General features: G+C 48.3%; 2 protein-coding genes across 8 annotated transcripts; both read left to right on the plus strand.

The window, feature by feature from the left end:
* Nucleotides 1-9,426: 9,426 nt before the first annotated feature.
* Nucleotides 9,427-84,439, plus strand: LOC141077356 (anillin-like). 5 transcript variants are annotated; one of them, XM_073564236.1, is made up of 25 exons: nucleotides 9,427-9,562; nucleotides 13,525-13,578; nucleotides 14,095-14,301; nucleotides 18,489-18,541; nucleotides 19,128-19,182; nucleotides 19,322-19,443; nucleotides 19,516-19,626; nucleotides 19,769-19,855; nucleotides 19,960-20,071; nucleotides 20,191-20,256; nucleotides 51,946-52,133; nucleotides 52,206-52,285; nucleotides 52,380-52,497; nucleotides 52,576-52,711; nucleotides 52,787-52,960; nucleotides 68,641-68,767; nucleotides 68,848-68,896; nucleotides 69,637-69,684; nucleotides 69,764-69,793; nucleotides 69,886-69,907; nucleotides 70,087-70,196; nucleotides 78,891-78,977; nucleotides 79,055-79,162; nucleotides 79,235-79,407; nucleotides 82,240-84,439. In XM_073564236.1, the coding sequence occupies exons 2-25, from the start codon at nucleotides 13,545-13,547 to the stop codon at nucleotides 82,394-82,396; spliced, it is 2,454 nt and encodes an 817-aa protein (XP_073420337.1). In that variant the 5' UTR covers nucleotides 9,427-9,562; nucleotides 13,525-13,544; the 3' UTR covers nucleotides 82,397-84,439. The 5 variants fall into 5 exon arrangements, with proteins under 5 accessions (XP_073420337.1, XP_073420336.1, XP_073420340.1 ...); XM_073564238.1 differs by lacking the exon at nucleotides 9,427-9,562 and adding an exon at nucleotides 9,575-9,596; XM_073564237.1 differs by lacking the exon at nucleotides 9,427-9,562 and adding an exon at nucleotides 12,597-12,617 and having other exon boundaries at nucleotides 13,524-13,578.
* Nucleotides 84,440-84,735: 296 nt separating this feature from the next.
* EXOC3L1 (exocyst complex component 3 like 1) lies at nucleotides 84,736-145,699 on the plus strand. 3 transcript variants are annotated; one of them, XM_073564242.1, is made up of 13 exons: nucleotides 84,736-84,786; nucleotides 98,635-98,792; nucleotides 109,104-109,323; nucleotides 109,433-110,138; nucleotides 110,217-110,334; nucleotides 110,483-110,608; nucleotides 122,518-122,618; nucleotides 129,848-129,958; nucleotides 138,738-138,879; nucleotides 139,878-140,000; nucleotides 140,843-140,998; nucleotides 141,766-141,890; nucleotides 145,050-145,699. In XM_073564242.1, the coding sequence occupies exons 1-13, from the start codon at nucleotides 84,774-84,776 to the stop codon at nucleotides 145,234-145,236; spliced, it is 2,286 nt and encodes a 761-aa protein (XP_073420343.1). In that variant the 5' UTR covers nucleotides 84,736-84,773; the 3' UTR covers nucleotides 145,237-145,699. The 3 variants fall into 3 exon arrangements, with proteins under 3 accessions (XP_073420343.1, XP_073420344.1, XP_073420341.1); XM_073564243.1 differs by lacking the exon at nucleotides 140,843-140,998; XM_073564240.1 differs by lacking the exon at nucleotides 84,736-84,786 and having other exon boundaries at nucleotides 98,619-98,792.
* Nucleotides 145,700-241,867: the final 96,168 nt, after the last annotated feature.

The following is a 241,867-nucleotide window of genomic DNA, read 5'->3' on the forward strand; positions in this document are numbered from 1 at the left end:
TCCCCTTCCCTGTACAGCCCCCACCACACACAGATCCCCAGCATCATCCCCTTCCCTGTACAGCACCCACCACACACAGACCCCCAGCATCACCCCCTTCCCTGTACAGCCCCCACCACACACAGACCCCCAGCATCATCCCCTTCCCTGTACAGCCCCCACCACACAGACCCCCAGCATCACCCCCTTCCCTGTACAGCCCCCACCACACAGACCCCCAGCATCACCCCCTTCCCTGTAAAGCCCCCACACACACAGACCCCCAGCATCATCCCCTTCCCTGTACAGCCCTCACCACACACAGATCCCCAGCATCATCCCCTTCCCTGTACAGCCCCCACCACACACAGACCCCCAGCATCATCCCCTTCCCTGTACAGTCCCCACCACACACAGACCCCCAGCATCATCCCCTTCCCTGTACAGCCCTCACCACACACAGACCCCCAGCATCATCCCCTTCCCTGTACAACCCTCACCACACACAGATCCCCAGCATCACCCCCTTCCCTGTACAGCCCCCACCACACACAGACCCCCAGCATCATCCCCTTCCCTGTACAACCCTCACCACACAAAGATCCCCAGCATCATCCCCTTCCCTGTACAGCCCCCACCACACACAGATCCCCAGCATCATCCCCTTCCCTGTACAGCCCCCACCACACACAGACCCCCAGCATCACCCCCTTCCCTGTACAGCCCCCACCACACACAGACCCCCAGCATCATCCCCTTCCCTGTACAGCTCCCATCACACACAGACCCCCAGCATCACCCCCTTCCCTGTACAGCCCCCACACACACAGACCCCCAGCCTCATCCCCTTCCCTGTACAGCCCTCACCACACACAGATCCCCAGCATCATCCCCTTCCCTGTACAGCCCCCACCACACACAGACCCCCAGCATCATCCCCTTCCCTGTACAGTCCCCACCACACACAGACCCCCAGCATCATCCCCTTCCCTGTACAGCCCCCACCACACACAGACCCCCAGCATCACCCCCTTCCCTGTACAGCCCCCACCACACAGACCCCCAGCATCATCCCCTTCCCTGTACAGTCCCCACCACACACAGACCCGCAGCATCATCCCCTTCCCTGTACAGCCGTCACCACACACAGACCCCCAGCATCATCCCCTTCCCTGTACAACCCTCACCACACACAGATCCCCAGCATCACCCCCTTCCCTGTACATCCCCCACCACACACAGATCCCCAGCATCACCCCCTTCCCTGTAAAGCTCCCACCACACACAGACCCCCAGCATCATCCCCTTCCCTGTACGACCCTCACCACACACAGACCCCCAGCATCATCCCCTTCCCTGTACAACCCTCACCACAGACAGATCCCCAGCATCACCCCCTTCCCTGTACAGCCCCCACCACACACAGATCCCCAGCATCACCCCCTTCCCTGTACAACCCCCACCACACACAGACCCCCAGCATCACCCCCTTCCCTGTACAGCCACCACCACACAGACCCCCAGCATCATCCCCTTCCCTGTACAGCCCCCACCACACACAGATCCCCAGCATCACCCCCTTCCCTGTACAGCCCCCACCACACACAGACCCCCAGCATCATCCCCTTCCCTGTACAACCCTCACCACACACAGATCCCCAGCATCATCCCCATCCCTGTACAGCCCCCACCACACACAGATCCCCAGCATCACCCCCTTCCCTGTACAGCCCCCACCACACAGACCCCCAGCATCACCCCCTTCCCTGTACAGCCCCCACCACACAGACCCCCAGCATCATCCCCTTCCCTGTACAACCCTCACCACACACAGATCCCCAGCATCACCCCCTTCCCTGTACAGCCCCCACCACACACAGATCCCCAGCATCACCCCCTTCCCTGTACAGCCCCCACCACACACAGACCCCCAGCATCATCCCCTTCCCTGTACAGCCCCCACCACACAGACCCCCAGCATCATCCCCTTCCCTGTACAGTCCCCACCACACACAGATCCCCAGCATCACCCCCTTCCCTGTACAGCCCCCACCACACACAGACCCCCAGCATCACCCCCTTCCCTGTACAGCCCTCACCATACACAGACCCCCAGCATCACCCCCTTCCCTGTACAGCCCTCACCACACAGACCCCCAGCATCATCCCCATCCCTGTACAGCCCCCATCACACACAGACCCCCATCATCATCCCCTTCCCTGTACAGCCCCCACCACACACAGACCCCCATCATCATCCCCTTCCCTGTACAGCCCCCACCACACACAGACCCCCATCATCATCCCCTTCCCTGTACAGCCCCCACCACACACAGAACTCCAGCATCACCCTTCCCTGTACAGCCCCCACCGCACACAGATCCCCAGCATCATCCCCTTCCCTGTACAGCCCCCACCACACACAGATCCCCAGCATCATCCCCTTCCCTGTACAGTCCCCACCACACACAGATCCCCAGCATCACCCCCTTCCCTGTACAGCCCCCACCACACACAGACCCCCAGCATCACCCCCTTCCCTGTACAGCCCCCACCACACACAGACCCCCAGCATCACCCCCTTCCCTGTACAGCCCCCACCACACACAGACCCCCAGCATCACCCCCTTCCCTGTACAGCCCCCACCACACAGATCCCCAGCATCACCCCCTTCCCTGTACAGCCCCCCAGCATCACCCCCTTCCCTGTACAGCCCCCACCACACACAGACCCCCAGCATCATCCCCTTCCCTGTACAGCCCCCACCACACACAGACCTCCAGCATCATCCCCTTCCCTTGTACAGCCCCCACCACACACAGACCTCCAGCATCACCCTTCCCTGTACAGCCCCCACCGCACACAGATCCCCAGCATCACCCCCTTCCCTGTACAGCCCCCACCACACAGATCCCCAGCATCATCCCCTTCCCTGTACAGCCCCCACCACACAGACCCCCAGCATCATCCCCTTCCCTGTACAGCCCCCACCACACACAGATCCCCAGCATCACCCCCTTCCCTGTACAGCCCCCACCACACACAGACCCCCAGCATCACCCCCTTCCCTGTACAGCCCCCACCACACACCCCCAGCATCACCCCCTTCCCTGTACAGCCCCCACCACACACACACCCCCAGCATCATCACCTTCCCTGTACAGCCACCACACACAGACCCCCAGCATCACCCCCTTCCCTGTACAGCCCCCACCACACACAGACCCCCAGCATCATCCCCTTCCCTGTACAGCCCCCACCACACACAGACCCCCAGCATCACCCCCTTCCCTGTACAGCCCCCACCACACACAGACCCCCAGCATCATCCCCTTCCCTGTACAGCCCCCACCACACAGACCCCCAGCATCATCCCCTTCCCTGTACAGCCCCCACCACACAGACCCCCAGCATCATCCCCTTCCCTGTACAGCCCCCACCACACACAGATCCCCAGCATCACCCCCTTCCCTGTACAGCCCCCACCACACACAGACCCCCAGCATCACCCCCTTCCCTGTACAGCCCCCACCACACACAGACCCCCAGCATCATCACCTTCCCTGTACAGCCCCCACCACACACAGATCCCCAGCATCACCCCCTTCCCTGTACAGCCCCCACCACACACAGACCCCCAGCATCATCCCCTTCCCTGTACAGCCCCCACCACACACAGACCCCCAGCATCACCCCCTTCCCTGTACAGCCCCCACCACACAGACCCCCAGCATCATCCACTTCCCTGTACAGCCCCCACCACACACAGACCCCCAGCATCACCCCCTTCCCTGTACAGCCCTCACCACACACAGACCCCCAGCATCATCCCCTTCCCTGTACAGCCCTCACCACACACAGACCCCCAGCATCATCCCCTTCCCTGTACAGCCCTCACCACACACAGACCCCCAGCATCACCCCCTTCCCTGTACAGCCCCCACCACACAGACCCCCAGCATCATCCACTTCCCTGTACAGCCCCCACCACACACAGACCCCCAGCATCACCCCCTTCCCTGTACAGCCCTCACCACACACAGACCCCCAGCATCATCCCCTTCCCTGTACAGCCCTCACCACACACAGATCCCCAGCATCATCCCCTTCCCTGTACAGCCCTCACCACACACAGACCCCCAGCATCATCCCCTTCCCTGTACAGCCCTCACCACACACAGACCCCCAGCATCACCCCCTTCCCTGTACAGCCCCCACCACACAGAGACCCCCAGCATCATCCCCTTCCCTGTACAGCTCCCACCACACACAGACCCCCAGCATCATCCCCTTCCCTGTACAGCCCCCACCACACACAGACCCCACGCATCATCCCCTTCCCTGTACAGCCCCCACCACACACAGACCCCCAGCATCATCCCCTTCCCTGTACAGCTCCCACCACACACAGATCCCCAGCATCATCCCCTTCCCTGTACAGCCCCCACCACACATAGACCCCCAGCATCATCCCCTTCCCTGTACAGCTCCCACCACACACAGACCCCCAGCATCATCCCCTTCCCTGTACAGCCCCCACCACACACAGACCCCCAGCATCATCCCCTTCCCTGTACAGCTCCCACCACACATAGACCCCCAGCATCATCCCCTTCCCTGTACAGCTCCCACCACACACAGACCCCCAGCATCATCCCCTTCCCTGTACAGCCCCCACCACACACAGACCCCACGCATCATCCCCTTCCCTGTACAGCCCCCACCACACAGACCCCCAGCATCATCCCCTTCCCTGTACAGCTCCCACCACACACAGACCCCCAGCATCATCCCCTTCCCTGTACAGTCCCCACCACACACAGACCCCACGCATCATCCCCTTCCCTGTACAGCCCCCACCACACACAGACCCCCAGCATCACCCCCTTCTCTGTACAGCCCCCACCACACACAGACCTCCAGCATCATCCCCTTCCCTGTACAGCCCCCACCACACACAGACCTCCAGCATCATCCCCTTCCCTGTACAGCCCCCACCACACACAGACCCCCAGCATCATCCCCTTCCCTATACACCCCCCACCACACACAGACCCCCAGCATCATCCCCTTCCCTGTACAGCCCCCACCACACAGATCCCCAGCATCACCCCCTTCCCTGTTCAGCCCCCACCACACACAGACCCCCAGCATCACCCCCTTCCCTGTACAGCCCCCACCACACACAGATCCCCAGCATCATCCCCTTCCCTGTACAGCCCTCACCACACACAGACCCCCAGCATCACCTTTTCCCTGTACAGCCCCCACCACACACAGACCCCCAGCATCATCCCCTTCCCTGTACAGCCCCCACCACACACAGACCCCCAGCATCATCCCCTTCCCTGTACAGCCCCCACCACACACAGACCCCCAGCATCATCCCCTTCCCTGTACAGCCCCCACCACACACAGACCCCCAGCATCATCCCCTTCCCTGTACAGCCCCCACCACACACAGATCCCCAGCATCATCCCCTTCCCTGTACAGCCCCCACCACACACAGATCCCCAGCATCATCCCCCTTCCCTGTACAGCCCCCACCACACACAGACCCCCAGCATCATCCCCCTTCCCTGTACAGCCCCCACCACACACTGACCCCCAGTATCACCCCCTTCCCTGTACAGCCCCCACCACACACAGATCCCCAGCATCATCCCCTTCCCTGTACAGCCCCCACCACACACAGATCCCCAGCATCACCTCCTTCCCTGTACAGCCCCCACCACACACAGACCCCAGCATCATCTCCTTCCCTGTACAGCCCCCACCACACAGACCCCCAGTATCATCCCCTTCCCTGTACAGCCCCCACCACACACAGATCCCCAGCATCATCCCCTTCCCTGTACAGCCCCCACCACACACAGATCCCCAGCATCACCCCCTTCCCTGTACAGCCCCCACCACACACAGACCCCCAGCATCACCCCCTTCCCTGTACAGCCCTCACCACACACAGACCCCCAGCATCATCCCCTTCCCTGTACAGCCCCCACCACACACAGACCCCCAGCATCATCCCCTTCCCTGTACAGTCCCCACCACACACAGACCCCCAGCATCATCCCCTTCCCTGTACAGCCCCCACCACACACAGACCCCCAGCATCACCCCCTTCCCTGTACAGCCCTCACCACACAGACCCCCAGCATCACCCCCTTCCCTGTACAGCCCTCACCACACACAGACCCCCAGCATCATCCCCTTCCCTGTACAGCCCCCACCACACACAGACCCCCAGCATCACCCCCTTCCCTGTACAGTCCCCACCACACACAGACCCCCAGCATCATCCCCTTCCCTATACACCCCCCACCACACACAGACCCCCAGCATCATCCCCTTCCCTGTACAGCCCCCACCACACACAGACCCCCAGCATCATCCCCTTCCCTGTACAGCCCCCACCACACACAGACCCCCAGCATCACCCCCTTCCCTGTACAGCCCCCACCACACACAGACCCCCAGCATCACCCCCTTCCCTGTACAGTCCCCACCACACACAGACCCCCAGCATCATCCCCTTCCCTATACACCCCCCACCACACACAGACCCCCAGCATCATCCCCTTCCCTGTACAGCCCTCACCACACACAGATCCCCAGCATCATCCCCTTCCCTGTACAGCCCCCACCACACACAGATCCCCAGCATCATCCCCTTCCCTGTACAGCCCCCACCACACACAGACCCCCAGCATCATCCCCTTCCCTGTACAGCCCCCACCACACACAGACCCCCAGCATCATCCCCTTCCCTGTACAGCCCCCACCACACACAGATCCCCAGCATCATCCCCTTCCCTGTACAGCCCCCACCACACACAGACCCCCAGCATCACCCCCTTCCCTGTACAGCCCCCACCACACACAGACCCCCAGCATCACCCCCTTCCCTGTACAGTCCCCACCACACACAGACCCCCAGCATCATCCCCTTCCCTATACACCCCCCACCACACACAGACCCCCAGCATCATCCCCTTCCCTGTACAGCCCTCACCACACACAGATCCCCAGCATCATCCCCTTCCCTGTACAGCCCCCACCACACACAGACCCCCAGCATCACCCCCTTCCCTGTACAGCCCTCACCACACACAGACCCCCAGCATCATCCCCTTCCCTGTACAGCCCCCACCACACACAGACCCCCAGCATCACCCCCTTCCCTGTACAGCCCCCACCACACACAGACCCCCAGCATCACCCCCTTCCCTGTACAGTCCCCACCACACACAGACCCCCAGCATCATCCCCTTCCCTATACACCCCCCACCACACACAGACCCCCAGCATCATCCCCTTCCCTGTACAGCCCTCACCACACACAGATCCCCAGCATCATCCCCTTCCCTGTACAGCCCCCACCACACACAGACCCCCAGCATCACCCCCTTCCCTGTACAGCCCTCACCACACACAGATCCCCAGCATCATCCCCTTCCCTGTACAGCCCCCACCACACACAGATCCCCAGCATCATCCCCTTCCCTGTACAGCCCCCACCACACACAGACCCCCAGCATCATCCCCTTCCCTGTACAGCCCCCACCACACACAGACCCCCAGCATCATCCCCTTCCCTGTACAGCCCCCACCACACACAGATCCCCAGCATCATCCCCTTCCCTGTACAGCCCCCACCACACACAGACCCCCAGCATCACCCCCTTCCCTGTACAGCCCCCACCACACACAGACCCCCAGCATCACCCCCTTCCCTGTACAGTCCCCACCACACACAGACCCCCAGCATCATCCCCTTCCCTATACACCCCCCACCACACACAGACCCCCAGCATCATCCCCTTCCCTGTACAGCCCTCACCACACACAGATCCCCAGCATCATCCCCTTCCCTGTACAGCCCCCACCACACACAGACCCCCAGCATCATCCCCTTCCCTGTACAGCCCCCACCACACACAGACCCCCAGCATCATCCCCTTCCCTGTACAGCCCCCACCACACACAGACCCCCAGCATCATCCCCTTCCCTGTACAGCCCCCACCACACACAGACCCCCAGTATCATCCCCTTCCCTGTACAGCCCCCACCACACACAGACCCCCAGCATCATCCCCTTCCCTGTACAGCCCCCACCACACACAGACCCCCAGCATCATCCCCTTCCCTGTACAGCCCTCACCACACACAGATCCCCAGCATCACCCCCTTCCCTGTACAGCCCCACCACACACAGACCCCCAGCATCATCCCCTTCCCTGTACAGCCCCCACCACACACAGATCCCCAGTATCATCCCCTTCCCTGTACAGCCCCCACCACACACAGACCCCCAGCATCATCCCCTTCCCTGTACAGCCCTCACCATACACAGATCCCCAGCATCATCCCCTTCCCTGTACAGCTCCCACCACACACAGACCCCCAGCATCATCCCCTTCCCTGTACAGCCCCCACCACACACAGATCCCCAGCATCATCCCCTTCCCTGTACAGCCCCCACCACACACAGACCCCCAGCATCATCCCCTTCCCTGTACAGCCCTCACCACACACAGATCCCCAGCATCATCCCCTTCCCTGTACAGCCCCCACCACACACAGACCCCCAGCATCACCCCCTTCCCTGTACAGCCCCACCACACACAGACCCCCAGCATCATCCCCTTCCCTGTACAGTCCCCACCACACACAGACCCCCAGTATCATCCCCTTCCCTGTACAGCCCTCACCACACACAGATCCCCAGCATCATCCCCTTCCCTGTACAGCCCCCACCACACACAGACCCCCAGCATCACCCCCTTCCCTGTACAGCCCCACCACACACAGATCCCCAGCATCATCCCCTTCCCTGTACAGCCCCCACCACACACAGACCCCCAGCATCATCCCCTTCCCTGTACAGCCCTCACCACACACAGATCCCCAGCATCATCCCCTTCCCTGTACAGCCCCCACCACACACAGACCCCCAGCATCACCCCCTTCCCTGTACAGCCCCACCACACACAGACCCCCAGCATCATCCCCTTCCCTGTACAGCCCCCACCACACACAGATCCCCAGCATCATCCCCTTCCCTGTACAGCCCCCACCACACACAGACCCCCAGCATCACCCCCTTCCCTGTACAGCCCTCACACTCCTCAGTACAGTGTCTGCAGCCCCAGCTCTCCGGTGACATGGCCTGGGCACACGGGCGTGACGTCAGCAGAGACCTTTCAGCTCACGGGGACGGGGCCTGTACAGTGGAGTAACACCGGGGATCTATACAGCGGCTGCACACGGCTGCACTGCTCTACTCCTTCCGTAAAGACACAAAGCACGAGAACTATAGTTCCGCCGAAGATCCGCTGGGCAGAGAGTGAAGCCTGGCCCCGCCCACAACGGCCACTGTCACGTATTGGCGCGGTTGGATGCGCAGGGTCACGTGGGATTCCCTAACGAGTAGAGGTCGCGGTGACGGCGGACATTTTGGGTGAGACTGTATTGTATTCAATGAGAACGGTCTTCAAGTGTGAAGCCTCTAGTGCCGGACGTCACAGTGCTGGAAATAGGCGCCGAGATTCAACGCCGAGAAGTGGGCACCGCGGAGGTGAGAGGCCGGGGGACGGTGTCAGTGCCGGAGGGTGAGAGAGGCCGGGGGCCGGTGTCAGTGCCGGAGGGAGAGAGAGGCCGGGGGACGGTGTCAGTGCCGGAGGGAGAGAGAGGCCGGGGGACGGTGTCAGTGCCGGACGGTGAGAGAGGCCGGGGGACGGTGTCAGTGCCGGAGGGAGAGAGAGGCCGGGGGACGGTGTCAGTGCCGGAGGGAGAGAGAGGCCGGGGGACGGTGTCAGTGCCGGAGGGAGAGAGAGGCCGGGGGACGGTGTCAGTGCCGGAGGGTGAGAGAGGCCGGGGGACGGTGTCAGTGCCGGAGGGAGAGAGAGGCCGGGGGACGGTGTCAGTGCCGGAGGGAGAGAGAGGCCGGGGGACGGTGTCAGTGCCGGAGGGAGAGAGAGGCCGGGGGACGGTGTCAGTGCCGGAGGGTGAGAGAGGCCGGGGGACGGTGTCAGTGCCGGAGGGTGAGAGAGGCCGGGGGACGGTGTCAGTGCCGGAGCGTGAGAGAGGCCGGGGGCCGGTGTCAGTGCCGGAGCGTGAGAGAGGCCGGGGGACGGTGTCAGTGCCGGAGGGAGAGAGAGGCCGGGGGACGGTGTCAGTGCCGGAGCGTGAGAGAGGCCGGGGGACGGTGTCAGTGCCGGAGGGAGAGAGAGGCCGGGGGACGGTGTCAGTGCCGGAGGGAGAGAGAGGCCGGGGGACGGTGTCAGTGCCGGAGGGAGAGAGAAGCCGGGGGACGGTGTCAGTGCCGGAGCGTGAGAGAGGCCGGGGGACGGTGTCAGTGCCGGAGCGTGAGAGAGGCCGGGGGACGGTGTCAGTGCCGGAGGGTGAGAGAGGCCGGGGGACGGTGTCAGTGCCGGAGCGTGAGAGAGGCCGGGGGACGGTGTCAGTGCCGGAGGGTGAGAGAGACCGGGGGACGGTGTCAGTGCCGGAGCGTGAGAGAGGCCGGGGGACGGTGTCAGTGCCGGAGCGTGAGAGAGGCCGGGGGACGGTGTCAGTGCCGGAGGGTGAGAGAGGCCGGGGGACGGTGTCAGTGCCGGAGGGAGAGAGAGGCCGGGGGACGGTGTCAGTGCCGGAGGGAGAGAGAGGCCGGGGGACGGTGTCAGTGCCGGAGGGAGAGAGAGGCCGGGGGACGGTGTCAGTGCCGGAGGGAGAGAGAGGCCGGGGGACGGTGTCAGTGCCGGAGCGTGAGAGAGGTCGGGGGACGGTGTCAGTGCCGGAGCGTGAGAGAGGTCGGGGGACGGTGTCAGTGCCGGAGCGTGAGAGAGGCCGGGGGACGGTGTCAGTGCCGGAGGGTGAGAGAGGCCGGGGGACGGTGTCAGTGCCGGAGGGAGAGAGAGGCCGGGGGACGGTGTCAGTGCCGGAGGGTGAGAGAGGCCGGGGGACGGTGTCAGTGCCGGAGGGAGAGAGAGGCCGGGGGACGGTGTCAGTGCCGGAGGGAGAGAGAGGCCGGGGGACGGTGTCAGTGCCGGAGGGAGAGAGAGGCCGGGGGACGGTGTCAGTGCCGGAGGGTGAGAGAGGCCGGGGGACGGTGTCAGTGCCGGAGGGTGAGAGAGGCCGGGGGACGGTGTCAGTGCCGGAGCGTGAGAGAGGCCGGGGGCCGGTGTCAGTGCCGGAGCGTGAGAGAGGCCGGGGGACGGTGTCAGTGCCGGAGGGAGAGAGAGGCCGGGGGACGGTGTCAGTGCCGGAGCGTGAGAGAGGCCGGGGGACGGTGTCAGTGCCGGAGGGAGAGAGAGGCCGGGGGACGGTGTCAGTGCCGGAGGGAGAGAGAGGCCGGGGGACGGTGTCAGTGCCGGAGGGAGAGAGAAGCCGGGGGACGGTGTCAGTGCCGGAGCGTGAGAGAGGCCGGGGGACGGTGTCAGTGCCGGAGCGTGAGAGAGGCCGGGGGACGGTGTCAGTGCCGGAGGGTGAGAGAGGCCGGGGGACGGTGTCAGTGCCGGAGCGTGAGAGAGGCCGGGGGACGGTGTCAGTGCCGGAGGGTGAGAGAGACCGGGGGACGGTGTCAGTGCCGGAGCGTGAGAGAGGCCGGGGGACGGTGTCAGTGCCGGAGCGTGAGAGAGGCCGGGGGACGGTGTCAGTGCCGGAGGGTGAGAGAGGCCGGGGGACGGTGTCAGTGCCGGAGGGTGAGAGAGGCCGGGGGACGGTGTCAGTGCCGGAGGGAGAGAGAGGCCGGGGGACGGTGTCAGTGCCGGAGGGAGAGAGAGGCCGGGGGACGGTGTCAGTGCCGGAGGGAGAGAGAGGCCGGGGGACGGTGTCAGTGCCGGAGGGTGAGAGAGGTCGGGGGACGGTGTCAGTGCCGGAGCGTGAGAGAGGTCGGGGGACGGTGTCAGTGCCGGAGCGTGAGAGAGGCCGGGGGACGGTGTCAGTGCCGGAGGGTGAGAGAGGCCGGGGGACGGTGTCAGTGCCGGAGGGTGAGAGAGGCCGGGGGACGGTGTCAGTGCCGGAGGGTGAGAGAGGCCGGGGGACGGTGTCAGTGCCGGAGCGTGAGAGAGGCCGGGGGACGGTGTCAGTGCCGGAGGGAGAGAGAGGCCGGGGGACGGTGTCAGTGCCGGAGCGTGAGAGAGGCCGGGGGACGGTGTCAGTGCCGGAGGGAGAGAGAGGCCGGGGGACGGTGTCAGTGCCGGAGGGAGAGAGAGGCCGGGGGACGGTGTCAGTGCCGGAGGGAGAGAGAGGCCGGGGGACGGTGTCAGTGCCGGAGGGTGAGAGAGGCCGGGGGACGGTGTCAGTGCCGGAGGGTGAGAGAGGCCGGGGGCCGGTGTCAGTGCCGGAGGGTGAGAGAGGCCGGGGGCCGGTGTCAGTGCCGGAGGGTGAGAGAGGCCGGTGGACGGTGTCAGTGCCGGAGGGTGAGAGAGACCGGTGGACGGTGTCAGTGCCGGAGGGAGAGAGAGGCTTGGGGACGGTGTCAGTGCCGGAGGGAGAGAGGCCGGGGGACGGTGTCAGTGCCGGAGGGAGAGAGAGGCCGGGGGACGGTGTCAGTGCCGGAGGGAGAGAGAGGCCGGGGGACGGTGTCAGTGCCGGAGGGAGAGAGAGGCCGGGGGACGGTGTCAGTGCCGGAGGGAGAGAGAGGCCGGGGGACGGTGTCAGTGCCGGAGCGTGAGAGAGGCCGGGGGACGGTGTCAGTGCCGGAGCGTGAGAGAGGCCGGGGGACGGTGTCAGTGCCGGAGCGTGAGAGAGGCCGGGGGACGGTGAGAGAGGCCGCGGGACGGTGAGAGAGGCCGGGGGACGGTGAGAGAGGCCGGGGGACGGTGAGAGAGGCCGGGGGACGGTGAGAGAGGCCGGGGGACGGTGAGAGAGGCCGGGGGACGGTGAGAGAGGCCGGGGGACGGTGAGAGAGGCCACGGTGAGAGGGGACGGTGAGAGGGGACGGTGAGAGAGGCCGGGGGACGGTGAGAGAGGCCGGGGGACGGTGAGAGAGGCCGGGGGACGGTGAGAGAGGCCGGGGGACGGTGAGAGAGGCCGGGGGACGGTGAGAGAGGCCTGGGGACGGTGAGAGAGGCCTGGGGACGGTGTCAGTGCCGGGGGACGGTGAGAGAGGCCGGGGGACGGTGTCAGTGCTGGGGGACGGTGAGAGAGGCCGGGGGACGGTGTCAGTGCCCTGGGACGGTGAGAGAGGCCGGGGGACGGTGTCAGTGCCGGAGGGTGAGAGAGGCCGGGGGACGGTGTCAGTGCCGGAGGGTGAGAGAGGCCGGGGGCCGGTGTCAGTGCCGGAGGGTGAGAGAGGCAGGGGGCCGGTGTCAGTGCCGGAGGGTGAGAGAGGCAGGGGGCCGGTGTCAGTGCCGGAGGGTGAGAGAGGCAGGGGGCCGGTGTCAGTGCCGGAGGGTGAGAGAGGCCGGGGGACGGTGTCCGTGCCGGAGGGTGAGAGAGGCCGGGGAACGGTGCTGTGATTTCCCCCCCCCCCCCGTATGCTGTGCTGCCCCCCACCTTCCTTTGCGTTAGTTGCTTTCACTCTTGTCTTTCGTTCAGGACATCGCTGGTAACTGAGGATGGAGATGAAGCGTTCGCCTCTGAAGCTTCTGTGTGAGTTGTGGGTGAAAGAAAGATCTGATGGGATGGAGGGGCGGTGGGGGTTGTGTGGGATGGAGCCTGCGGTGGGGGGTCGGAGGGGGATGTGATGGAGCCGGCGGTTGGGGGTCGGAGGGGGATGGGATGGAGGCAGCGGTTGGGGGTTGGAGGGGGATGGGATGGAGGCAGCGTTGGTGGTCGGAGGGGGGTTGGATGGAGCTGGCGGTGGGGGTCGGAGGGGGATGGGATGGAATGGGTGGTGGGGGTCGGAGGGGGATGTGATGGGGTCGGAGGGGATTGGATGGAGTGGGGGGTCGGAGGGGGATGGGATGGAACCGGCGGTGGGGGGTCGGAGGGGGATGGGATGGAGTCGGCGGTGGGGGGTCGGAGGGGGATGGGATGGAGCCTGCGGTGGGGGGTCGGAGGGGGATGGGGAGGGGCTGTAGCGGGCGGTGGGGGTCGGATGGGATGGGATGGAACGGGTGTTGGGGTTCTGCTGGCATCTGACTTTTTATCCTTTCACCACTCCAGACTCGGGCAGCGAGCCATCAAGGAGAACTCGCCTCGCTACAGTTAAGGTTGGAGCCGAAAACAGAGACCCCGATGCCAGAGAGGCATCATCCAATGCGGGCTGGACTTCACTGCTGCGTCTTACTGAGCAGGCGGTGAAGCCAGACACCCCCAGTATCCCATCAGTGCGGTCCCGCATCCAAATGCTGCAAGGGACGAGCAGGACAGGTATGAGGCCCTAAATCACCTGTCTGTATTACTGATGTACTACTCCCATCATCCCTGTCCCCGGAGCTCCGTTCACCTGTCTGTATTACTGATGTACTACTCCCATCATCCCTGTCCCCGGAGCTCCGATCACCTGTCTGTATTACTGATGTACTACTCCCATCATCCCTGTCCCCGGAGCTCTGATCACCTGTCTGTATTACTGATGTACTACTCCCATCATCCCTGTCCCCGGAGCTCTGATCACCTGTCTGTATTACTGATGTACTACTCCCATCATCCCTGTCCCCGGAGCTCTGATCACCTGTCTGTATTACTGATGTACTACTCCCATCATCCCTGTCCCCGGAGCTCTGATCACCTGTCTGTGTATTACTGATGTACTACTCCCATCATCCCTGTCCCCGGAGCTCCGATCACCTGTCTGTATTACTGATGTACTACTCCCATCATCCCTGTCCCCGGAGCTCTGATCACCTGTCTGTATTACTGATGTACTACTCCCATCATCCCTGTCCCCGGAGCTCTGATCACCTGTCTGTATTACTGATGTACTACTCCCATCATCCCTGTCCCCGGAGCTCCGATCACCTGTCTGTATTACTGATGTACTACTCCCATCATCCCTGTCCCCGGAGCTCTGATCACCTGTCTGTGTATTACTGATGTACTACTCCCATCATCCCTGTCCCCGGAGCTCCGATCACCTGTCTGTGTATTACTGATGTACTACTCCCATCATCCCTGTCCCCGGAGCTCTGATCACCTGTCTGTATATTACTGATGTACTACTCCCATCATCCCTGTCCCCGGAGCTCCGATCACCTGTCTGTATTACTGATGTACTACTCCCATCATCCCTGTCCCCGGAGCTCCGATCACCTGTCTGTATGTTACTGATGTACTACTCCCATCATCCCTGTCCCCGGAGCTCTGATCACCTGTCTGTATTACTGATGTACTACTCCCATCATCCCTGTCCCCGGAGCTCCGATCACCTGTCTGTGTATTACTGATGTACTACTCCCATCATCCCTGTCCCCGGAGCTCCGATCACCTGTCTGTGTATTACTGATGTACTACTCCCATCATCCCTGTCCCCGGAGCGCCGATCACCTGTCTGTATATTATTGATGTACTACTCCCATCATCCCTGTCCCCGGAGCTCCGATCACCTGTCTGTATTACTGATGTACTACTCCCATCATCCCTGTCCCCGGAGCGCCGATCACCTGTCTGTATATTACTGATGTACTACTCGCATCATCCCTGTCCCCGGAGCTCCGATCACCTGTCTGTATTACTGATGTACTACTCCCATCATCCCTGTCCCCGGAGCTCTGATCACCTGTCTGTATTACTTATGTACTACTCTCATCATCCCTGTCCCCGGAGCTCCGATCACCTGTCTGTATTACTGATGTACTAATCCCATCATCCCTGTCCCCGGAGCTCCGATCACCTGTCTGTGTATTACTGATGTACTACTCCCATCATCCCTGTCCCCGGAGCTCTGATCACCTGTCTGTGTATTACTGATGTACTACTCCCATCATCCCTGTCCCCGGAGCTCCGATCACCTGTCTGTATTACTGATGTACTACTCCCATCATCCCTGTCCCCGGTGCTCCGATCACCTGTCTGTATTACTGATGTTCTACTCCCATCATCCCTGTCCCCGGAGCTCCGATCACCTGTCTGTGTATTACTGATGTACTACTCCCATCATCCCTGTCCCCGGAGCTCCGATCACCTGTCTGTATTACTGATGTACTACTCCCATCATCCCTGTCCCCGGTGCTCCGATCACCTGTCTGTATTACTGATGTTCTACTCCCATCATCCCTGTCCCCGGAGCTCCGATCACCTGTCTGTATTACTGATGTTCTACTCCCATCATCCCTGTCCCCGGAGCTCCGATCACCTGTCTGTATTACTGATGTACTACTCCCATCATCCCTGTCCCCGGAGCTCTGATCACCTGTCTGTGTATTACTGATGTACTACTCGCATCATCCCTGTCCCCGGAGCTCCGATCACCTGTCTGTGTATTAATGATGTACTACTCCCATCATCCCTGTCCCCGGAGCTCTGATCACCTGTCTGTATTACTGATGTACTACTCCCATCATCCCTGTCCCCGGAGCTCTGATCACCTGTCTGTGTATTACCGATGTACTACTCCCATCATCCCTGTCCCCGGAGCTCTGATCACCTGTCTGTGTATTACTGATGTACTACTCCCATCATCCCTGTCCCCGGAGCTCTGATCACCTGTCTGTGTATTACTGATGTACTACTCCCATCATCCCTGTCCCCGGAGCTCTGATCACCTGTCTGTGTATTACTGATGTTCTACTCCCATCATCCCTGTCCCCGGAGCTCTGATCACCTGTCTGTGTATTACTGATGTACTACTCCCATCATCCCTGTTCCCGGAGCTCCGATCACCTGTCTGTATTACTGATGTACTACTCCCATCATCCCTGTCCCCGGAGCTCTGATCACCTGTCTGTGTATTACTGATGTACTACTCCCATCATCACTGTCCCCGGAGCTCCGATCACCTGTCTGTATTACTGATGTACTACTCCCATCATCCCTGTCCCCGGAGCTCTGATCACCTGTCTGTGTATTACTGATGTACTACTCGCATCATCCCTGTCCCCGGAGCTCTGATCACCTGTCTGTATTACTGATGTACTACTCCCATCATCCCTGTCCCCGGAGCTCTGATCACCTGTCTGTGTATTACTGATGTACTACTCCCATCATCCCTGTCCCCGGAGCTCCGATCACCTGTCTGTATTACTGATGTACTACTCCCATCATCCCTGTCCCCGGAGCTCTGATCACCTGTCTGTGTATTACTGATGTACTACTCGCATCATCCCTGTCCCCGGAGCTCTGATCACCTGTCTGTGTATTACTGATGTACTACTCCCATCATCCCTGTCCCCGGAGCTCTGATCACCTGTCTATGTATTACTGATGTTCTACTCCCATCATCCCTGTCCCCGGAGCTCCGATCACCTGTCTGTGTATTACTGATGTACTACTCGCATCATCCCTGTCCCCGGAGCTCTGATCACCTGTCTGTGTATTACTGATGTACTACTCGCATCATCCCTGTCCCCGGAGCTCTGATCACCTGTCTGTGTATTACTGATGTACTACTCCCATCATCCCTGTCCCCGGAGCTCTGATCACCTGTCTGTATTACTGATGTTCTACTCCCATCATCCCTGTCCCCGGAGCTCCGATCACCTGTCTGTATTACTGATGTACTACTCCCATCATCCCTGTCCCCGGAGCTCCGATCACCTGTCTGTATTACTGATGTACTACTCGCATCATCCCTGTCCCCGGAGCTCTGATCACCTGTCTGTGTATTACTGATGTACTACTCTCATCATCCCTGTCCCCGGAGCTCTGATCACCTGTCTGTATTACTGATGTACTACTCGCATCATCCCTGTCCCCGGAGCTCTGATCACCTGTCTGTGTATTACTGATGTACTACTCGCATCATCCCTGTCCCCGGAGCTCTGATCACCTGTCTGTGTATTACTGATGTACTACTCGCATCATCCCTGTCCCCGGAGCTCTGATCACCTGTCTGTGTATTAATGATGTTCTACTCCCATCATCCCTGTCCCCGGAGCTCCGATCACCTGTCTGTGTATTACTGATGTACTACTCCCATCATCCCTGTCCCCGGAGCTCTGATCACCTGTCTATGTATTACTGATGTACTACTCCCATCATCCCTGTCCCCGGAGCTCCGATCACCTGTCTGTGTATTACTGATGTACTACTCGCATCATCCCTGTCCCCGGAGCTCTGATCACCTGTCTGTGTATTAATGATGTACTACTCCCATCATCCCTGTCCCCGGAGCTCTGATCACCTGTCTGTGTATTACTGATGTTCTACTCCCATCATCCCTGTCCCCGGAGCTCTGATCACCTGTCTGTGTATTACTGATGTACTGCTCCCATCATCCCTGTCCCCGGAGCTCTGATCACCTGTCTGTATTACTGATGTTCTACTCCCATCATCCCTGTCCCCGGAGCTCCGATCACCTGTCTGTGTATTACTGATGTACTACTCCCATCATCCCTGTCCCCGGAGCTCTGATCACCTGTTCATCGTTCTTTGGTGTCTTTTTTCCTTTCTTTATGCAGATGGCGCTCAGAGTGTCCGAGAAGAATCCTTGTCCTGCATAGAGGGCCAGAAGGTGAGTGCCCGCGGGTCTTGAATTTCTCTGTTCCTCCGGTCCCATGGCTGGACTAACTTTGCTATGTTCCCTCCCCCTTCCTGCGGCTGGGCCTTCCATCTCTGTGCACCTTGTCCCACGACTGTCCCTACCTGTGCCCCCGTCCCGCTGCTGGGCCTTCCGTCTTTGTGCACCTCGTCCCATGGCTGGTCCTACCTGTGCCCCCGTCCCGCGGCTGGGCCTTCCGTCTCTCTGTGCACCTTGTCCCACGACTGGTCCTACCTGTGCCCCCATCCCGCGGCTGGGCCTTCCGTCTCTCTGTGCACCTCTTCCCATGGCTGGGCCGTCTGTCGCTTTGCGACCCCCCTCCCTTCCTTGCTGCTGGTTGACCCTGCCTGTTCCCCGATCCCCTTTCCTGTTGTTGGCCCTTCCTTCGCTTTGTGTCCTCCCCTCGTCCTACTGCCGGTTGGCCCTCCATTCGCGCTGTGTCCCCTTTCCCTCGGCTGGTTCCTGGCTCTTCCTCCTTGATGGTTCTTTCATGGTCACATAGCGTTGTGGATGCCGCAGTTGTGCCGTTCTGTGTGATGATCCTGGTCTTTCTCTTTAGAGTGTCTCGGGGATGTTGGATCCGGCACCAGAAGAAGCTGCGGAGCCTTTGACGGGTAACTGGTTATGCAGGAGTCCATGCTGGCCGAGGCTTTGTGCTCTGATAGAGTTGTCGGGCTTCTGGACGGTGCTGCGCACACTGGGGCCTGGACGGCAGTGGCTTCACACTTTTTTCTGTTTGTCTTCCTTTTATAGGGCCGTCTCCATGTGACTGGGCATTGGAAGAGTGTGTCCTGCCTGTGGCCCACAGCACGCTCCGTTCTTTACGCGTAGAGGATGCGCCTCCAAGTATAGAGACGGCCAGCCGCCTCCGCCAGGTGAGAGCTGGTGGTTGTTGGGCCTGCTACGGCAATGGTTCTCAGCCCCCACCACTAATCTGTTGTCTCCAGGAGCGTCAGGAAGAGTTGGCCATGCTGTGCACTGTGCTTGACCGCAGCAACCCATGGAGAGTGGCATCCATGAGGCGGCCACAGAAGAGAATCCTGGAGCCGGCCAGTCAGGTAATCTAGTGGGTGGTCATTCATAGGGTGGAGGGTCACATGGGTGAGATTGCGCCTCCTGTGTGGTGTCAGGTGGTAAGGGGCACTGCTTGTGAAATGCTGCACATTTCATGAACCTGAATCGTCCTTCACTGGTCTCCAGGACCTCAGCGGAGGGAAACGAAGACGGCGAGTGAGAGCTGGGCGCGGGAGCGTGAAAATGGGCCCCATATTGGATTCGGATTCCAGTGTAAGTGATGTAGTCATATGGAGAGTGTCCGAGCAGATCCCACGAACATATGTGACGTCCACAGTACGTGCTCCGCTCACGTCTCTCGTGTCATCCATGGGTAGGGATCCGAGTGCGTGGAGCTGACTCCGGAAGGCAGCGATGGATCCATAGACCTGTCCGATGATCGATATGTCTCATCTCTTGAAGTGCAGCTCCGTAGATCATGTGATTCTGGTGAGTTCTGCTCCTGTCACCTAGGGGGTAATGGATGGTGATGGTGGGGGGTAAGGTAATGGACATGTGATGCTGCTCTCCTCAATATGGCCACTACATGAGACTTCTGTTTCTTCCAGACTCTCTTGCCCCAGAATACCCTCCATCCTTGATCTGTGAAGCTGCCGACAGCAAGTCTCCAGCAGGTATGTGCTTATGTATACTGGCGGACTGCGTCTTGGGGTCATGGCGTACTGTGGTTCACGCCCACCGCGTCCTGTGTGGAGTGGTGAATGGCCGACGAGTCTTCTGTAGAGCCATCCGTCTAGTGTGTGGTCCTGTCCAGTCATGCAGGCCGCTCATCACTTTAGTGAAGATGCTGGGTATATATACGAGTGCTTGGGAAGTCAGTAGAGCTCAGCCTTGTATGGAGTACTCGGGGCTTCTGCGTCATTGGCACATACAAGCTACTTAAGTATTGTCACAGACAGAGGAAAGTTCCCTCCACAGTATGAGCCCTGAGAACTTTATGGGTATGGATAGCAGTTTGAGACCCACCCTTCTCTTCCCAAATCTCTGTTATTTGGTCACCATGACAAAGGAGTTATATGACAAGATGAAGACCACATACATATAAAGGTCAGTCCTCCCATTCCCCCCTTTTGTGACCAATTATGGGCATTTCAGGAGGTATATGGGAGTGCGCTACTCGTGTTCAGGAGTTTCCTTCCAGCTTCACTGGAGCTCCTGACCTGAAGACCCATAATTGTATCGCAGCACTGGATATCTTCTAGGCTGGCATCCATAATATACAAGCAGGGGTTCTCTGACACGGTTTCCGTTACACATGGACTCTATTACCTTGGGCACAGCACCTATTAGTGGGTTTACAGCTCCATATACCAACATTCAAAACAATCCTATTATTGTGTGAACCCACTTACACCTTTTAACCAACTGGTTGGTTCAGCAAAGACTTTCTCCCACCACGAGTCGTCGTTTGTGTCCTGTTCTTCCCATAAGGTGGATGTAGTGACCACACGTGGGACCTATGATCTGACGAGGGATGTTTTATGGATCATCCATGACCGCATTACCGGAGAGGGAAACCGCCCTTCAAGGACAGGAGACCTACAGAATGAAAGGGCGGAACCTCTCCACCTCATTTTGGTTTCCTGTCTAGGGGATGATCTTTGTGGATTGAAGAAGGGGGTGTATTTACAAGGGAATGAAAAGTAAAGAGTTTTTGTATAAAGTGTTCGTGATGCCACCTGTGGTATCTGATCAGAAGGGACCAGCGCTGCAGTGCAGATCCTCTGGGACTGATGGTGTGATGCAGCAGAGGTGGAATAGCTCTCCACAGGCAGAGCTGTTGTCCCAGGGCAGTGGTGGTTGGTTAAAGATGCAGTGGTTGCTGATGGTAAATGTAGCAGTGCTGGGTGAATGTTGAAAGAATTCAAAGGACACAGTGAGTTGCAGTTCCAAGGCTTTACTCACAGTTTCTGGTGCTCACAGATGCCCACTTAGTGCTACGTCCTACAGGTGAGGGATCCAGCCAGATAGAGAACACCTTTCCAGAACTCCCCGTCAGTGTGTGCCTTCCCTGGCCGTCTCACAGTGCTGCCTTCCACTTTCCTTCCCTTCCAGCACCTCACAGTCCGTGCCCCGGGCCAGTTGCCGCGAACCCTGTCAGATGACGTGACCCACAACATTTCCTTGATCCTTTCTGGCTGCCTTTCCGGAGAAGATAACTGTGGTAGTTGGCTGTGGCCCCTAAAGTTGCCACAGCCGTCAGCTTTCTAGCTGAGTCCTGATGTCCACCCCACTAGGCTAGGGGCCGAGACCCTTCTGCGACCTGGATTTTCCCCCACCTGATGTCCGTCAGCATGGAACGAGCGCCACGGAAATCCCTTTCCCCTTCAGGGAGCTTCTTTCAGCTGACGACGTGTGTGAGGCACGCTGGGAATGGGTGCGCTCGCGTAATGTCAGGAGGGTGCGTTGGAACCAAGATGGTGGCACCCAGTGCGAAAATGCTGGCTGAGGCACGTGGATTCTGGATGTGTCCCAGCGGGGGGGGGCGTAGAATACTAACTGGAGGAGGCGGGGAGCGCAGTGGATCCCTCTTATGAGGAGAGATGACCACAGAAGAGGCGCTTGTCTGAAGCTCCCCATTATGGAGGATCACGGTGGACAGTTGCAGCAGGAGCGTTCACCAGGTTTTGTGCCTGGTCAGCTGGGGCATACTAAGAGGAGCCGCCGCTGGAGTGGCAGCTGTCCCGACCAGAGGTCGCGGCACTCAGTATCCAGGAGGGACGTGGCTCACCCCTGATGAGCCTCCAAATCTGGTACCATTGATTGACAGCGGGTGGTGAATGATCTAAGAGAATGTCACCTTGGTTGTAATAGGTGTCATTTTCTGCTTAATCACCAGGGGCCTAGGAAGGCTAGCGCCAAGGCAAAGAATGAGGAGTGCGCCCTTTCCAAAATCCCGCTGGCATTTCAGTGGCAGAAGAATCTCTGCGCTTACTGCATATAGAAAACAATGTTCAAAAAGCACATAGAAAAATGTTATAAAAATTATACAAAAAAACTTTAAGACACATACAATATAAAAACAGACATACATCTCGAGAGATCTCAGTTAGAGGCAAAACTCCCCCTGAAAGCAGCGAAACGCGCGTCGGGGTCTTGTACTGCATTTTCTGGGTGTGCCTCATTAATTGGTACAATATCCCCCATATATTATCTCTTGCATCATGCTTTCACATCTTAACATATTGTGACTATTTTTGGTAAACTGGGTGCCCTCCTTTTCTTTCCCATATCAGTAACATAGTGGTGAGTTTAATAGAGACTGAACAACGAGATATGATATGTGACTTGTAAGTGTTGCTAGATCTCTCTTGATTTGGGGTTTGAAGGGAGCGTCTGCCATAAATTCCCCATGTGACCATTTTGAAAATAGACTCTTAAAGGTAATTGAGTGCCACCTACTGGTGTTCATAAATTGCACTTTAAAAACATGTACGAACGTGGTCAAAATTGTTGGTACCCCTCGTGTAATGACAGAAAAATCCGCAATGGTGACAGAAATAACCGGAATCTGACAAAAGTAGTAAAAAAAAAAAATGAACAAATGAAAGTCAGACATTGCTTTTCAGTCATGCGTCCACAGAATTTATAAAAAAAAATAAATAAAACTCATGAAATCGGCCTGGACAGAAATGATGTTTCCCTTGACTTAATATTTTGGCCCACTCCTCAAGAGCAAACTGCTCCGGTTGTCTCGTGTGTGAAGGTTGCCTTTTCCAGACGGCATGTTTCAGCTCTTTCCAAAGATGCTCAGTACGATTCAGGTCAGGGCGATTCAGGTCAGGGCTCATACAGGCCACTTCAGAATAGTCCAGTGTTTTCCTCTTGGCCATTCTTGGGTGTTTTTAGCTGTGTGGTTTGGGTCATTATCCTGTTGCAAGACCCATGACCTGTGAGACCAAGCTTTCTGACACTGGGCAGAACATTTCTCTCTAGAATCCCTTGACAGTCTTGAGAGTTCATTGTACCCTGCACAGATTCTAGACACCCTGTGCCAGATGCAGCAAGGCAGCCCCAGAACATAACAGAGCCTCCTCCATGTTTCACAGTAGGGACAGTGTTCTTTTCTTGATATGCTTCATTTTTCCGTCTGTGAACATAGAGCTGATGTGCCTTGCCAAAAAGTTCCATTTTTGTCTTTTCTGTCCATTGGACATTCTCCCAGAAGCTTTGTGGTTTGTCAACATGTAGTTTGTCAAATTCCAGTCTGGCTTTTTTATGATTTTTTTTTTTTTCAGCAATGGTGTCCTCCTTGGTCGTCTGCTGTGAAGTCCACTTTGTCTCATACAATGACTGGTGGTTCAATCTGAAACTGATGTCCCTTGAGCTTGAAGTTCACCTTTAATCTGTTTAGAAGTTTTTCTGAGCTCTTTTGTTACCATTCATATGATCCGTCTCTTTGATTTTGTCATCAGTTTTCCTCCTGCGGCCACGTCCAGGGAGGTCGGCTACAGTCCCATGGAGCTTACATTTCTGAATGATATGTGCAGCTGTAGTCACAGGAACATCGAGCTGCTTGGAGATGGTCTTATAACTTTCACCTGTAACATGTTTGTCTATAATTTTCTTTCTAATCTCCTGAGACAACTGTTTCCTTCGCTCCCTCTGGTCCATGCTGAGTGTGATACACAGCACAGTGAGGATCTGTAGCCCCCTCTATACCGGCCGCTCACTGACTCCAGGACTGTAGACCCTGTGATGCTGATTAGTGGACACACCGCGATGTAACATGTGCCATCATTCTTGTCCAGGCCGATCTCATGAGTGTTATTCTTTGTAAATTCTGTAGAAGCAATGTCTGACCTTCATCTGTTCATTTTCATAGATTTATGATTTCTTATTACTTTTGTCAGATTCCGGTTATTTCTGTGACTGTTGTGGGGTTTTCTGTCATTACACGAGGGGCACCAACAATTTTGACCACGTGTGTATGTCTCTTTTTATGTTGTATGTGTCTTAATAAAGTTTTTTTTGTATAATTTCTATGACAAATTCAACACATTTCATCCTACCGTAAACTTGACATTGGACCACTCAGAAACGAAAATCGACTTCCTAGACACGACCATAAAAGTCCATAATGTTTCCTTCCAAACCTCAGTGTGTGGGAAACCAAGTGACCGCCCCACATACCTCAGATGGGACACAGGAACAAGTGCACTGTCTGCAGCCAGGCCCTGCGACGTAACCGTGTCTGTCCCCAGGACAGGGGTGAGCGCCTCACCCAGCTCAGAAGGTGACCACCCCACCTCCATCGGTGATCAGATGGTTAGGGCCACAAGCCCTCCAGTACAGGAAAGGAGAGGACCGTCCCCGTGGAGCTCTGCTCGTGACCTACAGCCCGCAGCTGAGAGAGGCGGCGAGGAAGCTTCACCATAGCCCACACCAGGGTGACCGGGTAGAGAGATTCTTCAGAGACCCTCCCAATCTAGCATCATGAAGTTCAGTGCCCTCAGACGCACCAGGAGGGACATATCCTGGCCATGGGAGGAGATGCCAAACCTGGTGTCACGCCGCGCTCACCTGCGTGCGGGACCTCGCCGATGTCACCTCTTCCGGAGCCGCTCCGGGGGTCCCGTCAGGTGCACATGCGCACTTCTCGTGCTTGGGTTCATGTTTGTGCCATGTTCTGTGTGCGCGCACTTCTCAGCTCTGTCTCCAGGTCTGTCCTCTCTATGGCACTGGAGGACTTGACCCGGAAGCCCTAGTGATCATGTGCTGTATCAGGCTACGTCTTCCTAATGGAGGTGCCTGATTATTGTTGTGCTTCCTGGCTTGGTCTGCCGTGTCCCTGTCTGGCTGTGTGCTGTATTCGGGTCCCCTGCCTTGTACTCTGCTGTGCCTCCTGGCACACGCTCTATCCTGCACTCCGTTCCTGTACTCTGTTGTGCCTCCTGGCAAACGCTCTATCCTGCGCTCCGTTCCTGTACTCTGTTGTGCCTCCTGGCACACGCTCTATCCTGCCCTCCTGTTCCTGTACTCTGTTGTGCCTCCGGGCACACGCTCTATCCTGTGCTCCAATTCTGTACTCTGTTGTGCCTCCGGGCACACCTGCTGTCTAACTCTGTATTCTGGTGTGCTCCTTTGCACGCGTCCTGCTCTGCTCGCGCCCGGGCGTGCTGATCAGTGCGCGCCATACGTACTCCCGTACACACGTCCCGTGTTCTGCGGTACTCACCGTGCCTCCGTACACTCGTCCAGTACCGTCCTGTACCCGGCGTGTCCCTGTGTCCACGCTGTACACGTTCCTGCAGACACACTCGTGTCTCCTGTGAGCCTGGTGCCAGCAGTCGTGGTGCCTCTCCCCCTTGGGCTTGCCCCTGACACTCCCTGTATAGGGGGTGGTCCTCACTAGGTCAGCTCTCCCTGGGAGGGTTGGTGCCACGACCCAGAGGGTCCACTCCAGGAGTCATCACACCTGCCTTCATATAGAGACCAGCGACAAGGTCAGATCCCCACCACACAGCGGGACTGTAAGACCCCTGCCGCCGGGACATGTTCCTCCTCCAATGGGGGGAGTGTTCTGTGCACTGTATATGTGGGCGGCCTCTAGATGGAGAGCACGGATGAGACTCCTTATCTGTGGACCGCTCCTAGGTTTCTCCCATGAGGACTCCTCCGCTTCTCGTCTCATCTCTTGCGTTCTTTCCGTGCTGACGCTTCAGATGTTGTATTGGCCTGTGCCTGATGGAGACCGGAGGAGTCTGGAGAGCTGCAATGTGTCACCATCTTATCAGCCACGGAGGACTCTCACCTCTGAAGATTCTTCTATCTACTGGCTGACACGGTACAAAGATAGACGTTATTTTTTGTTAGGAAGTTATAAGGGTAAAAAGTTGGCCAGCGATTTCTCATTTTTACAACACCATTTTTGAGGGGTCTATATGACAGAAAATACCCAAAAGTGACCCCATTCTAAAACCTGCACCCCTCAAGGTGCTCAACACCACAATCAATAAGTTTATTAACCCTTCAGGGGCTTCACAGGAATTTTTTTAATGTTTAAAAAAAAAAAAATGAACATTTAACTTTTTTCACAAAAAAATTCAAGTCCAATTTTTTATTTTACCAAGGGTAACAGGAGAAATTAGACTGCAAAAGTTATTGTGCAATTTTTCCTGAGTACGCTGATACCTGATATCTGGGGGGGAACTACTGTTTCGGTGCATGGCAGAGCTCAGAATGGAAGGAGCGCAGTTTTGACTAATCCACTGCAAAATTGGCTGGAATTCAGATTGGACGCCATGTCACGTTTGGAGAGCCCCTGATGTACCTAAACAGTGGAAACCCCCCACAAGTGACATCATTTTGGAAACTAGACCCCCAAGGAACCTATCTAGATGTGTGGTGAGAACTTTGAACCCACAAGGGCTTCACAGAAGTTTATAACATACAGCCGTAAAATTAAAAAATCATTTTTTCCACAAATGATCTTTTCACCCCAATTTTTATTTTCCCACGGGTAACAGGACCCTAAAAGTTATTGTGCAATTTGTCCTGAGTACGCTGATACCCCACATGTGGGGGTAAACCACTAATTGCGCGCATGGCAGAGCACGAAAGGGAAGCAGCGCCATTTGACTTTTTTGGCTGGAATTGAGATCGGACGCCATGCCGCGTTTGAAAAGCCCCTGATGTGGCTAAACTGTTGAAATCCCTCACAAGTGACCCCATTTTGGAAATTAGTTCCCCCCCCCCCCTCTTCACCCAAAGAACTTGTCTAGGTGTGTTGACCACTTTGAACACACAAGTGCTTCACAGAAGTTTATAACGTAGAGCCATAAAAATAAAATCATATTTCCCCCCCCCCCCCCCCCCCAATTTTTTATTTTCCCAAGGGTAACAGGAGAAATTGGACCCCAAAAGTTGTTGTCCAATTTGTCCTGAGTACACTGCTACCTCATATATGGCAGAAAACTACTGTTTGGGCGCATGGCAGAGCTTGGAAGAGAAGGAGCGCCGTTTGACTTTTTCAACGCAGAATTGGCTGGAATTGAGATCAGACGCCATGTTGCATTTGGAGAGCCCCTGATGTGCCCAAACAGTGGAAACCCCCAATTATAACTCCAACCCGAACCCCAACACACCCCTAACCCTAATCTCAGCCCCAGCCCTAACCCTAATCTCAGTCCTAACCCTAACGGGAAAATGGAAATTCATTTTTTTAAATTTTATTATTTTTCCCTACCTAAGGGGGTGATAACGGGGGGTTTGATTTACTATTTATGGCGGTTTTTATTTTTGGCAGCTGTCGCACGCTAAAAGACGCTTTTTATTGTAAAAATAGTTTTTGCATCACCACATATTGTGAGCTATAATTTTTCCATATTTTGACCCACCGAGTCATGTGAGGTCTTATTCTTTGCGGGACGAGTTGACGTTTTTATTGGTACCATTTTCGGACTCGTGACATCTTTTGATCGCTTTTTATTCCGATTTTTGGGACGCACAATGAACAAAAACCAGCGTGTCATGAATTTCTTTTGGGGGGTGCGTTTACACCGTTCCGCGTGCGGTAAAATTGATAAGATGGTTTTATTCTTCGGGTCAGTACGGTTACAGCGATACCTCATTTAGGTTTTTTTGTTTTGGCGCTTTTATGCAATGAAAACAATTTTATTTTATCCTGAGACCTATAACTTTTATTTCTCCTTCCCCCATGACTGCACCACGGAGAGGGGATCTGCCCCACGGGGACAGGAAACCTACAGATAAAAAGGCGGTACCTCTCTTCCGCATCAGTTGGTTTCCTGTCCCCATAGGGAACCTACAGACTTACCCTTCGGATGCCGGGGCCGACCAGTCTGGAGGATGGGCCTCCAGGGTGTGTGTGGGGGGGGGGGGGGGGGCGGCGGCAGTAGGAAGATCCGTCCTCCCCTCGAGGCTTGGCATCCTCCATGAGCAGGTACAGGGAGAGCGTCAGCGGGCGCAGGTATTCCCCACACCGAGGAGGACGCGGTGCACCTCTGGGAGCTGGAAGCGGGGCGCGTGACATAAGGGCCTGCAGGCCAGAAAGGAGGCGCTGCCGGCTGCGGTGCATCTCTGGGAGCCAGGGAACATGACGTCACGGGGCCGGCAGGCCAGAGAGGAGGCGCCGTGGTGCATTTCTGGAAGCCGGCGGTGGTGCGCACGCGCGGGGCGCGTAACGTCACACGAGCTGGCAGGCTGGGGAAGGCGCCAGAGGTCAGGGAGTCGCCGCCGCCCACGCGATGGGGCGGATGGAAGGCGTCACCAGCTGGCCTTGGGGAAAAAAAAAGAGAGAGGGGAAATTTGTGGTTGATCTCATCCCTCACTTAGTTAAAAGTGCACAGGGGGCACAGCGCGGTCTGTCACCTGGCACCATGAGTGAACCAGAAGAGCAGCAAACTGGTGGAGGCGTCCTCGGACACAGGACAAGAGCAGCAGCCACGGAAGCCACCACAACAGCATTGTAAGAACACCAAGGAGCAGCCGCAGCGAAAAGGCAGCAGCAGCCGTTCGGAGTCCCGACGCAGCAAGTAGTCCGGGGGGCAGGAGTCCCAAAGGACAAGCCGCGTGCAGATCCGGGCCCACGGCTGATTCGGTATCCTCCTTCGGGCCGGCGGGTAAGTGGACTACGTGAACGTATATGCTGTGATTAGGGCCTGTCCTCCTTCTCTTACAGGGGAAGAAGTGCACCCAGAAATCTAACCACAAGATTTGCCCACTTTGTAAGGAGGATCTCCCCCCGCGTGGGGGAAAAGACTGCCAGTCCTGCATTGAGCCAACAATATGCAAGGAATCCCCAGGGTTCGCTTCTGACCTCAGAGCCCTAATTGCCCATCAGGTAGAGAACACTGTCAAAACCCTACGGGGAAAAAAGCAAAAGGAAGAAACCCAAAAGAAAGAACCCCAGTCAGACCCTAGTGAAAGGGAAAGTGGTTCTTCGTCATCTGACACAGCCCGTCATTCGGCTCCTCGTCCTCTGAGGGTGAAGGTCGCAGCTGCTTCCCCATAGAAGAAACGGATAATTAAGTAAAGGCTATCAGAACCACTATGGGGCTTGTAGCTGCTAGGCCGAAGAGAACCATCCAGGACGCCATGTTTAGTGGGCTGGAACAGAAGAAAAGGAGGACTTTCCCCATGAACGATAAAATCCAGTCGCTCATTCAGAGGGAGTGGAAAAGGTCGGAGAAAAAGGGCCTCCTAGCACCAAAAAGGAAATACCCCTTTGAGGAGCCAAGCTGCTTGTTTTGGGACAAGGCACCAAAAGTGGATGTAGCAATAGCGAAAGCTTTGAAAAAATTCGCCCTGCCGTTCGAGGACATGGGGACACTGAAAGACTCTATGGATAAGAAGGCCGATTCATTCCCGAAAGGAGCCTGGGAAGCAGCCGGAGGTGGACTAAAACCCGCTATAGCTGCCACTTGCACAGCCAGAGCCCTGATGGTGTGGCTGGACCAGCTGGACGACCAGCTAAAAAATAAAACGACAAGGGGAGCAATCCTGGACTCCGTCCCGTTAATGAGAGGAGCAGCGGCATTTCTAGCAGACGCATCCGTGCATTCAGTCAGATTGACAGCCAGGGCAGCCTCATTCTCGAATGCAGCACGAAGGGCTCTATGGCTCAAGTGCTGGAAGGGAGACCTGCAAACAAGTTGTGCTCCATCCCCTGTGAAGGGGAATTCCTTTTCGGACCGACACTGGACGATAAACTTGAGAAAGCAGGGGATAAAAAGTCTTTCCCGAACCCATCCAATTTCCTCTTCAAACGCTTTCGGAGCAGGAAATTTATCCAGAGGAAGCCGCCTAAAAACTCCCAGGACAAGTGGGAAGATAGAGGCAGAGGGAAGGGGTTCATGTTCGGGAAGCTGGCGGACAAGAAGCAACCCCAATGAAGGTGTCTCCCAGGTAGGGGGAAGTTTAAGCCTCTTCTTCCTGGCCTGGGAAAAGATATCAGACAGTTCCTGGATCCTAAGCATTATAGAAACATGCCTCAAGTTAAAATTCCACACCTTACCCAAACCCTTTTTCGTAGTGACCCCATAGAGGCAGTCGATAGAAGAGCAAGTTGCAGTACAACAAGAGATTCAGACCCTGGTGGAGAAAGCGGTGTTACAGGAAGTCCCCCACCAAGAAAAAGGAGAAGGCTTCTATTCCCCTATCTTCTTGCGGAAGAAACCAGATGGGACATTCAGGACGATGGTAAACCTGAAAGGGTTGAACATATGCTTAGTGATTCCTCCATTCAAGATGGAGACAATAAAATCCAGGGTAAAGATATTGTTTCCAGCTTGATACATGGCAGTACTCGACCTAAAAGACGCCTACTATCACGTCTCCACACACACTGACTACCGCCGGTTTCTCAGAATAGCAGTCACAATAGGGGGAGAAATAAAGCATTACCAATTCAAAGCCTTCCCATTCGGGCTAGCCATCGCCTCAAGAGTGTTCACGAAAATCGTATCAGAGGTTATGGCACATTTGAGAGAACAGAACGCCCTAATAGTCCCATACTTGGACGACTTCCTAATAGTAGGCAACTCCCCAGGCCATTGCAGAGACCAGTTGAACCAGACTATGGAATCTCTGTCCAACCTAGGTTGGCTGCTGAACCTACCAAAATCTCGGTTAATTCCGAGCCAGGTGCAGGAATATCTGGGCATAACCATAGATTCCATCAGGCAGGTGTGCTGCCTCCCCGAAGGGAAAAGGCTGCACACAGAGCAGCTAGCAACAGGAGCAATAACACGGACACTAATGACACTCAGGAAGGCTATGTCCTTGCTCCGCTCAATGACAGCCTGCCTACCAGCGGTCCAGTGGGCCCAAGCTCATACAAGAGATCTCAAGTGGGAGATACCAGAGGCAGAAATTTCTCTTCACGGTTATTTAGAAGGGCAGTTAAATATCTCACCCGTAACAGCTCGCTCTCTACAGTGGTGGACGGAACCATCCAACCTATCCAGGGTGGTTCCTTGGGTGATTCCGCAGATCCTTACTACAGATGCAAGCCCCAGGGGGTGGGGGGGCTCACTGGGACAACCAGGTAGCACAAGGAGTCTGGACAGAGGACGAAAAAGCAGCCTCCTTGAATATGAAGGAGCTACTAGCGGTGAAGTGCGCCCTCATATATTTTCTAAACTCCCTCAGGGGCCATTACGTAAGAGTGTTCTGACAACAGCACTGTAGTGGCGTACTTAAATCATCAGGGGGGCACGAGATCCCGTACCCTTATGGACGTGACAAAATTACTTTTCCACTTGGCAGCAAGGAACCTAGACTCACTAACGGCATTACACATAAAAGGGTCAGACAACGTGATGGCGGACTATTTAAGTCGCACACAGCTGAGACAGGGCGAATGGGAGCTGAACCAGAAAATTCAGTCAGATCACGCAGCTATGGGGAAAACCCAACATAGACCTATTCGCCAACAGAACGAAACGGAAAGTGAAGATATTCTGCTCCATAGACCCATCCGGGGACCCGATAGCCCTGGACGCCCTTATGATTCCCTGGCACTTTCCCCTTGCATAAGCGTTCCCCCCCAATAGTCTTGATTCTGTCAGTTCTGAGGAAGATCCGGGAGGACAAAGCGATGGTAATACTAATGGCCCCCTTCTGGCCGTGAAGGACGTGGTTCTCGTGGCTGAGAAGAATGTCCATCTCCGATCCTTGGGTCCTCCCGAATATCCCGAACTTACTCTCCCAGGGCCCAGGTGGAGAATCTACACATGACGGCCTGGAATTTGAAAGGGCTCTATTAATTAACAGGCTTCTCCTAAAATTTAGTATCCACGCTACTACGAAGCAGGAAGCCGATAACCACTAAACAGTATGGGAGGGTCTGGAGAAAATTCCTTTCAGTATCAAAGGCTAGTCCAAAGGGGAAAGTACCCATATCAAACATCCTAGAGTTCCTACAAAGGGGTTTGGAGCAAGGCCTAGCTACCAGCACACTAAAGGTTCAAGTGGCAGCCCTGGGGGCCCTATACAACTGTGACTTGGCGGGGAATCGTTGGGTATCCAGGTTCATTAAGGCAGCCGGTATATCCAGGCCCGTGTCTCCCCTGAACGCGCCTCACCTGGGATCTAAACTTGGTACTCTCAGCCCTGACCAAATCTCCCTTTGAGCCGTTGCAGAAGGCGCCACTGAAATTAGTGTCTTTCAAAACCTGCCTCTTGGTAGCCCTCACATCAGCCCGTAGAATTAGCGACATCCAGGCCCTGTCGGCCTTTCCTCCATTCACACAGATCCTGGACGACTGAGTGGTACTTAGAACAGACCCAGCCTACCTGCTGAAGGTAGCATCCCTATTCCACAGATCCCAGGAAATCTCTCTCCCTTCATTTTTCCCCAGCCCCAAAAACAAGGGAGAAGAGACCTTGCACACATTAGATGTCAGGAGATGCCTAGTGTAATACTTAGCGGCAACCAGGGAGTATAGGAAAGATAGGGCTCTTTTTGTCTGCTTCCAGGGGCCAAAGAAAGGGCGGAAGCATCAAAGAGCACGTTGGCGAGGTGGATAAGGGACGCCATCACCTTGTCGTACTCGTCAGAAGGCGTGGACATGCCAGGCAGAATAACGGCCCATTCCACAAGAGTGGTGTCAATTTCCTGGGCAGAGAGAGCAGGCGTCTCCATTGAGCAGATATGTACTTGGTCCTCTCCTTCAACTTTCTTCAACCACTATCGGCTGGACCTAGCCACCTCCTCAGATCTAACCTTTGGTAGAAGGGTGCTGGAGGCAGTGGTCCCCTCCAATAGGCTCTGCAATTCTCTCCGTGGTGCCGTCATGGGGGAAGGAGACGGCTCGTTTTTTGCTGGACAAGGTGATGGTTTCAGCGGTATTATGATGGTTTATATCCGTCTTTTTGATTGCGTGTTATTCCACTTTCTGTTCGGCGGTATGATAAAGCATTGTTTATTCGGACTCCCATGACCGCACCACGAGAGAGGGGATCCGCCCTTCAGGAACAGGAAACCTACAGATACAAAAGGGCTTTCTCCCACGCATCAGTTCGTTTACTGTTCCTGAGGGGACGGGATCCTACAGATGGAATCTGAAGAGGATCCCAGGCCGACCGGTCGATACAGGTAGCGGGGGGGGGTCTCCTACCTCGGCCAGGTGCGGAGCTCCTGGAGACGCCACGGTGGTCCTAGCTGGGCTGCACGGCGGTGGCGTTCGCAGCAGGGAGCTGTATCCGGAGGATATCCGCCTCCGTTAGGAAGAAGCTGGCGCTGGTAAGTATGCCCCAGGGGTCTCCCTGCTCAAGCGGCACGGTGGCTGGGGTTGGCGTGCCGGCGCAACTGTGTCCGGGATCCGGAAGCGCAGCAGGAGAATGTCCGGGCATTCCGCGCGACTTTCGGTTACACAGGAAGTGTGTGCTTGGCCGCGGTGATGTCAGGGGCGGGGCTTGGGGGCGCTTCCGGGTCAGCGGCGCCACTGCGCAGGCACGGAAAATCCAAGATGGTGGCACCCATCGGCACAAGTGCCGGTAAGCGCCGGCTCGGGATCCAATAGCTGTGCCAGCTGGGGGAGGAGACCAATCTGGCGTGGCATGTCTGCTGACCGGAGAAGGGGTATTTTAAGCAGGGCCCAAGGGGGTTCCATGCTTCTTGCCACATCATTGCATGCGATGATGGAGAGCGAACAAGAGCAGCGGCGGCAACAGCAGCGGCAATCATCACTGCCGCCCCTAGAGGACCTTCGGCAGGTCAAGCAAAGGAAAAAGGAATCGCGGGACACCAAACGGAGTGACCAATCCAGTCATAAAAGCTCCTCCAGACAGACGGGAGCATCGACTGAAAAAGATCCCTCTCATTCTCCGGTACTTTATTGCTGCACTGGTAAGTGATCTACGTGAAAGTTCACTCAGTGATGGAGCCTCCCTCTGTTTTTACTCCCAGTGGAAGAAGGCCACGAGTAAGGCAAAACACAGGGAATGCGCTCTCTGTGCATGCCCACTACCGGACTCATGCCCCAAAAAGTTGTGCTCCCCCTGTATCCAGCAGACGGTGGCGGAGGAATTGCCTATAATCGCTGCAAGTCTAAAAAACATAGTCAGGGCAGAAATGAAAGAAACCCTGAAAACCCTGTCCCAAGCATGAAGCTCAGGGGTTGTGGGCCCTTTTGAGTCAGATTCCTCGGCAGAATGGAGGAGAAATAAGAACTTCTGGCTCATCCCCCTCGTCCTCCTCGGATGAAGAGGATTCCGGTCGTTTCTGTTTACCATTAGACCGGGTGGACAAGCTGGTAAAAGCGGTGAGATGAACAATGGAGTTGAAGGAGCCCAAGCCACAGTTATCCATGCAGGATGTCATGTTCGGCGGGCTGGATCAGAAAAGGTGGAGGGTCTTCCCTTTGAACGAAAAGATTCAGGATCTAATCCGTAGAGAATGGAAGAAACCAGATAAGAGAGGTTCACTACCACCAGCCCTCAAACGTAGATACCCCTTTGATGATCCGGCAGCTAGCACTTGGGACAAGGCCCCTAAATTGGATGTGGCAGTCGCCAAGGCATCAAAAAGAGCCTCACTGCCCTTCGAGTACATGGGGACCCTTAAAGACCCCCTAGACAGGAAGGCAGACACCTTCCTTAAAGTAACTTGGGAGATGGCAGCCGGATCCCTAAGACCAGCAGTAGCCTCAAAATGTACGGCCGGGTCCATGATGGTCTGGTTAGACCAACTCGAGTCTCAATTAAAACAGGGGACGCCTAGACAGACAATTTTGGGTGCCCTACCAGTAATCCAGGAGGCCGCAGCCTTCCTAGCGGATGCCTCAGCTGATGCAGTTAGAATGGCCGCTAGGGCAGCAGGACTTTCTAATGCAGCTCGTAGAGCCCTGTGGCTAAAGTGCTGGCCGGGAGACATCCAATCCAGGTCAAAACTCTGCACTATCCCGTGCGAAGGAGAATATTTGTTCGGAACAGTCCTGGATGAGTTGCTGGATAAAGCAGGGGACGACAAAAAAAGTTCCCGAATCTGTGGACGGCATCCTACAGACGTTCGTTCAATAGAAGGAAATTCGGTCAGGGAAGAAGGCGCAACCCATCGCCTAATAGAGACCGTCCCAGATGGGAAGATAGAAGAAGGAGAGGTACAGGCTTTATGTTCAGGCGTTATTCAAGAGAGCGAAAGAAACCTGGCCAATGACTAGCGATTCCCGTGGGAGGTAGACTGTCAGCCTTCCTCCTAGCTTGGCTTCAGATCACCAATAGTGACTGGGTGCGGAACGTAATATCCACCGGACTCAGGCTGGAGTTCCCCGGGATACCTTTAAACTACCTCCCTTACGATCTTCGCCACTTGAACAAACGGCTTTAGAAGCAGAAGTCTTGACTCTCTCTTAAAAAGGTCCTGGTGGAGGTTCCGGAATCTGAGAGGCAGACTTCTACTCTCCCCTATTCCTGATCCAAAAGCCAGATAAATCATTTTGAACCATTATTAATTTGTGTTCCTTTAATGAATTCTTGGTTAACTGAACTTTTTAAGATGGAGTCTATCAATTCAGCAATAAAGATGTTGTTTAAAGGGTGTTTCATGGCAGTCGTGGATTTGAAAGACGCGTACTATCATGTACCTATCCACGCAGACTTCCAGCAGTTCCTGAGAGTGGCAGTGTCACTTTTAGTTTAGGGCTCTCCCTTTTGGTCTCTCAGCGGCCCCCCGGGTATTTACGAAGATTTTGGCCGAAGTCATGGCTCATCTACGAGAGGCGAATATCCTGATTGTCCCGTATTTAGACGATTTTTTGATTGTGAGAAATTTGGTGGACCATTGTTTCTCAGATAGAAAAGACTAGGTCTAGACTAGAGCACCTCGGGTGGATAATAAATTACGAGAAGTCCCGATTTCAGCCCCTAAGAGTCCAAAAATTCCTGGGCCTACTGTTCAGAAACCCAGCAGGGTCTTCTGCCACCAGATAAGTTAGAACGCATTCAACAGCAGGTACTTCAGGCGATTGATAAACCCTCCATGACCCTCAGGCAAGCCATGTCACTGTTAGGTTCTCTTACCTCATGTATGCTAGCAGTGATGTGGGCGCAGTTTCACACTAGATCCCTTCAGAAGGATGTCCTAGTTAGCGACAGGGCCTTAGAGGGCTCTTTACAAGGTCAGATATCTTTTGAGTACTTTGACCCTTACATCTCTTAGATGGTGGCTTGACAAGAACAACTTATCCTCAGGGGTGCCCTGGGTGATGCAGATAACCCGTATAATAACCACCGATGCTGGCCCCTCTGGTTGGGGGGCCCATATGGAGGACATAGTGGTCCAGGGACAATGGGACCCTAAAACGGAGACCTCGTCTATCCAGAGGGAGCTGTTGGCGATTGAGTTGGCAGTTAAAAAACTCATTATGTACCTACAGGGTCATCATGTGAGGATCCTCTCGGACAACCAGGTAGCAGTAGCCTATATCAACCACCAAGGTGGAACACGCTCCAGGGCCCTGATGCGGATAACAGAACGTCTATTTCAAATAGCCGAGAGAAATTTTCAATCTTTAACTACGCTCCATATCAGAGGGTAAGACAACATGAAGGCAGACTTTCTAAGCCGCAGGGTCCTGAGGCAAGGAGAATGGGCTTTAAACACGGACGTTTACAACCAGATTGTCCGCAGATGGGGTCAGCCAGAGGTAGACCTCTTTGCCAGCAAAGAAAACAGAAACGTAAAAAAGTTCTGCTCTCTGAACCCCAGGGAAAATCCACTGGCAGTGGATGCCTTCCTGATAAAGTGTGACTTCTCTCTGGCATATGCCTTTCCACCGTTAGTCCTCTTACCTCTGGTGGTGAGGAAGATCGAGCTAGGGTCATATTAATTGCCCCATTCTGGCCCAGGAGGACCTGGTTCGCATGGTTGAGGACCATGTCAGTATGCGATCCCTGGGTACTGCCAAACCTTCCGAATCTTCTCTACCAGGGACCAGTCAACCATCCGCAAGTAACGGGACTCCATTTGACGGCATGGAGTTTGAGAGGGCACTGTTGAAGAGTAGAGGTTTCTCCCAAAATTTAATTAATACTCTCCTGAAGAGCAGGAAGCAGATTACTACAAATATCTATGCTAGAACCTGGAGGCGATTCCTGTTCACCTCTGAGTTTAATCTCAGGGATGCAATACCCACAAAACAGATTCTAGAATTCCTTCAGAGGGGTCTTGAGTTGGGTCTCTCCACGAGTACTTTAAAAGTGCAGGTTTCAGCCTTGGGGGCCCTATTTACCTGTGATATTGCCAGCAACTACTGGGTGAGTAGATTCATCAAAGCTGCTATTAGATCTAGACCCATACACAGGGATAAAGGTATACCATGGGACTTGAATTTAGTCCTTACAGCTATGACAAAGAAGCCATTCGAACCTCTGGATTCGGCCTCGTTAAAGGTTATATCCCTTAAGACAGCTTTTTTGGTAGCAATAACATCCGCACGTAGGATAAGTGATATACAGGCACTTTCCCGGTTGCCTCCTTATACAGAGTTTTTACATGATAGAGTAATCCTAAAACCGGACCCAGCATACTTGCCCAAGGTAGCATCACACTTTCACAGGACACAAGAGATAGTGCTCCCTTCCTTCCTTCCTCCCTAATCCTATCAACCCTAAAGAGGAGACGCTTCATGCGTTGGACGTTAAAAGATGCCTACTAAGATATATATCAGCTGCTGATCCTTGGAAGAAAGAGAGTGCATTATTTTTATCCTTCCAAGGTCCTAAGAAAGGGTTTAGGGTACCAAAACGCACGTTAGCAAAGTGGATTAGGGAGGCTATCTCTTACCTACACAAGAGGTGGCGGTCCGGCTCCACAGAATCTGAGGGCGCATTCCACTCGGGCCATGGCGTCATCTTGGGCGGAGAGATCTGGAGTGTCAATTGACCAGATATGTAAGGCGGCCACCTGGTCATCTCCTTCCACCTTCTTTAACCACTATCGGTTAGATATGGGTGCCTCCTCGGATCTCACCTATGGGCTAAGGGTGCTGCAGGCTGTAGTCCCTCCCTAAGTTAGTTTACATCTCTGTAATTCTTTCGTGGTGCTGTCATGGGAGTCCGAATAAAGTATTAAGTTACGTACCGGTAACAGTATTTTTCGGAAGCCCATGACAGCACCCTTAGTTCCCTCCCTTGTTCACGTATAGGGGTGCACTCCTTCCTCTTAGAAGGCTGTCACGGATTTACCTTATTTTGGAGTAAAAGATAACATATAATTTGTGAATAGGATGTGTAGATTGTGTATATTGTATATATGCTGTGCCGCTAACCAGAGTAGCCTCTCGAGCTCTGAAATCCAACTGATGCGTGGGAGAGGTGCCGCCCTTTTGTATCTGTAGGTTTCCTGCTCCTGAAGGGCAGATCCCCCTCTCGTGGTGCTGTCATGAGCTTCTGAAAAATACCGTTACCGGTGCGTTACTTAATACTTTTTTGCCTAGTTTTTTTTTTTTTTTTTTTTAGGGGTTCACTAGAGAGGTTAACTAGTGGGACAGTTTTATAGGGCGGGTTGTTTGTGCAGTTACATCTTTATTGCATTTACCATTTCCGCAAGGTGCTGTATCTGTACAGTTATACCTGACCTGCACCCGTCGGGTGTCTGAAGGAGGAGGAATGGCTACTCCTCCATACTAGTCACTGAGGACTAAATGATCTGTTGCCTATACTCAACCAGTCAGTCTTTTAGCAGGGGCAGTCCCTCCTGTCTGATGAGGACTACTCTGTAGCCCCTTCATCAGTCAGTGAAAGGTGCTCTCGGACCCCACCTACTGTCTTGTGTTCATCACCCCTGCCCACTCCATGGTGACCAGTGTTGGGGAGGTGAGGTCTCCTTCTGTTACTGTATGGATTGGAGCATTCAGGACCCCAGGATTAGGTCTGGGTGCCCCGCCTTAGATTCTGTACGCTACATACAGTCGGCGTCTGTGTTTGCTTAAGTCCATCCAGTCCATTGTCAAAACGTTCAAGCAGCCTCCCCCACCCCAAGGGCATTCTAGCCTTTCAAAGTCCTTTATACCATCTGTTATGGCCTCTTTCCTGTCACCTTACCTGAACACTTTGCTGTCTTCCCTTTTTCTTCCTCTGCCTACTATGGCAAGCTTCCATACTCCTCACCAATCTCCCTAAAGTAAAGCACCCTTAAATCTTGCATCAGTGCCGGCACATTTCTTTTATGTGTAGTCAGTCACCAAGACACCTAAAATCCTTCACCTCACCTTAGCGACTGCCTACGTGCTTAAAATCCTACCTTAAACCAGTAATCTGCCTACATGATGCCTTCCTGTTGGGTTGATCCTTTTCAACAGCCCAACAGGAAGGCAACCAGATATTATACTGATGAAGGATATGAGGAGCGGCAAAGAAGACCCAAGACAACATACTCCGAAGGGAGATAAGAAAATGTCTAAAACAATCCACAGGGAGGAGATTGGAAGAAAACAAAATCCTCTAACCTGCATGCTCGCAACCGCCAGAAGCCTGACAACCAAGATGGAAGAACTAGAAGCAGAAACATCTACAGGCAACTATGACATAGTGGGAATAACCGAGACATGGTGAGATGGAAGCTGTGACCGGGCAGATAACTTACAGGGTGACAGTCTGCTTAGAAAGGATCGTAAAAATCGGAGAGGAGATGGGGTTTGTCTTTATGTAAAGTCTTGTCTAAAGTCCACTTTAAGGGAAGATATTAACGAAGGGAATGAGGATGTCGAGTCCATATGGGTCAAAATGCATGGAGGGAAAAATAGTAACAAAAATCTCTTTGGGGTCTGTTACACCCTTCAAATATAACAGAAATCATGGAGAGTCTACTACTAAGGCAGATAGATGAAGCTGCAACCTATAATGAGGGCCTTGTTATGGGGGACTTTACCCGGATAATAACTGGGAAACAGAGACCTGCGAAACCCATAAAGGCCACAGGTATCTGCTAATAAAATTATAACTATTGGTGCAGAATCCGACCAGAGGAGCAGCACTTTTACACCTAATACTATCTAACAGACCGGACAGAAAAACAGATCTGCAGGTGGTCGGGCATCTAGGAAATAGCGACCACAATATTGTACATGTCTGTTGTGTTTCGCTAGGGGGACTTGTCAGGGAGTCTCAAAAACAATGAACTTTAGGAAGGCAAAGTCTGACCAGCTTAGAGATGCCCTTAATCTGGGTGACTGGGACAATGTCCTCAGAAATAAGAACACAGATAATAAATGGGAAATGTGTAAGAACATCCTAAAGAGGCGCTGTAAGCGGTTTATACCTTGTGGGAATAAAAGGACAAGAAATAGGAAAAACCCAATGTGGCTAAACACAGAAGTAAGAGGGGCGATCACCAGTAACAAGAAAGCATTGACACTACTAAAGCAGGACGGCCCCGCTGAGGATCTAACAACTACAGGGAGAGAAATACTTTATCTAAAAAACTAATCACAGCTGCCAAAAAGGAAACAGAGAAGCACAAAGGAGAGTAACACTAATCCCAAGCTGCTCTTCACCTATATCAATAGTAAGAGAATCATAAGTGACAGTGTAGGAGCCTTATAAAACTGTGAGGAACGTATGGTTGGAGATGACGAGGAAAAAGCGAATATATTACACACCTTCTCCACGGTAATCACGATGGAAAATGAAATGCCGAGAGACAAAGAAAACCCGATATTAAGGGTCACCAATCTAACCCAAGAAGAGGGGCGAAACAGGCTACATAAGATTACAATAGATAACTCTCCGGCTCCGGATGGCTTACACCCACGAGTACTAAGGGAACTAAGTAATGGAATAGACAAGCCATTATTTCTTATATTTAGAGACTCTATAGCGACAGGGTCTGTTCCACAGGACTGGCGCATAGCAAATGTGGTACCAATATCCAAAAAGGGCTCTAAAAGTGACCTGGAAATTATAGGCCAGTAAGTCTAACCTCTATTGTTGGTAGAGTATGTGAAGGGTTTCTGAGGGATGTTATTCTGGATTATCTAAATGAGAATAACTGTGTAACGCCATGTCAGCATGGGTTTATGAGGAATCGCTCCTGTCACACCAATCTAATCAGCTTTTATGAAGAGGTAAGCTATAGACTGGACCAAGGTGAGTCATTGGATGTGGTAGATCTTGATTTTTCCTAAGCGTTAGATACCGTGCCACACGAGGTTGGTACACAAAATGAGAATGCTGGGTCTGGGGGAAAATGTGTGTAAATGGGTAAGTAACTGGCTGAGTGATAGAAAGCAGAGGGTGGTTATAAATGGTGTATTCTCTAACTGGGTCGCTGGGACCAGTGGGGACCGCAGGGGTCGGTGTTGGGACCTCTTCTCATCATCATATTTATTAACAATCTGGTAGAAGGTTTGCACAGTAAAATATCGATATTTGCAGATGATACAAAACTATGTAAAGCAGTCAGTACAAGAGAAGATAGTATTCTGCTACATATGGATAAGTTGGGAACTTGGGCCGAAAGGTGACAGATGGGGATTAATAATGATAAATGTAAGGTTATACACATAGGAAGAAGGAATTGGTATCACCATTACACACTGAATGGTAAACCACTGGGTAAATCTGACATGGAGAAGGACTTAGGGATCCTAGTTAATGATAAACTTACCTGGAGCAGCCAGTGCCAGGCAGCGGATGCCAAGGCAAACAGGATCATGGGGTGCATTAAAAGAGGTCTGGATACACATGATGAGAGCATTATACTGCCTCTGTACAAATCCCTGGTTAGACCGCACATGGAGGACTTTGTACAGTTTTGGGCACCGGTGCTCAGGAAGGATATAATGGAACTAGAGCGGGAACAAAGGAGGGCAACAAAATTAATAAAGGGGATAGAGGAACTACAATACCCAGAGAGATTAGCAAAATTAGGATTATTTAGTCTAGAAAAAAGACGACTGAGGGGCGATCTAATAACCATGTATAAGTATATAAGGGGACAATACAAATATCTTTCCGAGGATCTGTTTATACCAAGGAAGGTGACAGTCACAAGGCGGCATTCTCTGCGTCTGGAGGAGAGAAGGATTCTCCACCAACATAGAAGAGAATTCTTTACTGTTAGGGCAGTGAGAATCTGGAATTCCCTGCCTGAGGAGGTGGTGATGGCGAACTCAGCCGAGGGGATCAGGAGAGGCCTGGATGTCTTCCTGGAGCGTAACAATATTGTATCTTACAGCTATTAGGTTCTTTAGAAGGACGTAGATCTGGGGATTAATTCTGACAGAATTTTATAGGCTGAACTCGATGGACTTAATGTCTTTTTTCGGCCTTACTATGTAACAGCCCAACAAGTCACCATAACAGTAGCAGTCCTCCAAGTAGGAGTACCAGAGAATTCACAAGCCTATACTGATCCCATCACATGCACAGAACTCATAAAGGCAGAGGTATCTCCAGTGCTTGGAACAGACAATTTAATTCAACATTACCCTTCAGATTGGAGGAGGACGAAACTCCTAGGAAAAGTGAAGCAAGAATGTAAGAGTAAGGCTAGTTTCACATTAGCATTTACGGCCACAGCTAAGCCCTGCCGTGCCTCCGCTGGTAGCTCCGCCTACGGACGCATGACGCTGCATGCGTCCTGCGTCCCCTATCTTTAGCACTGGGGTCGCAGGCCGTGCGCAGTATGCGTTTGGCGGCGCATGCATCCTTTTGACACTGCGCTGAAAAGCGCCAAACACAACAAGTTGCAATTTGGTGCACTTGGCACAGCGTCAAAAGGACGCATGTGCCGCCAAACGCATACTGTGCACGGCCTGCGTTCTCTGGACTGGAAGGGTTCTCTATCTTTCTTCAACCTGCTTCCCACCGTCCTTCTATTCTTCGTTCCGATCTGTTGTATCTTTCTTATGGAAGGTTAAGTTATCAATCTTATCAGTCTCTTTCTCTGGTCTTTCTCGTGCCAGCAGCCCAGATAATAATAATACATTTTATTTTTTATAGCGCCGACATATTCCGCAGCACTTTACATTTCAGAGGGGATTTGTACAGACAATAGACATTACAGCATAACAATAATCACATACAGTAGATTATAACAAATACCAAGAGGAGTGAGGGCCCTGCTCGCAAGCTTACAGTCTATGAGGAAAGAGGGAGACACGAAAGGTGGGTGGTAACAGTTGCCCTGATTGTATGGACCAGCCATAATGTTAAGTGTGTAACAGTACAGACACAGAGGGCTAATGGATGCATAAAGCATGTGGGAACATGATGCTGGGAACCTGGTTATGGTAAAACTTTTGGCTCTGCCACACAGGGATAGGTTAGGTTAATGTGTTGAGGCGATAGGCCAGTCTGAATAAATGCGTTTTCAGGACACGCTTAAAATTGTGGGGATTGGGGACTAATCGTATTGACCTGGGAAGTGCATTCCAAAGAATTGGCGCGGCACGTGTAAAGTCTTGGAGACGGGAGTGGGAGGTTCTGACTATTGAGGATACTAACCTCAGGTCATCAGCAGAACGGAGGGCGCGGGTAGGGTGGTATAATGAAACAAGGGAGGAGATGTAGGGTGGTGCTGAGCCATGGAGGGCTTTATGGGTGAGGGTAATAAGTTTATACTGAATTCTGGAGTGGATGGGTAGCCAGTGTAATGACTGGCACAAGGTAGAGGCATCGGTGTAACGAATGGTGAGGAATATGATCCTGGCAGCAGCATTCAAGACAGATTGGAGGGGGGAGAGTTTTGTAAGAGGGAGACCGATTAGAAGAGAGTTACAATAGTCGAGACGAGAATGAATAAGAGAAACAGTAAGAGTTTTTGCAGAGTCAAAAGTAAGAAAAGGTCGAATTCTAGAAATGTTTTGAGGTGCAGATGACAAGAGCGAGCCAGTGATCGAATGTGGGGGGCAAAGGAAAGCTCGGAATCAAGTATGACCCCAAGACAGCGGGCATGTTGCTGGGGAGTAATAGTGGAACCACAGACGGAAATGGCAATGTCGGGTGTAGGTACATTAGTAGCGGGAGGAAACACAAGGAGTTCAGTCTGACAGGTTCAGTTTCAGATATAGTGAGGACATGATATTAGACACAGCGTTTAGACAATCGCCAGTGTTTTCTAGAAAGGCTGGCGTGATGTCAGGAGAAGAAGCGTATAATTGGGTGTCATCAGCATAGAGATGGTACTGGAAACCAAATCTACTGATTGTTTGACCAATAGGGGCAGTGTACAAGGAGAAGAGGAGGGGGCCTAGAACCGATCCTTGAGGAACCCCAACAGTAAGGGGAAGGTGAGAGGAGGAGGAACCGGCAAAAGAAACAGTAAAGGAGCGGTCGGAGAGATAGGAGGAGAACCAGGAGAGAACGGTGTCCTTGAGGCCAATGGAATGGAGCATAGTGAGGAGGAGCTGATGATCCACAGTGTCGAATGCTGCAGAGAGATCCAAGAGAATTAGCATGGAGTAATGACCATTTGATTTAGCTGTTAGCAGATCATTAGAGACTTTAGTGAGGGCAGTTTCAGTGGAGTGTAAAGAGCGGAAACCGGATTGGAGAGGGTCGAGAACAGAGTTTTCTGAGAGATAGCGGATAAGACGGGAGTGGACCAGGCGTTCCAGGAGTTTAGAGATGAAGGGAAGATTAGAGACAGGTCTATAGTTAGCGGCACAGTTTTGGTCGAGGGATGGTTTTTTAAGTAGTGCATGTATGATGGCATGCTTAAATGAGGAGGGAAAAATACCAGAAGAGAGAGAGAGAGGTTAAATATTTTAGTTAGGTGAGGGGTGACAGCAGGGGAAAGGGACTGGAGGAGATGTGACGGAAATGGGTCACTGGTGCAAGTAGTTGGGCGAGAAGATGCAAGGAGCCTGCTTACTTCTTCTGTGACTGGTTCAAAATCAGAGAGTGAGTTAGATGCAGTGGGGGAGGGAGGACAGTGCATGGTATGAGGGGATTTGGAGATAATTTCCTGTCGGATCTGGTCAATTTTTTCTTTGAAGTAATTGGCCAGATCGTCAGCTCGGAGCTCCGTGGTTGGGGCCTGTACACTTGGATTGAGTAGAGAATGAAAAGTGTCAAAGAGACGTTTCGGGTTATTGGACAGTGAGATGATGAGGGTGTTGAAATAGGTTTGTTTGGAGAGGTGAAGGGCAGTGTTGTATGTTCTAAGCATAAACTTAAAATGGATGAAATCTTCGTGTAGATTGGATTTTCTCCACAGACGTTCGGCGCACCTGGAGCACCGCTGCAGGAAACGTGTTTGCACCGTGTGCCAGGGTTGTCACCGTCTGCGTTGTGGTGTTCTATTTAAAAGGGGTGCAAATTCATCCAGGGCAGTTTGAAGTGTTTCATTGTAATGCTTCAATGCAGAATCAGGACATGAGAGGGAGGAGATAGGGGCCAATGAAGACTGCAAGTTCTTCATAAGTTTCTGGGTGTTAATGGCCTGTATGTTTCTATAAGTCTGGACAGTGGGGGTGACCTGAGCAGCCTGGCAGTTCTTGATAGAGAATGAAAGAAGATTGTGGTCAGAGAGGGGAGTTTGCAAAATCATCCACTGCACAAAGCCGAGAGAAGACCAAGTCGAGGGAGTTTCCGTCTTCATGCGTTGGAGAATTAGTAAACTGCGAAAGGCCAAATGAGGAGGTTAGAGATAAAAGGTGAGTAGCAGATGGGGAGAGGGGAAGAGCAATGGGGATGTTGAAATCTCCCATGATGAGGGTAGGGATGTCACAGGAGAGAAAATGTGGAAGCCAAGTGGCAAAATGATCCAGGAACTGATGGGAGGGGCCGGGAGGACGATACACCACCGCCACTCGCATGGAGAAGGGGGTGTAGAGTCTGACAGCATGGACCTCAAAAGAAGGGAAGACAAGTGAGGGTACTTGAGGGATAACCTGAAAGGTACATTTTGGTGATAGGAGCAGACCAACGCCTCCACCAGCTCTATTGTCTGATCTTGGGGTATGAGAGAAGTGTAGCCCCCCGTATGAAAGAGCAGCAGCAGCGGTAGTATCTGACTGCTGGATCCAGGTTTCAGTAAGAGCCAGGAGGTTAAGAGAATTAGAAAGGAAGAAGTCATGAATGAAGGAGAGTTTGTTACACACTGAGCGAGAATTCCAAAGTGCACAATTAAGAGAGACAGATGGCATGCAGGGAATATTAATAAGATTAGAGGGGTTTCTGAGTGTAGCAGTGGGGGGGGGTTTGACTTTCTATAACATGGGGGACCAGGGTTGGGAGCAATGTCTCCTGCAACTAGGAGAAGGAGGATAGAAAGAGTGAGCAGATGGTTAAGTGATTTGTGAGAGCGTCTCTGGTGTTGAATGGTGGGACTGGCTGGATCTCTGCAATTTAACAATGTGAAAAGAGCATGAGTGCTATACATAGGAGAGGAAAGAAGCGAGGGGCCAATATGGATGGAGTGTGGAGAGTTAATGCCAGGGCGGTGGATGTGTGTGAATGCAGCGGCCAGGATAAAAATTACACAAATGCATATGGTATATATTTGTTGTACTCCAAATGTACAGAGAGTAGATGTATATAAATGTCTTACCTGTCTCTTGCCCTGTCTAACTGCCATGTTATAACTGCCAGAAGTACTTTGATACATGTACTTAGATTACATGTGCATAAATGCCACCCCTGCATAAATGCTCCCCCTAGCTAGGTCTGAATATATAGGAGGTTAAGGCTAAGTTTTTTTTTTTTTCAGATCACTGGGACCTGCTGCAGCACGTCCCTCAGACACCCATCTTCTCTCTCCTCTAACTCTCACTCTTCCCACTCTTTTGTATCATCTCACTCCACCCGCCTCCCAGCACATCTCGTGTGTTACGAAGCAGGGTTCCACGAGGGGTGCTCTGCTAACCCTGAGCATGAAGCTGTTAGGTGGCCCCACTGAACTATCCTGTGTGTGGAATGCATGTGTGGGGCGTGGTCAGGAGTTCCCACCCTACCTGGATGGTGGGGCACTACACCTTAGGAGAAGGTGCAGTACCTCTGTGGCGACTGAAGCCTCAGGGGCGCCACATGAGCGATCTCCACTCTTCTATGCCCTAACCCCAAATTAGTACGAGTTTGAGTGCTCTAGACATCCACACAGCTCAGCCATGTATGGTGTACTCAGGACTTCTGCTTTATTAGCACATACAAGCTACTTAAGTATTAAATAATCTTTATATAGCGCCAACATATTCCACAGCGCTTTACAGTTTCCATTCCAAAGCACAAGTCATAAGTAACAACCTTAACAATAAAGCAAAATCAGCCGCCCCTGCCCGTCAGAGCTTACACTCTACAATGAGGTGGTGGAGATACAGAGGACAGGAGTGTATATACAATGGTGTATGTATAGTGAAGGTCCAGCCATCTTGAAGGAGTGAGGGATAGATGGAGATAGTGAATGGGCTACAAACGCACACTTACACAAAGAATGACTGTGATTAGTGACCGTGATAGGCCACTCTGAACAAATGTGTTTTGAGGGAGCGCCTAAAACTATGCAAATTGTGGATAGTCCTAATTTCTTGGGGTAGAGCATTCCATAGGATAGGCGCAGCGCTGGAGAAGTCTTGGAGTCGGGAGTGGGAGTTGCAGATTAGTGCAGAGGTTAGTCGAAAGTCATTTGTAGAGCGCAGCGGTCGGTTAGGCCTATAGACAGAAATGACGGAGGACATGTAGGGGGGTGCCGCACTGTGGAGAGCTTTGTGGGTGAGATCAAGTACTTTGAATAGGATCTTATAACGAATGGCCAGCCAATGTAAGGACTGGCGAAGAGCGGCCGTGTCCGAGTACTGATTAGCCAGATAGATGACCCTGGCTGGACTGGAGAGGGGATAGTCGAGTAACTGGAAGGCCAATTAATAGAGCGTTGCAGTAATCCAGGTGGGAGTGGATTAAAGCTACAGTAAGGGTTTTTGTTTCCATGGTGAGAAAAGGGCTGAGTCTAGAGATGTTGCTTACACCTAAAGAACAAGAGCGGGCAAGAGATTGTATATGGGAGGTGAAGGAGAGATTGGTGTCAAGCATAACACCCAGACAGCGCGCCTGCTGCCGGGTTGTTATGGTGCCACCCACGGAGAGGGAAATGTCAGATTTAGGGAGGTTAGTAGTCGGCGGGAGCAGAAGTTGTTCAGTTTTGGAGAGGTTAAGTTTCAGATTGAGGGCAGACATGATGTTAGAGACTGCGGACAGTCACTGGCGTTCTGTAGTGCAGCGTTGGTAAGGTCGGGGGAAGACGTATATAGTTGTGTGTCATCAGCATAAAGATGGTACTGAAAGCCAAATCTGGTGATGGTCTGTCCAACTGGGGCCGTGTAGAGAGAAGAGAAGGGGGCCTAGGACTGAGCCCTGAGGTACCCCGAAAGCGAGAGGAGGAGATGACGTGGAGCCTGAGGAAAAAAAACACTGAAGGAGCGGTCAGAAAGATAGGAAGAGAACCAGAAGAGAGCAGTGTCCTTAATGCCGAGTGACTGGAGCCTAGAGAGTAGGAGGCGGTGGTCAATTGTCGAAAGCTGCAGAAAGGTCGAGAAGAATGAGCAGAGTGGTCACCGTTAAATTTTGCTGTCAGAAGGTCATTGGTCACTTTGAGTGCAGTTTCAGTCGAATGTAGGGGGCGGAAGCCGGACTGTGAAGGGTCTAGGAGGGAGTGAGTGGAGAGGTAACCAGTAAGGCGAGAGTAGACTAGGTGTTAGAAGAGTTTAGAGGTGAAGGGGAGATTGGAGACTTGTCTGTAGTTGTTTGTGCTGGATGGGTCGAGAGTGGGTTTCTTTAGTAATAGAGTAACAGTAGTGTTTGAAGGAGGATGGTAAAATGCCCGAGGAGAGATTAAAGATTGTAAATAGATGAGTTGTGACGACTGGAGAGAGAGAGACTGGAGGAGATGTGAGGGAATGGGGTCGGTAGTGCATGTAGTCGGACGAGAAGAAGAGTTGAGTTGGGAGACTTCTGTGATGGGATCAAATGTGGAAAGTGAGCCAGGGGAAATGCAGGGAGGGATGGGAGTCACTACCCCTGGTGGCTGGGAGGGGATTTCCTGACAGATATTATATTATCTATTTTTTTCTATAAAGTGGGAGGCCAGGTCATAAGCACAAATGTTTGTGCTAGTGAGTGATAGGTGTCAAAAAGTTTCTTGCAAGAGGAAGAAAAAAAGTGATCCAGCTTGAGACAGAGGCGGCTGCAATTTACAAAGCTTTATTGGACAACTTAAAAATATGTTGGTTCTTAAAAATTTCTTATAGCAAACACCAAGCACACCAGTGAAGATCAACGCGTTTCAACTAAAAAATAGTCTTAGTCATGATACTTTACTTAAAAAGTTTCTTGGGGTTGTTGGCTAGTGAGGAGATCAGGGTGGTAAAGTAAGTGTGTTTGATGAGGTGAAGGGCAGTGTTATAGGTTCTTAACATAAATTTGAAGTGGATGAAGTCTTCTGGTGTGCGGGTTCTTCTCCATAGGCGTTCAGCACTCCTAGAGCATCGCTGGAGAAATTGAGTTTGTGATGTGAGCCAGGGCTGTTTTACTCTGGAGTTTCTGAGGGTGAGGGGAGCTACTTGGTCAAGGGTGCTTCTGAGAGTGTCATTGTAGTGATGAACAGCCAGATCAGGACAGGAAATAGAGGAGACTGAGGACCGTGATGAGTGTAGGGAATCTGAAAGTGTCTGAGGGTTAATGGCTTGTAGATTTCTGAATGTGTGGTAGGTTGGAGTCTGCTGGGGTGGATGAGGATTTGTGAGCGTAAAGGAGAGAATATTGTGGTCAGAGAGGGGAAGCGGTGAGTTATTTAGGTAGGAGATTGAACAGAGCCGGACAAAGACCAGGTCCTTGTGTGTCTCAGAGGTTGAAAGCTGTAAGAGGCCCAGAGAAGTGGTTAGTGATATAAACTGGGATGTGGAAGTGGGGCTGTTAATGGGGATGTTGACGTCTCCCAGGATAAGGATTGGTAGTTCTGAGGACATGAAGTGCTGCAGCCAGGCTGAGAAGTTGTCAAGGAAGTGGGTGGATGAACCTGGAGGCTGGTATATGACCGCCACTCTGAGGGAGAGGGGACGGAAGAGCCTGATGGGTGGACCTCAAAAGAAGGGAATGAGAGTGATGGAACTGGGGGGATGACCAGGAAAGTGCATTGTGGGGACAGGAGTATGCCGACTACACCACCAAGTCTGTTTGTGGGTCTCGGGGAATGGGAGAATTGTAAGCCACCATGGGAAACGGCAGCCGGAGAGACAGTGTCAGATTCCTGAAACCAGGTCTCATTGAGGGCCAACAGATTAAGAGAGTTGTTCAGAAAGTATTTGTGCAGGAAAGGAAGTTTGTTACATACAGACTGTGGATTCCAGAGGGCACAATTAAAAGGAGATGGAGTGCAAGTAATATTAATAAGATTATTGTGGTTTCAATATGAGGTAGGGTAGGGGTTGAGTTTGGGGGATGGTGAACCGGGGTTGGGGAGATGTTCCCTGAGATGAGTAGGAGTAGGAAGATAAAGAGCAAGTAGTTATTGGAATAGTAAGGTTTTTTTTTCTGCTATGTGTATGGGCAAGATGGGCTGAGGTTTTTCAGGAGGGTGAGTAGTGCATGGGAGCTGAACATGGGAGAGGGAAGTATAGAGGGGCTGATGTATATGAGTTGTGATTGAGGAGGGATGGGGTGGTGAATGTGGATGGCAAGGGAACACAGGAGGATAGAAATAAAGCACATGGATAAAAGGGAGAGCAAAGTGTGATTTACCTGACTCCTGCCCTGGAATAACTGCCTTTTGCTTGATGCTTAGCTAATGCGCTGCTTTGCTGAATGCGTGTGACCCCTCACATTCGTGCTCCCCTTAGAATGTTACTAAATTTATAGGCCCAATACAGGGACAAGAGAGGGATTGTGGGAGCTGGTTAGTTATAAATCGGCAACAGCTACTCAACACATCCTGGTGTGGAAAAGATGTCCAAAGATGCTAGTCCTGATTCCATCTCTATGCTATAGCACCTCTCCCATGATAACATCTCCCCTCATCAATATACAACAGTATGTACTGAGAGCAATGTGAAAGATGAATTATAGCAAAGGAGTTGAATGAAATGGTTACCAACAGGATATATTGCAGCTCAAAAGACAGCCAGCAGAGGTGGGGCGTTGTATCATTCGGGTTGCTTGCTAACATTGAATGGAGTGAATACATGCAGGATGGATTTTGACAAATGAAAGAAATGTTCCATCGGAAATATGTAGCCATTAGAAACATCAGGGGGCGTGAATTAAAATGTGATGCTTTCTCCGCACATCTGTGTTGTTTTGATCTCTATGACCAGAGCCCAAAATGGATTGTTCTCTCACAGTGGTCTGCGCCATCATAGGATGCACCTCATTGTAGTCATATTGTCCATTTGTCTTTTCTGCAGGAGTCATGGCTGATGGTCGTCGGGTGACGCTGAACAGCTCAGAGCTCATTGACAGTATATTTGAGGGGGTGCTGAATGGAAGTGCAACTGCTGAAGAATTGGAGGCACCAGATGGGGAGCTCCCTCCAATATCCATTCTGTCTCCTCTTACAAAGTCATTGGATCTTCAGGCTGCTATCAGCCCCCTAGTGAGTCCACCTCTGAGTGCCAGTTCCTCACCCTTCGGACCGCTCATTTCTTACTCTGTGCTCTTCCTGCAGACTTCGGTTGTGTCCAGTTTGCCACAGCTGCTAGAGGAGACCCCAGAGGTGTCACCCTGCGAGGACCATCTTCCCTACAGGTATGACAGAGCTAAGATTGATGTTTGATGTATCTTGAATCCTGTGATGCAGGGGTCTCGGAGTCCAGTGTTAGCCCTACTGCTCTCATTACAGCATTGACGCTTACCGAACTCTGCGGAGGAACGTTCATGAAGCACCTGCCATCCAGAAGCCTGCACCCAAGAGGCAGCGTGTGGACCGTGCACCTGTGGATGTGAAGGAGAAGATCAAGGTGTGGAAGGCTGTTACTGGTTTTGGCTCTTCCCAGAGGCAGGCTAGACCCTAACAGGAGTGTGTTCTTCTGTGATAGATCCTGAGTAAGGAGGTGTCGTCTCTGCAGCGCATTGTGGAGCAGTCCTGCTGCGCACTGAGCTACTGCGTGGATGCAGAACACGGGAAGGGCACGCGGCAGGAGGCTGAAGCAGAGCGCCTGCTGCTCCTGTCCTGTGAGTACATGCTTCGATAAGGCCATGTGCATAAATCTGCTATTGACTGTTCAGTAATGCCATTCTCCTGGCTAGGTGAGAAGAAGGCCGCTCTTCTGAAGGAGGTGGAACGGCTCCGTGATGGGAGATCAGACCGGCCGCCATCCAGTCCTGACTGTGACCTGACACCGTGCTGTGGCTCGGTTACCATATCTGACATCAGGCTGCCTCTTAAAGTGGATTATGTCTGCTCCACCATCCTGGAAACAGGTAACTCCTCCTGGCACTTAGTCTAGACTCTCATCACATGCGTCCAATGGGCAGGTGAAACGCTCCATCCCGGGCTGGAGCAGGATATACCCGCACATGCTAATCTAGACGGTCTCTGTAGACTTCCGGTGGTAATGCCTTGGTGCAGCCGTGGGTCGGAGATGACTTGAATCCACAGTGTTACCCTTTTAAATGCTGCAATCTATATGTTACACCGCTCCGCCATACTCACCCGGCCTCCGCTCCCACGCCGCAGTCGCCCTCCACCCGACGGCCGCGGCGGTCACCTGAGACAGGCCCGCGACCGATGCCTTCCCTGCATGCTATGCGCATGCGCTATAGGCCGCGGCCGCGCCTCCTTCCTGCTTCTTATGCTCCGGATGTGCCCTGACCCGGAAGCACCTTTGGACCAATGGCTGACCAGACGGGGCCATATCAGGCCGCTTCCCCCTGAGGGAGGCGCCTGATCGTTGTGTTTCCTGACACTCTGGCCTCGCTTCATCGTGCACACTCTGCTCCTGCAGTTCCTGTCTCGGCTGCTCCTCACAGCAGCTTCTCAGTCCTGCTACCCGTGTTCCTGGTTACCTACTCCAGTCCTGCCTTCAGTGTTCCTGCCGTCCTACTCCAGTCCTGCCTTCAGTGTTCCTGCCGTCCTACTCCAGTCCTGCCTTCAGTGTTCCTGCCGTCCTACTCCAGTCCTGCCTTCAGTGTTCCTGCCGTCCTACTCCAGTCCTGCCTTCAGTGTTCCTGTTGTCCTACTCCAGTCCTGTCTTCAGTGCTCCTGCCGTCCTACTCCAGTCTCAGTCTTACTCCGGTCCATCCTGAGCCACCCCTCTCGGTACCGGCTACCGTGGTACTCGAACCCCTGGGCCTGCTCCTAACGGTCCCTGTATAGGGGTCGGTTCCACCTGGCAGCTCGCCCGGGGTCCCTCGCTGCCACGTCCCAGAGGGTCCACTCTCGGAGTTCCCGCTCCTGACCACCCGCGCTAACGGTACGATCAGGCCATGGACTCCGCCGGTACTACGGCTGCTACCCAGAAAGAGTTGCTATTCCTACGGGAGAATCAGGGGCGCATTATGTCAATCATGAAGTCGATGGACACCCGTTTGTCGGCCTTACAGGTGGCCGATCCTGGAAATGCCACTCAGCTGGCCAGTCTCCAACAGGAGCTGGGTCAACAGCAAGATACTCAAACCCACATTTTGTCCTACATGGCCTCCTTTGATAGTCGCTTGTCGGCCCTCCAGGCTGCCGCTGCAGTGCCGACTCCTCCCCCTGCGTCTGCTGCTCCTCCGACGCCCCGCCTCGCCAAGCCGCCTCGTTTCACCGGGGATCCCAAGCTCTGTAGGGGGTTCTTAAATCAGTGTAGTCTCCACTTTGAATGGCTGCCGCAGCAATATCCCTCGGACCGGGCCAAAGTGGCCTTCATCATGTCCCATCTGGAGGGAGAGGCCCTTTCTTGGGTAAACCCGCTCTGGGAACGTGACGACCCGGTCGTTTCGAGTCTCCGGGTTTTCCTGGATACGTTTCGTAAGGTTTTCGATGAGCCGGGCCGGTTAGCCTCTCTCACTGAGTCACTCTTTAACTTACACCAGGGCTCTCTCACGGTCGGACAGTACGCTATTCGCTTTCGCACTATTTCCTCCGAGCTCGGCTGGAATAACGCAGCTTTGGTGGGGGCATTCTGGCGCGGTCTTTCTAGTAAAATAAAGGATGAACTCGCAGGTCGAGATACCCCGTCCACCTTAGAGGACCTTATCTCGCTGGCTACCCGCATTGACCTGCGCTTCCTGGAGCGCGCTCGGGAGTCAGTGAGAGACAGGCGCTCCTCCAGGTCAGTTTCTCCTTTCACTCAGTCGGCCAGCTCACGTTCAGTCGGATCTTCTTCCCTCTCTTCGGGTGAGCCCATGCAGATAGATCATGTCAGGTTGGCCGAGTTACGTCAGAGAGAGAGACGGGCACAAGGTCTGTGCCTCTATTGCGGTCATTCGTCACACTATATCCGCACCTGTCCTAAGAGACAGGGAAACGACTCCACCTAGGTCAGGTAAGAGAGGCCTTCCTAGGTGATGATGATGATTCCTCTCAACCCCTTACGATTTCTGTGCTTTTGGTTTCAGGAGGGAGGCGTGGTTCCGAGGTGGCCTACGTGGATTCGGGCTCAGCGGGTAACTTCATTCGGCCGGAAGAGGTAGACAAATACCAAATTCCTGTAGTCACTCTATCTAACCCAATTCAGATTGCCACCGTGGATGGCAAACCGCTACAGGTGACCGTCACCTTGGTCACTGAAGAGGTGGAATTGCAAATCGGAGCCTTACATCGAGAGAAGATAGCCTTTTACGTTTTACCTAAGCTCTCTCACGCCATTCTACTCGGTCTTCCATGGTTAAGGACTCATCAGCCTGTTCTCGACTGGTCTTCTGGGGAGATACTCCGCTGAGGGCACTCGTGCCAAGCTCGCTGTCTGACTCCTGTCCGCCTGGCGGCCGCTCCACGGTCACCTCCAGACCTCCCGGGTCTTCCTCCAGCTTACAGCTCCTACGTCGATGTTTTTGAGAAGAAGGAAGCGGAGGTCCTCCCTCCACACCGGCCGTTTGACTGCCCAATTGAACTTGTTTCTGGTTCAACCCCCCCAAGGGGCAGAATCTACCCTCTGTCTCCCGCGGAGACCACCGCCATGTCCGAGTACGTCCGAGAGAACCTCGCCAAAGGCTTTATACGGAAATCCTCTTCGCCCGCGGGAGCCGGGTTCTTCTTCGTCAAAAAGGACGGGACTCTACGGCCATGCATTGACTATAGGGGCTTGAATGAGATTACCATCAAGAACAGGTATCCTCTTCCACTCATTCCAGAACTGTTTGACCGTCTCAGAGGGGCTCGGGTCTTTACCAAGCTGGACCTCAGAGGAGCCTACAATCTGGTCCGTATCCGTGCAGGTGACGAGTGGAAGACCGCTTTCAACACTCGAGATGGCCATTACGAGTACCTGGTCATGCCCTTCGGTCTTTGCAATGCTCCTGCAGTCTTTCAAGAGTTCGTCAATGAGATCTTCCGGGATCTCTTGTACTCCTGTGTGGTCGTGTACTTAGACGACATCCTCGTCTTCTCGCCGGACCTCTCGTCCCACAGAAAGAGTGTCCGCCTGGTGCTTCAGCGTCTTCGGGAGAACCGTCTGTATGCAAAGATCGAGAAATGTCTCTTCGAACAGACCTCTCTGCCATTTCTGGGATACATTATCTCCAACGCTGGTCTAAGGATGGATCCTGAGAAGTTGTCTGCCATCCTCAAATGGCCTCGCCCCGTCGGATTAAAGGCGATACAACGATTCCTCGGGTTCGCCAACTATTACCGGCAATTTGTCTCCCACTTCTCCGCGATCACAAGACCCATTTCTGTGCTCACCCGTAAAGGGTCTACTTCCAAGGATTGGTCTCCTGAGGCAGAGGAGGCCTTTCTGTCCCTAAAACGGGCTTTCTCCACGGCTCCGGTCCTGCATTGCCCTGAGTGTGATCGACCTTTTGTACTCGAGGTGGACGCTTCCTCGACTGGTGCCGGGGCGGTGCTGTCCCAGAGAACCGCCTCCGGTCGCCTGCACCCTTGTGGCTTCTTCTCGAAGGCCTTTTCTCCATCCGAGTGTAACTACTCGATCGGTGATCGGGAACTTTTGGCCATCAAGTTGGCCTTGGAGGAATGGCGCCACCTCCTGGAAGGAGCTGTCCATCCTTTTGTCATCTTCTCGGACCACAAGAATCTGGCCTATCTCCAGTCTGCCCAGAGACTAAACCCTCGCCAGGCCAGATGGTCTTTATTTTTTGCCCGATTTGATTTCGAGCTCCGATTCCGTCCCGGCAACAAGAATTCCAAAGCCGACGCCCTGTCCAGGGTCTTCCAACCACACGAATCCACGGAGGAACCGTCACATATCATTGATCCCACTAGGATCATCACCGTGGCTCCAGTGAACTGGCTTACTCCTCCGCCTGGCAAGACGCTTGTGCCAGAGAATCTCAAGCAAAAGGTTCTTCTATGGGGGCACTCCTCCAAACTGGCCGGCCATGCCGGAACTAAGAAGACCCTTGACCTTATCAAACGTCACTACTGGTGGCCCTCACTTCGCCAAGATGTACTCGACTTTGTGGCTTCTTGTCCATCCTGTGCAAAGAACAAGGTGCCACGGAGATCTCCGTCCGGCTTGTTGCTTCCGTTGCCTGTCCCTACGGTTCCTTGGGAGAACATCGCCATGGATTTCATCACCGACCTACCCTGCTCTGCGGGCTGCTCAGTCATTCTGGTGGTGGTGGATCGTTTTTCCAAGATGGCTCACTTCATCCCTCTGCCCGGTCTTCCCTCAGCACCAGAGCTGCCCGAAATCTTCATTCATCAAGTCTTCAGGCTTCATGGACTGCCTCGACGCATTGTGTCTGACCGAGGGGTTCAGTTTACCTCCAAGTTCTGGCGTTCGCTTTGTAAGCTTATGAACGTTTCCCTCGACTTCTCCTCGGCCTACCATCCACAGTCCAACGGACAAGTAGAGCGTACCAACCAGATGCTTACGGGATACTTACGCCACTTCTCTAACGCCCACCAGAACGATTGGGTCAACTTACTCGCCTGGGCAGAGTTCGCTTATAACAACCATGCTGGTGAGTCTTCGGCCAAGTCTCCGTTTTTCATTGTTTTTGGCAGACATCCTGGTGTCCCTCTTCCGATAACCCCTGCCTCTGAGGTACCCGCGGCCAATGCCTTGTCCTCTGAATTTTCTAAGATTTGGGCTGAGACCAACACATCACTCAAGAGATCCGCTGATCAGATGAAGAACTATGCAGACAAAAAGAGGTTGGATTCTCCTCCGTATCGTGTTGGCGACAAGGTCTGGCTCTCCTCCAAATTCGTCCGACTAAAACTGCCCTCCTACAAGTTGGGTCCACGCTACATCGGTCCGTTTGAAATTCTGGGACGTATTAACGAAGTTGCCTACAAATTGAGGTTGCCTGCTTCGCTCCGGATCCCGAACACCTTTCACGTCTCTCTCCTGAAGCCTGTGGTGCTGAATCGTTTCCATTCCTCGCTTGATCTTGGTCCTCAGCCGGTGGGTGCCGACAACGTTTTTGAAGTGCAGGACATCCTCGCTGTGAAAAGGGTTAGAGGTAGGACTTTCTTTCTCGTTGATTGGAAGGGCTTTGGTCCTGAGGAGAGATCCTGGGAGCCTCGGGAGAATATTATTGCTCCCCGTATCCTCAAGAGGTTTCTTGTTAATCTCCGGGGGGGGGCGGCTTAGGGGAGGGGGTACTGTTACACCGCTCCGCCATACTCACCCGGCCTCCGCTCCCACGCCGCAGTCGCCCTCCGCTCCCACGCCGCAGCCTCTCTCCACCCGACGGCCGCGGCGGTCACCTGAGACAGGCCCGCGACCGATGCCTTCCCTGCATGCTATGCGCCATATGCCGCGGCCGCGCCTCTTTCCTGCTTCTTATGCTCCGGCTGTGCCCTGACCCGGAAGCACCTTTGGACCAATGGCTGACCAGACGGGGCCATATCAGGCCGCTTCCCCCTGAGGGAGGCGCCTGATCGTTGTGTTTCCTGACACTCTGGCCTCGCTTCATCGTGCACACTCTGCTCCTGCAGTTCCTGTCTCGGCTGCTCCTCACAGCAGCTTCTCAGTCCTGCTACCCGTGTTCCTGGTTACCTACTCCAGTCCTGCCTTCAGTGTTCCTGCCGTCCTACTCCAGTCCTGCCTTCAGTGTTCCTGCCGTCCTACTCCAGTCCTGCCTTCAGTGTTCCTGCCGTCCTACTCCAGTCCTGCCTTCAGTGTTCCTGCCGTCCTACTCCAGTCCTGCCTTCAGTGTTCCTGCCGTCCTACTCCAGTCCTGCCTTCAGTGTTCCTGCCGTCCTACTCCAGTCCTGCCTTCAGTGTTCCTGCCGTCCTACTCCAGTCCTGCCTTCAGTGTTCCTGCCGTCCTACTCCAGTCCTGCCTTCAGTGTTCCTGCCGTCCTACTCCAGTCCTGCCTTCAGTGTTCCTGCCGTCCTACTCCAGTCCTGCCTTCAGTGTTCCTGCCGTCCTACTCCAGTCCTGCCTTCAGTGTTCCTGCCGTCCTACTCCAGTCCTGCCTTCAGTGTTCCTGCCGTCCTACTCCAGTCCTGCCTTCAGTGTTCCTGCCGTCCTACTCCAGTCCTGCCTTCAGTGTTCCTGCCGTCCTACTCCAGTCCTGCCTTCAGTGTTCCTGCCGTCCTACTCCAGTCCTGCCTTCAGTGTTCCTGCCGTCCTACTCCAGTCCTGCCTTCAGTGTTCCTGCCGTCCTACTCCAGTCCTGCCTTCAGTGTTCCTGCCGTCCTACTCCAGTCCTGCCTTCAGTGTTCCTGCCGTCCTACTCCAGTCCTGCCTTCAGTGTTCCTGCCGTCCTACTCCAGTCCTGCCTTCAGTGCTCCTGCCGTCCTACTCCAGTCCTGCCTTCAGTGTTCCTGCCGTCCTACTCCAGTCCTGCCTTCAGTGCTCCTGCCGTCCTACTCCAGTCTCAGTCTTACTCCGGTCCATCCTGAGCTGCCCCTCTCAGTACCGGCTACCGTGGTACTCGAACCCCTGGGCCTGCTCCTAACGGTCCCTGTATAGGGGTCGGTTCCACCTGGCAGCTCGCCCGGGGTCCCTCGGTGCCACGGCCCAGAGGGTCCACTCTCGGAGTTCCCGCTCCTGACCACCCACGCTAACACTATAGCAGCGCCACTCGCAGGCCTAACTCGGTAATGGGCGTTAGTCTGCGAAAATCCTTGCCAAATGTATTCTAAGAAAAATACAAAATACTGTTAATAATCACCGCCATAAAGAGCTGTAATACACACTATATAGCCAAAAATAGTGGAGGAACTGTGATGGTCTGTGGAGGGATATATACCGCTCAAAATAGTAAAGGGAACACTAAAATACCACATCGTAGATATTACTGAATGAAATATTCCAGTTGCAAATCTTTATTCATTGCATAGTGGCATGTGTTGAGAACAATAAATCTTAAAAATGATCAATGTAAATCCAAATGAATATCCCATGGAGGTCTGGATTTGGAATGATACTGAAAATGAAAGTTGAAAATCAAATTACAGGCTGATCCAACTTCAGTGGAAATGCCTCCTTAAGACAAGGAAATGATGCTCAATAGTGTGTGGCGCCTCCACGTGCCTGTATGACCTCCCTACTGTGCAACGCCTGGGCATGGTCCTGATGAGGCGGCAGATGTTCTCCTGAGGGATCTCCTCCCAGACCTGAACTAAAGCATCCGCCAACTCCTGGACAGACTGTGGTGCAACGTGACGATGGATGGAGCGAGACATGATGTCCCAGAGGTGCTCAACCTGATTCAGGTCTGGGGGAACGGGCGGGCCAGTCCATAGCTTCAATGCCTCCATCTTGCAGGAATTGCTGACACACTCCAGCCACATGAGGTCTGGCATTGTCCTGCATTAGGAGGAATCCAGGGCCAACCGCACCAGCATATGGTTTCACAAGAGGTCTGAGGATCTTATCTCGGTACCTAATGGCAGTCAGGCTACCTCTAGCAAGCATATGGAGGGCTGTGTGGCCCTCCAAAGAAATGCCACCCCATACCATTACTGACCCACTGCCAAACCGGTCATGCTGAAGGATGCTGCAGGCAGCAGATCGCTCTCCACGGCATCTCCAGACTCTGTCACATCTGTCACATGTGCTTAGTGTGAACCTGCTTTCATCTGTGAAGAGCACAGGGCGCCAGTGGCGAATTTGCCAGTCCTGGTGTTGTGTGTCAAATTCCAAGTGTCCTGCACGGTGTTGGGCTGTGAGCTCAACCCCCATCTATGGATGTCAGGCATTCAGACCATCCTCATCGAGTCGGTTTCTAACAGTTTGTGCAGTGCTCCTCCTGTTCCTCCTTGCACAAAGGCGGAGGTAGCGGTCCTGTTGCTGGGTTGTTGCCCTCCTACGGCCCCCTCCATGTCTCCTGGTGTACTGGCTTGTCTCCTGGTAGCGCCTCCAGCCTCTGGACACTGCGCTGACAGACACAGCAAACCTTGCCACAGCTCGCATTGATGTGCCATCCTGGATGAGCTGCACTACCTGAGCCACTTGTGTGGGTTGTAGAGTCCGTCTCACGCTACCACGAGTGTGAAAGCACAACCAACATTCAAATGTGAACAAAATATCAGCCAGAAAGCATTGGTACTGAGATGTGGTCTGTGGTCCCCACCTGCAGAACCACTCCTTTATTGAGGGTGTCTTGATAATTGCCAATAATTTCCATCTGTTGTCTATTCCATCGGCAACAGCATGTGAAATTGATTGTCAATCAGTGTTGCAGGGACAGTTTGATTTCACAGAAGTTTCATTTACTTGGAGTTAGATTCTGTTTGTTGAAGTGTTCCCTTTATTTTTTTGAACAGTGTGTGTGTGTGTGTGTGTTTGTGTGTGTGTGTGTGTGTGTGTGTGTATATATATATATATTCCAAATTGGGGAGAAGACCATAAACTGTAACTTTCTCTTAGTTAGGGTAAAATAAAGAATATACAAAGGATATAAAACATTTTGTCCCTGATCTGTCTGCTGTTATTTTATGCTAATTTATATTTATGACGTGTATAGCGTCTGATACATATTGGCAGAATAGGACAACAGATTCTAGCACCATCGTCAACGCATTGGCAGTGTCATCGGGGGTTAAACATGGGGGACACTGGCGCTAAGATCTGTGGATCAGCATCACGGGTGCTGTACACTTAGCATAAATTAGCATAAAATTATACTGTATCCTCGCCCATCCCGTTGTAATTGTGAGCCCTCGCGGGCAGGGTCCTCTCATCCTGGACCAGTCGTGACTTGTATGTATTATGTACACCCCTCCTCACATGTAAAGCGCCATGGACTAAATGGTGCTATAATAATAATTAATAACACTACTTTATACCCTTTGTGTATTTTTTAATTTATAGAAAAAAAGTTACATTTTATGGTCTTCTCGTGAGGGTTTATTTGGGGTTCTCCCCAATTTGGAAATTACACTATATTACTGTACCATCGAGCGCTGTGCCCCGGGGCGGGCGACGACGACGTAGTGGAAGCGCTGTCAGTTTGTATTGCTGTAATCGTACCGACCTGTGATGGCAGATGGAGTGACTGAAAAACAAAACTCGGTCAATATTCCTGGATTTTCTTGTTTTCCTTTTCTCAAAAAAGTTAGTTTTTCAGCACAGTATACATACCAAAGAGTAATGCTGGTAAATTCAGCCATCACAACCTGCCCTGCCAGGAAATGTACAGTTCTGAGAAACCTCTCATTGTTGTAGACCGTGTGAGCGTGTTAGAGGCCACATTCTCTCATGAAAGACAACCACTTCCTCCTCCCGGGATCCCCTAGTCTCGGTCTTTTCCTCTGGGATCCCCCCCCCCCTCTGTTTTAGTCGCTGCCTCCTCTTTCTCCAAGATTCCCTGTGGTCTGTCATCTCATCCTCTTCTGGATAACCTTTGGTTAGCCATTGTTGCCTCCTCTTCATCAGGGATCCTCCGCTCTGTTTATCTTTTCCTCTTTCTCCGGAATCCCTGATTATCTCCTCTTTTTTCCGAATACAGTTCCACCTGCTTTAGTTGTCTCCTCCCCCAACTCGTTCGGTCACCCCACCCCCACCTTGTTCGATCATCACCTATTTTTCCTCCAGAATCCCAGTTGTCTCCTCCTCCCGGGATCCCTTGTTGTCTGTCATCACCTCTTCTTCCTCCTGGACCCCCCCTCCACACACACACACACACACACACACACACACACACACACACACACACACACACACACACACACACTTCACCGTCTTCTCTTCCTCTAGGATACCCTCTTATTGGCCGTTTTTGCCTCCTTTTCTCCAGTGATTCCCCTCTCTGTTTGGTCATCGCCTCCTCTTCCTCAGGAATCTCCGGTTGTCTCCTCCCCTTGCTCTCTGATCCTCCCCCTACCTTGTAAGGTCCTCTCCTCCCCTTGCTCTCTGATCCTCCCCCCACCTTGTAAGGTCCTCTCCTCCCCTTGCTCTCTGATCCTCCCCCCGCCTTGTAAGGTCCTCTCCTCCCCTTGCTCTCTGATCCTACCCCTACCTTGTAAGGTCCTCTCCTCCCCTTGCTCTCTGATCCTCTCCCCACCTTGTTTAGTCCTCACCTCCCCTTCCTCCATGATTCCCCACTCCCCCCCCACCTTGTTTGGTCCTCTTCTCCCCTTACTCTCCGATCCTCCCCCCACCTTGTAAGGTCCTCTCCTCCCCTTGCTCTGTGATCCTCCCCCCACCTTGTAAGGTCCTCTCCTCCCCTTGCTCTGTGATCCTCCCCCCACCTTGTAAGGTCCTCTCCTCCCCTTGCTCTGTGATCCTCCCCCCACCTTGTAAGGTCCTCTCCTCCCCTTGCTCTGTGATCCTCCCCCCACCTTGTAAGGTCCTCTCCTCCCCTTGCTCTGTGATCCTCCCCCCACCTTGTAAGGTCCTCTCCTCCCCTTGCTCTGTGATCCTCCCCCCACCTTATAAGGTCCTCTCCTCCCCTTGCTCTGTGATCCTCCCCCCACCTTATAAGGTCCTCTCCTCCCCTTGCTCTCTGATCCTCCCCCCACCTTGTAAGGTTCTCTCCTCCCCTTACTCTCTGATCCTCCCTCCACCTTGTAAGGTCCTCACCTCCCCTTGCTCTCTGATCCTCCCCCCACCTTGTAAGGTCCTCTCCTCCCCTTGCTCTCTGATCCTCCCCCCACCTTGTTTGGTCCTCTCCTCCCCTTGCTCTCTGATCCTCCCCCCACCTTGTAGAATCATAGAATCGTAGAGTTGGAAGGGACCTCCTGGGCCATCTGGTCCAACCCCCTGCTCAAAGCAGGATTCGCTAAATCATCCCAGTCAGATGTCTGTCCAGCCTCTGTTTGAAGACTTCCATTGAAGGAGAACTCACCACTTCTCGTGGCAGCCTGTTCCACTCATTGATCACTCTAACTGTCAAAAAGTTTTTTCTAATATCTAATCTGTGTCTCCTCCCATTCAGTTTCATCCCATTGCTTCTAGTCTTTCCTTGTGCAAATGAGAATAAAGTTGATCCTTCTACAATGTGACAGCCCTTTAGATATTTGTAGACAGCTATTAAGTCTCCTCTCAGTCTTCTCTTTTGCAAACTAAACATTCCCAAATCCTGCAACCTTTCCTCATAAGACAGGGTTTGCAGACCGGTCACCATTCTGGTCGCTCTTTTCTGAACTTGCTCCAGTTTGTTGATGTCTTTTTTAAAATGTGGTGCCCAAAACTGGACACAATATTCCAGATGAGGTCTGACCAAAGAGGAGTAGAGGGAAATAATGACTTCACGTGATCTAGACTGTATGCTTCTGTTAATACATCCTAGAATTGCATTTGCCTTTTTTGCTGCTGCATCACACTGTTGACTCATATTCAGTCTGTGATCTATTAGTATACCCAAGTCTTTTTCACATGTGCTGTCACTTAGCCCTATTCCTCCCATTCTATATATGCTTTTTCCATTTTTATTGCCCAGATGTAGTACTTTGCATTTCTCCCTGTTAAAAACCATTCTGTTAGTTGCTGCCCACTTCTCCAGTTTATTTAAATCTTTTTGAATCCTCTCTCTCTCTTCTCTAGTATTAGCTATCCCTCCTAGCTTTGTGTCATCAGCAAATTTAATCAGTTTACCCCTCAATTCCTTCATCTAAATCGTTGATAAAGATGTTGAACAATACAGGGCCCAGGACAGAGCCCTGTGGTACCCCACTTGAGACATTCTTCCAACTGGATGTGCAGCCATTTATGACCACTCTTTGGGTCCGATCACTAAGCCAGTTATGAATCCACCTAACAGTTGCCTTGTCCATTCCATACTTAATCATTTTTTCAATAAGGATTGTATGAGAGACTTTGTCAAATGCTTTGCTGAAGTCAAGATATACTATATCTACAGCATTTCCTTGATCCACCCAATCAGTGATACCGTCATAGAAGGAAATTAAGTTAGTCTGACATGACTTATTAGTTACAAACCCATGCTGACTCTGTTTAATCACTTCATTCTTATCCAGGTATTGACATACATGTTGTTTAATAATTTGTTCAAAGATCTTTCCTGGTATAGAAGTCAGACTCACCGGCCTATAGTTACCTGGGTCCACCTTCTTCCCCTTTTTGAAGATAGGAACAACATTTGCTCTTCTCCAGTCTTCTGGCACTTCTCCTGTTCTCCAAGAATTTTCAAAGATTATAGAGAAGGGTTCAAAAATTTCTTCTGCTATCTCCTTCAGTACTCTGGGGTGTAATTCATCTGGACCTGGAGACTTGAATTCATTTAGGCTAGCTAAGTGTTTCCTCACTATCTTTCTGTTTATAGATATCCTGGATTCTTCTATTCCCTTAATAGGACAGTGAATAACAGTTGATGTTACATTTCCTTTCTGAGAGAAAACAGATGCAAAATAGGAATTTAAAAGTTCAGCCTTCTCAACATCCTGTCTTACCATTTCATCATTTTCATCCTGTAAAAATCCTATAGCATCTTTGACTTTTCTTTTACTTTTGACATATCCCCAAAATCCTTTATTATTGCTTTTGACATCTCTTGCAAGCCTCAATTCATTTTCAGCTTTAGCTAATCTGATTTGTGCCCTGCAGGTTCTGCAGACATCATTATATTCTTCTTTAGATATGCCTCCCTCTTTCCATTTTATAAACATTTTTTTCTTCCTTTTTAGCATGTGCTTAAGTTCTGTGTTCATCCATCCTGGTTTCCTTAACTGCTTCCTATTCTTCCCTCTTTTCGGAATTGTTAACAACTGTGCTTTGAGAATTTCATTTTTCAAGATTTCCCATCCTTCCTGGACATTTTTGTCTTTAAGGATATCCAGCCATTGGATCCCTCCAATTCTCTTTCTGAATCCCTTAAAATCTGCCTTTCTGAAATCTAACCTTGACGTCTGAGTCTTCACAGGTCTTCCGCCTCTAGTTATCCAAAATTCTAAAATAGCATGGTCGCTACCTCCTAGGGTCCCAGCCACTTTACCTCCTCAACCATTTCCTCCCTGTTTATAAGGATTAGATCCAAGGTAGCAGTTCCCCTTGTTTTCTCCCTTACCTTTTGGAAGATAAAGTTGTCAGCAAGAGAGGATAAGAATTTCCTTGACCTGTTAGTTTTGCCTGAGAGAGATTCCCAACAAATGTCTGGATAGTTGAAATCTCCCATGACAACTATGTCATATTTTTTGGAGAACTTGGCCATTTGATGCATAAAGAGTTCATCCATAGCTTCAGCTTGCACAGGCGGCCTGTAGTAAATGCCTACAATGGTGTCCTTTCCATTGTTCTGTCCTTGTATTCTTACCCAAACAGTTTCCACAGAACTCCCAGTCTCTGAAGCTTCAATCTCTGTGCAGATATACGCGTTTCTAACATACAATGCGACACCCCCTCCTTGTTTATCAAGTCTGTTTCTTGCAAATAAGTTGTATCCTTCTAGTCTTGTATTCCAATCATGTGTATTGTCCCACCAAGTTTCAGTGATTCCAATGACATCATATTTCTTTTCCTGTGTTAGTAGTTCCAATTCTCCTTGTTTGTTGCCCATGCTTTGTGCATTAGTATAGAAACATTTTAGTTTGTGATAGGTTTCTCTTTCTCCAATATTTTTATTAGATTCTTTTGTCTTTGTTCTTCCTTTACACTTCTAATAGCAGAGTTCTCAATAGCATTTGTCAGGTGTATGGCTTTTTCTGGTCTTTTGCTTCCCTTCCCATGTTGTTCTAGTTTAAAGCTCTCCTTACAAGTGTAGCAAGGCGACTTCCAAATACATGCTTACCAGTCTTCGTAAGGTGCACCCCATCTCTAGCAAGTAGTCCATCGTATAAGTAGTTCACTCCGTGATCCAGGAATCCAAATCGTTGCTGACGGCACCATCGACGTAGCCAGTTGTTCACCTGCAGAATCTTATTCCACCTCCTTGTTCCATGGCCATCCACTGGGAGGATGGAAGAGAAGACCACCTGCGCTCCCAGTTCTTTCACTTTCTTGCCTAAGTCTTCAAAGTCTCTGCAGATGGTTTCCAGGTCGTTTCTTGCGGTGTCATTTGTCCCCACATGTGGTAGCAGGAATGGGTAGTCATCTGTAGGTCTGAAGAGTCCTGATATCCTGTCAGACACATCTTTAATTTTTGCACCTGGAAGACAACACATTTCTCTTGAAGTTATATCCGGTCTGCAGATAGCGGCCTCAGTTCCTCTCAACAGGGAATCCCCCATGACCACCACTCTCCGTTTCTTCTTCACAACATTTTTCTTTCTCCATCCAGGAGGACTCTGAAGGTGTACAAGGTTGCTGCTTGTTGGCAAAGTCTTATCCTGATGTATTTCTTCATTGTTTTCCTGCGTGAGAGCCTGGTACTGGTTTCTGAGCAGTCCTCTGTAAGGTCCTCTCCTCCCCTTGCTCTCTGATCCTCCCCCCCACCTTGTTCAGTCATCACCTCCCTTTCCTCCGGAACTTTCCTCTACTCTACCCCCTGTTCGGTCGTCTCCTCCGGGACTCGGATAGTGATCAGTAATCCTCCTCTGGCTTGAATCTGCCATTGTACATGGATGTCTCAATGTAACACAGGTACTAGGATCCAGTGACACAGAGGCAATGGTTAACAGGGAAAGCAATAACTTGTTTAATAGTTACAGGAATAACCTCCTCGCAGGGAGCAACCGGGAATAAACAAGGTGAAAGCCGAGGGCGGTATAAAGGGAAAAGTAACTCATGATGGCACCCTATGTATGTCAATCTCGGATGTCTCCCCCTCTTCCTGGGTTGGATGGCTGGCTGCCGGCTGAGGCCGGTGCTCATTTCTTACGGCTTCCCCGTCTAACAAGTCAGTCTCACTTCTGGCGGCAGCGGGCGGTCACCGATTTGATCCGCTGAGCCTCCAGTCTTATGCTGCAGCGCAGCATGGAGTATTTCACTGCGATCCCCCACTCAGTGTACGTTCCTCCGCACGCCCCATGAGGTCTCCGAGTCCTTGCTGTACCTGGCTGTAATCGCTGGCTACCTCTACCCGCGGCCCAGCACCGGCCTGCCCGAACTCCTCTCTGGTGGGAAGCCCTCTCTTCCCGCGCAAACTCTTATTCTCGGCTCACTGTGCCCCTCTATACAGGTCAAGGGTCTGCTCCGTCCTCCGTCTCCTTCTCCCCTGCAACAGTAGGCCCGGTGCCTTGTCAGCACTCACAGCCCGGTCGTCTTCTCCTGTACCCCCACACCTGGGATTCCTTCTTCTTTCCTTTGCCCCCTCCATCGTTTCCAGTGTAGTTGTGTAAGCCTACAGGTCTAAGCAGGATTCTCCACATAGGGGCCACTGACCACGTAAGGAGTAGTCGCTTCCTCTGGCAACACATCTGCCAGTCCAGGTCTTGGTGTGGCAAACCACAGGGCAGCAGGCCGGCCACTTGTCCATGTGTGTTCTCCCCTTCTAGGAGCCTTTCATGCTGCCTCCCCCTCCCTTCAATAATATTAAAGACAGTATGTTTGAGCTCATCGTGACGACGTGCTAAGTGCAGTGGGGACGCTGCTTGCCCACCTTGTGTTTCCTCTCCCAGGGTCCATTCTGGTTGCCCCTTACCTACTGGGGGGAGGTGTAACCACTTCATGGTGTCATCTCTCTTGCTTTATCTCCTCAGGGCCTGCAGGCCATTACTTCCTTCTTCTGATCCGTTATGGGGCCTACGATGTGGTGGCTACGCCTCTGGCCAGCACTTCTGATGCACACACAGGGGACACCATCACATTCCCTACAAGCATTACCCTGTAAGTGCAGTGATGCTGTAGTCTGCCAGGATCTTCACCCTGGGCCCCAGCAATCATCATGTCTCCTCTTTCCTGCTCAGGAATGACACCTCCGCAGACTTCAGAGTGGAGATTGAAGTGTACAGCCTGGTGAGTAGTGTTCAGCGGAGGACGATGTGAGCTGCTCTTGTCTTGTAATCTATGGACATATCTGACTGTAATATGCGAGGGGACCTGGGCTTGGGCCAGGCGAGGGGACCTGGGACTGGGCCATGCGAGGGGACCTGGGCTTGGGCCATGCGAGGGGACCTGGGCTTGGGCCATGCGAGGGGACCTGGGACTGGGCCATGCGAGGGGACCTGGGACTGGGCCAGGCGAGGGGACCTGGGACTGGGCCAGGCGAGGGGACCTGGGACTGGGCCAGGCGAGGGGACCTGGGACTGGGCCAGGCGAGGGGACCTGGGACTGGGCCAGGCGAGGGGACCGGGGACTGGGCCAGGCGAGGGGACCGGGGACTGGGCCAGGCGAGGGGACCTGGGAACTGGGCCAGGCGAGGGGACCTGGGAACTGGGCCAGGCGAGGGGACCTGGGAACTGGGCCAGGCGAGGGGACCTGGGAACTGGGCCAGGCGAGGGGACCTGGGAACTGGGCCAGGCGAGGGGACCTGGGAACTGGGCCAGGCGAGGGGACCTGGGAACTGGGCCAGGCGAGGGGACCTGGGAACTGGGCCAGGCGAGGGGACCTGGGAACTGGGCCAGGCGAGGGGACCTGGGAACTGGGCCAGGCGAGGGGACCTGGGAACTGGGCCAGGCGAGGGGACCTGGGAACTGGGCCAGGCGAGGGGACCTGGGAACTGGGCCAGGCGAATGATGACATTTATTGTTTTCCAGGCACAATCTGGATCTGTCCTGGATAAGCGGAGGTCTCTGAAGCCCAAGGTATTGTCACCTGATTAGTCACGCCATCACTGTTTTCACCATTCATCCTTCCTAAATCCTTAACTCGTGTCTCCCTCAGATCACGCCCAAGAAGCTCCTGTCCTCGCGGGTAGGTGTTACCAGGTCTGATGCTTTTTTTTTTTTTTTCTCTCCGTGGTTTCATTAAGGTAAGCATCCCATCTCCTCCTGTTTCTTCTGCAGAAATCCTCCTTGAACTCTCCAGGTAAGAGCTGACCTGTTGGCTGCTTGGCTTCCCTGGGGTCTCTGGGTCAGGTCTGTTCTCAGTCCTCATTCTGTAGTCACTGGACGAGCAGATGGGCCGTTTCTGCTCCCTTCCTTCTTATCCCATGGAGGCCGGTCTCTTCTAGTCCTGCGAGTGCCACTAATCTCTTCTGCCTGTAGCTTGCAGTCCGGCAGTGAATGCGCCGCTCCGATCCAGTAGTTTCCTGCTCGTTGGATCACTCACCGTCACACTGGAATCTTTCAGCAAGTACAAGTTTCCTCTGGTAAAGGTAAGTGGCCATTTCTCCTATGTGCTGTCATCTGCCCAGATGTGACATCACCGACCTCTTATACGTGTGCGTCCTCCCTGGATGATGTCCTCACTCAGTGCCTGAAGAAGAGCTCGGCACTCGTGCGATGTAGTGACCTTTCGTGTAACAATCAACCAACAGCCTATGCTTACGTTTCAGCCTGGTTTCCCTTCATCAGAGTATTAGGTTGCTGTGAGTGGAGTAGTTTAGGTTGTCACGGGGCCTCTGCTCACACAACTATGGTCTCTTTACCGTTCTGCTACTCTTCCTATACTGCTCCACTCACGGCGACCTGTAACTCTGATGAAGGTCCGGAACCTGAGACTGAAACTTTAACATATGTTGGATTACGATCTCAAAGGGGTTTCCCGTCTCCAAAGTTCTATCCAAGTATGTAGTAGGTGTAATAATATTAGCAAATACCTCCAATTGGATATATTTGGATAGGGCCTTAGTGACGGGAATACCAGCTTAAATTTTCCCTATTTCACTGCATACCCTTGAGTGCCAAGCTCTTTGCTTTATATACTTTACGCACTGGACCTGTACTCAGCTGCTATCTGTCACAAAGTGAGGTATATACCATAAATCAGAACATTGTTTACCCTCATGAGAAAAACTAAGTACGCCCTCTCTGAATTCTTGGGTTTGATGTGTTGGGATTAGTAATAAGCGAACGTGATAACGTCTTGTCCGAGCTCCCTCGAGTGTTATCAGAGTATCTGTGTGCTCGTAGATTGTGTGCAAGCTACTGCAGGATTCATAGCTGTTAGACATCCTCAACATGTCGGGACGGCGTAACAAGCAGGTAATCCGCACATGTGTCTAAGAGCCACGAATCATGCAGCCACAGAGACTGGAACATAATAAACGAGCACGGCCAGATGCTCTGATAAGACGTTACCCGAGCACAGCCACGTAGTCTGATAACGCCCCAAGTCTAGTCTTGTGTCTCTGCCCTCGGGTCTTGCCTCGCGTCTCGGCTCCTCTGCCCTCGAGTCTTGCCTCGCGTCTCGGCTCCTCTGCCCTCGAGTCTTGCCTCGCGTCTCGGCTCCTCTGCCCTCGAGTCTTGCCTCGCGTCTCGGCTCCTCTGCCCTCGAGTCTTGCCTCGCGTCTCGGCTCCTCTGCCCTCGAGTCTTGCCTCGCGTCTCGGCTCCTCTGCCCTCGAGTCTTGCCTCGCGTCTCGGCTCCTCTGCCCTCGAGTCTTGCCTCGCGTCTCGGCTCCTCTGCCCTCGAGCCTTGCCTCGCGTCTCGGCTCCTCTGCCCTCGAGTCTTGCCTCGCGTCTCGGCTCCTCTGCCCTCGAGTCTTGCCTCGCGTCTCGGCTCCTCTGCCCTCGAGTCTTGCCTCGCGTCTCGGCTCCTCTGCCCTCGAGTCTTGCCTCGCGTCTCGGCTCCTCTGCCCTCGAGTCTTGCCTCGCGTCTCGGCTCGTCTGCCCTCGAGCCTTGCCTCGCGTCTCGGCTCCTCTGCCCTCGAGCCTTGCCTCGCGTCTCATCTGAGTCTCTCCTTTTAGATGAAGTTTGAAGGCAAGGTCGGTCGTCTTCTTGGGGATCATTTCCAGGATCAGGTGGTTACTCTGCATGGATTTGGGGGTTAGATTTGCTTCCTCTGGGGTATGAATGGCTTCCAGCGCAGGACAATGACTCGTTTTAGTGTGAGTTGAATCTTCATATCAGGGCTCTGCCTTACTGCTGTAGCCGGGACCCTAGAGGCTCTGCCTTACTGCTGTAGCCGGGACCCTAGAGGTTCTGCCTTACTGCTGTGGCCGGGACCCTAGGGGCTCTGCCTTACTGCTGTGGCCGGGACCCTAGGGGCTCTGCCTTACTGCTGTGGCCGGGAACCTAGAGGTTCTGCTTTACTGCTGTAGCCGGGACCCTAGAGGCTCTGCCTTACTGCTGTGGCCGGGACCCTAGGGGCTCTGCCTTACTGCTGTGGCCGGGACCCTAGGGGCTCTGCCTTACTGCTGTGGCCGGGACCCTAGGGGCTCTGCCTTACTGCTGTGGCCGGGACCCTAGGGGCTCTGCCTTACTGCTGTTGCCGGGACCTTAGGGGCTCTGTCTTACTGCTGTGGCCGGGACCCTAGGGGCTCTGCCTTACTGCTGTGGCCGGGACCCTAGGGGCTCTGCCGAGAGAGAGTCTGGGTTGTGAGAGGAAGATGCTTCATAACACAAAGCATCCTCCTCTTCCTCCCTTGACTCGACTTAAAATGTTCCTGGTGGTTTTGGAACAAGTGGTTCTTCTGTATGAAATACTGGACATATTGCACATGGAAAGTTTGGATACTGTAAGGTCCGTTTGTTCTTCCTTGAAACGTCTTTTGAAATGGAGGGTAGCACTAGAAATAGCAATTGGTTGTTTGATTGGTTGGCTCTCTCCAGAGCCTTAATCATACCAAAAAGGCATAGGTTGCCTGTTCCCATGTAAACACTGGGTAAGATGTGATGCTCATCTATTGCTGCATGTGTGTGTGGAGCCCGATTCTTGTCCTGATCGCCTCCTATTCTGCAGCCAAAATACAGGTTGTAGGCTTTCCTTATCATGGTAGTCAAGTTTCTCCTTTGTGACGAAAAAGTGACTTCTCTGCATATCTGCTTTAATGCAAGAACGAAGCATATCTGAAAAAAGTATAGAAACCTGTCAATGGGCTAAGAACCTACGCTAACGCGTCATAAAACTGTATGCCTTACACTGAGAGCATGTATAAAATTAGGTGATGCGGCTGTAATTAGGATGTAGTCTTCGGAGCGGAGTTGGCATTTGTTGGTCGCCCTAAGATGATGGAATACTGAAGGCTCAATAGACTAAATAGATGTGACAGACGAGCTACTAACAATGCAATAATGAGGAGCAAATCGAAAAGATGCAGTGTTTCTATAAGCCACATGAAAGATGTCATAAGTCATTACAACCTCCTGGATCTTGAAAATTCAAGCCAATCGGCAAATTTAAGCATCAGATTCAGTTTCAGCCCCACAAAATTAGTTAAGTTCAACTGTGTTTATTTTTTTATATTAATTTTGCTGTAGAACAGTGTATTCAGAGTATTGTTCAGACCTCACAATAATACCCGTCACTGTCCTGGTGTGACTGTCGCTGTGTTGTCGTTCTCCTCAATGGTCTTGACAGGACTACCCCCTCTTCTGCCATGTTGCTGTCCTGATGCTGCCCCCCTCTTCTGCAATGTTGCTGACCTGATGCTGCCCCCCTCTTCTGCCATGTTGCTGTCCTGATGCTGCCCCCCTCTTCTGCCATGTTGCTGTCCTGATGCTGCCCCCCTTTTCTGCCATGTTGCTGTCCTGATGCTGCCCCCCTCTTCTGCCATGTTGCTGTCCTGATGCTGCCCCCCTCTTCTGCCATGTTGCTGTCCTGATGCTGCCCCCCTCTTCTGCCATGTTGCTGACCTGATGCTGCCCCCCCTCTTCTGCCATGTTGCTGACCTGATGCTGCCCCCCTCTTCTGCCATGTTGCTGTCCTGATGCTGCCCCCCTCTTCTGCCATGTTGCTATCCTGATGCCCCCCTCTTCTGCCATGTTGCTGACCTGATGCTGCCCCCCTCTTCTGCCATGTTGCTGACCTGATGCTGCCCCCCTCTTCTGCCATGTTGCTGTCCTGATGCTGCCCCCCTCTTCTGCCATGTTGCTGTCCTGATGCTGCCCCCCTCTTCTGCCATGTTGCTGTCCTGATGCTGCCCCCCTCTTCTGCCATGTTGCTGTCCTGATGCTGCCCCCCTCTTCTGCCATGTTGCTGTCCTGATGCTGCCCCCCTCTTCTGCCATGTTGCTGACCTGATGCTGCCCCCCTGTTCTGCCATGTTGCTGTTCTAATGCTGCCCCCCTCTTCTGCCATGTTTCTGACCTGATGCTGCCCCCCTCTTCTGCCATGTTGCTGTCCTGATGCTGCCCCCCTCTTCTGCCATGTTGCTGTCCTGATGCTGCCCCCCTCTTCTGCCATGTTGCTGTCCTGATGCTGCCCCCCTTTTCTGCCATGTTGCTGTCCTGATGCTGCCCCCCTCTTCTGCCATGTTGCTGTCCTGATGCTGCCCCCCTCTTCTGCCATGTTGCTGTCCTGATGCTGCCCCCCTCTTCTGCCATGTTTCTGACCTGATGCTGCCCCCCTGTTCTGCCATGTTGCTGTCCTGATGCTGCCCCCCTCTTCTGCCATGTTGCTGTCCTGATGCTGCCCCCCTCTTCTGCCATGTTGCTGTTCTAATGCTGCCCCCCTCTTCTGCCATGTTTCTGACCTGATGCTGCCCCCCTCTTCTGCCATGTTGCTGTCCTGATGCTGCCCCCCTCTTCTGCCATGTTGCTGTCCTGATGCTGCCCCCCTCTTCTGCCATGTTGCTGTCCTGATGCTGCCCCCCTCTTCTGCCATGTTGCTGTCCTGATGCTGCCCCCCTCTTCTGCCATGTTGCTGTCCTGATGCTGCCCCCCTCTTCTGCCATGTTGCTGTCCTGATGCTGCCCCCCTCTTCTGCCATGTTGCTGTCCTGATGCTGCCCCCCTCTTCTGCCATGTTGCTGTCCTGATGCTGCCCCCCTCTTTTGCCATGTTGCTGTCCTGATGCTGCCCCCCCTGCTCCTCCTTGTTGCTGTCCTGATGCTGCCCCCCCTGCTCCTCCTTGTTGCTGTCCTGTTGCTGCCCCCTCCTTCGCCCTCACCCTTGTTTTCTCGTTGCAGTCCTAACGCTGCCCCCCCTTTCCCTTGTCCTGATGCGGTCTCCTCTTCTGCCTTGTTTCTGTCCTGACGCTGCCCCCACCCTCTCCTTTTTGTCACTGCCCTCTCTCCTCGTCTGTGTTGCTGTCCTGACTTTGCCCTCACCCATCTTCCATCTTGTTGCTGCCTTCTCTTCTCCCTTGTTTCTGTCCTGATGTTGCCCTCTCCCCTCTTCTTCCTTGTTGCTCTCCTCACGTTGAGCTCACCCTCTTCTTCCTTGTTGATGTCCTCATGTTGTGCTTGCCCTCTTCTTCCTTGTTGCTGTCCTCACGTTGCCCTCGCCCATCTTGTTTTGTTGCTGTCCTGATGCTTCCATCCTGTGTTGCCCTCTCCCCTCTTCTTCATTGTTGTCCTCACGTTGAGCTCAACTACTTCTTCCTTATTGATGTCCTCACGTTGAGCTCGCCCTCTTCTTCCTTGTTGATATCCTCACTTTGCCCTTGCCCTCTTTTTCCTTGTTGCCGTCCTCACGTTGCCCTCGCCCTCTACTTCCTTGTTGCTGTCCTCACGTTGCCCTCGCCCTCTTCTTCCTTGTTGCTGTCCTGACATTGCCATCGCCCTCTTCTTCCTTGTTGCTGTCCTGACGTTGCCATCGCCCTCTTTCTTCCTTGTTGCCCACGCCCTCTTCTTTGTTGCCCTCTTCCTTGTTGCCATCCTCACGTTACCCTCGCCCTCTTCTTCCTTGTTGCTGTCCTCACGTTGCCCTCGCCCTCTACTTCCTTGTTGGTGTCCTCACGTTGCCCTCGCCCTCTAATTCCTTGTTGCTGTCCTCACGTTGCCCTCGCTCTCTTCTTCCTTGTTGCTGTCCTCACGTTGCCCTCGCCCTCCTTGTTGCTGTCCTCACGTTGCCCTCGCCCTCCTTGTTGCTGTCCTCACGTTGCCCTCGCCCTCCTTGTTGCTGTCCTCACGTTGCCCTCGCCCTCCTTGTTGCTGTCCTCACGTTGCCCTCGCCCTCCTCCTTGTTGGTGTCCTCACGTTGCCCTCGCCCTCTTCCTTGTTGGTGTCCTCACGTTGCCCTCGCCCTCTTCCTTGTTGGTGTCCTCACGTTGCCCTCGCTCTCTTCTTCCTTGTTGCTGTCCTCACGTTGCCCTTGCCCTCCTCCTTGTTGCTGTCCTCACGTTGCCCTCTACTTCCTTGTTGCTGTCCTCACGTCGCCCTCTTCTTCCTTGTTGCTGTCCTCACCTCGCCCTCTTCTTCCTTGTTGCTGTCCTCACCTCGCCCTCTTCTTCCTTGTTGCTGTCCTCACCTCGCCCTCTTCTTCCTTGTTGCTGTCCTCACGTCGCCCTCACCCTCTTCTTCCTTGTTGCTGTCCTCACGTTGCCCTCGCCCTCTTCTTCCTTGTTGCTGTCCTCACGTTGCCCTCGCCCTCCTCCTTGTTGGTGTCCTCACGTTGCCCTCGCCGCCCTCCTTGTTGGTGTCCTCACGTTGCCCTCGCCCTCTTCTTCCTTGTTGCCGTCCTCACGTTGCCCTCGCCCTCTACACCCTTGTTGCCGTCCTCACGTTGCCCTCGCCCTCTACACCCTTGTTGCCGTCCTCGCGATGCCCTCGCCCTCTTCTTCCTTGTTGCCGTCCTCACGTTGCCCTCGCCCTCTTCTTCCTTGTTGCCATCCTCACGTTGCCATTGCCTGCTTTTCTTGTTGCCCTCGCCCTCTTCTTCCTTGTTGCTGTCCTCACGTTACCCTTGCCTGCTTCTTTCTTGTTGCCGTCCTCACGTTGCCATTGCCTGTTTCTTTCTTGTTGCCGTCCTCACGTTGCCTTCCCCTCTTCTTCCTTGTTGCCATCCTCACGTTGCCCTCGCCCTCTTCTTCCTTGTTGCCATCCTCACGTTGCCATTGCCTGCTTCTTTCTTGCTGCCCTTGCCCTCTTCTTCCTTGTAGCTGTCCTCACGTTGCCCTCGCCCTCTTCTTCCTTGTTGCTGTCCTCACGTTGCCCTCGCCCTCTTCTTCCTTGTTGCTGTCCTCACGTTGCCCTCGCCCTCTTCTTCCTTGTTGCTGTCCTCACGTTGCCCTCACCCTCTTCTTCCTTGTTGCTGTCCTCACGTTGCCCTCGCCCTCTTCTTCCTTGTTGCTGTCCTCACGTTGCCCTTGCCCTCCTCCTTGTTGGTGTCCTCACGTTGCCCTCGACGCCCTCCTTGTTGCCGTCCTCACGTTGCCCTCGCCCTCTTCTTCCTTGTTGCCGTCCTCACGTTGCCCTCGCCCTCTTCTTCCTTGTTGCCGTCCTCACGTTGCCCTCGCCCTCTTCTTCCTTGTTGCCGTCCTCACGTTGCCCTCGCCCTCTTCTTCCTTGTTGCCGTCCTCACGTTGCCATTGCCTGCTTCTTTCTTGCTGCCCTCGCCCTCTTCTTCCTTGTAGCTGTCCTCACGTTGCCCTCGCCCTCTTCTTCCTTGTTGCTTTCCTCACGTTGCCCTCGCCCTCTTCTTCCTTGTTGCTGTCCTCACGTTGCCCTCGCCCTCTTCTTCCTTGTTGCTGTCCTCACGTTGCCCTCGCCCTCTTCTTCCTTGTTGCTGTCCTCACGTTGCCCTTGCCCTCCTCCTTGTTGGTGTCCTCACGTTGCCCTCGCCGCCCTCCTTGTTGGTGTCCTCACGTTGCCCTCGCCCTCTTCTTCCTTGTTGCCGTCCTCACGTTGCCCTCGCCCTCTTCTTCCTTGTTGCCGTCCTCACGTTGCCCTCGCCCTCTTCTTCCTTGTTGCTGTCCTCACGTTGCCCTCGCCCTCTTCTTCCTTGTTGCTGTCCTCATGTTGCCCTCGCCCTCTTCTTCCTTGTTGCTGTCCTCACGTTGCCCTCGCCCTCTTCTTCCTTGTTGCTGTCCTCACGTTGCCCTCGCCCTCTTCTTCCTTGTTGCTGTCCTCACGTTGCCCTCGCCCTCTTCTTCCTTGTTGCTGTCCTCACGTTGCCCTCGCCCTCTTCTTCCTTGTTGCTGTCCTCACGTTGCCCTCGCCCTCTTCTTCCTTGTTGCTGTCCTCACGTTGCCCTCGCCTTCCTTGTTGCTGTCCTCACGTTGCCCTCGCCCTCCTTGTTGCTGTCCTCACGTTGCCCTCGCCCTCCTCCTTGTTGCTGTCCTCACGTTGCCCTCGCCCTCTTCTTCCTTGTTGCTGTCCTCACGTTACCCTCGCCCTCTTCTTCCTTGTTGCTGTCCTCATGTTGCCCTCCTCCTTGTTGGTGTCCTCACGTTGCCCTTGCCCTCTACTTCCTTGTTGCTGTCCTCACGTCGCCCTCGCCCTCTACTTCCTTGTTGCTGTCCTCACGTCGCCCTCGCCCTCTTCTTCCTTGTTGCTGTCCTCACGTCGCCCTCTTCTTCCTTGTTGCTGTCCTCACGTTGCCCTCGCCCTCTTCTTCCTTGTTGCTGTCCTCACGTTGCCCTCGCCCTCTTCTTCCTTGTTGCTGTCCTCACGTTGCCCTCGCCCTCCTCCTTGTTGGTGTCCTCACGTTGCCCTCGCCGCCCTCCTTGTTGGTGTCCTCACGTTGCCCTCGCCCTCCTCCTTGTTGCTGTCCTCATGTTGCCCTCGCCCTCCTCCTTGTTGCTGTCCTCATGTTGCCCTCGCCCTCCTCCTTGTTGGTGTCCTCACGTTGCCCTTGCCGCCCTCCTTGTTGCCGTCCTCACGTTGCCATTGCCCTCTTCCTCCTTGTTGCCGTCCTCACGTTGCCATTGCCTGCTTCTTTCTTGTTGCCCTCGCCCTCTTCCTTGTTGCCGTACTCACGTTGTGTTCGCCCTCTTCCTTGTTGCTGCCCTCGTTTTTCTTAGTCCTTGTTGCTGTCCTGATACTTCTATCCTGTGTTGCTGTTTTCTCCCTGACGCTTCCTCTCCCATCTTTCGTGTTATAACTGACCTGACGCTGCTCCCCCTTTCTTGTTTGTTGCTGTCCTCACTCTGCATTCTCCCCCACATCCAAACCCCCTGCCATGTTGCTGTCCTGACACTATCCTCAACTTTTTCTTATTGTATTTTTTTTTATTTTTTTTTTTATCAGGTCCCGTTTTTGTCCCCTCTGGAGGGAAGTCTGTATCTGAAGCTACAGTGCCAGAGTCACTCCCATGTACAGCGCAGTGGGTTCTTGGTACGTGGTCACACGTTCCTCCTTGTATTTCCGATTTTGTCTACTGATTCCCGCCACTTTTCTTTCTCTCGTTACAGACCATGTTTGAGGATGTCGGTGGCTTAGCGGCCTGGCACAGGCGTTGGTGCATCCTGTCTGGGAACAGCCTCTCATTTTGGGCATATCCTGACCAGGAGAGCAGTAAGGTGAGGCTGCTGCTTCCATGTGATAGTAGGTTGTCAAGTGGTGCGCACTGACTACTCAGCTTTGTTGTGCAGGAGCCGCTGGGTAGAATAAATCTCATCAACTGTACCAGCACCAAGGTAGAGCTTGCCAAAAGGGAGAGCTGCGCCCGACCCCACACCCTGGAGCTCATCACAATGAGACCACAACGAGAAGATGATGTGGACACCCTTGTGATACAGTGCCGCAACATGCTTTGTTTCACCAAGTGAGTACATGACGGGTACAGTATCTCCACAGGAGTACAGAGGAGCAATATAAGGTGGTGTATGGATCCTGGGCACAGTATGGAGGATTACAGCATCCCCCGCAGGGTTACAGAGGAGCAATATAAGGTGGTGTATGGCTCCTGGGCACAGTATGGAGGATTACAGCATCCCCCGCAGGGGTACAGAGGAGCAATATAAGGTGGTGTATGGATCCTGGGCACAGTATGGAGGATTACAGCATCTCCACAGGGGTACAGAGGAGTGAGATAAGGTGGTGTATGGATCCTGGGCACAGTATGGAGGATTACAGCATCTCCGCAGAGGTACAGAGGAGCGAGATAAGGTGGTGTATGGATCCTGGGCACAGTATGGAGGATTACAGCATCCCCGCAGGGATACAGAGGAGCAATATAAGGTGGTGTATGGATCCTGGGCACAGTATGGAGGATTACAGCATCTCCGCAGGGGTACAGAGGAGCGATTTAAGGTGGTGTATGGAGGATTACAGCATCCCCGCAGGGATACAGAGGAGCGAGATAAGGTTGTGTATGGATCCTGGGCACAGTATGGAGGATTACAGCATCCTTGCAGGGGTACAGAGGAGCGATATAAGGTTGTGTATGGCTCCTGGGCACAGTATGGAGGATTACAGCATCCCCGCAGGGATACAGAGGAGCAATATAAGGTGATGTATGGATCCTGGGCACAGTATGGAGGATTACAGCATCTCCGCAGGGATACAGAGGAGCGATATAAGGTTGTGTATGGCCCCTGGGCACAGTATGGAGGATTACAGCATCTCCGCAGGGATACAGAGGAGCGATATAAGGTTGTGTATGGCTCCTGGGCACAGTATGGAGGATTACAGCATCCCCGCAGGGATACAGAGGAGCGAGATAAGGTGGTGTATGGATCCTGCTCACAGTATGGAGGATTACAGCATCCCCGCAGGGATACAGAGGAGTGAGATAAGGTGGTGTATGGATCCTGGGCACAGTATGGAGGATTACAGCATCCCCGCAGGGATACAGAGGAGTGAGCTAAGGTTGTGTATGGATCCTGGGCACAGTATGGAGGATTACAGCATCCCCGCAGGGATACAGAGGAGCAATATAAGGTGGTGTATGGATCCTGGGCACAGTATGGAGGATTACAGCATCTCCGCAGGGATACAGAGGAGCAATATAAGGTGGTGTATGGATCCTGGGCACAGTATGGAGGATTACAGCATCCCCGCAGGGATACAGAGGAGCGAGATAAGGTTGTGTATGGATCCTGGGCACAGTATGGAGGATTACAGCATCTCCGCAGGGATACAGAGGAGCGATATAAGGTTGTGTATGGATCCTGGGCACAGTATGGAGGATTACAGCATCTCCGCAGGGATACAGAGGAGCGAGATAAGGTTGTGTATGGATCCTGGGCACAGTATGGAGGATTACAGCTTCCCCGCAGGGATACAGAGGCGCGATATAAGGTTGTGTATGGATCCTGGGCACAGTATGGAGGATTACAGCATCCCCGCAGGGATACAGAGGAGCGATATAAGGTTGTGTATGGATCCTGGGAACAGTATGGAGAATTACAGCATCCCCGCAGGGGTACAGAGGAGCGAGATAAGGTTGTGTATGGCTCCTGGGCACAGTATGGAGGATTACAGCATCCCCGCAGGGATACAGAGGAGCGATATAAGGTTGTGTATGGATCCTGGGAACAGTATGGAGGATTACAGCATCCCCGCAGGGGTACAGAGGAGCGAGATAAGGTGGTGTATGGATCCTGGGCACAGTATGGAGGATTACATCATCCCCGCAGGGGTACAGAGGAGCGAGATAAGGTGATGTATGGATCCTGGGCACAGTATGGAGGAGGAATTCCTCATCTTTGGAGGCTGCAGGGTGATGTAATTTCTAATATTTCCATATCAATGCTGCCCTGAGGAAACACACGGGCCATTAAAGGGGTCCAGTAAAAATGATCTGTGTACAATGAAAACTTTTGTTGTTGCATTTGCTCCCGTGTTTGTTTTTCTCGCTCCTATTTAGATGTTTATATGCTCCTCTTTGAAATGACCTAGGTGGTTTTTGTTTTTTGTGTCTTTGGGTGCAGTTGGGTTTCGCCTGATTCGTCATTTGCATTTTTTTTTAAAAAAAAAAAAAAGAAAACTGGTGGTGTCAAGTGTCCTCGTCTTTACCCTGTAGTGATTTTGTGTACACCTGGTACTTTGCGTAAAGCTAGCAACATTTTATTGAAATGGGACCTTGGGCTAAAGTTGCAAAACCGCTTAAGGACAAAAATAAAGTTATTAATTTTGTACAAAATTCATGAATCGCGTATCATTATGTTTAATGCAAAATGACAAAAGACCGTGTAAAAAAAAAAAAATCTCATACTACATCTGACCTTTTTGTGCCTCAGTCTTCACAATTTTCAGTGAATAATCTGTAGCGCGGCTCGTCCTGCGCGGCTCGTCCTGCGCTCAGCATCTGGTACAGTTGTGTACTGTCTGACCAATGCTCTGTTACAGTGTATCACTCTGGCATCCAGAGCTTCTTCTGTAGCAGACCCTCAGCCGTGAGCAGGACCAGCTCCGTGTGACTTCCATGTGGCCATCTTTAGTTGAAGGCCAAAGCCTTCGTCCACGTCTATCGGGAGGCCGCACTCCTGTAATGTTCCATACTGGCTTAAAGCCAGATGTCATCGATCAGCCAGATCATCATCCCCCTGAGCTTCTGATGTGTATGGTGTCCTCTGCTGGTGATTGTGCTGCTGGGTAACAACCAGGTGTCTGTTAACCCTTCAGTGCGCCGTTCACTTTTCTCTCTTCCCAGGAGCTGGCTGTCTGCAGATAACAAAGAAGATGGACGCCTATGGATGGACGACCTGAACCAAGCGCTCCTGGACATCAGAACCTGGAAAACCAGTCCTGTGAACGTGGCCACAAGCTGTCAGGAGCAGCTCCTGCGTGCCCAGCCCTGTGCCCGCTGACGTGGCACTGACGGCAGGGTATTTTATGCACATTTATATATGTATGGTCGCCTAGCTTTGTGTTCTGGGGTGAAGGGGGTATGTTCTGTATACATGTGTATATTGGTGCTGTGTGCCATGCTCTGTATAAGCTGGCGTTATCCTCTGGCCCGGGCTATGTATATGCTGGTGTTCTCCCCTGGCCCGGGCTATGTATATGCTGGCGTTCTCCCCTGGCCCGGGCTATGTATATGCTGGCGTTCTCCCCTGGCCCGGGCTATGTATATGCTGGTGTTCTCCCCTGGCTCGGGCTATGTATATGCTGGTGTTCTCCCCTGGCCCGGGCTCTCTATAAGCTGGCATTCTCCCCTGATCCGGGCTCTGTATAAGCTGGCGTTCTCCCCTGGCCCGGGCTCTGAGTAAGCTGGCGTTCTCCTCTGGTCTGGTCTCTGTAAGCTGGCGTTCTCCCCTGGCCTGGGCTCTCTGTAAGCTGGCGTTCTCCCCTGGTCTGGGCTCTCTTTAAGCTGGCGTTCTCCCCTTGCCCATGCTCTGTATAAGCTGGCGTTCTCCCCTTGCCCGTGCTCTGTATATGCTGGCGTTCTCCCCGGGCTCGATATAAGCTGGCATTCTCTCCTGGCCCAGGCTCTCTGTAAACTGGCGTCCTCACCTGGCCCGGCCTCTCTGTAAGCTGGCGTTCTCCCCTGGCCCGGGCTCTCTGTAAACTGGCGTTCTCCCCTGGCCCGGGCTCTCTGTAAGCTGGCGTTCTCCCCTGGCCCGGGCTCTCTGTAAGCTGGCGTTCTCCCCTGGCCCGGGCTCTCTGTAAGCTGGCGTTCTCCCCTGGCCCGGGCTTTCTGTAAGCTCGTGTTCTCTCCTGGCCCGGGCTCTAGGTAAGCTAGCATTCTCCCCTGCCCGGGCTCTAGGTAAGCTGGCGTTCTCTCCTGGCCCGGGCTCTCTGTAAGCTGGCGTTCTCCCGTGGCCCAGGCTCTCTGTAAACTGGCGTCCTCACCTGGCCTGGCCTCTCTGTAAGCTGGCGTTCTCCCCTGGCCCGGGCTCTCTGTAAACTGGCGTTCTCCCCTGGCCCGGGCTCTCTGTAAGCTGGCGTTCTCCCCTGGCCCGGGCTCTCTGTAAGCTGGCGTTCTCCCCTGGCCCGGGCTCTCTGTAAGCTGGCGTTCTCCCCTGGCCCGGGCTCTCTGTAAGCTCGTGTTCTCTCCTGGCCCGGGCTCTAGGTAAGCTAGCATTCTCCCCTGCCCGGGCTCTAGGTAAGCTGGCGTTCTCTCCTGGCCCGGGCTCTCTGTAAGCTGGCGTTCTCTCCTGGCCCGGGCTCTAGGTAAGCTAGCGTTCTCTCCTGGCCCGGGCTCTAGGTAAGCTGGCGTTCTCCCCTGCCCGGGCTCTAGGTAAGCTGGCGTTCTCTCCTGGCCCGGCCTCTCTGTAAGCTGGCGTTCTCTGGCCCGGGCTTTCTGTAAGCTGGCGTTCTCCCCTGGCCCGGGCTCTCTGTAAGCTGGCGTTCTCCCCTGGCCCGGGCTCTCTGTAAGCTAGCGTTCTCTCCTGGCCCGGGCTCTAGGTAAGCTAGCGTTCTCTCCTGGCCCGGGCTCTAGGTAAGCTGGCGTTCTCTCCTGCCCGGGCTCTCTGTAAGCTGGCGTTCTCTCCTGGCCCGGGCTCTCTGTAAGCTGGCGTTCTCCCCTGGCCCGGGCTCTAGGTAAGCTAGCGTTCTCCCCTGGCCCGGGCTCTCTGTAAGATGGCGTTCTCTCCTGGCCCGGGCTCTAGGTAAGCTGGCGTTCTCCCCTGCCCGGGCTCTAGGTAAGCTGGCGTTCTCTCCTGGCCCGGGCTCTCTGTAAGCTGGCGTTCTCCCCTGGCCCGGGCTCTAGGTAAGCTGGCGTTCTCTCCTGGCCCGGGCTCTCTGTAAGCTGGCGTTCTCTCCTGGCCCGGGCTCTCTGTAAGCTGGCGTTCTCCCCTGGGCTGGGCTCTCTAAGCTGGCATTTTCTCTCCCGGTTTGGACTCTACACTTCCATGTTTTGTGCTGTTGATTGTAATAAATGATATATATAATAAATGATATATAATGGATGTCTGTCTGGATGTCATTTTGTAAGGATTAAATTGCTCCGGCCTCATAAAGTGGCGCCATTTCTGGGGGCTAGGATTTCACCATATGCAGCCCTTGTACAAGAGAAACAAGATATCACAAGAGAAGCTGGTATGGGGGGACGACTCCGTGCCCCGAGATGTCCGGTATGATCTCACATCACTGCAGCCTTGTTCTCTTACGTCCTGAAGTATATAACCCTCCCCATGTCCTGTGACAAGTGTGGTGTGTCCGGCGTCCCTCTCCTCCCTCCACATCCTGCTCTGGATCTGCACAGGATGTCCGCCTTCCTTTCCTCCATCTGTGGTGCTGGTCATGTCTGCAGAAGGTGAGTCCTCCATGTCTGCCATGATGTGTATATGACCTGTGTTACTGTAGTGTATATAATGCAGATCTTCACGCCGTGTCCTGTGATCAGGGAGGATTCAGTAATGATGTGTGTGTATGTATATACAGTGGGGGTAATAAGTATTTTGATCCCTTGCTGATTCTGTAAGTTTGTCCACTGACACAGACCATGAATAGTCTAGAATTTTAAGGGTAGGTTAAGACTTTGGAGACCCGTGTGTCTCAGACAGCAGCTTTCCCCCCCTCCCACCAGTCCCGTAATGAACACGCAGACAGGCCTACATGGGTTGAACAGGTCGGTCACAGTTTATTAATGAAGTAAGCGGAGAAAGGCAATTACATGTCACAATGGGCTCATCGCTGAAGGTCCTGTCTGCGACAAACAGGCGAGCCGGCCAATGAATGGTTAGGAACCTTTGCCCTTCTCAACATTTTCCGCCACGGAAGATCATGTGTATGACCTACACAGGACTCCGACCCCCACTCATCCACATTAGGGCCTATTCGATTGCGTCCTGTAAGCCGGACAGAAATATGTCAAGACCAATGTCCGTGAGGTGAACTCCATCCTGTCTCAATAGTGCCGAATTATCTCCTTCCAGCTGGTGGTGACGAACCACAATACGTCATCTTCCCCTCACAAATTTTTCCACCCGCGCATTGATCTTCCTCCTTGAGCGCTCTATGGCTTTTGCATCCCTTGCACCGTGGCAGTCTGCTCGTGGTGCTATCTCTGACCACACCAATACCATATCCGGGAGGAAACAGGTAAAACGCTCAGTCTGTTGTCTTCACTGGGTAAAGTTCGGCAATTTTTTTTTTTTTTTTTCCAAAATCATTGCCACCAGCGTGTAACACCAATATTACCGGCCCTTTGACCCACCTGGAGATGTCGACTATCTCCAGGAAGACCTGTTGCCATTGGAGGCCTCTGATACCTCTCCAGTTGACCTCCTCAGTCTCGGGAAGCCTAGATTTCTTCCTCCTTGTTGAAGCTCAGCCCTTTTGGCCGCCCAGTATACATATGAATGTCCTAATACCCAGACTGCGGGCTTGCCTGTAAGAAACAAAATGTGTTACTTCAGCAAATCAGGTCTTGCATATCTGGCGAAGCATGCGGATTTCTACTCACCCATTCTCGCACTTCGGCCTCCAATTCTCCTGCTCTAGCTGCTTTGGTGGCTGCCCCAATTCGGAAAGAATGCGTCACGTATTCCTTTGGATTAGCGCCGGTTCTCGCTAAGCACTGCTTGAAAATTGCCTGAAATTGATATTTGGTAAGAGGGGACCCGTCTGTATGAGAGAGGAAAAATCGGCTTGCGTAACGTATGACTATTTTTAGCGGGCATACTGGGCCATTTGAGGTAACCAGGACCCGCGTGCCCCTACCGGCACAGAGCGTAGCTGCATATGACCAAGTCCTCATTGATTATACTGCCTTCTGTCACTATTTTTGACTGCAACAACAGTTCGCTAATGCGCAGCGCGCCGAAAAAAGCAATAGCAAAGGCTGCTGCTATGAGGATCGCCTCATATTGGACTTGCGTATTGATGGGGATATTGAAATAATGTCATGCAATAATCCTCAATGAAATGGGGTGACCACATTCCTAACTCGGTTGAAGCCTTTTCCAGCCTTTAACCTGTCACCTGTTTTGGCTGCTATAAGATGCGGCCGCTGCCTTTCAGGGCTTATCTTCGACATTCTATAATGCCGTATATATCTGCCCCCGATCCAGCCTGCTAGATAAGAAAAATAAGTTTTATTATACTCACCCGGGGGGTTCCATGCGGTCCGGTCCAATGGGTGTCGCAGGTCCGGTCTGGCGCCTCCCATCTTCTTGTGATGCAGCCCTCTTGCTTCCTCGCTCCCGGCATCGCGCCCCTGCGTAGGCGTATCTATCTGCCCTGTTGAGGGCAGAGCAAAGTACTGCAGTGCGCTGGCCGCCTCTGACCTTTCCCGGCACCTGCTCACTGCAGTACTTTGCCCTCAACTGGGCAGACACGTGCGCCTGTGCAGAAGTGCGATGCCGGGAGTGAGGAAGCAAGCAGGAGGGCGGCGTCACAAGAAGATAGGAGGCGCTGGACCAGGACCTGAAACACCCACTGGACCGGACCGCCACCCCGGGCGAGTATAATAAAATGTAATTTTCTTATCTTTTAGGTCGGACCGGGGGCTTATCTACAGCATTACAGAATGGCTTGACATGAGATGTGTTTCAAGCATAGTTAGCGCTAGCTGGTGTGAGAGCGAGTAAGGGCGGGATGCAGAAGACATATGGTTTAAGCTCCTTGCAGTTCTCGGATTTTTCGTTTGAAATCGAATGTTTGCGTTTCTCAGCTATGTCCCCCATAGCTCCACTGATGATACTATTGCGAAAATTTCTAACAGGGCTGGATCGCGCCCCTCAGCCTGGCGTAGTCCTTAACTTTGGCCAGCTGCCTTTGCACCATTGGTTTTTGTAGATTGCTGCAAATACTTATGTCCGAAAAAAAGTGAGAGAAATTTTCAAAGAGTGATACCTTTATTGGCTAACCAGGGAAATTATATTTGCAAGCTTTCAGGGCTCAAAAGGCCCCTTCATCAGGATTAATTACCCAGGTATAGCCATGGTAGGGTTGTAGGAGTTTTTTCCAGACAGTAAGTCTACCTTCAACAAGCGAGTGATCCTAATTCTGTGGCCAGGCTGGGAAATGCCCTTTCTTGCCAACCTAAACTATCCACAGGTGGGTTTTGAATCTTGTGTGGCCGCCAGAAATCAAGAAACTGAATCCTGGCCGCTCCAGCTTCGCAGATGCGGCATGTTCAGTCTTAAATGAAAGATAATTTGGCAAGAAAACATATAATACTCCTGTAGTCACTCTGGAAGCCTCGCAGCCAGAGTTATGGCACTTAGAAGTTTTTAGTAATGTTAAAAAGGGAAGACACTCCCTGGCTCCGCCCACCCAGTGAGGTCAGCAAAGTAAAGGCATAAAGGCCCTTTTACATTTAGCGATGCACCAGCGATCCGACCAGCGATCCCACCCGGTCAGGATCGCTGGTGCATCGCTAAATGATCGCTAGTGAGCTTTCATACAGAAAGACCTCACAGCGATTCAGCAGCGACGCAGCGCACGATACTTACCATTCACACACAGTGATCCTGGCGTCCTCCCGCCCGCCTCCACGCGTCGCTGGACGTCACAGCAGGAAGCGCCCGACGAGAAATGGAGCCGGACATTCTCGCGCGATCAGCGATGGACAGCGGGGGAGCCGGTCGCTGATAAGTATCACACATAGCGATATCGCTAGCAATATCGCTATAACGTCACAAAACCAGTGACGTTTTAGCGATATTGCTAGCGATATCGCTTAGTGTAAAACCCCCTTAAGGCTAGAAGGCTCAATGAGGCTATTGTTCAGACCTGGGGAGACAGATTTCTACCATCAATGCTGTGGACTGAATCTTTGTCCTTAGGAACTCCCCTCCCCCTCCTCCACATGGCGTGCCAGTGATAATGTTAAAGTTTCATATTTTAATCCCTTTTATTTCTCTGTATATACATTATCTCTTTTGTAACTTATATTTTTTTAAACACTGCCTACATTTTCTGGAGTTAATCTATAAAATGTACTAGTTTCGTTTTCCTTGCTCTATAAATGAACCGCGGCAGTGACGGAACGAAGGTTATGTGTGTATTTTCCTGCCTGAGACTGGGGATATACATACCACCCTCACTGCAGAGTACCCAATAGCAAGTACACGGCAAGGCAGCCTTTCTGGTGACTACTTATCCTAGGTGTAGTTCCCTGACTGACCTGAGAGTAATTAGGCGCCAGAGAGCTGCAAATTCCTAACTGGAACTGGAAAGGGGGTTATACAAATAAATCCGTGACATATTAGTGGGATCACAAAAAAGTATTTCCTGACAGACCTTATGTCGACATAATCGTTATTCCATATTTTATGTCTGGTCTCTTGACCTATGTGTGTACCTAGCGGGCTAATTCCACAGAAAAATGCATGTTTGTGTAAGCTCTCTTACTGATGTGTCGCCTTGTTGGTTGAACCGCATGGGCCCGTTTAGTGTTTAACTAGCGCCTTAATAGCTGAAGCTAGCTCGTTCTCCTGCGTGTTATGAGCCACGTTCTTTATTGCATCGTCATTGGCCTGTGACGTAGGAGGGGTGACTCCAGGTGATGGAGGAACTCCGGCTCCAGTTTGGGCGATGGTCTGGTTTTTGAATTGGCCGAAGGCCCAGGGAGAGGTGGATGGGTCTCCCTGGCTGGCAGCCAATGATGCAGCACGTGACAGCTGGCATCTGTTGTGTGGCCGAGCGTGAGTGACTCCGGGTGATGGAGGAGCTCCGGCTGCCACTTGGGCGATGGTCTGGTGGTTGAATTGGCTGGAGGCCCTGGGAGATGGTGGTGAGTTTCCGAGGATGATGGAGCACATGACGACTGACATCCGTCGTGTCCCCGAGCCTGGATATCGGGACTGAGATGCGTCGCATCATTCCGATGTGGATGGGGAACGCCATCTAGAGGACAGAGATCTGCGGCAGCTCCTATGTGAGCTGTCCCTGCGGCAGTAATGGGAGGAAAGTCTGTTAGAGGGACAGCGGGAATGATGGTGGGAATTGTCTGAGGAGGATCGGGAGGACCTGAGGCGTCTATGCCTGCGTCCGCTGCAGCTATGGGGTGTGTTGGGGGCATTTATATGTGTAATAAGGGGTTCATTGAGTGGGTCATGGGCCATAACACTGTTAGTTAACCTTGTGCTGTTTATCATATTCTATATTATGGGCCGTGTATGGGAGCGCGGGGGTTAATGTATAACCTTTAGTAGCTTGTTTGGGAAATCATTATGGGTGTTGTGGGTGCATCGATGGTTGTTGGTGCAATTACTTTTTTGTGCTGCCGCAAGCATGTGGCAGCTGGAGGGCGCTTTCATTGGTCGTGTTGGACTGATAGCTCGCTCTGCAGCCGCGCTGAGGGGACCTCTGCCCTGTCTCTCCATCCCCCTGTGCAGGCAGTAAGATTGTGCCTGCCGGAGGGGCGGAGTTGGTTTGCCAAGAGCTGACCCGGAAGTGTCCTGGGGGAAACCAGACGTGATGCATGGATGTGGTTGGAGCCAGGCTGTGACACATCGGAAGATGGGCGGCAACAGCAGGGGCCTGGCGGTTCCTGGTCTGTACCCAGGAAGTGCGGGGGGCGGAGCCGTGAATGGGGCAGCGGCACGGCCCGCATGGCGTCCTGTGGCCACTGCCTCTTCGACGACCCGGAGCCGCTCTGGAGGGACTAAGACTGAGGTGGGCCCTTGGATGGGACCTCTATGGGGGGAGGTGGTGTTGGGGGACGGGACCATGAGTGACCCTACTGGAGGGGGGGGAGACTATGGGTGGAGGGAGAGGTCAGGAGGGGCAATAGTAGATGGTGCCCCAAGGGGAGGAAGGCGACGCCTGAGGCACCGACGGGATCAGGAGAGGGCACAGGGAGGTAAGTGCAGAGGCCAGTAATAAGGGCTTGAAGCCAATGCTCACATTCTTGGGCTACTCTCTGCCACAGAGCCTCCACCAGGGCCTTAGACATGGCTGCAGGGGGGTTCCGGGGTCATGAGGTCACAAAAGCTTCCATTTGTCAGCCGAGGGAAAGAGGAACTCGCTGACCCCGGGCACCTGATTTTTAACCTCTGTAGGTGTGGATGGATGCCCCTTCCCCTTTAATCCCATTGGTCAGTTGGGCATCCCAATTAGTGCTTTACCTGGGGAGTGGTGGAAAGGGAGGGAATTGGACCCTGAACAGCATTTAACTCTAATTTAGCCATAATGGGCTCCCTAGTCAGAGGCACGTTCCTTATTCAGAACTGTGCCTGCCATTTTAACATTGAGTGAGAGAATATCAAAAATAAAATCCAGAGAATCACATTGTATAAATTTATATAAATGTATTTGCATTTTTCAGTGAGAAATAAATATTTGATCCCTCTGACAAACAAGATGCAATACTTGGTGGCAAAACCCTTGTTGGCAAGCACATCAGCCGGTCGTTTCTTGTAGTTGATGAGGTTTGTGCACATGTCAGGAGGAATTTTGGTCCATCTCTAAATCATTAAGATTTTGAGCCTGTCGCTTGGCAACTCTGAGCTTCAACTCCCTCCATAAGTTTTCTATGAAAATAAGGTCTGGGGACTGGCTAGGCTACTCCATGACCTTAATGTGGTGGTTCTTGAGCTACTCCTTTGTTGCCTTGGCTGTATGTTTTGGGTTATTGTCTTGCTGGAAGACCCAGCCACGACCCATTTTTACTGTCCTGGTGGAGGGAAGGAGGTTGTCATTCAGAATTTTTATGTTACATGGCTTCATCCATTCTCCCATTGATGCAGTGAAGTAATCCTGTGCCCTTAGCAGAGAGACACCCCCAAAACATGTTTCCACCTCCATGCTTGACGGTGGGGATGGTGTTCTTTGGGTCAAAGGCATCATTTCTCTTCTTCCAAACACGGCGAGTTCAGTTAATGCAAAAGAGCTCAATTTTTGTCTCATCTGACCACAGTACCTTCTCCCCATCACTCAGTCATCTAGATGTTCATTAGTAAACGTCAGATGTGCCTGCACATGTGCCCTCTTGAGCAGGGGGATCTTGCGGGCATTGCAGAATTTTAAACCTTTACGGCATAATGTGTTACCAATGGGTTTCTTGGTGACTCTGGTCCCAGCTGCCTTGAGATCATTAACAAATTCCTCCCGTGTAGTTTTTGGCCAATCTCTCAACTTCCTCATGATCAAGGACACCCCAGCGAGGTGAGATTTTGCATGGTGCCACAGGTCTATATCAATTGACAGTCATTTTGTATTTCATCCATTTTCTTGCTATTGCACCAACAGTTGTCTCCTTCTCACCCAGCATCTTACTTATGGTTTTGTAGCCCATTCCAGCTTTGTTCAGGTCTATGATCTTGTTCCTGAGATCCTTATAAAGCTCTTTGGTCTTGCCCATGTTGTAGAGGTTAGAGTCTGACTGAGTCTGTGGACAGGAGTCTTTTATAAAGGTGACTATGTAAGACAGCTGTCTGTAATGCAGGTAACAATTTGATTAGGAGCATATAACTGGTCTGTAGGAGCCAGAACTCTTAATGGTTGGTAGCGGATCAAATATTTATTTGTCACTGCAAAATGCAAATACATTTATATAATTTATACAATGTGATTTTCAGGATTTTATTTTTGATATTCTTCTCTCTCAATGTTAAAATTAACCTGTCCTTAAGTGGGCAAACTTACAAAATCAACAACGGATCAAATACTTATTTCCCCCACTGTATGTGTATGTGAATTCTAAAAGTTCATGACATTTGGCTTTTGGGCAATGTTTCCGGTGACCCTACGATGCCCTCTCACCTTTCCAGGTGAACCTCTTGTGACGTCTGTAACTACTGATTACAGGTGTCTGACTCGTTGATGTCTCAGGACTTTTTGTACAACTTGCTGTTTTCTAACAAGGAGCTTAACCCCTTAACACCCAATGACTGACATAGCACTTCATGAGCCGGTGTCAGTTCCCGCTCCAGTGCATTCAGTTTTCGTCATGACTTTAAACTGTCAATGCGTGTAAACACCCAGTGACAGCTCCGTGCTTTCAGCAGTCAGTGATGGGTGCGGGGACCCGCGCCGATAGTGGTCAGTGAGGGGTGTGGGGACTTGGGCTATCAGTCCCTGCTCTCAAAACGCCACGATAGGTAGCCTAAACACTTATACCGCACAAGGAACGGCGTAAAAAAAACAATTCTTCACCTGCTGTTGACTTGTTCAACGTGCTACCCAAAGATCGCAGTAAGGCTCGGTGCCCATTTATCCTGCGCCCTGTGTTGGTCTTTCAACGGGGTTTCCGTGTAAATCTCTTTTCCGTGTAAATCTCTAACATCACGAAACAATCACTGACCTCAGGGAGACCAGTCAAAGAAAACTGCGGCAGCCGGCAAAGGCGCTCAATCACAGTGAAATCCTAGTGCAATGCTCCCTGGGATATACGAATATGCAAATAAAGTCCGTGGAGCCTCATTTAAGAGTCTCAAACACGGGACTAGCCAGATCTTCCTCCAGGGAAGGACCCAGCCAAGGGGTGGCTCCTTTCGGAAACCACCATTACCATCCAGCTCTCTACTAGTTTACAGATATGACAATGGAAATACCAAGGCCAGGTATCCATCCACAGACAGCTGTTTCTTGGCTGGGTCCTTCCCTGGAGGAAGCTAAATCCCCCCCCCCCCCCGCGCAACAAGCCCTGGTGCAGACTTATTGTAACATCAGCCCCCCTGGAGCTCCTCACGGTGGACTATCTGACCATAGGTCCTGCCTATCAGGGGTATGAACATTGTCTCGTTATGGTGGACCATTTCACCAAGTTCGCCGTGGTCACCCCCACCCGAGATCAAACAGCGGAGTCGGCCGCCTATGCAATTTGTAAAAATTTCATCCAAGTGTACGGCTGTCCGCAACGAATAAATTCGGACCAAGGAGCGTGCTTCCTAGGAAGACTCATGGAAGAGCTACATCATCTCTGCGGTATCGATAAAACTCGGAATACACCGTACCACCCGCAGGGAAACGGAGCCTGCGAGCGATTCAATCGAACACTAATCCAAATGCTGCGCACCTTAGAGAGCGACCACAAGGCCCGCTGGCCTGGGTATGTCCCTGAGCTGGTGTGGGTATATAATAACCGGGTGCACCAAGTGACTGGTTACACCCCCTACTCATTGCTGTTCGGCCGGGGAGGCACAGGAATTACGGAAGTGGAGTTAAACCTGGAGGAACCCCAACCTTGGGCCGGAGTATCCTTGTGGGTCCGAAACCACCGGCACCGACTGCAGACCCTCCACCGGATCGTCCACACAAAGCTCCAGGATCTAGAACACCCGGGGGGAGCACTGCCCTCACCCATTGACTTCCAGACTGGGGATCAGGTACTTGATCAACGTCCCCAAAACAAGTTAGAGCCACGATGGGAGGTGAACCTGTACAGAGTGTTGCGCCGGATAAGCCCCGATGGGCCTGTGTACGAAATACAATCTGAAGGAAACAACGCGCCTCTCACTCGTGTTGTGCACCGTAACATGTTACGGCCTTGTACGTCTATTGATCCCCCCCGCGGCTCGAACCGACCCCTCAGGTCCCCGACACCCCGCTCATGGTCTGGGACCTGGATGACGAAGAGTACTTCCTAGTCCTATCTGCGGGCCACCCAAGTAGTGGCACTACAGTGGACCCGGACATCCCACCAGAATCAACTAGTCGACCACCCTCCACCACCCCAGAAGACTCCACTACACCTGAGCTTCGACGCTCCGAGCGATCAACAGCTGGCAAACCCCCTGAATGTTACGAACAGGACCAGTTCGTATGGCGACAAGGACTGTCGTCTCAAAAGACTAACCCGAGTCTACGAAAACCCTCGCCCGAGGACTGGCGAGCATACAGGGCGGGGGAGTGTGGGAGGAACGGCCCCCGTTGAGTGTCCGGGCTGGAACCAAGGGAGCCCCTGTCTAGGTTCCGGGGGAAACTTCCCGGGGGAGAGAGTTTGGGGACGGACTGTTGAGAAAGACAGATGGGCGAGGGGAGGGGCCAGTATAAAAGGGGCGGGGAGCACCAGTCACGATGAGTCAGCAGACCGGGACTGAGGCAGCAGGAGACAGTGGAAGCGACTGAGAGCTAGAGCGACTTACCAGTGCCAGGGAAGACGCTCACTGAGGACTTCAGAGGGACAGCGCTGAGACGACCGTCCGAGACTTGCTGCCCTGCTCCTGCCCGCGGCCACTGCCGCCTCACCACAGGCTGCGGCCTACCCGCGGCCGTTGCCGTCCTGCTCCGTGGCTGCGGCCTGATCCCCGCCACCCGCAGCCGCCCTGCTCTCACCAGTGGCCGAGGCAAGTCCAGTCCGCGGCAAGGGCCGAGCCTCTGCTCACCGCGGAGTCCCCGTCGCAGTGGCTAGCTGCACAGGTGGCCTGTCACCCGCCACCCCGCATTGCTGCCGCTTGCCCCCGTCCAGGGGCTGCGGCCTACTCGTCCAAGGACTCCTCCGGGGCCGGAGGTGCCACAGGAGCGGCGGAACGCTTGAAGACTACGTCAGCTCTTCAACAGCTGGGTCCAGCGGCTGCTCCGTCGAACCACCGTCCAGAACGCCGAGGGACGACAAGACGGCTAAGTTGACTATATAGTTAAGGACCCGTAGTCGGCCATACCACAGCCCTATAGTGACCGGCTCTCACCGGACGTAGTCGTGTTCTCTGTTTGTGTGAACTGCATTGAGCCCCTGCGAGGGCAACCCTTGTTACCCCCTTTGGTTTAACAGGCTGAGACTGAGGAAAGTCCCCTTTAGGCCTATAAACGTTATTATAAAAGCACCAAACCGACTCGCGACTCGTCACTGCATCCTGCGTACCTGCTAGTACCACATTGGCTGCATTCTGGGCACTCTGCCTGCGGGTGACGGCTGCTATGTAGGCAGTCTCCCCGGGGATTAACACGGTCCCATTAGCCTTCTAGGCTATGGGTACTACCTCCCCATCCACCCCCTTTGCCTCAGGAGCAGTGCTATATATGGGGCAGTTACCGTCTTCGGTGGCACTGGTCAGTTGCCCAGCATCACCTTCCCCATGGTTCCTGTGCCTTTCCCCATTTCCCTTAGCACTGTCGCTTGCTCCTGTTAGGGGTTCCTCAGCCATCTCACCCCGCAGCGTGACATGGCTGAGTGTTCCTGTACCTTCAGATACATAATCATTATCAGATAAATCATTATCAGGTAAAGCATTATCGGGTAAATGACTGTCAGGTAAAGCATGCATATTCAGATCATCATTAGCATTACCCTCAGCATCAGATTGGGGAGGGTTGTCAGGGACATAATATGCAAACATCCTCACCAAATCAGTCCCCAACAAAACATCGGTGGGCAAGTTTTTGGACAATCCCACTTCCTTCACCCTGCTTCTGGCACCCCAATCTATAAAAACCCAGGCCATCGGCAAGGGATAGCGTACACCCCAAATCCTGCTGACAGGGTTTTCCCCGGAATAATCTCTTCAGGGGCTGCCAGTCCGGGTCGGATGAGGGTTCGTTCAGCCCCGGTGTCCTTGAGGCCTATAGCGCCCTTGCTCCCCAAGGTGACATGCTGCAAATTTTCACAGGCCCTCCCAACCACCCCACCCACAAAAAGAACTGCTGCATTAGGCCTTGAGACCTTGGCTGGGGGTTTCTTCTGCTTCTCCGGGCAGGTGGCGCTGAGATGTCCAGGCCGACTGTAGAAATGGCACTTGCGAGGGTCGGATGTAGACCTAGCATTGGCAAAGGGCACAGGGCCTCCGGTTGGCAGGGGCACTGGGGTTGGTTGATGGCTTACCCCTTTTCCAGCTGGCAGTGACTGACTTCCGGTTTACGGTTGGCCTCTTAGGTGTCGGCGATTAGCGCTGCTTTGTCTGCATCTTTTTGCTCCCGGTCCATCACGAACTGTCACACCTCAGCAGGTCCTGCAGCATCTCAAAGGTGTCCACTGACAGTCCTTGGATCTACTGGTCAAAATGGGTTGTGAGTCCATACACCACATCGCTGTAACTGTCATGTGGGCCATGTTGGAGGTTCCGGAACTTTTTACGGTAAACCTCAGGAGTCAGTTGGTACTTCTTTATCAGGGCCTGCTTGATGATGGCCTCATAGTCTCCATCATGGTCTGGAGGGAGAGAATCAAACACCTCCAGAGCTTTTCCTTTGAGTCCTTGGGTTAGATATCAAGCCCATTGGTCCCCAGGCAGCTGATACTATCTGCAGACTTTCTCAAATCCCTACAGAAAAAATGCCCAAGTCCCCATCCTCTTCCATCACAGGAAAGTGCTCTGGCCAAGGTTTAGCGAATGGAGCATTGCTGGAATCACTGCTGGGCTGGGCAGACCTCTGCTCCTGGATTTGGGCTAACTCCAGCTGGTACTGTCTCGCCTCCCACTGGGCTTGTGCCATCCCGCTGGGCTTGGTCCTCACTGGGCCGGTATTCAATGGTTGGACCTCCACAGTAGCACCACCTGCGCTTGGGCTGGCTTCTAGATCACCAGGGCTCTGGTGATGCATTGGCTCTGTGGCATTTTGCATCAGTGCAGCAACCAATTGGGCCTTGGTTTTGCCCGTGGAGTCAATCTGTTTATGCATGCAGTGGGCAATAAGACAGTCCTTGGACTGCTGCTTATACCAGGCCTCTCCAAGCGTAGCCAAAGATGCCAAATAAAAGGACAGAAAATGAAGAGAAGGGGAGGGGTTAACTGCTATATACACAGTATTGTCTCGGCACTAATAAACTGTTCATTCTCCAAAACTTTGGAGCAGGGTCCTCGTAGTTTTTAGTGAGAGGAATGATCAAACAAGATCACTAATGCTCTATTATCCCACCGCTCTGCCACCAATATGTCATGAACTGGGGATGTGAGATTGCCCCAGTTGTCAGGGATTTATTATATCCCACCAATTTTCACAAATTTACTATTAGAGGTCGTGGGTCATATAGCCACCCACAACTTCAACTTTTGTTTCCACCTTCAGTTCCGGTTTAGGAGCTTGCAGCTCTCTAGCTCCCCCCCCTTACCCACAGGTCAGTCAGGGAACTACACCTAGGATAACTAGTCATCAGAAAGGCTGCCTTGCTGTGTACTGGCTATTGGGCACTCTGCAGTGAGTGCAGTATATATGTCCCAGGACCCAGTGCGGATAATACACACACAAAACCTCCGTTTCGTCACTGCCAGAGTCTCCCAAATCCCCAGAACACTTGGCTGCCACCAGCTCCTCATTCTACATAAAAATCAATATTGGGTCAGGAGCTAACCCACACGGTAGCGTAATTGGCGTGACGATCGTGGTGGTACATTATAGAGCAAGGAAAAACAAAACTAGTAAATTTATAAGTTTACTCCAGAAAGAATATGCAGTGTTTACAACAATACTAAAAGAGACCAGCTACAGTATATACAATTACAAAATAAAGTGTATTAAAATAAGAACTTACACTTACGAGTCCATAGCACGCCGTGTGGAGTAGGGAAAATGGTCTATCAGCACAGCTTCCTAGCTGGCACCCCGACCAAATGACAACTTCCTAGTTGGGCATCCTAGCCTTATGCTTTCTTTTGGTGGACCTCACTGGGTGGGTGGAGCTAGGGAATGTGCTCCCTTTTGAAAGTTACTAGAAAACTTATGACTGATATAACTCTGGCTGCGAGGCTCACAGCATGTTGACTGAAGTATCATGTTATCTCTTGGAAATTTATCTTTCTATCGATACCAAATAAGAACTACCTGCAGGCTAGTGGATGGCTGGAACACTTTTCTCTATTTCTGGTGGGTACTGAAGCTTCAAAACCCACCTGTGGATAGCTCTAACCATGCAGTTTACAAAAATATAAGTTTCCTGCCTCTATGAATATTCTGTGTTATATTCGCTCCTGAATGAACAAAGGAACTTCCAAAACCATGTGCAGCAGACAAAGCCTGATTTAGGGGGGGAAAGAGTGGGGTAGAATTATACACAGGCAGAGAGACGGAAGCTATGTGCCCTTCCAACAGGGAGAAAGAGGGCTGCAGCTTTGTGAGGGGGATGTCTGTGAGCTGTGCTTGCACAGGGGACTTCGCGTGTACAGGCCAAACCTAATGGGGGAAGGGCAGCACGTCATTCAAGAACCAAGGAGCCGCAGCCGATAGCGCTGTATGTGTAACTAGAACACTAAGAAATACTTCATGTTTCCTGACAGTGTGTGTATATTGTATGTGTGTACATGTCACCGCCTGGTCCATCCCATGTTGTGTGATACAGATGAGATTTCGGCCCTGGAGAAGGCAGAGCATTTGGCTCGAGGGGCAGCACTGAAATGGGCCTCAGGTATCTTCTGTCGTCCTGACCAGTTGATCCACCTCGCCCAGTATCGGAGGAGGGAGGCCCAGAGGAATAACTCCATACAGTCCCGGCTGAAGGTAAGAACTCTGTGCTTGTATTTCTACAGAAGGTGCACACATTCCCCACCATGGTCATACAGAATGTCAGACCAGCAAAGATCAAGAAAATGGCCACCAAATCTATAACTGCAAGGTCATAAAGTACCCCCAGCGTCCCACAAAGTCCTCCATTTTTACCACAATCTGTGTGTGAGCGTATCTGTGTGTGTTCAGGGCTTTACGAATGATTTATCCTGATGTGGTAAAAAAGCTGCAACGTAACTTTGTATTTTGTTCAGTTATCAATGAAAAAGTGAATGAAGAGAAATGTAAATCCCCTCTGTCTCTGGTGACCGCCCGTCGCCTCCATTATCAATCTCTGGTGACTGCCCTTCACCTCCGTCATCAGTCTCTGGTGACCGCACACCGCCTCCAACACTTCTTCTCGTCACTTATACACACGTTATAGAGGATCTCGGCAGGAGGATGTACCAAACATCTTGGAGAACTTTCCCAAATCTTTTGTATGAGGTTCTGTCTCGTCATGTGATCCCACACAGATGTTGAAGAGATACAGGGTCAGTGGGTGCTCTCGTCCTCTGGTCTGGCTGTCTTTAGAAAGACTGCATGGAGCAGGCAGGGCTCATACCACTGAATGCACGCTCTTACAGTGGGCAGAACACTACTCAGACAACACAGGGTGAGGGTAACACAATGTGGCAATGATTTATTGAACCACCGACACACAACATGCAGAACAGTCTCAGCAAATCCCCAATATGGTGCAAATTACAGGGTCTCACTCTTCCACTGACACGCTGTGATTAGAGCCATTTCCCATGCAGAATACCCCCACCAGTGGCTCCCCACGTTTGGTGGGCCCCCACAGAGAGGAGGTAATGACAAGCTTAGGATGGTGGCAGTCCATTGATGTACGAGGCCAGGTGACCTGATTGTCCCAACCTGGATTCTCTAAATGTCTTTGAGGGTTCAGTGATGGTCAATGTGGCCGCTCTGTATTTCTTCAGCTGGAGCCATGATGCCATGACTTCTGTAATGTAGAGTCTGGACACAGGCAGATCCTCCTTATTATAGGTCACAACTTCTCATTCAGCCATTCTGTAAGCAGGAGGTTGTAGGATGCAGTGACAGGAGGCAGAGCAAGGGTTAACAGTTTTACTTAACTGAGGGATACTCCACGCAGGTAGGAAAACGGTTAAAAGGAGGGCAAAAACAGTTCAGATGCAAAAAAAAAGAAGATGGGCAGAGTCAATGAAAACGGGAAAAAATAGTAGTTCGTGTTAGATCAACTTAGACTGTCAGTCGTCTTCCAGGCCGTGGCAATTACGGAGCAGTTGATGACGCCAACAACGGCTGGCGTGGTGCTGGTACAAGAAGGTTCAGCTGGTAACGGTGGTCTGCCTTCAGGCGGCAGCTGTCTGTCTCCGTTACCTTCCGCTGAGCCTATAGTCCATATGCCGCAGTACTGTACAAGCCTAACGTAGCTCGGCAAATATACAATGGCAGAATTGGGGTGCAAGTGTCTGTCCCGTACCTGGTTCTCTTTTGCAGCACGTGCGCTGTACTCAGTCACAAAGCACATGGCACCTCGCTCTCCACCAGATAGCGGGCGCGCTGCACTTCCCTCTCTGCTGCGTGCTACCTGTTCCAGCCAAGACTGAAGAGCCAACAACAGCTGGTGCGATGTTTCTCCAACGAGGTCCTGCAGACCACGGTCCGACAACGAGAGCAGCAGCGAACAGTCCTGAATTCTGCCCTAGCTCTTAGGTGGAACGCTTAGCTGAACAGGACTCCCGACTCTTTCCTTATTTCTGCGGTGGGCTCTGGCAGTGTCCCAGTATCAGATCGGCCGCGTCTTATTGCGGCCCGGCTGCGCACCCCCCCCCCCCCCCCGGAGCCCACTGCACATGCACCTTGCCTCTGTCACCGCCGGCGGGAAACTGCACAACCCTGCATGCTCTTTTACTTAGAACCACGCCCCCAGCTTCCGGGTCAGAGCCCTGGTCCTGTCTTGCCTTCCCCAGGAACAAGGGACGCAGTCTCAAAAGTTCCAGACCCGAGTCCGCACAGGTACCCGCAGCCCGGTCTTCCTCCTTACACTCCTCTCCTTTAGCTCGCCATTCCATGGGTGTGAACTTTTCACGCTCCTTTATGTTCTTCGGAGGTCGGTCAGATACCCACAATTTTTGCATCCAGTTCTGCCTTGCACCACATTCTGCCAAAGGAAATTATTCTGTGCATACCGCAGTGGTGAAACACCAGCGTGATCACACTGAATACTATGAGGCTCTTCTTGAATTTGCTTGTTAGGACGTTAGGAGTACTCAGATCTTCAGGTTGAGTGATAGGTTGGATCGTAGAGGACGGGAGTACGTCGGAGTTCAATGGAGCAGCTATCTCTGGAGTTCAGGGCCTACGTACTTCCCTTGGACTGCCGGGCAGTGAACTATCTAACTCTGGGAACGAGGCAAGGGATTCTTCCTCATCACCATCGGGAACTGTGGGAGTGAGCATTTCAGGGACACTTGACACTTTCCCCTCTCCTTTGGGGTCTTGTGTAAAGCAAGGTCGCAATATACTTAGGTGGATTGCTCGGGTAGGCGTCCCTTCTTCCCCTCGTGGCTGACGAGGATGTGGACCTCAGTACTGTACAAGCCCAATGTGGCTCGGCAAATATACACTGGCAGAATCAGGGCGCAAGTGTCTGTCCCGTACCCTGTTCTCTTTTGCAGCATGTGCGCTGTGCTCCGTCACGAAGCACATGGCACCTCGCTCTCCACCAGCTACCGGGCGCACTGAACTCCTCTCTGTGCTGCACGCTGCCTGTTCACGCCGAGACTGAAATGCCGACAACAGCTGGTGCGATGTTTCTCCAACGAAGTCCTGCAGACCACGGTCCGACGAACAGTCCTGAACTCTGCCCTGGCTTAGTCTCGAGTGCGATGCTTAGCTGAACAGGACTCCCGGCTCTTTCCTTATATTTGCGGTGGGCTCCGGCGGCATCCCGGCATCGGATGGGCTGCTGTGTCATTGCGGCCCGGCGCTGCACCCCCCGGAGCCCACTGCACATGCATCTTGCCTCTGTCACTGCCGGCGGGAGACTGCTCGACACTGCGTGCGCTTTTACTTATAACCGTGCCCCCACGGTTGGGGGAGAAGGACCAGGACGCAGGGAGAGAGTTAGCTCCCTCTCCCTGACTGACTGTGTACAACCCTCTGCAAGCATCGGTGTTCGCTCCCCAGCACTGAGAGACTGTGTGACCGCGGAGACTGCCCCCCTGACGTTAATTCTCAGGGAGATTTCTGACCTCTCGGCGGGACCTTGGCCCGCAAATATTCAGGGCTGCACTGAACCAGCGAGAGACTCTGAATACATAGCTGCGGCTTTACCGCGGGAGCCACTCTGCACATCGTCTGTCTGCTCAAGAACAAACGCCCGGACACCTGACCGGCCACGAGAAGCATCCGGATACCTTGTCCACGCAAAGAGACAGCACCTCCAGTTCATTCAGGACCACTTGCACAATGTCACGCGATGCCACCATGGGATCCTCCAACCCCCTCCCTCCGGTCGTCAGAGACTGATAAGTGGAACCCATCGATAATTGTTATAAAAAAAATATAAATCGGCAGCAGCCGCCCCTGCCCCTTACTGTATTCATGGTGCCCCACTGCGGCTCCGCCAAAAGAGCCCAAGTATACTCTAGTTGTGTGCGTTCTGCAACTTGTGCTCCCTGCAGAGCTGTTGGTTTACACTTTTGTTACCCATCAACAGCCCTTGAACACTTGCTCTGCCTCCTGCTCCTCACTGCATCCCGCTGCCAGTAACCTACACAGCATGCCCAGATGGCCCTCCATACTGCAGAGCGGCAGCGGCTCATCCACATACTGTCATTCCATACTGCAGAGCGGCAGCAGCTCATCCACATACTGTCATTCCATGCTGCAGAGCGGCAGCGGCTCATCCACATACTGTCATTCCATGCTGCAGAGCGGCAGCGGCTCATCCACATACTGTCATTCCATACTGCAGAGCGGCAGCGGCTCATCCACATACTGTCATTCCATACTGCAGAGCGGCAGTGGCTCATGCACATACTGTCATTCCATACTGCAGAGCGGCAGCGGCTCATCCACATACTGTCATTCCATACCGCAGAACGGCAGCGGCTCATCCACATACTGTCATTCCATACTGCAGAGCGGCAGCGGCTCATCCACATACTGTCATTCCATACCGCAGAGCGGCAGCGGCTCATCCACATACTGTCATTCCATACTGCAGAGCGGCAGTGGCTCATGCACATACTGTCATTCCATACTGCAGAGCGGCAGCGGCTCATCCACATACTGTCATTCCATACTGCAGAGCGGCAGCGGCTCATCCACATACTGTCATTCCATACTGCAGAGCGGCAGCGGCTCATCCACATACTGTCATTCCATACTGCAGAGCGGCAGCGGCTCATCCACATACTGTCATTCCATACCGCAGAGCGGCAGTGGCTCATCCACATACTGTCATTCATGCACATACTGTCATTCCATACTGCAGAGCGGCAGCGGCTCATGCACATACTGTCATTCCATACTGCAGAGCGGCAGCGGCTCATCCACATACTGTCATTCCATACTGCAGAGCGGCAGCGGCTCATCCACATACTGTCATTCCATACTGCAGAGCGGCAGCGGCTTATGCACATACTGTCATTCCATACTGCAGAGCGGCAGCGGCTCATCCACATACTGTCATTCCATACTGCAGAGCGGCAGCGGCTCATGCACATACTGTCATTCCATACTGCAGAGCGGCAGCGGCTCATGCACATACTGTCATTCCATACTACAGAGCGGCAGCGGCTCATCCACATACTGTCATTCCATACTGCAGAGCGGCAGCGGCTCATCCACACACTGTCATTCCATACTGCAGAGCGGCAGCGGCTCATCCACATACTGTCATGCCATACCGCAGAGCGGCAGCGGCTCATCCACATACTGTCATTCCATACCGCAGAGCGGCAGCGGCTCATCCACATACTGTCATTCCATACCGCAGAGCGGCAGCGGCTCATCCACATACTGTCATTCCATACCGCAGAGCGGCAGCGGCTCATCCACATACTGTCATTCCATACCGCAGAGCGGCAGCGGCTCATCCACATACTGTCATTCCATACCGCAGAGCGGCAGCGGCTCATCCACATACTGTCATTCCATACCGCAGAGCGGCAGCGGCTCATCCACATACTGTCATTCCATACCGCAGAGCGGCAGCGGCTCATCCACATACTGTCATTCCATACCGCAGAGCGGCAGCGGCTCATGCACATACTGTCATGCCATACCGCAGAGCGGCAGCGGCTCATGCACATACTGTCATGCCATACCGCAGAGCGGCAGCGGCTCATGCACATACTGTCATGCCATACCGCAGAGCGGCAGCGGCTCATGCACATACTGTCATGCCATACCGCAGAGCGGCAGCGGCTCATGCACATACTGTCATGCCATACCGCAGAGCGGCAGCGGCTCATGCACATACTGTCATGCCATACCGCAGAGCGGCAGTGGCTCATCCACATACTGTCATGCCATACCGCAGAGCGGCAGTGGCTCATCCACATACTATCATTACATACTGCTCCGTACACCTCGTACACGTGCGGCTCTGCTCCGTACACCTCGTACACGTGCGGCTCTGCTCCGTACACCTCGTACACGTGCGGCTCTGCTCCGTACACCTCGTACACGTGCGGCTCTGCTCCGTACACCTCGTACACGTGCGGCTCTGCTCCGTACACCTCGTACATGTGCGGCTCTGCTCCGTACACCTCGTACATGTGCGGCTCCGCTCCGTACACCTCGTACACGTGCGGCTCTGCTCCGTACACCTCGTACACGTGCGGCTCTGCTCCGTACACCTCGTACACGTGCGGCTCTGCTCCGTACACCTCGTACACGTGCGGCTCTGCTCCGTACACCTCGTACACGTGCGGCTCTGCTCCGTACACCTCGTACACGTGCGGCTCTGCTCCGTACACCTCGTACACGTGCGGCTCTGCTCCGTACACCTCGTACACGTGCGGCTCTGCTCCGTACACCTCGTACACGTGCGGCTCTGCTCCGTACACCTCGTACACGTGCGGCTCTGCTCCGTACACCTCGTACACGTGCGGCTCTGCTCCGTACACCTCGTACACGTGCGGCTCTGCTCCGTACACCTCGTACACGTGCGGCTCTGCTCCGTACACCTCGTACACGTGCGGCTCTGCTCCGTACACCTCGTACACGTGCGGCTCTGCTCCGTACACCTCGTACACGTGCGGCTCTGCTCCGTACACCTCGTACACGTGCGGCTCTGCTCCGTACACCTCGTACACGTGCGGCTCTGCTCCGTACACCTCGTACACGTGCGGCTCTGCTCCGTACACCTCGTACACGTGCGGCTCTGCTCCGTACACCTCGTACACGTGCGGCTCTGCTCCGTACACCTCGTACACGTGCGGCTCTGCTCCGTACACCTCGTACACGTGCGGCTCCGCTCCGTACACCTCGTACACGTGCGGCTCCGCTCCGTACACCTCGTACACGTGCGGCTCCGCTCCGTACACCTCGTACACGTGCGGCTCCGCTCCGTACACCTCGTACACGTGCGGCTCCGCTCCGTACACCTCGTACACGTGCGGCTCCGCTCCGTACACCTCGTACACGTGCGGCTCCGCTCCGTACACCTCGTACACGTGCGGCTCCGCTCCGTACACCTCGTACACGTGCGGCTCCGCTCCGTACACCTCGTACACGTGCGGCTCCGCTCCGTACACCTCGTACACGTGCGGCTCCGCTCCGTACACCTCGTACACGTGCGGCTCCGCTCCGTACACCTCGTACACGTGCGGCTCTGCTCCGTACACCTCGTACACGTGCGGCTCTGCTCCGTACACCTCGTACACGTGCGGCTCTGCTCCGTACACATGTGACTCTGCTCTGTACACCTTGTACATGCGACTCTGCTCCGTACACCTCGTACACGTGCGGCTCTGCTCCGTACACCTCGTACACGTGCGGCTCTGCTCCGTACACCTCGTACACGTGCGGCTCTGCTCCGTACACCTCGTACACGTGCGGCTCTGCTCCGTACACCTCGTACACGTGCGGCTCTGCTCCGTACACCTCGTACACGTGCGGCTCTGCTCCGTACACCTCGTACACGTGCGGCTCTGCTCCGTACACCTCGTACACGTGCGGCTCTGCTCCGTACACCTCGTACACGTGCGGCTCTGTTCCGTACACCTCGTACACGTGCGGCTCTGTTCCGTACACCTCGTACACGTGCGGCTCTGCTCCGTACACCTCGTACACGTGCGGCTCTGTTCCGTACACCTCGTACACGTGCGGCTCTGCTCCGTACACATGTGACTCTGCTCTGTACACCTTGTACATGCGCGGCTCTGCTCCGTACACCTCGTACACGTGTGGCTCTGCTCCGTACACCTCGTACACACGTGGCTCTGCTCCGTACACCTCGTACACGTGCGACTATGCTCCGTACACCTCACATACACGACTCCGCTCCGTACACCTTGTACACACGGCTCCGCTCCGTACACGTGCGACTCTGCTCCGTACACCTCGTACGCGTGCGGCTCTGCTCCGTACACCTCGTACGCGTGCGGCTCTGCTCCGTACACCTCGTACGCGTGCGGCTCTGCTCCGTACACCTCGTACGCGTGCGGCTCCGCTCCGCACACCTCGTACGCGTGCGGCTCCGCTCCGCACACCTCGTACGCGTGCGGCTCCGCTCGGCACACCTCGTACGCGCGCGGCTCCGCTCGGCACACCTCGTACACGCTCGGCTCGGCACACCTCGTACACGCGTGCGCGCGTGGCTCGGCACACCTCACCTCGTACACGCGCGTGGCTCGGCACACCTCACCTCGTACACGCGCGTGGCTCGGCACACCTCACCTCGTACACGCGCGTGGCTCGGCACACCTCACCTCGTACACGCGCGTGGCTCGGCACACCTCACCTCGTACACGCGCGTGGCTCGGCACACCTCACCTCGTACACGCGCGTGGCTCGGCACACCTCACCTCGTACACGCGCGCACACCTCGGCTCGGCACACCTCGTACACACACGCGCGCGGCTCGGCTCGGCACACCTCGTACACACACACACACACACACACACGCGCGGCTCGGCTCGGCACACCTCGTACACGCACGCGCGCGCGCTCGGCACACCTCGTACACGCGCGCTCGGCTCGGCACACCTCGTACACACGCGCGGCTCGGCACACCTTGGCTTGGCACACCTCGTACGCGCGCGCGCGCGTCTCGGCACACCTCGTACACTCGCGCGGCTCGGCTCGGCACACCTCGTACACTCGCGCGGCTCGGCTCGGCACACCTCGTACACTCGCGCGGCTCGGCTCGGCACACCTCGTACACTCGCGCGGCTCGGCTCGGCACACCTCGTACACTCGCGCGGCTCGGGTATAGTCTGGATATATGAGCGGCGTGAGTGTAGTCTGGGTACGTGCGCTGCGTGGGTATAGTCTGGATATATGAGCGGCGTGAGTGTAGTCTGGGTACGTGCGCGGCGTGGGTATAGTCTGGATATATGAGCGGCGTGAGTGTAGTCTGGGTACGTGCGCGGCGTGGGTATAGTCTGGATATATGAGCGGCGTGAGTGTAGTCTGGGTACGTGCGCGGCGTGGGTATAGTCTGGATATATGAGCGGCGTGAGTGTAGTCTGGGTACGTGCGCGGTGTGAGTGTAGTCTGGGTACGTGCGCGGCGTGGGTATAGTCTGGATATATGAGCGGCGTGAGTGTAGTCTGGGTACGTGCGCGGCGTGGGTATAGTCTGGATATATGAGCGGCGTGAGTGTAGTCTGGGTACGTGCGCGGCGTGGGTATAGTCTGGATATATGAGCGGCGTGAGTGTAGTCTGGGTACGTGCGCGGCGTGGGTATAGTCTGGATATATGAGCGGCGTGAGTGTAGTCTGGGTACGTGCGCGGCGTGGGTATAGTCTGGATATATGAGCGGCGTGAGTGTAGTCTGGGTACGTGCGCGGCGTGGGTATAGTCTGGATATATGAGCGGCGTGAGTGTAGTCTGGGTACGTGCGCGGCGTGGGTATAGTCTGGATATATGAGCGGCGTGAGTATAGTCTGGATATATGAGCGGCGTGAGTGTAGTCTGGGTACGTGCGCGGCGTGCGTATAGTCTGGATATATGAGCGGCGTGAGTGTAGTCTGGGTACGTGCGCGGCGTGCGTATAATCTGGATATATGAGCGGCGTGAGTGTAGTCTGGGTACGTGCGCGGCGTGCGTATAATCTGGATATATGAGCGGCGTGAGTGTAGTCTGGGTACGTGCGCGGCGTGGGTATAATCTGGATATATGAGCGGCGTGAGTGTAGTCTGGGTACGTGCGCGGCGTGGGTATAGTCTGGATATATGAGCGGCGTGAGTGTAGTCTGGGTACGTGCGCGGCGTGCGTATAGTCTGGATATATGAGCGGCGTGAGTGTAGTCTGGGTACGTGCGCGGCGTGGGTATAGTCTGGATATATGAGCGGCGTGAGTGTAGTCTGGGTACGTGCGCGGCGTGCGTATAGTCTGGATATATGAGCGGCGTGAGTGTAGTCTGGGTACGTGCGCGGCGTGGGTATAGTCTGGATATATGAGCGGCGTGGGTATAGTCTGGATATATGAGCGGCGTGAGTGTAGTCTGGGTACGTGCGCGGTTTGGGTATAGTCTGGCTATATGAGCGGCGTGAGTGTAGTCTGGGTACGTGTGCGGTTTGGGTATAGTCTGGATATATGAGCGGCGTGAGTGTAGTCTGGGTACGTGCGCGGTGTGGGTATAGTCTGGATATATGAGCGGCGTGAGTGTAGACGGTACGTGCGCGGTGTGGGTATAGTCTGGATATATGAGCGGCGTGAGTGTAGACTGGGTACGTGCGCGGTGTGGGTATAGTCTGGATATATGAGCGGCGTGAGTGTAGTCTGGGTACGTGCGCGGTGTGCGTATAGTCTGGATATATGAGCGGCGTGAGTGTAGTCTGGGTACGTGCGCGGTGTGGGTATAATCTGGATATATGAGCGGCGTGAGTGTAGTCTGGGTACGTGCGCGGTGTGGGTATAATCTGGATATATGAGCGGTGTGAGTGTAGTCTGGGTACGTGCGCGGTGTGCGTATAATGCGCATATGCAGCACAGTAGCCGGATAATATCTGCCCACTGCATACATCGGCCTTTTGAGCCACCTTGCTCCCCTGCCCAGCAGTAATACGTCTTCTCTCTCTCATGTGCTTCTAGTCTGCGCTGCAGTCATACCTAGAAGGTGTGAGCCATGGCTTGGCTCAGCTGCACGTTGCCCTCTCGGACGTCCGTCATGTTCAGCAGGCCATAAGTGAGGTGAGGGACATCTGGCGGGAGAGTGATTGCCCCCTCACCAAGATACAACCCATCCGCCAGCTAGTGATGGAGCATGTCCAGCTGTCGGTGGTGATACAGAGTCTGCCGTACATCCATGCCGGTAAGAGCAGCACTCTGTCAGGTCGATGGGTTTGGGGAGATGATTGAGGTTGGCAATACACCTTCTGCTAATGTTAAGTCTTTGTGTTCTTCTGATTGTGTCCATCTAGTGCCAACATTGATTGCTCAGTCTCGAGATCTGATTGAGAAGCAACATCTTCTGGAGGCTCACGTCATCCTCCGGGACCTGGAGAGCCTCAGGGATGGCATCCTGTACAGGTTACAGAAGGCTGGGGCTTTGCCAGATGCCACTGATGTCCACATCGATGCTGAAGGAGCAGATTTAGTGCAGCAATTTTTTGCAGGGGTGCAGGGTGTGAGTGAGGAGCTGGGCGCCATGCTGTCCTCTCTGGCCAAATCTGCATTAGGAGTTGCCCGCTCAGACCCTTCTCTTCTAGTTTCTGCTATCCGTATTATTGAAAGAGAAGAATTCCTGGATGCCCAAGAGACAAGAGGTCCCATGCAGCAGCTCTGGAGGCCCCCGGGGCGCCCTAAACACTGGAGAGCACTCTTCTTAAAAGCTTTGGAGAAAGGTGTTTGTGAGCGAGTAATGGCACCAGAGCCGCTGTGCGAGAATCTCAGCGCAGCTGACCTGGCCAAGCGTCTAAAGGCTCTGCAGAATGGAGTGGTGGAGGAGCTGCAGAGTGTGGTCTCTGTCCTGGTTCCGTGTGTCCCACCGCACTATGACCTCGCCCGTGGTGTAGCCTTCATGTGCCACCATGGCATTGCTCGTTATCTCCGAGAGATCCTCAGCCATGACCTTGCTCACCCGGCCCTGTATCATGTACTCCATTGGGTGACAACAGTGTACCCCAGGTACAGCCTGACCGTCAGAAGATGGCCTTTCTTATGTAGTGCACTTTCTGCCGCTAACCTCTTCACTCACAATTTCAGTGCAGACATGATGGGACACCCCAACTTCTCCTCAGAGATTGATGTTTCAGAGCTCGGACCCCCCATTCCACCGGAAATGTTGGAGGAGCAGCTAATTCGTTACACGCGGTGTATTCGGGTGAGGCATTATATGTTCTTTTAGTGTGGCGTCTACTGTACAGCCCCAACGCGAATATAAGATGTCCTGAAAGCCATGTCTGCTCCCAGCATGTCCACCTGTGCTGCATGCCCATGTTCTCACCTGTCCATGTCCTCCCATATTTCAGGCCTGCCTCAGTCAGTGGATACACAAAGCATTGGAAGTGGAGGCTTCTGACTGGATGAGGGAGCAGGAGCCTGACAAGGACCAGGACGGCTTCTATCTGTCCGGCTTCCAGCACGTCGTAATGCAGGTGAGAATGGAGGCATCAGACTCTCCAGGAGACGTCCAGGTCAGGCCTGGAGAGAGGGAGCAAATCCCTGTAGTAGCGGAGGAATGGTAATGGTGCAACGTATTCTGGTAAAGGTGAAGGCGCCCCACTGCGACATGGCGCCCCCAAGCAGGCCGGACACACTCTTGTGGTTATGTCACTGTGATACGGTCAGGTAGCCTGTCCACTGGGTACACCTTGTATCATTACTATTCCTTTACTGCAGGGGACAGACTCATTTACTTTTTATTTTAAGTTCTCTCTGTTAAATGGCCACAGTGTGAATGTGCTCCTATGCGCTGCTCCGGGACCTACGTGCGCTGGACCAGCTTTGTTATAGAAAATGATTGGACTAATATTTAATACCATATACCCCCCTCCCCGCGTCCTGTGCAAATACCCGTTATACCACCGCCTCCTGTACACATACCCCCCGTTATATCCCCCGCCTCCTGTTCACATACCTCAGCTGTACCCCCCACCTCCTGTACACATACCCCAGTTGTACCCCCCGCCTCCTGTACACATACCCCAGTTGTACCCCCCGCCTCCTGTACACATACCCCAGTTGTACCCCCGCCTCCTGTACACATACCCCAGTTGTACCCCCACCTCTTGTACACATACTCCGTTGTACCCCCAGCCTCCTGTACACATACCACCGCCTCCTGTACACATACCCCAGTTGTACCCCCCACCCCTTGTACACATACTCCATTGTACCCTCACCTCCTGTACACATACTCCCGTTATAGCCCCCGCCTCCTGTACACATACTCCGTTGTACCCCTAGCCTCCTGTACACATATCATCGCCTCTTGTACACATACCCCAGTTGTAACCTCACCTCCTGTACATATACCCCCGTTATACCCCCCACCTCCTGTACACATACCCCAGTTGTACCCCCAGCCTCCTGTACACATACCATCGCCTCTTGTACACATACCCCAGTTGTAACCTCACCTCCTGTACATATACCCCCGTTATACCCCCCACCTCCTGTACATATTATTATTATTATTATTATTATTTATTGTTAGAGCGCCATTTATTCCATGGCGCTTTACATGTGAGGAGGGGTATACATAAAAACAAGTACAATAATCTTAAACAATACAAGTCATAACTGGTACAGGAGGAGAGGGGACCCTGCCCGCGAGGGCTCACAATCTTCAAGGGATGGGTGATAATACAGTAGGCGAGGGTAGAGCTGGTCGTGCAGCGGTTTGGTCGATCGGTGGTTACTGCAGGTTATAGGCTTGTCGGAAGAGGTGGGTCTTCAGGCTCTTTTTGAAGGTTTCGATGGTAGGTGAGAGTCTGATATGTTGTGGTAGAGAGTTCCAGAGTAGAGGGGATGCGCGGAAGAAATCTTGTATGCGATTGTGGGAAGAGGAGATAAGAGGGGAGTAGAGAAGGAGATCTTGTGAGGATCGGAGGTTGCGTGCAGGAAAGTACCGGGAGACGAGGTCACAGATGTATGGAGGAGACAAGTTGTGGATGGCTTTGTATGTCATGGTTAGGGTTTTGTAATGGAGTCTCTGGGCAATTGGGAGCCAGTGAAGGGATTGACAGAGGGGAGAAGCTGGGGAATAGCGGGGGGGGACAGGTGGATTAGTCGGGCAGCAGAGTTTAGAATAGATTGGAGGGGTACGAGAGTGTTTGAGGGGAGGCCACAGAGCATGAGGTTGCAGTAGTCAAGGCGAGAGATGATGAGGGCATGGACTAGGGTTTTTGCAGATTCTTGGGTGAGGAATGAACGGATGCGTGAAATATTTTTGAGTTGAAGTCTGCAGGAAGTGGAAAGGGTTTGGATATGTGGTTTGAAGGAGAGATCAGTGTCAAGGATTACTCCGAGGCAGCGAGCTTGTGGGACTGGGGAGAGTGGGCAGTCATTTACTGTAATTGATAGGTTCGTAGGGGGGGTCACGTGAGATGGGGGAAAGATGATGAATTCTTTTTTGTCCATGTTGAGTTTCAGATATCTAGTGGAGAAGAAGGATGAAATAGTGGACAGACATTGAGGGATTCTGGTTAGTAGGGAGGTGATATCTGGTCCAGAGATGTAGATCTGTGTGTCATCAGCATAAAGATGATACTGAAAGCCATGAGATTCTATGAGCTGTCCCAGGCCAAAGGTGTAAACAGAGAACAGCAGGGGCCCAAGGACTGAACCTTGTGGGACTCCGACAGATAGGGGGCGAGGTGAGGAGGTGGTGTGTGAGTGGGAGACGCTGAATGTCCGGTCTGTTAGGTATGATGAGATCCAGGAGAGGGCCAAGTCTGTGATGCCGAGGGATGAGAGGGTCTGTAATAATAGGGAATGGTCCACTGTGTCAAAGGCAGCCGACAGGTCCAGGAGGAGGAGGACAGAGTAGTGTCGCTTGCTCTTGGCAGTTAAGAGGTCATTGGTGACCTTAGTAAGGGCAGTTTCAGTGGAGTGGTGTGACCGGAAGCCAGATTGTAAGCGGTCGAAGAGGGAGCAAGAAGAGAGATGGGAGGACAGTTCAAGGTAGACGTGTTGTCCTGTACATATACCCCCGTTATACCCCCCACCTCTTGTACACATACCCCAGTTGTACCCCCAGCCTCCTGTACACAAACCACCGCCTCTTGTACACATACCCCAGTTGTACCCCCACCTCCTGTACATATACCCCCGTTATACCCCCCACCTCTTGTACATATACCCCAGTTGTACCCCCAGCCTCCTGTACACAAACCACCACCTCTTGTACACATACTCCGTTGTACCCCTGCCTCCTGTACACATACCCCAGTTGTACCCCCACCTCCTGTACACATACTCCGTTGTATCCCCCGCCTCTTGTACACATACTCCGTTGTACCCCCAGCCTCCTGTACACATACCCCAGTTGTACCCCCAGCCTCCTGTACATATACCCCCGTTATACCCCCCGCCTCCTGTACACATACTCCGTTGTACCCACAGCCTCCTGTACACATACCCCAGTTGTACCCCCAGCCTCCTGTACATATACCCCCGTTATACCCCCCACCTCCTGTACATATACCCCCGTTATACCCCCCACCTCTTGTACACATACCCGTTGTACCCCCAGCGTCCTGTACACAAACCGCCTCTTGTACATACTCCGTTGTACCCCCCAACCTTGTGTACACATACCCCAGTTGTACCCCCGCCTCTTGTACACATACCCCAGTTGTACCCCCGCCTCTTGCACACATACCCCAGTTGTACCCCCGCCTCTTGCACACATACCCCAGTTGTACCCCCACCTCCTGTACATATACTCCGTTGTACCCCCAGCCTCCTGTACAAATACCCCAGTTGTACCCCCAGCTTCCTGTACACATACTCCATTGTACCCCCAGCCTCCTGTACACATACCCCAGTTGTACCCCCACCTTCTGTACATATACCCCCCATTAAACCCCCACCTCTTGTACACATACCCCAGTTGTACCCCCACCTCCTCTACATATACCCCCCACCTCCTGTACACATACTCCGTTGTACCCCCAGCCTCCTGTACACATACCCCAGTTGTACCACCTCCTGTACACATACCACCGCCTCTTGTACACACACCCCTGTTGTACCCCCACCTCCTGTACATATACCCCCGTTATACCCCCACCTCCTGTACACATACCCCAGTTGTACCCCCAGCCTCCTGTACATATACCCCAGTTGTACCCCCCACCTCCTGTACTCATACCCCAGTTGTACCCCCAGCCTCCTGTACACACACCCCAGTTGTACCCCCACCTCCTGTACATATACCCCCGTTATACCCCCACCTCCTGTACACATACTCCGTTGTACCCCCCGCCTCCTGTACACATACCCCAGTTGTACCCCCAGCCTCCTGTACACATACCCCAGTTGTACCCCCCACCTCCTGTACACACACCCCAGTTGTACCCCCAGCCTCCTGTACACATATCCCAGTTGTACCCCGAGCCTCCTGTACTCATACAGGACCTGAAATACAGGACATCAATCTGCTTTGACGTGCACAGGGACCTCAGGGTGTCCTTATTGAGCTGCTTGTAATAAGATTCTCCCTGCGTAGCCGTGGTTGCCAAATAAAAGATAGAAAAGAAAAACGGAGAGGAGGGAGGGAATACTCTCAGGTACACACAAATGTCTCAGGACTAGTAACCACTGAGTCTGTTCTCCAAAACCTATGATGCAGGATTCCCGCAGGAACCGTGCAGGTTTTTAGTGAGAGGAATGATTGCTCAAACCAAATCACTAATGCTCTAGGATTAGCAGACCTGAAATACAGCGGATGCTCCACCACTTCTACAACTACGAGTACCAGCCTAACCCAAAGGGAGTGAGTCAAGCTGCAAAAGACCTCAACAACATATTCTATGCAATGGCCAGACTGTCCGACCTTAAAAAAGTCAACTACAAGAGACCAAAAGAAAAACAGATCAATGTATGGTTTGACAGAGAATGTAAAGCCGTACGGAAGACCCTGAGAACAGCCTCAAACAAGAAACACAGAGACCCCAACCACCCGGGTCTGAGGGAAGCCTATGAAACCATACAAAGGCAGTACAAAACCATCCTCAGGAGGAAGAAGCAGAGTTACATCTCCACCAAACTTAACCAACTCCAAGACGCCCTCCAAGACAACTCCTTCTGGGAACTATGGAACCACATGGGCACAAAAGACAAGAAAAACAACATCCATATCCAAAATGGCAACATCTGGCTCCAGTACTTCAGAGACCTCTATAAAGACATTCCAAAGGAAGAACTAAGCCAAGAACAGGAAAACATAATGGCAAAACTAAAAGCAATGGAGCAAAAAGTAAAAAATTTCCAAAACCCCGTGGATGCACCCATTACATTACAGGAAGTAGCAGAGAGAATCTCTTCAATAAGATGTAGAAAAGCCGGTGGCCTGGATGGAATCCTACCAGAAATGCTGAAGTACAGCCCACCAGAAATACAGGCCGCAATGGTTAAACTCTTCAATATTGTGCTAAGTGCCGGCTACTTCCTTCGTACCTGGAACCAAGGCCTCATCACACCCATCCACAAGAATGGGGGCAGGTACGACCCAGCCAACTACAGAGGAATATGTGTCAGCAGCAACCTGGGAAAACTGTTCAACAGCATCCTGAACAAGAGGATCCTCAGTTTCCTCACCGAGCACAACGTCCTCAGCAAGAGCCAAGCAGGGTTCATGCCAAACCACCGCACTACTGACCACATCTACACCCTGCACAGCCTCATTCAGAGCCACGTCCACAATACAAAGAGCGGGAAGATATACGCCTGTTTCGTGGACTTTAAAAAGGCCTTTGATTCGGTGTGGCACCCAGGCTTATTCCTGAAACTGCTGGAGAGCGGAATAGGAGGAAAGACCTATGATGTTATCAAAAGCTCCTACACCGAGAACCTCTGCAGTGTGAGTGTGAACGGCAGAAGAACGGCTTATTTCCAGCAGAGCCGGGGAGTCAGACAAGGCTGCAGCCTAAGCCCAACGCTCTTCAACATTTACATCAATGAGCTGGCTACCGCTCTGGAATCTTCCACAGCACCAGGTCTCACCCTCCACGACGCGCCGCAGGTGAAATTCCTGCTGTATGCAGATGACTTGCTGCTTCTGTCACCAACCGAGAAAGGCCTCCAAGACAATCTGAAAATCTTATAAAAATTCAGCTCCACCTGGGCACTACCGGTCAACCTAAAGAAAACCAACATCATAGTGTTCCAGAAGAGAGAGAGAAAATCAGACCAGCACCCTTCATTTGTCCTCAACAACTGCGCACTTACAGGAACAGACAAATATACCTACCTGGGCCTAGAGATTCACCGATCAGGGAGCTTCAAACAAGCCATAGAAAGACAAGGCATGCAAAACCTTCTATGCCATCCGAAGGTAACTCTACCATCTAAAGCCACCAGTGAGGGTCTGGTTAAAAATCTTCGACTCTATCATCGCCCCAATCCTCCTGTATGGCAGCGAAGTCTGGGGTCCTCACACCTACCCAGACTGGTCAAGGTGGGATTCAATCCCAACAGAAATATTCCACCTGGAATTCTGCAAGCACCTTCTCCAAGTCCATCGGAGCACCTCCAACAGTGCTTGCCGGGCCGAGCTGGGCAGATTAACTCTACACCTAACGGTTCTAAAGAGGGCACTGTCATTCCGGGCTCACCTACGTAGGAGCAATCCAAGCTCCCATCACCATAAAGCCCTGACACATGTAAGTGAAACAGAAAAACCAGGACCCTCGGAACAGCTCACCCAAACCCAACCTGACCAGAAAACCAATCACAACAACCTGACAAAAGCCGGAATCAGGAAGATGGTAGACGAAGGCCAGGAGAGGTACGTAAGTGACTGGAAGAACGGCATCATCAGCTCACAGAAACTGACCATGTACCAGAGTCTACAGAGAGACTACAGACTGGCTCTATACCTGGAGAAACTCCTGGACCCCAAAGACTGCAAGATCCTGAGCCGGTATAGACTCAGTGCCCACAGTCTGGCCATCGAATCCGGCCGACACAGGCAGAGCAACAAGCCCAGGGAGGAAAGACTGTGCCAACACTGTGACCAGGAGGCCCTGGAGGATGAGACCCACTTCCTGCTACACTGCTCCAAATACTCAGCAGTGAGGGACACTCACTTCAGGAGACTCTCACATCTCTTCCCGGATTTCACCACCATGAAGGAAGAAGAGAAAACATATATCCTGCTGGGGGAAGAAGAGAGAGCAGTGGAGATAGCAGCGCAATATGTGAGCGCATGCCATAGACTGCGAGAAAGAGAACTATGATATGCCATGGACTTCTATGGCCCCCACCCTGGATATGCCCCAATCCCCCATCCACCTTCCCTATGCCATGGACTTCTATAGCCCCCATCCTGGATCTGCCCCAATCCCCCATCCACCTTCCCTATGCCATGGACTTCTATAGCCTCATCCTGGATCTGCCCCATTCACGTTCCCTATGCCATGGACTTCTATGGCCCCCACCCTGGATATGCCCCAACCCCCCATTCACCTTCCCTATGCCATGGACTTCTATAGCCCCATCCTGGATCTGCCCTCATCCCCCCATCCACCTTTCCTACAGCCCCTACCCAAAATCCCTACAGTCCCTATCCCTATTCCCTTCTGTACACCTGCTTTGGCAAAACTAATGTGTAATTAGTCCTGCCAATAAAGCTTCTTTGAATCTTGAATCATACCCCAGTTGTACCCCCAGCCTCCTGTACACATACCACCGCCGCTTGTACACATACCCCAGTTGTACCCCCGCTTCCTGTACATATACCCCCGAAATACCCCCCACCTCTTGTACACATACTCCGTTGTACCCCCAGCCTCCTGTACACATACCAGGGGAAGAGTCTTGAGGAGATCATTTGCATATTCCCAGTGCCTTCTGGAATAAGTGAAGAGTCTCTGCGAATTTTGGCTCATCTTTCATCGTTTTTAAGAAATCTCAATATGGAAGAGGCCAGGAGCCATTTGGTGAGCTGCATTTCTTGCTACATGTTCACAGACTTACCAGTGGAAAAGCCAAACTTCACATGCCACAAATGCGGCTTGTGTCCCTGTTGGAGGATGAGAGGTTAGCTACGTTGAAGATCATTAAGGAAGGTGAAGAGTTCTTGGACAGAGCAGAATTATCTCTTCATGTTACAGAAAGAGAAGAAATTCGAAGTGCACCTGAAGAAACAGAGGAATGGAGACATGTGACCCAGAGAAGCAGGAGGATCAGGAGGCGGTCAGCGCCCATACTGCTCAGGAACCAGTACCAGGCTCTCACGCAGGAAAACGATGAAGAAATACATCAGGATAAGACTTTGCCCACAAACAGCAACCCTGTACGCCTTCAGAGTCCTCCAGGATGGAGAAAGAAAAATGTCGTGAAGAAGAAACGGAGAGTGGTGGTCATGGGGGGATTCCCTAATGAGAGGAACAGAGGCCGCTATCTGCAGACCGGATATAACTTCAAGAGAAATGTGCTGTCCTCCAGGTGCAAGAATTAAAGATGTGTCTGACAGGATATCAGGACTCTTCAGACCTACAGATGACTACCCATTCCTGCTACCACATGTGGGGACAAATGACACCGCAAGAAATGACCTGGAAACCATCTGCAGAGACTTTGAAGACTTAGGCAAGAAAGTGAAAGAACTGGGAGCGCAGGTGGTCTTCTCTTCCATCCTCCCAGTGGATGGCCATGGAACAAGGAGGTGGAATAAGATTCTGCAGGTGAACAACTGGCTACGTCGATGGTGCCGTCAGCAACAATATGGATTTATGGATCACGGAGTGAATTACCTTTACGATGGACTACTTGCTAGAGATGGGGTGCACCTTACGAAGACTGGAAAACATGTATTTGGAAGTCACCTTGCTACACTTGTAAGGAGAGCTTTAAACTAGAACAACATGGGAAGGGAAGCAAAAGACCAGAAAAAGCCATACACCTGACAAATGCTATTGAGAACTCTGCTATTAGAAGTGGAAAGGAAGAACAAAGACAAAAGAATCTAATTAATAAAAATATTGGAGAAAGAGAAACCAATCACAAACTAAAATGTTTCTATACTAATGCACAAAGCATGGGCAACAAACAAGGAGAATTGGAACTACTAACACAGGAAAAGAAATATGATGTCATTGGAATCACTGAAACTTGGTGGGACGATACACATGATTGGAATACAAGATTAGAAGGATACAACTTATTTGCAAGAAACAGACTTGATAAACGAGGAGGAGGTGTCGCATTGTATGTTAGAAACGCGTATATCTGCACAGAGATCCAAGCTTCAGAGACTGGGAGTTCTGTGGAAACTGTTTGGGTAAGAATACAAGGACAGAGCAATGGAAAGGACACCATTGTAGGCATTTACTACAGGCCGCCTGTGCAAGCTGAAGATTTGGATGAACTCTTTATGCATCAAATGGCCAAGTTCTCCAAAAAATATGACATAGTTGTCATGGGAGATTTCAACTATCCAGACATTTGTTGGAAATCTCTCTCAGGCAAAACTAACAGGTCAAGGAAATTCTTATCCTCTCTTGCTGACAACTTTATCTTCCAAAAGGTAGGGGAGAAAAGGGGAACTGCTACCTTGGATCTAATCCTTATAAACAGGGAGGAAATGGTTGAGGAGGTAAAAGTGGCTGGGACCCTAGGAGGTAGCGACCATGCTATTTTAGAATTTTGGATAACTAGAGGAGGAAGACCTGTGAAGACTCTGACGTCAAGGTTAGATTTCAGAAAGGCAGATTGTAAGGGATTCAGAAAGAGAATTGGAGGGATCCAATGGCTGGATATCCTTAAAGACAAAAATGACCAGGAAGGATGGGAAATCTTGAAAAATGAAATTCTCAAAACACAATTGTTAACAATTCCGAAAAGAGGGAAGAATAGGAAGCATTTAAGGAAACCAGGATGGATGAACACAGAACTTAAGCACATGCTAAAAAGGAAGAAAGAAATGTTTATAAAATGGAAAGAGGGAGGCATATCTAAAGAAGAATATAATGCTGTCTGCAGAACCTGCAGGGCACAAATCAGATTAGCTAAAGATGACAATGAATTGAGGCTTGCAAGAGATGTCAAAAGCAATAATAAAGGATTTTGGGGACATGTCAAAAGTAAAAGAAAAGTCAAAGATGCTATAGGATTTTTACAGGATGAAAATGATGAAATGGTAAGACAGGATGTTGAGAAGGCCGAACTTTTAAATTCCTATTTTGCATCTGTTTTCTCTCAGAAAGGAAATGTAACATCAACTGTTCTTCACTGTCCTATTAAGGGAATAGAAGAATCCAGGATATCTATAAACAGAAAGATAGTGAGGAAACACTTAGCTAACCTACATGAATTCAAGTCTCCAGGTCCAGATGAATTACTCCCTAGAGTACTGAAGGAGATAGCAGAAGAAATTTTTGAACCCCTCTCCATAATCTTTGAAAATTCTTGGAGAACAGGAGAAGTTCCAGAAGACTGGAGAAGAGCAAATGTTGTTCCTATCTTCAAAAAGGGGAAGAAGGTGGACCCAGGCAACTATAGGCCAGTGAGTCTGACTTCTATACCAGGAAAGATCTTTGAACAAATTATTAAACAACATGTATGTCAGTACCTGGATAACAATGAAGTGATTAAACAGAGTCAGCATGGGTTTGTAACTAATAAGTCATGTCAGACTAACTTAATTTCCTTCTATGACGGAATCACTGATTGGGTGGATCAAGGAAATGCTGTAGATATAGTATATCTTGACTTCAGCAAAGCATTTGACAAAGTATCTCACACAATCCTTATTGAAAAAATGACTAAGTATGGAATGGACAAGGCAACTGTTAGGTGGATTCATGACTGGCTTAGTGATCAGACCCAAAGAGTGGTCATAAATGGCTGCACATCCAGTTGGAAGAATGTCTCAAGTTGGGTACCACAGGGCTCTGTCCTGGGCCCTGTATTGTTCAATATCTTTATCAACTATTTAGATGAAGGAATTGAGGGTAAACTGATTAAATTTACTGATGACACAAAGCTAGGAGGGATAGCTAATACTAGAGAAGAGAGAGAGAGGATTCAAAAAGATATAAATAAACTGGAGAAGTGGGCAGCAACTAACAGAATGGTTTTTAACAGGGAAAAATGCAAAGTACTACATCTGGGCAATAAAAATGAAAAAAGCATATACAGAATGGGAGGAATAGGGCTAAGTGACAGCACATGTGAAAAAGGCTTGGGTATACTAATAGATCACAGACTGAATATGAGTCAACAGTGTGATGCAGCAACAAAAAAGGCAAATGCAATTCTAGGATGTATTAACAGAAGCATACAGTCTAGATCACGTGAAGTCATTATTTCCCTCTACTCCTCTTTGGTCAGACCTCATCTGGAATATTGTGTCCAGTTTTGGGCACCACATTTTAAAAAAGACATCAACAAACTGGAGCAAGTTCAGAAAAGAGCAACCAGAATGGTGACCGGTCTGCAAACCCTGTCTTATGAGGAAAGGTTGCAGGATTTGGGAATGTGTAGTTTTCAAAAGAGAAGACTGAGAGGAGACTTAATAGCTGTCTAGAAATATCTAAAGGGCTGTCACATTGTAGAAGGATCAACTTTATTCTCATTTGCACAAGGAAAGACTAGAAGCAATGGGATGAAACTGAATGGGAGGAGGCACAGATTAGATATTAGAAAAAACTTTTTGACAGAGTGACCAATGAGTGGAACAAGCTGCCACGAGAAGTGGTGAGTTCTCCTTCAATGGAAGTCTTCAAACAGAGGCTGGACAGACATCTGACTGGGATGACTTAGCGAATCCTGCTTTGAGCAGGGGGTTGGACCAGATGGCCCAGGAGGTCCCTTCCAACTCTACGATTCTATGATTCATACCCCAGTTGTACCCCCAGCCTCCTGTACACATACCCCAGATGCACCCCTCTTGTACACATACCCCAGTTGTTCCCCCAGCCTCCTGTACACATACCTCAGTTGTACCCTCAGCCTCCTGTACACATACCACCGCCTCTTGTACACATACTCCGTTGTACCCCCAGCCTCCTGTACACATACTCCGTTGTACCCCCAGCCTCCTGTATACATACCCCAGTTGTACCCCCAGCCTCCTGTACACATACCCCCAGCCTCCTGTACACATACCTCAGTTGTACCCCCAGCCTCCTGTACACATACCTCAGTTGTACCCCCAGCCTCCTGTACACATACCTCAGTTGTACCCCCAGCCTCCTGTACACATACCTCAGTTGTACCCCCAGCCTCTTGTACACATACCCCAGTTGTACCCTCCACCTCTTGTACTCATACTGTGTTGTACCTAATATTTCTCATACAGTGATTGTGTGTAAAGCCATCCTTCTTGTAACAGATGCTGATGGAAAATGTGCAGCTGGCGGCAGCACTGGGTGAGGCCCTGGAGAACAGGTTGCGGAGCGCCGCGCTCTGTGAGATGGAAAATTGTCTGGTTTGGTGAGTGGCGGCACATATGGCAGAGGAAGGGTGATGGTATTTTTCAGTTGTCATCATACTGTCTCACTTGCAAGTACTGTAAGTGGCTGGGATTTATGTGCACGACGCTCCTCTGCAGCCGGCGACATTAGAGGCCTGGGAAATAATAATACATTTTATTTTTATACCGCCGACATATTCCGCAGCACTTTACATTTCAGAGGGGACTTGTACAGACAATAAACATTACAGCATAACAATAATCACATAGATCATAACAGATACCAGGAGGAATGAGGGCCCTGCTCGCAAGCTTACAGTCTATGAGGAAAGAGGGAGACACAGAAGGTGGGTGGTAACAGTTGCCCTGATTGTATGGACCAGCCATAATGTTAAGTGTGTAACAGTACAGACACAGAGGGCTAATGGATGCCTAAAGCATGTGGGAACATGATGCGGGGAACCTGGTTATGGTAAAACTGTTGGCTGTGCCACACAGGGATATATTAGGTTAATGTGTTGAGGCGGTAGGCCAGTCTGAATAAATGCGTTTTCAGGGCACGCTTAAAATGGTGGGGATTGGGGACTAATCGTATTGACCTGGGAAGTGCATTCCAAAGAATTGGTGCAGCACGTGTAAAGTCTTGGAGACGGGAGTGGGAGGTTCTGATTATTGAGGATACTAACCTCAGGTCATCAGCAGAACGGAGGGTGCGGGTTGGGTGGTGCTGAGCTATGGAGAGCTTTGTGGGTGAGGGTAATAAGTTTGCACTGAATTCTGGAGTGGATGGGTAGCCAGTGTAATGACTGGCACAAGGTAGAGGCATCGGTGTAACGATTGGCGAGGAATATGATCCTGGCAGCAGCATTCAAGACAGATTGGAGGGGGGAGAGTTTGGAAAGAGGGAGACCGATTAGAAGAGAGTTACAATAGTCCAGACGAGAATGAATAAGAGAAACAGTAAGAGTTTTTGCAGAGTCAAAAGTAAGAAAAGATCGAATTCTAGAAATGTTTTTGAGGTGCAGATGACAAGAGCGAGCCAGTGATCGAATGTGGGGGGCAAAGGAAAGCTCGGAGTCAAGTATGACCCCAAGACAGCGGGCATGTTGCTGGGGAGTAATAGTGGAGCCACACATGGAAATGGCAATGTCGGGTATAGGTACATTAGTAGAGGGAGGAAACATTTCTTCATTACGGTATGTGCACACACTGCGGAATGCTCTGCGGATTTGGCAGCGCGGATTTTGTAAAATCCGCAGGTAAATCTGCAGGTCAAAAGACCTGCGGTTTTACCTGCGGATTGGCCTGCGGTTTTGCCCTGCAGTTTTTCATCTCCACAATGGTGGAGATAGGAAACCGCAGCGGAATCCGCAGAAAGAATTGACATGTCACTTCTTTATGCGGTTTTGAAACCGTGGAAAATTCCGCAGCGTCTGCACAGCGGTTTTTTTTTTCCATAGGTTTGAATGCTACTCTACACCGCAGCAAAAACTGCTGCGGATCCGCAGCGGCCAAATCTGTAGCAGAATCCGCAACGTGTGCACTAGGGTGACCGCAAAAAATCGATCTCAGAATTTTGTCCGTCTGGACCCCACAAAACGATTCCCCTTTCCAGATATTGAGAGAGCCAAAATTTGAGCTCGATCAAACGACGTTAACCCGTGCCGCTCGTCGCTCAAAGTTTGAAAAAATCCAAATTGAGGTATTTTAAGATTTAGGTATTTTGCATAGTCTGTTAGACTATAAAGAATGTGACAACAACATTGCAGAAATAGCCCTGACCAAATCTTCGAACCATTTGTGGTATTTGAATGCAGAGTTGGTGGGATTATCGTTTTTTGATCCCACCATTACAGGCAATGAAAAGTTGTTAATGGCTAATAAATTGCTCAGTAGCACAGATGAACCATCAGAGCACGCTAGGGTTGTAAATCCAAAAGTTAGGAAAGAAAAATTAAAAGAGGTAGGAAGTAACCGACTTTAACGACCTTCTGACAAAAGATGAAGAACAAAAGCAATATGTCCGGCAAGTTGTAAGCAAATGCCGAGCATTATATTCTGACGTTTCAAAAACTACTTTAACAAAAGCTCTAGAATAGATTAGATAACTATGTAAAATTATCAACTCATGTAGGTTAGCGTGCTCTGATGGTTCATCTGTGCTACTGAGCAATTTATTAGCCATTAGCAACTTGTCATTGTCTGTAATGTTGGGATCAAAAAGCGATAATCCCACCAACTCTGCATTCAAATACCACAAATGGTTCGAAAATGTGGTCAGGGCTATTTCTGCAATGTTGTTGTCACATTCTTTATAGTCTAACAGACTATGCAAAATACCTAAATTTTAAAATACCTCAATTTGGATTTTTTTCAAACTTTGAGCGACGAGCGGCACGGGTTAACGTCGTTTGATCGAGCTCAAATTTTGGCTCTCTCAATATCTGGAAAGGGGAATCGTTTTGTGGGGTCCAGACGAACAAGATTCTGACATTTTTTCCCCCCCATATGAGATCCGGTCACCCTAGTGTGCACACAGCCTAAAATCATCTCTTGAGACACAGCATTGTATCTTTATTCTTCTTGGTTTGCTGAAAATAGACGTCTGGTAAATTAGACTGTTGGCTATATTTTGACTTTTTAATTTGTGTTTCTTTCCGATTGGTCAAGATAACACCGACTGTTACTTGTGTAAGCCTGTCCTATTGACTTGTAAGCTGACATTTGAGGTTGGATTCTGTGCTGTTACCCTTGATGACTAGTGATCTTTGCTGATAGGCTGATTACACATTGTCCTGGCCAGCCAATTTGTTGACTTTGAAAACAGGAGGAAAATCTATGCAAATAGATGATGTAATCAAACCATGCAAGTTGGTCTCCTCACCACCCTTCCACTTTACCTGTAAATACTGAATGAAGGACACTTGTTAAAAGAGGTTACATGCCTCTGTACAGAGAGACAGAGAGAGACAGATTCAGCCAAGACATCCAAAGGACCAGAGACAGTACAGCTACCAAGACATCATGGCTCCATCACAAAGGACACAGATTTATCATTCTGACGCATAGCAGATTAGGGCCCCGGCTGGAAGAAAACAGATCTGCTCCATTGACCATCGTGAATCCTTGGATATGTTTGGAGAAAGTCAGGATTGGGGCCCGCCGGTCGCCTGGCCCCATAGAGATGTTCGGAGAAGCCAGTTTGTGACCCTCCGGTCACCTGGCCTTGTACGTCAATGGACTGTCCTCTTCCTATGCTTGTCATTGCCTCCTCTCTGTGTGCGTGCCACAGGTGGGGAAGTTGGCCCTGGAAGAACTGAAGTCACAGCTGTTCTTATCCCGGCGGGTCAGCAGAAGGGTGAGACTCTGTAATGTGCACCATCTTGGGGAACTTTGCTGGGACTGTTCTACGTGTTATCTGCCTGTTTGGTGGTTCAATAAATTTGCCACACTGCTTTACCTTCACCCTGTGTTGTCTGAGTAGCGTTAAGCCCATGGTGAAAGGAGAGCGGGCTTTCGGTGGGACGATCCCTGGTCCATGCAGTTTTGGTATGTGGACCGGGGCACCTGCTGCCCCCTCCCTCCACATCATCCTATAGCTCCACCAGGGGCCAACATATCACATCCATCTCCAAAGCAGGTTGTCATAGACAGAGCTAACTGACTGCAAAGGGCTAATAGACTGTTTTTGCTCAGGGGCCCTTCTCTCTGTGTCCACCATTGAGCTCCACAAATATAAAAACATCTATGTCCAAAATACACTGACAACCAATTACTAAGTGTCCTCCAGAGAACTGCGGGTGATGATTCCGGTCACTGGAAATCGTAGAGGCTGGTGCATGTCATGGACGAACTCCTCATCACAACATCTACGCTCCTCGCCACCACAAGAAGAAAAGAGGCAATTCTGGAAATCCGTGGTCGGAGACGTCTCTGATCTGTGAATGTTGTATACCACAATCATTACCTCTTGCTGAATGCTGTCTGGAGTCTGAGCCTTGTGCAAAAATCTCAGCACCTCTGACCTCAGCTGTCATCTCTGAGGTCATTAATGGTCATCTGAGGAAGAAAACCATCAGGGCCTACTTCCGTCATCTCCTGTGTGATCACGGACCAATGACATCCCTGATGTGCTCAATGGAGACAGGTCTGGAGACGCTGCCCGCAGCTCCTGTGTAATCACCGACCAATGATGTCCTCTGTGCTCGATGGAGACAAGTCGAGAGAAGTTGCAGCCACGGGAGCAAGTTTAGGCCACGCAAGCGCTCAGACTAGTGAGAGGAACACGCGGTTTGAGGGTGATGTGTTGATAAACTGCTCCTGGGACATTAAAAAAATGGCTGCACCACTGTTTCCACCCCCAAATTTCTGTAACCTCAAGCTATTAGTGCACATGTAAACCAGAGGGGCCAGCCTACCATACATTATGCCTCACACCATTACCCTGGCAGGAATTCGTGAGAGAATGCCACAGTGGTCTTACTCCCAGAAGTGGGATATAAGACGTAGCTGGATAAGAATTTCTGCCTCTTTACTGCAAAATCTCCTACATGGACGGGATGTGAGCATGCACTCCGCGCTTACAGGAACCCCCATGTTGTAAACTGGTATAACCTTTGCTTCATTAGGTGACATTGGATCTACTCCACCTGTTACCTGAATGACCTGATGGTGGTAGGTGCCTGCTTTGTGTGGGTACATTGGATCTACTCCACCTGTTACCTGAATGACCCGATGGTGGTAGGTGCCTGCTTTGTGTGAGTACATTGGATCTACTCCACCTGTCACCTGAATGACCTGATGGTGGTAGGTGCCTGCTCGGTGTGGGTAGACTAGATCTACTCCGCCTGTTACCTAAATGACCTGGCAGTGGCTGGTGCCCGTGCTGTGTGGGTACATTCGATCTACTCTGCCTGTTACCTGAATGATCTGTCGGTGGTAGGTGGTCGATGCCCGCACTTTGTGGGTACGCTGGGTCTACTCCGCCTGTTACCTGAATGACGTGGCAGTGGCCGGTATCTGCATTGTGTGAGTACATTGGATGTACACCGCCTGTTACCTGAATGACCTGGTAGTGGTCCGTGCCCGCACTGTGTGGGTACGCTGGGTCTACTCCGCCTGTTACCTGAATGACCTGGTGATGGCCCGTGCCCGCACTGTGTGGGTACGTTGGATCTACTCCGCCTGTTACCTGAATGACCTGGTGGTGGCCGGTGCCCGCACTGTGTGGGTACATTGGATCTACTCCGCCTGTTACCTGAATGACCTGGTAGTGGTCCGTGCCCGCACTGTGTGGGTACGCTGGGTCTACTCCGCCTGTTACCTGAATGACCTGGTGATGGCCCGTGCCCGCACTGTGTGGGTACGTTGGATCTACTCCGCCTGTTACCTGAATGACCTGGTGGTGGCCGGTGCCCGCACTGTGTGGGTACATTGGATCTACTCCGCCTGTTACCTGAATGACCTGGTAGTGGTCCGTGCCCGCACTGTGTGGGTACGCTGGGTCTACTCCGCCTGTTACCTGAATGACCTGGTGATGGCCCGTGCCCGCACTGTGTGGGTACGTTGGATCTACTCCGCCTGTTACCTGAATGACCTGGTGGTGGCCGGTGCCCGCACTGTGTGGGTACGTTGGATCTACTCCGCCTGTTACCTGAATGACCTGGTAGTGGTCCGTGCCCGCACTGTGTGGGTACGCTGGGTCTACTCCGCCTGTTACCTGAATGACCTGGTGGTGGCCCGTGCCTGCACTGTGTGGGTACGTTGGATCTACTCCGCCTGTTACCTGAATGACCTGGTGGTGGCCGGTGCCCGCACTGTGTGGGTACATTGGATCTACTCCGCCTGTTACCTGAATGACCTGGTGATGGCCGGTGCCCGCACTCTGTGGGTACGCTGGGTCTACTCCGCCTGTTACCTGAATGACCTGGTGGTGGCCCGTGCCTGCAATGTGTGGGTACGTTGGATCTACTCCGCCTGTTACCTGAATGACCTGGTGGTGGCCGATGCCCGCACTGTGTGGGTACGTTGGATCTACTCCGCCTGTTACCTGATTGACCTGGTGATGGCCGGTGCCCGCCCTGTGTGGGTACGTTGGATCTACTCCGCCTGTTACCTGAATGACCTGGTGATGGCCGGTGCCCGCACTGTGTGGGTACGCTGGGTCTACTCGGCCTGTTACCTGAATGACCTGGTGGTGGCCGGTGCCCGCACTTTGTGGGTACGCTGGGTCTACTCGGCCTGTTACCTGAATGACCTGGTGGTGGCCGGTGCCCGCACTGTGTGGGTACGCTGGGTCTACTCCGCCTGTTACCTGAATGACCTGGTGATGGCCCGTGCCCGCACTGTTTGGGTACATTGGATCTACTCCGCCTGTTACCTGAATGATCTGTCTGTGGTCGATGCTGTCCCGACTGCTTGGCTTTCTTCACATCCATATAGGGTTTCCTCTGCTATGAAGTCTTTGATTTGCACAGGTAGCATTGGTACAATAGCTCTGCGCACTCTGGTCTGCAGCCATATGGTACAGATTGTATGGTGTCTCGGAGATGTCTTATGCCAGCATGGGTAATCGTGTTACCAGCGGTGTCTTCTTAGAAAGATGCAGAGGCAATCTGAAATGCTTACAAGTTTAAGATCCAAGAAAGTGATGTCCTGGTTGTGACACAAATGGGATTATTACTGATGTGGTCTACAAAAGCAGGTTTGGAGGACACATGGACCCTTTGTTGAGGAGAAGATCATCAATGTATCTGCCAGTGAATGTGACACATGAAAAAATTGTTTCTTCCTCTGGGACTTCTGTAATTTCGGACTGTAGTAGATATTTCCTGGTGAGATCCGACGCGGTTGGAGGGCGCAGTCTGCACTGATCTCAATGGCCTCCAGTAACAGGAATCCTCACCACCGCGCAGATGTCTGCAGGACATGTAATTGATGTTCAGGGTCGGCACATCGTTGATCTCTAGCCATGGTTAAATAACATCATTCATGTTTACATTTGTTAGTGGAGTTACCGGAGGATATTACACTAGTAGACAACCCAGGGACCACCAGATATGCTCACAATCAGAGCCGCACAGAGGACATGGGCCCCTCATTCTGTTTGGTGAAGGTGTTAGCAGCCAGACCCCCAGCGATCTGCCATTTATCATGTATACTGGGGAAACACATTTTCTTTTTTTATAGGACGATCCCTTAAATACATGGACTTTCCCAGCTCTGAGCCCGAATATTGTGTCTTCTACAGGCTGCGAGAGGCTCTGGTGAAATATGGCATCGAGCACATGAAGGATCGGACGTGTCCCACCTATTACACACAGTACTTACTGGCCATCATCAATGGATGCAGTGCCTTAAGGTAATACATCAGAAGTATTCTATCAAGGAACCTTATATATACACATTATGTCAGATAAAAATTACCTTTTATTATGCCTATTAAAACACAAGACGTTACCAAGCAGAAAAAGCCAACCCACCGTGCGGGCTACCATACCCCTAAATGTAAACCCTAGTGAGAAGCTACCTACCAGCGGAGGTTGGCACCCTACACACAAGCGAGACTGGCGCCCCCGCTCCTCGACGGCTGACCCTAATGCTCCTATATGTCCCTAGGCTGGTGCAGCATATGTGGTCACTCATTTAACTAAGGAAAGGAGCATATGGAGGTTGCCATTAAAAGATGATTATTTAGGTAGGCAACAATAGAGAAATGTGCAAAAAGAAGGTGATGGTAACCCAGACAATAAAGTGACAAGTGCAAAAAAACAAATAAGTACCTAACTATGCTGTTCCCTGTTACTGTATGCCTTCCTGACAGCGGAGGTTGGCACCCTACTGGTGAGCGGAATGGCGCCCCGCGCCACGGCGGCTATCCCTTGGAATCCCTAATGTCATTAATTTGTGATCACAAGGGTAGCCAAATGATAAAGGCAACAAATATAAAAAACATGAAAAAGCCAAAAAAACAGATATTAGTTTGAATGGCGTATATGTAACAATGGCATATGTTCAAACCATGTTGCTGACAGCAAGTTAAAGGGTACTTAAGGTTGGTGGATGATCAGGAAAACCGCGACGCGTTTCTCCTTAACGGATCATCAGGAGGTGGATAATAAGATGCTGCATGGAAACGGACTAAAATCCCTCCTATGTAGATGCCGCAGTCATCCAAGAAGACACTTCCTCCATATTTTCCAGAGGTAGTAGTGTCCATGTCGTCACACTGGGGTCGGACGCTATTATAACACTGCTCAGTATCAGGAGTGTTTGCCCTCTGAGTTCAGACAAAGTTGGCATCATTCAAAATCAAAAGAACTCATAGGACGAGAGTCAATTGTGTAACCGCCTACCGTCCATCCAAACCGGAAATAGGACAGCGATACCGCCGCGTGCGTTCCACCTGGAACTCCAACACTTCCTGTATCACAAAAATGTCCCACTGCGCATGTCCGGAATGCAGGAGGCGCATACCAGAAGGTCCTGAATTGCCGACCCATTCCTGCGCGCAACACCGAGCAAAGATGTGGTTCCCATTCACGGACCATTCATTAGTAAACACAAGCGGAAGATGGAACCGGAAATATGTCCTATACGTTCCACCATGGAACGCAAACCCCACGGCAATGTAATAACCATAAAGTGGACATTGAGCAGCCTTATTCCTAAACCCCATATGGTAATAATAGTACACTAGGAAGGATTGTAACGTAAATAAGAAAGGAAAGCATCATTTGATAAAGTGCATTGTAGATAATTATTTTGATCATCACAATAATTTGTGAACCCCAATAACTCGGGGAATATGCAGTATCTGAAATGACAAGAAAACCAGTGCCCTAAAGACCGATAAAGTTAATATAATTACAAAAAGCACGCCATAGCTCCCAACCGTCCCGACTCCATCGGGACAGTTCCGTTTTTGTTTGCCCGTCCCGCTCGGGAGCTTATTTTTCCCACATTGTACTCAGCCGCCACGCCCCCCCATGCACAGACCCCATCGTCACCCTCCCTGACAGACCCACCGGCCACCGCAGCCCCTCACTGATAAATCATTGCTCTGTGCGCACAGGACCTGTGAGGTCACAGGAGGGGAGGAGTCAGGGGTCACATGATCAGGGGCCTCAGTCGGAGGCCCCTGATCATGTGACCCCCTGACTTCTCCCTTCCTGTGACGCACAGCCTTCAGTGTATGCAGGACTGTGCTGTGCTGGTTGTCATCATGCTGGATGAGGGGACTGTATGTGTGGGGTCAGGAGGGGTTTACAGGTTGGATGTATAACTACGTGTGTACGGAGTGGGGCCGCGTGTGTGCAAGGTGTACGGAGCAGAGCCGCGTGTGTGTACAAGGTGTACGGAGCGGAGCCCTGTGTGTCTACGAGATGTATGGAGCAGAGCTGCGTGTGTACAAGGTGAGCAGAGCCGCGTGTGTACGAGGTGTACGGAGTGGAGCCATGTGCGTATGAGGTGTACGGAGCGGAGCCGCGTGTGTACGAGGTGTACGGAGCGAAGGCGTGCGTGTACGAGGTGTACGGAGCAGAGTCGCGTGTGTATGAGGTGTACAGAGTGGAGCTATGTGTGTACGAGGTGTACGGAGCGGAGCCGCATGTGGGTACGAGGTGTACAGAGCGGAGCCCTGTGTGTACGAGGTGTACAGAGGGGAGCCCTGTGTGTGTACGAGGTGTACGGAACGGAGTCCTGTATGTACAAAGTGTACGGAGCTGAGCCGTGTGTTTGCCGAGCAGAGCCGTGTGTGTGCGAGGTGTATGGAGCAAAGCTGCGTGTGTACAAGGTTTACAGTGCGGAGCCGTGCGTGTACGAGGTGTACAGAGCAGAGCCGCGTGTGTGCGAGGTGTACAGAGCGGAGCTATGTGTGTACGGAGCGGAGCCGCATGTGTGTACGAGGTGTACAGAGCGGAGCCCTGTGTGTGTACGAGGTGTACAGAGCGGAGCTATGTGTGTACGAGGTGGACGGAGCGGAGCCGTGCGTGTACGAGGTGTACGGAGCAGAGCCGCGTGTGTACAAGGTTTACAGAGCGGAGCTATTGTGTGTATGGAGCGGAGCCGCGTGTGTACAAGGTTTACAGAGCAGAGCTAATGTGTGTACGAGGTGTACAGAGCGGAGCCCTGTGTGTGTACGAGGTGTACGGAACAGAGTCCTGTGTACAAAGTGTATGGAGCTGAGCCGTGTGTTTACGGAGCGGAGCAGAGCCGTGTGTGTGCGAGGTGTATGGAGCAAAGCTGCGTGTGTACAAAGTTTACGGAGTGGAGCCATGTGTGTACAAGGTGTACAGAGCGTTGCCACCTGTGCACAAGGTGTTCAGAGCAGAGCCGCGTGTGTACGAGGTTTACGGAGTGGAGCCATGTGTGTACTGAGTGGAGCCGTGTGTGTGCAAGGTGTACAGAGTGGAGCCATGTGTACGAGGCCTACAAAGCAGAACTGTGTTTGTATGAGGTGTGTGGAGTCATGCGTGTACAAGGTGTATGGTGGGGAGCATTCATACCTCCCAACCGTCCCAGATCCAGTGGGACAGTCCTGACTTTGAGAGTCTGCCCCACTGCCCCGGCCGGAAGCTTATTTTTCCCGCGGACACAGGAGTACATGGCGGAGCCCCGAGAAGCACTTTAAAACTCGCACGTGACATTCCATCGGAAGTGACGTGCTGGAAGCTGACCGGAAATTAGGTAATTTCGGGAGGAGATTGTGACGGAACCATGGAGGCTCTTCAGGGAATGCTTCAGATCCATCACCGTGTCCTCCGACAGCGCAGACAGCGGGATTGCCTTGAACTCAGGGATGTCGGCCATGTGAGCTGATCATGAAATGTCCTGCACCAGGAGGCTCAGGTGGGCCGGACTGGTATAGTATCTTTATAGAATCTTTCTTTCTCTCTGTTTCTTCCTCTCTGTTCTTTCTTTCTCTCACTGTTCTTTCTTTCTCTCTCTCTCTGTTCTTCCTTTCTTTCTCTCTGTTCTTCCTTTCTTTCTCTCTGTACTCTTTCCCCTCTTTCTTTCTCTATTCTTTCTTTCCCCTTCCTTTCTTTGTTTTCTTTTTTCTCTTTCTGTTCTTTCTTTCTTTTCCTCAGTACCAGTCAGTGTGCCCATAATGCCTGCCACTGTGCCCATACCAGCCACTGTGACCTCAGTACCAGTAAGTGTGATCAGCAGTGCTAAATGGGTGTGGTTGGGGCGTGGACATGGGTGTGCCTAGTTGTGAAATGGGTGTGGTCAGGGTGTGGTCTAAAAATTGCCAACTCTGGGGCACAGCTATGGGCAGTCCCTGTGCTAGATTTTCTGCTGGTTTGTTCCTGGGCTGGTGGGAGGAAACCATAGTCTTTTCTGGTGAATCCAAGTGGTGGCATAAACATGTTGGAACATGGTACAGATTCATTGACGACATCTTCATAATTTGGAAGGGAACAGAATCTGTCTTTTTTGTGAATTTGTCAATTAATTAAATGACCACAATATTGGCATGAGATTCACATATGAGCTCAATAAGATCACTTTACCGTTCCTTGATGTCTTGATCCACAAGGATGGTGATGGATCATTAAAAACCCAAATTTATCGTAAACCAACGAGTACAAATAGTCTGCTTCTCTGGCATAGTCATCATCCAGAAGCATTAAAACGTGGATTATTATCATTATTATTATTTATGTATATAGCGCCATTAATTCCATGGTGCTGTACATGAGAAGGGGGGGGTTACATACAAAGTTATAGATATCATTAACAGTAAACAAATTTACAATGACAGACTGGTACAGAGGGGAGAGGACCCTGTCATTGTGGACTTACATTTTACGGGATAGTGGGGAAGAGAAAGAAGGTCGGGGGTGCAGCAGCTCTGGTGGTGATGAGGCGGCGGCTCGGGCGGTGGTGAGGCGGCAGAATGGTCATTGCAGGCTGTAAGCTTTCCTGAAAAGATGGGTTTTCAGGTTCCGTTAGAAGGATCCGAGGGTGGTGGATAATCCGACGTGTTGAGGCATGGTATTCCAGATGATGGCGGATATTCGGGAGAAATCTTGGAGGCGGTTATGTGAGGAACGAATAAGTGTGGAGGAGAGTAGGAGGTCTTGGGAGGATTGAAGAGTACGTGAGGGAAGATTTTAGGAGATTAGTTCAGAGATATAGGGAGGGGAAAGGTTGTGGCTGGCTTTGTAGGTCAGTGTTAGTAGTTTGAACTGGATTCGTTGGGGAATTGGGAGCCAATGGAGGGATTTGCAGAGGGGAGAGACAGGGGAGTAGGGGGGAGAGAGGTGGATTAGTCGGGCAGTAGAATTGAGGACAGACTGGAGTGGTGCAACAGAGTTAGCAGGGAGGCCACAGAGGAGAGTGTTGCAGTAGTCAAGGCGGGCGATGATGAGGGCATGTACAAGAGTTTTAGTAGATTGAGGACTGAGGAAGGGATAGATTCTGGAAATATTTTGGAGTTGGAGGCGACAGGAGGTGGAAAGAGTTTGGACATGTGGTTTGAAGGACAGGGCAGAGTCGAGAGTTACTCCGAGGCAGCAGATTTCAGGTGTGGGAGAGAGCATGATGCCATTTACCATAATAGATAGATCGGGTAGGGAAGATACGTGAGATGGAGGAAAGATAATGAGATCAGTTTTCTCTACATTGAGTTTTAGGAAGTGAGAGGTGAAAAAGGAGGATATGGCTGATAGACACTCCAGGATTCTGGACAGCAGAGAGGTGACATCTGGGCCAGAGAGGTAGATCTGAGTGTCATCTGCATACAGGTGGTACTGGAAGCCATGGGACTTTATGACTTGTCCTAGGCCAAGAGTATAGATGGAAAAAAGTAGGGGCCCCAGGACAGAGCCTTGGGGGACTACAACAGAGAGGGGGTGGGAGGTAGTGTGGGAGTGGGAAACGCTGAATGTGCGGTCAGAAAGGTGGATCCCTAAGGGTCAATTTTTGAGGCTGAGGAGGAATTGCTTGGACATGGATGCCTTCACTCATCAATCAGTGGACATGAAAAGGAGATTCTTTGAGAAGGGGTACCCTAGGGATACTATCGAGCAGGCCTATAATCATGCTTTATCTCAGGATAGGAATTCTCTACTACAAACTCATGTTAGAAGTTCCTCTGTTATCAGAGGAACTTCCTCTGTTATCAGAGGAACTTCTAACATGAGTTTGTAGTAGAGAATTCCTATCCTATCTGATGTAACAAGAATCATTGGGACTTTTGATTGTCAGAATAGGAGAGTGGTGGGGATCCTTCATAAATATTCTGATATTCTCACATCTGATCCTGATCGCCTTTGCCGGCTTCCGCAGTGTTTTCTTTGACTGGTCTCCCTGAGGTCAGTGATTGTTTCGTGATGTTGGTCTACTAGGCATTGCTCCCACCTAGCCAGAATCCTACTCCGCACTGATGAGGGGCAACACCCCGAAACAGCTGTCTGTGGATGGATACCTGGCCTTGGTATTTCCCTTGTCATATCTGTAATCTCGTAAAGAGCTGGATATTGACTTAAAGGGCCACTTAATATGGTGGTCATGGTGGTTTCTGAAAGGAGCCACTCCTTGGCTGGGTCCTTCCCTGGAGGAAGATCTGGCTAGTCCCGTGTTTGAGACTCTTAAATGAGGCTCCACGGACTTTATTTGCATCTGATCCTGATCTGACAGAGATTGTAGGACCTCAACCAATGATAACTTTCAGAAAGGGGCAGTCTCTTAAGGATAATCTAGTTCATAGTTTCTTTAGGAGATTGAGCCCGTTGGGTACATGTTGGATCGTAATACCTGTAATTTTTTTTAAGTGTGGTAATTGCATCAACTGCAAGTTTATGAAACCCTGTAAACATGTGCGAAGCTCCTCTAATGGGAAAAAGTTCAGGATTTTTCGAATTGTAAGACTTCTGGACTCGTACACATGGCAACTTGTGATTGCCCTGAAGACTATGTGGGTAAGACAATGAGGGAGTTCAGACGGAGAGTGGGGGAGCATGCTGGAGACATCAGACACAAGCGTGATACCCCCTTAGCCAGACATGTTAACGAGATACATCGGGGTAGCATCGATGTGATTCGTTTGTGTCATTGAGGTGGTGAAACAGAATCCAAGAGGTGGCAATTTTGACAGGTGGCTGCTACAAAGAGAGTGTGCATGAATCCACCACCTGGATTCGATGACATCGAGTGGCCTCAACGAAAATCTTTCGTATGCGTGCTTTTTGTAATTATATTAACTTTATCGGTCTTTAAGGCACTGGTTTTCTTGTCATTTCAGATACTGCATATTCCCCGAGTTATTGGGGTTCACAAATTATTGTGATGATCAAAATAATTATCTGCAATGCACTTTATCAAATGATGCTTTCCTTTCTTATTTACGTTACAATCCTTCCTAGTGTACTATTATTACCATATGGGGTTTAGGAATAAGGCTGCTCAATGTCCACTTTATGGTTATTACATTGCCGTGGGGTTTGCTTTCCATGGTGGAACGTATAGGACATATTTCCGGTTCCATCTTCCGCTTGTGTTTACTAATGAATCGTCCGTGAATGGGAACCACATCTTTGCTCGGTGTTGCGCGCAGGAATGGGTCGGCAATTCAGGACCTTCTGGTATGCGCCTCCTGCATTCCGGACATGCGCAGTGGGACATTTTTGTGATACAGGAAGTGTTGGAGTTCCAGGTGGAACGCACGCGGCGGTATCGCTGTCCTATTTCTGGTTTGGATGGACGGTAGGCGGTTACACAATTGACTCTCGTCCTATGAGTTCTTTTGATTTTGAATGATGCCAACTTTGTCTGAACTCAGAGGGCAAACACTCCTGATACTGAGCAGTGTTATAATAGCGTCCGACCCCAGTGTGACGACATGGACACTACTACCTCTGGAAAATATGGAGGAAGTGTCTTCTTGGATGACTGCGGCATCTACATAGGAGGGATTTTAGTCCGTTTCCATGCAGCATCTTATTATCCACCTCCTGATGATCCGTTAAGGAGAAACGCGTCGCGGTTTTCCTGATCATCCACCAACCTTAAGTACCCTTTAACTTGCTGTCAGCAACATGGTTTGAACATATGCCATTGTTACATATACGCCATTCAAACTAATATCTGTTTTTTTGGCTTTTTCATGTTTTTTATATTTGTTGCCTTTATCATTTGGCTACCCTTGTGATCACAAATTAATGACATTAGGGATTCCAAGGGATAGCCGCCGTGGCGCGGGGCGCCATTCCGCTCACCAGTAGGGTGCCAACCTCCGCTGTCAGGAAGGCATACAGTAACAGGGAACAGCATAGTTAGGTGCTTATTTGTTTTTTTTTGCACTTGTCACTTTTTTGTCTGGGTTACCATCACCTTCTTTTTGCACATTTCTCTATTGTTGCCTACCTAATTAATCATCTTTTAATGGCAACCTCCATATGCTCCTTTCCTTGGTTAAATGAGTGACCACATATGCTGCACCAGCCTAGGGACATATAGGAGCATTAGGGTCAGCCGTCGAGGAGCGGGGGCGCCAGTCTCGCTTGTGTGTAGGGTGCCAACCTCCGCTGGTATGTAGCTTCTCACTAGGGTTTACATTTAGGGGTATGGTAGCCGGCACGGTGGGTTGGCTTTTTCTGCTTGGTAACGTCTCGTGTTTTAATAGGCATAATAAAAGGTAATTTTTATCTGACATAATGTGTATATATAAGGTTCATTGATAGAATACTTAATTTTTTGACCTTGTAGTTTTCTATCTTGTCACTCAGTTCTTAATACATCAGAAGGAAGCATTAAAGGGGCTCATTAGGGAGTTGTACAGCTCACTGAGGAAACCACCTAAACCCCCTCCGATTCTTCACTAGCCTACACTCGAGCACCCGTCCCCCCACTCTGCTCCGTCGTACACCCGTCTCCCCCCTCCGCTCTGCTCCGTCGTACGCCCGTCTCCAATACCCCCCAATCCCGGGTAGAGTGTAGGATCTGGAAGAGTGATCTCATAAGACAGTTCCTTTCCAGTACCAGGATGGTAATCTACAAGAGAGGGGAGTGCTGCCTGTGGGGGGGGGAGAGTACTGTGATGCTATTGTATTCAGACAGGTCCCATTTAACCCTTCCTATCCCATTTTATGGGCACTATATTGCATGCGGCTCAGTTAACCCATTTCCGTCTGCAGCGTTACAATCTCACACCTGCAGCCGAAAGAGTCTGGGACTCCTGTGTGCAGAAGAGCAGCCCCCTGCCTGCAGACTTCCCTGGACAAGACCCAGAAGAAGGCCTGCCATCTACTCCTTGACGAGCTGCAAACAGAGCTTCAGGTGACGAATTCGGGGTGGTGGGTGGATGGCATACAGATACCGGTCACATCGCTCTCTGGTATCTGGGTGTCGTCAGTGGTGGGTAATGGGAGGAATCTCTGAAGGAAGCCAATCACAGCAATAATGTCACCGCACCCATCCTCCACTCTGGTCCCCCACACTCCTCTCTGGTCCCCCACACTTGGTCATCGCGCCCACCCTCCACTCCAGTCCCTCACACTCAGTGGTTACCGCTCCCACCCTCCACTCCGGTCCCTCACACTCAGTGGTTACCGCTCCCACCCTCCACTCCGGTCCCTCACACTCAGTGGTTACCGCTCCCACCCTCCACTCCGGTCCCTCACACTGTGGTTACCGCTCCCACCCTCCACTCCGGTCTTTCACACTCGGTTACCGCTCCCACCCTCCACTCCGGTCTTTCACACTCGGTTACCGCTCCCACCCTCCACTCCGGTCTCTCACACTCTGTCACCGTGCCCATCCTCCACTCCGCTCTCTCACACTTGGTCACCGTGCCCATCCTTCACTCCGGTCTCTCACACTTGGTCACTGTGCCCATCCTCCACTCCGCTCTCTCACACTCAGTGGTTACCGCTCCCACCCTCCACTCCGGTCCCTCACACTCAGTGGTTACCACTCCCACCCTCCACTCCGGTCTTTCACACTCGGTTACCGCTCCCACCCTCCACTCCGGTCTCTCACACTCTGTCACCGTGCCCATCCTCCACTCCGCTCTCTCACACTTGGTCACCATGCCCATCCTTCACTCCGGTCTCTCACACTTGGTCACCATGCCCATCCTCCACTCCGGTCCCCCACACTCAGATTTTAGCGTGTGCCTGCTTGCTTACACACAGAAGCCCCCGATGAACACCCTTACTTAGACATGCACCCCGATTTATGACAGTGGGGTGATTTTCCCTGGATACATGTTGAACAGTTGTGTGTGTGGATCAATTAATCGTAGGAGGGTGACAGCCTCTTATCTATTTCTGCAGCCTTTATTCAGGGATATTCCTTCTCGGCAATGGCTATCAGGCTCCAATAACATGCGATACGTTTGTGAAAAGATGGAGGACTTCAGCCAATACCTGTGCAAGGCTAGAGCTCCAGTGTGCCAGGTGAGCGGACCACCTCCCCTTGTTCAGGAACCCCACAAAGAGGTTCCTGTTAGCTCGTGTATTCTTAGATCCAGAGTGACCTCCGTCCAGGAGAGGGGGTACGTCACTGATCTCCAGCCATAGATCCGTGGTCACGGAGAGCAGACTTGTCGCTGACCTCCATCCAGGAGAGTGGGCATGTCGCTGATCTCCAGCCATAGATCCGGGGTCTGGGAGAGTGGGCATATCGCTGATCTCCAACCATAGATCCGGGTTCTGGGAGAGTGGGCATATCACTGATCTCCAGCCATAGATCCGGTGTTGGGGAGAAGAGGCACATTGCTGATCTCCAGCCATAGATCCCGGGTCAGGGAGGGCAGACGTGTCGTTGACCTCCATCCAGGAGAGCGGGTACATCACTGGTCTTCAGCCATAGATCCGGGGTCTGGGAGAGTGGGCTTGTTGCTGATCTCCAGCCATAGATGTGGGGTCAGGAGATCGGGTACATCACTGATCTCCAGCTGTAGATCCAGGGTCTGGGAGAGCTGGCACATCACTGATCTCCAGCCATAGGTCCGGGGTTGGGGAGAACGGGCACATCAGTGATCTTCAGCCATAGATCCGGGGTCTGGGAGAGTGGGCTTGTTGCTGATCTCCAGCCATAGATGTGGGGTCAGGAGATCGGGCACATCGCTAATCTCCAGTCATAGATCCGGGGTCGGAAAGAGAAGGTGTGTCACTGACTTCTGTTCGTGGGCCATCGCTGAGCTCCTCTGGCAGGGTGCTGTCTGTCCAGCAGAGTCTTCATGGCTGCGCCCTTTGGCGCCGGTCCTTTTCTCACCTCTGACCCATTCTGTCTGTAGTTCCTGCTGGCACAGGCAGAGCGGATGGTGACCATCGAGTACGTTCGTTCCCTTATACACAGCAAGTTTGTGTGCAGAAGTCCAGGGGAGCGGCAGCAGATGGCGCATAGGATGGCCCTGGATGCTGAGGAGCTAAGCACAACGCTGCGCACCATGGTGAGGAGAGACACAGCCATGCGCAGATGAAGGGGAATGTAGTGTAGCTAATAGATACAATAGAGCTCAAGGGCTAGATGTACACAGCCTATAGGGGGCGTAAGAGTTATGTGGTGTACAGCCCACAATATAATGTGCAGGAGCAGGATGTAGTGTATTAAACGGATCAGGTGCAGAGGGTGAATCGGATGCGGTGCAGGGTGAGAGGGATGCAGTGCAGAGAGTAAGAGGGATGCAGTGCAGGAGGTGCAGAGGGTGATAGGGATGCGGTGCAGGAGGTGGTGAGGGGGATGCGGTGCTGGAGGTGCAGAGGGTAAGAGAGATGTGGTGCAGGAGGTGCAGAGGATGAGAGTAATTCAGTGCAGAAGCTGCAGAGGGTGAGAGGGATGCGGTGCTGGAGGTGCAGAGGGTAAGAGGGATGTGGAGCAGGGGGTGAGTGGGAGGAGGTGCAGAGGATGAGGGATGCGGTGCAGGAGGTGCAGAGGATGAGAGTAATTCAGTGCAGGAGGTGCAGAGGGTGAGAGGGATGTGGTTCAGCAGATGCAGAGGGTGAGAGGGATCCGTTGCAGTAGGTGCAGTGGGTGAGAGGGATCCGGTGCAGGGTGAGGGATGTGGTGCAGGAGGTGCTGCAAGGTGAGAGGGATGCAGTGCAGGAGGTGCAGGTTGAGAGGGCTGCAGTGCAGCATGTATCGGCCACTATTAGTGGGATCCTGGGTGGGGGGTGGGCTATGACTAGGTGCTGATGTTTTTTTCTGCCATTCTTTCAGGGTATGGAGGAGTCCACACTCTGTGTCCCCCTCATTCGCTCCCTCCAGGAACTCTTTGCCCTGAAAGACCCCTCACTGCTCAGCCTGGAGGTATCTGGACTTATGGCAGCGTTCCCAGATATCAGGTGAATGTAGTCTTACTGCACACGTGGGCATCATAGAATGGTACAGTTGGAAGGGACCTCCTGGGCCATCTGGTCAACCCCCTGCTCAAAGCAGGATTCACTAAATCATACCTGACAGATGTCTGTCCAGCCTCTGTTTGAAGACTTCCATTGAAGGAGAACTCGCCACCTCTCGTGGCAGCCTGTTCCACTCATTGATCACCCTAATTGTCCAGAAGTTTTTTCTAATATCTAATCTGTGTCTCCTCCCATTCAGTTTCATCCCATTGCTTCTAGTCTTTCCTTGTATAAATGAGAATAAAGATGATCATTCTACAATGTGACAGCCCTTGAGATATTTGTAGACAGCTATTAAGTCTCCTCTTAGTCTTCTTTTTTGCAAACTAAACATTCCCAAATTCTGTAAACGTTCCTCTTAGGACATGATTTGCAGACCGGTCACCATTCTGGTCGCTCTTCTCTGAACTTGCTCCAGTTTGTTGATTTCTTTTTTAAGATGTGGTGCCCAAAACTGGACACAATATTCCAGATGAGGTCTCACCAAAGAGGAGTAGAGGGCAATAATGACTTCACGTGATCTAGACTGTATGCTTCTGTTAATACATCCCAGAATTGTATTTGCCTTTTATTGCTGCTGCATCACACTGTTGACTCATATTCAGTCTGTGATCTATTAGTATACCCAAGTCTTTTTCACATGTGCTGTTGCTTAGCCCTATTCCTCCCATTCTGTATATGCTTTTTTCATTTTTATTGCCCAGATGTAGTACTTTGCATTTTTCACTGTTAAAAACCATTCTGTTAGTTGCTGCCCACTTCTCCAGTTTATTTATATCTTTTTGAATCCTCTCTCTCTCTTCTCTAGTATTAGCTATCCCTCCTAGCTTTGTGTCATCAGCAGATTTAATCAGTTTACCCTCAACTCCTTCATCTAATTCTTTGATAAGATGTTGAACAATACATGACCCAGGACAGAGACCTGTGGTACCCCACTTGAGACATTCTTCCAACTGGATGTGCAGCAATTTAAGACCACTCTTTGGGTTCGATCACTAAGCGGGTTAGGAATCCACCTAACAGTTGTCTTGTCCATTCCATACTTAGTCATTTTTTCATAAGGATTGTGTGAGATACTTTGTCAAATGCTTTGCTGAAGTCAAGATATACTATATCTACAGCATTTCCTTGATCCACCCAATCAGTGATTCCGTCATAGACGGAAATTAAGTTAGTCTGACATGACTTATTAGTTACAAACCCATGCTGACTCTGTTTAATCACTTCATTCTTATCCAGGTACTGACATACATGTTGTTTAATAATTTGTTCAAAGATCTTTCCTGGTCAGACTCACCGGCCTATAGTTGCCTGGGTCCACCTTCTTCCCCTTTTTGAAGATAGGAACAACATTTGCTCCTCTCCAGTCTTCTGGGACTTCTCCTGTTCTCCAAGAATGTTCAAAGATTATGGAGAGGGGTTCAAAAATGTCTTCTGCTATCTCCTTCAGTACTCTGGGGTGTAATTCATCTGGACCTGGAGACTTGAATTCATTTAGGTTAGCTAAGTGTTTCCTCACTATCTATATATATCTATATATATATCTATCCTGGATTCTTCTATTCCCTTAATAGGACAGTGAAGAACAGTTGATGTTATATTTCCTTTCAGAGAGAAAACAGAAGCAAAATAGGAATTTAAAAGTTCGGCCTTCTCAACATCCTGTCTTACCATTTCATCATCTTCATCCTGTAAAAATCCTATAGCATCTTTTACTTTTAACATATCCCCAAAATCCTTTTTTATTGCTTTTGACATCTCTTGTAAGCCTTAGGTCATTGTCAGCTTTACATAATCTGATTTGTGCCCTGCAGACAGCATTATATTCTTCTTTAGATATGCCTCCCTCTTTCCATTTTATAAACATTTTTTTCTTCCTTTTTAGCATGTGCTTAAGTTCTGTTTTCATCCATCCTGGTTTCCTTAAATGCTCCCTGTTCTTCCCTCTTCTCGAAATTGTTAACGATTGTGCTTTGAAAATCTCATTTTTCAAGATTTCCCATCCTTCCTGGACATTTTTGTCCTTAAGGATATCCAGCCATTGGATCCCTCCAATTCTCCTTCTGAATCCCATAAAATCTGCCTTTCTGAAATCTAACCTTGACGTCTGAGTCTTCACAGGTCTTCCTCCTCTAGTTATCCAAAATTCTAAAATAGCATGGTCACTACCTCCTAGGGTCCCAGCCCCTCTTACCCTCCTCAGCCATTTCCTCCCTGTTTATAAGGATTAGATCCAAGCTAGCAGTTCCCCTTGTTTTCTCCCCTACCTTTTGGTAGATAAAGTTGTCAGCAAGAGAGGATAAGAATTTCCTTGACCTGTTAGTTTTGCCTGAGAGAGATTCCCAACAAATGTCTGGATAGTTGAAATCTCCCATGACAACTATGTCATATTTTTTGGAGAACTTGGCCATTTGATGCATAAAGAGTTCATCCATATCTTCAGCTTGCACTGGCGGCCTGTAGTAAATGCCTACAATGGTGTCTTTTCCGTTGTTCTCTCCTTAGAGGTGGATCACACTTCCGTTTTTTGACGTCCGTTAAAAAAAAAACGGATCCGCCATTTTTTTTGGCGGATCCGGTTTTTTTCGCCATAGACTTGCATTAGTGGCTAAAGCGGATCCGGTAGCATCCGTTTTTGGCAAAACGGAAACGGATCCGTTTTTTCACACTTTGGCGGACGCCAAAAAACTGATGTGTGAAACAGGCCTTACTCCTTACCCTCTCCTGTTCTCTTCTTACCCAAAAAGTTTCCACAGAACTCCCAGTCTCTGAAGCTTGGATCTCTGTGCGACACCTCCTTCTCGTTTATTAAGTCTGTTTCTTGCAGATAAGTTGTATCCTTCTAGCCTTGTATTCCAATCATGTGTATCGTCCCACCAAGTCTCACTGATTCCAATGACATCATATTTCTTTTCCTGTGTTAGTAGTTCCAATTCTCCTTGTTTGTTGCCCATGCTTTGTGCATTGGATAGAAACATTTAGGTTTGTGATTGGTTTCTCTTTCTCCAATATTTTTATTAATTAGATTTGTTGTCTTTGTTCTTACTTTCCACATCTAATAGCAGTTGGGCTAGAATTAACGGCATCTCCTTTTTTCCCCAGTGAAGACCATGTGTTGGCGCTGTTAGAGCTGCGCGGTGATGTGACCCGGGATCTCCGTTACACGGTTGTTACCACCATGCATCAACAGGCTCCGACTCTTCCAGAAGACTATCGGCCCATTTTTATAAGTGTTCCTGTTCCTGTGCGAGCGCCGCCATTCTGCCTCCACCCAAGTTCTTGTGCCTAAGGTGCAGAAGAAAAAACGTGCCTTATTGGGGTAACCCACTGACCGCTTGAGTCCCATGACCGGGAAGATCAGCCAAGCCATAGACGAGCACCTGGACAACTGTTGGAGGTGTGAGGCACCTTCCAGGCAGCCACGTGGGAGACTGGAGACCACCTAGATCCCACTTGCCACCAAAACAATACCTCAGAGTCTGCGGTTTGAAGCTCTGGTTTGGCTGATGGGCATGGCCATATTGCACAGGTAGGACATTGGCAGGGTACTACCTGCCGTGGATGGCTCCTGTGGGGTTATTCTTCCTCTGACAGGAAATAGTTAGGGGGGGTCCTGCTGACGCTGGCCATCCTCGCCTCCTTTCAGTGGTAGCTATGTCCTGAGTCCCTCTTCCAGACTGTCCTCGGCTTGTTCCTCGTCCTCCTGTGATAAGAGATGAAAGCTGTAATAAACATGTTTCATTGTATTGTTACCTGTTCTACAGTCTTATAACCATTACTAATAATGCAAGATCTCTGCTTACTGTAAGTGACTGGAAATGGACTTCCTTGAAGGTATGGCCAATCCTCAGGTAACACTACATGAAGGTCAGTGGACACAGGTGGCTGAATTGAAGGAATTGCTTCATCACCCATTTACAGCGACTAAAAAGTTACAAGCTGAGGATTTAGCCTCTGCTTGGTGAGGTCAGTCAAGGGTTTGGCAAGGGCGCTATAGTCCTGTACGAACCGCCTATAGTACCCTGCAGTGCCCAAGAAGGACTTCACCTGTTTCTTGGTCCTGGGGGTGGGCCAGGACACGATTGCGTCCACTTTTCCTGGCTCCGGACTCATGGAACCCCCGCCTACCCGGTGCCCCAGGTAGTGGACCTTGCGCATGCCTATCTGGCACTTCCCTGGCTTGATGGTCAGGCCTGCCTGGTGAAGACGCTTGAGCACCTCCTGGAGGTGCTGAAGGTGTTCCTCCCAGGTGGAACTGAAGACGGCAATATCGTCTAAGTACGCCACGGCGTACTCCTCCAGTCCCCGAAGCAGGTGGTTGACCATCCGCTGGAAAGTGGCAGGGGCATTCTTCATGCCGAAGGGCATGACCGTGGACTCGTACAGTCCAAAGGGGGTGATAAAGGCGGATTTCTCCTGCGCCTCAGGGCTCAGGGGAATCTGCCAGTATCCCCGACTCAAATCCATGATGGATATGTAGTTGGCGTTTGTCAACCGCTCGAGCAGATCCTCAATGCGCGGCATTGGGTGGGCATCAGAGGTTGTGATGGCGTTGAGCCCCCTGTAGTCCACGCAGAACCGGGTGGTTCGATCCTTTTTAGGAACGAGGACTACAGGTGAAGCCCACGCACCTTTTGACCGTCGAATCACTCCCAGCCTTAACATCTCATCGACCTCTCGGCGCATGACTTGTTGCACCGTTTCAGAGATCCGATAAGGTGTTCGCCGTAATGGGGCATGATTCCCGGTGTCCACCTCATGAACCGCTAACTCCGTCCTCCCAGGACGGTTGGTGAACACGGGCCGGAAGAGTTCCAGGGTGGCCATCAACTGCAACCGCTGGGACACGGTGAGCGAACCACTTATCTCCATGTCCTCAATGGACCCATTGGCCTTGGCCTGGGCCAGCATGTCCAGGAGGGAATCTTCCTCCCCATCCTCTGGCAGATTGCAGACCGGTAGGACGCAAGCTTCACGTTCGTAGTGCGCCTTCAGCATGTTGACGTGAAAGGCCTTGCGCCTACCCCGAGCATGGTCAAGCGTGACCACGTAGGTGACCGGGTTGAGCTGTTGGTGGACGACGTACGGGCCTTCCCAGGCTGCCTGAAGCTTATCCGTTGGTACAGGGACCAGCGCCCACACCTTTTGACCCACCTGGTAGGTCCGCTCCCGGGCGTTCTGGTCGTACCAGTGCTTCTGGTCAGCCTGAGCCTGCGTCATGTTGTCATGCACCAACTGCGTCAAGGTCTGCATCTTGTCACGGAAGCGCATGACATAATCCACGATGGACACTTCTGTGGGGTTTGGCTCATCTTCCCAGGATTCTCTTATCAACCCAAGGGGTCCCCGGACTCGCCTGCCATACAGGAGCTCGAAGGGGGAGAACCCGGTCGAGGCCTGCGGAACTTCTCTGTAAGCGAACAGCAGGTGTGGGAGGTACCGCTCCCAGTCGCGCCCTTGGGTCTCAACCAGTATGCGGAGCATCTGTTTGAGGGTACCATTGAAACGTTCACACAAACCATTAGTCTGTGGGTGATACGGACTCGATACCAGCTGCGTCACCTGCATTTTCTCACAGAGAGCCTCCATTAGGCGAGACATGAATTGGGGCCCTTGATCGGTAAGCATCTCCCTGGGAAATCCTACTCTTGAAAAGATGGTCACCAGTGCGTCAGCCACCTTATCTGCCCTGGTTGAAGACAGAGCTACTGCCTCTGGGTACCGGGTAGCGTAGTCTACCACGGTGAGAATGTATCGCTTTCCGGAGCTGCTGGGGACGGACAGCGGTCCTACAATGTCCACCGCGATTCTCTGGAAAGGCTCCTCTATCACCGGCAAAGGAATAAGGGGAGCCTTAAGAGCAGGCCCCGCCTTACCCACTTTTTGACAGGTGGCACAGGAGCGGCAGTAGTGTGTTACATCTGTCCCCATCTTGGGCCAATAGAAGTGTTGAGACAGCCGTGCCTTTGTTTTGCTGATCCCCAAGTGTCCAGCGAGTGGAATCTCATGGGCAATCCGCAACAACTCAGTTCTGAACTGATAGGGGACGACCAGCTGTCTTTCCCTCAACCACTCCTTTTTAGGATCTCTGGGTACTGTCTCCCGGTACAACCTTCCTCGTTCCCAGAACACCCTCTCCTTATCAGACTTGGAGGTGGGCGTCTCGGCGAGACCTCTCAATTTCTCCAGGCTGGCATCTGAGTGCAGAGCAGCCTGGAACTCCATGCTGGAGGCTGCCAGAAGTGACGTCAGGGTCCCCTCTTTACTGGGACCCTCTGGAACCGGCTCTGGGTTCACCTCTGGTTCAGTCTCTCCTGTAGCAGCAGAGGGTCCAGAAGACAGTGCGTTACCTGCGATCTGGGCACTCTGACTGCGTGTGACAGCTGCTATGTATGCTGTCTCCCTGGGGATTTCTTCAGACCCACCAGCTGGTGCTGCCCTGGGCTCTACCTCCCCATCCACCCCCAACACTTTAGGAGCAGTGCTACTTATGGGCCAGTTACCTTCCTCGGTGGCACTGGTCAGCTGCATGGCATTACCTTCCTCATGGTCCCCATGCACCTCCCCATTCTCTTGAGCACCGTTGCTTGCTCCTGCCAGGGGTTCCTCAGCCGTCTCACTCCGCAGAGTGACGGGGCTGAGCACCTCGGTACCTGTGGACACATCTACCGTTTCAAAGAAAGGGTTAACGGGTTCAGTCGGCACAGATACATCAACATCATCATTCCTAGGAAAAGAATGGTTATCAGTTTGCTTTGGTACATTCACATCAGCATCATACCTTGGGAAAGAATGGTTGTTAGTTGCATCATTACTCATCAAGGCATTAGCAGGTAACACATTCAGTTTCCCATCATCAACATCATCAGGGTTAACGTTACCCTTATTATCAGTTTGGGGAAGGGTGTCAGGGACATAGTATGCAACCATCCTCCCCAAGTCAGTCCCCAATAAAACATCAGTGGGCAGGTTTTCAGACACTCCCACCTCCCTCAACCCGCTCCCGGCACCCCAGTCAAGAAAAACTCGTGCCACTGGCAAGGGACAACGGGTGCCTCCAATCCCGGTGACAGTCAGGGTTTTCCCCTCAACAAACTCTTCAGGGGCCGCCAGTCCAGGACGGATGAGGGTTCGTTCAGCCCCGGTGTCCTTGAGGCCTGTAGCAAGACGGGCCCCCACCTGAACAGGTTGAACGTTGTCGTTAGCCCTCCCAACCACACCTCCCACCAAAAGAACAGAGGCGTTGGGCCCGGGGGCCTTGGCTGGGGGGTTCTTCGGCCTATTCGGACAGGTGTAAAAGAAGTGACCAGGCCGCTGGCAGTGGTGACACAGGCGACTGTCAGTAGCCGGCCTGCTGTTGGCAACAGGGACTGGGCCTCCGGAGGGACGGCTAGCTGGGGCATTGGGGTTGGTTGCTGGCTTACCCCCTTTCCAGCTGGTGGCGACTGGCCTCCGCGTCTCGGGCTTCCGGTTGGCCTCGTGGTTGTCGGCGATCTGCGCCGCTTTGTCCGCGTTCGTTGGTTCGCGGTCCAGGATGAACTGTCGGACCTCAGCTGGGCAGAGATGCAGGAACTGGTCTTTGATCATCAGGTCCCGTAGCTGCTCAAAGGTTTCAACGGACAGTCCATGGATCCACTGGTCAAAGTGGGTCCTGAGTCCTTGCACCACATCACTGTAGCTATCGTGTGGGCCACGTTGGAGGTGTCGGAACTTCTTTCGGTATACCTCAGGTGTCAGCCGGTATTTGGCGATCAGCGCCTGCTTTATGGCGTCATAGTCGTCATCGGCTTCTGGCGGAAGAGAAGCAAATGCCTCCAGGGCTTTGCCTTTTAGCCCTGGGGTCAAGTACCTTGCCCATTGGTCTCTAGGCAGCTGGTACTGTCTGCAGGCTTTCTCAAAGGCTCGCAGAAATGTGTCCAAGTCCCCATCCTTTTCCATCACGGGAAAATGCTCTGGCCGGGGTTTAGGAGTCTGGACGCTGCTGGGCTCACTGCTTCGGGCTGTGGGGGCATTCCCACCCCGCTGGAGTACCTCCAGTTCATGGGCCCTCTGCGCCTCCCTCTCGGCTCTCTGCTCTGCTCTCTCAGCCTCCGCTCGGCGCTCAGCTCTCTCAGCCTGGGCTTGACGCTCGGCTTGGGCCTCCTGCCGATATTGCTGGATCAGCCTCACCCGCCCATCACTGTCTTCGGCGGGGAGTGCGTCCAAGGCCATTTGCAGATAGGGGTCCACCCCGTCCTGGATGAATGTGGGGCCAGCGCTCAGGAGTGGAGCCTCTGCTGCAGCCCCATTGCCACTTGGGCCAACTTCTGCGCTCGCTGGATTCTGGTCGTTGTCCAGCTGCACTAGAGCCGCGATCATTTGAGCTCTGTTTTTGTACGTGGCGTCAAGGCCTTGGTACGTGCATAACCCAGCAAGAACTTCCTTTGTCTGCCGGTTGTACCAAGGTTCTCCTTTTGCCGCCATGGTTGCCAAATAAAAGATAGAAAAAGAAAAACGAAGAAATGGGAGGGAATACTTGTATGTACACACAAATGTCTCAGAACTAGTAACCACTGAGTCTGTTCTCCAAAACCTATGATGCAGGATTCCCGCAGGAACCGTGCAGGTTTTTAGTGAGAGGAATGATTGCTCAAACCAAATCACTAATGCTCTAGGATTATCCCACCGCTCTGCCACCAATATGTGACGAACAGCCCACCGCCGTTCGTCTACTTACGGGCGATACTAACGGGGGTCCCGCTGCCACCAACACGCGACGGACAGCGGACCCTGTGTCACCACTATGTCACAATCCCACCACTGACACGGGTGTATCAGCGGACGGAGGGACGTGACACAATGCCGGCACACAGCTATCACAGGCACCGTTGGGGCTTATCTTAGTTATCCCACCACCGGCACCATGTGACAAAAATATCCAGCAAGCTAATCTCGCTCTACAATTTGCCGCAGGGGGAGTTTAATTTGGATGCCCCACCACTGCTATCAATCTTCCAAGTACTGCGGGGATTTATGTATATCCCACTTTCTCAGTTCCACTTTGGAACTCACAGCTCTCCGGCGCCCCCCCTTACCCTCAGGTCAGTCAGGGAACTGCACCTAGGATAATTGGTCGCCGGACGGGCTGCCTGTTGTGAACCGGCAATTAGGCTTCTGCAGTAAGGGAATTATCAATGCTGTGGCTGCAGACCCTTATTCAGCAATATAAGACCCTTCTGTACTGCCAGCAAGCCGTAATAGCCGTACACAACGCGCTGCCACCAGTCACGGTTACTTAATTCACAGTGTTAAATTAAGAGGGTCCGTGGCAAACCCTTTGAATTAGTAGCGATTATCTATCAAAGGCGTATAGTTCGAGTCTTAGAGCATGGAGACAGATCTAAATAATTATTTCATTTATTTTCCGAAAGAGGACAGTGATTACAGATAAAAGTTGCTATAAAATTGAGACATAAAATATGTACAGTACAGGTATAAAATAAAAGTGGAGAAAACAAAGAGATTACACTCACAGTTCCATATTGTTCCTTAGGCAGACCATGCGGCTAAGGTGGGTGGAGGCGGAGCTGCACTTCTCCGCTCATCTGGATCTTTCTAGCACGACGACTTGAGCTGTTCTGAGCTGGTTCTGCCAGGGAATGCCTTATAGACTTTCCTATGTGACATCACAGAGAGGTGCATTCTGGGTTGATCCCACCTCTCTTATCCAAGTTATGTTTTGGCTACAAAACTTAGATTAGCTATAACTTTATGGGAGAAGCTGGTATGGACTCATCAGTGGTATCATGTTTCCCAGCGTAATGAGCCCATCAAGAAAACATCAAACATCTATGCGATATGACCGTCCATTTGGGCGCAAATCATATCTCAGGTTCTGGACATCCGAGAGTTTTGCAACAGGCACCACAGCGAAGCTGGTCTGCTCGGATCGCAGAAATATGATTTTTATATTTCTGCTGGGTATGGTTTTCGCGGGACAATCCCTTATTGTTTTATTCAAACTCCTGGTTTCAAACAAAGAGTTTAGTTCCCGCACTTTTTTTTCTCTTTCAGCTGAGAGAAGCCAAATGGTGTGAGGAAGATGGTCTAGCTAATTAACATTCCTGCTATTCCAGAGAAAGTGGCAGGGTTGATAAAACCTGGGGGGAAAGAATTCCTACTACTGACAGTTTACAATGTCCTAGGATGGAGGATTTGTTAGCACATTGCAACAGAAAACATATCTTCGGGCATTGTACATCACACCATCATCATCCTTCAGGAGCGCATACTGCTGGGAAAAACATTCACCAAGTGTTCTAACCTATGAAAGCGCCGTCCAGTGCTCTCACTAGTTCCCAGATCTTTGCCGCAAAGTGAATGGAAAGAGGAATGGAGTGATCCAGGGACGGGATCTACAGGCAGTATCTCAGGACACCAAATAGGTGAGTGGATTCACACTGAGGATATACCTTTGACAATTAACTACTACACTTAGAAGCTTGCGCTTCCCATTTTTCTCCCTATAATCCCCTCTTATTTCACATGAGTATATACGGTAGTTATGCCCTTCCAGGGTAAACATGGCCCTTGGCACAGTGGATCCACACTCATTGCTGTCACACCTGGAGGCCATGGCTGTCACCATCGCTGGTCTCCTCCAGTTTCAGGCTTTCCAGCAATTAAGGCCTGATCTCTGGAGGCCATGGCTGTCACCATCGCTGGTCTCCAGTGTCAGGCTTTCCAGCAATTAAGGCCTGATCTCTGGAGGCCATGGCCGTCACCATCGCTGGTCTCCTCCAGTATGAGGCTTTCCAGCACTTAAGACCTGATCTCTGGAGGCCATGGCCGTCACCATCGTTGGTCTCCAGTTTCAGGCTTTCCAGCAATTAAGGCCTGATCTCTGGAGGCCATGGCCGTCACCATCGCTGGTCTCCAGTGTCAGGCTTTCCAGCAATTAAGGCCTGATCTCTGGAGGCCATGCCCATCACCATCACTGGTCTCCTCCAGTGTGAGGCTTTCCAGCAATTAAGACCTGATCTCTGGAGGCCATGGCCATCACCATCGCTGGTCTCCTCCCGTGTCAGGCTTTCCAGCAATTAAGGCCTGATCTCTGGAGGCCATGGCCATCACCATCGCTGGTCTCCTCCCGTGTCAGGCTTTCCAGCAATTAAGACCTGATCTCTGGAGGCCATGGCCATCACCATCGCTGGTCTCCTCCCGTGTCAGGCTTTCCAGCAATTAAGGCCTGATCGCTGGAGGCCATGGCCGTCACCATCGCTGGTCTTCTCCAGTGTCAGGATTTCCAGCAATTAAGACCTGATCGCTGGAGGCCATGGCCGTCACCATCGCTGGTCTCCAGTGTCAGGCTTTCCAGCAATTGAGGCCTGATCTCTGGAGGCCATGGCCATCACCATCACTGTTCTCCTCCTGTGAGAAGCTTTGCAGCAATGCTGAACACCATAGAAAAAAAAATTCTAGGACTAGTATCACAAGGAGTAAAATTAATAAACATTATTAGAATAAATGTGAAAAAAATCCAACATCGGACACATAAAATGGTGGGTGAGAAGACAGGGTTGTTGCATTACCCGGTATACTAAATATCCTAATTTATTCATGCAATCCTAATAAAGGATTTTTTTTTATAAGGTCAGGGTAGACAAATCTGTAAGTGCACATACAGCAATCACAGGAATACTAACTACTGGTCAATGATCCACACAGATCAATGCACACTTTATCCAAAAGTCAAAGAGTTAAAGTTGATGGTCGTGCATAATATGATCAGGGTGTATGAAGGAATTAAGTAAGGACCATGCACATTGAGAGAAGCAGACCCCCGAGAAAAACAGGTATTCACATACAGTATGTAGGAGTCGCTTACTCACCCACCGGGGTGCCAATGTGCGTTTCGCAGATGCTTCATCAGGAGTTGGTGAGGAGGGTGAGTCATCTATTGAAGGCACATTTGGCCAATCACAGAAGACACACAGGGGAAATCGCTCACAGAGCGTAGTGATATTTACTGTGCAGGTGTGCATGCTGGTGCATGCGCAGTCCAAGCTTGTTATCAAGCGATGATGGTCAGTGCATGCGCATTAGAGCTGGAGTGTTTTGCGCATGCGCGCAGAATCACATACTGCTGCGCTGGCATTCAACAAGTACATTTCTGAGGCAGGTTTATAGATGACATCCTACTAATAAGGCAGGGCCCCAGGGGTGAATTGGATCAATTTCTCTGACCTCATCCGGAATTAATATAACCTCACTCACCCACACAGCAAGCCCCACCTCAATTTATTGTCTTGATCGTTCTATAGAGGTTGATGATATGGGTGATCTCCAAACAGACATGCAGAGAAAAGAACCTGCTGCTAATGCTCTTACATCCATTATCGTCTCATCCCACACATCTGATAAGAAGTATACCCACCGGACAGTTCTTCATATCACGCAGGTGCTGCTCAGAAGGCCACATGTATGACAAACAAGGAGGAGACCTCACAGAATGTTTCCAGCAATGGGGATTAAGTTGAGAACGCGCAAAAAGGAGAAATATCAAACGCCTGGACCTTCTAGTCCCAAAGGAAAACGAGAAGGCAGAAAGACTTTGCTTCATCTGTGACTTCCAAGCTCGGCATTACCAGGATTGTGATCTAACTAAACTCTGGCCAGTATTAAAGTGTGATAGACCCTGCCATGTCCTTCAGAAGGTGAAACGAACTTAGAGATCTTTTGGTCCATAGGGTTCACAAATCTGATGAGGACTAACATGTATTTGGTTCCCGGGGACCTACAGTCATGGCCAAAAGTATTGACACCCCTGCAATTCTGTCAGATAATACTCAGTTTTTTCCTGAAAATGATTGCAATCACAAATTCTTTGGTATTATTATCTTCATTTAATTTGTCTAAAATGAAAAAACGCAAAAGAGAATGAAGCAAAAAGCAAAACATTGATCATTTCACACAAAACTCCAAAAATGGGCCGGACAAAAGTATTGGCACCCTCAGCCTAATACTTGGTTGCACAACCTTTAGCTAAAATAACTGCGACCAACCGCTTCCGGTAACCATCAATGAGTTTCTTACAATGCTCTGCTAGAATTTTAGACCATTCTTCTTTGGCAAACTGCTCCAGGTCCCTGATATTTGAAGGGGGCCTTCTCCAAACTGCCATTTTTAGATCTCTCCACAGGTGTTCTATGGGATTCAGGTCTGGACTCATTGCTGGCCACCTTAGAAGTCTCCAGTGCTTTCTCTCAAACCATTTTCTAGTGCTTTTTGAAGTGTGTTTTGGGTTATTGTCCTGCTGGAAGACCCATGACCTCTGAGGTAGACCCAGCTTTCTCACACTGGGCCCTAAATTATGCTGCAAATTTGTTGGTAGTCTTCTGACTTCATAATGCCATGCACACGGTCAAGCAGTCCAGTGCCAGAGGCAGCAAAGCAACCCCAAAACATCAGGGAACCTCCGTCATGTTTGACTGTAGGGACCGTGTACTTTTCTTTGAATGCCTCTTTTTTTCTCCTGTATGTTGATGCTTTTGCCCTAAAAGCTCTACTTTTGTCTCATCTGACCAAAGAACATTCTTCCAAAATGTTTTAGGCTTTTTCAGGTAAGTTTTGGCAAACTCCAGCCTGGCTTTTTTATGTCTCGGGGTAAGAAGTGGAGTCTTCCTGGGTCTCCTACCATACAGTCCCTTTTCATTCAGAAGCCGACGGATAGTACGGGTTGACACCGTTGTACCCTCGGACTGCAGGGCAGCTTGAACTTGTTTGGATGTTAGTGGAGGTTCTTTATCCAACATCCGCACAATCTTGCGTTGAAATCTCTTGTCAATTTTTCTTTTGCGTCCACATCTAGGGAGGTTAGCCACAGTGCCATGGGCTTTACACTTCTTGATGACACTGCGCACGGTAGACACAGCAACATTCAGGTCTTTGGAGATGGACTTGCAGCCTTGAGATTGCTCATGCTTCCTCACAATTTGGTTTCTCAACTCCTCAGACAGTTCTTTGGTCTTCTTTCTTTTCTCCATGCTCAATGTGGTGCACACAAGGACACAGGACAGAGGTTGAGTCAACTTTAATCCATGTCACCTGGCTGCAAGTGTGATTTAGTTATTGCCAACACCTGTTAGGTGCCACAGGTAAGTTACAGGTGCTGTTAATTACACAAATTAGAGAAGCATCACAGGATTTTTCGAACAGTGCCAATACTTTTGTCCACCCTCTTTGTTATGTTTGGTGTGGAATTATATCCAATTTAGCTTTAGGACAATTCTTTTTGTGTTTTTTTCATTTAAGACAAATTAAATGAAGATAATAATACCAAAGAATTTGTGTTTGTAATCATTTTCAGGAAGAAACTGAGTATTATCTGACAGAATTGCAGGGGTGTCAATACTTTTGGCCATGACTGTAAATGAGGCAGTGCCTCATGTGGACATTGTGTGGTATGTTCCGATATGGTTAATGCCACCGAATTTCTTGATTCATCCAGAACCATTCGCCATCAAATTAAATTTCCTATCAACTGTGGGACAAACCAAGTGATCATCTATGGACCTTGCCCTTGTAATAATATTTCCGTGGGCATGACCACCAGGGAACTCTGAAAACACGTGCGGGACATCATGGCCGCAAAAGAAGCAACTTCAAGTAACAAACTAAAACTGATCCCTCACCATTTCTGGCTAGTACACAAGTGCGATTAAACACTTCTAAAAATATATGGCCTTGACGGAGTCTTCCCAGGCCCGAGAGGGGAAAACTGGAAGCACAGATGAGAACAAAGGGAGGAGAGATTCCGACCCCAGTGTCTCAATGAGCATTTGTTGTTCCATTTCTGTAATACCATCATCTGTGGCGTTGGACCTCTGCGTGTGCCCCTCTGAGCCGCTGTTTGCAACATCAATGTTATTTCAGTCTTCATATTTTATTTAATTCCTTGTTGTCTTTGTGTTTTTTATTCTAGATACACATTTCACACCAATTGTAGTGATGATGATAATTTTGCCGGGCAGATTTATCCTTTGGTCCAACACACTGGAGGATCACATTCTTTTTTCCCCATTCTAGACCTTTTGTAGGTGATGGACTATTCATACACTGAACCACTGTAATATACACTTTAATGATATACACTTAGGATCATTATAATGTACTGGTGTATATATGTGTGTGTGTCCTATGGACAGATTAGACAAAAAAAAGGAACCTTTTGGCAACGCACATCAGACGAGACGTTCACAGACGGAAAAATGAAGCGTATCAAGAAAAGAACACTGTCCCTACTGTGAAACATGGAGGAGGCTCGGTTATGTTTTGGGACTGCATCCGGCACAGGGTGTCTAGATTCTGTGCAGAGTACAATTAAATCTCAAGACTATCAAGGGATTCTAGAGAGAAATGTCCTGCCCAGTGTCAGAAAGCTTGGTCTCACAGGTCATGGGTCTTGCAACAGGATAATGACCCAAACCACACAGCTAAAAACACCCAAGAATGGCTAAGAGGAAAACACTGGGCTATTCTGAAGTGGCCTTCTATGAGCCCTGACCTAAATCCTATTGAGCATCATTGGAAAGAGCTTATAAAATGCTGTCTGGAAAAGGCAACCTTCAAACACAAGACAACTGGAGCAGTTCCCTCTTGCGGATTGGCCAAAATACCTGTGAGAGGCGCAGAAGTCTCACTGACAGGTACATGAATCAGTTGATTGCAGTGATTGCCTCAAAAGGTTGTGCAGCAAAATATTAAGTCACGGGAACCATTATTTCTGTCCAGACCTATTTCATGAGGTTTATTCTTTATAAATTCTGTGGAATCATGGCTGAAAAGCAATGTCTGACCTTCATCTGTTCATTTTCATGGATTTTTGATTTATTACTTTCGTCAGATTCATGTTATTTCTGTCATTACACGAGGGGTGCCAACAATTTTGCAGATTCTGTGGAATTTGAAATGTAATTTATGCAAATTGTCAAAAAAGAAAAAATCCTGCAGCAATTTCACTCATTGCGGAAGATTTCATCAGTCACAGAAGCCGACATCACCACGAGTCCGATGAGAAGGCTCGGCGATCATGACCCGCGGCTATAACAGCACATGGAATAGTACCGCCAAACAGAAGAGGCATCAGAACCACCGCACTTTAGACATTGAAATCAATGAACAGATTGGTTAGATGTGTTGGGCAGCTATGTCTATTTTTCCTGACCTTCCCATAGGTGCCGGGAGTCACTGCCGCTGTCCAATGCTGGTGTCCTGGGTTCACCTCTAACTGAGGACGATGAGATTCCTCCTCTCAGGTGTATTTTAGAAAGTGTAGTCAGTAATTGTAATGGGACCTGCTCTAGTTTTCCTGATCTTCCCGTAAATGCTGAGAGTCCTATTGATGATCTGGGCAGGAATAAACTCTCAGGCAGCACAGTGGCTCAGTGGTTAACTCCATTGCCGTCCTACACTTCAGTCCTTAGTTCAACTCTGACTGATGTCAATGAGATTCCTCCTCTCAGACATCTCAGAAAATTAAATCAGAGACATTGAATGAGACCTGCTCTTCCTTCTCATGACCTGTCGGTGGGCACTGATAGACATATTGATGACCTGGCCATCAGGTAATGCTATGGTGGCTCAGTGGTTAGCTCCTTTACCTTTCACTGCTTGGGTCCTTGGTTCTACTCTGACTGAGGTCGGAGTAATTCCTCCTCTCAGGTCTTCTTTAGAAATTGCACATGGAGCTGCTCTAGTTTTTCCTGATCTTCCCATTGGAGCTGCGAGTTATCAATGATTTTGCCGGTGGTTCTCTTGTGAGCAGCACGGTGGCTCAGTGGAAAGTGCTGGTGATCTGCAGCATGGGAGTCCAGGGTTCAAACCCCACCATGGACAACATCTGCAAGGAGCCTGTATGTTCTCCCTGACTGAGCCATGTCTCCATAGACATATAGGTAGGGATCAGTGATGGTGTTACCTGTATTCTGAGGGTTGGAGGAACATTTGCATCTCTGGACAAAATTTTATTAAGTCCAAAAACTCCTTTTCACAGCTCAGGCACCGCTGAGCCGCATATATACAAGACAATTTCTTGTATCAGGACACCCATCCAATAAGGACTGACACCACTCAGGCTACTTGCCCAATGAAGGGGGCAGGCAAGCTGCCCTCCTGGATGCTGCACAGGTAACACCACCACTGTATGTCTATGGCGCATGGGTGGCAGCTCAGTCAGTGAGAACATACAGGCTCCTTGCAGATGTCATCCATGGTGGGATTTGAACCCTGGACTCCCATGCTGCAGATCACCAGTACTTTCCACTGAGCCACCGTGCTGCTCACAAGAGAACCACCGGCAACATCATTGATGACTCGCAGCTCCAATGGGAAGATCAGGAAAAACTAGAGCAGCTCCATGTGCAATTTCTAAAGAAGACCTGAGTGGAGGCATTACTCCGACCTCAGTCAGGATTGAACCAAGGACCCAAGTGTTAAAAGGTGATCGAGCTAACCACTGAGCTGAGTGGGTCCTTAATTCAATTCTGGCTATTGATGACCTGGCCATCAGGTAATGCTATGGTGGCTCAGTGGTTAGCTCGATCACCTTTTAATGCTTGGTTCCTTAGTTCTACTCTGACTGAGGTCGGAGTAATTCCTCCTCTCTGTTGTTCTTTAGAAGTTGCACATGGAGCTGCTCTAGTTTTTCCTGATCTTCCCATTGGAGCTGCGAGTCATCAATGATGTTGCCGGTGGTTCTCTTGTGAGCAGCACGGTGGCTCAGTGGAAAGTACTGGTGATCTGCAGCATGGGAGTCCAGGGTTCAAATCCCACCATGGACAACATCTGCAAGGAGCCTGTATGTTCTCCCTGACTGAGCTGCCACACATAGACATACAGTGGTGGTGTCACCTGTGCAGCATCCAGGAGGGCTGCTTGCCTGCCCCCTTCATTGGGCAAGTATCCTGAGTGGTGTCAGTCCTTATTGGATGAAAGTCCTGATACTAGAAATTGTCTTGTATATATGCGGTGCCTGAGCTGTGAAAAGGAGTTTTTGGACTTAGTAAAATTTTGTCCCCCTCATGTCCCTAGATGCAAATGTTCCTCCAACCCTCAGAATACAGGTCACACCATCACTGGCCCCTACCTGTTTGGCTTTGGAGCACAGCTGGCAGCTCAGTCAGGGAGAACATACAAGCTCCTTGCAGATGTCATCCATGGTGGGATTTGAACCCTGGACTCCCATGCTGCAGATCACCAGTACTTTCCACTGAGCCACCATGCTGCTCACAAGATAACCACCGGCAAAATCATTGATGACTCGCAGCTCCAATGGGAAGATCAGGAAAAACTAGAGCAGCTCCATGTGCAATTTCTAAAGAAGCCCTGAGAGGAGGAATTACTCCGACCTCAGTCAGAGTAGAACTAAGGACCCAAGCATTGAAAGGTAATCAAGCTTACCACTGAGCCACCGTGCTGCCTGAGAATTACATGATGGCTAGGTCATCAGTAGCCAGAATTGAACTAAGGACCCACTCAGCTCAGTGGTTAGCTCAATCACCTTTTAACGCTTGGGTCCTTAGTTCAATTCTGACTGAGGTCAGAGTAATTCCTCCTATCAGGTCTTCTTTAGAAGTTGCACATGGAGCTGCTCTAGTTTTTCCTGATCTTCCCATTGGAGCTGCGAGTCATCAATGATTTTGCCGGTGGTTCTCTTGTGAGCAGCACGGTGGCTCAGTGGAAAGTACTGGTGATCTGCAGCATGGGAGTCCAGGGTTCAAATCCCACCATGGATGACATCTGCAAGGAGCTTGTATGTTCTCCCTGACTGAGCTGCCACCCATGCTCCAAAGACATACAGTGGTGGTGTTACCTGTGCAGCATCCAGGAGGGCTGCTTGTCTGCCCCTTTCATTGGGCAAGTAGCCTGAGTGGTGTCAGTCCTTATTGGATGAATGTCCTGATACAAGAAATTGTCTTGTATATATGTGGCTCAGCGGTGCCTGAGCTGTGAAAAGGAGTTTTTGGACTTAGTAAAATTTTGGCCCCCTCATGTCCCTAGATGTAAATATTCCTCCAACCCTCAGAATACAGGAAACACCATCATTAGAGCATGGGTGGCAGCTCTGTCAGGGAGAACATACAAGCTCCTTGCAGATGTCATCCATGGTGGGATTTGAACCCTGGACTCCCATGCTGCAGATCACCAGCACTTTCCACTGAGCCACCGTGCTGCTCACAAGATAACCACCGGCAAAATCATTGATGACTCGCAGCTCCAATGGGAAGATCAGGAAAAACTAGAGCAGCTCCATGTGAAATTTCTAAAGAAGATCTGTGAAGAGGAATTACTCTGACCTCAGTCAGAATCGAACCAAACGTTAAAAGGTGATCAAGCTAACCACTGAGGTGAGTGGGTCCTTAGTTCTATTCTGGCTATTGATGACCTGGCCAGCAGGTAATTCAACGGTGGCTCAGTGGTTAGCTCGATTACCTTTTAACGCTTGGGTCCTTAGTTCTACTCTGACGGAGGTCGGAGTAATTCCTCCTCTCAGGTCTTCTTTAGAAGTTGCACATGGAGCTCCTCTAGTTTTTCCTGATCTTCCCATTGGAGCTGCGAGTCATCAATGATTTTGCCGGTGGTTCTCTTGTGAACAGCACGGTGGCTCAGTGGAAAGTGCTGGTGATCTGCAGCATGGGAGTCCAGGGTTCAAATCCCACCATGGATGACATCTGCAAGGAGCTTGTATGTTCTCCCTGACTGAGCTGCCACCCATGCTCCAAAGACATACAGTGGTGGTGTTACCTGTGCAGCATCCAGGAGGGCTGCTTGTCTGCCCCTTTCATTGGGCAAGTATCCTGAGTGGTGTCAGTCCTTATTGGATGAATGTCCTGATACAAGAAATTGTCTTGTATATATGTGGCTCAGCGGTGCCTGAGCTGTGAAAAGGAGTTTTTGGACTTAGTAAAATTTTGGCCCCCTCATGTCCCTAGATGTAAATATTCCTCCAACCCCCAGAATACAGGAAACACCATCATTAGAGCATGGGTGGCAGCTCTGTCAGGGAGAACATACAAGCTCCTTGCAGATGTCATCCATGGTGGGATTTGAACCCTGGACTCCCATGCTGCAGATCACCAGCACTTTCCACTGAGCCACCGTGCTGCTCATAAGATAACTACCGGCAAAATCATTGATGACTCACAGCTCCAATGGGAACATCAGGAAAAACTAGAGGAGCTCCATGTGCAATATCTAAAGAAGACCTGAGAGGAGGAATTACTCCAACCTCAGTCAGAGTAGAACTAAGGACCCAAGCGTGGAAAGGTAAGGGAGCTAACCACTGAGCCACCATAGCATTACCTGATGGCCAGGTCATCAATATGTCTATCAGTGCCCACCGACAGGTCATGAAAAGGAAGAGCAGGTTCCCTTGTGGTCAATGATTTTATTATCTGAGATGGGTCTGAGAGGAGGAATCTCATTGTTCTTGGTCAGAGCTGAAAGTCCCAGTGTCACCATGCTGCCCCATGGGGGCTTCACCACCAGCACCAGCAGGCTGTGCACCAATTTATGAGATGGGAACAAAAGGCTTTTAGTCTCCGAGTCCTCAGACAAAAGACCGGCGAGGGTGGCCGTTCACTGTGGGACATTTCTGACCCGTCCACGTACTAGAAGACATCACGTAATAATCTCCATGACACCCAGAGCTTGGTGCACAAGTGTCCTAGATTATTATTATTTATTGTTATAGCGCCATTTATTCCATGGCGCGTTACATGTAAGGAGGGGTATATATAATAAAAACAAGTACAATAATGTTAAACAATACAAGCCACGACTGGTCCAGGAGGAGAGAGGACCCTGCCCGTGACGGCTCACAATCTACAACGGGATGGGTGAGGATACAGTAGGCGAGGGTAGAGCTGGTCATGCAGCGGTTTGGTCGATCGGTGGTTACTGCAGGTTGTAGGCTTGTCGGAAGAGGTGGGTCTTCAGGCTCTTTTTGAAGGTTTCGATGGTAGGTGAGAGTCTGATATGTTGTGGTAGAGAGTTCCAGAGTAGGGGTGATGCGCGAGAGAAATCTTGTATGCGATTGTGGGAAGAGGAGATAAGAGGGGAGTAGAGAAGGAGACCTTGTGAGGATCGGAGGTTGCGTGCGGGAAAGTACCGGGAGACGAGGTCACAGATGTATGGAGGAGACAGGTTGTGGATGGCTTTGTATGTCATGGTTAGGGTTTTGTACTGGAGTCTCTGGGCAATGGGGAGCCAGTGAAGGGATTGACAGAGTGGAGAAGCTGGGGAATAGCGGGGGGACAGGTGGATTAGTCGGGCAGCAGAGTTTAGAATAGATTGGAGGGGTGCGAGAGTGTTAGAGAGGAGGCCACAGAGCAGGAGGTTGCAGTAGTCAAGGCGAGAGATTATGAGGGCATGGACTAGGGTTTTTACAGATTTTTGGTTGAGGAATGAACGGATCGGTGAAATATTTTTGAGTTGAAGTCGGCAGGAAGTGGAAAGGGTTTGGATATGTGGTTTGAAGGTGAGATCACCGTCAAGGATTACCCTGAGGCAGCGAGCTTGTGGGACTGGAGAGAGTGGGCAGCCGTTTACTTTAATGGATCGGTCCGTTGGGGGGGATCACGTGAGATGGGGGAAAGATGATGAATTCTGTTTTGTCCATGTTGAGTTTCAGAAATCTATCGGAGAAGAAGGATGAAATAGCAGACAGACATTGAGGGATTCTGGTTAGTAGGGAGGTGATATCTGGACCAGAGATGTAGATCTGTGTGTCATCAGCATAGAGATGATACTGAAAGCCATGAGATTCTATGAGCTGTCCCAGGCCAAAGGTGTAAATGGAGAAGAGCAGGGGTCCTAGGACTGAACCTTGCGGGACTCCGACAGATAGGGGGTGAGGTGAGAAGGTGGTGTGTGAGTGGGAGACGCTGAATGTCCGGTCTGTTAGGTATGATGAGATCCAGGATAGGGCCAAGTCTGTGATGCCAAGAGATGAGAGGGTCTGTAATAATAGGGAATGGTCCACTGTGTCAAAGGCAGCCGACAGATCCAGGAGGAGGAGGACAGAGTAGTGTCGCTTGCTCTCTAGATCCATCCCATTCTTGAATGTAGCAGAGGTGCGTGGCCTTATCTTCCACTGCATTCATTGTCTATGGGACTGTCTGGAAATAACGGAGCTCAGCGTTCTCAGACGGTCCCATAAACAATGAATTGAGCAGAGGTGCACAGGCTTATCCTCCACTGCATTCATTGTCTATGGGACTGTCTGGAAATAATGGAGCTCTGCTTTCCCACATGGTCCCATAAACAATGAATGGAGCACCCCAATAACACTTGGACCAGACGTCCTGGATGGCCACATTAATCCTACAGTTCCCATTAATAGGAAGTTGGTACGACCATACTGTTTGACTGCTGTGAATTGCAGTGTTAAGCCTGAAGAACCTGCATCGGAGAATCTCATTGTTGAGGATGAAGACCCAAAAGTTGAGAATTGCATTGTGAAGCAGCAGACCAATCCCTACAGTTCCCACTATTATGAACTGGGTCTTCCATACTTTTTGGCTAAGACTAAAACTAGGAAGGAAAAAAAGCACAATAGGGTCTTATCTGGGTTGAAGATGGAATAAATTCGGTTAGAATCTACTCACCTTTTCCAGGTCGGATAAAAGCATTTGAATCAATGTCAGCCTGCTGCACGCCCGAGGTTCACAATTGTGACCGCCAATATAGCTCCTTTTGGATGAGAGATTTAAACCAGGCTTACTGTGCGCTGCTGAAACCAGGATAAAGTCACCACTTGAAAGGTTTAACCATTTATTCCCAACGCGTTTCAAAGTGAAAAAACACTTCTTCTTCAGGGGATGACATATAGTGAATAGATACAGCCTTCTCTGGTTAAATACATGCAATATTTGAATTTGGGCGCCAAGAGATCACATGTGATGACAGGACAGATGTCAAAGTTCAAGGGTAAATAGAAAATAAAATACATTTACAATTGTTCTTATAGTTTAATCATTGAACCTTCTTGATTTCTGTTGCAGGTAATATATAAAAAAGTATGAAAAAGAATGTATTGGAAAAAGGAAAAAAGTTTTATTTCATTTTATATGCTGAGAAAACAATATTGGGAGATGGAGCGAACCCATAGAAAAGATACATATACATCACAGTCCAGAGACAACGCCACTAGGCTGAAGTGGACTTCGTTCAAGAGAGAAGAACGAGCTTAAAAAATAGAAGAAAAATGAATTTTAAATGTATAAAAAAATGTTTAAAATCGAATAAAACTCTTTTTAAAAATCTTTTATTAAAATATTTAAAAATTATGTATAAAAGTATGAAAAATAAAATTGCGTTGGATTAATTTGTGAGTGAATAAAATTTATTAAAAAATAGAGAATATAATTCCGATGGGAAAAAAAATCAAAATTATTGATAGGTGCAGAATGAAGGAAGCGGACCTACAGAAATAACACTCCAACATTGATTCATGGCAGCGAGTTCGTATCCCCAGAACAGAAACCAATTTCATAATTGCAACATTTTTAGAAAAAAGAGAGGAATAAATGTAAATTTAGGTTAATAGTTCAGTGAGAGCGCTCTAATAAAAAACAAGGAAAATATACAACAGGTTCCTTCTAAAAATACTCAGAAAAATTGTTAAAAGAAAACAATATCTTAAAAGAGAGTGGTTATAAAAAGACCTCTGTGATTTCATTGAGACCATTAGGTTTCAGAGTGTTTAATCTATAAATCCAAAAAAATCTCCTTACGATTTAATTGTCCCATTCTGTCAGGGTCAATGGGGCTTATTTTTAACCCCTTGTAGTTTTTTCCATGCTTGAGCGCAAAATGCCTAGATAGACCGTGTTGCATAAAACCTATTTTTATATTGTGTCTATGGGAGTTAACCCTTCGATGTAAAGGCTGGGTTGTTCTTCCTACATATTGTTTTTTGCAGTCACATTCGATAACATATATCACAAATCCTGTAGTACAATTAATAAAACTTTTAATGGGAAAGGATTCTTTAGTGAAAGTGGATTCAAAGGTTTTTACATTATGGGAAATAATACCGCAACAAAGGCAATTTCTTTTTCCACATTTATATATCCCCACTACTGAATTTGATGGGGAGGAGGATGGTTTTCTTTTGAGACGACTCGGAGCTACAAAATTTTTAATAGTAGGTGCTCTACGGAAAGTAATACCGGGGTTCCTCGGAAGAATTCTACATAAAACCGGATCATTTAAAAGGACATGCCAATTGCGTGTCAGAATTTCTCGGATTTTGGTATTCTCAGCACAGAATTGTGTAATAAAATTGCTTGTAAATCTTTTGTTATCAGTTGTAGTCTTCTTGGGTCCATAAATTAATAAATTCTGAGAAAGATTTTTGCTCGTATTATAGGCATCTTTAACCAATCCTTCGGGGTATTTCTTAGCTATGAACCTTTTCCTCAATATTTCAGCTTGGTTTTCAAAGTCCTTTATGTCAGTGCAATTTTTTCTAATTCTTTTATATTGGTTAACAGGTATATTTTTTAACCATTTATTATAGTGACCACTGCTGAAAGGTATATAGCTGTTTTTATCAACATGTTTAAAAAAGGTTTTTGTTAAAATATAATTGTTCTGAATAAATATGGTTATATCTAAAAAATTAATAGTAGAGGGATTATGTATCGAGGAAAAAGACAGACCCCAAAGATTATTATTAATATCTGTGATGAATTCATCGATATCATTCTTAGAATTATCCCAAATGAAGAATAGATCGTCTATGAATCTCTTATAAGTAATAATATTATTTTGAAATTTAGATTTAAAAATATACCAATCCTCGAAAACCCCCATAAAAATATTTGCGTATGTAGGTGCGACCTGGGACCCCATCGCAGTCCCAAGTCGCTGATGGTACAAGCACCCATCAAAAGTAAAATAATTATTTTTTAAAATGAATTCCATCCCTTTCAATAGAAAAATATTCAGGATTGAGAGTCCTCAGTAGTTGATACCTTTTAATGGCTAACTGAAAAGATGGTAATACATTGCATATTGCATATATTTGCATATTGCATTTTTTCTAGGCTGTATTGTGCATAAATATGTGACTTCAGATTTTGTATTAGTCTAGCCTGAAGAAGAGACCTGAGTAGTCTCGAAAGCTTGCAATGTGTTACCATCTTTTCAGTTAGCCATTAAAAGGTATCAACCACTGAGGACTCTCAATCCTGAATATTTTTCTATCCACTGGCTAACACGGTACAAAGATATACATCTTTCCTGTATCCCTTTCAATAAAAACTTTTTTTGCATAGATGACAGTCTTTTATCTTTCACTAAAACCTTATTGAAGCAAGCAAGTCCCAAATCGTGAGGAATATTGGAATATAAAGAGGATACATCCATGGTTAAAAACACATATTGTGGTTTCCATCTAATGGTTTGAAGTATTTGAATAAGATGTGTGGAATCTCTAATAAAGCTTTTTAATAAAGGTACATGAGTAACCATGATTCTATCTATGTATTGTGATAAATTACTTGTAGTGGAACCAATACTAGATATGATGGGTCTACCAGGAGGATTTTCCATATCTTTATGGTTCCACTACAAGTAATTTATCACAAGGGTTAGGGTTATCCGGTTTTATGTAGAATTCTTCCGAGGAACCCCGGTATTACTTTCCGTAGAGCACCTACTATTAAAAATTTTGTAGCTCCGAGTCGTCTCAAAAGAAAACCATCCTCCTCCCCATCAAATTCAGTAGTGGGGATATATAAATGTGGAAAAAGAAATTGCCTTTGTTGCGGTATTATTTCCCATAATGTAAAAACCTTTGAATCCACTTTCACTAAAGAATCCTTTCCCATTAAAAGTTTTATTAATTGTACTACAGGATTTGTGATATATGTTATCGAATGTGACTGCAAAAAACAATATGTAGGAAGAACAACCCAGCCTTTACATCGAAGGGTTAACTCCCATAGACACAATATAAAAATAGGTTTTATGCAACACGGTCTATCTAGGCATTTTGCGCTCAAGCATGGAAAAAACTACAAGGGGTTAAAAATAAGCCCCATTGACCCTGACAGAATGGGACAATTAAATCGTAAGGAGATTTTTTTGGATTTATAGATTAAACACTCTGAAACCTAATGGTCTCAATGAAATCACAGAGGTCTTTTTATAACCACTCTCTTTTAAGATATTGTTTTCTTTTAACAATTTTTCTGAGTATTTTTAGAAGGAACCTGTTGTATATTTTCCTTGTTTTTTATTAGAGCGCTCTCACTGAACTATTAACCTAAATTTACATTTATTCCTCTCTTTTTTCTAAAAATGTTGCAATTATGAAATTGGTTTCTGTTCTGGGGATACGAACTCGCTCCCATGAATCAATGTTGGAGTGTTATTTCTGTAGGTCCGCTTCCTTCATTCTGCACCTATCAATAATTTTGATTTTTTTTCCCATCGGAATTATATTCTCTATTTTTTAATAAATTTTATTCACTCACAAATTAATCCAACGCAATTTTATTTTTCATACTTTTATACATAATTTTTAAATATTTTAATAAAAGATTTTTAAAAAGAGTTTTATTCGATTTTAAACATTTTTTTATACATTTAAAATTCATTTTTCTTCTATTTTTTAAGCTCGTTCTTCTCTCTTGAACGAAGTCCACTTCAGCCTAGTGGCGTTGTCTCTGGACTGTGATGTATATGTATCTTTTCTATGGGTTCGCTCCATCTCCCAATATTGTTTTCTCAGCATATAAAATGAAATAAAACTTTTTTCCTTTTTCCAATACATTCTTTTTCATACTTTTTTATATATTACCTGCAACAGAAATCAAGAAGGTTCAATTATTAAACTATAAGAACAATTGTAAATGTATTTTATTTTCTATTTACCCTTGAACTTTGACATCTGTCCTGTCATCACATGTGATCTCTTGGCGCCCAAATTCAAATATTGCATGTATTTAACCAGAGAAGGCTGTATCTATTCACTATATGTCATCCCCTGAAGAAGAAGTGTTTTTTCACTTTGAAACGCGTTGGGAATAAATGGTTAAACCTTTCAAGTGGTGACTTTATCCTGGTTTCAGCAGCGCACAGTAAGCCTGGTTTAAATCTCTCATCCAAAAGGAGCTATACTTTTTGGCTATGCAGTGAATGCAAGGCCTGCCCCAAATTTGCCCGCACCCCAATCCCCCTTGGAAGAAACATGGAGGGCCTCATAAAAAATGTTCCCATTACAATGGAGTGGGTCTCCTCTACTTGTAATGTCCATACACTAAGTGTGGGGGCTGACAAACATTTCCCCCTGGGGGATACACCTCAACATACCGTGTAAACTTTTTTTTTACGGGCATCATAAATGCCCTTGAAAACAATAACGTGGTTTCCTACACAGAGGTCAAATGCTGGACTGAGTGAGAGGAGACAGATTAACCCTTGCAGGCACAACCCCAAGTCACGTGCTGAGAAGTGGGTACGTCATAAATTATCCCACCGCTGCCACCAGGTTATCACGTACCCGCTTCTCAGCACGTGACTCGGGGTTGCGCCTGCAAGGGTTAATCTCTCTCCTCTCACTCAGTCCCTCTGTCCTATGCTGCAGTGGGAGCATAAATCACACCCCGACACAGACCACGCACCCCGCTCCTACACGCTGCCACCACTCCCCGAACACACGGGCGATGAGTCCCGGAAATACTACTACTGTCCGCCAATCACCAGGAGCGCACACTCTAAGGCTGTGGATTCTTTACAGCAACAAGGCTCAGACTTATTAAAGTTTTAAGCTTTAATAGAAAAGGTACAGAGCTTACAATAAAAAGGATATAAGAATATGGGAATAAAAAGTGACATACAAATATGCAAAACCGTTATAAAACAAAATGGAGAAACTTACAGAAATATCTAAACTTTGCAGTCTGGCATTCTGCTCCCGGAGTGGGGGATGAATATGGAATGGCTCACACCAGCTTGGCTGCCCCTCAGTCTGTGAACATCTTTCTTTGTGTAAAGGCCTAATTTATAGATTTAACCTGGAGATCCGATTTCTGGACCAGCCTCTCAGGTTAATATTCTAATTGCTGGTTTGTGACTGGATCATGGTGACTCTACCAATGAATACATTATTCTCCTCTGAACACTCTCTGTGTGACCTTTCCTTCTCATAGTAAACATACATTGCCAGGCTGCAATTTGGCATCTCCCTTCATAGGCACCAGAAGGGGTGAAATGTCTCCAGTTCTGTGTGCTCTCAGGAAGGCCCCCTGGGGTCTAAAACTGCCTTTACTCAGGATAACGTATGCCATCATGTTTGTGAGACCTACCGCCTAAGGACAGATGCTAGTTATCTGCCGGCCATACATCGCCTACAAATACATATTTCCACTACAGGAGATGATGCTAGAGCGGAGGGCGGGAAGCGCCGAGTGGACGGAGGAGCAGAGAGGACAGAAGAACTTAGGGGATGGGGAGAGCTGAAGGGATGGGGGAGCTGAGGGGACGGAAGAGCTGAGTGGACGGAGGAGCGGAGAGGACAGAAGAACATAGGGGATGGGGAGAGCTGAAGGGACGGGGGAGAGCTGAGGGGACGGAAGAGCTGAGGGGACAGAAGAACTTAGGGGATGGGGAGAGCTGAAGGGACGGGGAGAGCTGAGGGGACGGAAGAGCTGAGGGGACAGAAGAACTTAGGGGATGGGGAGAGCTGAAGGGATGGGGGAGATCTGAGGGGACGGAAGAGCTGAGTGGACGGAGGAGCGGAGAGGACAGAAGAACTTAGGGGATGGGGAGAGCTGAAGGGACGGGGAGCTGAGGGGACGGAAGAGCTGAGTGGACGGAGGAGCGGAGAGGACAGAAGAACAGAGTCGCTGAGGGGGTGGAGAGCAGTGCATGTTCATGTATGGGGGCTGCACAAGGGAACAGCGGGTCTGTGTGTGGGGAAGGAGCGGCGATGTTACATGGGGCTGCACAGTGTGATGTCACTTGTACTGTGCTGCAGGCGCGGGGTACAGGGAGGTGTAGTGTTACCTGTGGGGTCTGTGTATGGTGGGGGATGTACAGGGAAGGAGATGATGCTGGGGGTCTGTGTGTGGTGGGGGCTGTACAGGGAAGGGGATGATGCTGGGGGTCTGTGTGTGGTGGGGGCTGTACAGGGAAGGGGATGATGCTGGGGGTCTGTGTGTGGTGGGGGCTGTACAGGGAAGGGGATGATGCTGGGGGTCTGTGTGTGGTGGGGGATGTACAGGGAAGGAGATGATGCTGGGGGTCTGTGTGTGGTGGGGGCTGTACAGGGAAGGGGATGATGCTGGGGGTCTGTGTGTGGTGAGGGCTGTACAGGGAAGGGGATGATGCTGGGGGTCTGTGTGTGGTGGGGGCTGTACAGGGAAGGGGATGATGCTGGGGGTCTGTGTATGGTGAGGGCTGTACAGGGAAGGGGATGATACTGGGGTCTGTGTGTGGTGGGGGCTGTACAGGGAAGGGGATGATACTGGGGGTCTGTGTGTGGTGGGGGCTGTACAGGGAAGGGGATGATGCTGGGGGTCTGTGTGTGGTGGGGGCTGTACAGGGAAGGGGATGATGCTGGGGGTCTGTGTATGGTGAGGGCTGTACAGAGAAGGGGATGATGCTGGGGGTCTGTGTGTGGTGGGGGCTGTACAGGGAAGGGGATGATACTGGGGGTCTGTGTGTGGTGGGGGCTGTACAGGGAAGGGGATGATGCTGGAGGTCTGTGTGTGGTGGGGGCTGTACAAGGAAGGGGATGATGCTGGGGTTTGTGTATGGTGAGGGCTGTACAAGGAAGGGGATGATACTGGGGGTCTGTGTGTGGTGGGGGCTGTACAGGGAAGGGGATGATGCTGGGGGTCTGTGTGTGGTGGGGGCTGTACAGGGAAAAGGTGATGATACTGGGGTCTGTGTGTGGTGGGGGCTGTACTGGGAAGGGGATGATGCTGGGGGTATGTGTGGTGGGGGCTGTACAGGGAAGGGGATGATGCTGGGGGTCTGTGTGTGGTGGGGGGTGTACAGGGAAGGGGGTGATGCTGGGGGTCTGTGTGTGGTGGGGGGTGTACAGGGAAGGGGGTGACGCTGGGGGTCTGTGTGTGGTGGGGGGGTGTACAGGGAAGGGGGTGATGCTGGGGGTCTGTGTGTGGTGGGGGCTGTACAGGGAAGGGGATGATGCTGGGGGTCTGTGTGTGGTGGGGGCTGTACAGGGAAGGGGATGATGCAGGGGGTCTGTGTGTGGTGGGGGCTGTACAGGGAAGGGGGATGATGCTGGGGGTCTGTGTGTGGTGGGGGCTGTACAGGGAAGGGGATGATACTGGGGATCTGTGTGTGGTGGGGGCTGTACAGGGAAGGGGATGATACTGGGGGTCTGTGTGGTGGGGGCTGTACAGGGAAGGGGATGATGCTGGGGGTCTGTGTGTGGTGAAGGACAATGACCCCAAACACACCTCCAGGCTGTGTAAGGGCTATCTGACCAAGAAGGAGAGTGATGGGGTGCTACGCCAGATGACCTGGCCTCCACAGTCACCAGATCTGAACCCTATCGAGATGGTTTGGGGTGAGCTGGACTGCAGAGTGAAGGCAAAAGGGCCAACAAGTGCTAAGCATCTCTGGGAACTGGGGGCGATGCTGGCGGTCAGAAGGTATAAGTCTTTTATACCTTTTTACATTTCCCCCTCACCATTGTTCTAGGACCTTGGTTACGCTCCCCTTGATGTGTCCTCATTACCTTTGACCCCGCGTTGGGTACACAGTGGGTACAGAAAGTATTCACACCCCTTTACATTTTTCACTCTGTTTCATTGCAGCCATTTGGTAAATTCAGAAAAGTTCATTTTTTCTCATTAGTCTGCACTCTGCACCCCATCTTGACTGAAAAAAACAAATGTGGAAATTTTTTTAGAAAAGAAAAACTGAGATCTCCCATGGTCATAAGTATTCAGCCCCTTTGCTCAGTGTTGAGTAGAAGCACCTTCTGAGCTAGTACAGCCATGAGTCTTCTTGGGAATGATGCCACAAGTTTTTCACCCCTGGATTTGGGGATCCTCGGCCATTCCTCCTTGCAGATCCTCTCCAGTTCCGTCAGGTTGGATGGAGAATGTTGGTGGACAGCCATTTTCAGGTCTCTCCAGAGAAGCTCCATTGGGTTTAGGTCAGGGCTCTGGCTGGGCCAGTCAGGAATGGTCTGAAGCCACTCCTTTGTTATTTTAGCTGTGTGCTTAGGGTTATTGTCTTGTTGGAAGGTGAACCTTCGGCCAGGTCTGAGGTCCAGAGCACTCTGGAAGAGGTTTTCATCCAGGATATCTCTGTGCTTGGCCGCATTCATGTTTCCTTCAATGGCAACCAGTTGTCCTCTTGTAAGAAGAAGCACCGTACCATGGGTACCTGTTCTGTGTCAGTTCCGGAACCGACAGGGATGTCTCCTTTGTTGCACGGGGGAAATCTTAAGAGACCGGACCAATCCTAGCAAGTGGAAGCAAGGGGTGTAATTAAGGGGGTACTGCTGAAGCGTGCGCGGAAGTAGACAGTTGGGGAGAACAAACAGCGCGCAGCAGGGAGCAGTGAGTTCTGCGGCCCAGAAGCTTCTGTGCAGTGCAGTCCAGCGCCCAAACACCGCCACCCCCGCCGCAGGCAGACTGTGAGGAGAGACACGCAGTGTGCCCGTCGATTACTATGGAGCGAGGTGCCAGACAATCCGGGCCCGTGAGTACCGTGCGCGTGCAGCCCAAAAAGAGACCGGGTGCGGGACCATTACTCGCCCCCGGATTCCCCAGCATACATCCACCGGACCACGGCGGGCGCAGACGGCGTTGGGTTCCATGCTCTCCCAGCTGCATCAGTATATGGACTAGGGGCAGTGGAAGGAGCCAAAGACCGACCGCTGTTGACAGGAGACAGATCCGCATTATCTTCAGGACAAGTACTACGCCGGCCGTTGTGGATATCACCCCCTGCTTTGTGATTCATCTCAGAGAACCGCAGACAGCTCAGTTGATCTAACACGAACTGCCACCGTCTGTTTCCTTCATTTCATGGACTCTGCACATGTTTTTGCATCTAAACTGTTTTTGTCCTCCCTTTAACCGTTGCCTCCCTGCATGGAGTATTCCCGTTAAGTAAAACTGTTAACCCCTGCTCTGGCTCCTGTCACTGCATCCCGCAGAAACATGAGGGGCATTCCAGCTGATAAAACTTCTTGCTTCATTGAAAAATTAAAATAGTACAGAGGCTTACTCCTCAGGAGTGGATGGATGTGCTATGAGGCACTGAGACAGCAACTACGCGTTTCTACCCTACATGGGTCTTTATCACAGCTCCAAATTACTAACATAATGCAAACCTTATACTTAGTGCTGACCAATGAGAACTGCAATGTAAGTCACATGAGCAAGCCAAAGGTCCTGTGTGCATTACTACAATGCCTATGTTCCATAGAGACCAATGACGCTATCACCTTCTATCCCATGTTCTAATAGAAAGGTCCTGTGTACATTACTACAATGTCTATGCTCCATAGAGACCAATGACGATATCACCTTCTATCCCATGTTCTAATAGAAAGGTCCTGTGTGCATTACTACAATGCCTATGCTCCATAGAGACCAATGACGATATCACCTTCTATCTCATGTTCTAATAGAAAGGTCCTGTGTGCATTACTACAATGCCTATGCTCCATAGAGACCAATGACGATATCACCTTCTATCCCATGTTCTAATAGAAAGGTCCTGTGTGCATTACTACAATGCCTATGCTCCATAGAGACCAATGACGATATCACCTTCTATCCCATGTTCTAATAGAAAGGTCCTGTGTGCATTACTACAATGCCTATGTTCCATAGAGACCAATGACGATATCACCTTCTATCCCATGTTCTAGTAGAAAGGTCCTGTGTGCATTACTACAATGTCTATGCTCCATAGAGACCAATGATGATATCACCTTCTATCCCATGTTCTAATAGAAAGGTCCTGTGAGCATTACTACAATGTCTATGCTCCATAGAGACCAATGACGATATCACCTTCTATCCCATGTTCTAATAGAAAGGTCCTGTGTGCATTACTACAATGCCTATACTCCATAGAGACCAATGACGATATCACCTTCTATCTCATGTTCTAATAGAAAGGTCCTGTGAGCATTACTACAATGCCTATGCTCCATAGAAACCAATGACGATATCACCTTCTATCTCATGTTCTAGTAGAAAGGTCCTGTGTGCATTACTACAATGCCTATACTCCATAGAGACCAATGACGATATCACCTTCTATCTCATGTTCTAATAGAAAGGTCCTGTGAGCATTACTACAATGCCTATGCTCCATAGAGACCAATGACGATATCACCTTCTATCCCATGTTCTAATAGAAAGGTCCTGTGTGCATTACTACAATGTCTATGTTCCATAGAGACCAATGACGATATCACCTTCTATCCCATGTTCTAGTAGAAAGGTCCTGTGTGCATTACTACAATGTCTATACTCCATAGAGACCAATGACGATATCACCTTCTATACCATGTTCTAATAGAAAGGTCCTGTGAGCATTACTACAATGCCTATGCTCCATAGAGACCAATGACGATATCACCTTCTATCCCATGTTCTAATAGAAAGGTCCTGTGTGCATTACTACAATGTCTATGTTCCATAGAGACCAATGACGATATCACCTTCTATCCCATGTTCTAGTAGAAAGGTCCTGTGTGCATTACTACAATGTCTATGTTCCATAGAGACCAATGACGATATCACCTTCTATCCCATGTTCTAGTAGAAAGGTCCTGTGTGCATTACTACAATGTCTATGCTCCATAGAGACCAATGATGATATCACCTTCTATCCCATGTTCTAATAGAAAGGTCCTGTGAGCATTACTACAATGTCTATGCTCCATAGAGACCAATGACGATATCACCTTCTATCCCATGTTCTAATAGAAAGGTCCTGTGTGCATTACTACAATGCCTATGCTCCATAGACACCAATGATGATATCACCTTCTATCCCATGTTCTAATAGAAAGGTCCTGTGTGCATTACTACAATGTCTATACTCCATAGAGACCAATGATGATATCACCTTCTATCCCATGTTCTAATAGAAAGGTCCTGTGAGCATTACTACAATGTCTATACTCCATAGAGACCAATGATGATATCACCTTCTATCCCATGTTCTAATAGAAAGGTCCTGTGTGCATTACTACAATGTCTATACTCCATAGAGACCAATGATGATATCACCTTCTATCCCATGTTCTAATAGAAAGGTCCTGTGAGCATTACTACAATGTCTATACTCCATAGAGACCAATGATGATATCACCTTCTATCCCATGTTCTAATAGAAAGGTCCTGTGTGCATTACTACAATGTCTATACTCCATAGAGACCAATGACGCTATCACCTTCTATCCCGTGTTCTAGTAGAAAGGTCCTGTGTGCATTACTACAATGTCTATGTTCCATAGAGACCAATGACGATATCACCTTCTATCCCATGTTCTAATAGAAAGGTCCTGTGTGCATTACTACAATGCCTATGCTCCATAGAGACCAATGACGCTATCACCTTCTATCCCGTGTTCTAGTAGAAAGGTCCTGTGTGCATTACTACAATGTCTATGTTCCATAGAGACCAATGACGATATCACCTTCTATCCCATGTTCTAATAGAAAGGTCCTGTGAGCATTACTACAATGCCTATGCTCCATAGAGACCAATGACGCTATCACCTTCTATCCCGTGTTCTAGTAGAAAGGTCCTGTGTGCATTACTACAATGTCTATGTTCCATAGAGACCAATGACGATATCACCTTCTATCCCATGTTCTAATAGAAAGGTCCTGTGTGCATTACTACAATGTCTATGCTCCATAGAGACCAATGACGATATCACCTTCTATCCCATGTTCTAGTAGAAAGGTCCTGTGTACATTACTACAATGTCTATGCTCCATAGAGACCAATGACGATATCACCTTCTATCCCATGTTCTAGTAGAAAGGTCCTGTGTGCATTACTACAATGTCTATGCTCCATAGAGACCAATGACGATATCACCTTCTATCCCATGTTCTAGTAGAAAGGTCCTGTGTGCATTACTACAATGTCTATGCTCCATAGAGACCAATGACGATATCACCTTCTATACCATGTTCTAGTAGAAAGGTCCTGTGTGCATTACTACAATGCCTATGCTCCATAGAGACCAATGACGATATCACCTTCTATACCATGTTCTAGTAGAAAGGTCCTGTGTGCATTACTACAATGTCTATGCTCCATAGAGACCAATGACGATATCACCTTCTATCCCATGTTCTAGTAGAAAGGTCCTGTGTGCATTACTACAATGTCTATGCTCCATAGAGACCAATGACGATATCACCTTCTATCCCATGTTCTAGTAGAAAGGTCCTGTGTACATTACTACAATGCCTATGCTCCATAGAGACCAATGACGATATCACCTTCTATACCATGTTCTAATAGAAAGGTCCTGTGTGCATTACTACAATGTCTATGCTCCATAGAGACCAATGACGATATCACCTTCTATCCCATGTTCTAGTAGAAAGGTCCTGTGTACATTACTACAATGTCTATGCTCCATAGAGACCAATGACGATATCACCTTCTATACCATGTTCTAATAGAAAGGTCCTGTGTGCATTACTACAATGTCTATGCTCCATAGAGACCAATGACGATATCACCTTCTATCCCATGTTCTAGTAGAAAGGTCCTGTGTACATTACTACAATGCCTATGCTCCATAGAGACCAATGACGATATCACCTTCTATACCATGTTCTAATAGAAAGGTCCTGTGTGCATTACTACAATGTCTATGCTCCATAGAGACCAATGACGATATCACCTTCTATCCCATGTTCTAGTAGAAAGGTCCTGTGTGCATTACTACAATGTCTATGCTCCATAGAGACCAATGACGATATCACCTTCTATACCATGTTCTAGTAGAAAGGTCCTGTGTGCATTACTACAATGCCTATGCTCCATAGAGACCAATGACGATATCACCTTCTATACCATGTTCTAATAGAAAGGTCCTGTGTGCATTACTACAATGTCTATGCTCCATAGAGACCAATGACGATATCACCTTCTATCCCATGTTCTAGTAGAAAGGTCCTGTGTGCATTACTACAATGTCTATGCTCCATAGAGACCAATGATGATATCACCTTCTATACCATGTTCTAATAGAAAGGTCCTGTGTGCATTACTACAATGTCTATACTCCATAGAGACCAATGACGATATCACCTTCTATCCCATGTTCTAGTAGAAAGGTCCTGTGTGCATTACTACAATGTCTATGCTCCATAGAGACCAATGATGATATCACCTTCTATACCATGTTCTAATAGAAAGGTCCTGTGTACATTACTACAATGCCTATGCTCCATAGAGACCAATGACGATATCACCTTCTATACCATGTTCTAATAGAAAGGTCCTGTGTGCATTACTACAATGTCTATACTCCATAGAGACCAATGATGATATCACCTTCTATCCCATGTTCTAATAGAAAGGTCCTGTGTGCATTACTACAATGTCTATGCTCCATAGAGACCAATGACGATATCACCTTCTATCCCATGTTCTAGTAGAAAGGTCCTGTGTGCATTACTACAATGTCTATGCTCCATAGAGACCAATGACGATATCACCTTCTATCCCATGTTCTAGTAGAAAGGTCCTGTGTGCATTACTACAATGTCTATGCTCCATAGAGACCAATGATGATATCACCTTCTATCCCATGTTCTAATAGAAAGGTCCTGTGAGCATTACTACAATGCCTATGCTCCATAGAGACCAATGACGATATCACCTTCTATCCCATGTTCTAGTAGAAAGGTCCTGTGTGCATTACTACAATGTCTATGCTCCATAGAGACCAATGACGATATCACCTTCTATCCCATGTTCTAGTAGAAAGGTCCTGTGTGCATTACTACAATGTCTATGCTCCATAGAGACCAATGATGATATCACCTTCTATCCCATGTTCTAATAGAAAGGTCCTGTGTGCATTACTACAATGTCTATGCTCCATAGAGACCAATGATGATATCACCTTCTATCCCATGTTCTAATAGAAAGGTCCTGTGTGCATTACTACAATGTCTATGCTCCATAGAGACCAATGACGATATCACCTTCTATCCCATGTTCTAGTAGAAAGGTCCTGTGTGCATTACTACAATGTCTATGCTCCATAGAGACCAATGACGATATCACCTTCTATCCCATGTTCTAGTAGAAAGGTCCTGTGTGCATTACTACAATGTCTATGCTCCATAGAGACCAATGACGATATCACCTTCTATCCCATGTTCTAATAGAAAGGTCCTGTGTGCATTACTACAATGTCTATGCTCCATAGAGACCAATGACGATATCACCTTCTATCCCATGTTCTAGTAGAAAGGTCCTGTGTGCATTACTACAATGTCTATGCTCCATAGAGACCAATGACGATATCACCTTCTATCCCATGTTCTAGTAGAAAGGTCCTGTGTGCATTACTACAATGTCTATGCTCCATAGAGACCAATGATGATATCACCTTCTATCCCATGTTCTAGTAGAAAGGTCCTGTGTGCATTACTACAATGTCTATGCTCCATAGAGACCAATGACGATATCACCTTCTATCCCATGTTCTAGTAGAAAGGTCCTGTGTGCATTACTACAATGTCTATGCTCCATAGAGACCAATGACGATATCACCTTCTATCCCATGTTCTAATAGAAAGGTCCTGTGAGCATTACTACAATGTCTATGCTCCATAGAGACCAATGACGCTATCACCTTCTATCCCATGTTCTAATAGAAAGGTCCTGTGTGCATTACTACAATGCCTATGTTCCATAGAGACCAATGACGATATCACCTTCTATCCCATGTTCTAGTAGAAAGGTCCTGTGTGCATTACTACAATGTCTATGTTCCATAGAGACTAATGACGATATCACCTTCTATCCCATGTTCTAGTAGAAAGGTCCTGTGAGCATTACTACAATGCCTATGTTCCATAGAGACCAATGACGCTATCACCTTCTATCCCATGTTCTAATAGAAAGGTCCTGTGAGCATTACTACAATGCCTATGCTCCATAGAGACCAATGACGATATCACCTTCTATCCCATGTTCTAGTAGAAAGGTCCTGTGTGCATTACTACAATGCCTATGCTCCATAGAGACCAATGACGCTATCACCTTCTATCCCATGTTCTAGTAGAAAGGTCCTGTGTGCATTACTACAATGCCTATGTTCCATAGAGACCAATGACGCTATCACCTTCTATCCCATGTTCTAATAGAAAGGTCCTGTGTGCATTACTACAATGCCTATGTTCCATAGAGACCAATGACGCTATCACCTTCTATCCCATGTTCTAATAGAAAGGTCCTGTGTGCATTACTACAATGCCTATGTTCCATAGAGACCAATGACGCTATCACCTTCTATCCCATGTTCTAGTAGAAAGGTCCTGTGAGCATTACTACAATGCCTATGTTCCATAGAGACCAATGACGCTATCACCTTCTATCCCATGTTCTAATAGAAAGGTCCTGTGAGCATTACTACAATGTCTATGCTCCATAGAGACCAATGACGCTATCACCTTCTATCCCATGTTCTAATAGAAAGGTCCTGTGTGCATTACTACAATGCCTATGTTCCATAGAGACCAATGACGATATCACCTTCTATCCCATGTTCTAGTAGAAAGGTCCTGTGAGCATTACTACAATGCCTATGCTCCATAGAGACCAATGACGATATCACCTTCTATCCCATGTTCTAATAGAAAGGTCCTGTGTGCATTACTACAATGCCTATGTTCCATAGAGACCAATGACGATATCACCTTCTATCCCATGTTCTAATAGAAAGGTCCTGTGTGCATTACTACAATGTCTATGCTCCATAGAGACCAATGACGATATCACCTTCTATCCCATGTTCTAATAGAAAGGTCCTGTGTGCATTACTACAATGTCTATGCTCCATAGAGACCAATGACGCTATCACCTTCTATCCCATGTTCTAATAGAAAGGTCCTGTGTGCATTACTACAATGCCTATGTTCCATAGAGACCAATGACGATATCACCTTCTATCCCATGTTCTAGTAGAAAGGTCCTGTGTGCATTACTACAATGCCTATGCTCCATAGAGACCAATGACGCTATCACCTTCTATCCCATGTTCTAGTAGAAAGGTCCTGTGAGCATTACTACAATGCCTATGCTCCATAGAGACCAATGACGATATCACCTTCTATCCCATGTTCTAATAGAAAGGTCCTGTGTGCATTACTACAATGCCTATGCTCCATAGAGACCAATGACGCTATCACCTTCTATCCCGTGTTCTAGTAGAAAGGTCCTGTGTGCATTACTACAATGTCTATGCTCCATAGAGACCAATGACGATATCACCTTCTATCCCATGTTCTAATAGAAAGGTCCTGTGTGCATTACTACAATGTCTATGCTCCATAGAGACCAATGACGCTATCACCTTCTATCCCGTGTTCTAGTAGAAAGGTCCTGTGTGCATTACTACAATGTCTATGCTCCATAGAGACCAATGACGATATCACCTTCTATCCCATGTTCTAGTAGAAAGGTCCTGTGTGCATTACTACAATGCCTATGCTCCATAGAGACCAATGACAATATCACCTTCTATCCCATGTTCTAATAGAAAGGTCCTGTGTGCATTACTACAATGCCTATGCTCCATAGAGACCAATGACGCTATCACCTTCTATCCCATGTTCTAGTAGAAAGGTCCTGTGTGCATTACTACAATGCCTATGCTCCATAGAGACCAATGACGATATCACCTTCTATCCCATGTTCTAGTAGAAAGGTCCTGTGAGCATTACTACAATGCCTATGCTCCATAGAGACCAATGACGATATCACCTTCTATCCCATGTTCTAATAGAAAGGTCCTGTGAGCATTACTACAATGTCTATGCTCCATAGAGACCAATGACGCTATCACCTTCTATCCCATGTTCTAATAGAAAGGTCCTGTGTGCATTACTACAATGCCTATGCTCCATAGAGACCAATGACGATATCACCTTCTATTCCATGTTCTAATAGAAAGGTCCTGTGAGCATTACTACAATGTCTATGCTCCATAGAGACCAATGACGCTATCACCTTCTATCCCATGTTCTAGTAGAAAGGTCCTGTGTGCATTACTACAATGTCTATGCTCCATAGAGACCAATGACGCTATCACCTTCTATCCCATGTTCTAGTAGAAAGGTCCTGTGTGCATTACTACAATGTCTATGCTCCATAGAGACCAATGACGATATCACCTTCTATCCCATGTTCTAGTAGAAAGGTCCTGTGTGCATTACTACAATGCCTATGCTCCATAGAGACCAATGACGCTATCACCTTCTATCCCATGTTCTAGTAGAAAGGTCCTGTGTGCATTACTACAATGCCTATGCTCCATAGAGACCAATGACGATATCACCTTCTATCCCATGTTCTAGTAGAAAGGTCCTGTGTGCATTACTACAATGCCTATGCTCCATAGAGACCAATGACGATATCACCTTCTATCCCATGTTCTAATAGAAAGGTCCTGTGAGCATTACTACAATGTCTATGCTCCATAGAGACCAATGACGATATCACCTTCTATCCCATGTTCTAATAGAAAGGTCCTGTGTGCATTACTACAATGTCTATGCTCCATAGAGACCAATGACAATATCACCTTCTATCCCATGTTCTAGTAGAAAGGTCCTGTGTGCATTACTACAATGTCTATGCTCCATAGAGACCAATGACGCTATCACCTTCTATCCCATGTTCTAGTAGAAAGGTCCTGTGTGCATTACTACAATGCCTATGCTCCATAGAGACCAATGACGATATCACCTTCTATCCCATGTTCTAGTAGAAAGGTCCTGTGTGCATTACTACAATGCCTATGCTCCATAGAGACCAATGACGATATCACCTTCTATCCCATGTTCTAGTAGAAAGGTCCTGTGTGCATTACTACAATGTCTATGCTCCATAGAGACCAATGACAATATCACCTTCTATCCCATGTTCTAGTAGAAAGGTCCTGTGTGCATTACTACAATGTCTATGCTCCATAGAGACCAATGACGATATCACCTTCTATCCCATGTTCTAATAGAAAGGTCCTGTGTGCATTACTACAATGTCTATGCTCCATAGAGACCAATGACAATATCACCTTCTATCCCATGTTCTAATAGAAAGGTCCTGTGTGCATTACTACAATGTCTATGCTCCATAGAGACCAATGACGCTATCACCTTCTATCCCATGTTCTAGTAGAAAGGTCCTGTGTGCATTACTACAATGTCTATGCTCCATAGAGACCAATGACGATATCACCTTCTATCCCATGTTCTAATAGAAAGGTCCTGTGAGCATTACTACAATGTCTATGCTCCATAGAGACCAATGACGCTATCACCTTCTATCCCATGTTCTAATAGAAAGGTCCTGTGTGCATTACTACAATGCCTATGCTCCATAGAGACCAATGACGATATCACCTTCTATTCCATGTTCTAATAGAAAGGTCCTGTGTGCATTACTACAATGCCTATGCTCCATAGAGACCAATGACGATATCACCTTCTATCCCATGTTCTAGTAGAAAGGTCCTGTGTGCATTACTACAATGTCTATGCTCCATAGAGACCAATGACGATATCACCTTCTATCCCATGTTCTAATAGAAAGGTCCTGTGTGCATTACTACAATGTCTATGCTCCATAGAGACCAATGACGATATCACCTTCTATCCCATGTTCTAATAGAAAGGTCCTGTGTGCATTACTACAATGCCTATACTCCATAGAGACCAATGACGATATCACCTTCTATCCCATGTTCTAATAGAAAGGTCCTGTGTGCATTACTACAATGTCTATGCTCCATAGAGACCAATGACGATATCACCTTCTATCCCATGTTCTAATAGAAAGGTCCTGTGTGCATTACTACAATGCCTATACTCCATAGAGACCAATGACGATATCACCTTCTATCCCATGTTCTAGTAGAAAGGTCCTGTGTGCATTACTACAATGTCTATGCTCCATAGAGACCAATGACGATATCACCTTCTATCCCATGTTCTAATAGAAAGGTCCTGTGAGCATTACTACAATGCCTATACTCCATAGAGACCAATGACGATATCACCTTCTATCTCATGTTCTAGTAGAAAGGTCCTGTGTGCATTACTACAATGCCTATGCTCCATAGAGACCAATGACGATATCACCTTCTATCCCATGTTCTAATAGAAAGGTCCTGTGTGCATTACTACAATGCCTATGCTCCATAGAGACCAATGACGATATCACCTTCTATCTCATGTTCTAGTAGAAAGGTCCTGTGTGCATTACTACAATGCCTATGCTCCATAGAGACCAATGACGATATCACCTTCTATCCCATGTTCTAATAGAAAGGTCCTGTGTGCATTACTACAATGCCTATGCTCCATAGAGACCAATGACGATATCACCTTCTATCCCATGTTCTAATAGAAAGGTCCTGTGTGCATTACTACAATGCCTATACTCCATAGAGACCAATGACGATATCACCTTCTATCTCATGTTCTAGTAGAAAGGTCCTGTGTGCATTACTACAATGCCTATGCTCCATAGAGACCAATGACGATATCACCTTCTATCCCATGTTCTAGTAGAAAGGTCCTGTGTGCATTACTACAATGTCTATGCTCCATAGAGACCAATGACGATATCACCTTCTATCCCATGTTCTAGTAGAAAGGTCCTGTGTGCATTACTACAATGCCTATGCTCCATAGAGACCAATGACGATATCACCTTCTATCCCATGTTCTAGTAGAAAGGTCCTGTGTGCATTACTACAATGTCTATGCTCCATAGAGACCAATGACGATATCACCTTCTATCTCATGTTCTAGTAGAAAGGTCCTGTGTGCATTACTACAATGTCTATGCTCCATAGAGACCAATGACGATATCACCTTCTATCCCATGTTCTAGTAGAAAGGTCCTGTGTGCATTACTACAATGCCTATGCTCCATAGAGACCAATGACGATATCACCTTCTATCCCATGTTCTAATAGAAAGGTCCTGTGAGCATTACTACAATGTCTATGCTCCATAGAGACCAATGACGATATCACCTTCTATCCCGTGTTCTAATAGAAAGGTCCTGTGTGCATTACTACAATGCCTATGCTCCATAGAGACCAATGACGATATCACCTTCTATCCCATGTTCTAGTAGAAAGGTCCTGTGAGCATTACTACAATGCCTATGCTCCATAGAGACCAATGACGATATCACCTTCTATCCCATGTTCTAATAGAAAGGTCCTGTGAGCATTACTACAATGTCTATGCTCCATAGAGACCAATGACGCTATCACCTTCTATCCCATGTTCTAATAGAAAGGTCCTGTGTGCATTACTACAATGCCTATGCTCCATAGAGACCAATGACGATATCACCTTCTATTCCATGTTCTAATAGAAAGGTCCTGTGTGCATTACTACAATGCCTATGCTCCATAGAGACCAATGACGATATCACCTTCTATCCCATGTTCTAGTAGAAAGGTCCTGTGTGCATTACTACAATGTCTATGCTCCATAGAGACCAATGACGATATCACCTTCTATCCCGTGTTCTAATAGAAAGGTCCTGTGTGCATTACTACAATGTCTATGCTCCATAGAGACCAATGACGATATCACCTTCTATCCCATGTTCTAGTAGAAAGGTCCTGTGTGCATTACTACAATGCCTATGCTCCATAGAGACCAATGACGATATCACCTTCTATCCCATGTTCTAGTAGAAAGGTCCTGTGAGCATTACTACAATGTCTATGCTCCATAGAGACCAATGACGATATCACCTTCTATCCCATGTTCTAATAGAAAGGTCCTGTGTACATTACTACAATGTCTATGCTCCATAGAGACCAATGACGATATCACCTTCTATCCCATGTTCTAATAGAAAGGTCCTGTGAGCATTACTACAATGTCTATGCTCCATAGAGACCAATGACGATATCACCTTCTATCCCATGTTCTAATAGAAAGGTCCTGTGTGCATTACTACAATGCCTATGCTCCATAGAGACCAATGACGATATCACCTTCTATCCCATGTTCTAGTAGAAAGGTCCTGTGAGCATTACTACAATGTCTATGCTCCATAGAGACCAATGACGATATCACCTTCTATCCCATGTTCTAATAGAAAGGTCCTGTGTGCATTACTACAATGCCTATGCTCCATAGAGACCAATGACGATATCACCTTCTATCCCATGTTCTAGTAGAAAGGTCCTGTGAGCATTACTACAATGTCTATGCTCCATAGAGACCAATGACGATATCACCTTCTATCCCATGTTCTAATAGAAAGGTCCTGTGAGCATTACTACAATGCCTATGCTCCATAGAGACCAATGACGATATCACCTTCTATCCCATGTTCTAGTAGAAAGGTCCTGTGAGCATTACTACAATGTCTATGCTCCATAGAGACCAATGACGATATCACCTTCTATCCCATGTTCTAATAGAAAGGTCCTGTGTGCATTACTACAATGCCTATGCTCCATAGAGACCAATGACGATATCACCTTCTATCCCATGTTCTAGTAGAAAGGTCCTGTGAGCATTACTACAATGTCTATGCTCCATAGAGACCAATGACGATATCACCTTCTATCCCATGTTCTAATAGAAAGGTCCTGTGTGCATTACTACAATGCCTATGCTCCATAGAGACCAATGACGATATCACCTTCTATCCCATGTTCTAGTAGAAAGGTCCTGTGAGCATTACTACAATGTCTATGCTCCATAGAGACCAATGATGATATCACCTTCTATTCCATGTTCTAATAGAAAGGTCCTGTGAGCATTACTACAATGCCTATGCTCCATAGAGACCAATGACGATATCACCTTCTATCCCATGTTCTAGTAGAAAGGTCCTGTGTGCATTACTACAATGTCTATGCTCCATAGAGACCAATGACGATATCACCTTCTATCCCATGTTCTAATAGAAAGGTCCTGTGAGCATTACTACAATGTCTATGCTCCATAGAGACCAATGACGATATCACCTTCTATCCCGTGTTCTAATAGAAAGGTCCTGTGTGCATTACTACAATGTCTATGCTCCATAGACACCAATGACGATATCACCTTCTATCCCATGTTCTAGTAGAAAGGTCCTGTGTGCATTACTACAATGTCTATGCTCCATAGAGACCAATGACGATATCACCTTCTATCCCATGTTCTAATAGAAAGGTCCTGTGAGCATTACTACAATGTCTATGCTCCATAGAGACCAATGACGATATCACCTTCTATCCCGTGTTCTAATAGAAAGGTCCTGTGTGCATTACTACAATGTCTATGCTCCATAGACACCAATGACGATATCACCTTCTATCCCATGTTCTAGTAGAAAGGTCCTGTGTGCATTACTACAATGTCTATGCTCCATAGAGACCAATGACGATATCACCTTCTATCCCATGTTCTAATAGAAAGGTCCTGTGTGCATTACTACAATGCCTATGCTTCATAGAGACCAATGACGCTATCACCTTCTATCCCATGTTCTAATAGAAAGGTCCTGTGAGCATTACTACAATGTCTATGCTCCATAGAGACCAATGACGATATCACCTTCTATCCCATGTTCTAATAGAAAGGTCCTGTGAGCATTACTACAATGTCTATGCTCCATAGAGACCAATGACGATATCACCTTCTATCCCATGTTCTAATAGAAAGGTCCTGTGTGCATTACTACAATGTCTATGCTCCATAGAGACCAATGACGATATCACCTTCTATCCCATGTTCTAATAGAAAGGTCCTGTGTGCATTACTACAATGCCTATGCTCCATAGAGACCAATGACGATATCACCTTCTATTCCATGTTCTAATAGAAAGGTCCTGTGTGCATTACTACAATGCCTATGCTCCATAGAGACCAATGACGATATCACCTTCTATCCCATGTTCTAGTAGAAAGGTCCTGTGTGCATTACTACAATGCCTATGCTTCATAGAGACCAATGACGCTATCACCTTCTATCCCATGTTCTAATAGAAAGGTCCTGTGAGCATTACTACAATGTCTATGCTCCATAGAGACCAATGACGATATCACCTTCTATCCCATGTTCTAATAGAAAGGTCCTGTGAGCATTACTACAATGTCTATGCTCCATAGAGACCAATGACGATATCACCTTCTATCCCATGTTCTAATAGAAAGGTCCTGTGTGCATTACTACAATGTCTATGCTCCATAGACACCAATGACGATATCACCTTCTATCCCATGTTCTAATAGAAAGGTCCTGTGAGCATTACTACAATGCCTATGCTCCATAGAGACCAATGACGCTATCACCTTCTATCCCATGTTCTAATAGAAAGGTCCTGTGTGCATTACTACAATGTCTATGCTCCATAGAGACCAATGACGATATCACCTTCTATCTCATGTTCTAATAGAAAGGTCCTGTGTGCATTACTACAATGTCTATGCTCCATAGACACCAATGACGATATCACCTTCTATCCCATGTTCTAATAGAAAGGTCCTGTGAGCATTACTACAATGTCTATGCTCCATAGAGACCAATGACGATATCACCTTCTATCCCATGTTCTAATAGAAAGGTCCTGTGTGCATTACTACAATGTCTATGCTCCATAGAGACCAATGACGATATCACCTTCTATCCCATGTTCTAATAGAAAGGTCCTGTGTGCATTACTACAATGTCTATGCTCCATAGACACCAATGACGATATCACCTTCTATCCCATGTTCTAATAGAAAGGTCCTGTGTGCATTACTACAATGTCTATGCTCCATAGAGACCAATGACGATATCACCTTCTATCCCATGTTCTAATAGAAAGGTCCTGTATGCATTACTACAATGTCTATGCTCCATAGAGACCAATGACGCTATCACCTTCTATCCCATGTTCTAATAGAAAGGTCCTGTGTGCATTACTACAATGTCTATGCTCCATAGAGACCAATGACGCTATCACCTTCTATTCCATGTTCTAATAGAAAGGTCCTGTGAGCATTACTACAATGTCTATGCTCCATAGAGACCAATGACGCTATCACCTTCTATCCCATGTTCTAATAGAAAGGTCCTGTGTGCATTACTACAATGCCTATGCTCCATAGAGACCAATGACGATATCACCTTCTATCCCATGTTCTAATAGAAAGGTCCTGTGTGCATTACTACAATGTCTATGCTCCATAGAGACCAATGACGCTATCACCTTCTATCCCATGTTCTAATAGAAAGGTCCTGTGAGCATTACTACAATGCCTATGCTCCATAGAGACCAATGACGATATCACCTTCTATCCCATGTTCTAATAGAAAGGTCCTGTGTGCATTACTACAATGTCTATGCTCCATAGAGACCAATGACGCTATCACCTTCTATCCCATGTTCTAATAGAAAGGTCCTGTGAGCATTACTACAATGTCTATGCTCCATAGAGACCAATGACGATATCACCTTCTATCCCATGTTCTAATAGAAAGGTCCTGTGTGCATTACTACAATGTCTATGCTCCATAGAGACCAATGACGCTATCACCTTCTATCCCATGTTCTAATAGAAAGGTCCTGTGAGCATTACTACAATGCCTATGCTCCATAGAGACCAATGACGCTATCACCTTCTATCCCATGTTCTAATAGAAAGGTCCTGTGAGCATTACTACAATGCCTATGCTCCATAGAGACCAATGACGCTATCACCTTCTATCCCATGTTCTAATAGAAAGGTCCTGTGTGCATTACTACAATGTCTATGCTCCATAGAGACCAATGACGATATCACCTTCTATCCCATGTTCTAATAGAAAGGTCCTGTGAGCATTACTACAATGCCTATGCTCCATAGAGACCAATGACGATATCACCTTCTATCCCATGTTCTAATAGAAAGGTCCTGTGAGCATTACTACAATGCCTATGCTCCATAGAGACCAATGACGCTATCACCTTCTATCCCATGTTCTAATAGAAAGGTCCTGTGAGCATTACTACAATGCCTATGCTCCATAGAGACCAATGACGCTATCACCTTCTATCCCATGTTCTAATAGAAAGGTCCTGTGTGCATTACTACAATGTCTATGCTCCATAGACACCAATGACGATATCACCTTCTATCCCATGTTCTAATAGAAAGGTCCTGTGAGCATTACTACAATGCCTATGCTTCATAGAGACCAATGACGCTATCACCTTCTATCCCATGTTCTAATAGAAAGGTCCTGTGAGCATTACTACAATGTCTATGCTCCATAGAGACCAATGACGATATCACCTTCTATCCCATGTTCTAATAGAAAGGTCCTGTGTGCATTACTACAATGTCTATGCTCCATAGACACCAATGACGATATCACCTTCTATCCCATGTTCTAATAGAAAGGTCCTGTGAGCATTACTACAATGCCTATGCTTCATAGAGACCAATGACGCTATCACCTTCTATCCCATGTTCTAATAGAAAGGTCCTGTGTGCATTACTACAATGTCTATGCTCCATAGACACCAATGACGATATCACCTTCTATCCCATGTTCTAATAGAAAGGTCCTGTGAGCATTACTACAATGCCTATGCTTCATAGAGACCAATGACGCTATCACCTTCTATCCCATGTTCTAATAGAAAGGTCCTGTGAGCATTACTACAATGTCTATGCTCCATAGACACCAATGACGATATCACCTTCTATCCCATGTTCTAATAGAAAGGTCCTGTGAGCATTACTACAATGCCTATGCTTCATAGAGACCAATGACGCTATCACCTTCTATCCCATGTTCTAATAGAAAGGTCCTGTGTGCATTACTACAATGTCTATGCTCCATAGAGACCAATGACGCTATCACCTTCTATCCCATGTTCTAATAGAAAGGTCCTGTGAGCATTACTACAATGCCTATGCTCCATAGAGACCAATGACGATATCACCTTCTATTCCATGTTCTAATAGAAAGGTCCTGTGAGCATTACTACAATGTCTATGCTCCATAGACACCAATGACGATATCACCTTCTATCCCATGTTCTAATAGAAAGGTCCTGTGTGCATTACTACAATGTCTATGCTCCATAGAGACCAATGACGATATCACCTTCTATCCCATGTTCTAATAGAAAGGTCCTGTGTGCATTACTACAATGTCTATGCTCCATAGAGACCAATGACGATATCACCTTCTATCCCATGTTCTAGTAGAAAGGTCCTGTGTGCATTACTACAATGTCTATGCTCCATAGACACCAATGACGATATCACCTTCTATCCCATGTTCTAGTAGAAAGGTCCTGTGTGCATTACTACAATGTCTATGCTCCATAGAGACCAATGACGATATCACCTTCTATCCCATGTTCTAGTAGAAAGGTCCTGTGTGCATTACTACAATGTCTATGCTCCATAGAGACCAATGACGATATCACCTTCTATTCCATGTTCTAGTAGAAAGGTCCTGTGAGCATTACTACAATGTCTATGCTCCATAGAGACCAATGACGATATCACCTTCTATCCCATGTTCTAATAGAAAGGTCCTGTGTAAATTACTACAATGTCTATGCTCCATAGAGACCAATGACGATATCACCTTCTATTCCATGTTCTAGTAGAAAGGTCCTGTGAGCATTACTACAATGTCTATGCTCCATAGAGACCAATGACGATATCACCTTCTATTCCATGTTCTAGTAGAAAGGTCCTGTGAGCATTACTACAATGTCTATGCTCCATAGAGACCAATGACGATATCACCTTCTATTCCATGTTCTAGTAGAAAGGTCCTGTGAGCATTACTACAATGTCTATGCTCCATAGAGACCAATGACGATATCACCTTCTATCCCATGTTCTAGTAGAAAGGTCCTGTGAGCATTACTACAATGTCTATGCTCCATAGAGACCAATGACGATATCACCTTCTATCCCATGTTCTAATAGAAAGGTCCTGTGTAAATTACTACAATGTCTATGCTCCATAGAGACCAATGACGATATCACCTTCTATTCCATGTTCTAGTAGAAAGGTCCTGTGAGCATTACTACAATGCCTATGCTCCATAGAGACCAATGACGATATCACCTTCTATTCCATGTTCTAGTAGAAAGGTCCTGTGAGCATTACTACAATGTCTATGCTCCATAGAGACCAATGACGATATCACCTTCTATCCCATGTTCTAATAGAAAGGTCCTGTGTAAATTACTACAATGTCTATGCTCCATAGAGACCAATGACGATATCACCTTCTATTCCATGTTCTAGTAGAAAGGTCCTGTGAGCATTACTACAATGCCTATGCTCCATAGAGACCAATGACGATATCACCTTCTATCCCATGTTCTAGTAGAAAGGTCCTGTGTGCATTACTACAATGTCTATGCTCCATAGAGACCAATGACGATATCACCTTCTATCCCATGTTCTAGTAGAAAGGTCCTGTGTGCATTACTACAATGCCTATGCTCCATAGAGACCAATGACGATATCACCTTCTATCCCATGTTCTAGTAGAAAGGTCCTGTGAGCATTACTACAATGTCTATGCTCCATAGAGACCAATGACGATATCACCTTCTATTCCATGTTCTAGTAGAAAGGTCCTGTGTGCATTACTACAATGTCTATGCTCCATAGAGACCAATGACGATATCACCTTCTATCCCATGTTCTAGTAGAAAGGTCCTGTGTGCATTACTACAATGCCTATGCTCCATAGAGACCAATGACGATATCACCTTCTATCCCATGTTCTAGTAGAAAGGTCCTGTGAGCATTACTACAATGTCTATGCTCCATAGAGACCAATGACGATATCACCTTCTATTCCATGTTCTAGTAGAAAGGTCCTGTGAGCATTACTACAATGTCTATGCTCCATAGAGACCAATGATGATATCACCTTCTATCCCATGTTCTAATAGAAAGGTCCTGTGTGCATTACTACAATGTCTATGCTCCATAGAGACCAATGACAATATCACCTTCTATCCCATGTTCTAGTAGAAAGGTCCTGTGTGCATTACTACAATGTCTATGCTCCATAGAGACCAATGACGATATCACCTTCTATCCCATGTTCTAGTAGAAAGGTCCTGTGTGCATTACTACAATGTCTATGCTCCATAGAGACCAATGACGATATCACCTTCTATCCCATGTTCTAGTAGAAAGGTCCTGTGTGCATTACTACAATGCCTATGCTCCATAGAGACCAATGACGATATCACCTTCTATCCCATGTTCTAGTAGAAAGGTCCTGTGAGCATTACTACAATGTCTATGCTCCATAGAGACCAATGACGATATCACCTTCTATTCCATGTTCTAGTAGAAAGGTCCTGTGTGCATTACTACAATGTCTATGCTCCATAGAGACCAATGACGATATCACCTTCTATCCCATGTTCTAGTAGAAAGGTCCTGTGTGCATTACTACAATGCCTATGCTCCATAGAGACCAATGACGATATCACCTTCTATCCCATGTTCTAGTAGAAAGGTCCTGTGAGCATTACTACAATGTCTATGCTCCATAGAGACCAATGACGATATCACCTTCTATTCCATGTTCTAGTAGAAAGGTCCTGTGAGCATTACTACAATGTCTATGCTCCATAGAGACCAATGACGATATCACCTTCTATCCCATGTTCTAATAGAAAGGTCCTGTGAGCATTACTACAATGTCTATGCTCCATAGAGACCAATGACGATATCACCTTCTATCCCATGTTCTAGTAGAAAGGTCCTGTGTGCATTACTACAATGTCTATGCTCCATAGAGACCAATGATGATATCACCTTCTATCCCATGTTCTAATAGAAAGGTCCTGTGTGCATTACTACAATGTCTATGCTCCATAGAGACCAATGACAATATCACCTTCTATCCCATGTTCTAGTAGAAAGGTCCTGTGTGCATTACTACAATGTCTATGCTCCATAGAGACCAATGACGATATCACCTTCTATCCCATGATCTAGTAGAAAGGTCCTGTGTGCATTACTACAATGCCTATGCTCCATAGACACCAATGACGATATCACCTTCTATCCCATGTTCTAGTAGAAAGGTCCTGTGAGCATTACTACAATGCCTATGCTCCATAGAGACCAATGACGATATCACCTTCTATCCCATGTTCTAGTAGAAAGGTCCTGTGAGCATTACTACAATGCCTATGCTCCATAGAGACCAATGACGATATCACCTTCTATCTCATGTTCTAATAGAAAGGTCCTGTGTGCATTACTACAATGTCTATGCTCCATAGAGACCAATGACGATATCACCTTCTATCCCATGATCTAGTAGAAAGGTCCTGTGTGCATTACTACAATGCCTATGCTCCATAGAGACCAATGACGATATCACCTTCTATCCCATGTTCTAGTAGAAAGGTCCTGTGAGCATTACTACAATGCCTATGCTCCATAGAGACCAATGACGATATCACCTTCTATCCCATGTTCTAATAGAAAGGTCCTGTGTGCATTACTACAATGTCTATGCTCCATAGACACCAATGACGATATCACCTTCTATCCCATGTTCTAGTAGAAAGGTCCTGTGTGCATTACTACAATGTCTATGCTCCATAGAGACCAATGACGATATCGCCTTCTATCCCATGTTCTAATAGAAAGGTCCTGTGAGCATTACTACAATGCCTATGCTCCATAGACACCAATGACGATATCACCTTCTATCCCATGTTCTAATAGAAAGGTCCTGTGTGCATTACTACAATGTCTATGCTCCATAGACACCAATGACGATATCACCTTCTATCCCATGTTCTAGTAGAAAGGTCCTGTGTGCATTACTACAATGTCTATGCTCCATAGAGACCAATGACGATATCACCTTCTATCCCATGTTCTAATAGAAAGGTCCTGTGTGCATTACTACAATGTCTATGCTCCATAGAGACCAATGACGATATCGCCTTCTATCCCATGTTCTAATAGAAAGGTCCTGTGTGCATTACTACAATGCCTATGCTCCATAGACACCAATGACGATATCACCTTCTATCCCATGTTCTAATAGAAAGGTCCTGTGTGCATTACTACAATGTCTATGCTCCATAGAGACCAATGACGATATCACCTTCTATCCCATGTTCTAATAGAAAGGTCCTGTGAGCATTACTACAATGCCTATACTCCATAGAGACCAATGACGCTATCACCTTCTATACCATGTTCTAATAGAAAGGTCCTGTGTAAATTACTACAATGTCTATGCTCCATAGAGACCAATGACGATATCACCTTCTATTCCATGTTCTAGTAGAAAGGTCCTGTGAGCATTACTACAATGTCTATGCTCCATAGAGACCAATGACGATATCACCTTCTATCCCATGTTCTAATAGAAAGGTCCTGTGAGCATTACTACAGTGTCTATGCTCCATAGAGACCAATGACGATATCACATTCTATCCCATGTTCTAATAGAAAGGTCCTGTGAGCATTACTACAATGTCTATGCTCCATAGAGACCAATGACGATATCACATTCTATCCCATGTTCTAATAGAAAGGTCCTGTGAGCATTACTACAATGTCTATGCTCCATAGAGACCAATGACGATATCACCTTCTATCCCATGTTCTAATAGAAAGGTCCAGTGTGCATTACTACAGTGTCTATGCTCCATAGAGACCAATGACGATATCACATTCTATCCCATGTTCTAATAGAAAGGTCCTGTGTGCATTACTACAATGTCTATGCTCCATAGAGACCAATGACGATATCACCTTCTATCCCATGTTCTAATAGAAAGGTCCAGTGTGCATTACTACAGTGTCTATGCTCCATAGAGACCAATGACGATATCACATTCTATCCCATGTTCTAATAGAAAGGTCCTGTGAGCATTACTACAATGTCTATGCTCCATAGAGACCAATGACGATATCACCTTCTATCCCATGTTCTAATAGAAAGGTCCAGTGTGCATTACTACAGTGTCTATGCTCCATAGAGACCAATGACGATATCACATTCTATCCCATGTTCTAATAGAAAGGTCCTGTGAGCATTACTACAATGCCTATTCTCCATAGAGACCAATGACGATATCACCTTCTATCCCGTGTTCTAATAGAAAGGTCCTGTGAGCATTACTACAATGTCTATGCTCCATAGAGACCAATGACGATATCACATTCTATCCCATGTTCTAATAGAAAGGTCCTGTGAGCATTACTACAATGTCTATGCTCCATAGAGACCAATGACGATATCACCTTCTATCCCATGTTCTAGTAGAAAGGTCCTGTGTGCATTACTACAATGTCTATGGTCCATAGAGACCAATGACGATATCCCCTTCTATCCCATGTTCTAATAGAAAGGTCCTGTGTGCATTACTACAATGTCTATGCTCCATAGAGACCAATGACGATATCACCTTCTATCCCATGTTCTAATAGAAAGGTCCTGTGTGCATTACTACAATGTCTATGCTCCATAGAGACCAATGACGATATCACCTTCTATCCCATGTTCTAGTAGAAAGGTCCTGTGTGCATTACTACAATGTCTATGCTCCATAGACACCAATGACGATATCACCTTCTATCCCATGTTCTAATAGAAAGGTCCTGTGTGCATTACTACAATGTCTATGCTCCATAGAGACCAATGACGATATCACCTTCTATTCCATGTTCTAATAGAAAGGTCCTGTGTGCATTACTACAATGTCTATGCTCCATAGAGACCAATGACGATATCACCTTCTATCCCATGTTCTAGTAGAAAGGTCCTGTGTGCATTACTACAATGTCTATGCTCCATAGAGACCAATGACGATATCACCTTCTATCCCATGTTCTAGTAGAAAGGTCCTGTGTGCATTACTACAATGTCTATGCTCCATAGAGACCAATGACGATATCACCTTCTATCTCATGTTCTAGTAGAAAGGTCCTGTGTACATTACTACAATGTCTATGCTCCATAGAGACCAATGACGATATCACCTTCTATCCCATGTTCTAATAGAAAGGTCCTGTGTGCATTACTACAATGTCTATGCTCCATAGAGACCAATGACGATATCACCTTCTATCCCGTGTTCTAATAGAAAGGTCCTGTGTGCATTACTACAATGTCTATGCTCCATAGAGACCAATGACGATATCACCTTCTATCCCGTGTTCTAATAGAAAGGTCCTGTGTGCATTACTACAATGTCTATGCTCCATAGACACCAATGACGATATCACCTTCTATCTCATGTTCTAATAGAAAGGTCCTGTGTGCATTACTACAATGCCTATGCTCCATAGAGACCAATGACGATATCACCTTCTATCCCATGTTCTAATAGAAAGGTCCTATGTGCATTACTACAATGTCTATGCTCCATAGAGACCAATGACGATATCACCTTCTATCCCATGTTCTAATAGAAAGGTCCTGTGTGCATTACTACAATGCCTATGCTCCATAGACACCAATGACGATATCACCTTCTATTCCATGTTCTAGTAGAAAGGTCCTGTGTGCATTACTACAATGTCTATGCTCCATAGAGACCAATGACGATATCACCTTCTATTCCATGTTCTAATAGAAAGGTCCTGTGTGCATTACTACAATGCCTATGCTCCATAGAGACCAATGACGCTATCACCTTCTATCCCATGTTCTAGTAGAAAGGTCCTGTGAGCATTACTACAATGTCTATGCTCCATAGAGACCAATGATGATATCACCTTCTATCTCATGTTCTAGTAGAAAGGTCCTGTGTGCATTACTACAATGTCTATGCTCCATAGAGACCAATGACGATATCACCTTCTATTCCATGTTCTAGTAGAAAGGTCCTGTGTGCATTACTACAATGTCTATGCTCCATAGAGACCAATGATGATATCACCTTCTATCCCATGTTCTAATAGAAAGGTCCTGTGAGCATTACTACAATGTCTATGCTCCATAGAGACCAATGACGATATCACCTTCTATCTCATGTTCTAATAGAAAGGTCCTGTGTGCATTACTACAATGCCTATGCTCCATAGAGACCAATGACGATATCACCTTCTATCTCATGTTCTAGTAGAAAGGTCCTGTGTGCATTACTACAATGTCTATGCTCCATAGAGACCAATGACGATATCACCTTCTATCCCATGTTCTAATAGAAAGGTCCTGTGTGCATTACTACAATGCCTATGCTCCATAGAGACCAATGACGATATCACCTTCTATCCCATGTTCTAATAGAAAGGTCCTGTGTGCATTACTACAATGTCTATGCTCCATAGAGACCAATGACGATATCACCTTCTATCCCATGTTCTAATAGAAAGGTCCTGTGTGCATTACTACAATGTCTATGCTCCATAGAGACCAATGACGATATCACCTTCTATTCCATGTTCTAGTAGAAAGGTCCTGTGAGCATTACTACAATGTCTATGCTCCATAGAGACCAATGACGATATCACCTTCTATCCCATGTTCTAGTAGAAAGGTCCTGTGTGCATTACTACAATGTCTATGCTCCATAGACACCAATGACGATATCACCTTCTATCCCATGTTCTAATAGAAAGGTCCTGTGTGCATTACTACAATGCCTATGCTCCATAGAGACCAATGACGATATCACCTTCTATCCCATGTTCTAGTAGAAAGGTCCTGTGTGCATTACTACAATGTCTATGCTCCATAGACACCAATGACGATATCACCTTCTATCCCATGTTCTAATAGAAAGGTCCTGTGTGCATTACTACAATGCCTATGCTCCATAGACACCAATGACGATATCACCTTCTATCCCATGTTCTAATAGAAAGGTCCTGTGTGCATTACTACAATGTCTATGCTCCATAGAGACCAATGACGATATCACCTTCTATCCCGTGTTCTAATAGAAAGGTCCTGTGTGCATTACTACAATGTCTATGCTCCATAGAGACCAATGACGATATCACCTTCTATCCCGTGTTCTAATAGAAAGGTCCTGTGTGCATTACTACAATGTCTATGCTCCATAGACACCAATGACGATATCACCTTCTATCCCATGTTCTAATAGAAAGGTCCTGTGAGCATTACTACAATGTCTATGCTCCATAGAGACCAATGATGATATCACCTTCTATCCCATGTTCTAATAGAAAGGTCCTGTGTACATTACTACAATGCCTATGCTCCATAGAGACCAATGACGATATCACCTTCTATCCCGTGTTCTAATAGAAAGGTCCTGTGTGCATTACTACAATGTCTATGCTCCATAGAGACCAATGACGATATCACCTTCTATCCCGTGTTCTAATAGAAAGGTCCTGTGTGCATTACTACAATGTCTATGCTCCATAGAGACCAATGACGATATCACCTTCTATCCCATGTTCTAATAGAAAGGTCCTGTGTGCATTACTACAATGCCTATGCTCCATAGAGACCAATGACGATATCACCTTCTATCCCATGTTCTAGTAGAAAGGTCCTGTGAGCATTACTACAATGCCTATGCTCCATAGACACCAATGACGATATCACCTTCTATCCCATGTTCTAGTAGAAAGGTCCTGTGAGCATTACTACAATGCCTATGCTCCATAGAGACCAATGACGATATCACCTTCTATCCCATGTTCTAATAGAAAGGTCCTGTGTGCATTACTACAATGTCTATGCTCCATAGAGACCAATGACGATATCACCTTCTATCCCATGTTCTAGTAGAAAGGTCCTGTGAGCATTACTACAATGTCTATGCTCCATAGAGACCAATGATGATATCACCTTCTATCCCATGTTCTAATAGAAAGGTCCTGTGTGCATTACTACAATGCCTATGCTCCATAGAGACCAATGACGATATCACCTTCTATCCCATGTTCTAATAGAAAGGTCCTGTGTGCATTACTACAATGCCTATGCTCCATAGAGACCAATGACGATATCACCTTCTATCCCATGTTCTAGTAGAAAGGTCCTGTGAGCATTACTACAATGTCTATGCTCCATAGACACCAATGACGATATCACCTTCTATCCCATGTTCTAATAGAAAGGTCCTGTGTGCATTACTACAATGCCTATGCTCCATAGACACCAATGACGATATCACCTTCTATCCCATGTTCTAGTAGAAAGGTCCTGTGAGCATTACTACAATGTCTATGCTCCATAGAGACCAATGACGATATCACCTTCTATCCCATGTTCTAGTAGAAAGGTCCTGTGAGCATTACTACAATGTCTATGCTCCATAGAGACCAATGACGATATCACCTTCTATCCCATGTTCTAGTAGAAAGGTCCTGTGTGCATTACTACAATGTCTATGCTCCATAGAGACCAATGACGATATCACCTTCTATCCCATGTTCTAGTAGAAAGGTCCTGTGTGCATTACTACAATGTCTATGCTCCATAGACACCAATGACGATATCACCTTCTATCCCATGTTCTAATAGAAAGGTCCTGTGTGCATTACTACAATGTCTATGCTCCATAGACACCAATGACGATATCACCTTCTATCCCATGTTCTAATAGAAAGGTCCTGTGTGCATTACTACAATGCCTATGCTCCATAGACACCAATGACGATATCACCTTCTATCCCATGTTCTAATAGAAAGGTCCTGTGTGCATTACTACAATGTCTATGCTCCATAGACACCAATGACGATATCACCTTCTATCCCATGTTCTAATAGAAAGGTCCTGTGTGCATTACTACAATGTCTATGCTCCATAGAGACCAATGACGATATCACCTTCTATCCCATGTTCTAATAGAAAGGTCCTGTGTGCATTACTACAATGCCTATGCTCCATAGAGACCAATGACGATATCACCTTCTATCCCATGTTCTAATAGAAAGGTCCTGTGTGCATTACTACAATGTCTATGCTCCATAGAGACCAATGACGATATCACCTTCTATCCCGTGTTCTAATAGAAAGGTCCTGTGTGCATTACTACAATGTCTATGCTCCATAGAGACCAATGACGCTATCACCTTCTATTCCATGTTCTAGTAGAAAGGTCCTGTGTGCATTACTACAATGTCTATGCTCCATAGAGACCAATGACGCTATCACCTTCTATCCCATGTTCTAGTAGAAAGGTCCTGTGTGCATTACTACAATGTCTATGCTCCATAGAGACCAATGACGCTATCACCTTCTATCCCATGTTCTAGTAGAAAGGTCCTGTGTGCATTACTACAATGCCTATGCTCCATAGAGACCAATGACGATATCACCTTCTATCCCATGTTCTAATAGAAAGGTCCTGTGTGCATTACTACAATGTCTATGCTCCATAGAGACCAATGACGCTATCACCTTCTATTCCATGTTCTAGTAGAAAGGTCCTGTGTGCATTACTACAATGTCTATGCTCCATAGAGACCAATGACGATATCACCTTCTATCTCATGTTCTAATAGAAAGGTCCTGTGTACATTACTACAATGCCTATGCTCCATAGAGACCAATGACGATATCACCTTCTATTCCATGTTCTAGTAGAAAGGTCCTGTGTGCATTACTACAATGTCTATGCTCCATAGAGACCAATGACGATATCACCTTCTATCTCATGTTCTAATAGAAAGGTCCTGTGTACATTACTACAATGCCTATGCTCCATAGAGACCAATGACGATATCACCTTCTATTCCATGTTCTAGTAGAAAGGTCCTGTGAGCATTACTACAATGTCTATGCTCCATAGAGACCAATGACGATATCACCTTCTATCCCATGTTCTAGTAGAAAGGTCCTGTGTGCATTACTACAATGTCTATGCTCCATAGAGACCAATGACGCTATCACCTTCTATTCCATGTTCTAGTAGAAAGGTCCTGTGTGCATTACTACAATGTCTATGCTCCATAGAGACCAATGACGATATCACCTTCTATCCCGTGTTCTAATAGAAAGGTCCTGTGTGCATTACTACAATGCCTATGCTCCATAGACACCAATGACGATATCACCTTCTATCCCATGTTCTAATAGAAAGGTCCTGTGTGCATTACTACAATGTCTATGCTCCATAGAGACCAATGACGATATCACCTTCTATCCCATGTTCTAGTAGAAAGGTCCTGTGTGCATTACTACAATGTCTATGCTCCATAGAGACCAATGACAATATCACCTTCTATTCCATGTTCTAGTAGAAAGGTCCTGTGTGCATTACTACAATGTCTATGCTCCATAGAGACCAATGACGATATCACCTTCTATCCCGTGTTCTAATAGAAAGGTCCTGTGTGCATTACTACAATGTCTATGCTCCATAGAGACCAATGACGATATCACCTTCTATTCCATGTTCTAGTAGAAAGGTCCTGTGTGCATTACTACAATGCCTATGCTCCATAGAGACCAATGACGATATCACCTTCTATCCCATGTTCTAGTAGAAAGGTCCTGTGTGCATTACTACAATGTCTATGCTCCATAGAGACCAATGACGATATCACCTTCTATCCCATGTTCTAATAGAAAGGTCCTGTGTGCATTACTACAATGCCTATGCTCCATAGAGACCAATGACGATATCACCTTCTATTCCATGTTCTAGTAGAAAGGTCCTGTGTGCATTACTACAATGCCTATGCTCCATAGAGACCAATGACGATATCACCTTCTATTCCATGTTCTAGTAGAAAGGTCCTGTGAGCATTACTACAATGTCTATGCTCCATAGAGACCAATGACGATATCACCTTCTATCCCATGTTCTAATAGAAAGGTCCTGTGTGCATTACTACAATGTCTATGCTCCATAGAGACCAATGACGATATCACCTTCTATTCCATGTTCTAGTAGAAAGGTCCTGTGTGCATTACTACAATGCCTATGCTCCATAGAGACCAATGACGATATCACCTTCTATCCCATGTTCTAATAGAAAGGTCCTGTGTGCATTACTACAATGCCTATGCTCCATAGAGACCAATGACGATATCACCTTCTATTCCATGTTCTAGTAGAAAGGTCCTGTGTGCATTACTACAATGCCTATGCTCCATAGAGACCAATGACGATATCACCTTCTATTCCGTGTTCTAGTAGAAAGGTCCTGTGAGCATTACTACAATGTCTATGCTCCATAGAGACCAATGACGATATCACCTTCTATCCCGTGTTCTAATAGAAAGGTCCTGTGTGCATTACTACAATGTCTATGCTCCATAGAGACCAATGACGATATCACCTTCTATCCCGTGTTCTAATAGAAAGGTCCTGTGTGCATTACTACAATGTCTATGCTCCATAGAGACCAATGACGATATCACCTTCTATCCCGTGTTCTAATAGAAAGGTCCTGTGTGCATTACTACAATGTCTATGCTCCATAGAGACCAATGACGATATCACCTTCTATCCCATGTTCTAATAGAAAGGTCCTGTGTGCATTACTACAATGTCTATGCTCCATAGAGACCAATGACGATATCACCTTCTATCCCATGTTCTAATAGAAAGGTCCTGTGTGCATTACTACAATGTCTATGCTCCATAGAGACCAATGACGATATCACCTTCTATCCCATGTTCTAATAGAAAGGTCCTGTGTGCATTACTACAATGTCTATGCTCCATAGAGACCAATGACGATATCACCTTCTATCCCATGTTCTAATAGAAAGGTCCTGTGTGCATTACTACAATGTCTATGCTCCATAGAGACCAATGACGATATCACCTTCTATCCCATGTTCTAGTAGAAAGGTCCTGTGAGCATTACTACAATGTCTATGCTCCATAGAGACCAATGACGATATCACCTTCTATCCCATGTTCTAATAGAAAGGTCCTGTGTGCATTACTACAATGTCTATGCTCCATAGAGACCAATGACGATATCACCTTCTATCCCATGTTCTAGTAGAAAGGTCCTGTGTGCATTACTACAATGTCTATGCTCCATAGAGACCAATGACGATATCACCTTCTATCCCGTGTTCTAATAGAAAGGTCCTGTGTGCATTACTACAATGTCTATGCTCCATAGAGACCAATGACGATATCACCTTCTATCCCATGTTCTAGTAGAAAGGTCCTGTGTGCATTACTACAATGTCTATGCTCCATAGAGACCAATGACAATATCACCTTCTATCCCATGTTCTAATAGAAAGGTCCTGTGTGCATTACTACAATGTCTATGCTCCATAGAGACCAATGACGATATCACCTTCTATCTCATGTTCTAGTAGAAAGGTCCTGTGTACATTACTACAATGTCTATGCTCCATAGAGACCAATGACGATATCACCTTCTATCCCATGTTCTAATAGAAAGGTCCTGTGTGCATTACTACAATGTCTATGCTCCATAGAGACCAATGACGATATCACCTTCTATCTCATGTTCTAGTAGAAAGGTCCTGTGTACATTACTACAATGTCTATGCTCCATAGAGACCAATGACGATATCACCTTCTATCTCATGTTCTAGTAGAAAGGTCCTGTGTACATTACTACAATGCCTATGCTCCATAGAGACCAATGACGATATCACCTTCTATCCCATGTTCTAATAGAAAGGTCCTGTGAGCATTACTACAATGTCTATGCTCCATAGAGACCAATGACAATATCACCTTCTATCCCATGTTCTAGTAGAAAGGTCCTGTGTGCATTACTACAATGTCTATGCTCCATAGAGACCAATGACAATATCACCTTCTATCCCATGTTCTAATAGAAAGGTCCTGTGTGCATTACTACAATGTCTATGCTCCATAGAGACCAATGACGTTATCACCTTCTATCCCATGTTCTAATAGAAAGGTCCTGTGTGCATTACTACAATGTCTATGCTCCATAGAGACCAATGACGTTATCACCTTCTATCCCATGTTCTAATAGAAAGGTCCTGTGTGCATTACTACAATGTCTATGCTCCATAGAGACCAATGACAATATCACCTTCTATCCCATGTTCTAATAGAAAGGTCCTGTGTGCATTACTACAATGTCTATGCTCCATAGAGACCAATGACGTTATCACCTTCTATCCCATGTTCTAATAGAAAGGTCCTGTGAGCATTACTACAATGTCTATGCTCCATAGAGACCAATGACAATATCACCTTCTATCCCATGTTCTAATAGAAAGGTCCTGTGTGCATTACTACAATGTCTATGCTCCATAGAGACCAATGATGATATCACCTTCTATCCCGTGTTCTAGTAGAAAGGTCCTGTGTGCATTACTACAATGTCTATGCTCCATAGAGACCAATGACGATATCACCTTCTATCCCATGTTCTAATAGAAAGGTCCTGTGTGCATTACTACAATGTCTATGCTCCATAGAGACCAATGACGATATCACCTTCTATCCCATGTTCTAGTAGAAAGGTCCTGTGTGCATTACTACAATGTCTATGCTCCATAGAGACCAATGACGATATCACCTTCTATCCCATGTTCTAATAGAAAGGTCCTGTGTGCATTACTACAATGTCTATGCTCCATAGAGACCAATGACGATATCACCTTCTATCCCATGTTCTAGTAGAAAGGTCCTGTGTGCATTACTACAATGTCTATGCTCCATAGAGACCAATGACGATATCACCTTCTATCCCATGTTCTAGTAGAAAGGTCCTGTGTGCATTACTACAATGTCTATGCTCCATAGAGACCAATGACGATATCACCTTCTATCCCGTGTTCTAATAGAAAGGTCCTGTGTGCATTACTACAATGCCTATGCTCCATAGAGACCAATGACGATATCACCTTCTATCCCATGTTCTAATAGAAAGGTCCTGTGAGCATTACTACAATGTCTATGCTCCATAGAGACCAATGACGATATCACCTTCTATCTCATGTTCTAATAGAAAGGTCCTGTGAGCATTACTACAATGTCTATGCTCCATAGAGACCAATGACGATATCACCTTCTATCCCATGTTCTAATAGAAAGGTCCTGTGTGCATTACTACAATGTCTATGCTCCATAGAGACCAATGACGATATCACCTTCTATCCCATGTTCTAATAGAAAGGTCCTGTGAGCATTACTACAATGTCTATGCTCCATAGAGACCAATGACGATATCACCTTCTATCTCATGTTCTAATAGAAAGGTCCTGTGAGCATTACTACAATGTCTATGCTCCATAGAGACCAATGACGATATCACCTTCTATCCCATGTTCTAATAGAAAGGTCCTGTGTGCATTACTACAATGTCTATGCTCCATAGAGACCAATGACGATATCACCTTCTATCCCATGTTCTAATAGAAAGGTCCTGTGTGCATTACTACAATGTCTATGCTCCATAGAGACCAATGACGATATCACCTTCTATCCCATGTTCTAATAGAAAGGTCCTGTGTGCATTACTACAATGTCTATGCTCCATAGAGACCAATGACGATATCACCTTCTATCCCATGTTCTAATAGAAAGGTCCTGTGAGCATTACTACAATGTCTATGCTCCATAGAGACCAATGACGATATCACCTTCTATCCCATGTTCTAATAGAAAGGTCCTGTGTACATTACTACAATGTCTATACTCCATAGAGACCAATGACGATATCACCTTCTATCCCATGTTCTAATAGAAAGGTCCTGTGTGCATTACTACAATGTCTATACTCCATAGAGACCAATGACAATATCACCTTCTATCCCATGTTCTAATAGAAAGGTCCTGTGAGCATTACTACAATGTCTATGCTCCATAGAGACCAATGATGATATCACCTTCTATCCCATGTTCTAATAGAAAGGTCCTGTGTGCATTACTACAATGTCTATGCTCCATAGAGACCAATGACGATATCACCTTCTATCCCATGTTCTAATAGAAAGGTCCTGTGTGCATTACTACAATGTCTATGCTCCATAGAGACCAATGACGATATCACCTTCTATCCCATGTTCTAATAGAAAGGTCCTGTGAGCATTACTACAATGTCTATGCTCCATAGAGACCAATGACAATATCACCTTCTATCTCATGTTCTAATAGAAAGGTCCTGTGTGCATTACTACAATGTCTATGCTCCATAGAGACCAATGACGATATCACCTTCTATCCCATGTTCTAATAGAAAGGTTCTGTGAGCATTACTACAATGTCTATGCTCCATAGAGACCAATGACGATATCACCTTCTATCCCATGTGCTAATAGAAAGGTCCTGTGTGCATTACTACAATGTCTATGCTCCATAGAGACCAATGACGATATCACCTTCTATCTCATGTTCTAATAGAAAGGTCCTGTGAGCATTACTACAATGTCTATGCTCCATAGAGACCAATGACGCTATCACCTTCTATACCATGTTCTAATAGAAAGGTCCTGTGTGCATTACTACAATGTCTATGCTCCATAGAGACCAATGACGATATCACCTTCTATCCCATGTGCTAATAGAAAGGTCCTGTGTGCATTACTACAATGTCTATGCTCCATAGAGACCAATGACGCTATCACCTTCTATACCATGTTCTAATAGAAAGGTCCTGTGTGCATTACTACAATGTCTATGCTCCATAGAGACCAATGACGATATCACCTTCTATCTCATGTTCTAATAGAAAGGTCCTGTGTGCATTACTACAATGTCTATGCTCCATAGAGACCAATGACGATATCACCTTCTATCCCATGTTCTAGTAGAAAGGTCCTGTGTGCATTACTACAATGTCTATGCTCCATAGAGACCAATGACGATATCACCTTCTATCCCATGTGCTAATAGAAAGGTCCTGTGTGCATTACTACAATGTCTATGCTCCATAGAGACCAATGACGATATCACCTTCTATCCCATGTTCTAATAGAAAGGTCCTGTGTGCATTACTACAATGCCTATGCTCCATAGAGACCAATGACGATATCACCTTCTATTCCATGTTCTAATAGAAAGGTCCTGTATGCATTACTACAATGTCTATGCTCCATAGAGACCAATGACGCTATCACCTTCTATACCATGTTCTAATAGAAAGGTCCTGTGTGCATTACTACAATGTCTATGCTCCATAGAGACCAATGACGATATCACCTTCTATCTCATGTTCTAATAGAAAGGTCCTGTGTGCATTACTACAATGTCTATGCTCCATAGAGACCAATGACGATATCACCTTCTATCCCATGTTCTAGTAGAAAGGTCCTGTGTGCATTACTACAATGTCTATGCTCCATAGAGACCAATGACGATATCACCTTCTATCCCATGTGCTAATAGAAAGGTCCTGTGTGCATTACTACAATGTCTATGCTCCATAGAGACCAATGACGATATCACCTTCTATCCCATGTTCTAATAGAAAGGTCCTGTGTGCATTACTACAATGCCTATGCTCCATAGAGACCAATGACGATATCACCTTCTATCCCGTGTTCTAATAGAAAGGTCCTGTGTGCATTACTACAATGTCTATGCTCCATAGAGACCAATGACGACATCACCTTCTATCTCGTGTTCTAATAGAAAGGTCCTGTGTGCATTACTACAATGTCTATGCTCCATAGAGACCAATGACGATATCACCTTCTATCTCATGTTCTAGTAGAAAGGTCCTGTGTGCATTACTACAATGTCTATGCTCCATAGAGACCAATGACGATATCACCTTCTATCCCATGTTCTAATAGAAAGGTCCTGTGTGCATTACTACAATGCCTATGCTCCATAGAGACCAATGACGATATCACCTTCTATCCCATGTTCTAATAGAAAGGTCCTGTGTGCATTACTACAATGCCTATGCTCCATAGAGACCAATGACGATATCACCTTCTATCCCATGTTCTAATAGAAAGGTCCTGTGTGCATTACTACAATGTCTATGCTCCATAGAGACCAATGACGATATCACCTTCTATCCCATGTTCTAATAGAAAGGTCCTGTGTGCATTACTACAATGTCTATGCTCCATAGAGACCAATGACGATATCACCTTCTATCCCGTGTTCTAATAGAAAGGTCCTGTGTGCATTACTACAATGCCTATGCTCCATAGAGACCAATGACGCTATCACCTTCTATCCCATGTTCTAATAGAAAGGTCCTGTGTGCATTACTACAATGCCTATGCTCCATAGAGACCAATGACGATATCACCTTCTATCCCGTGTTCTAATAGAAAGGTCCTGTGTACATTACTACAATGCCTATGCTCCATAGAGACCAATGACGATATCACCTTCTATCCCATGTTCTAATAGAAAGGTCCTGTCAGCATTACTACAATGTCTATGCTCCATAGAGACCAATGACGATATCACCTTCTATCCCGTGTTCTAATAGAAAGGTCCTGTGTGCATTACTACAATGCCTATGCTCCATAGAGACCAATGACGCTATCACCTTCTATCCCATGTTCTAATAGAAAGGTCCTGTGTGCATTACTACAATGTCTATGCTCCATAGAGACCAATGACGATATCACCTTCTATCCCATGTTCTAATAGAAAGGTCCTGTGTGCATTACTACAATGCCTATGCTCCATAGAGACCAATGACGATATCACCTTCTATCCCATGTTCTAGTAGAAAGGTCCTGTGAGCATTACTACAATGTCTATGCTCCATAGAGACCAATGACGATATCACCTTCTATCCCATGTTCTAATAGAAAGGTCCTGTGTGCATTACTACAATGTCTATGCTCCATAGAGACCAATGACGATATCACCTTCTATCCCATGTTCTAATAGAAAGGTCCTGTGTGCATTACTACAATGCCTATGCTCCATAGAGACCAATGACGATATCACCTTCTATCCCATGTTCTAATAGAAAGGTCCTGTGTGCATTACTACAATGCCTATGCTCCATAGAGACCAATGATGATATCACCTTCTATCCCATGTTCTAGTAGAAAGGTCCTGTGTGCATTACTACAATGCCTATGCTCCATAGAGACCAATGACGATATCACCTTCTATCCCATGTTCTAATAGAAAGGTCCTGTGTGCATTACTACAATGCCTATACTCCATAGAGACCAATGACGATATCACCTTCTATCCCATGTTCTAATAGAAAGGTCCTGTGTGCATTACTACAATGCCTATGCCCCATAGAGACCAATGACGATATCACCTTCTATCCCGTGTTCTAGTAGAAAGGTCCTGTGTACATTACTACAATGTCTATGCTCCATAGAGACCAATGACAATATCACCTTCTATCTCATGTTCTAATAGAAAGGTCCTGTGTGCATTACTACAATGTCTATGCTCCATAGAGACCAATGACAATATCACCTTCTATCTCATGTTCTAGTAGAAAGGTCCTGTGTGCATTACTACAATGTCTATGCTCCATAGAGACCAATGACGATATCACCTTCTATCCCATGTTCTAATAGAAAGGTCCTGTGTGCATTACTACAATGCCTATGCTCCATAGAGACCAATGACGATATCACCTTCTATCCCATGTTCTAATAGAAAGGTCCTGTGTGCATTACTACAATGCCTATGCTCCATAGAGACCAATGACGATATCACCTTCTATCCCATGTTCTAGTAGAAAGGTCCTGTGTGCATTACTACAATGCCTATGCTCCATAGAGACCAATGACGATATCACCTTCTATCCCATGTTCTAATAGAAAGGTCCTGTGTGCATTACTACAATGCCTATACTCCATAGAGACCAATGACGATATCACCTTCTATCCCATGTTCTAATAGAAAGGTCCTGTGTGCATTACTACAATGCCTATGCTCCATAGAGACCAATGACGATATCACCTTCTATCCCATGTTCTAATAGAAAGGTCCTGTGTGCATTACTACAATGTCTATACTCCATAGAGACCAATGACGATATCACCTTCTATCCCATGTTCTAATAGAAAGGTCCTGTGTGCATTACTACAATGTCTATGCTCCATAGAGACCAATGACGATATCACCTTCTATCCCATGTTCTAATAGAAAGGTCCTGTGTGCATTACTACAATGTCTATGCTCCATAGAGACCAATGACGATATCACCTTCTATCCCATGTTCTAATAGAAAGGTCCTGTGTGCATTACTACAATGTCTATGCTCCATAGAGACCAATGACGATATCACCTTCTATCCCATGTTCTAATAGAAAGGTCCTGTGTACATTACTACAATGTCTATGCTCCATAGAGACCAATGACGATATCACCTTCTATCCCATGTTCTAGTAGAAAGGTCCTGTGTGCATTACTACAATGTCTATGCTCCATAGAGACCAATGACGATATCACCTTCTATCCCATGTTCTACTAGAAAGGTCCTGTGAGCATTACTACAATGCCTATGCTCCATAGAGACCAATGACGATATCACCTTCTATCCCATGTTCTAATAGAAAGGTCCTGTGTGCATTACTACAATGTCTATGCTCCATAGAGACCAATGACGATATCACCTTCTATCCCATGTTCTAATAGAAAGGTCCTGTGTACATTACTACAATGTCTATGCTCCATAGAGACCAATGACAATATCACCTTCTATCCCATGTTCTAATAGAAAGGTCCTGTGTGCATTACTACAATGCCTATGCTCCATAGAGACCAATGACGATATCACCTTCTATCCCATGTTCTAATAGAAAGGTCCTGTGTGCATTACTACAATGCCTATGCTCCATAGAGACCAATGACGATATCACCTTCTATCCCATGTTCTAATAGAAAGGTCCTGTGAGCATTACTACAATGTCTATGCTCCATAGAGACCAATGACGATATCACCTTCTATCCCGTGTTCTAGTAGAAAGGTCCTGTGTGCATTACTACAATGCCTATGCTCCATAGAGACCAATGACGATATCACCTTCTATCCCATGTTCTAATAGAAAGGTCCTGTGAGCATTACTACAATGTCTATGCTCCATAGAGACCAATGACGATATCACCTTCTATCCCATGTTCTAATAGAAAGGTCCTGTGTGCATTACTACAATGCCTATGCTCCATAGAGACCAATGACGATATCACCTTCTATCCCATGTTCTAATAGAAAGGTCCTGTGAGCATTACTACAATGTCTATGCTCCATAGAGACCAATGACGATATCACCTTCTATCCCATGTTCTAATAGAAAGGTCCTGTGTGCATTACTACAATGCCTATGTTCCATAGAGACCAATGACGATATCACCTTCTATCCCATGTTCTAATAGAAAGGTCCTGTGTGCATTACTACAATGCCTATGCTCCATAGAGACCAATGACGATATCACCTTCTATCCCGTGTTCTAATAGAAAGGTCCTGTGTACATTACTACAATGTCTATGCTCCATAGAGACCAATGACGATATCACCTTCTATCCCATGTTCTAATAGAAAGGTCCTGTGTGCATTACTACAATGCCTATGCTCCATAGAGACCAATGACGATATCACCTTCTATCCCGTGTTCTAATAGAAAGGTCCTGTGTGCATTACTACAATGTCTATGCTCCATAGAGACCAATGACGATATCACCTTCTATCCCGTGTTCTAATAGAAAGGTCCTGTGTGCATTACTACAATGTCTATGCTCCATAGAGACCAATGACGATATCACCTTCTATCCCATGTTCTAATAGAAAGGTCCTGTGTGCATTACTACAATGCCTATACTCCATAGAGACCAATGACGATATCACCTTCTATCCCATGTTCTAGTAGAAAGGTCCTGTGTGCATTACTACAATGTCTATGCTCCATAGAGACCAATGACGATATCACCTTCTATCCCATGTTCTAATAGAAAGGTCCTGTGTGCATTACTACAATGTCTATGCTCCATAGAGACCAATGACGATATCACCTTCTATCCCGTGTTCTAATAGAAAGGTCCTGTGTGCATTACTACAATGCCTATACTCCATAGAGACCAATGACGATATCACCTTCTATCCCATGTTCTAATAGAAAGGTCCTGTGTGCATTACTACAATGTCTATGCTCCATAGAGACCAATGACGATATCACCTTCTATCCCGTGTTCTAATAGAAAGGTCCTGTGTGCATTACTACAATGTCTATGCGCCATAGACACCAATGACGATATCACCTTCTATCCCATGTTCTAATAGAAAGGTCCTGTGTGCATTACTACAATGTCTATGCTCCATAGAGACCAATGATGATATCACCTTCTATCCCGTGTTCTAATAGAAAGGTCCTGTGTGCATTACTACAATGTCTATGCTCCATAGAGACCAATGACGATATCACCTTCTATCCCATGTTCTAATAGAAAGGTCCTGTGTGCATTACTACAATGCCTATACTCCATAGAGACCAATGACGATATCACCTTCTATCCCATGTTCTAATAGAAAGGTCCTGTGTGCATTACTACAATGTCTATGCTCCATAGAGACCAATGACGATATCACCTTCTATCCCATGTTCTAATAGAAAGGTCCTGTGTGCATTACTACAATGTCTATGCGCCATAGACACCAATGACGATATCACCTTCTATCCCATGTTCTAATAGAAAGGTCCTGTGTGCATTACTACAATGTCTATGCTCCATAGACACCAATGACGATATCACCTTCTATCCCATGTTCTAGTAGAAAGGTCCTGTGTGCATTACTACAATGCCTATACTCCATAGAGACCAATGACGATATCACCTTCTATCCCATGTTCTAATAGAAAGGTCCTGTGTGCATTACTACAATGTCTATGCTCCATAGAGACCAATGACGATATCACCTTCTATCCCATGTTCTAGTAGAAAGGTCCTGTGTGCATTACTACAATGTCTATGCTCCATAGAGACCAATGACGATATCACCTTCTATCCCATGTTCTAATAGAAAGGTCCTGTGTGCATTACTACAATGTCTATGCTCCATAGAGACCAATGACGATATCACCTTCTATCCCATGTTCTAATAGAAAGGTCCTGTGAGCATTACTACAATGTCTATGCTCCATAGAGACCAATGACGATATCACCTTCTATCCCATGTTCTAATAGAAAGGTCCTGTGAGCATTACTACAATGTCTATGCTCCATAGAGACCAATGATGATATCACCTTCTATCTCATGTTCTAATAGAAAGGTCCTGTGTGCATTACTACAATGTCTATGCGCCATAGACACCAATGACGATATCACCTTCTATCCCATGTTCTAATAGAAAGGTCCTGTGTGCATTACTACAATGTCTATACTCCATAGAGACCAATGACGATATCACCTTCTATCCCGTGTTCTAATAGAAAGGTCCTGTGTGCATTACTACAATGTCTATGCTCCATAGAGACCAATGACGATATCACCTTCTATCCCATGTTCTAATAGAAAGGTCCTGTGTGCATTACTACAATGCCTATGCTCCATAGAGACCAATGACGATATCACCTTCTATCCCATGTTCTAATAGAAAGGTCCTGTGAGCATTACTACAATGTCTATGCTCCATAGAGACCAATGACGATATCACCTTCTATCCCATGTTCTAATAGAAAGATCCTGTGAGCATTACTACAATGCCTATGCGCCATAGACACCAATGACGATATCACCTTCTATCCCATGTTCTAATAGAAAGGTCCTGTGTGCATTACTACAATGTCTATACTCCATAGAGACCAATGACGATATCACCTTCTATCCCGTGTTCTAATAGAAAGGTCCTGTGTGCATTACTACAATGTCTATGCGCCATAGACACCAATGACGATATCACCTTCTATCCCGTGTTCTAATAGAAAGGTCCTGTGTGCATTACTACAATGTCTATGCTCCATAGTGACCAATGACGCTATCACCTTCTATCCCATGTTCTAATAGAAAGGTCCTGTGTACATTACTACAATGTCTATACTCCATAGAGACCAATGACGCTATCACCTTCTATCCCATGTTCTAATAGAAAGGTCCTGTGTACATTACTACAATGTCTATACTCCATAGAGACCAATGACGATATCACCTTCTATCCCATGTTCTAATAGAAAGGTCCTGTGTGCATTACTACAATGTCTATGCGCCATAGACACCAATGACGATATCACCTTCTATCCCATGTTCTAATAGAAAGATCCTGTGTGCATTACTACAATGTCTATACTCCATAGACACCAATGACGATATCACCTTCTATCTCATGTTCTAATAGAAAGGTCCTGTGTGCATTACTACAATGTCTATGCTCCATAGAGACCAATGACGATATCACCTTCTATCTCATGTTCTAATAGAAAGGTCCTGTGTGCATTACTACAATGTCTATGCTCCATAGACACCAATGACGATATCACCTTCTATCTCATGTTCTAATAGAAAGGTCCTGTGTGCATTACTACAATGCCTATGCTCCATAGAGACCAATGACGATATCACCTTCTATCTCATGTTCTAATAGAAAGGTCCTGTGTGCATTACTACAATGTCTATGCTCCATAGACACCAATGACGATATCACCTTCTATCTCATGTTCTAATAGAAAGGTCCTGTGTGCATTACTACAATGTCTATGCTCCATAGAGACCAATGACGATATCACCTTCTATCTCATGTTCTAATAGAAAGGTCCTGTGTGCATTACTACAATGCCTATGCTCCATAGAGACCAATGACGATATCACCTTCTATCCCATGTTCTAATAGAAAGGTCCTGTGTGCATTACTACAATGTCTATGCTCCATAGAGACCAATGACGATATCACCTTCTATCCCGTGTTCTAATAGAAAGGTCCTGTGAGCATTACTACAATGTCTATGCTCCATAGAGACCAATGACGATATCACCTTCTATCTCATGTTCTAATAGAAAGGTCCTGTGTACATTACTACAATGTCTATGCTCCATAGAGACCAATGACGATATCACCTTCTATCTCATGTTCTAATAGAAAGGTCCTGTGTACATTACTACAATGTCTATGCTCCATAGAGACCAATGACGATATCACCTTCTATCCCGTGTTCTAATAGAAAGGTCCTGTGAGCATTACTACAATGTCTATGCTCCATAGAGACCAATGACGCTATCACCTTCTATTCCCAGGTTCTAATAGAAAGGTCCTGTGTGCATTACTACAATGCCTATGCTCCATAGAGACCAATGACGATATCACCTGCTATCTCATGTTCTAATAGAAAGGTCCTGTGTGCATTACTACAATGTCTATGCTCCATAGAGACCAATGACAATATCACCTTCTATCTCATGTTCTAATAGAAAGGTCCTGTGTACATTACTACAATGCCTATGCTCCATAGAGACCAATGACGATATCACCTGCTATCTCATGTTCTAATAGAAAGGTCCTGTGTGCATTACTACAATGTCTATGCTCCATAGACACCAATGACGATATCACCTTCTATCTCATGTTCTAATAGAAAGGTCCTGTGTGCATTACTACAATGTCTATGCTCCATAGAGACCAATGACGATATCACCTTCTATCCCATGTTCTAATAGAAAGGTCCTGTGTACATTACTACAATGCCTATGCTCCATAGAGACCAATGACGATATCACCTTCTATCTCATGTTCTAATAGAAAGGTCCTGTGTACATTACTACAATGTCTATGCTCCATAGAGACCAATGACGATATCACCTTCTATCCCGTGTTCTAATAGAAAGGTCCTGTGTGCATTACTACAATGTCTATGCTCCATAGAGACCAATGACGATATCACCTTCTATCTCATGTTCTAATAGAAAGGTCCTGTGAGCATTACTACAATGTCTATGCTCCATAGACACCAATGACGATATCACCTTCTATCTCATGTTCTAATAGAAAGGTCCTGTGTGCATTACTACAATGTCTATGCTCCATAGAGACCAATGACGATATCACCTTCTATCCCATGTTCTAATAGAAAGGTCCTGTGTGCATTACTACAATGCCTATGCTCCATAGAGACCAATGACGATATCACCTTCTATCCCATGTTCTAATAGAAAGGTCCTGTGTGCATTACTACAATGTCTATGCTCCATAGAGACCAATGACGATATCACCTTCTATCTCATGTTCTAATAGAAAGGTCCTGTGTGCATTACTACAATGTCTATGCTCCATAGAGACCAATGACGATATCACCTTCTATCTCATGTTCTAATAGAAAGGTCCTGTGTGCATTACTACAATGCCTATGCTCCATAGAGACCAATGACGATATCACCTTCTATCCCATGTTCTAATAGAAAGGTCCTGTGTGCATTACTACAATGTCTATGCTCCATAGAGACCAATGACGCTATCACCTTCTATCTCATGTGCTAATAGAAAGGTCCTGTGAGCATTACTACAATGTCTATGCTCCATAGAGACCAATGACGATATCACCTTCTATCCCATGTTCTAATAGAAAGGTCCTGTGAGCATTACTACAATGTCTATGCTCCATAGAGACCAATGACGATATCACCTTCTATCCCATGTTCTAATAGAAAGGTCCTGTGTGCATTACTACAATGCCTATGCTCCATAGAGACCAATGACGATATCACCTTCTATCTCATGTTCTAATAGAAAGGTCCTGTGTGCATTACTACAATGTCTATGCTCCATAGAGACCAATGACGATATCACCTTCTATCCCATGTTCTAGTAGAAAGGTCCTGTGTGCATTACTACAATGTCTATGCTCCATAGAGACCAATGACGATATCACCTTCTATCCCATGTTCTAGTAGAAAGGTCCTGTGAGCATTACTACAATGTCTATGCTCCATAGAGACCAATGACGATATCACCTTCTATCCCATGTTCTAGTAGAAAGGTCCTGTGTGCATTACTACAATGTCTATGCTCCATAGAGACCAATGACGATATCACCTTCTATCCCATGTTCTAATAGAAAGGTCCTGTGTGCATTACTACAATGCCTATGCTCCATAGAGACCAATGACGATATCACCTTCTATCCCATGTTCTAATAGAAAGGTCCTGTGTGCATTACTACAATGTCTATGCTCCATAGAGACCAATGACGATATCACCTTCTATCTCATGTTCTAATAGAAAGGTCCTGTGTGCATTACTACAATGTCTATGCTCCATAGAGACCAATGACGATATCACCTTCTATCTCATGTTCTAATAGAAAGGTCCTGTGTGCATTACTACAATGCCTATGCTCCATAGAGACCAATGACGATATCACCTTCTATCCCATGTTCTAATAGAAAGGTCCTGTGTGCATTACTACAATGTCTATGCTCCATAGAGACCAATGACGCTATCACCTTCTATCCCGTGTTCTAATAGAAAGGTCCTGTGAGCATTACTACAATGTCTATGCTCCATAGAGACCAATGACGATATCACCTTCTATCCCATGTTCTAATAGAAAGGTCCTGTGAGCATTACTACAATGTCTATGCTCCATAGAGACCAATGACGATATCACCTTCTATCCCATGTTCTAATAGAAAGGTCCTGTGTGCATTACTACAATGCCTATGCTCCATAGAGACCAATGACGATATCACCTTCTATCCCATGTTCTAATAGAAAGGTCCTGTGTGCATTACTACAATGTCTATGCTCCATAGAGACCAATGACGATATCACCTTCTATCCCGTGTTCTAATAGAAAGGTCCTGTGTGCATTACTACAATGTCTATGCTCCATAGAGACCAATGACGATATCACCTTCTATCCCATGTTCTAATAGAAAGGTCCTGTGTGCATTACTACAATGTCTATGCTCCATAGAGACCAATGACGATATCACCTTCTATCCCGTGTTCTAATAGAAAGGTCCTGTGAGCATTACTACAATGTCTATGCTCCATAGAGACCAATGACGATATCACCTTCTATCTCATGTTCTAATAGAAAGGTCCTGTGTGCATTACTACAATGCCTATGCTCCATAGAGACCAATGACGATATCACCTTCTATCTCATGTTCTAATAGAAAGGTCCTGTGTGCATTACTACAATGTCTATGCTCCATAGACACCAATGACGATATCACCTTCTATCTCATGTTCTAATAGAAAGGTCCTGTGTGCATTACTACAATGTCTATGCTCCATAGAGACCAATGACGATATCACCTTCTATCTCATGTTCTAATAGAAAGGTCCTGTGTGCATTACTACAATGTCTATGCTCCATAGAGACCAATGACGATATCACCTTCTATCTCATGTTCTAATAGAAAGGTCCTGTGTGCATTACTACAATGCCTATGCTCCATAGAGACCAATGACGATATCACCTTCTATCTCATGTTCTAATAGAAAGGTCCTGTGTGCATTACTACAATGCCTATGCTCCATAGAGACCAATGACGATATCACATTCTATCTCATGTTCTAATAGAAAGGTCCTGTGTGCATTACTACAATGTCTATGCTCCATAGACACCAATGACGATATCACCTTCTATCTCATGTTCTAATAGAAAGGTCCTGTGTGCATTACTACAATGCCTATGCTCCATAGAGACCAATGACGATATCACCTTCTATCCCGTGTTCTAATAGAAAGGTCCTGTGTGCATTACTACAATGTCTATGCTCCATAGAGACCAATGACGATATCACCTTCTATCTCATGTTCTAATAGAAAGGTCCTGTGAGCATTACTACAATGTCTATGCTCCATAGACACCAATGACGATATCACCTTCTATCTCATGTTCTAATAGAAAGGTCCTGTGTGCATTACTACAATGTCTATGCTCCATAGAGACCAATGACGATATCACCTTCTATCCCATGTTCTAATAGAAAGGTCCTGTGTGCATTACTACAATGTCTATGCTCCATAGAGACCAATGACGATATCACCTTCTATCTCATGTTCTAATAGAAAGGTCCTGTGTGCATTACTACAATGCCTATGCTCCATAGCGACCAATGACGATATCACCTTCTATCCCGTGTTCTAATAGAAAGGTCCTGTGTGCATTACTACAATGTCTATGCTCCATAGAGACCAATGACGATATCACCTTCTATCTCATGTGCTAATAGAAAGGTCCTGTGTGCATTACTACAATGTCTATGCTCCATAGAGACCAATGACGATATCACCTTCTATCCCATGTTCTAATAGAAAGGTCCTGTGAGCATTACTACAATGTCTATGCTCCATAGAGACCAATGACGATATCACCTTCTATCCCATGTTCTAATAGAAAGGTCCTGTGTGCATTACTACAATGTCTATGCTCCATAGAGACCAATGACGATATCACCTTCTATCCCATGTTCTAATAGAAAGGTCCTGTGTGCATTACTACAATGCCTATGCTCCATAGACACCAATGACGATATCACCTTCTATCCCATGTTCTAGTAGAAAGGTCCTGTGTACATTACTACAATGTCTATGCTCCATAGAGACCAATGACGATATCACCTTCTATCTCATGTTCTAATAGAAAGGTCCTGTGAGCATTACTACAATGTCTATGCTCCATAGAGACCAATGACGATATCACCTTCTATCCCATGTTCTAATAGAAAGGTCCTGTGTGCATTACTACAATGTCTATGCTCCATAGAGACCAATGACGATATCACCTTCTATACCATGTTCTAGTAGAAAGGTCCTGTGAGCATTACTACAATGCCTATGCTCCATAGAGACCAATGACGATATCACCTTCTATCCCATGTTCTAATAGAAAGATCCTGTGTGCATTACTACAATGTCTATGCTCCATAGACACCAATGACGATATCACCTTCTATCCCATGTTCTAGTAGAAAGGTCCTGTGTGCATTACTACAATGTCTATGCTCCATAGAGACCAATGACGATATCACATTCTATCCCATGTTCTAATAGAAAGGTCCTGTGTGCATTACTACAATGCCTATGCTCCATAGAGACCAATGACGATATCACCTTCTATCCCATGTTCTAATAGAAAGGTCCTGTGAGCATTACTACAATGTCTATGCTCCATAGAGACCAATGACGATATCACCTTCTATCCCATGTTCTAATAGAAAGGTCCTGTGTGCATTACTACAATGTCTATGCTCCATAGAGACCAATGACGATATCACCTTCTATCCCATGTTCTAATAGAAAGGTCCTGTGTGCATTACTACAATGTCTATGCTCCATAGAGACCAATGACGATATCACCTTCTATCCCATGTTCTAATAGAAAGGTCCTGTGTGCATTACTACAATGCCTATGCTCCACAGAGACCAATGACGATATCACCTTCTATCCCATGTTCTAATAGAAAGGTCCTGTGTGCATTACTACAATGCCTATGCTCCATAGAGACCAATGACGATATCACCTTCTATCCCATGTTCTAATAGAAAGGTCCTGTGTGCATTACTACAATGTCTATGCTCCATAGAGACCAATGACGATATCACCTTCTATCCCATGTTCTAATAGAAAGGTCCTGTGTGCATTACTACAATGTCTATGCTCCATAGAGACCAATGACGATATCACCTTCTATCCCATGTTCTAATAGAAAGGTCCTGTGTGCATTACTACAATGTCTATGCTCCATAGAGACCAATGACGATATCACCTTCTATCCCATGTTCTAATAGAAAGGTCCTGTGTGCATTACTACAATGCCTATGCTCCACAGAGACCAATGACGATATCACCTTCTATCCCATGTTCTAATAGAAAGGTCCTGTGTGCATTACTACAATGCCTATGCTCCATAGAGACCAATGACGATATCACCTTCTATCCCATGTTCTAATAGAAAGGTCCTGTGTACATTACTACAATGTCTATGCTCCATAGAGACCAATGACGATATCACCTTCTATCCCATGTTCTAGTAGAAAGGTCCTGTGAGCATTACTACAATGTCTATGCTCCATAGAGACCAATGACGATATCACCTTCTATCCCATGTTCTAATAGAAAGGTCCTGTGTGCATTACTACAATGTCTATGCTCCATAGAGACCAATGACGATATCACCTTCTATCCCATGTTCTAATAGAAAGGTCCTGTGTGCATTACTACAATGCCTATGCTCCATAGAGACCAATGACGATATCACCTTCTATCCCATGTTCTAGTAGAAAGGTCCTGTGAGCATTACTACAATGTCTATGCTCCATAGAGACCAATGACGATATCACCTTCTATCCCATGTTCTAATAGAAAGGTCCTGTGTGCATTACTACAATGTCTATGCTCCATAGAGACCAATGACGATATCACCTTCTATCCCATGTTCTAATAGAAAGGTCCTGTGTGCATTACTACAATGCCTATGCTCCATAGAGACCAATGACGATATCACCTTCTATCCCATGTTCTAATAGAAAGGTCCTGTGTACATTACTACAATGTCTATGCTCCATAGAGACCAATGACGATATCACCTTCTATCCCATGTTCTAGTAGAAAGGTCCTGTGAGCATTACTACAATGTCTATGCTCCATAGAGACCAATGACGATATCACCTTCTATCCCATGTTCTAGTAGAAAGGTCCTGTGAGCATTACTACAATGTCTATGCTCCATAGAGACCAATGACGATATCACCTTCTATCCCATGTTCTAATAGAAAGGTCCTGTGAGCATTACTACAATGTCTATGTTCCATAGAGACCAATGACGATATCACCTTCTATCCCATGTTCTAGTAGAAAGGTCCTGTGTGCATTACTACAATGTCTATACTCCATAGAGACCAATGACGATATCACCTTCTATCCCGTGTTCTAATAGAAAGGTCCTGTGTGCATTACTACAATGCCTATACTCCATAGAGACCAATGACGATATCACCTTCTATCCCATGTTCTAGTAGAAAGGTCCTGTGTGCATTACTACAATGTCTATACTCCATAGAGACCAATGACGATATCACCTTCTATCCCGTGTTCTAATAGAAAGGTCCTGTGTGCATTACTACAATGTCTATGCTCCATAGAGACCAATGACGATATCACCTTCTATCCCATGTTCTAGTAGAAAGGTCCTGTGTGCATTACTACAATGTCTATACTCCATAGAGACCAATGACGATATCACCTTCTATCCCATGTTCTAGTAGAAAGGTCCTGTGAGCATTACTACAATGTCTATGCTCCATAGAGACCAATGACGATATCACCTTCTATCCCATGTTCTAGTAGAAAGGTCCTGTGTGCATTACTACAATGTCTATGCTCCATAGAGACCACTGACGATATCACCTTCTATCCCGTGTTCTAATAGAAAGGTCCTGTGAGCATTACTACAATGTCTATGCTCCATAGAGACCAATGACAATATCACCTTCTATCCCGTGTTCTAATAGAAAGGTCCTGTGAGCATTACTACAATGTCTATGCTCCATAGAGACCAATGACGATATCACCTTCTATCCCATGTTCTAATAGAAAGGTCCTGTGTACATTACTACAATGTCTATGCTCCATAGAGACCAATGACGATATCACCTTCTATCCCATGTTCTAGTAGAAAGGTCCTGTGTACATTACTACAATGTCTATGCTCCATAGAGACCAATGACAATATCACCTTCTATCCCATGTTCTAATAGAAAGGTCCTGTGAGCATTACTACAATGTCTATGCTCCATAGAGACCAATGACGATATCACCTTCTATCCCATGTTCTAATAGAAAGGTCCTGTGAGCATTACTACAATGTCTATGCTCCATAGAGACCAATGACGATATCACCTTCTATCCCATGTTCTAGTAGAAAGGTCCTGTGTACATTACTACAATGTCTATGCTCCATAGAGACCAATGACGATATCACCTTCTATCCCATGTTCTAATAGAAAGGTCCTGTGTGCATTACTACAATGCCTATGCTCCATAGAGACCAATGACGATATCACCTTCTATACCATGTTCTAATAGAAAGGTCCTGTGTGCATTACTACAATGTCTATGCTCCATAGAGACCAATGACGATATCACCTTCTATCCCATGTTCTAATAGAAAGGTCCTGTGTGCATTACTACAATGCCTATGCTCCATAGAGACCAATGACGATATCACCTTCTATACCATGTTCTAATAGAAAGGTCCTGTGTGCATTACTACAATGTCTATGCTCCATAGAGACCAATGACGATATCACCTTCTATCCCATGTTCTAATAGAAAGGTCCTGTGTACATTACTACAATGTCTATGCTCCATAGAGACCAATGACGATATCACCTTCTATCCCATGTTCTAGTAGAAAGGTCCTGTGTACATTACTACAATGTCTATGCTCCATAGAGACCAATGACGATATCACCTTCTATCCCATGTTCTAATAGAAAGGTCCTGTGTGCATTACTACAATGCCTATGCTCCATAGAGACCAATGACGATATCACCTTCTATCTCATGTTCTAATAGAAAGGTCCTGTGTGCATTACTACAATGCCTATGCTCCATAGAGACCAATGACGATATCACCTTCTATCCCATGTTCTAATAGAAAGGTCCTGTGTGCATTACTACAATGCCTATGCTCCATAGAGACCAATGACGATATCACCTTCTATCCCATGTTCTAGTAGAAAGGTCCTGTGTGCATTACTACAATGCCTATGCTCCATAGAGACCAATGACGATATCACCTTCTATCTCATGTTCTAGTAGAAAGGTCCTGTGTGCATTACTACAATGCCTATGCTCCATAGAGACCAATGACGATATCACCTTCTATCCCATGTTCTAATAGAAAGGTCCTGTGTGCATTACTACAATGCCTATGCTCCATAGAGACCAATGACGATATCACCTTCTATCTCATGTTCTAATAGAAAGGTCCTGTGTGCATTACTACAATGCCTATGCTCCATAGAGACCAATGACGATATCACCTTCTATCCCATGTTCTAATAGAAAGGTCCTGTGTGCATTACTACAATGTCTATGCTCCATAGAGACCAATGACGATATCACCTTCTATCCCATGTTCTAGTAGAAAGGTCCTGTGTACATTACTACAATGTCTATGCTCCATAGAGACCAATGACGATATCACCTTCTATCCCGTGTTCTAATAGAAAGGTCCTGTGTGCATTACTACAATGTCTATGCTCCATAGAGACCAATGACGATATCACCTTCTATCCCATGTTCTAATAGAAAGGTCCTGTGTGCATTACTACAATGTCTATGCTCCATAGAGACCAATGACGATATCACCTTCTATCCCATGTTCTAATAGAAAGGTCCTGTGTGCATTACTACAATGCCTATGCTCCATAGAGACCAATGACGATATCACCTTCTATCCCGTGTTCTAATAGAAAGGTCCTGTGAGCATTACTACAATGTCTATGCTCCATAGAGACCAATGACGCTATCACCTTCTATCCCGTGTTCTAATAGAAAGGTCCTGTGAGCATTACTACAATGCCTATGCTCCATAGAGACCAATGACGATATCACCTTCTATCCCATGTTCTAGTAGAAAGGTCCTGTGTACATTACTACAATGTCTATGCTCCATAGAGACCAATGACGATATCACCTTCTATCCCGTGTTCTAATAGAAAGGTCCTGTGTGCATTACTACAATGTCTATGCTCCATAGAGACCAATGACAATATCACCTTCTATCCCATGTTCTAGTAGAAAGGTCCTGTGAGCATTACTACAATGCCTATGCTCCATAGAGACCAATGACAATATCACCTTCTATCCCATGTTCTAGTAGAAAGGTCCTGTGTGCATTACTACAATGTCTATGCTCCATAGAGACCAATGACAATATCACCTTCTATCCCGTGTTCTAATAGAAAGGTCCTGTGAGCATTACTACAATGTCTATGCTCCATAGAGACCAATGACAATATCACCTTCTATCCCGTGTTCTAATAGAAAGGTCCTGTGAGCATTACTACAATGCCTATGCTCCATAGAGACCAATGACGATATCACCTTCTATCCCGTGTTCTAGTAGAAAGGTCCTGTGTACATTACTACAATGTCTATGCTCCATAGAGACCAATGACAATATCACCTTCTATCCCATGTTCTAATAGAAAGGTCCTGTGTGCATTACTACAATGTCTATGTTCCATAGAGACCAATGACAATATCACCTTCTATCCCATGTTCTAGTAGAAAGGTCCTGTGTGCATTACTACAATGTCTATGCTCCATAGAGACCAATGACGATATCACCTTCTATCCCATGTTCTAGTAGAAAGGTCCTGTGTACATTACTACAATGTCTATGCTCCATAGAGACCAATGACAATATCACCTTCTATCCCATGTTCTAATAGAAAGGTCCTGTGTGCATTACTACAATGTCTATGTTCCATAGAGACCAATGACAATATCACCTTCTATCCCATGTTCTAATAGAAAGGTCCTGTGTGCATTACTACAATGTCTATGCTCCATAGAGACCAATGACGATATCACCTTCTATCCCATGTTCTAGTAGAAAGGTCCTGTGTGCATTACTACAATGTCTATGCTCCATAGAGACCAATGACAATATCACCTTCTATCCCATGTTCTAATAGAAAGGTCCTGTGTGCATTACTACAATGTCTATGCTCCATAGAGACCAATGACGATATCACCTTCTATCCCATGTTCTAGTAGAAAGGTCCTGTGTGCATTACTACAATGTCTATGCTCCATAGAGACCAATGACGATATCACCTTCTATCCCATGTTCTAGTAGAAAGGTCCTGTGTGCATTACTACAATGTCTATGCTCCATAGAGACCAATGACAATATCACCTTCTATCCCATGTTCTAATAGAAAGGTCCTGTGTGCATTACTACAATGTCTATGCTCCATAGAGACCAATGACGATATCACCTTCTATCCCATGTTCTAATAGAAAGGTCCTGTGTGCATTACTACAATGTCTATGCTCCATAGAGACCAATGACGATATCACCTTCTATCCCATGTTCTAATAGAAAGGTCCTGTGAGCATTACTACAATGTCTATGCTCCATAATGACCAATGACGATATCACCTTCTATCCCATGTTCTAGTAGAAAGGTCCTGTGTGCATTACTACAATGTCTATGCTCCATAGAGACCAATGACGATATCACCTTCTATCTCATGTTCTAATAGAAAGGTCCTGTGTGCATTACTACAATGTCTATGCTCCATAGAGACCAATGACGATATCACCTTCTATCCCATGTTCTAGTAGAAAGGTCCTGTGTGCATTACTACAATGTCTATGCTCCATAGAGACCAATGACAATATCACCTTCTATCCCATGTTCTAATAGAAAGGTCCTGTGAGCATTACTACAATGTCTATGCTCCATAATGACCAATGACGATATCACCTTCTATCCCATGTTCTAGTAGAAAGGTCCTGTGTGCATTACTACAATGTCTATGCTCCATAGAGACCAATGACGATATCACCTTCTATCTCATGTTCTAATAGAAAGGTCCTGTGTGCATTACTACAATGTCTATGCTCCATAGAGACCAATGACGATATCACCTTCTATCCCATGTTCTAATAGAAAGGTCCTGTGAGCATTACTACAATGTCTATGCTCCATAGAGACCAATGACGATATCACCTTCTATCCCATGTTCTAGTAGAAAGGTCCTGTGTACATTACTACAATGCCTATGCTCCATAGAGACCAATGACGATATCACCTTCTATCCCATGTTCTAGTAGAAAGGTCCTGTGTGCATTACTACAATGCCTATGCTCCATAGAGACCAATGACGATATCACCTTCTATCCCATGTTCTAGTAGAAAGGTCCTGTGTGCATTACTACAATGTCTATGCTCCATAGAGACCAATGACAATATCACCTTCTATCCCGTGTTCTAATAGAAAGGTCCTGTGAGCATTACTACAATGTCTATGCTCCATAGAGACCAATGACGATATCACCTTCTATCCCATGTTCTAGTAGAAAGGTCCTGTGTGCATTACTACAATGTCTATGCTCCATAGAGACCAATGACGATATCACCTTCTATCCCATGTTCTAGTAGAAAGGTCCTGTGTGCATTACTACAATGCCTATGCTCCATAGAGACCAATGACGATATCACCTTCTATCCCATGTTCTAGTAGAAAGGTCCTGTGTGCATTACTACAATGTCTATGCTCCATAGAGACCAATGACGATATCACCTTCTATCCCATGTTCTAATAGAAAGGTCCTGTGTGCATTACTACAATGTCTATGCTCCATAGAGACCAATGACGATATCACCTTCTATCCCGTGTTCTAGTAGAAAGGTCCTGTGTGCATTACTACAATGCCTATGCTCCATAGAGACCAATGACGATATCACCTTCTATCCCATGTTCTAGTAGAAAGGTCCTGTGTGCATTACTACAATGTCTATGCTCCATAGAGACCAATGACAATATCACCTTCTATCTCATGTTCTAATAGAAAGGTCCTGTGTACATTACTACAATGTCTATGCTCCATAGAGACCAATGACGATATCACCTTCTATCCCATGTTCTAATAGAAAGGTCCTGTGTGCATTACTACAATGTCTATGCTCCATAGAGACCAATGACGATATCACCTTCTATCCCATGTTCTAGTAGAAAGGTCCTGTGTGCATTACTACAATGTCTATGCTCCATAGAGACCAATGACAATATCACCTTCTATCCCGTGTTCTAATAGAAAGGTCCTGTGAGCATTACTACAATGTCTATGCTCCATAGAGACCAATGACGATATCACCTTCTATCCCATGTTCTAGTAGAAAGGTCCTGTGTGCATTACTACAATGTCTATGCTCCATAGAGACCAATGACGATATCACCTTCTATCCCATGTTCTAGTAGAAAGGTCCTGTGTGCATTACTACAATGTCTATGCTCCATAGAGACCAATGACGATATCACCTTCTATCCCATGTTCTAGTAGAAAGGTCCTGTGTGCATTACTACAATGTCTATGCTCCATAGAGACCAATGACGATATCACCTTCTATCCCATGTTCTAATAGAAAGGTCCTGTGTGCATTACTACAATGCCTATGCTCCATAGAGACCAATGACGATATCACCTTCTATCCCATGTTCTAGTAGAAAGGTCCTGTGTACATTACTACAATGTCTATGCTCCATAGAGACCAATGACGATATCACCTTCTATCCCATGTTCTAGTAGAAAGGTCCTGTGTACATTACTACAATGTCTATGCTCCATAGAGACCAATGACGATATCACCTTCTATCCCATGTTCTAGTAGAAAGGTCCTGTGTGCATTACTACAATGTCTATGCTCCATAGAGACCAATGACGATATCACCTTCTATCCCATGTTCTAGTAGAAAGGTCCTGTGTGCATTACTACAATGTCTATGCTCCATAGAGACCAATGACGATATCACCTTCTATCCCATGTTCTAGTAGAAAGGTCCTGTGTGCATTACTACAATGTCTATGCTCCATAGAGACCAATGACGATATCACCTTCTATCCCATGTTCTAGTAGAAAGGTCCTGTGTACATTACTACAATGTCTATGCTCCATAGAGACCAATGACGATATCACCTTCTATCCCATGTTCTAATAGAAAGGTCCTGTGTACATTACTACAATGTCTATGCTCCATAGAGACCAATGACGCTATCACCTTCTATCCCATGTTCTAATAGAAAGGTCCTGTGAGCATTACTACAATGCCTATGCTCCATAGAGACCAATGACGATATCACCTTCTATCCCGTGTTCTAATAGAAAGGTCCTGTGAGCATTACTACAATGTCTATGCTCCATAGAGACCAATGACGATATCACCTTCTATCCCATGTTCTAGTAGAAAGGTCCTGTGAGCATTACTACAATGTCTATGCTCCATAGAGACCAATGACGATATCACCTTCTATCCCATGTTCTAATAGAAAGGTCCTGTGTGCATTACTACAATGTCTATGCCCCATAGAGACCAATGACGATATCACCTTCTATCCCATGTTCTAATAGAAAGGTCCTGTGTGCATTACTACAATGTCTATGCTCCATAGAGACCAATGACGATATCACCTTCTATCCCATGTTCTAGTAGAAAGGTCCTGTGTGCATTACTACAATGTCTATGCTCCATAGAGACCAATGACGATATCACCTTCTATCCCATGTTCTAATAGAAAGGTCCTGTGTGCATTACTACAATGTCTATGCTCCATAGAGACCAATGACGATATCACCTTCTATCCCATGTTCTAGTAGAAAGGTCCTGTGAGCATTACTACAATGTCTATGCTCCATAGAGACCAATGACGATATCACCTTCTATCCCATGTTCTAATAGAAAGGTCCTGTGTGCATTACTACAATGTCTATGCCCCATAGAGACCAATGACGATATCACCTTCTATCCCATGTTCTAATAGAAAGGTCCTGTGTGCATTACTACAATGTCTATGCCCCATAGAGACCAATGACGATATCACCTTCTATCCCATGTTCTAATAGAAAGGTCCTGTGTACATTACTACAATGTCTATGCTCCATAGAGACCAATGACGATATCACCTTCTATCCCATGTTCTAATAGAAAGGTCCTGTGTGCATTACTACAATGTCTATGCTCCATAGAGACCAATGATGATATCACCTTCTATCTCATGTTCTAATAGAAAGGTCCTGTGTGCATTACTACAATGTCTATGCTCCATAGAGACCAATGACGATATCACCTTCTATCCCATGTTCTAATAGAAAGGTCCTGTGTGCATTACTACAATGTCTATGCTCCATAGAGACCAATGATGATATCACCTTCTATCTCATGTTCTAATAGAAAGATCCTGTGTGCATTACTACAATGTCTATGCTCCATAGAGACCAATGACGATATCACCTTCTATCCCATGTTCTAATAGAAAGGTCCTGTGAGCATTACTACAATGCCTATGCTCCATAGAGACCAATGACGATATCACCTTCTATCTCATGTTCTAGTAGAAAGGTCCTGTGTGCATTACTACAATGTCTATGCTCCATAGAGACCAATGACGATATCACCTTCTATCCCATGTTCTAATAGAAAGGTCCTGTGTGCATTACTACAATGTCTATGCCCCATAGAGACCAATGACGATATCACCTTCTATCCCATGTTCTAGTAGAAAGGTCCTGTGTACATTACTACAATGCCTATGCTCCATAGAGACCAATGACGATATCACCTTCTATCCCGTGTTCTAATAGAAAGGTCCTGTGAGCATTACTACAATGTCTATGCTCCATAGAGACCAATGACGATATCACCTTCTATCTCATGTTCTAATAGAAAGGTCCTGTGTGCATTACTACAATGTCTATGCTCCATAGAGACCAATGACGATATCACCTTCTATCTCATGTTCTAGTAGAAAGGTCCTGTGTGCATTACTACAATGTCTATGCCCCATAGAGACCAATGACGATATCACCTTCTATCCCATGTTCTAGTAGAAAGGTCCTGTGTGCATTACTACAATGCCTATGCTCCATAGAGACCAATGACGATATCACCTTCTATCCCATGTTCTAATAGAAAGGTCCTGTGTGCATTACTACAATGTCTATGCTCCATAGAGACCAATGACGATATCACCTTCTATCCCATGTTCTAATAGAAAGGTCCTGTGTGCATTACTACAATGCCTATGCTCCATAGAGACCAATGACGATATCACCTTCTATCCCATGTTCTAATAGAAAGGTCCTGTGAGCATTACTACAATGTCTATGCTCCATAGAGACCAATGACGATATCACCTTCTATCTCATGTTCTAATAGAAAGGTCCTGTGTGCATTACTACAATGTCTATGCTCCATAGAGACCAATGACGATATCACCTTCTATCCCATGTTCTAATAGAAAGGTCCTGTGTGCATTACTACAATGCCTATGCTCCATAGAGACCAATGACGATATCACCTTCTATCCCATGTTCTAATAGAAAGGTCCTGTGAGCATTACTACAATGTCTATGCTCCATAGAGACCAATGACGATATCACCTTCTATCTCATGTTCTAGTAGAAAGGTCCTGTGAGCATTACTACAATGTCTATGCTCCATAGAGACCAATGACGATATCACCTTCTATCCCATGTTCTAATAGAAAGGTCCTGTGTGCATTACTACAATGTCTATGCTCCATAGAGACCAATGACGATATCACCTTCTATCCCATGTTCTAATAGAAAGGTCCTGTGTGCATTACTACAATGTCTATGCTCCATAGAGACCAATGACGATATCACCTTCTATCTCATGTTCTAATAGAAAGGTCCTGTGAGCATTACTACAATGTCTATGCTCCATAGAGACCAATGACGATATCACCTTCTATCCCATGTTCTAGTAGAAAGGTCCTGTGTGCATTACTACAATGCCTATGCTCCATAGAGACCAATGACGATATCACCTTCTATCCCATGTTCTAATAGAAAGGTCCTGTGTGCATTACTACAATGTCTATGCTCCATAGAGACCAATGACGATATCACCTTCTATCCCATGTTCTAATAGAAAGGTCCTGTGTGCATTACTACAATGTCTATGCTCCATAGAGACCAATGACGATATCACCTTCTATCCCATGTTCTAATAGAAAGGTCCTGTGTGCATTACTACAATGTCTATGCTCCATAGAGACCAATGACGATATCACCTTCTATCTCATGTTCTAGTAGAAAGGTCCTGTGAGCATTACTACAATGTCTATGCTCCATAGAGACCAATGACGATATCACCTTCTATCCCATGTTCTAGTAGAAAGGTCCTGTGTGCATTACTACAATGCCTATGCTCCATAGAGACCAATGACGATATCACCTTCTATCCCATGTTCTAATAGAAAGGTCCTGTGTGCATTACTACAATGTCTATGCTCCATAGAGACCAATGACGATATCACCTTCTATCCCATGTTCTAATAGAAAGGTCCTGTGTGCATTACTACAATGTCTATGCTCCATAGAGACCAATGACGATATCACCTTCTATCCCATGTTCTAATAGAAAGGTCCTGTGTGCATTACTACAATGTCTATGCTCCATAGAGACCAATGACGATATCACCTTCTATCTCATGTTCTAGTAGAAAGGTCCTGTGAGCATTACTACAATGTCTATGCTCCATAGAGACCAATGACGATATCACCTTCTATCCCATGTTCTAATAGAAAGGTCCTGTGTGCATTACTACAATGTCTATGCTCCATAGAGACCAATGACGATATCACCTTCTATCCCATGTTCTAATAGAAAGGTCCTGTGTGCATTACTACAATGTCTATGCTCCATAGAGACCAATGACGATATCACCTTCTATCTCATGTTCTAGTAGAAAGGTCCTGTGTGCATTACTACAATGCCTATGCTCCATAGAGACCAATGACGATATCACCTTCTATCTCATGTTCTAGTAGAAAGGTCCTGTGAGCATTACTACAATGTCTATGCTCCATAGAGACCAATGACGATATCACCTTCTATCCCATGTTCTAATAGAAAGGTCCTGTGTGCATTACTACAATGTCTATGCTCCATAGAGACCAATGACGATATCACCTTCTATCCCATGTTCTAATAGAAAGGTCCTGTGTGCATTACTACAATGTCTATGCTCCATAGAGACCAATGACGATATCACCTTCTATCCCATGTTCTAGTAGAAAGGTCCTGTGTGCATTACTACAATGTCTATGCTCCATAGAGACCAATGACGATATCACCTTCTATCCCATGTTCTAATAGAAAGGTCCTGTGTGCATTACTACAATGCCTATGCTCCATAGAGACCAATGACGATATCACCTTCTATCCCATGTTCTAATAGAAAGGTCCTGTGTGCATTACTACAATGCCTATGCTCCATAGAGACCAATGACGATATCACCTTCTATCCCATGTTCTAATAGAAAGGTCCTGTGTGCATTACTACAATGTCTATGCTCCATAGAGACCAATGACGATATCACCTTCTATCCCATGTTCTAATAGAAAGGTCCTGTGTGCATTACTACAATGTCTATGCTCCATAGAGACCAATGACGATATCACCTTCTATCCCATGTTCTAATAGAAAGGTCCTGTGTGCATTACTACAATGCCTATGCTCCATAGAGACCAATGACGATATCACCTTCTATCTCATGTTCTAATAGAAAGGTCCTGTGTGCATTACTACAATGCCTATGCTCCATAGAGACCAATGACGATATCACCTTCTATCCCATGTTCTAATAGAAAGGTCCTGTGTGCATTACTACAATGCCTATGCTCCATAGAGACCAATGACGATATCACCTTCTATCCCGTGTTCTAATAGAAAGGTCCTGTGAGCATTACTACAATGCCTATGCTCCATAGAGACCAATGACGATATCACCTTCTATCCCATGTTCTAGTAGAAAGGTCCTGTGTGCATTACTACAATGTCTATGCTCCATAGAGACCAATGATGATATCACCTTCTATCTCATGTTCTAATAGAAAGGTCCTGTGTGCATTACTACAATGTCTATGCTCCATAGAGACCAATGACAATATCACCTTCTATCCCGTGTTCTAATAGAAAGGTCCTGTGAGCATTACTACAATGTCTATGCTCCATAGAGACCAATGACGATATCACCTTCTATCCCATGTTCTAATAGAAAGGTCCTGTGTGCATTACTACAATGCCTATGCTCCATAGAGACCAATGACGATATCACCTTCTATCCCATGTTCTAATAGAAAGGTCCTGTGTGCATTACTACAATGTCTATGCTCCATAGAGACCAATGACGATATCACCTTCTATCCCATGTTCTAATAGAAAGGTCCTGTGTGCATTACTACAATGTCTATGCTCCATAGAGACCAATGACGATATCACCTTCTATCCCATGTTCTAATAGAAAGGTCCTGTGTGCATTACTACAATGCCTATGCTCCATAGAGACCAATGACGATATCACCTTGTATCCCGTGTTCTAATAGAAAGGTCCTGTGTGCATTACTACAATGCCTATGCTCCATAGAGACCAATGACGATATCACCTTCTATCTCATGTTCTAATAGAAAGGTCCTGTGTACATTACTACAATGTCTATGCTCCATAGAGACCAATGACGATATCACCTTCTATCCCATGTTCTAATAGAAAGGTCCTGTGTACATTACTACAATGTCTATGCTCCATAGAGACCAATGACGATATCACCTTCTATCCCGTGTTCTAATAGAAAGGTCCTGTGTGCATTACTACAATGCCTATGCTCCATAGAGACCAATGACGATATCACCTTCTATCTCATGTTCTAATAGAAAGGTCCTGTGTACATTACTACAATGTCTATGCTCCATAGAGACCAATGACGATATCACCTTCTATCCCATGTTCTAGTAGAAAGGTCCTGTGTGCATTACTACAATGTCTATGCTCCATAGAGACCAATGACGATATCACCTTCTATCTCATGTTCTAATAGAAAGGTCCTGTGTACATTACTACAATGTCTATGCTCCATAGAGACCAATGACGATATCACCTTCTATCCCATGTTCTAATAGAAAGGTCCTGTGTGCATTACTACAATGTCTATGCTCCATAGAGACCAATGACGATATCACCTTCTATCCCATGTTCTAATAGAAAGGTCCTGTGAGCATTACTACAATGTCTATGCTCCATAGAGACCAATGACGATATCACCTTCTATCTCATGTTCTAGTAGAAAGGTCCTGTGAGCATTACTACAATGTCTATGCTCCATAGAGACCAATGACGATATCACCTTCTATCTCATGTTCTAATAGAAAGGTCCTGTGTACATTACTACAATGTCTATGCTCCATAGAGACCAATGACGATATCACCTTCTATCCCGTGTTCTAATAGAAAGGTCCTGTGAGCATTACTACAATGCCTATGCTCCATAGAGACCAATGACGATATCACCTTCTATCCCGTGTTCTAATAGAAAGGTCCTGTGTACATTACTACAATGTCTATGCTCCATAGAGACCAATGACGATATCACCTTCTATCCCGTGTTCTAATAGAAAGGTCCTGTGAGCATTACTACAATGTCTATGCTCCATAGAGACCAATGACGATATCACCTTCTATCCCATGTTCTAATAGAAAGGTCCTGTGTGCATTACTACAATGTCTATGCTCCATAGAGACCAATGACGATATCACCTTCTATCCCATGTTCTAATAGAAAGGTCCTGTGAGCATTACTACAATGTCTATGCTCCATAGAGACCAATGACGATATCACCTTCTATCTCATGTTCTAATAGAAAGGTCCTGTGAGCATTACTACAATGTCTATGCTCCATAGAGACCAATGACGATATCACCTTCTATCCCATGTTCTAATAGAAAGGTCCTGTGTGCATTACTACAATGCCTATGCTCCATAGAGACCAATGACGATATCACCTTCTATCCCATGTTCTAATAGAAAGGTCCTGTGTACATTACTACAATGTCTATGCTCCATAGAGACCAATGACGATATCACCTTCTATCTCATGTTCTAGTAGAAAGGTCCTGTGTACATTACTACAATGCCTATGCTCCATAGAGACCAATGACGATATCACCTTCTATCCCATGTTCTAATAGAAAGGTCCTGTGTGCATTACTACAATGCCTATGCTCCATAGAGACCAATGACGATATCACCTTCTATCCCATGTTCTAATAGAAAGGTCCTGTGTGCATTACTACAATGTCTATGCTCCATAGAGACCAATGACGATATCACCTTCTATCCCATGTTCTAATAGAAAGGTCCTGTGTGCATTACTACAATGTCTATGCTCCATAGAGACCAATGACGATATCACCTTCTATCCCATGTTCTAATAGAAAGGTCCTGTGTGCATTACTACAATGTCTATGCTCCATAGAGACCAATGACGATATCACCTTCTATCCCGTGTTCTAATAGAAAGGTCCTGTGAGCATTACTACAATGTCTATGCTCCATAGAGACCAATGACAATATCACCTTCTATCCCGTGTTCTAATAGAAAGGTCCTGTGAGCATTACTACAATGCCTATGCTCCATAGAGACCAATGACGATATCACCTTCTATCCCATGTTCTAGTAGAAAGGTCCTGTGTGCATTACTACAATGCCTATGCTCCATAGAGACCAATGACGATATCACCTTCTATCCCGTGTTCTAATAGAAAGGTCCTGTGAGCATTACTACAATGTCTATGCTCCATAGAGACCAATGACAATATCACCTTCTATCCCGTGTTCTAATAGAAAGGTCCTGTGAGCATTACTACAATGTCTATGCTCCATAGAGACCAATGACGATATCACCTTCTATCCCATGTTCTAATAGAAAGGTCCTGTGTGCATTACTACAATGTCTATGCTCCATAGAGACCAATGACGATATCACCTTCTATCCCATGTTCTAGTAGAAAGGTCCTGTGAGCATTACTACAATGCCTATGCTCCATAGAGACCAATGACGATATCACCTTCTATCCCATGTTCTAATAGAAAGGTCCTGTGTGCATTACTACAATGTCTATGCTCCATAGAGACCAATGACGATATCACCTTCTATCCCATGTTCTAGTAGAAAGGTCCTGTGTGCATTACTACAATGTCTATGCTCCATAGAGACCAATGACGATATCACCTTCTATCTCATGTTCTAGTAGAAAGGTCCTGTGTGCATTACTACAATGTCTATGCTCCATAGAGACCAATGACGATATCACCTTCTATCCCATGTTCTAATAGAAAGGTCCTGTGTGCATTACTACAATGTCTATGCTCCATAGAGACCAATGACGATATCACCTTCTATCTCATGTTCTAGTAGAAAGGTCCTGTGTGCATTACTACAATGTCTATGCTCCATAGAGACCAATGACGATATCACCTTCTATCCCATGTTCTAATAGAAAGGTCCTGTGTGCATTACTACAATGTCTATGCTCCATAGAGACCAATGACGATATCACCTTCTATCTCATGTTCTAGTAGAAAGGTCCTGTGTGCATTACTACAATGTCTATGCTCCATAGAGACCAATGACGATATCACCTTCTATCCCATGTTCTAATAGAAAGGTCCTGTGTGCATTACTACAATGTCTATGCTCCATAGAGACCAATGACGATATCACCTTCTATCCCATGTTCTAGTAGAAAGGTCCTGTGTGCATTACTACAATGTCTATGCTCCATAGAGACCAATGACGATATCACCTTCTATCCCATGTTCTAGTAGAAAGGTCCTGTGTGCATTACTACAATGTCTATGCTCCATAGAGACCAATGACGATATCACCTTCTATCTCATGTTCTAGTAGAAAGGTCCTGTGTGCATTACTACAATGTCTATGCTCCATAGAGACCAATGACGATATCACCTTCTATCCCATGTTCTAATAGAAAGGTCCTGTGTGCATTACTACAATGTCTATGCTCCATAGAGACCAATGACGATATCACCTTCTATCTCATGTTCTAGTAGAAAGGTCCTGTGTGCATTACTACAATGTCTATGCTCCATAGAGACCAATGACGATATCACCTTCTATCTCATGTTCTAGTAGAAAGGTCCTGTGTGCATTACTACAATGTCTATGCTCCATAGAGACCAATGACGATATCACCTTCTATCCCATGTTCTAATAGAAAGGTCCTGTGAGCATTACTACAATGTCTATGCTCCATAGAGACCAATGACGATATCACCTTCTATCCCATGTTCTAATAGAAAGGTCCTGTGTGCATTACTACAATGTCTATGCTCCATAGAGACCAATGACGATATCACCTTCTATCCCATGTTCTAATAGAAAGGTCCTGTGTGCATTACTACAATGTCTATGCTCCATAGAGACCAATGACGATATCACCTTCTATCCCATGTTCTAATAGAAAGGTCCTGTGTGCATTACTACAATGTCTATGCTCCATAGAGACCAATGACGATATCACCTTCTATCCCATGTTCTAATAGAAAGGTCCTGTGTGCATTACTACAATGTCTATGCTCCATAGAGACCAATGACGATATCACCTTCTATCCCATGTTCTAATAGAAAGGTCCTGTGTGCATTACTACAATGTCTATGCTCCATAGAGACCAATGACGATATCACCTTCTATCTCATGTTCTAATAGAAAGGTCCTGTGTGCATTACTACAATGTCTATGCTCCATAGAGACCAATGACGATATCACCTTCTATCCCATGTTCTAATAGAAAGGTCCTGTGTGCATTACTACAATGTCTATGCTCCATAGAGACCAATGACGATATCACCTTCTATCTCATGTTCTAATAGAAAGGTCCTGTGTGCATTACTACAATGTCTATGCTCCATAGAGACCAATGACGATATCACCTTCTATCTCATGTTCTATTAGAAAGGTCCTGTGTGCATTACTACAATGTCTATGCTCCATAGAGACCAATGACGATATCACCTTCTATCCCATGTTCTAATAGAAAGGTCCTGTGTGCATTACTACAATGTCTATGCTCCATAGAGACCAATGACGATATCACCTTCTATCTCATGTTCTAATAGAAAGGTCCTGTGTGCATTACTACAATGTCTATGCTCCATAGAGACCAATGACGATATCACCTTCTATCTCATGTTCTAGTAGAAAGGTCCTGTGTGCATTACTACAATGTCTATGCTCCATAGAGACCAATGACGATATCACCTTCTATCTCATGTTCTAATAGAAAGGTCCTGTGTGCATTACTACAATGTCTATGCTCCATAGAGACCAATGACGATATCACCTTCTATCTCATGTTCTAGTAGAAAGGTCCTGTGTGCATTACTACAATGCCTATGCTCCATAGAGACCAATGACGATATCACCTTCTATCCCATGTTCTAGTAGAAAGGTCCTGTGTGCATTACTACAATGCCTATGCTCCATAGAGACCAATGACGATATCACCTTCTATCTCATGTTCTAGTAGAAAGGTCCTGTGTGCATTACTACAATGTCTATGCTCCATAGAGACCAATGACGATATCACCTTCTATCTCATGTTCTAGTAGAAAGGTCCTGTGTGCATTACTACAATGTCTATGCTCCATAGAGACCAATGACGATATCACCTTCTATCTCATGTTCTAGTAGAAAGGTCCTGTGTGCATTACTACAATGTCTATGCTCCATAGAGACCAATGACGATATCACCTTCTATCCCATGTTCTAGTAGAAAGGTCCTGTGTGCATTACTACAATGTCTATGCTCCATAGAGACCAATGACGATATCACCTTCTATCTCATGTTCTAGTAGAAAGGTCCTGTGTGCATTACTACAATGTCTATGCTCCATAGAGACCAATGACGATATCACCTTCTATCCCATGTTCTAATAGAAAGGTCCTGTGTGCATTACTACAATGTCTATGCTCCATAGAGACCAATGACGATATCACCTTCTATCTCATGTTCTAGTAGAAAGGTCCTGTGTGCATTACTACAATGTCTATGCTCCATAGAGACCAATGACGATATCACCTTCTATCTCCATGTTCTAGTAGAAAGGTCCTGTGTGCATTACTACAATGTCTATGCTCCATAGAGACCAATGACGATATCACCTTCTATCTCATGTTCTAGTAGAAAGGTCCTGTGTGCATTACTACAATGTCTATGCTCCATAGAGACCAATGACGATATCACCTTCTATCTCATGTTCTAGTAGAAAGGTCCTGTGTGCATTACTACAATGTCTATGCTCCATAGAGACCAATGACGATATCACCTTCTATCTCATGTTCTAATAGAAAGGTCCTGTGTGCATTACTACAATGTCTATGCTCCATAGAGACCAATGACGATATCACCTTCTATCTCATGTTCTAGTAGAAAGGTCCTGTGTGCATTACTACAATGTCTATGCTCCATAGAGACCAATGACGATATCACCTTCTATCTCATGTTCTAGTAGAAAGGTCCTGTGTGCATTACTACAATGTCTATGCTCCATAGAGACCAATGACGATATCACCTTCTATCTCATGTTCTAATAGAAAGGTCCTGTGTGCATTACTACAATGTCTATGCTCCATAGAGACCAATGACGATATCACCTTCTATCTCATGTTCTAGTAGAAAGGTCCTGTGTGCATTACTACAATGTCTATGCTCCATAGAGACCAATGACGATATCACCTTCTATCTCATGTTCTAGTAGAAAGGTCCTGTGTGCATTACTACAATGTCTATGCTCCATAGAGACCAATGACGATATCACCTTCTATCTCATGTTCTAGTAGAAAGGTCCTGTGTGCATTACTACAATGTCTATGCTCCATAGAGACCAATGACGATATCACCTTCTATCTCATGTTCTAGTAGAAAGGTCCTGTGTGCATTACTACAATGTCTATGCTCCATAGAGACCAATGACGATATCACCTTCTATCTCATGTTCTAATAGAAAGGTCCTGTGTGCATTACTACAATGCCTATGCTCCATAGAGACCAATGACGATATCACCTTCTATCTCATGTTCTAGTAGAAAGGTCCTGTGTGCATTACTACAATGTCTATGCTCCATAGAGACCAATGACGATATCACCTTCTATCTCATGTTCTAGTAGAAAGGTCCTGTGTGCATTACTACAATGTCTATGCTCCATAGAGACCAATGACGATATCACCTTCTATCCCATGTTCTAATAGAAAGGTC

Source organism: Dendrobates tinctorius, unplaced genomic scaffold (genome assembly GCF_039654945.1).
Source record: "Dendrobates tinctorius isolate UK_male_01 unplaced genomic scaffold, ASM3965494v1 ptg000440l, whole genome shotgun sequence".
Taxonomy (NCBI): Eukaryota; Metazoa; Chordata; class Amphibia; order Anura; family Dendrobatidae; genus Dendrobates; species Dendrobates tinctorius.

What these genes read in the sequence shown, in the direction of transcription:
- EXOC3L1 (XM_073564240.1), top strand. Translation starts at nt 98,619, where the DNA reads ATGTTGTGTGATACAGATGAGATTTCGGCCCTGGAGAAGGCAGAGCAT. An exon ending in TCCAGCACGTCGTAATGCAG is followed by an intron (nt 110,609 to 122,517) that starts GTGAGAATGGAG and finishes TTCTTGTAACAG; the next exon opens with ATGCTGATGGAAAATGTGCA. An exon ending in AGCTGCAAACAGAGCTTCAG is followed by an intron (nt 138,880 to 139,877) that starts GTGACGAATTCG and finishes CTATTTCTGCAG; the next exon opens with CCTTTATTCAGGGATATTCC.
- LOC141077356 (XM_073564235.1), top strand. Translation starts at nt 9,466, where the DNA reads ATGAGAACGGTCTTCAAGTGTGAAGCCTCTAGTGCCGGACGTCACAGT. An exon ending in ATGTGAAGGAGAAGATCAAG is followed by an intron (nt 52,498 to 52,575) that starts GTGTGGAAGGCT and finishes CTTCTGTGATAG; the next exon opens with ATCCTGAGTAAGGAGGTGTC. An exon ending in CTGACCAGGAGAGCAGTAAG is followed by an intron (nt 79,163 to 79,234) that starts GTGAGGCTGCTG and finishes TTTGTTGTGCAG; the next exon opens with GAGCCGCTGGGTAGAATAAA.